General features: G+C 41.5%; 1 protein-coding gene across 1 annotated transcript; it reads left to right on the top strand.

The window, feature by feature from the left end:
• Positions 1-75,750: 75,750 nt before the first annotated feature.
• On the top strand, positions 75,751-256,922 carry CCBE1 (collagen and calcium binding EGF domains 1). The gene is made up of 11 exons (XM_087715375.1): positions 75,751-75,911; positions 76,054-76,134; positions 225,777-225,829; positions 230,528-230,662; positions 232,867-233,004; positions 241,400-241,506; positions 246,426-246,546; positions 250,305-250,444; positions 250,534-250,569; positions 252,135-252,170; positions 255,680-256,922. Exons 1-11 carry the CDS (start codon positions 75,751-75,753, stop codon positions 255,908-255,910), a joined length of 1,239 nt encoding a protein of 412 aa, XP_087571501.1. The 3' UTR covers positions 255,911-256,922.
• Positions 256,923-288,358: the final 31,436 nt, after the last annotated feature.

The raw sequence follows: 288,358 nt of genomic DNA, 5'->3' as shown, positions 1-288,358 counted from the left end.
TAAATTATTCTTTTATTTTGCTTCTCTTTTTTTCTTTTCTTTTTTTTTCTTTGTAAGACACCCGGAGTCCTCCAGGATTGGGTGGCCTAGAAATTTAACAAATAAATAAATAAATAAATAAATAAATAAATAAATAAATAAATAAATAAATAAATAAATAAATAAATAAAATAATAATTGTTTATATGAAGCTGCCTGTTTGCTTGCCTGTTAATATATTGAATAAATAGAAAACTCTGGATAAATAATGTGACAAGTTCTTCATTTTTGGATTAACTCTTTTTTTTAAAAAAAAATCAGGATTAAAAATTTGAATGATATGGAAGAGTTTTATTTTTTGGTTTTGGACACTTTTATTTGTCTTATATGCCTCCATCCTCTATAAGACAGCTTACAATCAATAAAGTACCAACATAAAACATTAAAACAATAAACAGTAATATTAAATTTGACTTTAACTTGACAAAGAAGGGGAAGAAGGGGGCAAGATGCATATAGGGATTTTACCATGAAATTTATATTGTAAAAAAAATCAATTAGAAATAAAAAAAGTTAGAGCTGAAGAAGCTTGTTGGATGAGATGCGAAATGTCTTCAAAGAAAAATTTAAAAAGCAAGGTTCTACATTTAGGCAAGAAAAACAAAATGCACAGGTACAGTATAGGTGGTACCTTCCTCAATAGTAATAACTGTAAAAGGGATCTTGGAGTCCTAGTGGACAACCACTTAAATATGAGCCAGCAGTGTGCAGCAGCTGCCAAAAAAACCAACACAGTTCTAGGTTGCATAAACAGAGGGATAGAATCAAGATCCCGTGAAATGTTAATACTACTTTATAATGCCTTGTAAGGCCACATTTGGAATACTGCATTCAGTTTTGGTCACCACGATGTAGAAAAGATGTGGATACTCTAGAAAGGGTGCAGAGAAGAGCAACAAAGAGGATTAGAGGACTGGAGACTAAACATATGAAGAACAGTTGCAGGAACTGGGTATGTCTAGTTTAATGAAAAGAAGGACTAGGGGAGACATGATAGCAGTGTTCCAATATCTCAGGGGCTGCCACAAAGAAGAGGGAGTCTAGCTATTCTCCAAAGCACCTGAGGGCAAAACGAGAAGCAATGGATGGAAACTAATCAAGGAGAGGAGCAACTTGGAACTGAGAAGAAATTTCCTGAACAATCAACCAGTGGAACAACTTGCCTCCAGAAGTTGTGAATGCTCCAACACTGGAAGTTTTTAAGAAGATGTTGGACAACCATTTGTCTGAAGTGGTGTAGGGTTCCCTGCCTAAGCAGAGGATTGGATAGAAGACCTCCAAGGTTCCTTCCAACTCTGTTGTTCTATTCTAAAAACCAGAAAGTCCAGTTTCCTTTTGAAAAAAGCACCTTTGGGAGATTCTGTATTGCACTGGAGCTGATCAGAGCAAGGAAGAGAAATGGAAAGAGAAATAGTATGTTGATTGATAAACCATTGCTAATTATGACTAAAAGAGAACGGTTCACCCACAAAAGGGCGAATGACAAAAGCGCGCCTGACTAAACCGCGGTGACAAAACCGCGAGTTCTAAAGCGCGCCGACGAATGAGCGCTAAAGCGCGCCGACAACAGCGCACCGACAGAAGCGCGCTGTAACCCTAACCCTAAACCTAACCCTAACCCTAAACCTAACCCTAACGCTAACCCTAAACCTAACCCTAAACCTAACCCTTACCTTAACTTAAATCGCGCTTCTGTCGGCGCGCTGTTGTCGGCGCATTGATGACATCGCGGTTTTAGCGACGCGGTTTAGTCAGCGCGGTTTTGTCGTTCACCCTTTTGTCGGGTCACGAAAGAGAACTATGCTCCAAAACTAACTAAGAAAGAGGATAAACTCAGTTCTAAAACTTTGGCCGTGCTGTTTGAAAGTATTACAGGCAGTCAGTGTTTCTCAGCCTTGGCAGTTTGAAGATGTGTGGACTTCAACTTCCAGGTTTACCCAGCCAGCACATTGTGGAAGTTGAAGCCCATACATCTTCAATATATGAAGAATGGTTGCGGGAATTGGGTATGTTTAGTTTGATGAGAAGAAGGACTAGGAGTGACATGATAATAGTGTTCCAATATCTCATTGCTTTTCTCCAAAGAACAAGAAGGCAGGACTAGAAGCAATGGATAGTAACTAATCAAGGAGACAACCAACGTAGAATTAAGGAGAAATTTCCTGAGAGTTAGAACAATTAATCATTGCGACGACTTGCTTCCAGAAGTTGTGGGTGCTCCAACATTGGAGGTTTTAAAGAAGAGACTGGATAACCATTTGTCTGAAATGATGTAGGGTTTCCTGCCTGAGCAGAGGCTGGACTAGAAGACCTCCAAGGTCCCTTCCAACTCTGTTCTTCAAGCTGCCAAGGTTAAGAAACACTACATTAGAGAATAGGACAGGTATTCGTTCTGAAATGAATTAGATCAAAATACTTTGAAGACATTCGAAGAAAAAAATAAACATTCAAAAAAAAAATAAACATTCAAACATTCAAATGCTTGCTGCCTTAATTGATTCTTTCCTGACATTCCTCATTATGGATTCTTTGGTGGGGAGGGGGAGTATCTACTGCAAGCAAATCCAGCCAGTCTGATTATGTGAAAGAGGCAATGAAATGTGGGCCTTTGGATAGATCCATCACACACAGTTCTCACAAAGTTTGCCAGGAAGGCCCGCGGGGGCCGCCCTCTGAGAACCAAAGCTACGATCTATTGAAAGCCTAGGAATGAGAAAACATCAGACCTCGTGTCTTTTCATTTCCTGTTTTCTATGTCTAATATCTGGCCGCCACCTCTTTCCTTGATATATTATGTGTTTAGACATGCTTGCTGTCATTTATCACATTTTCCCCATTTCCTTCTGTCCCTCCTCCCCTTCAAGTCTGCTCGGTCCATAATAATAAGCAAGATGTGAAGTTTCCCCCCAAAAAAAAGTGCAGGGAAAGAGTCAAGGAAAGAAGGAGTTCCAGATGAGATGCAAACTACAACTTCCTTTTTACCCTTGTGCAAAACCCATTAGAAACCAACCCTGGATCATGACCCATCGAAGATATTTCAGCACCACGCAATGAGTTATATTTAATAGAAAGGGATACTGTATATGGATTCATTTATGTATTATATTCTAAGGCAGTGATGGTGAACCTTTTTTGGCTTGCGTGCCATAAGCGGGGGGGAGCGGAGAGGGGGTCATGTGCGGGCGTGCCGCACCCATAATGCAACACATGACCCCCCCCAGTGCGCATGCACGCATGAGAGGCACTCCCCCCATTTTGTGCATGCTTTTTTCACCCTCCCCAGGCTCCAGAGGATTTATAGGAGCCTGGGGAGGGAGAAAACAGCCCCCCGCCCTCCGGAGGCTTCAGGGACCTTCAAAGCCTCCGGAGGACTAAAAATGACTCTACGAGCAAACAGGAAGTCCGTTCCCAAACTTCCGGTTTGCCCAGAGGGCCGTTTTTTGCGCTCCGGAGGCTTCAGGGAAGCTTCTGAAGCCTCCAGAGAGCCTGGGGGGGGGGCTCTTTTCACCCTCCCAGGCTCCTATAAAGTCTCAGGAGTCTGGGGAGGGTGAAAAATGGCTTTAAAAAAGGCTTGCGTGCCCTGACAAATGGCTACGCGTGCCACAGGTTTGCCATTCTGGTTCTACCCTTTTTGTTGTCGTGTGCGAAAATCACACAAGCGCACATGGTAGCACATACACACGTGCCCACACCCATAATGCAATGGATGCACAACACCCCTGCTCCCCTGTGCATGCATGTACAACACCCTGCGCCCCCCCCACATGTATGCGCGCCTCCCCCTGCGCCCCGTTTTGGGCCTAGCGGGCTTCTCTGAAGCCTCCTGGGACCAAAAACAGGGCACAGAGGGGGCACCTTTCCCCCCCACGTGATTTTGGCCTAGTAGGCCTCCCTGAAGCCTCCTGGGACCAAAAATGGGATATAGCCCACCCCCTGTACCCAAGCACGCGCGTGCAACCTCCCGCCCCCCATGCACATGTCTGCGTCTCCTGCATGTGCCTTTTGCATGCACGGAAGAGATCCAAAAATCAGCTGGCCAGTGGGAGGTGCGCATGCATGCGTGGTGAAGCTGAGCTGGGGCGACAGCTCGCGTGCCCGCGCAGAGAGGGCTCCATGTGCCACCTGTGGCAAGCGGGCCATAGATTTGCCATCACGGTTCTAAGGGTCAGAAAGAGGAAATAGCTAGCAGTTTCCCTGAAGAGAACAACTCATTAGGTGCTATTCTTACATTACGCGCTAGGAGCAGCTAACACAGGTGGTCCTTGACTTGCAATCATTCATTTAGTGACCGTTCTAGTTACAACAGTATTGAAAAAAAGTAACAGGATATTTTTTAGATTTACGTTCGTTGTAGCATCCCCAGGATTATGTGATCAGAATTCAAACGCTTGACAACTGACTCAGATTTATGACAATTGCAGTGTCCTGCGGTCACATGAGCTCCTTTTCTGACCAGGGGGGCATTTGCCCAGTTTCGCCTGGTGCACCTATTGCGTCCCTACCTGAACCGGGAGGCACTTGCAAGAGTCACTCATGCCCTCGTGACCTCAAGACTGGACTACTGCAATGCGCTCTACATGGGGCAGCCCTTGAAGAGTATTCGGAGACTTCAACTCGTCCAGAATGCAGCCGCACGAGCGATTGTGGGTGCACCTCGGTACACCCACGTTACACCTATCCTCCGCGAGCTGCACTGGCTACCGATCGGTCTCCGGATACGCTTCAAAGTGCTAGTCGTAACTTATAAAGCCCTTCATGGTATTGGACCTGGGTACTTGAGAGACTGCCTGCTGCCAATTACATCCCAAAGACCCATTAGATCACACAGGGTTGGCCTCCTCCGGGTTCCGTCTACCAACCAATGCCATCTGGCTACTACCCGGGGGAGGGCCTTCTCTGTGGCAGCTCCGGCCCTTTGGAACGAACTCCCCGCAGAGATTCGGACCCTCACCTCTCTCCAGGCCTTCCAAAAAGCCGTCAAAACCTGGCTGTGCCAGCAGGCCTGGGGTTGACGAGTTCCCCTCCCCTCTCGACCTGTGTGGCTGTGTGATTCTTGGCTATTTTAACTACTTGTATTGTGTTCTATGTTTCCTTTCCCCCTTTGAGTTGTTCGCCGCCCTGAGTCCCTCCCGGAAAAGGGCGGCATATAAATAAAACAAATCTCAATCTCAATCTCAAAGTCAATGGGGACCCCAGATTCACTTAAGAGTGTTTCTAACTTAATGATTGCAATGATTCACTGAACAACTGTGGCCAAAGTGGTCGTATAATGGGGGGAAATCCCCTTAACAAGTGTCACACTTAGCAGCACAAATTTTGGGGCTCAGTTGGGGTCGAGGACTACCTGTAATCTGAACTGATTGGATGGGCCGCACTTTTCATTCAGTAGAATGCAGCTTCAAAGCTGTTGAGATCTTGCATGTTCAAGTCTTAGTTTGACCTCTTCCTATAGTCACATCAAGAGTCCCATAGACACATCGTCACGGCCATCCTCAAAGGCCTCTGGGGTTTCCATCATCCAATAAACATTCGAAGGAATTTTTAAAAGGCACAGAGGTTTGTTTGGGAAGGTTTCGTCTTATGAAGCATGTGGAAAAGAACCAGAATGAAAAGTTTGAAGAAAACATAAGTTATTACTCCCAAAACAACAGATTATTTCCATGTGAACCGAATGATGTAATGGCACTCTGCACGAAAAAAAATACGAAGAGGTATGAGAACGCATCCAGGTCTCATTGGCCAAGTTTTGATTGGCCGGTTGAGACATTGGAAATTTATAAAAGTATATGGGAACCGTAATACTGGAGAGTCTTCATAGGCAGGGGAACCTATAGGGGAAAGGCAAAAAAAGTCATTATAGCAGACGTGACAGTCGGATGGAAGCCCTACCTGGTTTTCATGCTCAGAAAAATAGAATAGAATAGAATAGAATAGAATAGAAACTGGAAGGGACATTGGAGGTCTTCTAGTCCTTCCAAAGCAGGAGATCCTATACCATTTCAGGCAAGTGACTGTCCAGTCTCCACTTAAAAATCTCCAGTGATGAAGGACCCACAACTTCTGAAGGCAAAGCTTTTCCACTTAATTGTCCTCACTGTTAGGAAGTTTCTCCTCGGTTCCAGGCTGCTTCTCTCTTTGGTTAGTTTCCAACCATTGTTTCTTGATTTTTTTGACCATGGCGATAAGTGAAAGTAGTGTTGAAAGAAATGTCCTTCTGGGTTCAGCTCCAGGTAGGGAAGAAGACACTGGAGACATGGAGGCTGCTTGGAAAGATGGTTTATTGTTGGACAGGGCCACATGGCTTGAGCCCTGACCAGAAAAGGTGATCACATGCTTTGATGTAGGTGGAGAAGAAGAGAAGGGCTGAGGAAGGGGCTTGCTAGGCTTTTTATACCCTGTTTAGTCCCACCTCTCTGTTTCCTGTTCCTGTGTAAGAAATGTATTCTGATTGGTTGTCAGACTCCCATGGTGCCATGCAGGGGGCTACTCTCTAGGCTGTTTTGAATCCAGGTATAGATGAGTTCTCAGATGCCATGTGGAGAGTTGAGTAATATCCCTTCCCCCTGCAGCTGCAGTGGAGAAGTCTTTATTATGTAAAGTGGGCTAGCATGGCCTTCTCAATGGCCTATTGACAAAGTGTGGATGGGCAGGAAGCTACAGGCAACTATTCTGTCTTTTAAAGCATGTTTCTTTCTTTTCACATCTAGAGAAATATTCTGCCTTTTCAATATTTCCTAGGATATTTCATTTTTCTGGGAGAGGGCTGGGTGATAACTTCCCACAGTAGCAAACAGTTAATAACATAAACTTTCTACACCTCTGTCTTGGGATTACAGGTCTTCTACTTATGACCCTAATAGAGTCTGCCAATTACAGTTGTAAATCTTGATGGTCGTAAAGCAGGTTGCCATGTGACTTGATGGTTGTAAGGCAGGTCACTATTTTTTAAAATCATTTTTGCAATGGTCATTGAGCAAATGTGGTCATAAAGGGAAAGCTGGAGTTGTTAAGTGAATGTTGAAGTCATTAAGCAAATGCAGTGCTCCCTAAGTCCACTTATTCGCTAAGGGGCGATTTTGCTGAAAACCCAGTAGTGAATGCCAGTTTTTAGCAAAAACATTGTAAATCGTGGTCATACGGCTGTGGGATGCTGCAAATGGCGGTAAATGCCTGCTGGCTACTAAGTGGCTGAAATGCGGTCATGTGACCATTGAGCGGCATGGTTATTGGGACTTCAGAACCAGATAGTTCAGTGTTTCTCAACCTTGGCTACTTGAAGATGTCTGGACTTCAACTCCCAGAATTCCCCAGCCAGCATTCGCCAAGTAGCCAAGGTTGAGAAACACTGAGATAGTTAGTTCCTTTTGATAGGTCTGCCGTAACTTCAAATGGTCAGTAAGCAACTAGATGTAAGTTGAGGACTACCCTCAAAAAGGACAAATTAACACTGAAGGGATTTTCTGGGCTTACTGGGCCAACAATGATTACCTCTTTTTGACTCCTGCAAGGGGAGTACCGTGTTTTCCCAAAAATAAGACAGCATCTTATTTTCTTTTGACCCATGAAATAAGCTCTTGGCCTTATTTTCAGGGAGGTCTTATTATTGTTGAGGTGCAGGAGGCGGCGAGCGTGGTCACCTCATGGCTGCTGCTGTGTTGCAATATTTTCAGGGCGGGCTTATTTTAGCGCATGCTCTCAAAAGTCCGATGGGGCTTATTATCCAGGGAAGTCTTATTTTGGGGGAAACAGTGTAGGTATGATTAATATATTCAATACGAATCATCTATTAGAAGTATCCATGTGGGCAGCTCTTTCTTCGTTGCAAGCAACTGTTGTGTAATATTTTTAGTGTTCAATCAGAAAAAGATTGGAAATCCTAAGGAAAGATCCTTTTTCAAGATTGGGAAAAGATTGATGGATCCCATCAAATGTCCTGTACCTGATCTTTAAAACCTGATGGCCCAAAGTGGGTGTACTTTCCAAAGCATGTCCAGAGACTCCAGACCAATAACACTGAGCCGAGGTGGCGCAGTGGTTAGGGTGCAGTACTGCAGGCCACTTCAGCTGACTGTTATCTGCAGTTCAGCGGTTCTAATCTCACCGGCTCAAGGTTGACTCAGCCTTCCATCCTTCCGAGGTGGGTGAAATGAGGACCCAGACTTTGGGGGCGATATGCTGACTCTGTAAACCGCTTAGAGAGGGCTGAAAGAGCCCTATGAAGCAGTATATAAGTCTAACTGCAACATAATAGCCGAAATTATTGCTATGTAGATAAATCTGGTCTTGCCAATTGTGTCTTTTTTAGATATAAAATATGGGGAGTGAGCATTATCTTCAAAGAACTAGGAACTGTTCCAAGCTGTTCTTGAGAGCAGGTCAGGAATGCTTCGCAAATTGACATGGTGTATGTGGTTTTCTTTAAAAGGATAATAATTTAGAATCTCAATCTGAATCTCCCTCCCCATTGTAAGAATAAAGATTTCAGATGACTTCACTTGACTCTAACATTCAGACAAGATCCACTTGCACATATGGAAAATGATGGCTTGTCTACAACATGTCAGTGGAAAACAAGATTGATTTCTCTCATACTCTCTTGTGCCTCTAAGTCCTTTCGGCTGCCATCTCATTATGGAATGAATTTTGTATGAACATGACCATAGAGAAGGAAATGAAGACTGGCTTCTCCATTTTCAGCCTATAAATATTTCTTTTCTTTTCCTCAGAGAGTTCGTTTTAGCAAGATTTCCCACATAAAATAGTTGAAGGCTCTGGAGTTCCAAAGGGTCAACGTACCAGCCAGGCCTTCCTCGATCAATCTGTCATGAATGACATCCAGATTACAGAGGAAGCAAATATGGCGGCCCCTTCTTGGGTTGTTTGGAATAACCATATCCATTTGGCTTTCAAATTAGATACAACATAGGATTTTGGAGAAATCAGCATATCAAATTTTCAAGAAATAAGACTTGTCAAAGCAAAGGCCAAATGGGCCCATCCAAATTCTATTTTAAAATCTATTTATTCCACTTTATTTTAGACAATGTCTTCTGTTTCAAAATGCTGGGATTTTAGGAATTTGGGTGAGAGATTTCTTTTCCATTCAGTACATGCCAACTTTGACAGACCTGGCAGACGCTAAATATGGCTCCTGGTTAATATACTACCAGTGTTGCAAGGCTATCAGTTCAGAATCCAAGAGTCCAAATAATTGGTTTTTGTTCAGAACACACATCCCCTCGTTGCTAGCAAGGTTTATCGTGTGTCTGGCTTTGCTAAGAACAATCCTCAGTTTCAATCAATCTCCCCTTGGCAATCCTAGCTGAGGAATTTTCCGACGAATCCCACACATCTGCAGCGCACGTCTAAAAGGAACGGAGAGGATGCTCTTGTTGAAAGGTCATTCAGTCCGAGTCTGTCTGTCTGCCTGTCTGAAAAATTAGGAACCATAAGAAGATGAAGAATGCATGCTTGAAGATGAGTACCAGCAGTGGGGGACAGATGTAACTTTGCTCCCAAATGTATGCACATTCAAGCATGCATGGCGAGAAGCTACTTCAGAAGATCTTGAACAGCACATAGTGATTTTATTTACTGTACTGTTGGCTTTGATTCCTTGAGAAATCTATTTTGATTGATAAATATGGGCAGTTAGTGCACACAAAGCTGATAAAAGATGGAGAATACTACCGTATTTTTCAGAGTATAAGTATCGTAAACTTAAGCTACAGATAGCGTCTGATTTAAGAAATGGGAAAATCTACAATTATCAATGACAGGGAGAATTTCTACAATCAAAATGAACATTTTACCTAGAATTTTATATCTGTTCCAGATAATTCCAATTAGACTAAGGAAAAAATTATTTTGACAAATGAAATAAAATAGTATTGAAGTTCATTTGGCAGGGGGAAAAAGCATGAATAAAATTAAAGTCGTTACAGGATGCTAGAATAAGAGGAGGCATGGGCCTACCCAATTGGGAATTATATCACCAGGCAACAAGTTTGATGTGGGTTAAGGAGTAGATAACACTAAGGAATTCCAGACTATTGACTTTAGAAGGACATGACCTATTGTTGGGATGGCATGCTTTTTTATGGTATAAAGGAACCAAAACACAGGGTTATTTTAGAAGACACTTCTTAAGGGAGGCTTTGTTATTGAATTGGGAGAAGATTAAAAAGCAATATTACCTAAAAATGCCGGTCTGGCTATCAACTATTGAAGCTTTTTCATATCCAATAATATACAAAAAGGAACAAACAGTTAGATATGGTGAAATATTGAATGCAGAGGGTAAACTCAAATCTATGCAAGAGCTGAAACAGGAAGGAATAGAAATAAATTGGTTTTCATATGTGCAATACAATCTAGATATAACAAAGACTGTAAAATGGAAGGTTTCTATGATAAAAAGACTAAGTTAGATAAAAGTTTGACAGGTACTGATGAAAAAGTAATTTAAAAACTATATGGACATTTACTAGAGGTAAAGCTAAAAGAAGAACAAGTTAAAGAACCTATGATAGCTTGGGGGAAAATTTGGACATGGGATTGAACTAGAGAAATGGGAGAAATTGTGGTCTCAAAATTATAAAATGACAATGTCAACAGCTTAGAGGGAAAATTTGTATAAGATGTTTTACAGGTGGCACCTATCCCCAACGAGAATAGCAAGAATGTCCAAGAATAAATCGGAAAAGTGTTGGAAATGTCATCAGACATCGGGATTGTATTACCACATGTGGTGGACTTGCATAGAAGCTAAAAGGTATTGGACTAAAATCCACATGTGGTTGGAGAAAATGAGACAGAAACGCATAGACTTTAAACCAGAGCCTTTTTTATTAGGTATTATACCAGATACATACAATAAAGACTTGAAATATTTGATCGTAAATATTTTAACGGCAGCTAGAATTGTATTTGCAAAAAATTGGAAAAATGAGAAAATACCAATGCAGGAGGAAGTCATTCGGAAAACAATGGAATGTGCTGAAATGAGTAAATTGACATTTGAAATTAGAAAACAAGAAGATGAACAATTTTATAAGATCTGTGACTTGTTTTATCAGTGGATACAATTATCACAATTTTGAACTGTAATAATAGAATGTGTAGGAGATACCATAAAGACATATTACTATCATATAGATTATATAGATTTATAACAATGTAATGGAATATTGGTATATATATGAATTGGATATTTAGAATATCTTGTTTAAAATGAAGAAATAATAATTGTAGTTGAATACATGAGACACAATGATAAAGATGTATTTATATACATTTGATGGATATTTTATGATTTTACATACAATTGAAAGTAATGATACACAAATATAAAATGTTGGTGAACCATTTTTTATCTATATATATACTGCTAGAAATACCAGAATAGAATAGGTGATACTATAAAGATATGTTATTGTTAAATAGATTTATAATGATGTAACAGATAGTTGGCATACATATGAATTTAATTTTTAGAATACATGTCTAAAATGAAGGAATTATAAGAGTAAACTGAACATGTGATTTACAATGATAACAATGTACTCATGTATATTGGGTTGATAATTGCTGGTTTTATACACAATTGAAAGTGGTGATGCACAAATGTTTGTGACCAAACGACATGCTAAACACACATGTAATTGATGATATTTTTATGTTATATGTATGTTTGTTTTTGTTTGCTTAAAAATAAAAAAAAATCTAATAAAAAAAGTCATAAAATTAGGCATGGCCACATGATGACCAACTTAACGACCATAATTCCAGGCTCAAATACAGTCATAAATCAAGCATTACCTGCACATGAATGGAGCCCATTTCTTTTTAATAGGTAATGGCAGGCATGATGCATACTAAAAGAGGTTGGCTTTGGTTGAAGCTGTCATCTGAATTGTTTCAGGTAATCCACAATTGAGCTCGAAATCTCTGTTGCTAAGTGGGACATTTGTTAAGTGAATTTTGCCCCATTTCACGAATCTTCTTTTCCCAGTTGTTAAGTAAATCACTGCAGCTGTTAAGTTAGCAACACAGTTGTTCAGTGAATCTGGCTTCCCCATAGACTGCTTCTCAGAAGTTCGCAAGAGGGGATCACTGTCACAAATATGGGGATGCCACAACAGTCATAAGTTACTTTTTTCAGTGTGATTCTAACTTTGAATAGCCAATAAATGAGCTGTTGTACATTCTGCCTGTGAGCAAAGCCTTTTTATATGCATCATCAGGACCCAAATTGTTGGGGGCAATATGCTGACCAGTAGTGGGGAAGGATACAGCAAAATCTACATTCCCTCCCCATTCCAGGGGAAGGATACTGCAAAATCCCCATTGCCTCCCACTCTAGGGGAAGGATACTGCAAAATCTCCATTTCCTCCCACTCTAGGGGAAGGATACTGCAAAATCCCCATTGCCTCCCACTCTAGGGGAAGGATACTGCAAAATCCCCATTGCCTCCCACTCTAGGGGAAGGATACTGCAAAATCCCCATTGCCTCCCACTCTAGGGGAAGGATACTGCAAAATCCCCATTCCCTCCCACTCTAGGGGAAGGATACTGCAAAATCCCCATTGCCTCCCACTCTAGGGGAAGGATACTGCAAAATCCCCATTGCCTCCCACTCTAGGGGAAGGATAATGCAAAATCCCCATTGCCTCCCACTCTAGGGGAAGGATAATGCAAAATCCCCATTCCCTCCCCACTCCAGGGGAAGGTTATTGGAAAATTCCCTCCCCATTCCAGGGGAAAGATACTGCAAAATCCCCATTCCCTCTTGATCAGCTGGTACTCAAGAGGCAAAGGATAGATGGGGGCGGGGCCAGTCAGAGGTGGTATTTACGGGTTCTCCGAACTACTCAAAATTTCTGCTACCAGTTCTCCAGAACTGGTCAGAACCTGCTGAATACCACCTCTAATGCTGACTCTGTAAACCGCTTAGAGGGGACTGTAAAGCGGTATATAAGTCTAAGTGCTATTGCTATCGTGCCTGCAATACGTGTTTAAAAAAAATTTATACATGCCATTGTTCACAAACAAGCGGAAAGGATCTATAAAGACAACAATATGAGGATGAGCTTTCGAGTTATGGATTCCCCCAATCTTTTCCGAGAGATATGAGCCTCTCCAATGGTTAAACAAAAATCCAGTCAGCTGCTGTTATTTTCACTCCTCAGAGTAGCAGTCAATCTATTTATTGTTATGACAGATGTTTCTGCTTTGGGCGATCTTTCTCAACCTTATTAAAATGTCTTCCCCACTTCCTTGTAAAAGATACATCCAAGTAAAAATGATTTTAAAAAGAGAGAGATTGATCTCAACCCCAATGTTTTTCTTTGGAAAACGAGAGCCTGGATACCAAGAGATACTTTGCATGTGGCCGGCGGAAGCTTCCGGATTTTTTGCTTTAAAATAAATAGTTTTGGGTGGTTTCCTTTCTTGCTTTTATGGATGGCTGCTTTAGAAATAAATTTAACCCATCCCGTGGAATAGGATATGTAGCACACAGTAAGAAGAACTCATTCGGTCTTAGCGCAGTGGCTGTCCTCATAAGATACGGTTAACGAGATTAAAGAGGGTGAGTAGATTACGCAAATCTGCTAACCCAGTCAGAAGTGGGGTTAGAGAGGATTAGCTTTAAGCCATACAAGGCACAGGATTATTTGGGGTTTGCCTAACATCCCTGGGCCAGCTGTGCTCCAGGAACAGAGTCGACAGAGGGGTAAATCTCTTTCCCTCTTACTTTACAAAAAGATAGACCTACCAAAGCTGTGCAGAAATGCAGAAGTGCTTCGTCTCCACTGAATATGGAACAGACAAATCACTCGAGGTTTTGCTTCTGCTGAACTGCAGTACGCACAAAACAAGGCAACGGGATTTTTGAGACCCAATATTTTGCTTTGAAACAAACCCCCTGATTTTTGTATTTCTTTCATCCCTGCAATTACTACTCTTTGTAAGCACATGACAATGAAATCACATCTTGGAGTATGGTGAAGGTATAAAAACACACATACTCACACTTGCCATGATAGAATAGAACAACAGAATTGGAAGGGACCTTGGAGGTCTTCTAGTCCAATCCCCTGCCTAGGCAGGAAACCCTACACCACTTCAGACAAATGGTTATCTAACATCTTCTTTAAAACTTCCAGTGTTGGGGCATTCACAACTTCTGGAGGGAAGCTGTTCCACTGATTAATTGTTCTAATGGTCAGGAAATTTCTCCTCAGTTGCTTCTCTCCTTGATTAGTTTCCACCCATTGCTTCTTGTTCTACCCTCAGGTGCCTTGGAGAAAGCTTGACTCCCTCTTCTTTGTGGCAGCCCGAGATATTGGAAGACTGCTATCATGTGGACCCGGATTGTTGTTGGGGGCAATATGCTGACTCTGTAAATCGCTTAGAGAGGGCTGAAAGCCCTATGAAACGGTATATAAGTCTAACTGCTATTGCTATGTCTCCCCTAGTCCTTCTTTTCATCAGACTAAACATACCCAGTTCCTGAAACAGTTCTTCATGTTTTTGCCTCCAATCCCCTAATCATCTTTATTGCTCTTCTCTGCACTCTTTCTAGAGTCTCCACATCTTTTTTACGCTGTGGTGACCAAAACTATGAAAGATGAAAGGAGGGCCTAATTTTAAAAAAGCACAATATTATAAACAAATAAAACAATGAACGGGCACATAGCAAAGGAAGGGAGTGGATTGAAGCCAAACATTTAGGCCTGTCTTGGACTTTCAGGGAATTTGAGAAAATTTGAAGGGGCAAAATGGATATTTTAAGCCTTAAAACAACACATTCATGCTAGTTTAGCATTCCTGAGAATGTATCCAGAAACAGGACCTAGCCTACCGTGTGTGTGTGTGTGTGTGTGTGTGTGTGTGTGTGTAAATTTAAAATTCCTGCTATTTCCCAATATTATTTCTATTGATTTGATTTGTAAAAGTGATTAGACCAGATTAAATTATATTTTTTAAAAATAAAGCATACCTTCAAAATTGATATCATCAAGCTGGGGAATTCTGGGAATTGAAGTCTACATATCTACCCAGTTTCCCTGAAAATAAGACCTCCCCGAATTTTTGAGCGCATGCACTAAAATAAGCCCTCCCCCGAAAATATTGCAACACAGCAGCAGCCATGAGGTGACCACACTCGCCGCCTCCTGCACCCCAAAAATAATAAGACCTCCCCAAAAAGAAGGCCAAGCCCTTTGTTTCAGGGGTCAAAAGAAAATAAGACCCTGTCTTATTTTCGGCGTAATATTTGCAGAGGTAGAGAAACACGACTCTAAACTAACTTAACTAAGTAATGCATCACAATGAAGGTCGTGTATCACGTTATTTGATAAGCATACACCCACATTCATGGTTGTATTTACCCATAATAGAAATAGAAGTTTGGAAAGGAATAGAAAAACAAGGTCCAAGAATCTGGAACATCCATTTGATGTTATTTTTAGAACCTTCCCCTTTCACGGGCTGAAGACTATCCAGTTGCCTTAATTTTGCTAGTTTATTTCAGGATGCTTTGAATTTAAGAAAAGAAACAGGATACGCTGGGTCACAAATACGAGCTGCCAGATTATATTACTACTGAGCTTCAAGATTTAGCTTGCCCAGCGCAACGTGACTTCAGCACCATTTGTTTATCAGTGGTACTGGGTAGAGGAAATGACTAATTATCACCTGTTGTATGTTTCATTAATATTTTGGAAATTCTTTCCTGACCAGGAAATTAATTTCTTTAGAGTCTTCTGAATGTTTACAAAATCTGTTTCATTGTCGGTGTTATTTTATTGTTGCTAATATTTTAGGTCTGTGGCATGCTCTCTCTCCTTTCCATTTTAAACCTGATCTTTCTTAAGATTTCTTCATTGACATATTGGTTATTCTCATCTAAAATGTTGTGGAAGAGGCACCATTGAAGAGGTGGAGGCACCTTCAAGAAGTGTGAGAGGTTTAGATCTGAGATTTGCGCTACCAATGCAGAGAGATTTCCCTGGCGCCACTATGCTCCGAGCCCTTCACATCTCCTTATTCCCTTACAAAGATCCTGCACAGTGGACCAGAATAATAGCAATAGCACTTAGACTTATATACCGCTTCTGCAGCCCTCTTTAAGCGGTTTACAGAGTCAGCCTACTGCCCCCAACAAACTGAGTCCTCATTTGACCCAACTCGGAAGGGTGGAAGACTGAGTCAACCTTATGACCTTTTCTCACATTTACGACTGTTGCAGCATCCTCACAGTAACGTGATCAAAATTCAGATGCTTGGCAACTGGTTCATATTTATGATGGGTGCAGTCTCCCGGGGTCATGTGATCCTCTTTTTGCGACCTCCCGACAAGCAAAGTCAATGGGGAAGGCAGGTTCAGTTAACAACAGTGTTACTCACTTAACAACTGCAGCAATTCACTTAACTACTGTGGCAAGAAAAGTTGTTAAATGGGGCAAAACTCACTCACATTTTTTACTTAGCAACAGATATTTTGGGTTCATTGTGGTGGTAAGCTGAGGACTAACAGTAACAATAGGTGGGGTTGAAAATCAAATAAATACCATAAACACTGTGAGTATATTTAGAAAAAAGCTCTGGTTATCACCTTTATGGCCCTAAACAATTTTACTCTTGGTTCACTGAGAAATAGCAATAGCTCTTAGACCAATGTTTCTTAACCTTGACGACTTTAAGTCCTGTGGACTTCAACTCCCAGAATTCCCCAGCCAGCTATGCTGGTTGGGGGATTCTGGGAGTTGAAATCCACGAGACTTAAAGTCGCCAAGGTTGAGAAACACTGTCTTAGACTTATACACTGCTTTACAGCTCTCTCTAGGTCCATGATGACGAACCAATGGCACGCGTGCCAGAGGTTAGATTAGGTTTAGGTTTATTAGATTTATATGCCGCCCTTCTCTCAAGGACTCAGGGCGGCATACAACATAAAAGAAAACACATATTACAAAAATTAAAAGGGACATTAAATAAAGTATCCAAGAAAACTCAATTGATATTTACAATAAAATTTTACAAATTTAATCAAAATTAACAACCAAATTAATCCTATATTTTATTACATTCAGGCCAGGCCGGCTTGCTGGAAAAGCCAACTTTTTAGGGCGCATCGGAAGGACTGGAGGTCGGGGATTATACGAAGCTCCGGGGGCAGCTCATTCCAGAGGGAAGGCACTCCCACAGAGAAGGCTCTCCCCCTAGGGGTCGCTAGCCGACACTGTCTGGCCGACGGCACCCTGAAGAGGCCAACTCTGTGGGATCGCACTGGACGGTGGGAGGCTACTGGTGGCAATAGGTGGTCTCACAGGTACCCTGGGCCTAAGCCATGGAGCGCTTTAAAGGTCATAATTAGTACCTTGAATCGCACTCGGAAGACAACCGGCAATCAGTGCAGGCCGCCTAAAAGGGGTGTAACATGGGATCACCTAGGTACCCCCATGATAACCTGCGGCCGCATTCTGGACCAGCTGAAGCCTCCGGGTGCTCTTCAAGGGCAGCCCCATGTAGAGAGTGTTGTAGTAGTCCAGGCAAGAAAGGATGAGGGCATGAGTGACTGTGCACAGAGGTGGCACACAGAGCCCTCTCTGTGGGCATGCGCACCTGCCAGCTGGTCTTCACAGGCATCGGGAAGTAGCCTAAAAAGCAGTGGTGGGCTTCAAAAATTGTTAGAACATCTTCTGTAGGTGTGGCCTGCTTTGTGGGAGTGGGTTGCCAGCCACGTGACTGGGTGGGAGTGTCTTGGCAGTCACGTGACCAACTGGGAGTGGCTTGGCAGTCATGTGACCGGGTGGGAGTAGCCAAGATGATGTCACTGAACTACTTGCCCCAATGAATGATCTACAAAAAGAAGATATAAAAAAGGGAATTTATTATTTTGTGCACTTACTACTTAAATAAGATTAAAATAAGTACACAAAACAATAAAAGAGCTACTTACAGAAGGAAGATGACTGTCCTTGCCGGTCTTCTACATCACACTTGCTCCAATGAATGGCCTGCACAAAGAAGAGACACAGAAATGAACTCTTTAAGTACACAAAACAATAAAACTGCTACTTACAGAGGAAGGATGATTGCCTTGCCGGTCTTCTACATCACTGACCACACTTGCTCCAATGAATGGGCTGCACAAAGTTTTCAGTTTCAGTTTTAGTTTATTTGTATGCCGCCCTTCTCCAGGGGGGACTCAGAGCGGCGAACAACTCAAAGGGGAAGGGAACATAAACAACAGTACACATAATTAAAATACACGAAAATCACACAGCCATACCAGTCAAGAGGGGAGGGGAACTCATCAACCCCAGGCCTGCCGGCACAGCCAGGTTTTGACGGCTTTCCGGAAGGCCTGGAGAGAGGTGAGGGTCCGAATCTCCGCGGGGAGTTCATTCCAAAGGGCCGGAGCTGCTACAGAGAAGGCCCTCCCCCTGGTGGTAGCCAGATGGCATTGGCTGGCAGACAGAACCCGGAGGAGGCCGACCCTGTGTGATCTGACGGGTCTTTGGGCGGTAATTGGCAGCAGGCGGTCTCTCAAGTACCCAGGTCCAATACCATGAAGGGCTTTATAAGTTACGACTAGCACTTTGAAGCGTATCCGGAGACCGATCGGTAGCCAGTGTAGCTCGCGGAGGATAGGTGTAACGTGGGTGTACCGAGGTACACCCACAATCGCTCGCGCGGCTGCATTCTGGACGAGTTGAAGTCTCCGAATACTCTTCAAAGGCTGCCCCATGTAGAGCGCATTGCAGTAGAAGAAGGCTTGCATGTTTCAGTTTGGGCACTCGGAGCCAAAAAGTTTCACCATCCCCACTCTAAGTGGTTTACAGAGTAGCATATGGCCCTCAATAATCTGGGTCCTCATTTTACTGACCCTGAAGGATGGAAGGCTCAGCCTGTCAGGATCGAACTGCCGGCAATCAGTAGAATTAGCCTGCAGTACAGGTAGTCCTCAACTTACAACAGTTCATTTAGTGATCATTCAAAGTTACAATGGCACTGAAAAACAGTGACTTATGACCTTCTTTCATGCTTATGACCATTGTAGCATTCCCACAGTCATGTGATCAAAATTGGGATGATTGGCAACTGGATCATATTTATGACGGGCGCAGTGTCCCAAGTAACATGATCCCCTTTTGTGAACTTCTAACATGCAAAGTCAATGGGGAAAGCCAGATTCATTTTACAGGTGTGTTACTCACTTAACAACTGCAGTGATTCACTTAACAACTGTGGCAAGAAAAGTTATAAAACGGGGCAAAACTCACTGAACAAATGTTTCTTTTAGCAACAGGAACTATATAAAGAATTTAAAAAGTGTTAAAAAATTATGTTAAACGTTGACTATATAAAATTTGAAATTGAGGATATAAGTTGGTAATGGAAAATAGATGAAAATGAAATGGAAAGTTGAGTCATCTTTAAAGAGAAAGGGAAATTATATATGTTAAAATGTAGAAATTGGAAAATATGAGAAGAAAAGTAATACAGCTAAAATTGGAAAATGAAAATATATATGTAAAATGAATTATATTTTTTGGATATATATGTAAAATGAATTATATTTTTGGGGGGGAATGGACAACACTCTGTTCACAAAAGAATATTTTGTTATGTAAGAAAAATAAAATAAAAAACTGTTTATAAAAAAATGTCTCACTTAGCAACACAAATTTTGAGCTCAATTGTGGTCATAAATTGAGAGAGAGAGAGAGAGAGAGAGAGAGGGAGGGAGGGAGGGAGGGAGGGAGAGAGAGAGAGAGAGAGGCCACAACAAAGATGATTAGGGGACTGGAGACTAAAACATATGAAGAACGGTTGCAGGAACTGGTTATGTCTAGTTTAATAGAAAGAAGGACTAGGGGAGACATAATAGTGTTCCAATATCTCAGGGGTTGCCACAAAGAAGAGGGAGTCAAACTATTCTCCAAGGCACCTGAGGGTAGAACAAGAAGCAATGGGTGGAAACTAATCAAGGAGAGAAGCAATCTAGAATTAAGGAGAAATTTTCTGACAGTTAAAACAATTAATCAGTGGAACAGAAGTTGCCTCCAGAAATTGGGAATGTCCCAACACTGGAAATCTTTAAAAAGATGTTGGATAGCTATCTGTCTGAAACGGTATAGGGTTTCCTGCCTGGGCAGGAGGGTTGGACTAGAAGACCTCCAAGGTCCCTTCCAACTCTGCTATTGTATTATTGGAGAGAGAGAGCCAGAGAGAGTGTCAACCAGTACTTTAGGGTATACTGCCATCTAGTGGATTTTGCTCATCAAAAAATAAAATGCAATATTTTTACTTGACTACATGACTGTCCAACTAGGGTGGCTCTATTCCAGGCTCTCAAATATGGATAGTTTAATTTGCATTTTTTTCATGGGAAAAATCGCAGGGTAATCCCCATGGTCACGTGATCAAAATTCAGTTGCTTGGAAACCAGTATGTTTTTACCATGGTTACAGCATGGCAGGATCATGTGATCATCATTTGCGGATTTCCCAGCCAGCTTCTTCTGCCAAGAAATAAAATCGAGGAGGCATATTTGCAAACCAAACTAAGTGTCCAGGGAAAAGAAGTAGGGCTGGGAAGACCCAGTGACGGCTGGAGTCACTGTAGGAGCAGCCTTTCAGCCTAGCATCCAGTTTTAGTGGTTCACCCGACTAAATGCACGCCCGACAAATACGTGCCGACAAAACCGCCACGACAAAACGGCGAAATCAAAAGCGTGCCCACTAAAGCGCATTGACAAATGCGCACCAACAAAAGCGCGCCATCGAAAACAACACGAAAACAACGATAACGTTAACAACCCTAACCCTAAACCTAACCCTAACCCTAACCCTAACCCTTACCCTAACCCTAACGCTAACGCTAACGCTAACGCTAACCCTAACCCTAACCCTAACCCTAAACCTAACACTAACACTAACACTAACCTAAAAACCCTAATCACGCTTTTGTGGGTGCGGTTTTGTCAGCGCGCTTTAGTGGGCATGCTTTTGACTTCGCCGTTTTGTCGGCGCACATTTGTTCGGGCACGCATTTGTCAGGTCATGGTTTTAGTCACCACACTACAAAAAAGAGATTGAGACTCTAGAAAAAGTTCAGAGAAGAGCAACCAGGATGATTAGGGGACTGGAGGCTAAAACATACCATGAATGGTTGCAGGAACTGGGCATGGCTAGTCTAGTGAAGAGAAGGACCAGGGGAGACGTGATAGCAGTGTTCCAATATTTGAAGGGCTGCTACAGAGAGGAAGGGATCAACTTATTTTCCAAGGCACCTGAAGTCCAGACAAGGAATAATGGATGGAAACTGACCAAGGAGAGATTCAACCTAGAAATAAGGAGAAATTTTCTGACATTGAGAACAATCAACCGACAGAACAGCTTGCCTTCAGAAGTTGTGGGAGCTTCATCACCGGAAGCTTTGAAGAAGAGACTGGATAGCCATCTGTCAGAAATGGTGCAAGGTCTCCTGCTTGAGAAGGGGTTGGATTAGATCAAGGGTATCATATTCATGGCCCACGGGCTGGATACATCACATGCACTGGCCATGCCCACCCCAGATTTAGCAAGGGGGGGGGTAGTTGCAATATATCACGTAATGACAATGTGACACCATGAATTTGATACCCCTGGGTTAGATGATCTACGAGATCCCTTCCAAATTCTATTCTATTCTACTCTACCCTACCCTACCCTACCCTACCCTACCCTACTCTACTTTACTCTATTCTACTCATCTGCAGTCTGGGTTTGAGACTGAGCACTGCATGACAGGGTGAGCTCCCATTCTTGCTCCCGCTCCTGCCCACCTAGGAATTCAAAAGCCTGAAATTGAGAGCAAATAAGTACCACTTTGGGGGGGGGAGGTAATAGCATTCCCTGTTTTGCCACATGCTCAGTGCTGCGGCTTGATACCACATGGAAATGTCTTTAGACCATGTTGGCTTCCTCAGCTAAAAAATGGGGATAAGCACCGCCTGCTGGAGTCGGACATGACTGAATAGAGGAAACCTTTGCTTTTACCTTTACCTTTAACTAACTTGGAAATAAAAATAACATTCTAAATAAAAATGCCACCCAGGTGCTCTAGAGAAACCTCTGTGAAATCCAAATTGGAGAGAATGGCTTTCTTGCTGAGCATTTGATGTACATTTTTCCACCAGAAGACTAAGGCCGAAAGAGCTTTTCAAATGACACATACCTAAACCGAAAAAGTGCTCTTGTCAAAATTAAGTGAGACGAAGAACAGGGCAGCCATAGCAGCAGTTTCAGAAATGTGCTTTAAAAAAAGCTTGATCATTTATCATAGCAAGCCATTTCCATTCTCCAAAGACTCATAAAACTCCATTTTAAGACGATGCCTGTTGAAATATTAGGTTATCATTTCATTCTGAGGTTTTGATTTGCTCCCTAAAGCATTGAACAGACTTGCATTTTCCATATATATGAAATGAAATCGATTAAATCGTGATCTGACATGAAAATAATTGAGCCACAGTCTTTTCAGGCGGGGGGGAAAAGAAACAGCAGACTTGATATCTAGCGTAGCACGATACTTTTGCTAGTAATAACGTTGAATCCCCATAATGGACAGGGTAAATTGTGTCTCTCCCCCCACCCTTCTTAAAAATACGGTTAGCAGTTCATGTCAAGGACACTAGAGCTTGGTAAGGAAGGTTAACTTGAACCTCTATCATATTTATGCATTTAATGTGAAAAATAACCAAAGCTAAATTAGATGGACTTTGCAATTTTTGTTCTTTTTGTGGAGGGTGAAATATAAACAATATAAATTGCTGCCTGCTGTATTGGAGAAAAAGCCACCAACAAGAATCCATCTGACCATTATAAGCAAGCAATCTACTCTCTTTTCCAATACAGCATAATATGAGTAAGTAATAAATAGTGGATACAACCAGTTGCATTGGCACAAGGAAATATGATCCCACTACCTTTGATACAACTCCACTATTGATCTAAAATGTAAAGGTAAAAGTACATGCTAGTTGTTTCCAACTCTAAGGAGCGGTGTTCATTTCTGTTTCAAAGCCGAAGAGCCAGTGCTGTCCAAAGAAGTCTCCGGAGTCATGTGGTGGGCATGATTAAACACCGAAGGTACACAGAACACTGTTACCTTCCCACCAAAGGTGGTTCCTATTTTTCTACTTGCATTTTTACATACTTTCAAAGTGCTAGGTTGGCAGAAACTGGGACAAGTAACGGGAGCTCACTCCGTTACACGGCATTAGGGATTTGAACTGCCGAACTGTCTACCTTTCTGATCGACAAGCTCAGCGCCTTAGCCACTGAGCAACCACGTCCCTGGAGCTTGGATAAAGAAGCTTAACTTGAACCTCTGTCATATTTATGCATTTAATGTGAAAAAATAACCCAAGCTAAATTAGATGGACTTTGCAATTTTCGTTCTTTCTGGGGAGGGTGAATTATAAACAGCACAAAATGCTGCCTGCTATATAGGAGAAAAAGCCAACAAGAACCCATCTGACCATTATAAGTAGGCAATCTACTCTCTTATTTGTATCCCCTTCCCCCCTTTGGTTGTGAGCCACCCCAAGTCCCTTGGGAGTGGGGCGGCATACAAATTAAATAAACATTCAAACATTCTTTTCCAATACGGCATAATATGAGTACAGCAGGGGTGGGTTTCAACCGGTTCGCGGCGGTCCCTGCGAACCGGTTGGTCGGCGAACCCGGAAGTAAGTAACTTCCGGGAACGGCGAAGGGCGCACCCGCCCGCCCGCGGTCCTTACCCGGTTTTGAGGAGTTCTGCGCTTCCACGTATGCGCAGGACGCATACAGCGCCTGTGCGATCCTCCAGGAGCAGCTGGAGCATCGCACAGACACTAGTACACATGCGTGCCCCGCGCACGTGCACGAGGACGCCGCCGGCCCCGTTCCAACCAAACCGGTTGGAATGGGGCGAGAAACCCACCCCTGGAGTACAGTAATAAATAATGGATACAACCAGTTGCATTGGCACAAGGAAATATGATCCCACTATCTTTGCTACAATACCACTATTGACCTAGGTCACCATTATTGGTCTAGAATTATAGCTCTCTATGTCAAGGGTGTCAAACTCAAGACCTGCAAGCTGGATATGGCTTGTGGGGTGCTTAAATCTGGCCCATGGTGCCGGCCTGAAAATATCATAGGACCAGCCCACGGTGCCTCTGCCAGCCAAAATGGCTCATGGGAGGGGGGCTGCTTGCGGCCCCTGCGTGGCCCATTTTCAGCCACTACGGCCTCCTGCAGCACTCTCCAGCCCAAAATGGGCCCCATGGGGCTTCTGTGCACCTTGTTTTGGCTGGCAGGGTGCTATAGGAGGCTTCTGTGCCATCTCCCCCTGATCTCCCCCCACCACTGGCCCACGGAGAGAACTACAATGCTGATCCGGCTCTCAAAGAAATCCAGTTTTATACCCCTGCTCTATGTAGTTGGTTGTTTATTTAGCAGTGTGATATTATGTGTTGTTAACATCCATGAGTGGTTGGGAATATACAGAAAGAAAATTCACCAAAAGTGAGTAAAGAATAACCATAAGATAGTTGAGAATAGGTACAAAATGTTTTTTAAAAAAGAATATAGTGTCTATATAAGGGAAAGGTCTTGTCAATTCCTCCAAATTTTGTGAGTGACTGTATAGCAATTTTGTAGGACTAAGTATCTCTTTGAGAGCTAATCTGATGTAGTGGTTAAGTAACTGTGAGAGGGATCTTGGAGTCCTAGTGGACAACCATTTAAATATGAGCCAGCAGTGCGCAGCAGCTGCCAAAAAAGTCAACACAGTTCTAGGCTACATAAACAGAGGCAGAGAATCAAGATCACGTGAAGTGTTAATACCACTTTATAAGGCCTTGGTAAGGCCAAACTTGGAATACTGCATTCAGTTTCGGTTGCCACGATGTAGAAAAGATGTGGAGACTCTAGAAAGAGTGCAGAGAAGAGCAACAAAGATGATTAGGGGACTAGAGATTAAAACATATGAAGAATGGTTGCAGGAACTGGGTATGTCTAGTTTAATGAAAATAAGGACTAGGGGAGACATGATAGCAATGTTCCAATATCTCAGGGGTTGCCACAAAGAAGAGGGAGTCAAACTATTCTCCAAGGCACCTGAGGGTAGAACAAGAAGCAATGGGTGGAAATTAATCAAGGAGAGAAGCAACTTAGAACTGAAGAGGAATTTCCTGACAGTTAGAACAATTAATCAGTGGAACAGCTTGCCTCCAGAAGTTGTGAATGCTCCAACACTGGAAGTCTTTAAGAAGATGTTGGATAGCCATTTGTCTGAAATGGTATAGGATTTCCTGCCTAGGCAGGGGGTTGGACTAGAAGATCTCCAAGGTCCCTTCCAATTCTGCTATTGCATTGTATTGTATTGTGTTGTTGGAAGACTATTCTTGGTTTGTTCTGAGCTGGGTTCCAATGAATGTAGGACAACTCCTTTAAGTGGAGGGAAAGTTTGTTCACGAGCAAGACAAGTGGACAGTTCATCAATCTAAGTTGATCATGTGTTAAAAGAAAAGAATAGCTATATTTATAAGAAGATCCATTCTTTGTCTTTAAGGAGCATGAAAACAAGGTCCACCCCAAGGGGAATGTTGGGACCACTGAAAATGAAATCCAGTAGCTCAACCTGTGGGGTCTGATAATCTTTGCCTCTTTGTGTGTCCAGGTGTTGACCTTGGGTAATGGGTTTAGTGTTGGGGCATCCTATTGTGTGTGTGAAGGATTTCCATAACTTGAGGGGGACTATTGTTAGCTTTAACTGAACTGCTGGTATTTGCCAATTTCCTAGTGGCTATACATGCTTTGTCAATTTCAGCGTAAGCTCAAGATAAGGGGAAAGGCTTAAGTGGTGTTTCCTTTTATTGTCTGGAGTTCACCGACAGGTCAGGGATGGTCCTGATTGGCAGATGGTATGGATGGCAAGGGTGGCATGGGGCCTGGTATCAGGCTAGAAACTGGGAGGCCTTGGGTTCTGGGCCCACTTTTACATAAAGCCAATGAGGGCCAATCACTTTCTCTCAGCCCTAGGAAGGTGTTGTTACCTGCCAGTAGCCAGTGGAGCTGGCAGCAGAGTCAGACAGTGAGGAGTTTAGGGAGGAACATGGGCCAGTCCTGGAGGCTGGAGAAGGCTCGGGCGAGGGCTCTGTGTCAGAAGCAGAGATGGGGCCAAGGCCGTCTGGCAGTTCTCAGCTGCCTTCAGACCTAGACAGCAGTGAAGCAGAGGAACAGCTGGAGCCTGTTCCCAGCATCCGCATGAGCAGAACTGCCAGAAGAAAAGAACAGCTAAGAAATCAGGGTCGACTTCGGAGTAAAGCCACAGGTGGATGATGAATGCCCCCTCCCATAGGAAATAAAAGAGGAGCGAAAGGGGAGAGGGCTTTTGCAGGAAACCATTTGTTCATTTGTTCCTTTGTTTCAGGAGTGTGAAGATCTGTCTGTGAATCTCAGAGACTCTGTGCCAAGACTTTCCTTGCACAGCACTGCATTTGGAAAATATTTACATGGCAGCTTTCCAAGCTAGATAAGGTCTGTGGTTATAAATTCACCTTTCAAAGACTGTTTACCAGGCCTTTGCTGAATGTGAATGAGAGGAATTCAACATTCATTTAATAAAAGGGGTTTTGTCAGGATCAGGAATCTGCTTGGTGCTTTTTGGGGAAGCCTAGGTCAGAACAGAAGGAGGCAATGGCACTTCTGAAAACTGCAAGGACTAGTCCAGGCAGTTGCCAGAAGTCAGAACAGAGACTCAAAGGCATGAAAAACAATAAAAGAAAAATCCCTACATAGAACTCGCAGCTAACTCCAAGGAAATCCTACTTAGGCTAGTTGTCCCCTGTTTAGATTTCATGTGGGCAGTTGCCAGAAATCAGCACTAACTTAAAGGCACCATCAAAAGAATCTCCTTATGTGTTAAAATGGAAAGTACGTTGCAAATTTGTGCACTAATTTATAGAATCCACTCCTCTATTTCGATGTCCATTCTTTCTTTGACGGACAGTCTGTCTGAAGCATGGTTGTCTGAAATGGTATAGGGCAGTTGGTCTCAACCTTCCCAATGCCGCGACCCTTTAATACAGTTCCTCATGTTGTGGTGACCCCCAACCATAAAATTGGTGTCTCGGTTGCTAAGACCATCGGAAATATGTGCTTTCCAATGGTCTTAGGTGACCAGTGCAAAAGGGTCGTTCGACCCCCAAAGGGGTCCCGACCCACAGGTTGAGAACCACTGGTATAGGGTCTCCTGCTTGAGCAGAGGGTTGGATTAGAAGACCTCCAGGGTCCCTTCCGACTCTATTATTCTATGTTCTCTATCAGTGATGGCTAACTTTTTCAGGACTGAGTGCTCAAAACACACACACACACACACACTCAAGAATGCATGCATGTGTGCCTGAAGCCTTAAAATGCAATGCGTGCATGGCCCCGTGCATGCACTCTGCCCCCTATGCATACACGTGTGACCCCCTGCATGCATCCCATCCCATCCCCCTCTGCATGCATACACACAGCCCTCCTGCATGCACCCCATATTTGCGTGGCAGAGACCCCTGGCCAGTGGGAGGTGCGCATGCACGTGCGGCAGAGCTGAGCCCGGGTGACGACTCGCATGACCACAGAGAGGGCGCTGTGTGCCACCTCTGGCACGCATGCCACAGATTCACCATCACAGTTCTATATTTTAAAACAGCAAACGAAGCAGCCATGCTGTTCACTTGATCATGATTAATCATTGAAGCTGATGGTGATAATTGCTTCAAAATCTCTATCTACAATACCCAGGACGGACTGCATATATTTGCAGTTCTATTTTCTCCTTCTTCTGGAGTGGGCAGTCCCTTCTTGTGGACATGCCAATGTGGCTCTTCTAGTTGGCTGGTAGCATGGGACGCTTTGTGCCCAAGTATCCTTTCCTATCAATCTTTGCAAAATGCAATGCTACTGATGAGAATCCCATCTGGCATTCTTGTTTTATAGGCCTTGAGTTGAAGAATAACCCATCTGGGATTGGGTTTATGTGTTGAGAGCGGTTTGGTTCCAACTGGAGGGATGTTTTGTCTCTTGCTAGATCAACGTGGACAATTTCATTCCCAGCAGCCCCGCAGCTGCCAAGACAATACAACCAAATAGATGTGTTATGCAATACACTAACCCAACATTGACTGAACGACCCTTTATTGAATTAACCCAATTACCTGAATTCACTGAACACACTGAACCCAAAATTAAGCAATTCAGGCTGGGTTCTCACAGCACCCTCATCCAAAAACCACAGTGTAGCACAGCGTGCTGTTAAAAGTCGGTTATTGTCTCTAGAAACAATTGAATGATTGTTCATATATTTGTATTGGAGGTTACCATACATCAATTTAAAACCAATAACATAAGAAATTATGGTGATGGCCAGAACAGAGATTTCTTTGATTGCCTGATCTGAAATGATGGACAACACATCAATGCAAGTTGTCTGTCTGTCTGTCTGTCTGTCTGTCTGTCTATCTATCTATCTATCTATCTATCTATCTATCTATCTATCTATCTATCTATCTATCTATCTATCTATCTATCTCTATCATCTATCAATCTCAGAGATCTGTATCCAGAAGAGTTCAGCGCTAGGAATGCTTAAGATACTATATAGAACCCTCAAACTTTGAGGTCTCTAGTAGAGGACCTGGATGGAGGAAGACATATACCACCCATAGGGGTGAGAAGGGAGTTTTTATATGCATGCATATAAATATGTATTGGTAGGAAGTGATGTGATGTGATGTGATGTTGGGCTGGGCTGGGCTTTGATAATCCAAGAAACAAAGTCAGGTCTTAAAGAAAATGTATTATACAAATTACATTACATGTTCAAATTGTCTGACATTTTCTTCTTCTAAATACTTTCATATTTGTTTGATGCACTGCCTTTAAGCAATCATAATGACAATAACATATTCTCTGAAAAGAATGTTAATAAAACATTTTGTGTGTGGTCTATTGCACAGATGTCAAACTCGATCATGTCACATGATGTATCATGGCATATTGCAACATTTTTTTTGCCTTTATGGAGCCAGGGTGGGCATGGCCTGTACCAGTGGTGGGTTCCTACTGATTCGGACTGGTTCAGAGGAACCGGTATAGCTTGGCGGCCTGAGTCACTGGACCCGGCAGCGACTCAGGCCTGCCACGCCCCCGAACCCGTTCTCCCGACGGCGCCATAGGTAGCACCATATTGTTTTAGTTGTACTGTGCATACATGCGCTGCGCGCACACAGCGCACATCCCTGAGTGAACTGGCAGTAGTCTCTGACGGAACCCACCCCTGGCCTCTATGTGACACATCTGGCTCATGGGCCCCCAGTTTAACACCCCTGGTCTATTGGATCTGACACTTGTCTGTCTGTCTGTCTGTCTGTCTGTCTGTCTGTCTCTCTCTCTCCCCTCTTTCCCCCACTTCCCCGCTTTCCACTCCCACCCCATCTCATTTTATTAAAGACACCTAGAAAACTTTGAATAAAATCAGGTCTTCTAGGTGGTTGTGTAATTTTGCCACTTATTTCTCCCACCCCCCCCCCCAAAAAAACTAATCAGGTGGCAGCATAGCAGTGGTGGGTTGCAGGCGGTATGCCCCAGTACGGGCGTACTGGAACCTGCCCGGAGTACCCACCCGCCCACCCGAGCTCCTTACCGTGTTTTAAAGCTTTCAGCGCTTCCATGCACACACATGGCGCGTACTGCGTGATGCTCCACCGAGCAGCTGGAGCATCACAGAGGGTTGCAGAAGTGTCAGCTAAAATGCATGCACGCCCCACACGTGTCCATGTGGGTGACACCGGGGTCGTTCCAATTGTACCGGTTGGAGCGGAATCCGGAACCCACCACTGCAGCATAGACTGCCTCAAACTTTAAAGAGCAAAATGGCACTTTGAAAACTAAACAGTTTGTTTTGCAAAACAAGAATAAAATTAATTAAGCCAAAAAACAAAATATATATAAATATATATATAGAACTGTGTATAAGGTGTGTAAATATAGAAGCGAAATATTATATACATGTACAGGTATGATGACATAACAATGTTGATGTAATGACTATAAGATGTTGTAGAAGGGAAAAAATAATTTTAAAAAATCTGCTAAAAAAAAGAAAAGAAAACTAAACAGTTTGTACTTCAGTTTGAAACCTCCAGGGATTAGTAGGTTTGTCAATTCGGCTGGAAATCAGACATAGGAAGAAAGTAAAAGCAAGCCATTTCCTTGTTGCTGAAAACTACATGGAGGTGTGCACGAAATCATTAGGAAAAAGAAGGTTTACTGGCAGAAGACTTCACCTTATTTTTAAAACCAGTCAGCAACTTCCCAGCAGGGGACTCATCCAACTGACTGGAGAAATGTTCTCAATTCTGAGGTGTTTAGTACAGTTTTTAAAAAGTTAGCATGTTGGCGACAACAGTGTGATCTTTCTAGGTGCAACATATTTTTCCAACTATACCTTGTAGTTTACCTCTGTATCAATTAAATGTTAAAATATTGCAAGTGGTTATATTCTTTTAAACAGCAAGTGATGTTTTAAATTAAAACAATGAACTTCTGCTTGTTCGTGCTTGTTCTCAAAAGCCTTGGCTTGAAACCAACCTGGAGCTGGTTGTGAGGAGGTTCAGTGCGATGGTCATGCCTAATTACTGAGGAATCAATGAAAATTAAGTTTGGTTTGATTAATGTCTTATTATTTGTGACATGACCCCGCATTTTAAAATCTGATTTATTTCAGCGGAAAACTTAAAAGATCACCATCTTTGGCTAGGTGATTTGTTTTTAAGTTTATTTTTTTTAGTGGTTTTAGGGTCTCCTGCTTGAGCATGGGGTTGGACTAGATGACCTCCAAGGTCTCTTCCAACTCCTATTCTATTTGGTTGACTCAGCCTTCCATCCTTTTGAGGTGGGTAAAATGAGGACCCAGATTGTTGGGGGCAATAGGCTGACTCTGAAAATTGCTTACAGAGGACTTAAAGCACTGTGAAATGGTATATAAGTCTACTGTAAGTGTTAGTGCTATTGTACAGATTTGTGTCTCAAGTGAGAAGGCTGCAATGATTTGTTCTACGATCCATCAGTTTGTTTTCTTGGCTGTTCTCAATATTCTCAGGAGTCCCTAAACCGAAGATCAAAGATGTCAATACTCTTCCTATACTGCTTCTTTAAGGCAGGGGTGGTCTGTTGGGCGTTTGCAGGGGTTCGGGAGAGCATCCAACTAAGATTCGTGCAGTTCGGAGAACCCCCAAATCCCACTCCTGGATGGCCCTGCCCATCCCGCCCCTCTCCTCCCAGGAGTCCCCACGTGGCCGTTTTGGATGCAGTAAGTGCAGGGTGTGCATTGAGGCTCAGGGAGGATGAAAAGTGGACCTACTGGAAGTTTGGAAAGGCTAGAAATGGGCTCGTTTCTGGCCTCCAGAGAGTCTCCGAAGCCTGGGGATGCTGTTTTCGCCCTCCTGGAAGCTCGATGAAAGCCTCTGGAGCTTGGGGATGGCTAAAAGCCCTCCCCCCCAATGGTGCAGGAGGCCAACAAGGCCACACCCACCATAATCACACCAGTGGTAGGTTACGACCGGTACACCCCGGTATGGGCATACCGGTGCTCCTGGCAGGCAGTCCTGGTACGGTACTCCAGAGAGCCCACTTGCCCACCCGCACTCCTTACCGGTATTTGACGTTTTGGGGGCTTCTGCACAGGAGCACAGAACGTACAGAGCCTGCGCGATGCTCCGCCGAGCAACTGGAGCATTGCAGAGCATTGCAGGTGGTAAGTACACATGCACGCGCTGTGCACGAGTTCATGTGGTGGGCACCCAGCCTCGTTGCACTGTACCAGTTGCAACGGCATTCGGAACCCACCACTGGATCACACCCACCCAGCAACTGGGCAGAGAACCCCTTGCTAAAATTGTTGAAGACAGCCCATGCTTTTAAGGTCCAGCTTTCGCTCCCATAGAGTGTCACAGGGAATAAAGTAACTTGTACGATTCTGATCTATACCTGGTGGCATTTGAATAGCTTTTACAAGGCCTCAGGGCTGCTCTACCAAGTGCTCGTCTGTGGTGTGTTTCTTGACTGTGGTTCCTAAATCTAATGCACTCAGGGCCGGATTTTCCTATAGGCTAACTAGGCTTCAGCCTAGGGCCTCAAGATCAAGAGGGGCCTACATTCAAATTGTTAGCAAAATTAAAATTACACTATTCTAAAAACAATGAACACTAAAACACTGAACTGAAAATAAGGAGAAATTCTACGCATATGACTAATAAACAAACATAAAAATGTATTGGTTAAGATCGTTCCAGCGCCGTGACAGTTGGGGAGCCCGGCCACGTTCCCAGCACCGGCGGTCGGGTGAGAGGCGCGGCCGCTCCCAGTAGCAGCCCCGTCGATGCAGAGCCCACCAGCGGCCAGGCAGGTGAGGGTGAGGGGGCCGAGCCGGGCAGCTGAGTGCAGCAGGGGAGGCGGCTGGCCTTGCTGCCTTTGCCGCAGAGCAGAGCCACCCTCCGTCGGGAGGCCAGCTATATATATTGATATATATTGATATATATCACAGTAATGATGTATTTTATTGTCTCTCATGTAATTTACAAACTTAAAAATGGGAGGTGAAAGGGCCTCATAAGTGGAATAGCCTAGGGCCTCTTTTCATCTAAATCCGGCCCTGAATGCACTATATAGCCATCTGAACTTCAATGATCCATGACTTCAATTCATGGTAGAGGATTTGAACTCCATATATTTGGTCTGGTATAACAGATGTACTCATTTTGTGGTGCTTTCGGCAGTCAACTACTTCTTATATTGCAAAACTCAGCAGGCGTTTTCCCACAAAGTCCTATCAATTCACAAGAAAAGAATTTTGACATTCTAAAGTCTGAATCCAAATGGCTCATTACAGTCTTCCTTGCAACTGATTTACTTTTGAGTCTCTACGACTCATTTTTCCAGTTTAATATAATACGTCCGTGTGGGCTCATGTGCCTTTGGGACATTGCCCTATTTGTGTCATACAAAGATACATAAAAATACAAATAGCTTTTCAGTGGTGGGCTCCGGATCCCTTTGCAACTGATATGGAGCAACGGGGCCAGGCGTCCACCACATGCATGCGCACAGCATGCATGTAGCACGTGTGCAGCACGCACATGCGTACTTACTGCCCGTGATGCTCCGTGATGGTTCCGTGATGCTCTAGCTGCTCAGTTCGAATCTCACCAGGCTCAAGGTTGACTCAGTATTCCATCCTTCCGAGGTGGGTAAAATGAGGACCCAGATTGGGGGGGGGCAATAGGCTGACTCTGTAAACCACTTAGAGAGGGCTGTAAAAGCACTATGAAGTGGTATATAAGTCTAAGTACTATTGCTATCCAGAGCGAGGGCTCTTTTGAGCTGTATTTGACTGCTGGTGACTGCACAGATATATTAATGTAGCTTTCTTGATAACTGAATGAAAATGGATTGCCATTAGCTTAGTCCAATCCCTCTCCATCTATATCTATTTCTTCCACTTTAGGAGAATACTTGTCAGATGCAATAAATCAGAAAGCAAAGTGGTTCAATACAGATTTATTGCATGCTAAAGCTCTCTCAAGAACCCAAATTACTAATGGTCAAATCAAATTGGCGATGTATAAGAAACAACAGAATTCAAGTTGGGCTGACTTAGATCTTGAAGAAACTCGAGACTAATGGTGTACTTGACCTGTCCCTCAGTTCAACTTGGTCATCTCCTACAATACCCTACAGCAGTGATGGCTAAACTTTTTGGCGCTAAGTACCAAAAGCGCACACATCCACCTATAATGCAATGCGTGACACACACCCCACACTCCCCACCCCTGCACATGTGTGGACAACCCCCTGTATGCACCCCACCCATGTGCATGTGCACAAAACCCATGCATGTGTGTGTTGCCCCCCTGTCGCACACCCCATCCCATGCATGCATGCGCATGTCCACCACCCATGCATGAGCATCTGCCACATGCGCCGTGCCCTCACACATGCGTGGCAGAAACCCAAAACCTAGCTGGCTGTCAGGAGGTATGAACGTATGCGCAGCAGAGCTGAGCTGGGGCGATGGCTTGCTTGCCTGCAGAGAGGGCCATAGGTTTACCATCATGGGCCTACAGCCTTGATATCTTCTAGCAGGATTCCACCCAAGTACTAACCATATGGAACCGTGCTTAGCTTTTCACGATCAGCCAAGGTTATGATCTTAATGATTTTATATTAAAAGCAAGTCTGTAGCACCAACAAAAAGAACGGCAAGTTGCAAATTGTTGATACTGACAGTGAACTGAGTGTGGTTGGAAATGCAAAGAGTGGAATATGGAAAGGGGAGATAGATGGACTGGAGCTCTACCCCAGATTTCAAAATATAGAAGAAGAAAGAGAGAAGAATTGATGGAACTAAGGGGAGAAATTTTGTCAGAAGCACTAGTGATAACCAAAGATAAGCTGATCGCAGAAGCAGATGGAGGGTTTCGAGCTTATACAAGATATGCAATAAGCAATAAGTTGCGGAGAGAAGTCCATACAAAACTTATTAAGGAAATAACCAGAATACTAATGCCACAAATGGCAAGAGACATAAGACTGCACTATTACTGGAAAGACACAGATTGATGTAATGAAAGTTTATAATAAAAAATTAAGTCAAATTTAGTTAAATTAAGAGCATTATGTATAAAATGAAGTGATAATGGATATAGTTAAATAATTGATTGATAATGATAATAATGCATAATGTATTGGTTTGATAAGAGGAAATTTGATATAAATTGCAAATGGTGACTACGAAAGGAGGTTTAGAAACTCGGTTATTAAATATAACCAATTTTTATTTAGAACATGTTATAAAGATGTAATGTTACCGGATGATAATGGGAAGAACTAATGGAATGTCATTATGTGGTTTTGCTTGAAATCTGGAATATTTTATATAAAAGGACGTAAAAACAATTATAGTCAAATGAAGGTTGAGGTATGATGATAGTAACATATATGAATATATTTGATTTAAAATATATGATTTGATATCAATTGTAGGTGATGACTGTGGAAGGGATGCACGGAAGTTTTTGTAGCCAATCGATGCACTTTCTACAATTTGTAATGGAAGGTGGTTTTATGGCGGTTTTTTGTGTGTGTTTTGTCTGTTTGTGTTTATTCAAAAATAAAAAATAAATCTTTTTAAAAAAATAATGGCAAGTTGCTCACTCATGAAGCATGGAGAACAAAAGCAAATTAATGGCACAATTCACACACACACACACACACACACACACACACACTTCGTTTTAAAGTGCCAACTCAAATAAGTTACAGCCCTGAACTTAAGTACTTCAGGCTGGGGACATTAGGAAGAGAGCTTTATTAGACCATGGCAGCCAAAAATCAGGCGTCTGGTAGATTTTAGACTAATTTTATTATAAGGCAAAAGCTTTGGGGAGCTATAACCACACCACTTCATCAAATGTGGATTTAAATTGAGATTAGGTGGGGCAGGCAGAAAGAGTGGTTATGCCAATGCGTGTTACATATATGAGGCCAATTGTAAGGACTAGGAATATCTTTGCTAAATTTAGGAAATTGCAACGTAAGGCAGACATTCAGTATTCATTTGTGTGTTTATGTATGTATCCCAAATCTTATATACATGGCCCCCAGATCTCCATAGATCAGCAGTTTATGATTTTTAATGTGACAAAAAGGAAGGACCCAAAAAGCTGATTGTATTAACTTCTGATGGGATGGGATACAAATATTTTATAACGGATGCTTACGTTCACCTAATTTATTTTGAAATCAATTTTAGCTTTTGTCTAACCTTAGGCACAAGCAACCAGGTTTACATGGGTAGGGTCAGGGTTAGGGTTAGGGTTTGAGCTGACTACTTTATTGTATTCCGCCCATAGTACAGGAATCTCCACAGACTGCTTGCCTTCTCTTGGGAACAAACCGATAAGGTCCCATGGAATTTAGGAACGGTTAGTCCTACATCTCATGTGGCTGTGCCAGTGGTGGGTTTCAATTTTTTTTAGAACCTCTTCTGTAGGTGTGGCCAGCTTTGTGGGAATGGCTTGCCGGCCATGTGACCGGGTGGGAGTGGCTTGCCAGCCATGTGACCAAGTGGAAGTGGCTTGGCAGTCATGTGAATGGGTGGGCGTGGCCAACTTGTAAAATGTAGTGAAACACACTTAACAACGCTCTTGCTTAGCAACCGAAATGTTGGCTCAGAAACTCTGGCATTTGAAGCATGGAAGTCCTAAAGCTGTCAGGTTACAAGACCCTTGCACTCCTAACCCTTTAGAAAAAAAACTCCCAGGGGTGTTCAAACTTGACAGCTTTAAGACTTGTGGACTTCAACTCCCAGAATTCCTCCTCTCGCTCTTCATCTTGATGATGTGCAGACGGGCGGGGGGAGGGAGCTGGAACCGGTTCTAAACGGCACTGTAGATTTGTGGAACCTCTTCTATAGAAGAGGTTAGAACTGGCAGGAACCCACCCCTGGGCTGTGCAATGACTCAAGGCCCATTCCCCATTTGATCCCTCCTTCTTGCCCGGCAGGGAGGTTCTCAACATTTATTTTTTTTCTTTGTCCTGCACCTGGCCACTTTTTGAAATGCAATTCCTGCTTGAAAGCCCACTGACCTGTTATGTCTCTAAGATCTGGATGTCCTTTCCTAAGGTGTTTAAGTTTGAAGTTTTGTTTTATTTATATGCCGCCCTATTCCCTTTGCAAGGACTCAGGGCGGCGAACATCTCAAACGAGGAAGGGAAACATACAGTACAAAACACGCATTTAAAATAATCAACAACCATACCTGTCGAGAGGGGAAGAGGACTCATCAACCCCAGGCCTGCCGACACAGCCAGGTTTTAATGGCTTTTCGGAAGGCCGGGAGAGAGGTGAGGGTCCAAATCTCCGCGGGAAGTTCGTTCCAAAGGGCCGGAGCTGCAACAGAGAAGGCCCTCCCCCGGGTCGTAGCCAGATGGCATTGGCTGGTAGACGGGACCCGGAGGAGGCCGAACCTGTGTGATCTAATGGGTCTTTGGGAGGTAATTGGCAGCAGGCGGTCTCTCAAGTACCCAGGTCCAATACCATGAAGGGCTTTATAAGTGATAACTAGCACCTTGAAGCGTATCCGGAGACCGATTGGAAGCCAGTGCAGCTCGCGGAGGATAGGTGTAACGTGGGTGTATCAAGGTACACCCACAATCGCTTTAAGACCTGGTTTTTCTTCATGCATTGGCTGATGATGTAAGGTGAGCCTGTTTCTACTGGGGTTATTTATGCAAATATGCAAGTTGCCCAGCCATGGTGTGTTTTAGATTTTGTGCTTGGTTTTCCTGGGATATTAACTGTCTAGAGTTGTGTGATGTGCTGGCAATCATGTGAGAGAGTGAGTGAATGATTAAGAAAGTTTACATACTCCTTTAGAAGGAGATGGAGGATTTAGAGAAGGAAGTCAAAATGGAAAATAGCAAAGCAATCCTTTTTGTTATATCTCTAGGAAAAAACAATGACCAGAAATGATTTGGCTGCTTATAGGTCCCTTGCTTAAGTATTGCAAACGGCGGTGCAAAATTCCCACCGCCGTTCGTCCTCTGGGAGCAAAAATAAGTGGGTTGAAGCCAAGCACTATAGGTTCGATCAGGTTATCTTTCTATTTAGAAGAAAACAGCTATTAGTTACCATAGAAACTCATCCGATTGACAGTGTAGAGATTTGAAATCAGAGAGACTTTCTGTACAATTAGCCCTAGGAGACTAAGAAAACGCCCATCATATATTTAGTGATTTTAAATTAAAATCACTGTAGAAAAGCTCCGCTTTCAGTGACATCTGGAATACTATTTCTATTATTACCCATTATGACCTCTAGAGGATTGCTGTTCTGTTGTTGTTAATAGTTACAAAGTCGTGTCTGACCCATTGTGACCCCATGGACAATGTTCCTCCAGGCCTTCTTGTCCCTCTACCGTCCTCTGGAGTCCATTTAAGCTCACGCCGACTGCTTCGGTGACTCCATCCAGCCACCTCATTCTCTATTGTCCCCTTCTTCATTTGCCCTCAATCTTTCCCAGCTTTCCCACTCTTCTTCAGTGAGTCCTTCCTTCTCATTGGGTGGCCAAAGTATTTGAGTTTCCTCTTCAGGATCTGGCCTTCTAAAGAGCAGTCAGGGTTGATCTCTTCTAGGACTGACCGGTTTGATCACCTTGCAGTCCAAGGGACTCGCAGGAGTCTTCTCCAGCACCATAATTCAAAGGCCTCAATTCTTTGGCCCTCATCCTTCCTTGTGGTCCAACTTTCCCAGCCATACATTGCAACTGGGAAGATCATTGCAAATGCTGTTCTGTAATTGTGGAGAATTCCTATAAAGCATCATGATCCAGATCTCCCCTTACCTCTCAAGCTCACCTCTTGCCATGCATATTCAGGACGATTTGCTTCGAAACAAATATAAATAACTGCCTTAAAGGAGATAATTAGCTCTTAATCAATGTATTCCTATTCAACCCTTTTCTTCAGTCTACAGGGCTTCCCACCTCTGTTTTATTCTCTTAGCAAACCTATCATTCAGAGGAGAAATATAATATTTTCAAGTCATGATTAAAAAAAAATAGTTTTTAAAATAAAATGCATCCCCTCATTTCCTGATTGTTCAATGCTAATATAGAATATTCAGTTATTAATCATCGTGACTATCCGGAACGTGTCCCATAATTTAACCCTTCCTGCAAAATCTTCTATCCTTCCATTGCAGGCTAGCTGCCCTACTTCTTCTGTCCATACATTTTAATTCCTCTCTAGAAGTCCTTTCCAAGGCTGCTGGTTACACCTTCAAGATCATCTCGATGGTTCAGAACCATCACTCTATAGAAAGTTAGCACCCACTCCTCTCCTAAAAGAATGAAATATTTTAGCAAATATTTAAAAAGGCAGAATATTATATTTCCTTGGATGAGAAAAGGAGAAACATGTTTTTAAAGACAAAGAGCAGTTCCCTGCAGCTCCCTGCTCCCAGCAGACATTTGAGACTGGGCCAGCCTATCTACAAGACAAAAGGCCTCCAGCTCCAGGGTGATGGGATTAAGACATGACCCTGCAGGACATAATAGGATTAACCCATCTAGCAGCTTACCACATGGCACAAACACCTGGGAACATTACATCACCCTCCAGGTTTAACCAAACCTGGGACAACCTACATAGCCCCATGGGAGTCTGACAGCAACCAATAGAATACATGCCCTTGCCACAGGAACAGGAAGCTCAAGTTCAAAGCCCAAGAGAGGGGATAAATACCTCTCTCTCTCTCTCTCTCTCTCTCTCTCTCTCTCTCTCTCTCTCTCTCTCTCTCTCTCTCTCTCTCTCTCTCTCTCCCTCTCCCTCTCCCTCTCCCTCTCCCTCTCCCTCTCCCTCTCCCTCTCCCTCTCTCTCTCTCTCTCTCTCTCCACTCCATGTGGTCAGCTACCCAGAATTACACATGCTTGGTGGTTCTGCTTCACTATTAAACCATCTTTCCAATCAGCCTCCATGTTTCCAGTGTCTTTCTCCGTACTTGGATCTGAACCCAGATGGACATTTCTTCCAACACCTTCTAATTGCTCTTTTCAAGGCCCTTGTAGCAACCTTTATAGTGATACATGTTGCCTCATGTTCTTTCATGTATGCTTGTCCCACCAAGGCTTCTTTCACCAGATAGGACTCAATATTGAACCTCCTCATCTGGACCCTAATAGTCTAATTGTTACACCACCTAGCTCAGCAGGAGGGAAGTCCGACAACATGACTGCATCAGTGTTCCCTCTAAGCTGCGCACCTGCACGGCTGTGCACACAACAAGAAAACACCGCGCACAAGTTTCAAACTGCAGCGCAGTGTTTCTTTAAATGTGACTGAAAATATCCCCCCTCCCTCCCTTCTCTCTCTGCACCGAACTCTCTCCTCCATCTGGTGATTGATGAAATCAAGGAAGACTCTGCCCGGAGACCGATGGTGCTGCAGAAGGGAGAATTCCCATTGGTCCTATGGGGCTTCGTCAGTTCCTGGAAAAACGTGATTCGCTGGTTGTAGCCTGCGTTTCTCTGCACATCCGGGGTTTCTCAGGCATTGCGTTGTCTGAAGCCCCGTCCTGGACTGGGCAGTCATTCTGCGATCCCTTCGCTTCGGGCAGAGAGGGAACCAGCGTGGAATTGGACTGCCTGAGCCAAAGGGGTCCACGGGATCTTGAGACTTGATTTTTGAGCAGTACCAATCCATTCCACTCTTTCCTTTTCCCTTTCTGCCCTTCTCACTCACTCACTCGACGCCTCTTCACCCAACGTGGGTATAGGCGACTTCCATGGAAATTTATGGCGATCCATGGAAGCTGTTTCGGGTGGATATACCCAAGGGGACGCCAGTCCCAAGGGTCCTGCCCTTCTTCTATCTTCCTTTCCTTTTCCTTTTCCTTTTCTTTTTCCTTTCCTTTCTCTTTTCCTTTCTCCTTTCCTTTCCTTTTACCTTTCCTTCTTTTCCATTTCCTTTCCTTTTTCCTTTCCTTTTTCCTTTCCTTTCTCTTTTCCTTTCCTTTTCCTTTTCCTTTTCCTTTCCTTTCTCTTTTCCTTTCCTTTTCCTTTCCTTTTCCTTTCCTTCTTTTCCATTTCCTTTCCTTTCTTCTTTCCTTTCTCCTTTCCTTTCTCCTTTCCTTTCTCTTTTGCTTTCCTTTTCCTTTCCTTTTCCTTTCCTTCTTTTCCATTTCCTTTCCTTTCTCCTTTCATTTCTATTTTCCTTTCCTTATTTCCTTTTCCCTTTTTCTTTTCCCTTCCCTTTCCCTCCCTTCTTCATCCTTTCCTTTCTTCTTTCTCATTTCCTTTCCTTTTTCCTTTCCTTCTTTTCCATTTCCTTTCCTTTTTCCATTTCCTTTCTCTTTTCCTTTCCTTTCTCCTTTCCTTTTTTCTTTCCTTATTTTCCATTTCATTTCCTTTTCCCTTTCCTTTTCTTCTTTCCCATTTCCTTTCCTTTCCCTCCCCCTCCCTTCCTTCCTGGGGGGTCTGAGGGAGAGGGAGGGCACCCTTTTCCTCCTTGCCCACCTCCCCAATATCTGCTCTGATGGCAATTATGGCTAAAAAAATTCAGGTGAAAATGTTCCGCTCAAACACTATACTTTTCCGCACACACTGAAAAAAAATTAGAGGGAACATTGGACTGCATCTTCTAAGGTTGATGGGAAGGAAACAAAGGCCCTCATTTCCTTGTAAAGGCATTCACAGCAGAGGACATGTTGCGAAGATCCCTTAAGAAGGCCCATGTCAATCTTTTCACATTGGGAGACTTGGTCCTTGCTTTGTGGAAAGATACAATTTGTCAAGTGCAATATCTTTGGATGGTCTCTCCCGCATGTTTGCTCTTGTGGCAAATAGCCACTTTGATGAGATCTGCCCTAAGTTATGCTTTTTCAAATTATTAATAGGTTCTCCGCTGAGAGTGAACGTATTCCAGGAAAACAATGTGGAAATATTGTTTTGAAAGGAAAGAGAATGTATCTAGGCAATCGGGGCCAACAGTAGTCCTCTGCCAAGACACGCACCATTTAGATTTTATTTGAACGTTTCCTCTGTTATTTGGTAAAATTAAGGGCTACTAATCACTTCTACAGGGTTCCCAATTGTTCATGTAGCACACAGGGGCCCGCAAATAGGAATTGTACAGGCAATCAGTGTGGGAGAGACTACCCTATCCCCACTCTATTACATGCGTTCTTGGAACTTTAGAAAAGGCTGGGACGGTCCTGCCATTAAGCAAAGTGTGTTGTGTCACTCGCTCCTCAATGTAGGTGGCATTCTACATTGATGACGGCACCAGGAGACTCCAGCCAAACTTATTCATTCCATCCCTTCTGGATGGAAACAGAGATTTATGTGCTCCATGATCTGTCCCCTGATGTCCTTGGATGTGGGAGAATGTGGGATGTGGCTCATCGCCCATAAAGATATAGACTTCTAAAGCCAATCGGCTGTATGTGCAATAGAAAGGGAAGCCATGTTGTTCTTTTTCTCAGGCAGCAAAGGGGTCTTGGGATGACCATAAATTGGGCTAGTGCTTCAGGGTTACGGAGCAGCAAGTACTAAAGCAATAGGTAGATTGATCAATTGATCATGGGCCCTTAAATCAATGTCAACTTTTAGTGACGACATAGATAGACCTTCTCCAGGAAGTGTATATGTATCCGTCTGTCTAATTCTGGCATTTATTTATTTATTATTTCATTTATTTATATCCTGCTCTTGGTATGAAACATTATCACGCTTCAGGGTTAAGCCTATCGATCTAAACAGCAAAAATCCTGCCATCTTGTGGTTCTCCAGATGTTGGTACCTGAGATTTTATTGGCCTGTCATGTATTATGCCCTTATTTTCTGACTTTTAAAAGAAAGTATTTTTTAATGATCCTGAAGATAATCTTTTTCCTTCAAAGAAGGATTTTTGGGGGAAAATCCCATCTGGAGATAAAGAGATTGTCTTCAGTAAGGCATTTGACAAAGTAGACAACAGTGTAATTTTGGTAAGAAAGAAAAATGTGGGATAGACAGCAGCACTACCAGATGGATTCATAACTGGCTGACCAACCATACTCAACATCAATGGTGGGTTTCAAAAATTGTTCGAACCTACTCTGTGGGCGTGGTCTCCTTTGTGGGAGTGGCTTGCTGCCCATGTGACCGGATGGGAGTGGCTTGCCCCCCATGTGACCGGATATGAAGATGCCAACGACACTTGTCAGAACCACATTAAATTACCTCACACACAGCACTGGCATGCATAAGAATATGATGTAAACTTGTTTTTTAAAAGGCATCTTTGGTTTGCGTTAAAACAACTTCAACACACGCAATGTTCTGATTGCACCACAAACGAAGTAGTCATCCTTACCTTTCACAGAAGCACTGAGTTTTATAAATATGAGCATTATAGTGTAGAATAATCATATCCAAGGACCAGTGGTGGGTTTCAAAAAATTTTGGAACCTCTTCTGTAGGTGTGACCTGGTTTCCGGGTCCACTGGTGGAACCTCTTCTAACCGGTTCGGTAGATTTGACGAACCGGTTCTACCGAATAGGTGCGAACTGGTAGGAACCCACCTCTGCTCAACATGTAGTCTTCAATGGAACTACATTTACATGGAGGTAAGCATACAGTGGGGTACCCCAAGGTTCTGTCTTAGGCCAGCACTCATCAACATCTTCATAAACAATTTAGAGGAGAGGATAGAAGGGGAACTCATTAAATTTGCAGACAACACTAAATTGAGGGGGAGGAATAGCCAAAACTTTCAAAGATAGGCTCAAGGAAGGATTAGGAACACTGGTCCCTATCCAACAAAATGCAATTCAATGGTGAGAAAAATAAAGTCTTACACTTAGGCAAGAAAACCCAAATGCATAGATATAGAGGGTGGTATGTGGCTCAACAGCAGTCTAGGTATCCTGGTGGGCAATCACTTACTGTATTTTTTGGAGTATAAGACAGACCATTTTTCCCTCAAAAAAGAGGCTGAAAATATGGGTGCATCTTATACAATGAATACAGCATTTTTTGCCCCCAAAACCCTGTTCTCTTTGCAAAAACGGCTGTGCATAGCCTTTAGGAAGCTTCCAGAGTGCTCCTGGGGGCTGGGGAGGGCAGAAAAATTGCCCCCCAGCCCCCAGGAGCACTCTGGAAGCTTCCTAAAGGATATGCATGCCCTTTTTTTAAAAAAGAAAAATGGGCCCATTTTCATGAAAAACAGGCCATTTTTGCTCATTTTTTTGGGATCCACCTCCCAGGAGCACTCTACAAGCCTCCTAAAGGCTATTCATGCCCTTTTTAAAAAAAACGGGCCTGTTTTTGCGAAAAACAGGCCATTTGTGGGAGATCTGCAGAGTGCAAAAGCTTTTTTTTTTAATTTGCCTCTTCAAAATCTTGATGTATCTTATACTCCGGTGCATCTTATACTCCGAAAAATATGGTAAGTATGAGCCAGCAGTGTGGTGCAGCTGCCAAAAAAGCCAATGCAGTCCTAGGCTGCATCAACAATGGGATAGTATCCATATCACATGGAGTGTTAGTATGGCTTCACACTGCACTGGTATGATCACACTTGAAATACTGCATCTAGTTCTGGTCATCGCAATATAAAAATATGTCGAGATTCTAGAAAGAGTGCGGAGAAGAAGAACAATTATTGTTAGGGGACTTCCGGCTCAAGTATATGATGGTTGTAGGAATGCCTACTCCAGGGGTGTCAAACTCAAGGCCCAGAGCCCGGATTCAGCCTGCGGGGCGCTTAGATCTGGCCCGCTGGACCACCCTGGAAACAGTGAAGGACTGGCCCATGCCAGCAAAAATGGTGCTTGGGAGGACTGCATGTGGCCCTCCTGGGCTCCATTTTTGCAGGCAGAGAGTTGCAGGAGGTTGTCGCAGCCAGAAACAGAGCTTGGGAGCCTGGCCCCACAAGATCTGATGCGGCCCTCAATGGAATTGAGTTGACACACCTGGTTTAGTCTAATGAAGAGAAGGACTAGGGTTGACATGATAGTAATCTTCCAATATTTAAGGGGCTGTCATAGAGAAGAAGAGGTCAACTTATTCTCCAAAGCCCTTTTGGGGCAAGACAAGAAGTAATGGATGGAAGCTTATCAAAGAAAGATCCAACATAGAATTAAGGAGAAATTTCCTGACAATTAACCACTGGAACGACTTGCCTCTAGAAGTTGTGGGTGCCCCATCACTGGAAATTTTTAAGAAGAGATCGGACAGTGATTTGTCCTGAATGGTATAGGATCTCCTGCAGGAGGTTGGATTAGAAGACCTCCAAAGTCCCTTCCAACTTTTGTGTTCTGTATTCTGTAACTTTGCATCTTGTATGTATCTGTGTCTTATTTTCAGATTATGTACGTACATATTTCTGTCCGTTTGTCTGAATTGGAGTGGTGGCTGAACTTGAAAATTTTCTGGTTCTTTCCAGTTTTATAATTAAATGAGTCAATTCATAGCCTGGAAAGAAATCATATCACAATGAAAAATCTAGTTCAGAACTGTTTTTTTACTTTTTTACTTTTTTAATTCAGACCCAGTCTGCTCCAATTTGGGAGTTGATTTAAGTCATATAAGCCAGATGTGCTTACAAACCACACATGGTAACTGAAACTAATGAATGGATCGGTGCTGAAAACTGATTTGCATTTCTCAAAAGATTTTTTTTTTTACCCTGCGCAAGGAATTTCTTTTTTCTACCCTTTTCTCAGCGTGCTTGAACATTTCTTTACAATTTCCTTGGTGGGAATGTCCTTGAGCTAATTTACTGTTGGAGAAGAGAGAAGATGGTGCTACTGTATTTTACCCGTCACTCAAAAGCCTTCTCTATATCCACACTTAATAGTTCAAGAAGCCTCTGTCTATGCAAAGAGCCTCCTCATTCTAGTTTAATACAGTAGAACAGTGTTTCTCAACCTTGGCAACTTGAAGATGTCCGGACTTCAACTCCCAGAATTCCCCAGCCAGCATTCGCTGGCTGGGGAATTCTGGGAGTTGAAGTCCAGACATCTTCAAGTTGCTAAGGTTGAGAAACACTGCAGTAGAAGTTTAGGAAACAAAGAAAGCAGTAAATTATTTTAAAAATGATTGTGCCTGTAATGACTTTTTTGTCTTTACCCTACAGCAGTGGTGGCGAGCTTTTTCGGCACCGAATGCCCAAACTGAAACAAACATGCGCATTCTGGAGCGCGGGAAATCTGAAGACCAGGTGGTCGGCACACACACACACATGCACACTGGCCAGCTGGTCTTTGGGTTCCCAGCTCTCCGGCAAACGCAAAGTCCATTTGGCCAGCGTGCATGCGCATGTCAGAAAAGAGAAGAGCAGCTGGCAACAGCACATGTGCCTACAGAGAGGGTTCTGCATGCCACCTCTGCAAAGATAAGTAGAACAGCAAGGGGAGGGATTATCCACAGTATTTCCAACGATCAGCTGTGTCACACAATTTATATTAGCTAGAAAGCAGGGAATCTGACGATTCTAGTTAATAAAAATTGTGTGTCACAGCTGATCATCGGAAATACCGGTTTGCCCAAACTGGTAGCATTTGTTTTTCACCATCACAGCTCCACAGGTTCCCCTGCATATAAGGACTCTTAAGTATTACAGTTCCCATATATTTTTTATAAATTTCCAATGTTTGATCTTCATATTAGAAGATCCACAAGAAACTGGACCCAAATTAATTTTTAAAAAAGTAGATGATTATGGTGAAGTTGCAGGACTGAAAATAAGTAAAGAAAAAAACTAAAGGAGCAGTTAAAAACCTTACAGATGAACAGAAAAAAATATTTAATGAAGAAGGCAGATATCCAAATAGTCAAGAAAATAAAATATTTAGGAATTCAGCTAACCACAAGATGTGCAAGCATCAAAGAAGACAATTATTGTAAGCTGATGCAACAAATTAAATCAGACTTGGAGAAGTGGAAGAATTTGCAATTGTCTTTGACAGGAAGAATAGCTACTATAAAAATGAATATTTTGCTGAGATTATTATATCTATTTCAAACAATTCCAATAAAGCTGGGAAAAAATACTTTGAAGAACTAGAAAGATGATTGTGCAATAAAAAAGCATTAATTTTTACATACACATATAGTAATTTCAGTGAAGCGGTACTGCCCTTTCGGATGCTGGAACCAGGCACCTGTTTTAGGAAACAGATTATCCCACACCCCAGAGGTACTGATGGCCCCAAACCACATCGGTCTTCAGGAAAGCATGGAAGATTAGCTTTTCCCTTAGGCACTGGGGCCTGGATGTTGATGGAACTGGTGTGTTTGGTTGACGGATGTGAATTTTTATTGGAGCTTCAAAATACTTTGATTAATGAATTAATATCCCACCTTTATTATTTTTACAAATAACTCACAGCAGTGACCATATCTAACACACCATCTTCCTCCTATTTTATTTATATCTCACCTTTGAGTGGCGTAGTGGCATAGTGGTGAAAATGCTTACCTCCCACTTGGAAGGTCGTAATTAATTCGTAATTTAATAAATTACGAATTAATTACGACCTTCGAGAGTTCAATCCTAGGTAAGGGCAGATGTTCCTCTCTTAGAATGCAAAGAAAAAATATCTGCTGTGAACTCTGTGTAGCATCAAGAAGGGCATCTGGCCAGTAAATGCTCAGGCCCATTCAGTTGCCCCAACCCTACCTCAAATTAAAGGATTAGAGCATTTTAAAAAGGGGGTTTTATTTACAGGTAGTCCTCAACCTATTTATATCCTTATTTTAGTTAGTTAGTTAGTTAGTTAGTTAGTTAGTTAGTTAGTTAGTTAGTTAGTTAGTTTTAATGATTTGTATGCCGCCCACTCCTGAAGGACTCTGGGTGGCTTACAATAAAACAAGGGAGGGGGAATAATACACAAACAACATTAAAATATACAACAATCACAATCTCCGGGGGGCTGGATATTTCGAGAGCTCCCTGGCCTGCTGGAGCAGCCAGGACTTGGTGGCTTGGCGGAAGGCCGGGAGGGTAGTAAGGGTCCAGATCTCCACGGGGAGATCGTTCCAGAGGGCTGGTGCTGCAACAGAGAAGGCTCTCCCCCGGGGAGTCCCCAGCCGACATTGGCTGGCAGATGGAATCCGGAGGAGACCTAACCTGTGTGATCGAATCGGTCTATGGGATTCACCTATGGGAGGTGATATTTATTTTATAAATAACTCCAGGTGGCGAACATATCTAATACTCCTTCTTCCTCTTATTTTCCCCACAAAAACAACCCTGTTAGGGGAATTGGGCTGAGAGAGAGGGATTGGCTCAAGGTCACTTAGCTGGCCATTGCATTGTCTTGTTCACAGTCCAGAATTCCTTTTGGTAGATGGGTGGCTACATAAATGTGTTTAATAAATAAATAAACAGATACATTGCATCCAGTGGTGGGTTGCAGGCGGTACACCCCGGTACCCCCGGTACGCCCCGATGAGCTTCTGTTACTTGTCCCAGCTTCTGCCAGCCTAGCAGTTCGAAAGCATGGAAAAATGCAAGCAGAAAAAATAGGAACCACCTTTGGTGGGAAGGTAACAGCATTCCATGCGCCTTTGGCGTTTAGTCATGCGGGCCACATGACCACAGAGACGTCTTTGGACAGTGCTGGCTGTTTGGCTTTGAAATGGAGATGAGCACTGCCCCCTAGAGTCGGGAACAACTAGCATGCATATGCGGAGAAACCTTTATCTTTAGGGAAGCTAAAATCCACTAAAGAAATCCTCATGTTGAAACTTGGTATATTTTTTATTAGCAGTTTCTAGAGAACAGGATTGTGAGCTTCTAGGAACATCTGCTGTTAGAAATTGAATCCTGGGCTTTTCTTCAGCCTGGATGTGAAATCTATTCCCAAGTATAGCTAAAACAATGTGTCCTGCGGTGCCTATTTCTCAAGATACATAATAAGAACCATCTGAAAACGAGCCTAAGCCCATGAAAGCCTGGGCCATAATAAACCAGTGGACGGTTTAGGTTTCCACCAGCCCTCTGTGGGTTTAGTTTTGCTCTTTTGTTTTGGGAACTCATTAACACAACTACCATTCTGAAAATAGGGAGTTGTTGATTAAATCGGATCAGAGTTAAGGAATGGGCTGCAAACCTCTTCCCTGTGTTTAAAGTGTGGGGCTTGCTGTGCAGATGAAAACTTTGGAAGTTTGCATTTTTCATTGCTGTCCACACCTATTAGTTTAAAGTTAAATCTCCCTCAAGTTAAGCTCAACTCCTGAGGACGTACAAACACATTATTAAAGTTTTCTTGGCAACAAGATGGAAGCGGTTTACCATTGGCTTCTCTTGGGATGTTTTTTTTAACCTTCCCAGTCTAGTCTCCCACCCAAGTACTAATCAGCCAAGGTCAGCGAGATGCTACCACATGCTGTGCTCTACTTTACAGAAGTTTTCCCAGTAAAAATGTGGAGATTTATGGTCTTATTTGGGGTGGGGTGGGGGGGAACACAGCTCAAAACTCATCCAATGTTTCTTATGTCTATCCAGCCTTAGCTTTGACTTTCTTGGGTTGAACATAACCGATGGGCTACAGCGTCTTCAGCTTTGGCATGCAACGTATGAGAAATATACAGAAGGCTGAGAAAAGCTTAGACAGCATATAGAAAGAGATTTGCATTGAAAATCACCCCCAACCACCACATCGTCAGCAATTCCAAGGAAGTGAATGAATGAGAGAAGAGCACAGAGACAAAGTAACGATTGTCACTCTTTGCAAGAAATCTATGTTTTAGTAGCCTACTACCAAACTAATACCTGTATTGCTATGCCCATTATAGAACTGGGAAACTGGTTGCCTATCAGCCTCTCAATCAGCTAATCATTTCTTGTGCTGGTCATTTCTGGGTATAGGGTAGTCCACAACTTAAGATCACAATTTATCCCAGAATTTCTGTTGCCAAATGAGACTGATGTTAAAGTGAATTTGGCCCCGTTCCGTTAAGGGTCATAACTTCGTTGTCACAGTTTAAGTGAATCTCTGCAATGGTTAAGTTCATAACATGGTTGTTAAGTGAATCTGGCTTCCCCATTGTCTTTGCTTGTCAGAAAGTCTCAAAAGGTTTACTAAGTTGGAGGAGGGGTGTTGGATTTTAAGATATTATGATTGTACATGTATACTGCTATTTTTTCTTTTTTATGTATATTGAAATGGAATTATAAATACCATCAACACAAAAGGGAGTTTGCTCAGAAGCTGAAATACACCAAGTGAATTAGAGGAAGAGTGGGAAGTAGAAGAGAGAAGAAAAATAGGAAGAGAGGGACAGGAGAGAGGGTGAGGGCCGAAGATGAAGTGTATAAGGAGGAGTGGTAAGGGGAGAGAGGAGAAGAAGAAAGGAAGGGGAAGTAGAGTAGAAAATGATGGAGGGAAGAAAGGATGTCGAAAGGGAGAGGAGAGAGGGGGAAGAAAGTGTCGGATATGGTATAAATATGGTGTATGGAGAGCAGAAGAGCCAATAACTGTTTTTTTCCCCCTTTGGTAGATGATGGTAAGATGAATTGATGTAATTACTTAATAATACAACATGATATTGACTAGGTAATAGTATACATGTGATTATATGCTATGAAAATGGAAAATAAAAAAAAATTCTATGGAAAAAAAAGTCTCAAAAGGTGATCACAAATATCTCAGTTGCCAAGTGTCTGAATTTTGGTTACGCAACCACGGGGATGGTGCAACCGTCATAAGTTTGGAAAACGGTCATAGGTCACTTTTTCAGTGCTGTTGTGTAACTTTCGAACAGTCACTAAATGAATTGTTGTAAGTTGAGGACTACCTGTATTTCATTTTAAAGAGAAGATGGAGCAACGGCTGTAAATACCCGTAGGTCTTCCAAAAGTAAAATAGGTTTTTCCTGTGTGTGTGTGTGTGTGTGTGTGTGTGTGTATGTGTGTGTGTTTATATTTTTAACTCATTTTAATCTATTTTTAATCTATACCTGACTTTTACAAAAGCACATATAGTGTGGCTGCCATTTCAAAGACTGGTGTCCTTTCGTGTATTATTTTATTTGATTTTATTTGATTTTATTATATTTATATGCCGCCCTTTTCCCCCAAAGGGGACTTATGGCTAGCAGATACTCAGACATGGTATTTGATGTGAAAGGAAGGCATTGTAAGTGAAGGGGAACCTCCCTGTTTGGCCCTTGAACTGTTGGGAGCTAATAATGACAATATCTGAATGTGTTTGGATCACGGAGAGTTCAATTAGCCAGATTTCAGGTCACTGGAGTTTCTCCTAATTCACAAGTCTTCCTGTAGATGGCTTAATGAGGAGAGCTACATGTCTACTGGCTGGCAACGAGACATGAGAAAGTTAAGGGCTGCTCATAGTTTTGTCTGGCTCTATCAATGAAGGAGCAACCCTTTGGCACAATCGGTGCTCGGAACCTGCCAAGTATTTAAAAAGTACAAAGCAGTTATTCAATCAGTATCCTGAGACTTCCAGTGCTCTCTTCCAAGGAGTGAGCAAGGAGAAAGGTCCAGGTTGCACCAGGCTGGGAAAATAGTGGAAGGAAGGCCTTTCCAGAGCTTAGAATGTCCCCAGTCTTTGTGACTGTTGTCAATTAAGAGGCAGGAGAGAAAAGGAGATTGCTAAGTATGGCCAGCCTCATTCTTGCTTTTTCTGGCCACTTAAATCAATTGGCAGGAAATGACCCGCTGAAGTTTCACTGTGCCTCCATGCCAGGTACTGTTACACCTGTTAAACATTTCTGAAACACCTGCTGGAGATCTGAAGGGAAAGTTGCAGTCAAGTGTGCAGTCACATTATACCAAAAGGGAAAGTTGTTTTTCTTCGTCTTTGGTGTTACTGAATGTGGTCTTAGCTTCATACCAAGCAGCCTTAACAAAAATACACAATAGGTTGATAAAAATGTCAAGTCCAGTTTAAACATTTGGCTGACTGTGTGGTGAACCATAATAGTTGTTGAATACTAGCGCGGGAAAACTAGCGCGCGAACAAAGGACTCCTTCCTGATTGGTTCCCGGGCGGAGCCGGTTCAATCCTCGCCCTGATTGGCCGAGCTACTCGACGCCCCATTGGCTCCTCGTTCAAACTCGGGGGTATAAATGTAGGGCGCGAAACACGCCACGTTGAATCGCAGTTTACTATGAGCTGAATAAAGTCACTTTCCTCTTAACTCTTGTCGCGTCCTTCCCTTCGCTCCAAGATACAAAACTGGCGACGAAGGTGGGATTCCGATTCCCGCGACCACGGAGAAGAACAGCCAGCTGCCACCGCGTCTGAACCAGCTAGCACGCTACCCTCGGACCAAGAACGCCGGCAGCGAACGCGAAATTTTCTCCGTCACTTCTCTCCCTCTCTCCGGCTCCACATCACGATGGCGTCATCGCTTCCTCCTTTCGCGCCATTCGGCGGAGCCACCGGAGAATCATGGGACGGGTTCATGGAGCGGTTCGAGTGCTACCTGATCGCCTCGAAAAACCAGGCCCAGACCGACGAGGAGAAGTGCAGTTTCTTCCTCTCCTGCTGCGAGCCGTCCATGTTCGCCTCTGCGAGAGCCCTGGCCGCCCCGAGGCCAGCCTACAAACTTGGGTGGGCCGAGCTGATGTCCAGGCTGAGGAACCACTACGCTCCCTCACCCTCTCTGTTTGCACGCCGTTTCGCTTTCCGCCGCCGAGTACAAAGGGCCAACGAGTCCATCAGCCATTTCCTGGAGGCTTTACGCACCGTGGCCGCCCAGTGTGATTTCGCAGACCTGGAGGAGAATCTTGCGGAACAGTTTGTGTGCGGGGTCCGCGACGCGCATTTACGCGGCCGATTACTCCGGAACCACAAGATTACCCTGATGCAGGCCGTGGAGATAGCGCGAGCAGCCGAACTCTCCGAACAATCCACGGCCGACATGGAACGCCTCCAGCTAAACCCCCCCGCACAACCCGCCGCGGGGCCGTCCACCCAGACGAACCTCGTCGACGATCTCTCCCCTGCTGAAGATGAGGAGGAGGAGGAGGAAATCATTGGCCAGATGAGGATGCAGCCGAAGCAGAGGCCACCCCAGCAACCGCCGGCGCCCGTTCAGCCAGCATCAAACGCACCTTGCCGCGGTTGTGGCGGCCGCCACAGCCGCGCAGCCTGCCCGTACCGCTCTGCCGTTTGCCGCCGCTGCCGAGGAGAAGGGCACCTCGCCAGAGTATGCCGGGCTCCCCTGCCAGCCCCGTCGTTCATGCAATCCAGCAACCAGCGCCCGGCGCCGCAACGCCGCCAGCAACCACGTCCCGCGAAGCGCACTGAGGACTGCTACTCAACCTACCAGCCCTCCAGCGCTGACTGCGTGGTCTACCAGGCATCCCACGTTCCTGCCGGCCACCGGAAAATAAGCACCGCCGTCCGGCTCGAAGGTCAGCTTTGCCAAATGGAGGTGGACTCCGGTTCATCCCGTTCTCTCCTATCTTGGGCTTTGTTCTCCCGCCTTTGCCCCGGGGTTCCCCAGAGAAAGCTGCGCCCCGCCCGGGTCTCCCTCCTAGACTACCAGGGAAATGGGATTCCCACAGCCGGGATATACCACATCCGGGTGGAATACGGGAATTTTAAAGGGAAACTCCCAGTTTTAGTCGTTAGAAACAACCTGCCCGCTCTCCTGGGGTTGGAATGGTTCTCCGCCTTGGGCCTCACCATAGAAGGGGTACACAGGGTAGTTCCCCTCGCCGTAGATAGCGTCCTAGACGAGTTCTCAGACGTATTTGATGGGAGATTGGGCTGTTATAAGGGCACCCCCATTTCCCTCTGCCTCGATCCCCAGGTCGCTCCCGTTAGACTAAAGGCACGCAGGGTTCCCTTCGCATTGCGAGCAAAAGTAGACGCAGAACTGGACAAACTTATTGAGCAAGGGGTACTCGAGCCCGTAGATCACGCCCGTTGGGAAACCCCCATAGTCCTCCCGGTCAAACCCGACGGATCGGTGAGAATATGTGCCGACTACAAGTCGACCATCAATTTGGCCCTGCAGGCAAACCCATATCCGGTTCCCGTAGTACAGCACCTACTCCACTCCTTAGGACAGGGCCGCATTTTCGCCAAGCTAGACATGGCACAGGCCTACCAGCAGCTTCCCGTAGACGACGATGCGGCTACAGCCCAGACCATCGTCACCCACCGTGGGGCCTTCCGTTGCCGCCGCCTACAATTCGGCGTCTCGGTTGCCCCTGGGATTTTCCAGAGCCTCATGGAGCGGTTGCTCCATGGGCTCCCAGGCGTCGTTCCCTACTTCGACGACGTCCTGATCGCAGCCCCCAGCCACTCGGAACTCCTGAAAACACTGCGGGAGGTCCTCACACGTTTTAGGGAGGCTGGACTGAAATTAAAGCGCAGCAAATGCGAAATTGCTGTTCCCAAAGTTGAGTTCTTGGGGTTCCTCATTGATGCCCAAGGCATCCACCCCACTCCTTCCAAAGTTGCCGCCATCAAAAACGCACCCGCACCCACCTCTAGGGCGGAATTACAGGCGTTCCTGGGGCTTCTAAATTTCTATGCCCCTTTTATCCCCCACAAGGCGTCACTAGCTGAGCCGCTACACCGACTACTTGACCGGTCAGCGGCCTGGAAATGGGGTAGCCGTGAGGCGCACGCATTCGCGGCTATAAAAGATATTTTAACTTCATCGGCAGTCCTAATCCAGTACAGCGATAGGATGCCTCTAATTCTGACTTGCGACGCCTCCCCCTATGGCGTTGGGGCGGTCCTGAGCCACGTCCTCCCGAACGGCTCAGAAGCCCCCATAGCTTTCTATTCCCGGACACTCTCCTCCACGGAGCGGAACTACAGCCAAATCGATAAAGAGGCCCTGGCTGCAGTCTCCGGCATTAAGCGGTTCCATGACTACCTCTACGGTAGGAAATTCACCCTGGTCACAGATCACAAGCCCCTCTTGGGGCTACTGGCGGGCGACAAGCCAACTCCCCCCATTCTGTCCCCCCGCATGACTAGATGGACGGAGTTTCTAACAGCGTATTCATATACGCTGTTATACCGTCCGGGCAAACAGCTAGGGCACGCAGACGCTCTAAGCCGTTGCCCTCTGCCAGAGACGGACACAGCCCACGTGCCCGCGCTCTCTGTTCTGTCCATCGCCGAATCCGACCTCCCTGTCTCGGCCGCGGACGTCGCAGCCTACACAAAGGCTGACCCCGTCCTATCTCAGGTTGCTTCATGGGTTTTGAGGGGGTGGCCCACGGAAAAGGTAGCGGAAGAATTCCGTCCATTCAAAATGCGACAAGCCGAACTCGCCCTTCATGGGGGGTGTCTTGTCTGGGGGGATAGGGTAGTGATCCCCACAGCCCTGCGGGCACGAATCCTACCTGCACTCCATAAAAACCACCCAGGCATAGCACGAATGAAAGCGTTAGCCCGTAGCTATGTGTGGTGGCCCTTGTTAGATTCCGAGATCGCAGATCATGTAAGCCGATGTAGAATATGCCAAAATTCCAGGCCGAATCCCCCCACAGCCGCCCCTCGCGAGTGGGAAATCCCTAGAAGCCCATGGTCCCGTTTACATATTGATTTCGCCGGTCCCTTCCACGGCCGAAACTTTATGATAGTGGTAGATGCTTACTCTAAGTGGGTGGAGCTGGTAATCATGACCTCCACCACAGCGGAGAGTACAGTGAGGGCCCTCCGTAAGATGTTCGCCACCCATGGGTTACCGGATGTGATAGTTTCCGATAATGGGCCCCAGTTTACCTCCACCACGTTCCAAGAATTCCTGGCCGAGCAAGGAATCAGACACGCGGCCACAGCCCCCTATCACCCAGCTAGTAATGGCCGGGCGGAGCGCGCAGTTCGCTCAGCGAAAGAAGCCTTGGGCCGCATGGGCCAGGGCGACTGGCAAGAAAGAGTGGCGGCTTACCTCTTGAGCCAGCACTCCATACCCTGCCCAACGACGAATAAAAGTCCCGCAGAGCTCTTGATGGGTAGGAGATTGCGAACCTCCCTAGACAGGCTCCATCCACTCTACGCAGGGGATCTGCCGAGCAACCTGGGGGCCCTCCCTTCCCACGCGTTTAAGTTAGGGGATCCGGTATGGGCCCGCTCCTTTTCCGGGGATCCACGGTGGGTTCCCGCAACCATCACAGCTCTGACCGGCCCCTGTTCCTTCAGGGTCGGCCTGGCCGACGGAGCACAATGGAGGCGCCACGTGGACCAATTAAGGCGTCGCCTTCCCGCGGAAACAGACGGCCCGAGCCCTGCGCACACCCGCTCACACCAGGAGCCAACATCGTTGATTTTTTCCCCATCGGACCGTTTCCACCCGGGGAACGAGAGGCAAGCCGATGCGAACTTTCCGGACAGGCACGCCTCAACCGGCTACTCTTTTCCTCGAAGCCCTTATCGAGACTCTGAACCTACACCCCAACCAGACTGCACGGGACCGCAACCGGACACTCCGGTGGCCACGGATACGCCACCCCAGACAGTTGGACATTGGACAGGGGACCCGGGGCCAGCTCTCTCCCGCGGGCCCGAACCACAGGTTCACCGCCCTACCACGGACACGCCTCCGCCAGCGGTTTCCCCCCTGTCAACGACCGCCGGGGAGCCACGAAGGTCAGGGCGAGAACGCCACCGCCCCGCCTACCTACAAGACTATGTTTGCCCTTCCCAAAAGAACTCTTTGACTGGGGGGGGAGGGGTGTTGAATACTAGCGCGGGAAAACTAGCGCGCGAACAAAGGACTCCTTCCTGATTGGTTCCCGGGCGGAGCCGGTTCAATCCTCGCCCTGATTGGCCGAGCTACTCGACGCCCCATTGGCTCCTCGTTCAAACTCGGGGGTATAAATGTAGGGCGCGAAACACGCCACGTTGAATCGCAGTTTACTATGAGCTGAATAAAGTCACTTTCCTCTTAACTCTTGTCGCGTCCTTCCCTTCGCTCCAAGATACAAAAATAGTCATAATAATAATGGAGACAGCAGCAGAAAAGAGGAGAGAGAACTGGAGAAAATCGGGAAATGCAAAAGCTTGCAAATAGAAGTGGAATAACTGGAGGTGGGAGGGAAGCAAAGATAGAACCACTTTAATAGGCACCTTGGGTTCAATCCCAAACATCTGGAGCAACACTTGAGCACTTCTGGCATTGACATAATCACCATCATCCATCAATTACAAAAGGCAGCTTTAGTTGGAACAGCTCATATCCTGCAACAACATACCTTTAACAACATCTGCCTTGAGAAGGACTTGACCAGTGGATAAAAATGCCAAATGCAGCTTAGATATCTGGTTGACTGTGTGACCCACCAAAATAACAATCAAGTGTCTTCCAAATCTTCACATAGTTTCTTTAAAATGGCATCCAGAAAACTCACGTTATCTACTTGCAAAATGAACTCTGAGTTGCCAAAGTAATTCTCAATTGCAGTCAATTTTCAAATAAGCAAGTGAGACAGCAACCTTAGAAAGACAAACCTAGGAGTTCATTAGGCAAGAATGTGTGATGCTAAAGAATTTGCACATATATGAGCCTGGACTGGAGGCTAAAACACATGAAGAATGGTTGCAGGAATTGGGTATGTCTAATGAAAAGAAGTTTAATGAAAAGAAGGACTAGGGATAACATGATAGCTCTGTCCCAATATCTCAGGGGCTGCCATAAAGAAGAAGGAGTCAGTCTATTTTCCAAAGCACCTTAAGGCAGGACAAGAAGCAATGGATGGAAACTAATCAAGGAGAGAAGCAACCTATAACTAAGGAGAAATTTCCTGACAGTTAAAACAATGGAAAAACTTGTCTCCCGAAGTTGTGAATGCTCCAACACTGGAAGTTCTGTCTAAAATGGTATAGGGTTTCCTGCCTGAGCAGGGGTTGGACTAGAAGACCTCTAAGGTCTCTTCCAACTCTGTTATTCTGAGTACAATCGGATAAGTAAATATGACATCACATCTCCTTTTCTCTTTTTTTTCTTTCGTGAAATAGATAATTGTTTTTTCTCCCTGATTCTAATTTTTCCATTCATAAATTTGTTTTACCTCATGCCCATGTGAAAATGATAATTTTTAAAACTACAAACCGAATCCTTTACACAATCTTTATTTGAATAATTTGATGTATTTTTACTGTAATTCTGGCTTTGATTGCATTAGTTCAAATAGATTGCTTTTAAGCCACCAAAATCAAACCTTTACTTTGTTTTTTTAATGCGACAGTTGTAAACCATTGCTAGGTTTTATCTTTATCCATTTCCCCTTTATCTTTTGTAGAAATTGACCCTGTAATGCTTTCCTTTGCCAACATTCTGTCTTTGTTTTTATTACATTATTTCAATATTCAGGTTTTGTTTCCTGTACTTTCAGCACGTTCCAATTTTTAACGTGCATCAATGTTTGTTCTTGCTACCTTTTACATAATCAGCACCTTTTCCCACAATGAGCTTTTACATTATATAATACATTATAAATCCAGTCCACACATTTTCTAGAGCTGATACCTCCTCACATAATTTCAAATATTTTGCTCATCAGTTCAGTGTCAAGGAAACACAAAAACTTAGAAGCTAGTCCAAGAAGCTGAGACAAAATTAAGTTTAAACATCAACATTTTTCTGTTGCTACTTGAGAGTATACAAAGTCTGTTACAGTCATTACTTCAATTCAGGGGTGGGTTCCTGCCAGTTCTAACCTCTTCTATGGAAGAGGTTCCACAAATCTACAGTAATGTTTAGAACCGGTTCCAGCTCCCTCCCGCCACCCATCCGCACATCATCAAGATGAAGAGCGAGAGGAGGAATTCTTGGAGTTGAAGTCCGCAAGTCTTAAAGCTGTCAAGTTTGAACAACCCTGGTTTTTTTTTCTAAAGGGTTAGGGGTGCAAGGGTCTTGTAACCTGATAGCTTTAAGACTTGCGTGCTTCAAATGCCAGAGTTTCTGAGCCAACATTTTGGTTGCTAAGCAAGAGCGTTGCTAAGTGAGTTTCACCACATTTTACAAGTCGGCCATGCCCACCCAGTCACATGGCTGGTAAGCCACTCCCACCCGGTCACATGGTCAGCAAGTCTCTCCCACCTGGTCACATGGTCAGCAAGCCATTCCCACAAAGCAGGCCACACCTATAGAAGAGGTTCTAAAAAAGTTTGAAACCCACCACTGCCTCAATTGCATTATTTATGTCAAGAAGAAATAGATCCAAACAGGGGAAGCTTGTTTTAGAAGGTTAAGTTTGAAAAGCAACTAGTATTACAGTTACAAAAGACTAATGTTTCATAAACTTTTGAGTCTGGTGTGAAATGCTACCGATTTGGGCCAGTTCACCTGAACTGGTAGTAAAAATGCTACCACTTTGGGGAAACCAGTATTTCCAATGATCAGCTGTGACACATATTTTTTATTAGCTAGAATCGTCAGATTCCCTGCTTTCTAGCTAATATAAATTGTGTGGCACAGCTGATCGTTGGAAATACTGTGGATAATCCCTCCCCTTGCTGTTCTACTTACCTTTGCAGGCACGCTCGGTAGCAGGCTCCGCCCACCTGCCTGGACGTCATCACATTGTTTTTGACCCTCTGCACATGTGTGGAAGGTCCTGCTCATGCGCGGAGGTGGCATGTGCGAGCAAAGCTAGTGCATGCGCAAACAGGTAGCAAAGGTAAATTGATTTCGCCCCTGCTTTGAGTCTTGGGAAATGCAAATGGAATCCCATTTTATGCTAGTTAATTTGAGAGTTTCATCACAATAGCACTGTGAAAATTGCTTCCGGCACACGACAAGTTATGATAGTTTCTCAACAGATGTGCAAATGAATTCTAGAACAGCTTGCCTGACCTGATGTTCTCCAGATGCTTTTAGTCTATAATACCCAGAATTTCAAATCCAGAATGGCCAAAAGAAATTCCTCAAGTTGCTGTCCCAGCATATCAGTGGTGGGTTGCTCTTACTGTCATTACCGGTATGCTGATTATGGTCTGTCCGTGCACGAGCCTGAAGTGCACTGTGTATGCGCCTGACGCCTGCTGCGCATGCATTTGCAATCCACCGTCCCTGCGACACCCAGCTGCTTGTCGGGCACGCGCAGGCTCCACACACTGTACGTGCGTGGGTAGTGTGCCTTTCGGCACAAATACAGCTATAGAGCACGGGTGGGCAGGTAGGCCAAAGGAGCCACTGTACCGGTACACTCCCAGCTGCTCCAGGCCACTACCGTTACGGCTGTACCAGTCAGGACTGGCAGCAATCCACCACTGCAGCATATCCAGAGGATGTTCTTAAAGGTTAGGAAAATAGTTCCACAATTTCTACTCCAGCCTCTAAAATGATTTCAGGTGCTCCTATATTTCTTTTCCTTTTATCGCAGTTTTGCTTTAATCCCTGCAGGCTGTCCAGAGAATTTGAGTGAGAGAATCAATAATGTAAATAATAATAATAATACTTTTTTAAAAAATTACATTTAAGCTATGGCTGGCCATTGCATTCAAGCACAGAGAAGCTCAGGTATTCGCTCCTGGAGTGTTCCTGGGAAGTGTGCTTTTGAGGGGGAAGCGGGGAAAAGAAATAATCTGTTTTTACAACCCCCCAGGGACTGTTTATCTTCCTGCTCTAATGCTTGAAAGGATGACCTGAGCCTTGTCATGCAGGTCAAGAGTGATGAAGCACAAACATTTCAGATCTTTCGGGTGACTGACAGACAGGATGTTGAGAAAGAGCTCACATTCTTTGAGTAGAACCTCTTGCAACTGAGCAGGATCCAGGAGGAACTCCAAAGAAAATAAAGCATCTCTGTCGAATGTCATAGTGTTCCGTCTGACTTTATCTGCCATCTTTTGCAGTCTTTGGACTCTCAATGGAGGTCCCCACAGGAATGTTGGATCGGAGTTTCCATAATACCCAGTGGATATCCCCTCTGGGAATGGTGAATAGAATAGGAGAGTTGGAAGGGACCTTGGGGGTCTTCTAGTCCAATCCCCTGCTTAGGCAGGAAACTCTACACCACTTCGGATAAATGGCTATCCAACATCTCCTTAAAAACTTCCAGTGTTGGAGCATTCACAATTACTGGAGGCAAATTGTTCCTCTGGTTGATTGTTCTAACTGTCAGGAAATTTCTCCTCAGTTCTAAGTTGCTCCTCTCCTTGATTAATTTCCATCCATTGCTCCTCCTTCTGCCCTCAGGTGCTTTGGAGAATAGCTTGACTCCCTCTTCTTTGTGGCAGCCCCTGAGATATTGGAACACTGCTATCATGTCTCCCCTAGTCCTTATTTTCATTAAACTAGACATACCCAGTTCCTGCAACCGTTCTTCATATGTTTTAGTCTCCAGTCTCCTAATCCTCTTTATTGCTCTTCTCTGCACTCTTTCTAGAGTCTCCACATCTTTTCTACATCGTGGCAACCAAAACTGAATGCAGTATTCCAAATGTGGCCTTACCAAGACATTATAAATTATTAACACTTCAGGTGATCTTGATTCTATTCCACTGTTTATGCAGCCTCGAACTGTGTTGGCTTTTTTGGCAGATGCTGAACACTGCTGGCTCATATTTAAATGGTTGTCTACTAGGACTCCAAGGTCCCTCTCACAGTTACTACTATTGAGCAAGGTACCACCTATACTGTACCTGTGCCTTGAAGGTTGCAATCAACACATTCGGGAAATTGAAATACTGAGGAAGGCTGTGACCACATTGCTTAAACACTCCTCGGTTCTTTAAGGGAATTCAAGACTGAACTCTTTGTATCTGTGGTTTGGAAGAACAAGGAGTAGAAGGATGCTAGAAGTTGTCCTTTCAAGATCTGAACTAATTTGAGAAAAAGTGGGTGCTTGAGGAGTTGACGTTTCCAAGTTCCAATGTATATTATTTTTATATATTCAAAAATACCTACAGGTAGTCCTGAATTTACAATCAATCATTGGGGAACCATTCAAAGTTACAACAGCACCAAAAAAGTGACTTATCATCATCTTTCACACTTAAGACCAATGTAGCATCCCCATGGTCATGTGATCAAAATTTGGCCGCTTGGCAGCTGCCATGCATTTATCACAATCATAGTGTCCCAGGGTCATGTGAGTGAGTGTCAAAGGCTAATAGATTTCCCACACAGTGATGTTCTTCTTATGTTGTTAGAATAAGGTTGGAAAATCTCTCTTTTAAAAAAAATAATATTGTAAATGTTAGGGGTATCTCCGTTGGGAGACAGAAAGTAGCGCAGCAGAATGTACAGCTAGAGAGAAGTAACGCTGCTAGTAGAAGAAACACACGAATAGAGTCTCAGACACTGCTAGTAAAAACAAGTAGCTTTACTACTAATAATAGCTTCACAAGCAGTGATAGTAGATATTTGTCCAAACACAATTCAAAGAACAGTCATAGTTCATGTTCCAGTCATCAAGTGAGCAAATAGTTATCAAGCATAGGACAAGCAGAGAGAGAGAGAGAGAGTGAGCTTTCCTGACTCCCTCTTATTGCAAAGTTAATTACAGCTGATAAATACAATCACCCATTTAAAGCAACATTGACCATTTGTTATTATATATGAATCTATATTGCCTACCCAACACTAGGAGTATACTCCCAACAGTAAACACTTAAACATATTGAAATAGCAATAGCAATAGCAATAGCAGTAGACTTATATACCGCTTCATAGGGCTTTCAGCCCTCTCTAAGCGGTTTACAGAGAGTCAGCATATTGCCCCCAACAATCTGGGTCCTCATTTTACCCACCTCGGAAGGATGGAAGGCTGAGTCAACCCTGAGCCGGTGAGATTTGAACCGCTGAACTGCTGATCTAGCAGTAGCCTGCAGTGCTGCATTTAACCACTGCGCCACCTCGGCTCTTATACACATACACTTAAAAATAACATCGGAACTTCCAATTCCTTCTTATAGCAGATATCTATCAGTGCATCTTTACAAACATTTTTTCCCTCTCAATCCATCTCTATACATTTTTATACTTATCATCCTATTATTTCTTACTCTTTTGCTTATCAGCCTATGTTTGGTTATTTGTATCAGACAGTCTTTATTGCTCTTCTACTAATAACTTTTTCTATTTCCGTAAATCCTACTTTTCCTACCTTCTTATCACTAATTCCTACCTTCTTCTATAATACAAACTATATTTTCCAGATTCTTATTTCCTGTTTCTATCATAGCAATAGCAGTTAGCAGTTAGACTTATATACCACTTCATAGGGCTTTCAGCCCTCTCTAAGCGGTTTACAGAGTCAGCATATCGCCTCCACAGTCTGGGTCCTCATTTCACCCATCTCGGAAGGGTGGAAGGCTGAGTCAACCTTGAGCCGGTGAGATTAGAACGGCTGAACTGCAGATAACAGTCAGCTGAAGTGGCCTGCAGTACTGCACCCTAACCACTGCGCCACCCTCTAGCCATTTGTACCATTTCCCCCAAATTAAATAGTACTCAGTCTCTTTTACTACTAATATAAGTAAGGACCACAATGCTTTCTGATTCATGGATGGGATGGAAAGAACCACCTGGGGACATGAAAGAAAAAATAATAATAAGTGTTGTTAGGTGTGGCCTATCCCAAGATAGTCAAGTTGATCTAAGCTAGAGGTACAGAGAAAGTTGGAATGCTCATATTTTAAAAATAGTTCATAGTGTTATTATCCAGCCCAAGATCAAAGGAGTGGAAATAGATGATTTTGGAAAATTCAAGAGGACATGTTTTAACTGCTTCTGCCTATAGTTTTGTTTTGGAATTATCCACTGTTGATTCCGAAGGCATCCATTCTCCTGTAAAGAAATTCAGACTTGGTACTTTCTTTTTTCTTTTTTCTTGCAAAGCAGCTCTTTATCCAGAGCCACCTGTTATGCAAAGCCCAGTTCACATGCCAGATTAAACGTTTTCATGACCAATATAAACAAAGTCTCTAGTTTGGATTATTTGTAGTGAGATGCAGTGAGCTTAATCCTTCCTGTGCCTGCTGATAACTGCACAGCTGTGACTTGTGACCCTGAGGAAACCGACACTTGCACAAGCACTTCCAGTTTATATACTGGACCCCTGACTGAACTACGAATATGGTTTCCAGGGAAATTGGCAACTGAGCCTTTGTCCATTTGATCTTCATATTCTATGCTTTCTCCCCCTTTGGGCTGTCAAGCAAAAAAAGTCTCCTTCAAGGAGGCTGTGGGCTAGGAACATTTCCTCACAAATGGATTATTGTAGTATGCTCTACGTGGGGCTGACCTTAAACGTCACTCAAAAGCTACAGCTGGGCCAGAAGAGTAATGCAGGCAGTGATGGGCATGTCTTATAATGTCCATGACCTGAACTGATTACTAGTTGGCTCCCAGGTGTAATTCAAGATGCAGGTTATCCCTTACAAGGCCCCCATTCAGTGGTGGGTTCCGGATCCCGTTCCAACCAATACTGTTGGAACGGGCTGGGCGGCATCCACATGGACGCGCGCAGCGCACGCATGCATCTTAGCGCCTCAACAATGCTCCAGCTGCTCAGCGGAGTGTCACGCAGGTGCTCTATGTGCCGTGCACATGTGTGGAAGCGCTGAAGACTTAAAAGACCAGTAAGGAGCTCAGGCAGGTGGGTGGGCCCTCCAGAGCACTGTACCAGAATGGTATCTGGTGCTCCGGGCAGGCTCCGATACGCCCGTACCGGAGTGTATCACCTGCAACCCATCACTGTCCCCATTATATAAAGACCTGGTTACTTGAGGGACCAACTTAAGTTGTTTCTGTTGTCCCATGGGATTGGACAGAAAAGGTGGGAGAAACGTGTGGATCCAGGAAGTGTGAATTGAGATGTTGCCCTTCTCCATCACAACACATGTCCTCTGGGTTAATAACCTTCAAAAATCTAAATGGCTCCACTCCAATGACATTCAAGAATCTATAAAGACCTAACTATGCTCCCAGACTTTGGAGCATAGGTGGTGGAGCTTGGTTTGTGTGTGTGTGTGTGTGTGTGTGTGTGTGTGTGTGATTATATATTTATTTGATGCATGTGTGTGTCCTTTGTAATTTTTCTTTAGCTTTTAATTGCAAGAAGCACTCAAGAGTCAATGGGAGTTGGGCAGCCTGGAAATTGTATAAATATTCTGTTGTACTGTTCTGATTGAACAAGAGCCGTGGTGGCGCAGTGGTTAGAATGCAGTATTGCAGGCTATTTCTGCCAACTGCCAGGAGTTCGCTTCTGACCCGCTCAAGATTAACTCAGCCTTCCATCCTTCCGAGGTAGATAAAATGAAGACCCAGATTGTTGGGGACAATATGCTGACATTTGTAAACCACTTAGAGAGAGAGTTGTAAAGCACTATGAAGAGATATATAAGTCTTAGTGCTATTGCTATTGATAGAACAGCATAGCAGGAATTGGCAACAGGTGTGTGTGTGCAGTGGGCATCTGTGTTTCTGAGCTGAAAGAATGGCTGTTGCTTTGCTGCGAGTGGGAAGAATTGTGCAAGAGTCCAACACAAGCAGAAAGAAGTTATTTATGTCTATGTTTATATCCCATCTTTCAATCAGATGATGCTCAAGATATCTTATGACAGATTGCACTTGTAGGCATCCTTGAAATTTGCTCAGTGCAGAAATTCTTAGGGTGTTTATAGAAAGCATTTGCACTTTCACAACAATTGGATGTTCTTCCAGGCAGGCAGTGGGAAGGCACGTTCCCTGCAGCTGCTTCTCTCTCTGGCTGATAGATGGAACCAAGCTGGACTTCTCCTTCTATGGAAACAAAGTCATCCAGCAGCTTTTGGTCAATGGAACAGGCTGGAAATGCTTCCTCCAGGACAGGTTTACAGTATGCTCTGTGATGTATTTTAATTAACATCAAATGCCCCCTTTCAGAAATGCCCACAGGATATAAGAAGTAATCCAGCAGGGATTTATAGCCTAAGCTTATATGCAACATATTAATGGTGCATCTTTGTAGTCTAGCAGTGAGCTGATTCAGACTGCCACTTCTTTGGAGGTCTGGATGGAGTGACAGCCAAAGGTTGGGGCTTAGAAAGCCAAAGAATTTTACCCAGAGGATCTATCCAATGGTGACATTTGATACACAGGAGTTTTCTTTCTCTAACAGCCACATGCAGTCATTCTTAGTCCCACCCAACTGGCTACTCTCACAAAACTGTATAATTCTCAGTTAAGAATAATGAAATGAGTTTACTGTAAATGGAGAATGTCTCCAAATGGGGAATTCCTTGAAGCTCAAAGCTCAGGAAGGACAAAGATCTGCCTAGAGGAGAAGACATCAGGAAATAACCAAGGAGTCAATGTTGTGTAATGTCCCTATAGGAAGTTAGCAACCACCCCTCTCCTAGAAGAATGAAATATCCTAGGAAATATTGAAAAGGCGGAATATTATATTTTCCCTGGATAAGAAATGGAGAAACATGTTTTTAGGCAGGAAACAGACTCACTTTTAATAGTCCACACTTTTAATGGGCCATTTTTAAAAAAATCTATTCTACATAACAAAGATCCCCCTTCAGCTCCAGGGTGATGGGATTAAGACATGAAAGTATTAGCCCTTTACCCATCTCACCACAGGGCACCTGGGAAGAAGCAATGCTCAACCAAACCTGGACTCAAAGCACAGCCTAGAGAATTGCCCCTGCATGGCCCCATGGGAGACTGACAACCAATCAGAATACATTTCTTACACAGGAACAGGAAACAGAGAGGTGGGGCCGAACAGAGTATAAAAACCCCCGGGAACTCTCAGCAAGCCCTTCTTTTTCTTTTCTTCTTCACTCAACATCTGGAAGCATGTGATCCCCCTTTTCTGTTCAGGACCTCAAGCCATGTGGTCCTGTCCACCATTAACCCATCTTTCCAAGCAGCCTCCATGTTTCCAGTGTCTTTTTTCCCACTTGGAGCTGAACCCAGAAGGACATTTCTTCCAACAGTGGTTAAGAACCTGGACTAGAGTGGAAAGACCAGATTGTAGTTTCCCCTTCGCCACAGAAATTCTCTGGATGGTTTTGGGTCAGCCATGCTCTCTCAGACCAACCTACCTACCATGGATTGTTGCTGAAAGAAAAATTTACAGGGGGAGGAGGGGGCATTAATATAAACTCCTTTGAGGTTCCTCTACGAAAGGCATGAAATAAATCTAGAATGCTCTTAGTTTTTAAAAGATGCTGAATTCCTTTGCAGTGGGGAGAAGCCTCCAGACATGGTGCATGCTGGAGAAACATGCCTGTCATCAGATTTCCCTCCCTGCCCTTTTTAAAAATCTTTTCTTACCAGAGAAATAAGGTCAGATGTAAATTCCCCCAGAGAAAGACTGAACTATTGCTTCATATCTCCCAAGGACAAATGACTTGCAACCTTAAAATCACCAGCTGCTTTGCATCTCCCTCTCCTCCTCCGCCGCCTCCTAACCAGTCCTTGGGCCCAGATGAATTCTCATGATTTCTTACACATATTAGCATAAGAGGCGAATTCTTTTGGTGGATCGAACCAAAAAGGGAATCCAGCTCACTTTCTCTTTTTTAGCAGTAGCCAGCCAGGTTTTTCTGGAAATTCTCACAACTAGCTATCTTCCAGATGCTTGGCCTGGTAATCTGATATATTCAGCTTCACCCAGAGGCTGTTTAGCTCCCATGGCTAGTGCTTCTGTTCAGACTTCCAGCCAGCTTTATCCTCTGCTCTTTCCTTCCATGTGCTCTTCCCTGGCGGGGCTTACAATTTTCCCCCTGGCCACAGCCAGCATTTTATGCCAGCTGTGCGTAGAAAGTTAGCACCCACCCCTCTCCTAGCAGAATGAAATATTCTAGGAAATATTAAAAAGGCAGAATATTTCCCCTAAAAGTGAAATAAAAAATCCTAAAGGAAACAGAAACAAAAGACCCCAGCTCCCTGCCCACAGCAGATATTTTGGTGCCTGCAGGGGTGGGTTTCTCGCCCCGTTCCAACCGGTTCGGTTGGAACGGGGCCAGTGGCGTCCTCGTGCACGCGCACGGTGCACGCATGCGTACTAGCATCTGCGCGATGCTCCAGCTGCTCCTGGAGGATCGCGCAGGCACTGTATGCGTCCTGCGCATGCGTGGAAGCGCAGAACTCGTCAAAACCGGGTAAGGAGCGTGGGCAGGCGGCTGGGCCCTTCGCCGTTCCCGGAAGTTACTTACTTCCGGGTTCGCCGACCAACCGGTTCGCAGGGACCGCCGCGAACCGGTTGAAACCCACCCCGGGTGTCTGCTACAAGGCAAAAGACTGGGCCAGTCTATCTATAAAACAAGAGGACTCAACTCCAGGATGATGGGATTATCCTTCCGGGCAAAGCCATTAAGCCACAATAGGAAATTGCCCTTCATTGCATCACCCAGCAAGATTCAACCAAGCTTGGGACACAGTCTATCTACAAGGTTAGCTAGCGCCTCCTTACCCACCCACATAGTCCCCTGGGAGTCTGACAACCAGTAGAATGCCTTTCTTGCAAAGCCCAAGAGAGGGTGTATAAATCAAGGGGTAAAGTCCAGCAGTAATGGAAATTTTGAGTAGTTTGGAGAACCAGCAAATACCACCTCTGGCTGAATTGAGGTAATGGAGATAATTGTAATAATATCCTTCCCCCAGGAGTCGGGAGGGAATGGGGATTTTGAAGTATCCTTCCCCTGCCACGCCCACTAAGCCACACCCACAGAAACTGGTAGTAAAAAAAATTGAATTTCACCACTGGTATAAATATATTTCTCTCTCCACTCCATGTGTTCAGCTACCCAGGACCTCAAACCCATGTGTTCCTGTCCATCATTAAACCATCCTTCCAAGCAGTCTCCATCTTTCCAGTGTCATTCTCCCCACTTGGAATTGAACCCAGATGGACTTTTCTTCCATCCTATGGCAAGTCCTTCCTGGACTCTTTCAGGGTTCCCTTCCTATTTCACTTTCTGAAGGAAACATTTCTACATATTGCTAAATTCTCCAGAGCTTCTCAGCCAGGAATGGAGCCGTATCTTAGCAATACAATAGCAATATTTTTTGAGCCTGTCAGTATGAACCATAATTGAAGATGCTGGTATCTAAAAACTCTCAATAACATTAAAATAAAGAACAGCCTGCGCTGCTGAACAAAAATAAACAAATGTTTTGTAACTTGAATAGTTTACAGATACAGTGTGCGACATCATACTCCAGGAACTCTTAGGAAGGAAAATGTACAATACAGCTGCACTGTGTTGAGTTTTTGTTTAAACAATTTTGGGGAACGTTGCTGACAAGCTTATGCTAAATTCCTTGGCTTGTGTCTAAAACTGCTTCCAGATTTCATATGTAGCTTTTATCTACTTTATATCAGTTTGATTACCGAAGTCAAAGTTAAGAGAGGATTGGCTCAGGAAAAATAATATCCTCCCCACCCCAGGAAGCACTCAATTTAAAATGAATTCAGTAAAGCCTCCACCGGTTTGGGAGCAACAGACCTTCAAATATTGACTTGGCTATTATCACATCATAATTTTTTTTTTTAAGTTGTAATCTAAATGGGTTTGGATGTTCATTGCAAAGAAGATAAAATGGGATCCGATCTACATGTAAATGATTATCAGTCACCAAGAAGAAAATCATTGCATTGTATTAAAATTTAATAACTCTGCTGAGCTTATTTTTGAGGAAGAGGTTTTAATTTTCGAAACGATATTTGCAGAGAAGACTGGAGACAAGCCAAACACTACTTGTGTCTTTAATTACTTACAACTTAACAGAGATCAGATTGTTGATAATGAAACAAAAGCACACCAAATGGCTGTTAATGCAATAACTCTGTTTCAGTTATTTTTAAAATTACATCTTTATTGCTGCTTTGTGGTCATCATACATTTATTTTTCCCCTCAGTTAAAATACCAGAATTATTGAGTTATTAAGAGTCACCTTGAGATAAGATGGGCAGCCTATAAATTGTATAAATAAATAAAATTATTGTGTAATAAATAATATACTGTGTTTGCCTATCTCTATTTTTGCCTTTACATTTGCTTTAATCTCACATTTGCATAACTCTGTAAGCTAGAAATGTCATGTTAAATTATGTTGTCATATAACTCCTTGTGTAGGTGTGGCTGTCAGTGGCCCAGTGCATAACAGGGCATGCACAGCCACACTGAACCACACAGGAAAAAACAAACTCCTAAAAGAACATAACATCCTGATAGTTCACTCTAGATGTGCCTTACCCAACGACGCCCAGGATTTGACCATATATAGACAGAACTTCCCTGAGCAGTAGATTAGCCATTGTAGTTTGACAGGCTGTCTTAAATCACATGCTGATTGCTCCTCCTGCCTTTGTCCTATCTCAATAAAAGGGGCTCCCAGACCCCAATCTGGGTCGCCTCATCCCGAGAAAGCTCGTGTCCGTGTCTTTTCTCAACATTGGCCTCATGGGCGAACCACGGGTACTTCACAAAATTAATCATAAGATTTCTTTACCATACCATGCAAATGTGTTAATGCACACACACACACGCACACACACACACACACACACACACACAGGTCACAACCTTAATATTTGTCTCACTGAACCCAATATATTTCTCGCCCAAAAGTTAATAGTTAGTCAATTTAGGTAGTCTATGGGAAATGGAATTTAGAATTTGGGTGTCACCGTCAAGAAGACTCTCTTTCTAGTTATCATGGCATTTCATTCAACTAAAATATTTAGAAAAGGTAAAATGTTCTCCATGGCCTCATAAGTATAGAAAGACTGGAACAGAGAGAGTTGCACTTTTTGATATTTGATCTTTCACTATTTAAAGATGCAAAATAGATAATAACATCCTGAATTGTAAATAAGCAACCAGAGCTCCTTCGGAATTAGGATAATTAGGGATTATTCTGTCTATAGTCTTGAACATACTAGAACAGGGATATCAAACTGGATTTCTTCGAGGACTGGATCAGTACTGTAGTTCTCCTCTGTGGGCTGGCTGGTGGGGAGCCGGGGGTGGGAGAGGAGAGATTGGACAGATACCTTCTGCAGCACCTTGCTAACCAAAATGGGGTGTGGGGGGCATGCATGGTGTCCCATTTTTGGCCTGGTCAGCCTCCTACAGCACTTTGTTGGCCAAAATGGGGCATGTGGCCCCCCACACCCCATTTTGGCTGTTACAGGTATCACGGACCAGTCCTTTGCTATTTCTAGGTCAGCTCTGCGGACCAGATGTAAGCACCCCGCGGGCTAGATCTGGTTCATGGGCCTTGAGTTTGACACCCCTATACTAGAACATATTACTGATTTTTATATACTGAATTACACCGTATTTTTCGGAGTATAAGATGCATCGGAATATAAAGCGCACCAAGATTTTGAAGAGGCAAATTAAAAAAAAAAGGGGTTGCACTCTGCAGACCTCCCCAAAACAGCCCATTTTTTGTCCCAAAAAGGGGGCATGCGTAGCCTTTAGGCAGCTTGTAGAGTGCTCCTGGGGGCTGGAGAGGGCAAAAATGAGCAAAAACCGCCCCCTTTTTTTTCACTTATTTTTGCCCTCCCGAGCCTCCAGGAGCACTCTAGAAGCCTTCTAAAGGCTATGCATGGTCATTTTTGCAAAGGGGGCGGGATTTCAGGAGGCTGTATTCAGTGTATAAGATGCACCCAGATTTTCATCGTTTTTTGAGGGGGAAATGTGCGTCTTATACTCCAAAAAATACAGTTCAGACCCTTGGATTCATTCTGCAATCTTGATGGTGTATCAGCCAATGAAACCTGAGTTGTTAGGGATCCAAGTTCACCATCCTTACAAAGGTATGCAAATATATGTCATTTTAGTGATGAGATAGGAGTATAGACACTTGACATATTTGGAACATCTGTTCAATTTTCGGCTCAGAATAAGTTCAGGGGGAAAAAAACTTTGAATCCCCCCTCCCCGATCCAATAGAAACCAGATTTTCAATTCTATTGACTTTCACCTTTTTACTTTTTCAGACAAGCTGAAAATCACCTGAAAGGACTGACAAAAACTGCACATGTATCTGTGGAAAAATGAAGGTGGAACTGGACAGAACTCATTCTCAAAGTGAAAAAAAAATCCACATTCATGTTTCTAGATAGATGCTTTTAATTTGATAGCACAAAAAGTAACACAAACAAAAGGCAACTTGAGTTATCTTTATACAGGTAGTCCTTGACTTACAACCATTCATTTAGTGACTGACGTTACAACAGAACTGAGAACAAGTGACGTACAACTGGTCCTCGCACGTATGTCAGTTGCAATATGCCCAGGGTTATGTGATCAAAAAATTGGGCTTGGCAACCAGCATGTATTTATGATGGTTACAGTGTCCTGGGGTCATATGATTGCCATTTGTGACCTTCTCAGGTGGCTTCCAAAAATGAAGTAAATGGATTAACGGCTGAATGATTCACTATGGGAAAAAGATCATAAAATTAGGTGCAACTCACTTAACAACTACCTTGCTTAGCAATGGAAATTCTGATCCCAATTGTGGTTGTAAGTTGAGGACTATATGTATATGAACAGTGAAAATGATCTCTGAGCTCAACTCACATCCACTTGTTAATTGTGAAGTCATGTCTGACCCATTACGACTCCTTGGACAATGTTCCTCCAGGCCTTCATGTCCTCTACCATCCTCTGGAGTCCATTTAAGCTCATGCCTACTGCTTTAGTGACTCCATCCAGCCACTTCATTCTCTGTCCCTTTTTCTTTTGCCCTCCATCTTTCCCAGCATTAGGCTCTTCTCCTGCGAGTCCTTCCTTCTCATTAGGTGGTAAAACTATTTGAGTTTCCTCTTCAGGATCTGGCCTTCTAAAGAGCAGTCAAGGTTGATCTCCTCTAGGACTTGCAGTCCAAGGGACTCGCAGGTGTCTTCTCCAGCCTCAATTTTTTGGCGCTCAGCCTTTCTGATGGTCCAACTTTCACAGTCATACATTGCAACTGAGAAAACCATAAGCTTGACTAGACTATGCCCACTTAACCCTATTCATTTCTCAATAGAAGTGTTCTGTACTCCACTCTTCTGCTCAACATCCTTTATTCATATAAGAATGAAATGAAACCCACCCTACATCTTGCAATGCACCTAAACTGAAATGATATATAATTGAAATTTATATTTATTTATTTTTATTTGCTGCCCATCTTGTTTGAAAGTGACTTTCTTCTAATAGTAATAATTTTTAAAACTTGCGGCCAGAAAGCCTTTCAAAAATCTTTACTAAACTGTTGTAGGAATATTATGGATATTCAGATTCTCCGCTATTCTGTTGATATAAGTCAAGATTTCATTTCTTCACAGGAATGCTGGGTGCTTCCCTGCTATTTTTTTCATTCCGTGCTTCTGGCTTCCCTCCTTCACGGAGTTTTCAAGGCTGGAAATATTGCATTATATTCCCTTTGCATCTGTCCTTAAAGAGTCCTCTGACTGGGATTAAGCATTTACAAATGGTAATTTATAGCAGCGTCAGGCCCCTCTAGCAACAAGGTTTCCCCTTAACTACACAACACTGGGTTTACCTTGCCTCAGCCTAGAATTTAAGCAGTCTTATGCTGACCCTTATCAAAACCTTGCTTAAGCCAACCCACTTGGATCATAATGTTGCCTTTTGGTGAGAAACGAGGTCAAGGGGCAGTGTAACCAGAGGCATGGGGGAATTCGGTAAGGACAGCCAGTTCCTTTCTTGAGGTCATGGATTTGGGGAGGAATATCCGCCATGTCATTATGTAACCAGATGTTTAGCAATCATTGGCCTGAAAAATATTGCCACCAGCTCCGGAGAACAAACTAGTTAGCAATATGGTCTGAAAGAATAGAATAGAATTCTTTATTGGCCAAGTGCGATTGGACACACAAGGTGATTTGCTCTCGGTGTACATAAGGAGAATAAAATACATTCATCAAGAATAAAAAGATACAACACTTAGTAATCGTCAAGGTTACTAAAAAGCTATCAAATCGTACTAGTAAACAAATAAATCAATATAAATTGAAAGATACAAGCAACATGGTTATAGTCAAAAGTTGGAAGAGAGAGGTATTAGTAAGGAAGAGAATAATAATAGTGATACAGTCTTAGTAAATTATTTGACAGTGTTTTGGGAATTAGTTGCTAAGTAGAGTAATGGCATTCAGGAAAAAACTGTCCTTGTATCTAACTTCAGGTTGAGAACTGCATTAAACCAGTGTTTCTCAAGCTTGGCAATTTTAAGCTGTGTGGATTTCAACTCCCAGAATTCTTCAGCCAGCACAGGAATTCAATTTTGGGAGTTGAAGTGCAAACAGCTTAAGACTGTAGAGCTTGAGATACAACCCTAGAGGGGATTGGCTTAAAAGGGGAAAAAAAAGAAGTTTGGATCTGGAGTACAGGTAGACCTCAACTTACAACAATCCGCTTAGTGACCGTTTGAAGTCTACTGAACATTTGAAGTTACAACGGCACTGAAAAAAGTGTCTTATGACCATTTTCCACACGTACGACCATTGCATCCCCATGTGATTTACATTCAGATGCTTGACAACTGACTCACATTTATGACCGTTGTGGTGTGATGGGGTCACGCGATTGCCCTTTGCAACCTTCTGAAAGGCAAAATCCACGGGGAAGCCAAATTCACCTAACAACCATGTTGTTAATTTAACAAAGGCAGGGCTTCACTTGCCAAACGTGACAAGAAAATTCACGAAATGGGGCAAAACTCACTTAACAAATCTCTCACTTAGCAACATAAACCTTGGCCTCAATTGTGGTCATAATTCGAGGACTACTTGTGATACCCTAATTATAACTCAGAGAAGTTCTAACATCGTGGTTAGAAAGGTAGCAACTTCCTTGTCACTATCTGAACAGCTTTTTCCAACTTCTTGTCTCCAATAACCTTTCCTGGGGATCCTAATTTGCCCATCTGCAGCCTTCCATTCTGGTCTTCAGTTGTTGTTAGTTGCGAAGTCGTGTCCTACCCATTGCGATCCCCAAGAACAACGTTTCTCCAGGCCTTCCTGTCCTCTACTATCCTCTGGAGTCCATTTAAGCTCACGCCGACTGCTTCTGTGACTCCATCCAGCCACCTCATTCTCTGTCGTCATCTTCTTTTGCCCTCAATCCTTCCCAGCATTAGGCTTGTCCCCGGGTCTTCAGTTATCGATCGGCAGCCTCCCGTTTCAACCCCGCTCCTTCCCCTCCACCTTCAATCTTTGGGCTCAAGCTGCCGGCCCCGCAGGACGTGCTCCTCGCGCGGGGTCTGGCCCTCCGCCCTTCTCCCCCACCCACCCCCATCCTCCAGGGTCGCGACTCCTCGTGGCCGGCCTTCCTTTCTCCTCCCGCGACAAACCCCTCCCTTCCTCCCCCCCTCGCATCACTGGAAAGAGGCTACCCTGACCTGCAGGTTGCACAAACGGCCCCTTACCAACCGGGTCGCCCCGGCTGATTTTTTTGAGGGCTTTTTCTCGCTCGGTCCGCTTCTCTCTCTCTCTCTTCTCTCTCGACGGCTTCCAGCCGCTAGAGTCAAACACCCCCCCCCCGCCCGCCGCACACCCCTCCGCCCTTTCTCCAGCACCTCAGGGGAAGGCGGCTGGGTTGGCCCTCTTGCCCTGCCCCACAGCTGGGTTCTTCCCCAGGTCCGCATCTTGAGGCGGGAATCCTTTAAAGTTGAGGGGGGCAACCGCCGCACCTCCGGAGGCCCCTTCCGACGGCAGCGCGCGCGCGCCCTTCCGCTCTCCCCGCGCCCCAGACACCAGCTGCTCGACCCTCTCGGTCCTCCTTTGCCCTCCGCTTCTCCCTGCCCGGAGAAGCTTCCGACGAGCCGCCCGCCCTCGCCGACTCTCCCGGCTTCTGGTTTCCTCGTCTTCCCTCCCTCTTTCCCTAGCCTGGTCAGCCCAGCCCGCTCTCCGCTCGCCCTTCGGCGGCGCCTGGTGGCCCCTTTCTCAGCCCTGCCCGCCGTCCCGCAGCGCGCGCGCGTGGGTTGGGGTGTGTGTGTGTGTTGGGGGGGGGAGAGCGGCGGGAGGGAGCGAGGGGGCAGGCAGCGGCCTCTCCGCCTCCTCCCTCGCCTGCAGCGCGCCCGGCGTCGGCGGCGTCCAGAGCCCCGTGCGGCGCGGATCGCGAGCCGCCGAGGGACGCCCGATGGTGCCGCGCGGCGACGGCGGGGGAGGTGCCAGGCGCCTTCTGCAGCTCGCGCTGCGCTCGCCCTCGCGGAGCCTGCGCCTGTGGCTGCTGCTGCTGCTCCTCCTGGCGGCTCTCGGCCACGCGTGGACTTACCGCGAGGAACCTGAGGAGAGCGACAGGTGGGTGGCGGGGAGGGGCAGAGCCGCGCCCGCGTTTCTTTCCTTCTTTTTTTCTCTCCCCCCCCTCCCCACTTCGCTTTGCCTGGTTTTCCAATCGGTTGGGCGACTCAGCGCCTGTCTCTCCTTCTTGTCCGCCTCGCAGGGAAGTGTGCTCCGAGAGCAGAGTCGCCACCACCAAATACCCGTGCCTGAAGCCCGGCGGGGAACTCAGCACCTGCTTCAGGTGAGTGGCGCCGCGCGCTCCCGCCTTTGCCGCCGATGGAAGAGCTGCTGGGACGGTTGAGGAGAGGGGGTGGGGGGAGGCACGCGTGTCAGCTTCTCCTAAGGACCAGCGAGAACCCGGGTTGGGACTCGGAAGGGCCCGGGTCACCGGTGCTGCAGACTTTGAAGGGGTGGTCACTTCGCGGAAGGTCTCCCTTTGCCTCGTAGCACCGAAGAGACCCGGCGAAGCCATATATCAGCCACGGGTTTATTAGAGGAAGGGGCGTCTCTCTGGTGCTGCTGCTGCTTTGGCTCCAACCCCCACCAAAGGTGGGAAGGTGAGCAGAGGCATTAAAAAAAAGAGAAGTGAGATATGCAAAATCAAGTATGTGGGTGTCTTTCTATCCCACGTTTCAGATAAAATGCCCCACAAAAAATTATCTCTGGTTTCAGATCTGTATGTTGCCTTGTCATTTTTTTTCTAGCCATGGAAAAAAATCATAACTGCAACTAGAATTCTATTTGTGCAACAATGGAAAGATGATGAGATCCGTCTGAGGGGAATGCGATCAAGAAAGTTTTAGACTGTGCAGAAATGGATAGATTAACACTAGCTATTAAAGATAAAGAAGAAACGGAATACGTTTTGATATGGGACATATTTTATCAATGGCTAAATAATAGAAGTTAGAAAGGAAGAGCTACAACTGGAGGAAATACTAAAGAGGAGAATTGTTAAAGAAGATGATGTTAAATGTTAAATATTAATGTTATGATATTATTATATTATTAATATGATGGTGATGAATTATAACAACAAAAATGTATAATATGATTACTTAAGCACAATTGCACCCAGAACACACACTGTTCAATGAAAATTGGATGTTTCATAAATAAAACAAATAAAACTTGGGGGGGGGGAGGAGAGAAGTAGATGGATACTTCTAATATCCCTTTAGGATATTAGTTATGGATCACGAATGAATATCTGTTTCCCGGGATAATGTTGCAGGATCCAATCTGGGTCAGTAACAGGGACCAAGCGTTTTGTCTTCCAAGCTTTCAGACTGGTGCTGGAGCCCATCTTCAAGGAACATAAACTTTCTGTAGTTATGGATCCTTGAGGAATTCAGAAGCTGACCCTGTCTGCTCCCAGCCCCACTGCATCTATTATTATTGGCCCATCAGTAGGTTCTTTTCTTCAGTTCTCAGACCATTCCTTACTTGCCCCTAACCTTAGTGCCAGCTGGGAATCTCATTTTCTGAGACAGGCTTAAATCCTCCTAAAACTATACAGGTGTTTCATTAAGATTTATTTTGACCATCTCAAGGTGTTGGACACAATGACTTGGTGGGAGGTCAGGTGATTGGCAGAGATCAGAAGGAGGCAGAATGGGGGTTGGTGATAGGAACAGCTGTGTTCATGCCATATAGTTTTTGCTGACTCTGAGTGAAAGAGAAAACTAAACTCAATAGTGAAGAAAGACAGCTGATCTACTATAATGTAGTTCTGGAATACAGGCAATACTTGTTAAGTTCTCTGATTTGAACCCCAAGGCCGCCTATTGCTCATCCTGATTTCAAACAGCTGTGAAGCTGGTGGTGAGCCATTACAAATGGACAGGTGGAGGATTAAACTGCAGGAGTGTTGAGTGCCTGAAGTTTCCTCTCATTTGCCCATTGCTTGATTTTGTATACAGATCTCCAGTTAGCACTTGTGTGGTGATCACTGCTTCCTTCCAAGTTCCTTCTGTCTTGAAGTTATAAATTGGACCTAACATAAAAGCTGTACTTATAAGGCATTTCACAAATACGTTTGTTCATTTTAGTCTGAAATGGACTTCCCTGCATTTACTGCCTTCTCTCCATCCTCACAATAGCTTTACATAAAAGTGCATGTAATATTCCCATGTATAGGAATAATGTTTTTTTTAAATGTGTAAGGAGGCAGACTTTGTATATTTCTGATTACAGCTGATTGTCAGGAGCTCCCATAAGCCTGGCCATTGATTACTTAGTATAATTAAAACGTAAAATCCTAGAAATGCTTTCTGCACCTGAGCCAGGCAAAAGACATGTCTGCTTTAAAGAGTTATAAATGGGTTGTGTGTTTATGCTCCCGTGTGCTCTGAACCACTATTTTTGGAAGAAAATCTGAAGTCCTGCACAGTCCTGGTATGCTTATATATCAGAGCTACAAATTCTGTTTCTTTTTGTTTGATAATTTCAGTTTTTTTTTTAAAAAAAATCACAGGTAACGGCTGTAAAAATATCTCCTTTTTTCTTTTTAGTTTAACATAGAAAAATCAAGATGTAAGGGAAAATCCACAATTACTTGTATTCAGAACCCTGTAACCTGACCTACCATACAGATTTTTTTTTGGAATGTGGTTAATTTTGCTATTGATAGTCTTTTTGGTTTTGGTTTTGAAGAGTTTTCCAATGATTCTGAAAATAGCTAGGAAATGAAATCCAAAACATCTTGAATACTCATTAAGTCCCACTGAAATCTGTTTCTTTAATGAATATGACGACAATCAAATTTAAGTTTTAACTGATTTTGTTTCCATGCAGGTTCTGCGCTCCTTAAGCATAGTCAAAACATTTTAATTTGTATGTATAATTCAAATTATGAATCACAGCAATGGATCTGTAAGCAGATTTCCACCAACTTACTAGCCAACTTTGTTCTTGCACAATGTGTGCTAATTGTATTCAGAATTACAGAATGTGCTCGTAGCTAAAGGTTGGTGTTGCTGCTATACTATTGACAAAATTTACCGATGTGTACAGTCAGTACTGAAAATCTTAACTGCCGTAGTTTATGGTTGTTTTCTGCTAGTATTGAGAGGAACATCTGGGGGAGAAGGAAGGCAGAGAGTCTTTATCACAGCTTTTTTTAATACAAGGGAACCAATATTTGCCTTCAGCATAGAAGTTGTTTTTAATTATAGCAGCGCCTAAACCAATGGTCAAACAACAGATAATCCATGAGGATTATTGACATGGGGGTTCAGCCTTCCTGCATTCACCACTGGTCACTTGGCCTGCTCGCCATGGTATGTTTCACTACCATTGAGCTGTCTTCTTGCCCTGCGTCCTGATGCTCATTCAGTTCTTTTGATGTTGTAGAACGCTTGGTGTTATATGAATTCCAATTTCCTAAAAAGTTCACTCTAAGGAGCTTGTGCATTGGTGGTACTGTACTCAACTGGACATTTTCTTTGTTCCTCTCTGGAGGCTGTGATACAGCATTGCTTATGAAAGATAATAGTGGAATAGTAATTTTTTTCTTTATGGTGTGCTAATATCTTAGTACCAACTATAGAATAAAACAGCAATTGATACAATAACATGTTGGGGGTTTCATGGAAATAGAAAGTCCATGAGATGATGCAAGATGCATTTGTAAGATGTTATTACAACAATGATGACGAAGTATTGCCATCAAGCAGTCCTCACATGTATGACTTTAGCAGGTCTGTAAAGCAAAGGAAAGCTGAAATATGATAAGCACAGTTACAAATTCACTTAGTGACTGCTTCACTTAATGATAGTTACCGGTTCCAATTGTGATTGCTAAATGAGAACTACTGCATTTGTGTGAATTTATTAATTATTGTTTTAGATTTGTTTTAATGTTTTTTTCCTTGTACATTGTCCAGAGACATGCTTATGAGAAGGGCAGCTAGATAAATTTGCTAAGAAAAAAATATGACAATACAATATTACAATTGATAATAACATCATAATATAAAATAAGGATTCTGTAAATTAAAAGGTCCAGTATAATATAATACTATAGAATAATATTAAACTCTATACTTTAAAATGAACAAACGTTTATTTTAAAGCAATTTTATATTAAATAAAATAACACAATATTAAATAAATAATTCATATTAAAAATATTAAAAGAAATAACTTTTGAGAACTCTAGAACAAAGTAACAATTCATTACGGTACTTGCAATCATTGTTCTGCTCCCGAACTGTCTATCTTGTACTAATCAAGGTCCCTCTGCTGTTTATACATAACATTTTTTTCACTCTGTAACATTTTTGCTGGGTTTAAACTACTAATTTGTGAAAATGTTCCAGTAGCAGAAAAGTTTTACTGAAACAAACAAATGAGGTACAAGTAGTAATTCTAAAATTCAGAGCACAAATCAAGGGCAGTTCCTTGAATTTTGATCTCATGCAAGCACAAATAAGTCTGAGTATCTAGACGTGGCCTTTCAAATGGGCTATAGATCATCCCACCTCTTTGTATATTTTATGATATGAAGATTTATTATTTATTTGTTTATTTTTTAAAAGTCATACTCTTTATTCACATTGAAAACATTATTCCTCCGGCATTTAGATTGGTCTTTGCCCTTCTGAAGACTTGGCTTTGCCATTTTGCCTAAGGATAGTGTTGAAGTAGAGTTTGTGAAAAACTATATTGTTGGTAAATTGCATTATATTCAGGCAGACTGTGTTGTTAATTGTTTTTGCTGTTTTCAATGGGTTGTACTGGTTTTCGTTGTGAATTTTGGGATATTTATTTTGTATTTTTGTGTGTTTTCATTTATTTATTAAATTTATATCTTGTCCATTTTGCCATTAAGTGACTGAAGATAAAAACCATAGTGTAAAACATTAAAATATCTATTCTATTCGATACGATACGATACGATACTATACTACACTACACTACACTACACTCCACTATACTATATTATACTACACTACACTACACTACACTACACTATACTATATTATACTACACTATACTATACTATACTACACTACACTACACTACACTATACTATATTATACTACACTACACTATACTATACTATACTACACTACACTACACTACACTACACTACACTATACTATACTATATTATACTACACTACACTACACTATACTATATTACACTACACTACACTACACTACACTATACTATACTATACTATATTATACTACACTACACTATACTATATTATACTACACTACACTACACTATACAGGGCGGGGCATAACCTTTTCCTAGGGGGTCACAGCAACACTTGTAATAACAACACAAATAATTCATACACCATTCGAAAGCCCATCAAAAACTGAGTTTATTGACACGATTTAATAGTCAGTATGACCACCATTAGCCCTTCGAACAGCATTCAAACGAGGTGGATAAGAACACAACAAATCTTCAAACAGTTCCGTTCGATTTTCCAGATTTTTCAACACAGTTTCCAAATTCATTCTCAAAGTTTCAACCGAAACAAATTTAACATTTAATAGCTCATTCAATTCAGTTTTTTATGGGCTTTAAAATGAGGTGTCGCGGAAGTTATAAACTGCTGTCGATCTTGCTGTGACCCCCTAGGAAAAGGTTATGCCCCGCCCTCTGGAAAATCTGGAAAATCGAACGGAACTGTTTGAAGATTTGTTGTGTTCTTATCCACCTCGTTTGAATGCTGTTCGAAGGGCTAATGGTGGTCATACTGACTATTAAATCGTGTCAATAAACTCAGTTTTTGATGGGCTTTCGAATGGTGTATGAATTATTTGTGTTGTTATTACAAGTGTTGCTGTGACCCCCTAGGAAAAGGTTATGCCCCGCCCTGTACTATACTATACTATGCTACACTACACTATACTATACTACACTACACTACACTACACTACACTACACTACACTACACTACACTACACTACACTACACTACACTATACTATACTATACTATACTATTAGAGGGGTGTCAAACTCGCTGTCCACAGGCTGGATGCGTGACGTGCTGGCCACACCCACCCCTGCTTTAGTGAAGGGGGGAAAGTTGCAATATGTCATTTGACAATGTGTCATCGTAAGTTTTACACCCTTGTTACATTACATTACATTTATTAACATATTAACAAAAATATTTAAGGAAAAAGCCAATTTACAAGAAGGTGGAGATAAAGTCTCAGTTTTAACTTTGTGAGCCTTGTATGTGAAATGAGTAAAAGCATCACCCATAAAATCAAGACATTCCCCAGATCATAACTCCCACTAATCTAATAAAATAACTTCAAAACAAAATCCTAGAGATCAGTGGAGGAATGGCCATTAAAATACCAGTGGGTTTCACAACACACAGTTATGAGAGGCTAGATGGGATATTCCACAACATCAAGACCATTGCTCATGCTGTTGAGAAGATGCAACCCAGTGTTGGGTTCCGGATCCCGTTGCAACTGGTACGCTGCAACGGGTCTGGGCATCCACCATGTGCACGTACACAGCATGTGTGCAGTATGCGCATGCTTACTTACCGCCCGTGACACTCCAGCTGCTCGGAGGAGTGTCGCACAGGCGCCGTACACTCCGTGTGAGTGCGCAAAAATCCCGATCGGCTTAAATACAGATGAGGGTGGGCGAGTGTTAGGAATATAATTCTAATGGTTGGGTTGGCAATATATACTGTAAATCATGTAACAATGCTATACCTGTTTCTTTAAATCATACTGTAAAATGTGACTGGTTGCTGTTTTTCCTCAATTGGCCATAAGAGGGACCCAGAATGACTGTTAGCTCTCTGTTCGTTAGATGCTGGGCTGATCTGATCTGAGTGCCGTGAGCTATTGTAAGTTTTGCAACTGCTAGCAAACTTTGAGTTCTGAACTGATTATATGATACTGGACTATATTATTTGGATTACCCCTTAACTGAAAGACGTTGATGACTAACTGTCTTATCAGTGTATAACTTGGACTGTTTGATGGACTCTGATACCTCTATTTCCACGAAAGTAAAAGCCTATTTAAACTGCAGTGTCTCTGTATGCTGGTTTGTGTGTTATCCAACACAACTCTAACAATGCTTCTCTGAACGTACTCACTCTCACAACGGAGAGTTTACCAAACAGCGGGCAGGTGGGCCCTCTGGAGCATCATACCGGAGCGGTACCTGGTGCTCCCAGCAGGCACCAGTATGCCCATACTGAGATGTACAGGTCATATCCCACCACTGATGCCACCCCAAGGGGACCCTATGGATGATGTTACAAGTTGTGCTAAATCATTTTTGAGGAGAACATCCCCAAATACAAGTCCTTGACTTACAGCAGTTCATTTGGGGACCGTTTGAAGTTACAATGGCACTGAAAAAAGTGACTTATGAGCGCATTCTTCACATGAATCCCCATGGCTACATGATCAAAATTCAGACAGTTGGCAACTGACTCATCTTTATGACATTTGGAGTGTCCCAAGGTCATGTAATCACCTTTTGCAACCTTTGGACGAGCAAAGTCAATGGGGAAACCAGAGTCACTTAACCATATTACCATGTTTTCCCAAAAATAAGACAGTGTCTTATTTTCTTTTGACCCCCGAGATAAGTGCTTGGCCTTATTTTCGGGGCAGACTTATTATTTTTCAGGTGCAGGAGGCGGCGAGTGTGGTCACCTCATGGCTGCTGCTGTGTTGCAATATTTTCGTGGAGGGCTTATTTTCGGAGTGGCCTTATTTTAGTGCATGCGCTCAACAGCCCGATTAGGCTTATTATCCAGGGAGGTGTTATTTTAGGAGAAACGGTATTAACAACCACAGTAATTTACTTTAAAACTTTGGCATGAAAGATCGTAAAATGGGACAAAACTCACTTAACAGCCATCTTGCTTAGCCACAGAAATTTTGGGCTCAGTTGTGGTCATAAAGTTTTTTTTTTTAATAGAATTTTTTTTGTTTTTTGTTACATAGATAACATAATCACACAACAATAGAAAAAGAAAGGCAGAAAAGAAAAAAAAGAAAAAAAAACCAAAACAAAGCCCATCATCACATGCAGTATGTCATTTGATTACAGGTGTTTTAACCTTTATCATTCTTATACATTCATTGTTTCATTTAATAGATTATAATTTAGTATCGTTTCTTATTCCCCTGCCTGTGGCAATCCATCCCTACTACGTTTCCCCACACACACACACACCGTATCTCTCTGTTATATATTTAATAGGCACAACAATAAAATAGAATTAAAAAAGAAAAGAAAAGAAAAGAAAAAAGCACAAAATGGAGAAAAAAAACCATCATCACATGCAGCATGTCGTTTGGTTACAAGTGTTTTAACATCTACATCTTTGAATAATATTTACCGTCTCAAATGCTTCATCTAGTATAACTAAAAGCCTCATTTTCATTCTACAATATATATTCAGTTAACATTAGCATTATTTTTCCCCAGAAAGTATACTTATATTCATTATTTTCCTTGCATTTCATACCTTCAGAGATCTTATTCCTTCATTTTTCAACAAGACGCATATATATACCAGTTTTCATTTGTTCCCTTATTAAAATTGCTTATCAGCAGCGAGATATCATTATAATAAATTCTTAACATTATACATTATATCACCAGACCTTATATTAATTTTTCATTTTATTATTGTTAGATTATTTCACAGCATAATTATATCATCATTCACTTTCTTCAATTAAAGCAGTTGTGGTCATAAAGTTAAGACTACATGTATTGACAATAATGTCGAATAAAGCCATGAGTGTGAGTTCATAAATAAGTTTGAATTCTTATCCAAAACTTTGGATTTTTTTTTCATATACAAAATTTAGTTTAAAATGCCATTCTGGATAGGATAGCAAAGTATACACAAGCGCAATCATAATTATTTTATTTTATTTATTTATATTCTTTAATGGAGAGGGTGTTTGTTTAACTGAGTGAGCTGCCCGTTTTTCCAAACATTTATTTTGTGGTTTATGGTTGTGGAAACATTGGCCTAGGCAATTATTGTAGAAGTTATCCTAAGAGCAAATTGGTGTTTCTTTTTTTCAAATTGGACATGGCTCAAGTGTTTGCAAGACAGAATTGATGTGAATATTGAAATAATATGAAAGTTTTCCGGCACTGTAGAAATAGTTGCCATATAAAGATAGCATAGCCATTTTCTAGCACATTTATTGTGGTATTGTGTAATACCCAAAAGCACAGCCTGCAGGTTTTACAGTTACACATTGCATCATTTTAATGTAGCATTCTATTTTAAGTGAAAGCCTATAAAATATCAGCTCGGGAATGGAAGGTTTTGTAAGTGATTTGTTTTATGTAGAATTTTGATATTCTGCAGATAGTAGCATTGAAAGACCGATCAATAAAATGGATTGAGTATGTGCAAAATGTTCCATGCACAAAACATTTCAATTATGAAATAGCCACATTCAGCTGGTCATTCCATGTGGATTCAAGGTGGCGCAGTGGTTAAATGCAGCACTGCAGGCTACTGCTAGATCAGCAGGTCAGCGGTTCAAATCTCACCGGCTCAGGGTTGACTCAGCCTTCCATCCTTCCGAGGTGGGTAAAATGAGGACCCAGATTGTTGGGGGCAATATGCTGACTCTCTGTAAACCGCTTAGAGAGGCCTGAAAGGCCTATGAAGCGGTATATAAGTCTACTGCTATTGGATTCAGCTAATCTGGGTCAAAATGGAACTAGTTGTACTATGGGCAGAAATATTCTGGAAGAGGAATGGGGGGGAAAAAGGACATTGACTGTAAAAAAAGTGACTAAGGGGTGACTAAGATCAATGAGTTGATGAACAGAAGTAAACAGAGAAATGAAATGCACTACAGGTAGTCCTTAAGAGCCGAGGTGGCGCAGTGGTTAAATGCAGCACTGCAGGCTACTGCTAGATCAGCAGTTCAGCGGTTCAAATCTCACCGGCTCAGGGTTGACTCAGCCTTCCATCCTTCCGAGGTGGGTAAAATGAGGACCCAGATTGTTGGGGGCAATATGCTGACTCTCTGTAAACCGCTTAGAGAGGCCTGAAAGCCCTATGAAGCGGTATATAAGTCTACTGCTATTGCTATTGCTATTGCTTAATGTATGACTATAATGGAGCTTGCCCATTACGGTTGTATTTTGGAACAGTTGTAAAAGGGTCAATCAAGTGACCAACACGATTTGATGGCCTTTTTTGCAGTGGCCATTAAGTGAATATGATGGTCCTTAACAGAACACCACAGTTATTAAATTTGCTGAAAATTGTTAGTGCTGGGTTTTGGCAAAATTGTCATAAAAGGTAGTTGTATATTTGTGTAACGCTTAAATGGCTATAAATGCAGCCGTGTTTTTGAGGGTCTGAAGTTCATTCATGTGGCTCCAGGTGTGGTCTGGTCATCAAATCTGGGTTGTAAGCCCCCTTTTTGGATTAGTTAAAACTTCAAATGATCTCTAAGTGACCAGTCGTAAGTTGATGGCTAACATTGTTGAATTAGGAGCATAAGACCCTCTGAATTTTGCTTGTTGTTTTGTTTGCTAAAAGCTAAAACAGTGTTCTGGGCTTCTTTTTTACTGCCTAAAACACATTTTCCATTTTACACATACTCCTTAGATTATGATTTATTTATGATTTGTAAATGAAAAGTGTTTTCAAGAGAAAACAGGAGCATCTTCCTTGTCGGAAAATGCACTGAAATAATTTTGGTAGGAGTGATATAGAGGTTTCTAGTATTACTAACTGGAATTATAGTGCAAATAATAACATGCACTTCAAATGTTTGCATTAATGCGACATAATTCTATGTCTGTTTAACTAGTCAGAAACATGCTTACCTTTATGTCTATGGAGATTCTCAGTCATTGAGGTCATGGTTGTCCCAAAGGTGCTTTTTCAAAAGGCAACTGGACTTTCTTTGTTTCTTCTTCGAGGTGGCGCAGTGGTTAAATGCAGCACTGCAGGCTACTTAGCTGACTGCAGTTCTGCAGTTCGGCTGTTCAAATCTCACCGGCTCAGGGTTGACTCAGCCTTCCATCCTTCCGAGGTGGGTAAAATGAGGACCCGGATTGTTGTTGGGGGCAATATGCTGACTCTGTAAACCGCTTAGAGAGGGCTGAAAGCCCTATGAAGCGGTATATAAGTCTAACTGCTATTGCTATTGCTATTCTTCAAAATGTTTTGCTTCTCATCCAAGAAGCTTCTTCAGTTTCAGAAGTGAAGTGAACTGAACTGAACTAGCTTCTTGGATGTGAAGCAAAACATCTTCAGGGAAAAACAAAGAAAGTCCAGCTCCCTTTTGAAAAAGCACCTTTGAGAGGCTTACCTTTATTAAATATAAAGTATCTTCTAAGTTGAGCTTGATTCTGGTTTATAGCATATGCACTTCCAGGTAGATTCCTTGGTATCTGACAAGTGGATTGGCATTGCCTTCTTCCATTTTTCAAATTTGCATACAGCTATTCAAATTACAAGATTCAACTCTGCTTAACCACTTAAAATTGGTTGTTTTGATCCAGAGGTGCTTTTTCAGGAGGCAACTGGATTTCATTGTTTTTTTCTTTTGAAGATATTTCACTTTTCATCTTAAAAAGAGCCGAGGTGGCGCAGTGGTTAAATGCAGCACTGCAGGCTACTTCAGCTGACTGCAGTTCTGCAGTTCGGCTGTTCAAATCTCACCGGCTCAGGGTTGACTCAGCCTTCCATCCTTCCGAGGTGGGTAAAATGAGGACCCGGATTGTTGTTGGGGGCAATATGCTGACTCTGTAAACCGCTTAGAGAGGGCTGAAAGCCCTATGAAGCGGTATATAAGTCTAACTGCTATTGCTATTGCTATCCAAGAAGCTTCTTCAGCTCTGACAGGATAGTGGGGAATGGAAGGACTATCCCGTCAGAGCTGAAGAAGCTTCTTGGATGAGAAGCGAAAGATCTTCAAAGAAAAAACAAGAAAGTCCAGTTGCCTCCTGAAAAAGCACCTTTGGGACAAAGTATTTACTAAGTATGTACATGACCTGGATGACTGACAAACTGTACAGAATTGGTTGTTTTGAGTTCAGCCAAATTTAAGTTACTGATATCACCTTCTATGACCTACATTGTTAGAAGAATTCCAGCCTTAATCTCTTAAATGTATTTAAAGGTTAATAATTCAAAATTTATTTTGAAGTGAAAATTTAAATATTTGCAGCACAAAAGAATAATGTCGCATATCAATATAATAAGGCAAAGTTAGGGCAAAAAGGGAGAAAGTAATGAGGCAGATTATACTCCTTGTTAACATACTATGGGTGGGCTTCAAGGCAGGCTAAAAATAATTTGAGAAAGAACATGCTAACTATTGTCTGGATATGCAAATTATGTAGCTGAATCATAATCAGAAAAATATACATGTGTTTTTGACTGGAATACAGCCATAAGCTTGAAGGGCTTCCATATTAAAAGCTAAGCATAATGTATCTGAAAAACAGTGCAAAGTGTGAAATTGCTGAGACATTTCTGCTGTGATTGTACTATCTTTGTATCAACAGTGCATACTTGGTGTATCTGCTAGGGTCTGCAGTATGTTGTTATGACACTAGAAGACTTGTGAGATGTGCAAGTATTGTGGTCTGTATGAAGTGGCTTTAGAGGGAAATATTCTCTTGGTGCTGAACTCAGAAGATAATGTGTGTCTTTGAGACACTGTGTGTCAAAAGCAGCTGATTACCCTACATGTGTAAACATTTGCTATAAGCTGCAAGCTAGTCAGGAAGATGTATGGCGGGTTTAATGGTTCCAGGCTGTTTATAAAAATTGTTAACTACACCCAGGCAGACAGCAGTGATTAACACTGAAAGGGTCTGACATTTTCCTTAGTAAATACTTTGGCCTCTGTTGGCATTCAAAGCCAGTTTGGTGCAGCCAAATGAAACTGATAATTACTTGTGCTGCTGGGTGCACCTGATGAAAGCAATTCCTTTTCAACATTATGGCACCAAACTGCCCTTGTTGTTTGCTTATTACCTGTAGATCCCCCCCCTGATCTGCAGCTTTTTTCAGTCTCTGCATACATGAAAGTTTCCCAAACTGAAATCTTGACTATTAATTTGACTTTCTGGCTACAGTCCAACAATGCTGTAGAGTATGTGGATATATGAGAGAATGATGTACAGAACCTTGGCATTCGTAGAGTTTTCCTCTTCTCTAACAATTTACATTGCTAAAGAAGCAAACTTTCCTGATTTGAAAATTGATTTTTTTTTAAAAAAAGGGGGGGGGCTGTAGAGCAAGTTTTGGCAAGAATGTCTGATCTTGGAGGCATGACTGCCAGCAACAGTTACAGGGAGTCAATTATATGAGCAAATAAATTTACATATCCTTAAACTCCAAGGGCAACTAAGGAATTTAGTCAAGCCAAAAAGAAAAACATTTTCAGCTGAAATTTGGAATAACTTTCAGTAAGGATCCATAAAAAGTAAAACTCGGGGGGGGGGGTTCAAACCTATGCTGGAAATGTAACTCGCAAGAAGGGACATTTTATAATGCTTGTTGGATGGATTTAAAAAAAGTCAGAAAAATTTGGAATCAATTATATACAATAATAGAAAGATTTTAAAGAGTCAGATACAATTGAAACCAGAGTTTTTTTTTTTTTTAGGGAGGTGGTGGTATTGATGGATAAGCAGCTGGAAAAAATATTATGTAACTTTGTTTTTATATATGATGACCGCAATGAGATTAGTATATGCGCAAAGGTGGAAAGATTTGACTTTAGCCACAATGGAGGAATAGATGGTAATGAGGCGTGGTTTTTGAGGATTAGAATATAAATAATAGATTACAGAAAAATGTAAACAATGCCCTAACCATAAAGTAAGAAGTTATTTTATATTGATATTTATAATGCTGTAAAATAAAAACCAGAAGTCAAATTATTACAATTCTTTTTAATTTTATTTCTGCACTCTTTTCTTTGATCCCCCCCTTCTTTCATTCTAAATATTAAGTTCTAGTTTATTCCTCTCTGTGTTTTAATTTTTAATAAAATGTTATTTAAAAAGGAAAAGACAAAGGGATTTTGTTTTTGTAGAAATGTGGCTAGTCTTCAAATTATGGCTGTAATGGACCCATTCATTACATGTGATCTCCTTGCTTAACGACCTGAATCTCTGCTCTCCCCATTGCAGTCATTAAGTTGTTAAGCAGAGCATGGGGTGCCTCAGATGAGGGAGGCCCTAGGAGTCCTATTGCAGACACAAGCCCACATTGCAGCAACTTTCCAGCTCTCATGTAGCCTGTCCTGGGCCTCCCCTATTCCCTGAGGCACCCTTCCCAGCTTACTAGATCCCCCCAGGCTTTTGCTGATTTCCCCATCCCTCTGGATCCCTGCAGCCCTTGGATTCGCTTCCTTTCCTATTGGGCCCCACACCTTCCTCCCCACTCCCCCAATACCGATTGGTCACTTTTCAGTAAATCTTCAGAAAGCAACCATTCTTTTACACAATCTTCCTACACAGTGGAGGCTATGTGGTGGTGTCCCGGAAGTCCCCAAGGGTGCCATTTTGGGAGCAGCTGCAATGAATAGTGGCCTCTTCAAAATGGCACTTGCTTCCCTGGTACTACCACGTGGCCTCAGAAAGGTTGAGAGGAGAAGCAAACAGTTTCTCTTTCTTGAATGTGATCTCCAGGGGGTGGGGACACAAGTGTAGGATTGGGGGAACACGCTGCAGTGTCCCTGCAATTGGCTGTAAGGTTGGGTGGATTGCCAAACACCAAAATTTTGTTCACGTGACTGTGGGGGTAATACAACAGCCATAATCTCAGGCAAAACTCTTAAATCTCTTCATTCAGTGACTTCCTAATTCCAAACAGTTACTAAAAGAATGGTTGTAAGTCAATGACTTTTATCTGTGTTTGTAAAATACTGCATTAGTAAATGGTTTTTTTTATTATATAGGGTAAGGTAGCTATCTTAGATCACAAATGCTGGGGTGGTTAGGATAGATAGGATCAAGATCATGGATGTCAAACTCAATTTCATTGAGGGATGCATCAGGGCTGTGTTTGATTTTGGGGGGCTGAGGAGGTTCATGGCCAGGGGGCCTTTTTTCAGCCTCTATAGGAAATTTTGGATAACTGCCTACTCAAGATTAGATGTTTGTCCTATTTGTTAAGGATCTGCAAGTGTGTGTGTGTGTAGATGGGTGGGTGGGTGGGTGGATGGATGGGTAGATAGATATCTCTATAGAGATACATACTGTAGATATAGATATACAGTAGATATAGATATATTGACTTCAGATGCTTCACAACTCAGTGGAGTGGATCCAGAAAAGAAAAGTGCCTTATTGAATGATCTCCATCATAAATCCAATAGTTTTCAGGATTTAATTATTTCCATCTTAAATAGAAAGAAAGAATAATCATGCCTATGACTGATTCCTGCTGTTGAATTTTAGCGGCATCATGGGAGTTACTGTCATTAAAGTTGCAATAAAATCTGATTGCATTTCATCTTACCAAACATCTGATTTGCCTTCAAATTTCTGAACCTTTTGGACATGATCTTCTGTTTCTACAACAAGGGTGTCAAACTCAAGGCCCAGTGGCTGGATCTGGCCCACAGGGTGCTTAGATCTGGCCCATGGGACTGCCCTGGAAACAGCAAAGGACCGGCCCGCAATGCCTCTGTCAGCAAAAATGTAGCTATTGCAGCCAAAAATGGAGTTTGTGAGTGGCACTCCCAACTCCATTTTTGCTGGCAGAGGATTGCAGGAGGCTGTTGCAGCTGAAAAGGAGTTCAGGACCCTGTTTTTGCTAGCAGAGAGCTTGGGCCACCACAGCCCCTGGCCCAAGTGACGTCAAGCTGGCCATGCCCAACCCTGCCCCCCAAGGTCCTCAATGAAATCAAGTGGTATTTTATATAAACTCAGAATATCCTTCTCTGTGAATGTCTACTATTTATCTGACACTGGTTGTTAAACAAAATGTTATTATCTGTTCTTCTGAGTAATTCTTCAATGGCCAGCTCATCTTTCTCACCAAATTATACTACTATATTTGGATGACACAAACTGGCTATAAAAGATCAGAAAGGAAAGGATAACTCTTTTCCTCCTACCACTCCTGTCTCCTTTGGTTGGTTCTGACACAGAACCTCTGATAGATGCAAGTCCTTCCCACACAGGTAGGTCTGGGGTTGTTTTAGACTAGACTAGAGGTGTCAAACTCAAGGCCCGTGGGCCAGATCTGGGCCATAGGATGCTTAGATCTGGCCCGTGGGGCCAGCCTGGAAACAGCAAAGGACTGGTCCACTTTGCCTCTGCCAGCAAAAATGCAGCTTGTTTTTGCTGGCAGGAGGCCGTTGTGATCGAAAATGGGGCATGGGGCCTGTGTGCAGCCTCCCCCTGGGCTCCATTTTCACTGGCCTAAGGCTATCAAAAGAAAGTAAAAACAAAACAAAAGGAGAAATATTTCCCCTTTTGCATTTGAGCATGCAAGAAGGGACAGGAAAGGAGAAACGGAAAGACAAAGAAAAAAAAGGGAAGATGGGAAGAGAGCAAGGAAGGAAAAATAAGGAAAGAGGGGAAGAAAGAAGAAAGAATGAAGAGAGAGGGAAAAGGAAGGAAGGAAGGAAGGAAGGAGATTTTAATGAGAGTGAGGGACAGTCTGAGGGAAGTCCTGTCTTAGTTAGCACTTGGCTACCACAGGTGCCCCTGGCCCAAGTGATGTTGAGCTGGCCACACCTACCCCCCCCCCCAGATCAAACACAACCCTGATGTGGCCCTCAGTGAAATGGAGTTTAACACCCCTGTTCTAGACACAACATAATTCTCTGTACTTTCTCTGCCTTCTTACCAGTTAGCTAAATGATAAACAGGTTTGACAGAAACAAGCAGAGATGGAACTTGTTGCTGAAGTTACTGTGGACCATGTGTCTGCTGGAGGCCACAATTTTCTGTGGAAGAAAGACTTCCAGGAATGTCAGGGAAGTGAGAAGAGGATAAGCAGAGGCAGCTGCAATTTTACACGAAGAAAGGAACAAGTAAAGAGGTAGCAGCCCAGTAGCCAGAAAAAGGATATGCAGAGAGTGAAGCAGAGTAAAGGCAGAATGCTGGAGGAGACAAAAAAAAAAAAAGGAAAAAGAGGGATTGAAAGTGAAAGTTAAGAGAAGGGTCATTAAAGAGGCATCACCCATTTTGGCAGAGATAATATCTTGATGTATAGGGTGCTCTTTGAATGTCTCAAACCATAAGCTGTGAAAGTAGCATACAAGATTCAGATGCAAAGCTAAAAACAAGTATTGGAACACTGTAAATATGTCAGTAAGTGAACAGGAATTAATTTGGAGATTAAGAAATGGGATTTTTATAGACACTGAGTGAAATATTAAGGTTTAGGACTTTTTTGTTAATAAACTGAAGTATAGCTTTTGTAACTGTTGACCAAAAATCAAACTCCTAGTAGGGCAAAGACAGCCTTACACATCATTTGGCTTGTATGTCTACAATACCAAACAAACTCATGACATTCTTATAATATTAGACAGCACTTCTTGAAATGTCCAGACAATACAACTACAGCTTTTCTTCAAAGAGTCTGATATTACTATGAGCATATGGAACATTTTAAACGCTAAAGAAATCTGCAAGATCTCCATGGCTATTTCGAATTATCAGTAAATTAAGTGAAACCCTCCTGTGCTCTTCCAATTTTTAAAGAGAGTGGAGGGACTGAAGTTTAGTTGGACTTCATGTGTGGTTTTCATTCAAAGTGTTATAGATCTGCTTCCAGCAGTGTCTGGGGCAAAATTATTTTTTCATCCCTAACTACTATTGCTTTCCCAGCTCTAATCCGCTTTGTGGGCATTTGAGGAGGGACGTTCATCTTTGCACATAACTTTCTCAAGTGCTTGTAAATCCTACCAACTACAGCTTTCTGACAAAAAATCTAAAACAGGCACGTGCATAGGATTACATTGTTTTAAAAGGCTTGATAGGAAACTCCATCTGTCTCCGCAAGACGATTTGAACAATGGTGCTCCATAAAGTGTAATTTAAAAACCATCTCACTTTTTCATATTTGGGTTTCAGTTATCTCCCATTTTACTGGGGCTAAGCCATTCCATTGAGTCAAGTGGTTTGTGGATTGCAGCCAAAACAAAGCATATGGAAGGAAATTACTGGATGATTGCATCTAGCCAGTATCTGTGCGGTATTGTCTTATTTTGACATACGGTACAGTACGAGGTTGTGATGTACCATGTAATCAAAAGATTTCCCATAACATCCATAAATTTTAAGGTGGGTGGTAGCACAGCCACATCCTATTCCTCCACAGTAAGCCGGTACGGTAATTCATTCAATAGTTAACAAATTAAAAACTGAGGACAACATAGTGTGACTTTTCCAAGGCCACCCAGCAAAATCCTTGGCAAGGCTCTGATTTGAACTTGAATCAAGAGCCAATATAAACTATTTGTTTTCCATTTATTTAGGGATTGTTATTGTAAACTGCCAAACCAGTGGTCTGATTCTTCGAATGGCAATGGGGCAAATTGTTTAGCTTGATTTTCTGCAGATCTACTTAGAAATAAGCACTGAGTTCAGTTGGACTCTCTTCCATGAAAGAATGCTACAGAATAAACCTACATGGCTTCATTTCAAAATAAGTTCCATTGCATTTCTGGAGCCTGTACTCGTGTGTGTTTGTATTTGCGCTTATTGGGGTAAGTGGGGTCCCCTGAAATGTCAGAGTTTATTGAGTTGCATGCCTCCCAACCATTGGGGCATGGATTTTAGAAATCCTAAGAGGCCCGAGCCTCTCCAGCTTGAGGGGCTCCTATAACTTCATAATAAAAATAAATTAATGACACATGAAAAGTAAATGAGGCTACAGCAAAGCGAGCCCTATGCTTCCTAGCTTATTCCTTTTATTGGCTACCTGGCAAAGCTTCTATGTGCCACCCAAGAATTCTAAGGAATGAGAGGCTTGTGGGGTCTGGATGGGGAAGAACAGGATCCAACTCAGCCCTGCTAAGATTGAGTGGCTGTGATTTTGCTCCCTGTTATGCAGAGACTTTCCACCATCACCTCTGAAAGGGGTAGCGTTGTCCTGCAACAGCTTTGGCGGTCTTTCTGGATTCATGGCTCCTCCTTGGAGAACAGTTTGGCAGCTTGGCTTCAAAGGCTTTTGCACAATTGGGTTAGTTTCTGGATTGGGAAGCCCTACCTACATAAACTCATGACTTGGTCACCTCTCGGCTAGATTACTGTAACATACTCAACGTGGGGCTGCCCTTGAAGAGCATTTAGAAGTTGCAATGCAGAATGCAGGGACGTAGGCAATTTTGCAGATTTCAGGATAAAGTCATGTGTGACCCTCTGCTGTGCAAACGGCACTGGTTCTTAATAGGCTTGTGGGTACAATTCAAAATGCTGGTTGTCACGTATAAAGCCCCAGAGAGGGCACAGGACTAGGATACTTGCAGGACTGTCTGTCTCTGGGAGTTTTTGGTTGTCTTGTCAGAAAGGGCAGGATTGACATATTCCAGGTTCCTTCCATCAGGAAATCTCATCTTGTGGGACCTAGGAATTGTATTTTTTCTGTCATGATGCCTGCCTTACGGAACAACACCCCCAGTGATCCAGATAGCCCTGAGTAGTCTGGATTTTTACAAGGCGTCTTAAAGCTGAATGTTTCCTAGCCTTGGAGTGGGAAGTTAAACCAGCCCTGTTGGTGGGTTTGTTTGCTTGGTCTTGGAAGGATTAAAACTGGTTTATTTTAGATCCAGTCATATGCTATGATATTATTATTCATTAAACTTGAAACTCAGTCAACTGAACATTTAGAAATGTGTTACAAATACCATTGACTGGTGCTAATGGTTGATACGGGTTGCTGCCAGCATCCTGGGTATCAACCAAGTACCTTCTTAAAATATACAATGTCCAAATAGCAGAGTTTTTTGCATTTCCACTTATTGCAGGAAACTGCAATTTGTTGATGTGTCTCATAAAATTCTTGAACATGGTACCAAGTGCCACGATGACAATGGGTATCACTGTTACATGTTTCATCCGTAATCGCGTAGCTTTGATGGCCAGGTCGCAGTATTTTGTGATTTTTTTTTAGTTCTTTTTCTTTGACTCTGGCATTTCCCGGTACCGCAATGTCAATAAATTGTACATTTCGGTTTTCGACAACTGTGATATCTGGTGTGTTGTGTTCCAAATGACGATCCATCTGTATTATTACCGTGTTTCTCTGAAAATAAGACAGAGTCTTATTTTCTTTTTTACCCACAAAATATGGCCTGGGCCTTATTATGAGGGGAGGGAGAACCTTCCTCTTCAGCTGGGCACAGAGCTGCTCACCAACCTAGTGGTATCCCGAAAGCGCCAAACAACGCGATGACCTTTGCTTCCCCCCCTGTTCCCGCAGCTTGGCACCTTCGGGATACTGCTACATTGGTGAGCGGCGCTCTGCCTGGCCAGAGGTGGGGGGGGTTGTCCAGGGGGCTTATTTGTCGGGGAGGGCTTATATTTTTGCCCACCAGAAAAATGAGGCATGACCTTATTATCAGGACATGTTGTATTTTGGGGGAAACATGGTGTCATTGTTGTTATTGTTGTTAATATTATTATTGTTGTTATTATTATATAGTATATAGTATATTATGCTTTGATTTTAAACTTTTGTGCACCATCCAGATTTATTGCTGTAAGATGAATTGGCTGTATAAACTGTTTCAATAAATAATTAAACCATTACCTTGCTGACCTTGACTGGGATTATTGACTTAATTGGATTAAGTCTGGAAAAGAACCTACATAAGAATCCCAGGGATGTAGGATAGATTGGGAATTTTTTGGGCGGTGGGTGGGGAATTCAGAAGAAGGCAGTAACAAGCCATCTCCACACCACATCTGAGAAAAATGCATGGAGACTTTTCTGCTATTGTTACAACTACATAGAAGAAAGTGGATTGTCAATCTAGCACACATACATGCTTTAACTGGAATAACACTACAGCATCTTAAAATGAAACAAATTGTTCTTGAATTGTTCTTCAAACAAATTGACTATTTCTTCTTGGACCACTTGCTTTATTTATTTTTTTAAAGCATTAATGTGGCTGTCCATCTTATAACCAAACCTGGGCAGCTCCCAATCAAAAGTTAAAATAACATCCCAAATCATATTAAGACCATAAAACTTAAACACATTAAAACGTTAAAAATAACAAAAACCTGTCGCCAAGTCAAAGTTCTCTGATGCCTAATCTTATCCCAGCACTTGGAGGAGAAGCCAGATCTTCAAAGCTTTATGGAGGGCTAAGAGGGTAGAAAGAGGGGGGCAGTGTGTTCTATAGGACAGGGGCTGCCACGGAAAAGCATGCTTCCTAGCTCCCATCAGATGGCAATATTTAGAGGAAGGGACTAGGACCGTGATGGCAAACCTATGGCACGTGTGCCACAGATGGCACACAGAGCCATATCTGCTGGCACGCCAGCAGTCAGCTCCTGCGCTCTTGAGTGTGCCGGCCAGCTGTTTTTTGGTCTTCCGGCGGGCTGGGGAAAGCTGTTTTCACACTCCCTAGGCTTCAGCAAAACCTCGGGAGGCTGGGGAGGGCGAAAAATAGGCCCAACGATCCAACCAGAAGTTCCTTTATGTGCCTATTAATGGCTGATTTGTCTGAATGCCAAATTTTCTGGGTTTTGGTAACTGGAGATGATGAATTCTGATCTTTTTATTTCCTTCCTAGCTTTTTTAAATTGTCTCTTTAAATGATGTGTAAATGTGATTTATCTTTGTGTGTCTATTAATGGCTGATTTGTCTGAATGCCAAACTTTCAGGAATTTCTTAACTCAGAGAGCACCAAGGACTCTGCAACAAGATTTAAATTCAACTTTCAGTTATTTGGAATTGGATTTCACCGTCTTGTATTTCTTGAAACTGAAGTTACAAGCAAAGATATTTCAGTTGATATGAGGAAGAACTAACCCTTGAAAACATCTTGATTGGATTTATAATGATTGGTGTGTGTGTATGAGAGTGGGGGGAGAGGAAGAGAAGGGAGAAATGGATAATCTGACTTGGCTTTTTACTTTTTGGTGTTAAATATGCTTTTTATTTTTATAAGAACACTAAAGCATCTGTTGAGTTATAGCTGAACTCTGGTGGCATCTTTTTCCTTGAGGAAATCTCTTCTTCATGGTGCACATTTAAATTGTCTGTTTCTTAAGTAAATAAAGTACCATGTAAACAAGACCTAAATGCATAAAAATGAATTTTTAATCAATGTGCATGTGCAAGATGAATCTTTTCTATGGTTGAGTGCATAATAATAATTTTATTATCATGTCCATCATCAACAACATTGAGATAAGTTTGTGGTAGTGGTTAAAGTGCTGGCCAAGAAACCAGGACACTGAGAGGTTTACTCCTACTCCTAGTTAGGCAGGAAAGCCAGCTGGGTGACTTAGGGCCAGTCAAGTATCTCTCCGCCCAACCTTTCCCCCATTTTTCTGTCATTAGTTTAAAAGCAATAAAAGAATAAAGGTAAAGATAAAGCTTTTCTCTGTCCATTCATCTCTGACTCTACATATATGGTGGTGCTCATCTCCATTTCTTAGCCAAGAAATTCTGAAATTCTGAAAACATTTCCATGCTCATGTCGCCAGGATGACTATATTGTATAGTCATCTATACCTTTCCACTGAAGTGGAACCCATTTATCTACTGATATTTGCATCCTTTCAAACTGTTAGGCAGGCAGGAGCTGGGGCAAGTAAGAGGAGCTCACTCTGTCTGGAACCCAGGCTGTCAGCTTTTCAGCTGACAAGCTCAGCATTTTTAATTCCTGAGCTATTGCACCCCCAATAAAAGAATATTTTTTGAAAAAAAATGATTACCACAATAAAAGCTAATATAAGCTAAACTTAGAGAAAAAGAAGAGAAAAAAGAATGAAAAACTGCAGGAAATAGGCGGAAAAAGGGCAAATATAGTAAAGAAATAAGGGATGCAGTGGCTCAGTGGCTAAGACCCTGAGCTTGTCGATCAGAAATATCGGCAGTTCGGCAGTTCGAATCCCTAGGACTGTGTAACGGAGTGAGCTCCCGTTACTTGTCCCAGTTTCTGCCAACCTAGCAGTTCGAAAGCATGTTAAAAATGCAAGTAGAAAAATAGGAACCACCTTTGGTGGGAAGGTAACAGAGCCGAGGTGGCGCAGTGGTTAAATGCAGCACTGCAGGCTACTTCAGCTGACTGCAGTTCTGCAGTTCGGCTGTTCAAATCTCACCGGCTCAGGGTTGACTCAGCCTTCCAGCCTTCCGAGGTGGGTAAAATGAGGACCCGGATTGTTGTTGGGGGCAATATGCTGACTCTGTAAACCGCTTAGAGAGGGCTGAAAGCCCTATGAAGCAGTATATAAGTCTAACTGCTATTGCTATTGCTGTTGCTATTCCGTGCCCCTTCGGTGTTTAGTCATGCCAGCCACATGACTACGGAGATGTCTTCAAACAGCGTTGGTGCTTTGGCTTTGAAACAGAGATGAGCACCACCCCCTAGAGTCGGGAACGACTTGCACATATGTGTCTGGGGAACCTTTACCTTATAGTAAAGAAGTATAAGAATATATAGAAGTAACTTCCAACCTTCGTAACAAATAAAGATAAATTTATAACTCAAATAAACAAAGCAAATTTGAATACTTTTATCTACAAAGAATCTTGAAATGGCTGGCAGGAAGATCAGAGAATCATAGGGTTAAATGGGACCTTGGAAGCCATGTAGCCCAGTGCAGGAATCTTCAAACCATCTTTAGGTAAATGGCTGCCTAGTCTTCTTTTGTAAGCCTCCAGTGATGGAGCACCCACAGCTTCAAAAGGTGGATTGTTTCATTGCTGAATAGTTCTCACAATCTGGAAATACCTCCTTATTTCAAATTTGGATCACTTACTATAATGCTTCCATTAATTGGTTCTTGTCTTAACGTGAGTGCTCTGTGGAATAAGTCCACAACCCTTGCCCTGTATATGCTCCGGCCCTCTGGAACGATCTCCCCGTGGAGATTCGGACCCTCACCACCCTTCAGGCTTTCCGTATCGCCGTTAAGACCTGGCTGTTCCAGCAGGCCTGGGGCTGCTGAGTTCCATCCCCTCTCGAACTGGAGTGTTAGTTGAGACCTTTTTAAACTGCGTTGTATTGTTGTTTGTCTTTGTTCTTTCCCTTTTGTATGATGTCCCTTCCCTCCAGGTTTGTTAGCCGCCCTGAGTCCCTCGGGAATAGGGTGGCATACAAGTTGAATAAACCTTTAAACCTCTAAACCTGTGACATTCTGTACATATATTGGAAGATTGCCATCATATCTGCCTTAGCGTTCTCTTCTTTAGAGTAAACATATTCAGTTCCTTTTAATCTCTCTTCGTAGAATTTAGTCACCAACCCCATTACCATTTCTGTTGTTTGTCTCCACTTCATTTCCCCTGAAAAAGCTTCTTTGTGTTCCAGGCATGGTCTCTAAATAAGGTACTTTAAAGACGTCACTTGATCCTGTATTTAATTGAGCAAAAGGCCCAACAAAACACACTGTTTATTTACATTACGAATATGGATGAAAAATAAATTAAAAAAGCAGAGACAGCTTGACCTTCCTCTTAATTATGTTTTGGCATATTGCTTTTTAAGGATCAAAGAAACATATTATATTACGTACTTTGAAAATTATATGGATTGGAGACGTCTAATAGAAGATCAATACTTTCATTGAAAGTACTTATTAAAATCAATAAAGAGGTTGTAATCTATAATAGGAAGTGTTTCTTTTCAGGCAAGCCTTACGATTATCTGCTGTTATATGGAAATAGCACACAACCTATTTTTATAATGGCACACTTTGGCAGCTGATGAGAAAATGAAAGATCCTTTAAAAAATTTTTTAAAGCAGCGGCAAAAGTGAGATGTGATACAATCTTGTTACAGGCCCAAACACAACAACAGTGTTTCCTTCAATCAGTTCTGCTCTTGTTCCTAAACCAAGGTGGTGTGTGTTTCTCATTAAAGGGAATAATTTATCTGTGCAAAGAATGGAATTTCTGAGAAGGAACATGTATAGTTCAGAAACTTCATTTGTTAAGATACAAATTTGAAGACATAACTCATATTTTCTTGCTAATTGCTACATATGTAGTCAGACACTAGGAATGCTATGCTATCATTTATGAAAAATTAGGGGCTTAGCATTCAGTGACAAAGACTGAATATAAGTTCAAAACCTATTTTAGAACTGAGACTCTTGCTTTCAGTGTATAGGTACGCTGTGGCTCCTGAGCTGGATGGGGAGGAATAGGAATAGGAATAGAATAGAATAGGTTGGAAGGGACTTTGATGTCATCTTGTCCCACCCTCCTACTCAAGCAGGAGACCCTATACCAGTGATGGCTAACCTTTTCCGGACTGAGTGCCCAAAGCAGCATGTTTGAGCGTGAATGAGCATGTGCCCCCAAATGCAATGCATCCCATCCCCTCGCATGTGCCCACCCTGCATGCATGCCATCCCCCCGCACATGCTCAGCAGAGATCCGAAGACCATCTGGCCAGCGGGAGATGTGCACATGTGCAACGGAGCTGAACTGGGGCAACAGCTCACATGTCCACAGAGAGGGTGATGTGTACCACCTCTGTCACGCATGGTATAGGTTCTCCATCACGGCCCTATACTATTCCAGGCAAGTGGCTGCCCAGTCTCTTCTTGAAACCTCCAGCAATGAAGCACACACAACTTCTGAAGGCAAGCTGTTCCAAGAGGTTGAAGAGGTTCAGGGTGGCCACATCCTAGAATCTCTCAGAATATATCTAGTAAGTTAGTAGGTTATAGCTTTAATTTGGCAAGATTCTGCCCATTGGGTGCAAGCAGATAAAGAATTGATCTCAGTGGGATCTCACTGCTTTATCTCTGGATTTGGGTTTGGTATGAGAGATGCTTGATGGGATATGCATACTCCCAGCTGCATTTTGAACTCACTATCCGGTGTTTCAGAACTCTGATTATACTTACAAATGTTTTGTTTTATAAGGTATCAAGTTAATGAACTAGATTTGCACATGTGATCATTACAGGTAGTCCTTGACTTGACCACCATTGAGCCCAAAATTTCTGTGGCTAAATGTAACCTTTGTTAAGTGAATTTTGCCCTATGTCATGACCTTTCTTGCCACAGTTGTTAAGGGAATCATGGCAGTTGATAAGATAATAACAGGGTAAGTGACTCTGGCTTCCCCATTGGCATTGCTTGTCAGAAGGTTGCAAAAAGGGATCACATGACTCTGGGGCACTACGACTGTCATGAATATGAGTCAGTTGACAAGTGTCTGAATTTTGATCATGTGAGGTTACTAAAGCGGTTATAAGTGTGAAAAACAGCCTTAAGTTATTTACTTTCCAGTGTGATTATAACTTTGAATGGTCACTAAATGAACTGTTGGAAGTCAAGGACTCCCTAAGTATTGTAAAGTTCTACATTTAGACAAGAAAAATAAAATGCACAGGTACAGTATAGGTGGTACCTTGTTCTATATTAGTAACTTTGAGAGGGATCTTCGAGTCCTAGTGGAGAACCATTTAAATATGAGCCAGCAGTGTGCAGCAGCTGCCAAAAAAGCCAACACAGTTCTAGGCTGCATAAACAGAGGGATAGAATCAAAATCATGTGAAGTGTTAATACCACTTTATAAGGCCTTGGTAAGGCCACACTTGGAATATTGCATTCAGCTTTGCGCCACAATGTAAAAAAGATGTTGACACTCTAGAAAGAGTGCAGAGAACAACAACAAAGAGGATGAGGGGACTGGAGGCTAAAACATATGAAGAACGGTTGCAGGAACTGGGTATGTCTAGTTTAATGAAAAGAAGGTCTAGGGGAGACATGATAGCAGTGTTCCAATATCTCAGGGGTTGCCACAAAGAAGAGGGAGTCAAACTATTTCTCCAAAGCACCTGAGGATATAACAAGAAGCAATGGGTGGAAACTAATCAAGGAGACAAGCAACTTAGAACTGAGGAGAAATTTCCTGAAAATTAGAACAATTAATCAGTGGAACAATTTGCCTCCAATAGTTGTGAATGCTCCAACGCTGGAAGTTTTTGAGAAAATGTTGGATAACCATTTGTCTGAAATGGTATGAGGTTTCCTGCCTAGGCAGGGAGTTGGACTAGAAGACCTCAAAGGTCCCTTCTCTTCTCTTCTATTCTATTGACTTAGAAATCTGGTTCTTTTCATGAAATACTGTAAAATATAATTCAGTTTAAGCATCATACTCAATTTGCATTGCTTTACTTTGCTTACTTGCTCTCATGGGGAGATGTTTTGAGACCAAAAGGCTACGTGCCATTTGCAAGGCTATCTATGGTATATATTTTTATAAACAACCAAAGGCATTTTTTATAATCCCGAACCAAAAAGTAACATTGAACTCTATATTTAAAAACTTCCTTTTTCCTAGTCATTGAGTTTTTATTGATTAGCCTAAGGCCATATCAAAGTGCAAAGTTCCAGAAACAAATTATTATTAACATTTGATAAAAGCAATTTAAAATGGAATTTGATAAAATACAATTTAAAATGAAATTGGAATAAAATACGATTTAAAATGGAATTGGAATATAATACAGTCTAAAATGAAATTGGAATAGAATACAATAATTTAAGACAAAGATAAAATATGATAAAATTATATTTCGGTGTCACCCCTGCAATCCACTTCAATCAGTTCCACAAATACAGATCTCAACCGAACCATTTTCTTTAAGTACTGTGCTGAATTAAATGTTATTTTCAGGTTCTGGCCGCACATAAGGTAAGATGTTTTGATATGGGGATCCCAATGGGTCATTCATTTGGTATATAGACCAAGGTACAAGCAACCATCAAATAGGATGTGAGCCAGATCTCTGCCACTCTGCAAATGCAGAGATTAAATATCCAGCCTTGTGTTCTTCGCTCTTAACTACAGCAGGTATTCCAATTTGGAGGCATTAAAATTCATAAGGCTTATGGCATCTTTGAAAACAGAATTTAATGTCTTTTACTATGCAGGAAATTACTTAGGTTTTTATCTTAATTGTTTGAACATTGGGGGTTGCAATAGAGATACTCTGTTGAATACTCTGTTCTGACCATGAAAAAGAAAAAATAAACGAGATAAGATCACGATAAACCTACATTCCCAGCAGAACCATACTGTTTCTGTTAGGGTTGCTAATTAAAAGGCACATTTTTGGGAATCCTTCCTTTCTTTTGTTGACTGCAGAACATACTGTAGTGATTTGAAAGACCCTTCACGGGCCACACTAATCCTCCGTAAATTTATTTGCTTATTTATTTCATCTGCACTCTCTCATACCACACGGATTCTTGACAGTTCACACAATAACACTAGTAGCAGTACTAATGAATCACCCATGGTAAATAAAGTTAATAAATTATAGATAAAAACCAAACAATTATTACAATATTTTATGCATTATGTGTAATATACATCACTCCCTATATCCTGCATGTACTGTATCTGTGTTATACAGAACCATGTGCTGTATCTATGTAGAAATAATAAGATGAGAAATAGATTACTACAGAATGAAATTGAGCAAATGAATTTTTACTGAAATCATAAAGGTAAAGGTTCCCCTCACACATATGTGCTAGTCGTTCCCGACCCTAGGGGGCGGTGCTCATCTCCATTTCAAAGCCAAAGTGCCAGCGCTGTCCGAAGACGTCTCCATAGTCATGTGGCCAGCATGACTAAACGCTGAAGGTGCACGGAATGCTGTTACCTTCCCACCAAAGATGGTTTCTATTTTTCTACTTGCATTTTTTTTACGTGCTTTCAAATTGCTAGGTTGGCAGAAGCTGGGAGAAGTAAAGGGAGCTCACTCAGTTACTCAGCGCTAGGGATTTGAACTGACGACCTTTCTGATTGACAAGCTCAGTGTCTTAGCCACTGAGCCATCGTGTCCCTGACTGAAGTCATAAGTGTATCTTATGTCAGTATAATAGGGTGGAGTAAGTGGGGCTAACTGTATAAATATGTATATTTCCACCTACTTTTCCAGTTAGAAAATTCTGTTCTGGCTGAACTAGCCTGAGAAAGTTATTAAAATTAATCCCCAAGTTTTTAAATAATTGAGAACCTGAGCATTTTGGATAAATAAAAGAGGTGGAGCAGCTTTGTGTCCTGAAAGCCTGTCTTTAGGAAAAGATTGTTTTAAAAAGGGAAGGGGTTGCTGGGCTGAAGGAACTGGTTGATATTCTGAGAAATACAGAAAAAAGCGCATTATTGATTACATTTTATTTCACATATAGTATAAGAAAGAGCTTTAATATTCGTTTCATCTGTGCCAAGATAGCATCCTAAATTGCTATAAATTCTAAGTTCCCATGATATTGAATACTGTAAACTTTCTAGGAAGAAGATAATATTATTTATATCCCTGCACTTGTTCACACACTGTGAGCGTTATGACTATTGGGATTGAGTGATGAATATAATTTTGGCAATTCCTTTGCAAGCTCAGCTGGTAGGAATTAAACGGGATAATTCATCTGTCAGCCTCAACAGTGAACAAAACATGTACAAAGTTTTTTTTAACCCTACCTTCCCTTACACTAATAATACCAGTTTCTTAATGCATAAATTATGGGAAAGGAGCAGAGCATTGAAACTGATATGTAGCCAATCAATAAAAGGAAGGAGGGGGGAGGTAGCTAGCTAGATGACTTTCAGCCAGGTGTTTCCGATTATCAGCCTGTAAGAATGATTGGTTATTGAACATTGACCAGAAAACCTATTAGGCCTCTTCCTTTTCAGATTAAAAAAAAAATCCCCCTCTCCCTTCTCTTGAACTATTGGAGCAAGTAAATAGGTAGGAGAACATATTGGACAAATTTTTTAAGAAGTATAATGTTAATAGCAGCACCAGGAAATGGTTTATGTTTAACGTTATTCAGAGGCTTGCTGAGATATTTTATTCCTAAATCAATGCCTTCCATCTGCAGTTGGTTCAGGTTTCCGGAATGCTGCAGCTTAACCTTCAATTCTGTTACATGGAAAATGAAATCACAATTTTTAAGTTACAAAGTAAGAATTATGAATACTGAGGGGAAGTTCACTCATGGATTAGTCAGAGTGTTTCTAAAATGACCTTTTCCATTTCTGAGGGGGGGGGGTGTTATTTCTTTCATGACCTGTTTCTTTAACTATCTTACATTACATTAAGCCAGACAGAATTAATTTAACAGTCTGGGCTTTGTTTCTAAACCGCATTTAGGGAATATTGCAAATGAGGCTGTTTGTCCTCCAATTAAATTTTGATCCTCATCTGCTGCAGAGAAATATGGAAATGACCTTGAAGAAAATATAGGTAGTCCTCGACTTACGACCACAATTGAGCTAAAAATTTCTGTTGCTAAGCGAGGCAATTTGTTAAGTGAATTTTGCCCCGTTTTATAACCTTTCTGGCCTCAGTTGTTAAGTGAATCACTGCAGTAGTTACGTTAGTAACATGGTTGTTAAGTGAACCTGGCTTCCCCATTGCTTGTCAGAAGGTCGCAAAAGGGGATCATGTGATCCTGGGACACTGCAACCGCCATACGTATGAACCAGTTGCCAAGCATTTGAATTTTGATCACATGACCACAGGGATGTTGCAATGGTTATAAGGGTGGAAAATGGTCATAAGTCCCTTTTTTCAGTGCTGTTGTCACTAAATGAACTGTTGTAAATCGAGGACTATCTCTATGAGGTAGCAATGAGAAGAATAGTAACTTAGCTTTGAAAAAATAGGAAGAGGTGAGGGGGGAAAAAGAAGATTCACTTGCATTGGCTTTCTTTAGGTTAGGAAGGAGAAATATGATAAGGTTTTCATGATTCCATTATGATGCACCAAAGACAAATTCTTTGTGTGTCCAATCCCACTTGGCCAATAAATAATTTATTCTATCCCATCCCATCCCATATTTCTATTCTATTCTATTCTATTCCACATTTCTATTCTATTCCATATTTCCATTCTGCTCTGCTCTACTTCACACCACTCACTCCATTCCATTCCATTCTAACCTAAATAGGCTTATAGTATTTACTTGCCTATTTCCTGACCTGGTCTGCCTCCGACGGCTGAGACCCATCTCTTTGAAAGAGCTTTGAATACGTTTTTGGCAGAGGTTACTGCTTTTTGTCAGACTGACAAACGCACCGTCAAGTTTCATCCCTTTCATACATGTACAAAGTCACACCTACAGATGGTATGAGGATTATGTTGCAATGCTTTAGTGTTGCATTTGTCATTCTACCTCCTTTTGCCCTCTGACTCATCTGCAGATGTTGCTTAAAATAAACCTGAGGAATAGTTAGATCGAGGAATAAAAAGAACCCTAAAACAGCCAGAAAGCAATGACAAACTACTTCTGTAAGTCGGTCAAGAAAACTGCTTGGGGAAAAAACTAACTGATCGAAGTGTATCTTTATTTTCTATGTCTTGAAGGCAAGAGATGTTGAGATCAAACCTGAACACCTCTCAGATGCATCTTCTGTAGCTACAACCTGCCCAATGAGTGTTCTTCCTACCTGGTCTAGCAGGGAGAAGATATTGGTGGTATCATCATCATCTTCATTTAATGACCTCATAATCCCTTGTGGGGTGGAGTTAGTGCAACTGAATGGAGCTGTCAGAGTGTTTTAATGGCCGGATGCCCTTCCTGTTGCCAGTTCAGAGTTTTGTTCAGCAGATATGTATACATTGCATAAAAGATCATGACTTAGGAGATGACCTCCACTCTGGCAACACCCTCATTGTGAACAACCATATTGTCAGCACTCCTCCATTGAAATAATTAGGAAAGAAAACCACGAGACTCCATTGATAGAAATCAAGTGTACTTTTACTAATTATAAATGATTAGAAGCGTAGCAAAGCGAAGACTGATTATTTAGGCGCGAAAGCAAATGATATATAGAATAACCCATTCCCCACCCCTTGGCATCCCAGTTACAGTCCAATCATAATTTTCCCAAGTGTCAGGTGTGAGATAACTTCGAAAGGCATCACCCAGATGGAATGTCGGTGCCGTTGGCCTTGGCGGGAAACCTCCTCCGCATGCGCAGTAAGACAGGCAGCAGAAACTCCAGAATCTTCCTCCAGCACAATTAGTATTCCCCTCCCAAATACCATGCCCCCCTCCCTGTTTCAATGGCAGCCGAAGCAGCAGCAAAGCAGAGGCTGACACATATATATTATCACCCCTTATTATTTAGGAAAGTATTAAGAGCCTGTTTGGTCTAGTGGTTGAAGAGTTGGCCTAGCAACCAAAAGACTGTAGGCATGAAACCCGACTGGATGACTTTGGACCAGTCAATCTCGCTTAGTCCAGCAAGATTGTTTTGGAGAAAATAGGAGGAGTAAGGAATATTGGTATGTTTCCCTCCTTGCATTGTATATGGAAACAAAGGAATAAAATATATTAAAATTGATTAAAAAACAGTTCACTTTTACAAGCAACTAACTAAGCAACTAAAGTATGTTTATTTTGCATTTTTTAGGTTTAATTTTGATGTTACTTAGTTAAATAGGATAATTCAAAAGCTACAAATTACTACAATGAATAAATAATCTTCATAGAGGAATATGTCTAATGCACTGAAAAAGAAACATACTAAATAATTTGAGAGGTATCCGCATGGGTCTCTTTTTTTCCACGCCATTAATATTTTATATACCACTGCCAAATTAGAAAGGAGCATAAATGCTCAGTCTTTCCTTGATATTCTCAAATTCTCATGTGAATTTTCTAATTGGAAGTTCAACTTTGTCCAACTCTTTTCTTCCTGATTTTTAAGGGAGGTTCCTGCCTTTGAGTGTTCATGAATATCTTTCTGCATCCCCATGGATTGATTCTAAATAATCCCCAAAATTTTAAGATTTGGAGAGCTATTAATATTGCAGTGAAATGCTAATGGTTTTAAGATTCTATGAAGTATAGTATAACAGAATAGGATAACAGAATAACAGAGTTGTGAAGCGACCTTGAAGATTTTTTAGTCCAGTCCCCTGCTCAGCTAGGAAATCCTACACCAGACAAATAGTTGTCTAATCTCTCCTTCAAAACCTCTTTTTAAAAACATCCCAACTTCTGAAGGCAAGCGGTTCCACTGATTGATCCGTCAAGAAATCTCTCTTTAGTTCTAGGTTGGATTTCTCCTTAATAAGTTTCCATCCATGGCTTCTTGTCCTACCCTTAGGTGCTTTGAAGAATAGGTTGACTCCCCTCTTAAAATAGCACAAATTCTATCATTCAGATCATTAACTGGGATTAGTGTAACATCATTACTGAATTGGAAAATAAAACCTGTTTTCTTCAGCTTTGGGCAACAAAAGATGGTATTGTCTTATGAATGGTGCTTTAATGAAATTAAAGAATGTTGCCTTTGATAGAGAATTATTAAAAGCCATTGGCTGCAAGTTAAATAGAAAATGTTTGGAGAACATACTGTTGTCTGAAACGTGAACTGAAGATTTTACATGTCAACTGATCTTGAAAGTAATCTGTAACCCATCAACAGTCTCTCAAAGCAGCTCTATGTTTGGAAGTAAGAAGTAGAGTGAAGATGGTTCATTGAGCTTGACTCAAAAGGATGAATACCTTCAGATTAGGGGAAGGATGGACAGACAAGTATAGAGAGATGGAAGACAGAATTCCCAGGGAAGTAAAGAAATAAAAGCCATGAAACTAATTTGCTCCAGAAGAATACATAATATGACAAGAAGAGAAATAGTGGACCTGTGGTAATGCCACAGTTTTTAACAGATTAACATAGTTGGAAGGGACCTTATAGGTCATCTGGTCCAACCCCCCTTGCTCAAGCAGGAGACCCTACACCATTTCTGACAAATGGCAGCCCAAACCCTTCTTGGAAGTCTTAAGTGATGAATCCCCCTGGAAGCATTCCTTTTCAACCTCTGCCTCTCTTCTATAGAACAGCATCTATCTTATGTATGCCCCTCCTATTCTGTTTCTTAGGAAGACAGTTAAAAATATTCCCTCTATTTTGGAAGGGTTTTTATTATTATTATTGGTGAGGCTGATGAAAGTTCCTGATGTAATATGTAGATTGTGGAATATAATTGATTTGCTTTTTATTTCATTATTTTAAACACAGGGCATGTGTTTCACAACTGGAATGTTAGGGATAGTCCAGATTCTGGAATGGTTGGGATAGGATGAGAGGCAAGGCAATCAGAACATGATCTCATAAATGGCAACCCAGTCCAGGTGTGGAGAAATCTTGCAAAAAGCATTTCAAACAATTCAAGGGATTCCACCCTTAATTAACTCACCATAAATATAGTGAGCTTCCAAGTTTCCAAGATTCTGTTTTTATTGCAAGCCTACATTAAATATACGATATGGAAACCTGTGTATTTCCTGGTCTTGCCAACTATGTAAAGCATGAAATCTATAAACCCAGATGAAGTAAAGTTAAAGTTAAGTAAAGTAAGCTAGTGGTCACTCCATGATACTCTAGCCTAGATCTCTTGTTTTGCAGCATGAGAAAGCATAAGAGAGCTGATAATAAAAACAAACCATAATCAAAAGCAGCCATTCAAAAGGAAAGCATCCATAACAATTGCATTTTAAATCATGCTGTATTACAGGAAGTCCTAGACTTACGACCACAACTGAGCCTGGGATTTTGGTCATAAGTTATGGTGATCCATAAGTCTAGTCATCATGTGACCAGACTTGATTTTGCAACCGCTTTTATGATGGTTATTAAGCTAATCACAGTCATTAAGCAAATCAAATGGGCATTAAGTCATATGGTTGTAAATCTGAATCCATCTTATCCAATAGGTGGTTTTTGCCCATAAAAGGGCAAAAGAAAATGTCTGAAAATGTGATTATGTGATCGTGGGTCATAAATACGAGCTCGTTGCTAAGTGCTTAAAATGTAGTCATGTAGGAATGATGCAGGGGTGGGGTCCTGCCAGTTCTAACCTCTTCTATAGAAGAGGTTCCACAAATCTACCGTGCCACCCTCCCCCGCCCATCCGCACCATGCTTGCCCCGCCTGCGGCTCATTGATTGGCTGGCTCACCAATCACCCCGCCTGTCTCTAAGAGTCCTATCTAAACCTTAAAGTCTTAAAGCTGTCAAGTTTGAACACCCCTGGTTTTTTTTTTTCTAAAGTTTTAGGGGTGCAAGGGTCTTGTAACTTGACAGCTTTAAGACTTGCGTGCTTCAAATGCCAGAGTTTCTAAGCCAACATTTTGCTTGCTAAGCAAGAGCGTTGTTAAGTGAGTTTCACCACATTTTACAAGTTGGCCACACTCACCCAGTCACATGACTGCCAAGCCACTCCCACTTGGTCACATGGCCAGCAAGCCACTCCCACAAAGCAGGCCGCACCTACAGAAGAGGTTCTAAAATATTGAAACCCATCACTGGAATGATGATGTGGCAATTGTGGCAGGTAGGAATGATGGTGTGGCAATGGTGTGGCAATTGTAATTTCAAAGATGGGTTATAAGTAACTTTTTTCAAGTCTGTCATAATTTCACACAGTCATTAAGTGACTAGTGCCAAATTGAGGACTCCTTTTACTTAAGAAATCTTATCAGTGATATCTATGTATAGTTAGAGCAGGAAGAGACGTAGTGGTCCCTTCCAAATCTTTTAGTCTGTTACAGTTTGGAATTTATCAGAAGAAGATGGGTTGTTTTTTTTTGAAATTTGGATTCAAAGCATTGACATGTGACATGGAATTGAGCAGAAAGCACTGGCAGAACTATGAATCTAAACAATTATTGCAGATGGCATGCGTGTTTGTCTTAATTTTGTATTATACTTCAAATCACAAGACAACAGAATTAATGCAAGATCGAATCATTGTGCAATATATGTTGATTTACACTAGTTATGCAACCATTGTGGCGAGAATGTCTCTGCTTTTTGTCTGCAGATTTGCTAATCATAATAATGCTGTTGTTCAAAGGCAAGATCAGTAGGGATGGCACAATTGTGAATCTTCCGGAGTGCTGCCATAGTTCCTAATTGCATCTTTCAAACAAACAATACCACTAATGTATACATTTTTTTAGTCTTTGGAACTCCTGGAAATGTATGATAAATATCAAGAAACACTAGTTAAGGTTAAAAATCAGTTTCTTTGATTTTTTTTTTAAAGTAAATACTTTTTAAGGGGATAATACCTTTCTCTTCAAGGTATATTTTGTAAGCAGCATCAAACAGGTGCCTGTATTTTTCTAATCTCTCCCCACCATATGAATAATCGGCCAAAATTCCTTTTGCTTCAGTGGAGCCAAGCCAAGTGCCTTGATTTGGAATGGATCCCGTTCTCCATCTCATCAGTATTTTTGACTCTAGTACAAACAGATGTTTGTTATGTGCAGTAATTCTATATATGTCTAACATTTCTTAACTAACTGGAAAATATGGTTTAACTTTAAACTGGAAAGTACTATATATATATATTTTAATTGCACGAACACGAATGTTTTGGTCTATATTTTCTGATCACAATAAATCACTTCCTTCAGACACACATTTACTGTCTCTCAGTTTTGGGAAAGGTTATCTTCAGAAAATGCATTACTATGTAAATATGAAAGCTGGCCTAATGCCTAAGATGCTTAATATTATGCTTAATATTAATAACTAACAACATTATTGGTGAATGGTTGCTTTAAGCATACTATGAAGGCTGTCCCAAGTTATACTCAAGCTGCCTTTTAAAATTCATTGTGCTGTTTGGACATCAAGGACTATTTGATGATTTTTTCCCCCTTGTTTGTAGAAGTACTCCTTGTTTTATGACCATAATCGAGCCTGCAGTTTCAGTCATAAGTGATGATGGTCAATAAGTTCTGGCAGTGGCTAGTAAGCAAACATGGGAATTGTTAAGCAAATGCCACGGTCATTAAGGGAACCCATTGTTTGCTATGAGGCTTTTTTGGTCAGAAACTGTAAGCGCCAGTTTTTAGCAAAAATGTCATAAATCGTGGTCATGTGACTGGGATGCTATAAATGGCTGTCATGGTGGATTGGTTGCCAAGTAACCAAAATGCGGTCACGTGACCGAGGGGAGCAGACATCAGAACTTAGAATCTGAGTTGTATGTGCTTTTTCAGGGTCTATCATAACTTTGAATGGTCATTAAACAATTGGTTGTAAGCCAAGGACTACTTGTAAGATGATTCCTCTAGATATATTAGAACTTTCAACTCCCAGATTTCCTAGCTAGCATAATCAGAAGTAGGTACTGAAGTTCCAATGGTTACTTTTTCAACAACCAACATTAGTGAAGGATTAAATAAATAAGAGTAAAACAATTGAAATTAAATTTAGAAAAGTTAAAGCAGCCTGGATCAGTAGGTCTTGGTATAATCAAGAACATTTTAGCAGTTGTAATCTCAGTTATATTCCTTTATTTCCCTTTCCCTCAAATATTTTAAGAGACATTAAAAATGTAACAGACATTTTCTGTCTGTGTTGTCTTACTGCCATTCAAAATCTGTGAGGCTTTATTTCCTGATAAAGAAAAATATTTGTTATAAATTTTTAGTGGACTTCTCAAATCCAGAGAGGCATGAAAGAAAATTTTGAAATGACTTCTTATGTTGCAAACTAATCCAAACTATTTCCGCAGGGGGAATATGTAAATGGTACAATGCTACAATCATTCCAGGAAAAAAATAGTTGTGGTTCAACCGAAATAGTGAGATGGTGGGAAGTAAAACACGTTTTTTGTATTGTAGAACTCTGTCTGGGATGGACAAAAACTGGAAAAAAAACCTACGTTTATCCAACTGACATTTGGCATCTAGCTTATTTTATGTCCTACTATCATGTGAAAAATAAGGAGACCCTGTTGTATTTGACCAAATAGTCTTCAGAACCGGAAAACTGCTTTCCACGTGGCCAGCCCTAAATCTTCACAGAGCTCACATTCATCACTTTCTTCTCTGTTGTTCTCCAGCAGGTGGTCTTTCATAACATACTATGCCTGGAGATTTCAAGTAGCTATCTCCCTCAACTTACTTACTTTATTTATAGAATTGACACGGCTGTCCATCTCAGTTCAGTGATGCTGGGTGGCTAACACCACAAAAAAACATAAAACATTAAAAATTATTGTATACTGTGTTTACTTTACAATAAAGCAATAATACAATGCAACTGTGGTTTGTAATATATTACATACCTCACCGTTCATGACAACATATAATGGATTCAGCTAATATCTTGGCCTCAGTGCTTGAAAGAAAAGCCAATTCTTGAAGGGCTTTGGAAAGGCTAATAGGATTAGGGCCAACTAAATATCAAGGGAGATGTTGTTCCATTGGCCAGGAGTTCCAACAGAGAAATCATGTTTCCTATAGATCAGGGGTCCCTAAACCCTGGTCCGCAGACTGGCACTGGTCCATGGTTCATTGGGGACCAGGCCATGCAAGCAACATGCATGCATGCGAGCGAAACACTATTTGTGCAAGCAACGTGTGTGCGTGAAACCATCCCCTCCACCGCGGCTGCCACCACTGCTGGTCCACAAAGCCAGAAAAGTTGTGGACTGTGGGCCATAGATGACAGAAGAGGCTTAGAGGATGCCTACTTTGCATGGCGGGATGGACAGAGACAATTGGTGACAGGAAATTCCACAGTCTGGGCTTTTGCCATGCAGGTTTTAAAGATGATAGCCAACACTTTTAATTGAACAACAACAAGAAGAACATTTTGGGAGCTGATAAAGCTTGTGAATCAGTAATATGCTTTGGTGCACAAAAACTGCACATGCCACTTCAATCTGAGCCAGTTGCAGCGTGTGAATGGTCCTCAAGACTAATCGCATATAGGGCACATTGTACTGTCCAGTGATGAAAACATGAGTGATTTTGACCAGAGTTTCCCAATCTAAGAATGGTAAATTGGTAAAACTGATGGATTTGTACAAAGGTGCTTTTAACCACAGCTACAAAAGTGGTCCTTGAGGAGGAACCATGAAGCCAAAAGAATGCTAAAGATTTGTGTGTCCCCTGACCTTTTTAAATGAATCCTTAAAATCTAGTCTCTGAGTCGGTGATAGAGCTCTTATGTGATGTTTTGGTCTTTTAAATGATTGTTGATTTTGCCAGATTTTTCTTCTGATAATATTGTTTTTTATTTATTTATTTGTTATATTCTGCAAGCTGGAACCAATTGTAAAACATTGGGGTGGCCTATAAATCTCATAAATAAGCAGTGTACATGTTCTATCTGGACAGTGCTATTCCATCCACAACTACAGAATCTCCAGATTTTTCAGGTATGGGGGTGGGTGAGCTAAAACACACAGCCACTTGATCTTGTTGAAATTAAGTAGAAGTCCGTATTAAGTAGAAGTCCATATTTCCCAGACCTCTACAATATCAGGGTTCCAAGTACAAAGCTTGGTGGCATAATTTGGATAGTATGGGCCAGAATAACACTAACAGAATAATAGAGTTGGAAGGGACTTTGGAGGTCTTCTAGTCCAACCCCCTGCTCAGATAAGAAGCCCTATATCATTTCAGACAATTGAATGATGTGTCAAATATATTCTTAAAAACTTCCAGTATTGGAGCATTCAAAACTTCTGGAATCAAGTTGTTCCACTGATTAATTGTTCTAAGTGTCAGAAAATTTCTCCTTACTTCTACGTTGCTTTTCTCCTTGATTATTTTCCATCCATTGTTTCTTGTCCTTATGATGCTTTGGAGAATAGCTTCTCTCTTCTTTGTGGCAGCACCTTAGATATTGAGACACTGCTATTATGTGTCCCCTAGTCCTTCTTTGCATTAAACTAGACATATCCAATTTCAGCAACTGTTACAGCATATGTATATGTTAAACAGAGGTGAAGGAAACAGTAAACCGTGATATATCCCATAGTAGAGAGGGGTGTTAGGGTCAACAAAAATGCATGTTTAGAATTATACTAATCCAGATTAATTATCATCTTGTTATACTATAATATAAGAGTCTGGAATATCAGAAGTATTTCAATCAGTTTTATAAAACACCAATGGGCAATTGGAAGAACCAAAAGACTTTATGAAATCCATTGAAGATAGGCAAATAAAATAAACGTAAATAATAACGTGTAGAATTTCCTATGACATTCTATATATTAAAATGAGTTAATTATTCATGCACCTCTTCCTCGTGTTCAAATCGCATGCCACTCTGAAATCCAATTTAGTACAAATAGATACCTTTTGCAGTCATTCTAGAAGATCAGGAATTAATGGAAGTGACTAGTGTTTTCTAATGGTTATAAAGTAGTCCAAAATTGAGAAATCGTGCAAGTCTAAAATCAGAAACCCTGTTTCAAAAAAACATTTTTTTTTCTGGACAAATAATGAAGGTGAACAGGCAGGAGATGTAAATAAACTTTGCAGCAATAGCACTTAGATTTATATACCACTTCACAGTACTTTATGATGCTCCCTAAGCCCATGATGGCAAACCTATGGCCAGAAGTGGCATGCAGAGCTATCTCTCCAGGCACACCAGCTGTCACTTGTTGCTCTTCTGGGTTCCAGCATCACATATGCACCAGCCAGCTGGTCTTCGCGCGCATGGGAGTGCTGGAACCAGAAGAGCAGCTTCCCGAGCTTCTGGTTTCCGATACGTGCATGCACGCCGTGCCAGAAACTGGAAGACCACGTGACTTCTGTGCATGTGCATGCCGGAAACCGAAAGCTCAGCTTCCTGGCACGCACATGTGTGCCAGGGAACTGCTCTTCCAATTTCCTGCGCTCCTGTGCATACACACCGAAGAATTGCTCTTCAGGTTTCCAGCGCTCCCCACATATGCACGGATGTTCCTGCTTTGGCACTCAATGCCGAAAAAGCTCGCCAACACTGCCCTAAGCAGTTTACATTGTCAGTACATTGTCCCCAACAATCTGGATCCTCATTTTACCGATCTTGGAAGGTTGGAAGGCTGATTCAACCTTGAGCCATATATTCCTTTAAACCAGTGATGGGCAACCTTTTTGGCATGGTGTGTCAAAAATCGGCAAAAAATCGAGCATAACTCGCGTTGTGTGTCACTTCGACAAAAACATAATTTTGCGCAATTTATAGTTGCTGCTAATGGCGCTCACAGTTCCCGTTGGCACTCCGCTGTTCCCTGCTGTGGTGCGGTCGTAACCGACAGTCCCAGGAGTAGACTCTCTGTGCCGGCCTGACTGGAGAGAGGCGCGCACTGTTCCTGCGCTCCTCTCCTGCGGGTCCTCCCTCGCCGCGCTGATGACGTGTGTGCGCACGGCACGCACGCCTTACCAGCAGCCCCTGCGCTCAGAAAGGGGCGGCGGCGATACAGTAAGTGAGTGTGGGCGGGGGAGATCACACGTCCCGCCCCCCCCCCCGGTTCCTCCAGCACAGATTCTTTCATCCTCGGCGGCCGTGCAGGAGCCGAGAATGAATCGCATGAAATCCTGTGCGTGTCACCCCAAATGGCTACGCGTGTCAGCACTGACACGCGTGTCAGCACTGACACGCGTGTCAGCACTGACACGCGTGTCATAAGTTCACCATCACTGCTTTAAACAGTTCAGCTCTATTGTAGACATGGGATATTGGAGCTTATTAGAAAACTGAGCTCCAAAAACCAATATGTAGGATACTTGTGGGAGTGATTATACATCAATGAAGTCAGAGTGTTATTTTCTAGATCACATCTGGAGATTGTTTTGTATTTTGTCTAGTAATGAGCCTATAGTGGTTAGAAGATACTGCACTGGTAGCCATAATTAATGGCTACATTTGGCTAATTAACTGCATCAGTATTAGCCAGTTTATTAGTTCTGTTCTGGTTCTGTGGTTGAAGTAAGATATTGGTGACAATTGAGCAGTTGCTGGTGTTCCCCTTGGGTTGTTGGATACCATGGCCTAGATCAAGAACACAAAAACAAGTTAGAGTCTTTTGCAAACGGAGCATTTAAGTTGCTAAAATTAACGTAAAGCTTCTTGACATTTTAATTAATTAAAAGACTCTTCCACAGAGTCTTCTTTAACAAGATTGATTGAAAAAGTAACAGACAAGGATAGAGAAATTTCAGTGACTTAGTTATTTTCACATTAACACCCAATTCGTCTTTCAGTTGATGGGATGGAACGTTTTTCAGTCTTTTCATAATGGCTTTCTTATGAATTGGCAAGCTGGCTGCCCTTTTACCAGAAAATTGAGAAAATGTGCAAAGGGTTATTTTCCAAATGTCTCCTGAATTTTTCTCAAATTCTGAACAGACCACAACAGAGTCTGAATTATAAAAAGACACACTTTCATTTCATTCCATTATCAGTACACAATTTTAAAAATAGAGTGTGATCATTTAGGTTTCATTATATAGATGAGGAATGAATTTCTTTGCTTATATCAGTGTTGCTATGGTGGGTTTCTTGCCTTAAGTCCATGTTCCTACCTTCCCAGCACTTCATTCTTTTGAAAGACATCTTTTCTATTTATATATTCAGTCACTCTAGAGTGGGTTATAAATATGTATCAATAGTTAAACCTTCTCTTGCTGTAGGCTATACTTTGCTCACCAAATGTTTTATTTGAGGAAAAATATTTTCTCTTACATCTGTAGATCAGCCAGTCTTACCTAAATGTAGGCTGTCTGAACTTAGAAATTGAGGGATAAAATAGTTCCGTGCACATTTATATTGATCTTTTACATTTACATGACCATTCCCCACTGAACCTAGTGACTCTGACTTGTGAAGAAATATGTACAGAACCTGGTTTCTATTGAAGTCAGCATTTAAAAAACCCTTTTGGCAAATCCGCTGTACTTCTCTCTTTCAATTTCATACTAACAGTAAAGGTTATACATTATCCTGTGATTCAGATTCATGGATTGCTGCTTTTGACAGTTCAAGCTGCAAACAATTTGTTAGTCTCAGTGGATATTCCTTTTTTTTCTCCCCTTGGCTTCTAATTTTGAAAGTCTTCACATTGGAATGTTGAACTATAAATGCAGGAACTTAGTGCAAAAATATTTGAGTTCCAGCTTTTTCAAATGGAAGCTATATGCCTATGAAAGTTTGGAACTCATTGGGGGATCATCCTGAGCAGCCAAGATTTAAAACTAATTGAATTACTAGCCATGCTCATGACCGAATTAGCATAGCTGCATGCCCATGTTGAAAGTTCATCAAGTTTGGGATATTCATCAAATTTATTTTCCAGGAAATGTTGATGCTTAAGGTCCTTCAATACTCCTTCACCCCCCAGTTCAGTGTTCTCTAGTTTGCTCTCTAATTTGTTGCTCTAATTTGTTGGTCCTTAAGAATTTTAATTCCTGGCCAACATGGCCTTGTTGAAGTTCATTAGGTTAAGGAAGGACACTAGGGCAGTGGTTCCCAAACTTGGCAACTTTAAGACTTGTGAACTTCAACTCCCAGAATTCTCCAGCCAGCTCTGGGAGTTGAAGTCCACAAGTCTTAAAGTTGCCAAGTTTGGGAACCACTGCACTAGGGAATGGAGGCCAGGCGGTTTTGATCTCTGACAACATTATCTTTACAATTATGGGACAAAGCCAGGCAACTTTATTTACATGACTATGGGGTAAAATTGGAAAGTATTTTACAATATTAAAATCCATTGGAGGATTGAAATGCAGAACCTTCATAACTAATTCCTAGGCAGATCAAGCAAAATTCCCAACCATACTTGGGTTCAACTGCTTCTCACGTTCAACTGTTTGAGCAGTAGTTGTCTTGTATGTATACTTTTTACTATGTGTACATTACTTTTCAGTGTCTTCAGAAAGTTCATACGTATGTCCATTTGAAGTATGCAATGAAACATTTTGGCTCAACTGGCAGTATATTCTATCACCCTGGATCATGAAGGACTCAGTTTCATAACATGAAAACTAGTATGGTGAGGAATGTAGGGAGAATGGTTCACCTATCATGCTATGTCTTAAAGTGAGTTGTATATGTTTTGATGTAGCATGTGTCAATCCACCCAGTTCATAAAGAAAGCATGCTTTTATAACTTAGTACTCTGGAGTAAAAATCTAATTTTCCACTAAGTAGAATGAATCAGAGGACCTCCAGATATATCAGTTTAAATTATCATATAAAGAGCACATCTTCTCAATTACATTATAACATTTAGAATCTCAAATAATCTAAGCACAGCACTGATTTAGAAAACTCTTCAAAGGTTACCTCTAATCATAAGCATGTGATATTATCTGTATCTCTGAGCATTTATTTATCTTTGTAGCTGTACAAAGAGATAGAGTGGTATCAATAGCAATAGAATTTAGGTGCTTTACAGTGCTTTACAATCATTTACAGAGTCAGCCTATTGCCCCCAATAATCTGGGTCCTCATTTTACCCACCTCAGAAGGCTGGAAGACTGAGTCAGTCTTGAACCGGGTGAGATTTGAACTGCCAAACTGCAGGCAGCTTGCTGATTGGCCTGCAGGCAGCAGAAGTAGCCTGCAGCACTTCGTTCTAACTTTGCTAGTCATTAGTCATTTGCTAGTCATTTGCAAACTTTCTTTGCTAGTCATTAAAACAGCTTCATCTTTTTATAGATTCCTGCTTGAGCCTGGGAATGGGGGAGAACTGTTGATTAATTGCTGGCTGTTGATTAATTTATCATTGCATCATCAATGCAATTCCCAAGAAAAGAACATTTTTTAAATTTCCATGCTTCCAAAGAATTGTACGGGTTGCTAGGTTCATACTTGAATTGATGGTGAACAACCTTTTCCAAATAATTTTTGAAGCATGAACAGCCTTAATGCTATAGATTCCATGAAATAATTTTATGTGGCTAATAAAAACCCCAGTTCCTTTTAACCACTTTTTATATTTTACCCTGTTGGATACTTTTGTAGGAACATCATCGGGAAGGTGATGGTATTCTGTGTAATAATAATTACAGTAATCAATACAACATCATGTAATCTGATTTGTATTTTTATTTTCTTTTGTGGAAGCATTTTGTGGCTAAAGAAGAGGTCTGCTGAAATATTCCATCTTGTCTCATATTATTTCTTTTAGAAATGTGGAAGAAGGAAGAGGCAAAGTTTGATTTCTCCCAAATTTTGGGAGAAAGTACCTCTTTGAAGCCTCCCATATTGATAATGTTGTCTTTGCTTTTTAATATCCTCTTTTTAAAAATATCAGAATGTTTATGCCCCACTGATAGGATAAAATAAACAGCAAAAAGGAGTTTTTAAGAGGCAGTTCACAAGGGAGAGTTATCCTATTCAACTCTCTGATTTCTCTCTGGCAAAAATATGTCATTTCTATCTGCATCTACATCTTCTTTAACTCAGAAGCTCAAACTGTGAAGAAAATGCAACAGGCAAAGCTTCAGTTACCTCCTGTGGTCAGATGTTAATGTGCTACAGGCCAGGGCTGACTCAGCAAATTATACATAGCATATTTTTTGTTGTTGCTTGTGACTGCAAGGCAATAACATGCTTTTTAAAATTATTCTCCGCTTCATGTGTTCTCCGTGCTTTCTACAAGGCACTTGAAGCAGTTTATGGACAGTTCCAAATAGCCAACTTAACTGAAAGCTTAAGTCTGCTTAATTTCAGCTTGAGGCCACATCTCTGACACACGTTATATATTTTTTTACCACTCTGTTTTTTTCAGACTGTGGTGCTGCTTCTATTAACATCATTTTAACCATCTGAAGAAAATGTAGTTAACTTAGAAGTGATTACCGTATGTCATTCATTGTTTTGAGGAACAACCTATAGCAGTCATGGCTAACCTTTTTCTAAAGGTGTACCAACACTGTGCGTATGTGTGCTATCATGCACGTATAAGTGCCCACCCACCTGCACATGCATGCGCAGCCCTCTTTCTGTGCATGCGCATGTGCCCCCCCATGCAGGCGGCGCCCTCCCCAGGCTCTGGAGGCTTTCCTGAAGCCTGAGGAGGGCGAAAATGGACTTCCATAGCCCTCTGGAAGGCCGAAAACCAGCTGGCTGAGGATTGCCATGCAGCAAATATGGCTCCGCGTGCCACCTATGGCATGTGTGCCGTAGGTTCGCCATCACAGACCTATAGGTTTATCTTGTTTCACTCTTACTTGTAGGATAAGTGAGTGATAAAGTTCAGAACTATCGAATAGCGTATATATTAAGTCTATCTGCCCCAGAGTTATGATGATTCAACCAGAAATCTGAATAAAGATGGTTAACATGTTGGAAGGTTTCTTTACTCTTTTACCAGCATTTTGCTGAAACCAAAGAAAGGGACATTTAAGGAGAGAAGGAGCTTTCTGTTTTTATAAATACACAGCATTTGGGAATTGAAACAGTAGATACATCTGGTTTTTATCTCACGTGCAAAAATGTGAAAAAAAAGTTCTGTAATCTTAGAATATTTCTGTTAAGCATATCCTTCCTGCTTAATGGGGCACTATCAGGCTTGTTTGCTTGCTTGCTTTTGACCGACAAAGCTCAGAGGCTTATTTACATTTAAAATATAATAGGGGAAAAATTTGGATGTGTTAGGTCCATTCCAAAAAGAGATAACACAAACCAACAGTTCCTGCTTGAGAAAGCATCTTTCCCTTTTCTTTGGTTTTGCCATTCTATCCATAATGTACATGGATTAAGATACATGATGATATATAGCAATACCACCTACACTTATATACCGCTTCATAGTGCTTTTACAGCCTTCTCTAAGCGGTTTATACAGGTTTGGCGGTCTGATACGTAGAAAATACAACTGCCAGAATTTCCTGTTAGCAGGATCTTTTGGATTTGGATCTGTACAAACAAATGGAAAGATAGACAATTCTTAAGGTTCCACATCATGGTGTCAAGAATCTTTCTTGCATACATGTAGAAGGCACTTGCATTCTTTCTTGCAATCTTTCTTGCATTCAGTAGAAGGCACTTGAGAAATGATTCATTTCCTGATTACCTTGTGTAAAATTAGTATCTCGATCTCATCTTTTTGATGAGGTGATGTTTGGATTCCAAACATAATTCACAGTTTCAAGAAGATATCAAAATGCATATAAGATGCGAAGCACAAAATTTTCATAGTTTTAAGGCCTATATAACAGATGGGGTTTCCCATGCAGTTGGCTATGGAAGGCAGCACCTGTTGAAGCTCTCTTTTCTGTTTGCAATAATTAAAGGGACAAAATGTTTTTAAAAAGCAGTATCTTAATAAATAACCCTTTTTATTACCTCATCAGTGACTTGCCTGTGGCAGCTTATGTCCTATTAAATTGGTAATCTTTAACAGGGAAAAGAAAAACATAGCTGCTGTCCAACAGACTATTAAAGGCACCATAATAACTGGTAGTTGGGCAGCACATAAACTTAATAAATCATTATTAATTACCAGTATCTTGCACTTTAAATGTACAAAAGGAGATACCCTTCGATATGTAAACCCATATTCCAATCAGCATCACCTTGAAATCTTATTCTTTTTATTACCTAGAAAACCATAAACTGGGGTGTCAAACTTGATTTCATTGAGGGCTGCATCAGGGTTGTATTTGACCTTGGGGGGGAAGTGTGGGGGGCGTGGCCAGCTCAACATTGCTCGTGTCAGGGGCGCTTCTGGTGGCCTGAGCACTCTGCCAGCGAAAACGGACTCACGAGCTTCGTTTTCGGCTGTGACAGCCTCCTGCAACCCTCTGCCAGCGAAAATGGAGCTCAGAAGGGCCTCACACAGTGCTCCCAAGCTCTGTTTTCGCTGGCAAAGGCACCGCGGGCTGATCCTTCACTGTTTCCAGGGCAGCCCCGTGGGCCAGATCTAAGCACGCTGCGGGTCACATGTGACCAGTGGTGGGTTTCAAAAATTGTTTGAACCTACTCTGTGGGTGTGGCCTCCTTTGTGGGAGTGGCTTGCTGCCCATGTGACCGGATGGGAGTGGCTTGCCGCCCATGTGACCGGATATGAAGATGCCGACGACACTTGTCAGAACCACCTTAAATTATCTCACACACAGCACTGGCATGCATAAGAATATGATGTAAACTTGTTTTTTAAAAGGCATCTTTGGTTTGCGTTAAAACAACTTCAACACCCACAATGTTCTGATTACACCACAAACGCAGTAGTCATCCTTACCTTTCACAGAGGCACTGAGTTTTATAAATATGAGCATGATAGTGTAGAATAATCATATCCAAGGACCAGTGGAGGGTTTCAAAAAGGTTTGGAACCACTTCTGTAGGTGTGGCCTGCTTTCCGGGTCCACTGGTGGAACCTCTTCTAACCGGTTCGGTAGATTTGACGAACCGGTTCTACCGAATAGGTGCGAACTGGTAGGAACCCACCTCTGCATGTGACCCCCGAGCCTTGAGTTTGATACCCCTGCCATAAACTAAAGATGTGTTGTAAAGATACTAAAATTCCTTATTAATTTAAAATTTGGCCCTTGCAGGGTTAAGAATGGGGTGGGGAAAATCAAGAAAGCCCCTTTCAAAGATAAGACACTTATCTTTCCTCTTTCACTTGTTACTTTCTCTCTCTGACAACCACCCAAAAGTTCCTCTGAAAGACAGTGCCTGTTTTACTCTTAGCTTAACTTCCCCACCCCCACCCCTTATTGGTTCACAGTCAAGTTGTGTGCGCTTAAGCAAATCAGACATCCAGATGTCCTCTGCATAGTTGAGAAGGTTATTGTGATCATGCAATTGAAATACTGCGCCCTTCTCCTCTTTGTTCTTGAAGCAGAAACTCTGTCTTGCCAACTGGCAGCATCCATAGGCAGAAACAACAACAACAACAAAAATCTTTTCTTTTCCTCTTCTCTCTTAGGCAAACTCTTGCAAAAAGTGCAGAGAAGAATTGATCACGTAAAAGGCTGCATTCTTAACTGCCTTTTTTTTTTAATGACTTGGTAAGTTGGAGACAGACACTTGTTGAAAGGGGTTGGAAGAATAGGGGTCGTCCTCCCACTTCCCCTATTTGTAAGTGTATGACTTTGTATGTTGTAGATTTTATACTCAGTACGGATATCTCTCCTGATTAAATCAAGATTTTTAAAGCACCATATGCTCTATTCTCATATTGCTCCTTCTTTCCGCCTTGCTGTATTGCAGTTTAAGAAATCCTGGATTTATTAACCATAGTTTCCTATTATATCCGAGCTAGGGAATTATGATTCATAAGGATTTAAACAAATCACTGTCTGAAATTAGGAAGTTGATTCATGTCCTGTTTTTCTCCCCAGTTCTCATAATCATCATCTCCTGATGCAACTGAAACTGGAAAGTAATTAGTCCAAGAATTCTGTAGGCTTAACAAACTTCTTGGCTGAATGTAAATGTAGAGAAGGTTAGCCATTTACCATCGGATGCTGTATTAGTTCATATTACAATTTAAATTCATATGGGAGTTAGTGGACTTTTTTCAAATTCTTTGTGAGGTGTAATTCCTTTTAAATCACTTTCAACAAGCCATTGGATATTGAACGTAAACATAATGCCATTAATATTTCACATATTACTATGACACCTTTCTAGGTTGTTTTGGAAGAATTAAAAGCAAATTAGCATGCAGTGTTATTGTGGATGGCGATGGCCATTTAGCTCCTTTTTGATTGAATGTTTTTGAAGGAAGTCCTAAAAGCATCTGTCCTTCCTAATACATCTTGCTGTTGGGTTATTGTCTGTTTTCCAATACATACATACTGTTGTGGGCTATCTGCCGAATCAGATGAGGAGGTGTGGGAGTCAGGATCAGCATCAAGGCACCCTGAGAGCTTGAAGGGGGAAGAGGGAATGGAGTTAGCAGAGAGAGAGAGATAGAGAGAGGCAGAGCCTGGGCAGTTCATCAGCCCTCAGATGGAGAGTCAACAGCCCCCACGTTTGGACGTGGCTGATGAGGAAGAGGAGGAACAGCTGGGCCCAGTACCTGATATATGGATGCGCAGAAAGCAGAGGAGAGCAGTGGAAATCTGTGCGTCGAATCTTGTGACGGAAGAACGGAGCCCCACCATAACTCTGAGGATAAAAGGCAGGGGACATAGATCAATAGATGTGGCAGACAACTTTTCATCTTCCTGCCAGACAGACTTGTTAATCTGCATTGAGAGAGAAAGTTTTTGCCTGGGCTGCTGGCGTACCTAATAAAGGAATCATTGATTTAAATACAGAGGGTTTGTTGTGTTAGGGGAGCTGGGTCAGAACACGTATGTACATACATACATACATACATACATACATACATACATACATACATAGCTGCAGTAAAAAAAAAAGATTCTTAGCTTCCAGAATATATGATTGCAAAAATTGGAAACGTAAAATATCAATTTTTCAGAGGATCCGGGATATTTAAAGATATTTAGCTTTGACTGAAAAATGGACACCATAAAAATGAAAATACAGTGAAGGATAAATTGACACAAAACTGGTTAGTGTTTATTGGGTAGATAATAACATCAATTGATTGTATACCAGAAGAAAGGTCAGTCTGGATAGAAATATTAAATAGGGATATTTAAAATTGCTTTAAAATATTTTTGTTTAATATATCTCTTACATGCTCTTATGCATTAAATATAGAAGAAGTTACTCTACTACAACTGAGATTTCTCCTAACCTCAGTTATTTTGATGTATTTTAATTAGATATGTTATTAAAGATTGGGTTGGAGACAGCAAATAACTTCTATTAATGCTGTATATATATTTTTTTCTAACCTGAATTATAGCTTTTGTAAATGAATTATTTATACCTCCTATTTTTAGAAAAAAATTGGAAGGAAAAACATTTGGCTATCTGCCTCTTTTATATTTTTTATGTCTTCATAAAACTTTTTTTCTTCTATTCAATCATGTCTGATTCTCCGATAATAAGCCACAAATGCAATAATATAGTTTTAGAAATGGAATTCTTCATACAATGCATTTTTGTGGTCTGTATATAATCTTTCTGCTAACTCTTAATTTTTTTAGTACCAAAGTAGAAAATGTTTACTTTTCTTTGCCAAAGAATTAATATTTTATCCGGAATGTCTACTGGAAGAAGTTCCAAATAATAATAAATAATTAGAAATAATTTTGAAAGACCCATTTTTAATTGCTGCAATTTAACTCAATATATTTAAATATTACTCATTCCAAAATTTTCTTCCAAACTGGAGGAAAGTTATTAAAAATGATCAATATTTTATTGTTATTCATAAATATTTGAAGGATTTGTATTCTACCTGAATGTTTACAATATTAGGTATCTAAAATATATTACTTTGTCAAGAAAAAGTGTTTTAGAAGAGGTACCAAAAAAGATTAATTTACATTTTTTAAAAATCTATTGTTAATTCTGATATTTCTGCAGTTTCTTACAATTCCATCTTAATGCATTTGATTGAATTATTTAAAAAATCATAAATATTTTAATTTATCACTGATTGGAAACCCTTATAACTGTTTTGCATGAAACAGGAAAAAAATGCACTTACAGCCTGTGGTTTTGATGACTAGCATAAAATGCAAAATAAAAGAAAATTTGAGCCTTTTTATAGTCATAGGATAAGAGATAATTTGGTAATCATATATTTGCTGCAAAAGAAAATATACAGTATTTAGTATAATAATTATTTTATCTTATTTTTCCTCATTCATTTTTTATTGCTAGTGTTACTGCTAAAATATTTATAACAATGTTAAATAATAAAGGGGTTAATGAATAGTTATGTTTGTTACTTTTTGGGATTAAAAAAGTCTCTACATATTTCCCTAGATCATTATTTATTCAAATACTCCCAATCAGCCCAAAATCAGATCATGACTCAGAAATATCTAAACAAATAACATTAAGACTAATTTGCATCTCATAAAAAGATATTTAAAGACCTGTGTTCTGACAGACGAGCACACTTCAAAATGCACTGACAATGTCTCCTCGAATGGTAACAAAATATTTGCAACCAAATTGCCATGCTCAGAGCACAAACAGACTAACTACCAGCCAAACCTACTAATATTCAAAGACATTTCAACTCCCCATCACCTTTATTCAATGCTCTCATTGCACCCCTGTATGTACTTATGAATTCTACTTCACAATAGTTTTCATACTGACCTAGTTTTCCAGGTAACTTTTACCACATTTTACTAATATTTGTCTAAGTGCCAATGCTTGTATAATAAGTTGCTTAAGAAAGGTAATTCCCCCAAAGCTGAGCAAAAAAGGCTTGTATTGGTGGGTTATGACCTGTACACCCCGGTATGGGCATACTGGTGCCTGCCGGGAGCACCAGATACCATTCCAGTATGGTGCTCCGGAGGGCCCGCCCGCCCTCCTTACTGGTATTTGAGGTTTTCGGGGCTTCCGTGCATGCACAAATAACACACGGAGCATATGGCACCTGCGCAATGCTCTGCCAAGCAGCTGGAGTTTCATGGAGGCGGCGCGGGCGGTGAGTACGCATGCGCGTGCTGCACATGTGTGCATGCGCGCTGTGCACATTCATGTGGTGGACGCCCAGCCCCATTGCACCATACTAGTTGCATCGGGATTCGGAAACCATCACTGGCTTGTATGGATGATCCAAAAGTAGCAAAGCAAAAGTGGCAGAGCATTTGATGTTAGAAAATCCAGCGTGGCCCGAGACACAGCTGTGAAATTGATTCAATCAGAAATGTAATTAAGCAACTCAAAGAGGAACTAGAGGCAAAATTGGGTAAGTCAGCTAACATGAGCCGACAGGACTTGGTAGGAACATTTGAACAAGCTAATAAACAACTAGAATATTGTCTTCTCAAGTTTCAGAGGGTAACCTAGACTACTAACAAATATGCTGTGAGAAAACAAGCTTGATGTTGGAAGAGACATTACAGTAGACAGGTTAGATCAGATTTGGCCAGTATACAGGACCAGAATAGAAGAAATAATCAGAGGATTAGAGAAAGTGCAGAAAAGGCTGATATAATTGGTGATCTTATCTCAAAAGTTGCTGACAAGCTATCAGTATTATAATTCAGTTAAGTATGTGGAACATGCCCAAAGAATATTTAGTCCTAGATAGGGATGCAAAAATCAAGGCACATAAAAATAAGGTTTTTAAATGGGAGAGACATATTTTTGAAAAAGGCTTGTAACCAGGGGGGGGGGGGGCATTGGGATGGGCGTAAAGTTGCTTTTTTTTCTCCACTCACATTGTAAAAAAAAGGGACTGGTGGTCAGTGGTCAGTTTGATCTGGTAGTTAAGGTACTACGCTAAAATGCAGAAATGTGTGAGTTCAAATCCTGATTTAACCATGAAAGCCAACTGAGTGACCTTCGGCCAATCACTTTTTCTCAACACAAACCAACCTCATAGGGTGGTTGCTGTTGTGAGGAAAATAAAATGTGTGCAAGATTAAACACACTTTTCAAACTATGCATTGAAGAATGCATAAATTAAAGTGGACTTTCAAAATCACATATGGATGCGTATAATAATACTAATTTATTATATTTATATGCCACCCAATTCCCAGCAGCTCTGATTCTTTTTAGCCAAAATACTTTTTTTTATTTTCCATTTTCATAACAGATAATCACATGTATACTATTACATAGCCAATATCATATTGTATTAAGTAGTAATTACATCAGTTCCTCTTGCCATCAACTCCCAGAAAGATAAGAACTCATTATTAGCCAGCAGCTCTGATTCTTATGCCAGTATCATATAAGAGATCCTTACATTTCTTTTTATTTCAACCCTTGTTAATATTTCAACAAAGCTTCATTATGAATCTGTATAAAGCACATTTATACAGATTTATACGTGCTCTACATGGGGCTGCCCTTAAAGAGTGTTCGGAGACTTCAGTTAGTCCAGAATGCAGCCGCGCAAGCGATTGTGGGTGCACCTAGGTACACCTATCCTCTGCGAGCTGCACTGGCTACCCATTAGTCTCCGGACCCGCTTCAAGGTGCTGGTCGTTACCTATAAAGCCCTACATGGCATCGGACCTGGGTACCTGAGAGACCGCCTCCTGCCGATTACCTCCCTTAGACCGATTAGATCTCACAGGTGAGATCTCCTCCGGATTCCATTTCCCAGCCAATGTCGGCTGGCGACTCCCCGGGGGAGACCCTTCTCTGTTGCAGATCCAGACCTCTGGAATGACCTCCCCGTGGAGATCCGGACCCTTACTATTTTCCCAGCCTTCTGCAAAGCCACCAAGTCCTGGCTGCTCCAGCAGGCCGGGGGGCTTGTGAAACATCCAGCCCCACGGAAATTGTGAATGTTGCGTTTTTAAAGTGTTGTCCTTGTCTATTTATCCCCCTTCCCTTGTCTATTGTGAGCCGCCCGGAGTCCTTCGGGAGTGGGCGGCATACAAGACAAATAAACTAAACTAAACTAAACATTTATTTCTTTTTAATTTGCTACCTCGCCTGTTACATAGACAGTTAAGCTGTTCTGAATAAATATGTATCAAAAGAATAAAATATGAATGTGGAAAGCTATGAATGATTGCCTTCCATGGCAAACTTAGATTTGTCTCCATAACGCGGGCAGTTTTCCATTCATCTAAAATGTGGGAGAGATGGCATTTCATCAGCTCTAAGTATATTGCTACCCTTATCTTCTGCCTGACCTCAAAACATCAAAATCAAAGGAGATATATGTGATGGTTGTCAGATGATCTTTCATCACACAGTGGCTGATCCAAAACCCCTTAACTTGAACAATTTATGTATTTATTTTATTTACTTATCAAATGTCTACATTCCCCATCTCACCCAAGTGACTCTGAACCAGTGCTCTTTTCAGAAAATTGAAGATGTATCTCAGCGAAAGAGCCACATGTTTTGGATGAAGAAAGTTCTGGTCCTGATTACTGAAGCTTTCACTTTTGAAGGATTAAATAGTAGCTGAGCTGAATCCCCGGGGAATGAATCCATCAGAGTCCTGGGCAAGAGGGAATGATTGCATTGCAAAGATACAGGGAGTCCTTGACTTATAATCACAATTGAGCCTGGAATTATGGCCATAAGTCTGTACTGATGGTTAATGGGTCATCCTGTGACTTATCTAATTTTCTGATATTTTTTGCACCATCGAAAGCAAACCGCTGCAATGTTAGCATCCTCTCTGATGGAATAGTGATAACAAAGGAAATAAAAGAGGAGAAACTGAATGCTATTTGATTTGGGACACATGGAATAATTGGTTGGAGAATAGAAAGAAAGATCAAGAAGGTTAAAGTAAATTAAGAGGTGACAAAAATGTAATATATATATATATATATATATATATATATATATATATATATATATATATATATATATATATATATATATATATATATATATATATATATATATAAGATTTTTTTACAACCCCTGGTAAGCCCCAATTATGGGAGGAAGCTAACTGCTTCCATCATCTGTCAATCGGCTCGTCACAAGAGTCCATCACGACAGAAACCCAATATTTTTTACTGTTGCCTTTGTTATATTTTGTGGTTTTTTTTAAATTTGTGCTGATAAATAAATAAACGAGCCGAAGGACAGATGATGGAAGCAGTTAGCTTCCTCCCATAATTGGGGCTTACCAGGGGTTGTAAAAAATATTATATATATATATATATATATATATATATATATATATATATATATATATATATATATATATATATATATATATATATATATATATATAATATATATATATTAAAAAAACGATGTAATTATAATAATAGTATACTGTATAAAATAGGTACGCACATAAAAGAAAAGGAAAAATAATGTAGATATACTGATACCGGAATATTGTAAAGATTGAAATTGTGTTACAAGATGAAGAAAATTTTTCAATAAAAATAAATAAATAAACAAATAAATAAAATAAAGCGAACACTGCATTCAAGCAAATGCTATGGTTGTTAAGTGAAACTATTGTCCGCAGTGAGCGGTTTTCATCAGAAATCAGATATAAATGCTGATTTCTGGCAAAAAAAAATTGCGATGTGACTATGCAGTGCTGCAAATATGAATGCCAAAATTGCGATCCCTGTGACTGCCAGCTGTCAGAACTTTGAATTATGTCCCTTTTTGGGAGTCTGTTGTAACTTTGAAATGATTGCCATTAAGTGAAGATTATGTATAAGTCGTTTTCCACTTTTTGTCCCCAAACAAGGTTGAAAGTTCCCCATTATGTTCTTTCACGAGTCTCTTTACTTTATTAGTTTTTCACTAAAGCTAAAAGAACATTTATCTAAAGAGGTATCCATATCAACTTTGCTGTGTTTTAAGATCTGTTGACGCCCTCCTTCATCCAAGGACCCGACCATAAAAATATGTGATCCTTTTTTGACCAATTAGAGAATTATATTCATAAAAATGTGTCTGCTTTTTAGTCTTTGGGGCATTAAACTACAGAAAAATAATTTTCTTTCTCTTATGATGATGTTACCTAATTTGGTATCATCTAGGCACTGATGATGTTACCTAGTTTGGGTAATGAAACAACTGCAGGAAAACAACCAAGCTCAGAGCACACCAAAGACTCCTCTCTTTATTCTTATCCTTTGCATTTGTGCATGTTCTAAATATATATTTAATATCTATTTTGTTTTTTCTATGTTCTGATGACAAACTGTGCCTTCATCAAGGGCTGTCAGATCTGAGCTACAAAATTCCAAACAACCACTTGATAACCATCAGAGATAGAGATGTTACCAATATGTGTTTGCTGATAAATATTTGTAGCCCAATTCTAGCAGCCTGAATTGACTGGGGAAAAAAACTCAAAACTCAAGATAAGATAATAAATATAGTGAAATGTTTTCGAGCCATAACAGTGGTGTAAACTGAATCTGGCCAAAGAACATTTTGGGAGTAAGGCTATATCACTATCTAGCATTAGAGGACAACTGAGCTCATCACACAGAACATTCCTTCTGGGTGTGTGCAACTTTGATTTGTGTGGAGATAAAAGTTGTAGAGAAGTTTGGATTTCTGCCCCACTTTTTGTTTGACTGCTTAGTTTTCTGTCTCAGCATTTTTAGTTGTCTGCTTGGAATGTTAACGTTTTGCAAACACAAGCAGATTTAGCAAGCAGTTTCTAAAAGAGGAGAAAAAAGCAGAAGGGTTTCTTATTCTTTTGTTTGCTTACTTTTTTTTTGCTGGACTACAGAAGTTTGGTTGATACCCCAAACAATTCTGCATTAGATCATATATTTAGGGATAGTATTAGCCTACATGTTACAATAAATGTTTTCTGTTTAGGAGACTTGATCGTCTGTTACTAATTAGACTTAAGGCCAGTTTATGTCATTGAACCTTGTTCTGTTCCACACTTATCAGACTCATAGGATTAGTGAATTGTATCATGACTTTCTAATAATTTTCACAGAGAACTGAAACAGCAACGAATCTGAAAATATTTCTGCACTGGTTCACAGAACAGGCACCGTCTCCTTGAGATCCAAAGTTAATTATCTCCTTCCTGAAGAAACAAGGGAGGGGAAATTCATTCTTTATTGCTTTTTCAGTCATTGAGTTTTCTTTGTACCGAGTGGTTTCTGTGTGGGCTTTAGAGGCAGCATTAAAACTCTTTTATTACATAGGTAGTTCTCGATTTGCGACCACAACGGGGACCAGAATTTCTGTTGCTAAGCCAGGCAGTTGTTAAGTGAATCAATCCTGATTTTATGTCCTTTTTTGTCACAGTTCTTAAGCGAACTATTGCAATTGTTATGTGAATTGTGTGCTTATTAAGCAAATCCACTTCCCCCATTGACTTTGTCAGAAGCCGGCTGGGAAAGTCAGAAATGACAATCACATCAGAGGTCGGTTGCTCCCGGTTTGACCCGGATCAGCCGAACCAGTAGCAGTGGCGGGAGGCTCTGCCTACCCACCCAGACGCTTCTGCGCATGCACAGAAGTGTAGCCCGTATGCGGGAGCGCGCCCGAATCAGTAGTAATAAAATTAGCAACCCATCACTGAATCACATGACTCCAAGATCCTACAACTGTCATAAATACATACCAGTTGTCAAGTGCCTACATTTTGATCATATAACTGTAGGAATGCTGTGATGGTTGTAAGTGCTGGGACCAGGTCATAAGTCACTTTTTCAGTACCACTACAACTTCAAATGGTAACTAAATGAATGGTTGTAAGTTGAGGGCCATTGGTACACTGCAGAAAGCTGTTGATATTCTTCTTTAGATTGTTTGACCCACCATATTTTACTACTTATTAGTTTGATTGACAGCGATCCATTCATTTTTAAGCATATGGGTACATGTTGCTTCTCCAGTTGCTTTCCCTTCTCTTGATGTCTAAGACATCTTGCTTGATGTCTCAGTCACCCAGGTCATGGTTGTCTCAAAGGTGCTTTTTTTCAAGAGGCAACTGGACTTTCTGGTTTTTCTTTGAAGGTGTTTCACTTCTCATCTGAGAAGCTTCTTCAACTCGGACTTTATGGTGGGGAATGGAAGGATTTATACTCCTTGCAGACAGCTGGTCATTTGCATTATTTTAGCAAGCTGTTAAGGCCACCTGAGGTTTATCTGTGTCATCAGGGTCACCTGAGTGGTGCAAATGGGTGTGGAGCCTTGGAACTGTTGAAAGGACTGTGTTGTAGACTGGAGATAGATGATGTCATATCCCTCCCCCTCTGTTGAGAGAGGGCTGCTTAGTTTTGACATAGATGGCCTCTTTGTCCCTCTTTCAAACCAATGGTCCTCTCTGTCCAAAATGTGCTGTCTTCAGAGGTGGTATTCAGCAGGTTCTGACCAGTTCTGGAGAACCAGTAGTGGAAATTTTAAGTAGTTCAGAGAACCAGTAAATACCACCTCTGACTGGCCTCGCTCCCTCTATTCTCTGCCTCCTGAGTCCCAGCTAATGGGGAGAGAATGGGGATTTTGCAGTATCCTTCCCCTGCCACGCCCACCATGCCACGCCCATAGAACTGGTTGTAAAAAAATTGAATCCCACTACTGGATGTCTTCCCTTCTCTTGCACTTCTCATCCATACCAAGGTCTCCTCTGGAGGATTCTGTAGTCCACTGGATCAGATTTGAAGGCACATTCAGAGCAGCCGTGGAGGAAATTTGCTTTACTATGGTACCTTTTTTTCTGCTAAAAATCGGTATTCAGTGCAATAAACAAATAAGATACATAACTATGCCCATCCATTTATTTATGACATGTAACACTAATTATCTAAAGGGATTAAGTTGACTATATTTTAAAAGTTTGAATTTGTCTCTTTAAGTTGCATCTATTTTTCTCTTTGTTTTCTCTTTATTCAATCCATTCCCACAATACTTTTTTTCTCTTGTATATCCAATTATATCTTACCCTCATGCAGTTTCTTCTTTTACTTATTAACTGGATTTTATTATTTCTTGCTTGCCATCTGACCAATTATTTTCTAAAAAGCGCAACCCTATTCACTTACAAACTCCTACGTGCTTGTCTGGGAATAAATTATTCTGCGCTTTGGAGTAGAGAAGCGGAGAATTTCACTGTAAAATTGATGTGTTTGACCTCACCGACTGAATGTTTAATTTGCTGACTAAATTTTATGTTGGTCCTTGTTTTGATTGGAAAAATATATTTGAAAATGGAACTTTTCAAATGAGGCAAAGTACTGAATGTGTAAATTGTGCAAAATATGTCTAGTGTGCAAAGAGAAAATATTCTAAATATTGGCCGAGACTGTAGTAAAAGAAAATTCTACGTGCATGCTAAATGTATCTTGCAAAGTGAAGATCGATGTGTGAAGAGCTCTATTTCCTTCAGAAAAGTGCTTTCTGGGAAAGTAATTTGGCTTAAGAAACCTCACAAAGAGGACAAAGCTTAAGAGAGCCTTTGCTAATCCCCCTCTAGTTTACATATGAGAGCTGAACAAGTAAACTGAAGTTTCATATCCTACAGGATAAGAAGCAGAGGCAACTGGCTTTGCAGAGAACAGCTGGTAGATAAGAAAGTTTATGAATATCTTTCTCCCCTCTTTTTACAACCCTGTAGTTAATTAATTAGGGATAGAATCAGGGCGATTGCATGGAGCTGAGAGGTCACTGGCCGGATGCCCTTCCTGACACCTACATGGAGTTCACAGCAGATTCTCCTAAACTTGCTTTAAAAAAAAAAAAAAAATAGAACTGCCTATGGTTTTTACTAAAGAGGACTGATTTCATCAATTTATTTAAAAACAAAAGGTTTGGTGCAAATTGATCTTGGAGGAAATTTCATTCTGGAGAAGAGGACTACAACTTAGAAGGTAGAGGTAGTCCTCGACTTACCAGCAGAATTGAGCCAAAAATTTCTGTTGCTAAGCGAGACATTTGTTAAGTGAGTTTTGCCTCTTTCTTGCCACAGTTGTTAAGTGAATCAATGAAGATGTTAAGTTAGTAAGACAGTTGTTAAATGAATCTGGCTTCTCCATTGACTTTGCTTGTTGGAAGGTTGCACAAGGGGAATCACATAACTCTGGGACACTGCAATCATCATAAGTATGAGTCAGTTGACAAGCTTCTGAATTTTGATCATGTGACCATGGGGATACTACAACGGTCGTATGGGAAAAATGGTCGTAAGTCACTTGGAATACTGCATTCAGTTTTGATCGCCACAATGTAAAAAAGTTGTGGAGACTCTATTAAGAGTGCAGAGAGGAGCAATGAAGATGATTAGGAGACTGGAGGCTAAAACATATGAAGAATGGTTGCAGGAACTGGGTATGTCTAGTTTAATGAAAAGAAGGATTAGGGGAGACATGATAGCAGTGTTCCAATATCTCAGGGGCTGCCACAAACAAGAGGGAGAGAAGCTATTCTCCAAAGCACCTGAGGCCAGGACAAGAAGCAATGTGTGGAAACTAATCAGGAAGAAAAGCAATTTAGAACTAAGGAGAAATTTCCTGACAGTTAGAACAATTAATCAGTGGAACAACTTGCCTCCAGAAGTTGGGAATGCTCCAACACTGGAAGTTTTTAAGAAAATGTTGGATAACCATTTGTCTGAAATGGTATGGGGTTTCCTGCCTAGGCGCGGGGTTGGACTAGGAGACCTCCAAGGTCCCTTCCAACTCTGCTATTCTATTCTATTCTATTTTTTCAGTGCCATTCTAACTTTGAACAGCCACTAAACAAACTGTTGTAAGTCGAGGACTACCTGTAATTGTTCAGGTCCCAGTGCCATGATCTTTCACAAGGTGAGCAGCTGGAACATCTTCTTCTTTCTAGACCTTATACTTCCAGAGTTAAGCCCTATAGACCAGCACATTTCAATGAACCCAGAAGTCCAATGTACAATCGCTATTTATTTATTTCTAATACTTATGTGGCTGCCAGTCTAAGAAACGAACTCTTTGTAGAACAACAATCTACAAAACCAATATAGTAAAACCTCTGAAAGCCAAACAAAGAACAATATTAAAGTAATCAAGGCACAATAAATAAATGTTGCAACTGTTGTATAGCAAACCTAGTCATACCAACCACATCTATGTTGGGCTCATCTATCTATCAATGCCTAGGAGAAAAACCAGGACTTGACAGTTTTCAAGGTCCATAAGATTGGGGCCCTCCAGATTTGAGCAGGGAGGATGTTCAGCAACAGGTGCTGTGACAGAGAAGGCACAACTCCTTGTTCCTTCAAGATGGCAGTGCTAAATAGAGGACTGTTATTTTGTGGAATTAGGTAGCACTCGTCAACTATCAGGCAGCTGCATTTTGAGTCCTTTTCAAAACCACCAGTGTCAACAAAGTATAGTATTCTTACCGAGAGATGACAAAGCTCAATATTTCCTACTACTGGGATGCAACTGGTTGATCCACTATAGCTGGACAAAGTGTCTCCTAGCAATAGCTTCCACTGACAGGACTTGTGATATCTGGAGAACTTCCCCATGGTGACTAGCTCCTTCAGAGAAAGTGGAACACAATTAAAAACCATAGATGGAATGTCCATGAAACCCCAAGGTTTGTGTCCTAAAGTTAATTCCATCTTGCTGAAGTTGCATGAAATTATCCAAACACTTTTCCCTTCTCTCTCTAATCTCTTTAAAAAAGTCTTTTTTGGGGGGGGAGGGGGGTCAAAGAACCAGAGGTGGGTTGCTCCCGGTTCAGGCTGGATTGGGCGAACCGGCGGTGGCGGGAGGCTCCGCCCATCTGCCCAGACGCTTCTGTGCATGTGCAGAAGCGTCGCACGCACAAGTGTGCACACGGGCACGAGCAAACCAGTAGTATAAAAAATGGAAACTGACCACCGCAAAGAATGTTGTAAAACTGAAGGAAATATTAGGTAGAAGAGGAAGGAAAATTTTACAGATAATTTAACAACCTCCACAGACCTACTTACAACCCATTTCTGAATTTACAATGGCTGCATCCCTCCACCACAGTGGTCATGTGATCCCATTTTTGGTCCTTGACAACCAAGTTATCTTTATTATGACTGTTCATGGTTTCCTGCGGTCATGCAACTGCAATTTATGATTATTATTTCTTTGCTAGTTTCCAGCATTTACTTGTGGTTTCCAGCAAAAAATGCCCATTGGGGAAAATGGATTAATGACCACTGCATTCGCTTAACAATCGCCCCAAGAAATGCCAGGGGGGAAAATGCAACCAGGTTCAGTCCTGTGATGTCTCAACTTATGATCACAATGACTTACAACTATAATTCCAGGTTCAATGCCATATGTTGAGGACTACCTGTACCTCCGTTTCACATTCAAGCTATTAATTTTAATAGAGAATTTCATATTTCATAATGTATTATTTAATACATTGCTAATATCATCTTTTTTTCTTTAGTCATTCATTTAATTATAGTTTAATTCAGAATGCCTGCATTCTTCCTTGATAGTCATGTTGGCATATTAACCAAGTATTTTTCATGCGGTAGAATGCTGGGAACTGATTTATGCATTCTATGTCCAGGTTCCAAGTAACATATCCATAGCAAACAAAATGCCGAGGCAGGCAATTTCTTCAAAGAATAAGTTTATTGGATATGTCATATTGGCACAAGCTGATGAAAACCGTCTCCTGCGGTTTTCACCTAATTAAAAGTAAAAATTTGTCACTTTCTCAAAACAACCAGTCACATGGTCCAATCAGGATGCTGTCTAATTGCTAGGTGATTCCTGTCCTCTCCTTCCGAACACCTGTAGGAATGTCCTTGGTTCCCAAGAGAAAGTATTTTGTTTTGACTGCAACACCCCAACTATCTCTGTTCCCACCTCCCTATCTCTCTTCTCTAGTATCTCAGCACTGAAATCTCAAAATGGGCTCAGCCAGGCCAGCTTCAGGGTTGACATTCTATCAAACTTCTGATATATATTTTTCTTATGCAAGTTTAAGTTCGTTTTGGAAAAATAAGGTTATATATGAGGCTAGATCTCATATATAAAAATCATGTTTTTCCATTTTTCATTATGGAAAGATATCTTGAGTTTATTTATATCATCTCGGATACTGTACAATTAATGCAAATCTTTTTTACTTATTAGAATTTGTAAACCATCTTGTAAAATATTTTGCTAAATACTGAACAAATATTTTCCTACATAGACAGTTGGCCATTCACAGCATATATATTTTTGTGTTCAATTTATTTATGCCTTTATGTAAGGTGAGCCTTGAATTTCTAGTTTCGGGGGACTGAAAAACAGTCATTTTGCGAGCATATTCTCAAACAATCAAAGGTGCTCATTGGATCAAAAACATTTGGGAATCCCTTCCCTAATTTATATTAAAGTAGTGACACAGTCTAAAATTAATCACAATAGGGGTGGAAAATGAAGATGCCATCTCTTTTCACCAACTTCACATTTAAATTCATGCTAAGTGCTAGGCTATCATCTTTCATGTTTTGAGTTACATATTTGACTACTGTGCAGAAATCCAAGATTTTTTTTTAAACACTATTTTTTTAGTAGAATCACAAGTTGGAACAGACTTTGGTGCCAATTTGCTGATAGCTCTTGATTCTTTTTAATAGCATAAAGGGAATTCAAAGTGCCTCTCAAAGTGTAATTAAAATCTCCTTAAAAAAACTTAATTGAAGCTTTAGGGTTTATAGTGTTAATCTCAAAGGTTAGAGTTCTAAAGAATTTCACAGTAAAAATGATTAAATAACTACTGGCTTTGTTGTGACAAGTACTTTGCTTTTCAGGAAGTCATATTATCTGTAATTAACCTCCAAAAAGCTTAATTGGGATTTTGTTTGGGTAAACTTCTTCCTTTTTTTATTTTTGTTTAATATAATTAATTCTTGTTGCATTAAATTTTAAGTTACTGTGTTTTATATTTACTCCTTGGTGCCTAGTTCTCTATCAACCTAATTTCATTCATTTAGAGTATTTCTTTCCAGTCTAAATCCTATTACATACATTTAGCTTTCAAAATATTCAGCATTGCATGCAAAACAAAGCTAAATATGTCAAATAAAACAATCCCGATAAGATAGTGAGGTGTGTATTACTTGTTATTTTACATAGCAGACCAAAGGAATTGTAATTAACTGAACAGCAAGGATTGTTATTTAAAGGCAATTAAATGTAAGCTAAATTAAGATATGGAAAAATGGGGAACATGAAATATACTTATAATGGAAAATTATTGATATTATAAAGACAGAACTAAAAATTTGAGGCATGTAATGATGTATATGTACAATATTATGATGTTCAAGGTTCAAGGTTCAAGGTTCATTTTATTTATATGCCGCCCTATTCCCAGCGGGACTCAGGGCGGCACACAAACCCAAAGGAGGGGAAGGGAAACACAAGAACTACAGCAAAAAGTACAGGGAATTTAAAACGACCAACAGCCACATGATTCGAGAGGGGAAGGGAACTCATCGACCCCAGGCCTGCCGACACAGCCAGGTTTTAACGGCTTTTCGGAAGGCCTGGAGAGAGGTGAGGGTCCGAATCTCTGCGGGGAGCTCGTTCTAAAGGGCCGGAGCCGCCACAGAGAAGGCCCTCCCCCGGGTAGTAGCCAGATGACATTGGCTAGTAGACGGAACCCGGAGGAGGCCTAATCTGTGTGAACTAATGGGTCTTTGGGAGGTAATTGGCAGCAGGCGATCTCTCAAGTACCCAGGTCCAATACCATGAAGGGCTTTATAAGATGTGAATAGCTGGGAATTGTAAACAGGTCTACATTCCACCAAAAATAAGTTGGGGGAGGGGTTTAAAATATAATTATTATATATGTATACTTTTTTCTTTCCCAAAAAAGGAGGAGGAGGACATATGTTAAAATTATAGATGTTTATTGAAATGAAATTATAAATACCATCAACATAAAATGGAGCTTGCTCAGAGGCTGAAATACACAAAGTAAATGAGATGAAGAGTGTGGAAGAGAGGAGAAAGATAAAGGGAAGAAGGGAGGGTTAGGAGAGAGGAAGGGGAAGTAGAGAAGAGAAGGATGACAGAAGGAAGAAAAGAGGTAGGGAGGAGGAGGAGGAGGAGAGAGGGAGAAGAAAGTGATGGACAGGATACAAATATGGTGTATGGAGAGCAGAAGAGCCAATAATCGTTCTTGGGGGTTGATGGTAAGACGAATTGATGTAAATATTTAATAATATAAAATAATGCTGCTTATATAACAGTATACATGTGATTTTTAGTTATGAAAATGAAAAAAATAAAAAAACTTTTTAAAAAACAATCCCGATAGATCAGCAGTCCCTGTTTCCCTGAAAATAAGACCTCCCTGGATAATAAGCCCAATCGGGCTTTTGAGTGCATGTGCTAACATAAGCCCTCCCCTGAAAATAAGCCTTTCCTAAAAATATTGCAACACAGCAGCAGTCATGGGGTGACCACACTCACTGCCTCCTCTACCTCAAAATTAATAAGACCTTCCCAAAAATAAGACCAAGTGCTTATTTTAGGGGTCAAAAGAAAATAAGACCCTGTCTTATTTTTGGGGAAACATGGATAGTAAAAACAGTAACAAAGTCATTGTTATAAAACAAGACTGACACAATGTAGAAATAAGAGGTCCTTGGTGCTCTGTGAGCTTGGTTTGGTGGTTGTTGGTTTTTTGTTTTTTTGGCAAAAGTTTTATTTTACAAATGATAGCAAGAAAACAACGAAGCTCAAGATAGCATAAGGGCTTCTCATTGCAGCCATGAGCTATAAATATCCTCTGTCAACATTTGGCAAAGTTAAAAGCTTCATCAATTGAATGTTAATGTGTTCATTCATTCACTCATTTATATCCTTTATTATTTTCACAAATAATTCAGGGCTTTACACATTTGCTGGATATATTTATAGTGAAATGCAGCCCACAAAATCAACAGCCTTTAAAAAAAAAAAAATAGAATATTCAACCATTAGAAACCATCACTGGAAAAAATCTGTCAAGCAGTTTCGGGTTTGGTGCTCCTGCATGATGGAATTTTTCTAGGTCCTAAATATTTATTTATTATATTTGCACCCCACCATAATTCTACAGGACTCTTGGCAGTTTCACAATGGTACAAATTTTACAATCTCCGCATTTAAAATCATAAACGCACAAAAAAAAATGCTCTCAGTTTTCTAAGAACAACTTTTTTTTAAAAAGCCACCATTCTGTAAAAAGTCTAGGCTTTTTCTCCTATATACTGTAAATTTAAGGCTTTTAAAATAAGTATATGCTAAAATTATGCTAATAAAATTATCGTGTTATGTGAACTTCTTTACTTTCAAATGTGTGTTTATATTGTATTTTCATGCTATATTCAGTTAAGGGCCATCCATATAATATATATTGTGGTATGAGAATGTAAAATGTTCTTTCTTCTCTTGCATTACTTTTTTTAATTAAAAAAATGTGAATGGCATATCAATGTATTGCCTGCTTATTAGTTTGCTAAATATTCTATGAAACCAACAATTCCATTGTATAAGGGAGTATTTTGCTTTTAATTTAACAAATAAAAGTTTACATACATAAGCTGTAATGGATGTTGATTTTCACATATTGTGAATTGAGCAAATAATGTTTGTAAGCCATAAGTTATGTTTAGAATGTATGGATCCAATCATTATGGCTTAGTAAGCATTAAGATTCAAAAATATCTTTTAGCGTGCTATGTAAAACATAGTTAGTGAAGTGATTCATGCAACATGTGAAACTATAATGTGGTGCTAAATACGCATTAAATGTATGCATGAACCTAACTATTGTGGCTGGATTGTGTTTTAGTATAATACACTTCAGATATTATCAGACTGATATTATCAGACTGTTCCTTCCAGTATCCCTCATCATTGGCTGTTCTTCTTGGTATGTTGGGAAATGTAGTTCAGAAAAATGTGAAGTGCCGCAGGGATGTCGTCCCCTGGCATTGTTCAATATGTGATCCCAGCAAGTTGTAGCTTGTTTAGTAAACCATGGTAAAGATAGTAATGTGTGAATATTACCAATGTCTTTTGCTAGCTTTGTTAGTAGCACCAGGTTGTTGGGGGGAAATTTAGCAGTATTGCAATGTTTCTCTTTGATATCTGTCTATAATTATTGTAATAGTTTTCAAATTATTGTAGGTTATCATCCCAATGCACAATCCATTTTGACTACTGCATGATCATGGAGTATCATTTCCATACCTGAATTGCCTGTTTTATTATTCCTTTCAATTTTTAAACAAAGATTATAATGGCAAACAGATCTTACAAGAATAAAAATATTGTCTAACTTTGTTGAGAGTTAATGATTATGTTTTTAACAATTCATGCCGTTGTTTCTGTTTAATGATTATGAATGTGTTTGATCAGTTATGAGCAGGGTAATGAAGTCACTTTTAAAAGAATATACTATCGTATTAGTTGATTGATTCGTTCTTGTTTAGTCAGATGACCATCGTCAGTTTTAAATTTAAATTGTCAAAAAAAAGGGCCTGGGAAAATATCTACAGACCCCTCACATCCTGGACATAAATTGTTTCAACTTCTACCCTCGAAACGACGCTGTAGGACACTGCACATCAGAACAACTAGACACAAGGACAGTTTTCCCCCGAGTGCCATCACTCTGCTTAACAACTAATTCCCACAAGACTGTCCATAAATTACCAATAATGTATTACTATTATTCTTCTCTTACCTTCCTAGTATCTATCTCTCCCCACTTATGACTATAATCACGTTGCTTGTATCTTTCAATTTATATTGTTTCCTAGTATGATTTGATAGCTTATTAGTAACCTTGACTATCACTGTGTTTGTATCTTTTTATTCTTGATGAATGTATTTTTATTCTCCTTATGTATACTGAGAGCATACGCCCCGAAGACAAATTCCTTGTGTGTCCAATCACACTTGGCCAATAAAGAATTCTATTCTATTCTAATATTATTCTAAACCCCTGTTAGAATTTGGATCTGGGTGAGATCGATTAGTTCATTTTTTAGGTTTACCAGGTTTACCTATTTGGTAGCCATAGTTTCCATAACCAAAACAGTAAACAAGCCACAAATGACTGGCTTCATTTTACAAATTGTAATTACTTGATCTACCTAATTTACTCATCAGCGCAGAAATTGTTCTCCTAGCTTTCTTATTAAGCTTTTAAGTTCTTCGAATCTATTTCAAGGCTTTGGGCCCCATTTTCAAAGCACTAAAAACACATCCACAACTCCTGCCCTTCAGCTACATACACTACTTGTAACATGAAGGAAATGAAACATCATAACATAACATCTATATACAACTAAAATGATTGTTTGTAAAATTTATAATGGGGGGAAATGAAGCAAACAATTTTTGAACCAAGGTCTTCCAACCAGACTAACTTATAGAATGTGTCCAAAATCTGGGACTCATAGATTCCCAAGGGAATGAAATTTGGGAAAGTTGTAACTACTACAGCTGCTTTTCTAGTTTGGTTTTCCCAGTTGCAATGTATGGCTATGAAAGTTGGACCATAAGAAAGGTTGAGTGCCAAAGAATGGAGGCCTTTGAACTATAGTGCTGGAGAAGACTCCTGCGAGTCCCTTGGACTGCAAAGCGATCAAACCGGTCAGTCCTAGAGGAGATCAACCCTGACTGTTCTTTAGAAGGCCAGATCCTGAAGATGAAACTCAAATACTTTGGCCACCTAATAAGAAGGAAGGACTCCCTGGAGAAAAGCCTAATGCTGGGAAAGATTGAGGGCAAAAGAAGAGGGGGACAACAGAGAATGAGGTGGCTGGATGGAGTCACCAAATCAGGTGTGAGATGAAATGGACTCCAGAGGATGGTAGAGGACAGGAAGGCCTGAACGAATGTTGTCCATGGGGTCGTGATGACTAAGGATATGACTTAGCAACTGACAACAACAACAACAACAGCTGCTCGGTTGCTGTTGCGAGTTGTTGCTGTAGTCACATGATCCTCATTTTCAACATTCAGTGACAGCCACAGTCACAATCCTTTGTTTCTTCACCTACCCAGCAGCAGTCACTTACCTGCCTGCTGGGATGAGATGGGATGGGAAGGGAAGAAGTTTTCTGATGCGCCCTGACAGCTTCCACAAGAAAACTCATTGGGGAAGCCAGCAGGAAATCAGAAGTTGCTCCCATTCCCACTACTTTTTTGCCCACCAATGGTCATTATACTTCTCTGTTTAGATAAGGAAATATCTCTCAAATGCTGATCCAGTGTGGCGCAGGTTGGCTAGTGTAGAATAAACTTATTGAACTAATTGATATCCAGGAAAGCAGTGCTGCATTTGAACTAGAGGTGGTATTCAGCCAGTTCTGACCAGTTCTGGAGAATCGGTAGCGGAAATTTTGAGTAGTTCGGAGAACCGGCAAATACCACCTCTGGCTGGCCCCGCCCCCATCTATTTGCTGACTTCCAAGTCCCAACTGATTGGCTGGGTCTTCTTTTGTTGCCCTTGCACAGGAGAACAGAGCTGGAAAGCAGGTTAGTGGGGTAGGGAGGGAATGGGGATTTTGCAGTATCCTTCCCCTGCCATGCCCACCAAGCCACACCTACCAAGCCACACAATGCCCACCAAGCCATGCCCACAGAACCTGTAGTAAAAAAAAGTTTTAATCCCACCACTGATTTGAACGGAATTTCATGCTGTGAGATTTTGAGAGAATTCTGAAAAAGAAGAGGGGCTGGAATTCATAAGGTTTTTTAAAGAAATGCATGCTATTCCTAAGTAGGAAAGTGTTTCAAGGAATTATGTCTTTATCCTGTAATAATAGTGCTCCATTTATACACATGGTTATATAGCAATACAGTTTTTTTTTCCATGATTCCACTTAGGGGTTTCACTGTTACAATCCTCAAATCATTATGCATCTGCTCTGAAATCTAATTAAGATTGTGGATCACTTGTGATTACATAACCACTATAGCTATATAAAGATCCTGAAAGCTTTACATGTTTCTTAACTTTAGTTTATGTTATTGATCCTGAGGAAACTTATAGGCCCTTTCAACAAAATGTATTTAAATGCAAAACAAAAATTATAATGCAAAGATATATATATTACAAAGAAAACAATTCTGTTCAAATTTGAATTAAGGAATTTGGAAGTCCAACACATAGGATTGATTTCTTTGAGTTAGAAAACGTTGTTCCCCAACTCACTTAATGGCAACAAAGGGAGGGCGGGTTAACTTCTGGAATACTTTAATTTTAAGAAGAGATTGGATAACCAGTGAAATGGTGTGGGGTTTCCTGCTTGAACTGAGGGTTGGATTAGAACAGTGTTTTTCAACCACTGTGCCGTGGCACACTAGTGTGCCGTGACATAGTGTAAGGTGTGACGTGGGAGAATTACTTTATATATAGTCAATATAGGCACAGAGTTAAATTTTTTTAACATTTTCTAATGGTGGTGTGCCTCGTGATTTTTTTCATGAAAAAAGTGTGCCTTTGCACAAAAAAGGTTGAAAAACACTGGATTAGAAAACCTCCAAGGTCCGTCCAACTATGTGATTCTGTTTCAATACTCAAAAGATTCATTAACTCAGTTAGCCAATTCCTCAGAGGGTATACATTTAACTCTAAATAAACCAAGTCATGCAGAGAAATAAAGTAACTTCATTTCAGTCAAGCTCTAGGAACACCTAAACTAAGTCTTGGGCTATTTGGGTGTTTGAGAAAATTAGAGCATAAGGGAAAATGTATCTGATAGCTGAAGACTACATTGCAAATGTCCTGTAGCAGCCACATCTCCATATACTGATTGGCTACAGTGCTTAAGTGATGTTATTAATCTGCTAATACTTCCCCACTGTAAGGGCATTACAGGTTATTGCACACCTCTGGAGAAAGTGGACTTTTGCCCCAATTCCCAACTTTCCTCTGGAGAATTGGATGCCCTGATTCTGTCAGTCTTCCATAAGGTTCTGAAACTCTGGTTCTTTCCCTGTCCAGAAATCAAACAGCTTGGATGGAATATGCAGTATGTTTGCATCCAAACGTTGCTTTGGTTATTTTTTATGGTCTGGGTATTTTGCTGGGTTTTGTTTTTCATTTCTGTGTTTTTTGTGCTTCTAACTGATGGTACGCTGTGTTAACGGTTTTGCAAGTTGGGTGATGAGATAATTTAAATTGGTTCAATCCATCCATCCAACAAATGTGGATTGACCTAGTTAGTGTAATTGTGTAGTGTCTAATCCGCCAGTTAAGCACATTGACTCAGGTTAGTGACTCACAGTGGCTTAAACGTTGTGGGGACACCACACCGCCAAAGGGCGAGTTGGATCCTTGTGTTCTGTTTTTCCTCTTTTATTACTAGGTAGGTCAGTGTTTCTCAACCTTGGCAAGATGTCCGGACTTCAACTCCCAGAATTCCCCAGCCAGCATTCCCCAGCCAGCCAGGAATTCTGGGAGTTGAAGTCCGGACATCTTCAAGTTGCCAAGGTTGAGAAACACTGAGCTAGGTCCTTAAGTCTTTCTCCCTTTCAAGCTCTCACACCATCCTCGATATTACATTCTCACCCTCCTTTCAGAAAATAATTAAAACCATGTGAGAATTCAAACTTGTGCTGCAATACAACCTCTTCAGAGAATTGGAAAAAAGAGGGGGAAAAAATAACTGACACAAAAGGAAACCATTATTGCTTGCACACTATCTGGGAACCGAAACATTAAAACTACGTTCAGCAATGCATTAAACCTAAACAGTAAACAGATGATGTAGAGAATCAGACGATAGAGGCAGTCGATTGAGCAAGGGTTCTTAAGTTGTTATATTGTGTTATTTTTTTAAAGGGCTATTATGTCAACATTTTTGGAAGATGGTATTTTAGTTTTTTATCACATGTCAACTGCACATTAAGAATGGCTCATTTCCCAAGTCTTTTCTTTTCATCCTGCCTCTCTGAAGGACTAAGCATGTCCGTAAGTAAGTTGTTTACTACAAAGCAAAATGGTGGATTGAATTGAGCTTCCTGGCTAATGTATGTCTTGAAAGAATAGAGGTAGAACTTGCTTACTGACTGCTTCATACAGTGAACATTACAGTTATGACAGTGATGGAGGGAAAACACTGAATACACATCACTGGAAGTCAGAAATACTTGTGGAGTTTCATATCATGGATGTTCATCAAATAAAAGGCTGGCTTAGGTAGCAAGCATTAATGAGAATGCTGAATGTATCAAGGTTCGTTCTCAGTTTGCCTTTAACAAATGAAGGCTTTTTTAAAAGGGCCATAAAAACCTAGCATTTAGCCGTTCTAAATTCTGTACTATAAATTGTCATTCTAAAAGTTTTTCTTGTAATTCTATCTTGTGGTATGTGGGAATGACTTTCGCAAACTCTTATCTGACCACAAAAAATATATGATTGGACCAGCATATGGTACATATCACAAATGAGTAAAGAATATTTAGTGAGTTTCTTAAAGGCAGTTTGTTATACGATGTCATAACAACCTTTTTACCACAATTATGATAATAGTGGATTCTCCAAGAGTTCATGGAAAAACACGCAAAGAATTGTAACATGCATATTCCAAGGTAAGCTTTCTTGAAGAAGAATGTAAGTGCTTTTTAAATATCTTGGCTACTGGGATAAAATTACACTATATTTGCCTTAATTTCCACAAACTGTAATAAATAGGAATAATATTTGACATGGTTTGTATTAGGTGATCAATTCCATCTCACAAACTCATTTGATACAGTCTCTTTCTACAACTCTTCAATAAGCCTTAATATTCCTTTCAATTTCTGAGAGTGTAAACCTGTGTATTTTGTTTAACTACACTCTACAATTTTAGTCTGTAGAAATATACAGGCAGCTGCACTGTCCCAGGGTCACCGTTTTTAACCTTCTCAGCTGGCTTCCAAAAAGCAAAGCCAATGGGAGAAGCCAGATTCACTTACTGACCACATGATGCACTTAACAACTGTAATGATAAGCTTAAAACAGCTGTGGCAAAAGAGGTCATAAAATGGGACAAAATTCAGGACTTAACAACTGTCTTGCTTGGTAATGGTAATTTGGGGATCAATTTTGGTCATAAGTCAAGGACTGCCTGTAGTTTCACTTTAGGAAGTCTTCTTTGCAATAATTTACTGAATAATGTTGTCCTTGTGTTGTTTTAAAGTTTTCTAAAGAAGACCGAAGTTCTTGGCAAAGTTGGTGCAATTGCACTGAGATGACTTTAAAGATTAGGGATGGTAGGAAAAAATATATATCCAAAGCAACCTTTTAAAGTAGAAGCAGCAGCTTTCATCTCTTTTAAAGTTGCTTCCTCTTCATTTTTTGTGGATCTGCCAGATGTGGTCTCTGATTCTCAGAGGATGGAGACAGGATCTCTGCAACAACGACCACATGCAGTGTTTCCTCTAGCCTAAGACCCTGCTTTATTGGCTGAGGTGACAGCTGTTAAAATACCAGCTGGCAAATTACAGAACAGATTCCACAAATTTCATGTTGAAACAGAACATGTAAAATTTGTTTGTCTCTTTGTTTGTAAACTTGCCTGCATAATAATCCTTACACAGGATTTCTTCTCTGTATTGTTTTACTGGATTTGCCAATTTAGATGATTTAAATATTGTTCCCAGGTGATCTAATCCAGTAGTAGTAATAGATATTATTGTGGTTTGTCACATAGTCAGCCAGATGTTTAGATCGGATTGATGTTTTTATCCACCTATCAAGTCATCCCCAAAGCCCTGGGATAGGCAGACTGTGTTTGATAGTGTTAAATGCTTCATCACAGGATGTTAGCTGTTCCAAATAACACTGCCTTTTGCAATTGACTGGCAGTGATCTTGTCAATGCCAATGGTGTACAAACGGAACTCCAGATCTTTTGGGATTGCACCCATGATGTCTGTTACTATTGGTACCATCTTTGCTTTCTTTGGACATAGTTGTTCTAATTTTATTTGCAGATCTTTTTATTTTGTTATTTTTCTCCAGGGGTTTTTTTCCCTTCTCTTCTGCTGCTTCCAGGTACTGAAGCATAATCTATTTCGTTGATCATTTGTACTTCCTTTGTCCAGGGCAGGGAGCAAACAAGAAGTTTGATCCTTAATACTCTTTTTTTTTTATTGCCTTTCTGGCTTCTGACATTTTACCATTTTTTAAAAAGTGCTTTATCTCTAATATTTGCAAATATACAATGCAGTTTTCTTAGTTTTAAGAATTAGAATTGTCTTCTTTGGAAGAAAGAAAGAATGAAATCAGATTGAGATATATAAAGAAACTGCTTTCATTACTGTATATTTCAAAGATAAGCTTGTTTGCTCTTCTAAATACATTCAGAAATGCTCAGAGCACTTGACCACTCTAAAAATATTCACCAGAAGGGATTATTACTTTCTTTGAGCAATACATGAGTTTAAAGATTGCCTTGCTAGAGATTCAGCGTGCGATAGATAATAATATAGTGTTGTGCTAGAAGAGAATTCGTTGGTAGGTTTGTCGTCTCCAACTTATTTTTCCAGATTTTAGTGGAAAAGAATTTAATAAGTTCCATAAACAGAGCACATTGCTTTTTATGAGAGAAAAGATAGGATACAAATACTTTATGTCTATGAACCATGGCAATTCCTTCATGATAAAGAATTGTCCAATATGAAAATAATCAGGAGTTCTGCCATTGGAAGATGAACCCTCGAGGAGAATTAAAAAGCAATGTGCATCTGTTTTTGGATTGCGGCAAGTAAAAAGAAAATGTGGCTCTATAGTCTGGTTTTGGTTTTGGGCTCAGTTCTTAACGTTTTATTTATCCAAACATACTTAATGAAGTTTAATGAACTCTGTCTGTATTATTAAGCTTTCCTAATACCATTACCCCAGTAAAGTAAGATGAAGCAGAACTGAGACTATTGGATTAGAATTGTTTACAACTTGTTTAAATAAACAAATAAATATGCCATGAGCCCCAGATACCACCAATATGTGTAGTGCTTTGTCTGGCTTTTTTAAACCAGAGAAGTTGGGAGTTGAATTTTTCCACTATTTTAATAACAAAGCCAAAATGAAAATGGTTATTCCAGCCCACAGCACTTATTTAATACATTTTTGGTTTGCCCTTTTTTAAAAAAAAAAATTGAACTGTTTTGAGTGTTATCCAGCAGTTGAAGAGTTTGGATGAACTTCAGATTCAAATACTGTATACCTTTTAAAGATATATTTATTGGAAACACACAAGCTAAATCAAATCTATAGTTACTTAGCATTGTGTGCAATGGTGTGAGAGGTGCAGCTTATGTAGAATTTGGCAAGAATTCAAGAACTCCTCCATATGTGAACTTCCACCATTCCCCGTTTTATCAAATCCTTCATTAAAAGTCTCCAGCATTTCTGCTTTTGATTTACCCCAAAACAGACTTTTGTTTTCTAGCTTGGCTCTGAAAAATAAAAAAACTGTCAGACAATAGGCAATGTTATCCAACCGTCAGTTGTTGCCGTATATCTGTCATTGCTCTGAGGAACCTCTCCATGAATTGGTATGTGGAAGTAGTGCCCTAGATCACTGAACCTGACATATTTTCTTGGGGTTTTGTTACCTTCCTTAAATCATCATTTTCTTTTCCAAAGAAGCCAAATGTTTTTATTTTTCTTCCTCTACTCTCGCACTTCTTTGACCGATGCTATTATAAAGATAGAGTTTCACCGAATGATCGTTCAAGCATCACATCAGATGAATGATGGTTTATGTTGGCCTCTCATCTTGACCTCTTGGAGCAGAAATAGAACATTGTGGGTTTGAAGGTGGTCTTTTTTTGGGCCACTGTAAGAAAGTATCCAGATGTTGAGCAGCTTTTATGTTTTATTATCAGGTCTTAATATATATTACTTGCAAGTACCTTTTTCCAACTGCATTTTTAAAGTTTCTGTTATTGCTACATCAAGAAAACATGACTCTGAAAGTTTGCCATTTTTAAGAGTTGACAATTTGTCATGGTTAGGAAAAAGAGGTATGAACTGCAATATTTCAAGTTCAGGCCTCGTTTCTCAAAAAACATATGGGGTGGACTTGGACAAGTAGTTATTTATCAGTTTCATCCTTTTCCTCATCCAATCTTATTAGTAATGGTTATCTTAGTTGTAAGAATTATGGGGGTCATGCCTGTAAGCAGTTTAAATGGTTGGAAAAGGAGTAAATGCATGGATTAGTTGTTAGAATCCCACATTTAGGCCCTTTGAATTGGACATGGAGATCTATGAAGATTCTCAATCATCCAGGTCATGGTTGTTCCAAAGCTGCTTTTTCCAAAAGGTAACTGGAGTTTCTTGGGTTTTTTTTTTCCTTTTAAAATGTTTCACTTCTCATCCAAGAAGCTTCTTCGGTTCTTCACTTCAGTTCAGGCTACTTCTGCTGCCTGCCGCCTGCCTGCAATTTAGCAGTTTGGATGTCACCAGCTCAAGGTTGACTCAGCCTTCCACCCTTCCAAGGTGGGTAAAATGAGGAGCCAGATTGTTGGGGGAAATAGGCTGACTCTGTAAACCACTTAGAGAGGGCTAAAAAGCATTGTGAAGGGGTATATAAGTCTAAGTGCTATTGCTATTCTCCAGCTTCTTGAATGGGAAATGAAACATTTTTCAAACCTCAAAAAATCCAGCTGCCTTTTGGAAAAAGCACCCTTGGGACATTTGAATGGCATAATTAATTTTATTTCTAATCATTGAGATGAGAGCAGGGGTGAAATTCAGCAGGTTCTGGAGAACCGGCAGTGGAAATTTTGAGTAGTTCAGAGAACCGGCAAATACCACCTCTGGCTGGCCCCAGAGTGGGGTAGGAATGAAGATTTTGCAGTATCCTTCCCTTGGAGTGAGGTGGGAATGGAGAATTTGCAATATCCTTCCCTTGCCATACCCACAAAGCCACGCCCACAGAACTGGTAGTAAAAAAAAAGTCAATTTCACCACTGGATGAGATAAATGGTTAAATTGTTTAATACAGCCTTCTACAACCTTTTATTTTCAGTTCAAATATATCTGGGGAAACACAATCTTGAGTCCTAGATAACTATTACACCATAATGGATTGGGTTTGTACATTATGAGAAGCCATAAACCATATGCCATAAAACGAAACGCTACAAAGAACTCAGTGAGTACGTGGGGTAGAGTCTGCAAAGAAACGGGGACCTGATATGGAGAATGAAGATGAAAAATGGGACAAAAAAAGAGATTCCTCTTCCCTTTGTAATTATGGTGATTAATAGTCTTTCAAAATCTCTGAAAAAATGTGACAATGTTTATCCAAAGGAAGAAGAGGGTTCTCCTATAATAAGCCAGTGACTGAACTTTCCCTGTGTCCACAACGTTGCTATTTATGGAAGAAGTTTCTTCCATTGGTATATTATGGGAAGCTGGGAAGTTGCAGATAGCTGGAGATAACAATTTGCAAGGAAAAAATAGGAAATTTGCTTTTATCCAATCGAATGAAAAATGCTTAAAAATTAATAATGAAGATATCAAAGATATCAAAAATTAATAATAAAGATATCAATCGTTTTTGTAAAAATATATCTTTTAAAAGATATATTTGTAAAAGATATATTTTTACAAAAACGATATCTTCATTATTGCAGTGTTTCCCACTATCTTTGATTTCTAATTAACATTTCTGCAAAGTATTAGTCAGTTCAGTAAATGAGAGGCAGGCCTCTTTCTAATATCAAGAATTTCTTATAAATCTTTTGCTACCCTGCTCTAGGTTATCCATGGGAAAGGCAACACAACTGGAAGATTTATGTATCAGTAGCTACATTTCCATACAAAGCTGTCAGAAGCCTCCATTTAGAAATGAGATTTATCCATCCTGGCTTTCTAGTTTTGTGGTCTCTAATGTACCATCATCATACCTTTGTTTTTCATTCTCCCATTCTTCCATGTCGGAATATACATTAGAGGATGTTTGTCTCCTTATTGAACAATTTTGGAAACAAACAACTGAACCCTGAAAGCCACAGACTGTATTTCTGCCAAAGGTTATACTAATGTTGCGATTGGTAACCACAATAAGGTTGAGGGAGATTTTTGAGTAATCTTTGACAATCCCAAGTTGGCTGTATTGTGTCCAGACGAAAGCAGGGAAATTAACACCACATACAACAATGAGAGAATGTCAGATGTGTACAAAGGGTCTTGCACTGCAGAGTTTAAGTGAGGTTTCCTTTGTAACATTTCAAATGTTCTCAGTACTATACTGTATGCAATTGCATTTGTTCCTCCTCTCTTTTTCATTGGTCCTGTGAATTTCTTCTATTAAGAACCACAGTGGTGCAGTGGTTAGAGTGCAGCAGGCTACTTCTGCTGACTGCCGGCTGCCTGCAAATTGGCAGTTCAGTTCTCACCAGGCTCAAGGTTGACTGAGCCTTCCATCCTTCTGAGATGGGTAAAATGGGGACCCAGATTGTTGGGGACAATATGGTGACTTGTAAACTGCTTAGAGAGGGCTGTAAAGCACTGTGAAGTGGTATATAAATCAGGGGTGTCAAAGTCAAGGCCCACAGGCCAGATATAGCCAGCAGGATGTTTAGATCTGGCTCGCAGGGCCAGCGAAGGACCGGTCCACAGTGCCTCTACCAGTGAAAACGGAGCTCTGGAGGGCCGCAGGTGATCCTCACAAGCTAGTTTTGCAGGAGACCATCACAGCCGGAAACGGAGCTCGGGAGCCCATTTTCACTGGCAAAGTGCTGAGGCCACCACAGGCACCTTTGACACGAGTGACATCGAACTGGTCACTCCCACCTTTGCCACACCCACCCTGCGCCCCCCGAGGTCAAACACAACCCTGATGCAACCCTCAATGAAATTGAATTCGAATGCTATTGCTATTAACTTTGATATAAGTACAGGTAGTCCTTGAATTACAACCACAATTGCGATCACAATTTCCATTGCGAAGCTACAATTGTTAACCAAATCACTCCAATTGTTAAGTAAATCATATGGTTGTTTAAGCAAATCTATCTTCTCCCCCGTTCTCTTTGCTTATCAGAAGCCAGCTCAGAAGATTGCAAATGCCAACCCCTTAACCGTGGGATGCTGCAACCATCATAAATTCATGCCAGTTGCCAAGTGTCCTAATTTTGATCACGTGACCATGGGGGTGCTGCAACAGTTGTAAGTGCAAGAACAGGATGTACGTCACTTTTTTCAACGCCATTGCAACTTCGAACTGTTACTAAATGAATGGTTGTAAGTCAAGGACTTACCTATAAGTGCATCAGTTGAAGTTGCCCCCAAGAGAATTTCACAGAGACAAGTTGAAAATTGAAAGGTTACCAGATGGCGTTTTTTGGTCTATGATATAAACTTCCTTTGGGTAATTATGAATTCATGCTAGATATTAATATTAGATTTTGAGCCCCCCCCCCTTTCTTTATGTTGTTACTGTTTAACAGAGCTTCTCATTTTCCACCTGTCTGCTCAGCAGCTTCCATCACCGCCACTTGTCCTGAACAAATAGGCAAGAATGACTGATTGTGTTCATTTCTACCGTGTGATTTCTTGTGGCTCATTCTATGTATTACGATCTTGAATTAAACCAAGTTTTTGCTGCTTTGCAGAATCTTTGAACTATGAGAATGTCCCATGTTTGGATTATCTCTAGACACTTGTGGCCTTTTTGAAATAGTGGTTGCAGTCAGGTGGCAGCGCCATGGTGATGGACCCCAAAAATCCAAGCAGGATTGAGTATGGTTGAATTTGAGTGGGAGGACAGAGTTTAAAAAAAATCTCAGAAATGATGACAAACCATTTCTGTATTTCTGCCAAGAAATTGACACGGACCTATCCATGAAGTCACCCAGATTTAAGTTCAGTTTGAGGAAGTTTTACTCTTTATCTTTATAAATATGCAACCATGCGGAGAATAAATGAAGGCAAGAAAGAAGCATATGTTTTCCAGGCAAAAGATCTGAATTGTTTCTAGCTGGCTTGCCATATTCTCTGTCTCTGCTTTTCATCATTCTCTCGTTGTCCCAAACCTCTATTTCCTCCTCCCCCCCACTCCTTAAACACACACAGTCTCTGTTTCTGTATCTCACATAGGATGGGAGTTATTCTCCAAAGTTCTAAGAGTTTGCTTACTTAAAATACTGACATCTTGAAAAACTTGCCCTAATTGCTTTGTCCCCATAAAATCAGCTTCCCTTGTAAAAGAAGAGCTGCCTTAAAAAACAATCAAGCAGACCAGAGGACTCCTGTATCGGGACTGGAGGGGAATGAAACATTACTTTTAAATCTAGGTGGACTCTATGAACCAGACTTTGATATCAATCTGGTAAATACAAACACGGAAGCTATTAGCTTGGAGAATGCTTTACTAGATGATAAAGGAGAATATTGGTAGCTCAAGGTTGAAATGAGGGGTCCTTGGTGTTTTATGAGCTTGCTTGTTTTCTTGCAGGCATGTCATTACCCAAACTAGGTAACATCATCAGTGCTAGTTTGCTCTCAGTTTATATTCTATTGACTTGTCCTGCCAGTCTTGGTGGGAAGTGGTCTTGGAAGTTCTTTGGTTGGGCTGTTTACTGTTAAGATTGTTTGGCATCTCCTTGATTGGAGTTTTGTTTACTTCTCGATTGTTGGTTTGATGTTAATCTTGGTGTTAATCTATGCTTATCTGATTTTTGATTGCTGGTAGGGAGGTGTCCCCCCCCCCTTTTTGGGGGGTTTGTTGATTGTCTCTTTTGCACAGTATGTAGATGTTGTATGTCTATTGACTTTACTAGATGAAAGTATTTCTCTCTCTTGTCTCTGTTAAGAGGGTTCGCAAACAAAGACAGCCTGTTTGATGTGAATGCTGAGTGCAGACAAAAGATAAAATGCTCAATTTCAGTTCATTAGCCCACTTGGTCACTTTAAAAACATATTCGAGTGGAGATTGTATAAAGTGGTGTGGTGATGTTATGGCTTAGGTATGCATGCGTGTCAGGTATTAGGATTGAAATGATGCCCAGAAGGATACTTCTGCTGTCTGCAGGCTGCCTGCAATTTGGCAGTTCAAATCTCACCAGGCTCAAGGTTGACTCAGCCTTCCATCCTTCCGAGGTGGGTAAAATGAGGACCCAGATTATTGGGGACAATAGGCTGACTCTGTAAACTGGTTAGAGAAGGCTGTAAAGCACTGTGAAACAGTATAAGCGCTATTACTATTTACTTTATGGAGACTTAACGCACCAAGTTCCTAGCCTTATTTTTGGAAATTAAAGATCTGGAAATGGTACCTCCAAAAAGCATGTCTTTTGCTGTGAGCACTGAGTCTGGGGATACTTGTAGCTTGTTGGGTGTATATTGCTCAGCTAAAATACAGGGCTACTTTCTGTAGTTAAAAGGTAAAGGTTTCCCTCGCACATATGTGCTACTCGTTCGCGACTCTAGGGGGCGGTGCTCACCTCCATTTCAAAGCCGAAGAGCCAGAACTGTCCAAAGTCATCTCCGTGGTTATGTGGCCAGCATGACTAAATGCCGAAGATGCATAGAATGCTGTTACCTTCCAACAAAAGGTGGTCTCTATTTTTCTACTTGCATTTTTATATGCTTCCAAACTGCCAGGTTGGCAGAAGCTGGGACAAGTAACGGGAGCTCACTCCATTACGCAGCACTAGGGATTTGAACTGCCAAAATGCTGACCTTTCTGATCAACAAGCTCAGTGTCTTAGCCACTGAGCCACCATGTGGTTGCTGGATTTTATTCCATAGTCTACTGTGTTTGTATTTGCACAAACTGCAGAACAGATAAAAGTAAAGAAAATGTTCCTGGCAAATGTACCTAACCGGGGTGCAAGCTCATGACCGTCCCATCAAAGAAACTTGAATTGCAAGTGGCAGATGACAGAAGAGGGGGAAATGGAATCCCTGGGCCTTGTTTCCTGATATGATTCGTAACGAGGCCATAGGGAATAAGCAGAATTCCCTTCCTCTTGCAATGAGAACAGCAGCTGTGGTTGATGTTGACACCTTCATTCTGTGAGGATGGTTTCCATCAATAGAGGATGGATGGTGTTCAGAAACTGAAAACACTTATGCTCCAGGTGGTAAAAGCTCTCCCTCACCTTCTTTCCAAGGAAGATTTATATGTCTTCTTCTGTTACTATTTTTAGCCTGGAAGTTATACTTTTCTGTAAAAATATTTGGCTTGCCAGTCTTATTTCTGAGCATTTTCCTAATATATAACGGCTGTGTTAATAGTTTGGAACGGCTGTGTAACAGCCAGGTAGGTGGGTAACTGAGAACATTCATTGAAGTGGAAAGAAGGGAACGAATGAACAAATGAAACAGAAAAGAATGAGAAGATTGACATTTTCAAAGAATTTTAATACTGATTTTCCATCCTATAAAGGCTCAAGAAGCATATTAAACAGTTGGTTTTTTAGCATATGTGTTTATATATATATATATATATATATATATATATATATATATATATATATGTATGTATGTATGTATGTATGTATGTATGTATGTATGTATGTATGTGTATGTATGTATGTATGTTATATTTGTGCTGATAAATAAATAAAGGGAGACTAGTGTGTGTATGTGTATGTGTGTGTGTGTATGTGTGTGTGTATGTATGTGTGTGTATGTATGTGTAACACAAATACAACAACATACATACATACATACATACATACATACATACATACATATATATATATATCCAAGTTTTACTTGCTAACTATAGTGATTCAATTAATGACCACAGTTACAAATTCGTAAAATAAGGTAGGAACTAACAAGTGCATCACTTAGCAACAGAAGTTCCTGTCCCAATTGTGGTTGTAAGTCTACCTGTAATTAGTTCTGAGAAAGCTATAACCACCCTCAAGCTCATACTAGTTTTTAGGAGTTCAGATGTAATAAGACACATTTGTATTTACATGTATTCCCTGTTTGTCTAATCAGAATAAAATTCCAAGAAACAGCATGTATGAAAGAGAGAGAGATGAAAAGTAGTACTTTTGAAATAACGATGAAATAATTTTGGCTTATTTACAATTCACAAGTTGACTATCTACAAGCAGTAAGCATGCAACTCCATATCTGGAGACAGACCTCAACATTGCTGAATTTTTATTGCGTTTTGCCACAATTCTTAGTTCATCTTACTTCCGCATTCTGTTCCTGAAAGCTTTAATTTGTTCCTGATGTGTGAAGCTTCCTGTCCTTTTCCTTCCATTGAGTCACTTTCAATAGAATAGAATAGAATAGAATAGAATTCTTTATTGCCCAAAGTGTGTTTGGACACACAAGGAATTTGTCTTTGGTGCATATGCTCTCAGTGTACATAAAGAAAAATAAAATAGAATACATTCATCGAGAATCATAAGATACAACACTTAATAATAGTCATAGGTTACTAATAAGCAATCAAACCATACTAGGAAACAAATAATATAAATTGTAAAGATACAAGCAACGTGGTTATAACTGAGAAGACATAGGTACTAGGAAGGATGAGAAGAATAATAGTAATACAGTCTTAGTAAATAATTTGACAGTGTTGTGGGAATTAGTTGTTTAGCAGAGTGATGGCATTCAGAGGGAAACTGTCCTTGTGTCTAGTTGTTCTGGTGTGCAGTGCTCTATAGCATCGTTTTGAGGGTAGAAGTTGAAACAATTTATGTCCAGAATGCGAGGGGTCTGTATATATTTTCACAGCCCTCTTTTTGACTTGTGCAGTATACAGGTCCGCAATGGAAGGTAGGTTGGTAGCAATTGTTCTAAGGACTAAAGAAACTTTCATGTGGTAAACTGGAAGAAATGGAAGGTTCAAATGTTCAGAGTGTTCTCTGGAGTCTACTTTGCATGATCACTAATTTGAACTAGGGAAGGAAAAGAATATATGTAACTAAAACCAGGAAACCAGTTTATTTTCTGCTCTGAAAATATTTTCTCAATGGAATAAGTTGTCGTCCTATAAAACTTTGGAATAAAGGCAATACACACAGTCCTCAACGTACAACAGTACATTTAGTCACCAGTCAAAGTTACAAAGGCACGAAAAAAGTGACTTATGACTGTTTTTCACACTTACAACCTTTGCAGCATCCCCATGATCATGTGATCAAAATTTGGATGCTTGGCAACTGACAATAGCAATATAGCAATAGCAGTAGACTTATATACCGCTTCCTAGGCCTTTCAGGCCTCTCTAAGCGGTTTACAGAGAGTCAGCATATTGCCCCCAACAATCTGGGTCCTCATTTTACCCACCTCGGAAGGATGGAAGGCTGAGTCAACCCTGAGCCGGTGAGATTTGAACCGCTGACCTGCTGATCTAGCAGTAGCCTGCAGTGCTGCATTTAACCACTGCGCCACCTTGGCTCTGACTCATATTTACGACACTTGCAGAGTCCTGAAGTCATGTGTTTGCCTTTTGCGACCTTCTGACAAGCAAAGTCAATGGGGAAGCCAGATTCACTTAACAATCATGGCAAAAAAAGTCATAAATGGGACAAAATTCACTTAACAAATGTCTCACTTAGCAACAGAAATTTTGGACTCAATTGTGGTTTTAAGTCGAAGAGTTCCTGCATTGTTTCTAGATGACTTTTTCCGACTTTTGCTCTTTCACTCAGACTGGTCTATTCAGTGGAAAGGCTGCTCGGCTAGTAGATAGATCTCCGAGATGAAGAATTGTTGTGTGAAATGGCAATGATGAGGCTTAAATTAAGCTACTTTTAGTGGTTTGTGATTTTGAATGCTGGTGTTGGAGAAGACTCCTGAGAATATCATGGACAGCCAAGAAAACAAATAACTAGAACATTGAACAAATCAGTCCGGTGTTCTCTGTCAAAGTGTAAATGACCAGACTCAAAATATCATATTTTGGACACATTATGTGAAGATAGAAGGAAAGAGAAAGAGAGAATGACCAACAGCAAGGTAGAAGGAACTTAGGTATAGTGGAGCATCTTTGGAAGATCAGGTTATGGATAGATTGTCATAGAAAAACCTACCTATGTAGAACTGCATTAGGTAAAAGGTAAAGGTTCCCCTCGCAAATAGGTGCTAATCGTTCCTGACTCTAGGGGGTGGTGCTCATCTCCATTTCAAAGACGAAGAACCAGTGCTGTCCGACGATGTTCTCTGTGGTCATGTGGCCAGCAAGACTAAATGTTGAAGGTGCATGGAATGCTGTTACCTTCCCACCAAAGGGAGGTCCCTAATTTTCTACTTGCATTTTTACATGCTTTTGAACTGCTAGTTGCCAGAAGCTGGGACAAGTAATGGGAGCTTACTCCGTTATGTGGCGCTAGGGATTCGAACCGCCCAACTGCCAACCTTTCTGATCAACAAGCTCAGTGACTTAGTCACTGAGCCACCGCGTTCCTAGATCTGCATTAAGACACCATTATTATATGAAAATACTCCTTAAATGCTTGGAAAGGTTTGATATGGAAAACATAAAGACCAGTTTTCTATCATTCCAATGCAAAAGTCATGCGCTAAAGAATTTAAATTGTAGAAAGTTCCAAGTGAAGTTTTTTTGGGGGGGGGATCTTAATAATTTTGACCACTTCACAGAAGAGATGCTTTAATTTGGATTCTTGCACGCGGTAAGGGTTACGTCTGAGGGCCAAAATAGCTCTTTCCAACTGTATATAATCATTTATTTATATTCTGCAATATTATCACATCTACCTATTGCAAATTACATACAAAGCAGCGACATTCAGGTTTCCTTTGCAATGCATTTTGTAATCATTTTTTTAAAAAATAAATCTGCCTTGCTTTTTCATTTCATTTTTCTGAGCACAGCAGAACTTACTTCGGACTTGGGTTATGAATTGAGTCATTTTTCACAGAATGCACTTATCAGCAGTAAATTTGTCTTTAGCCAATTTGAAGTAGAGCAAGATATAACTCAGAGTTACATATTTTGACATGTCTCAAATAACATTTGGACGAAAGCAAATTGGTGTGATATGATATCACTGCAAGCACGTGTCTTGGGGAATAGTGCCTGTTTATATTAATTGTCCTTCTGAGAAACAGCACATCTGAAATTATTGTCCAAATAACCTTCAACAAAAACATTGTGTGGACTGGAAGGAATGTGCCATTCATAGTGATTAATTGCAAGAAAAGGGGGTGATCCTGAAACCAACACTGAATGGCCCAAAACAAGAAATCATGTCCCATTTATATTCAGATTGTTCCTTTTATTTCAATTAACAAATACTAATTCCAATTCAGATTTTATTTTCCTGAGCTCCAAGATCACTACAGATGGGGACTGCAGCCAAGAAATTAAAAAACACTTGCCCCGGGGGGGGGGGGGGGTGTGGGGAGCTATGGCAAATCTAGACAGCATACTAAAAAGCAAAGACATAACCCTGCCCAAAAAAGTGTGTATAGCCAAGGCTATTGTGTTTCCAGTTGCAATGTATGGCTGTGAAAGTTGGATCATAAGGAAGACTGAGCGCCAAAGATTGGAGGCCTTTGAACTGTGGTGCTGGAGAAGACTCCTGCGAGTCCCTTGGACTGCAAGGTGATCAAACCGGTCAGTCCTAGAGGAGATCAACCCTGACTGCTCTTTAGAAGACCAGATCCTGAAGATGAAACTCAAATACTTTGGTTACCTAAGGAGAAGGAAGGACTCCCTGGAGAAGAGCCTAATGTTGGGAAAGATGGAGGGCAAAAGAAGAAGGGGACAACAGAAAATAAGGTGGCTGGATGGAGTCACCGAAGCAGTCAGTGTGAGCTTAAATGGACTCTAGAGGATGGTAGAGGACAGGAAGGCCTGGAGGAACGTTGTCCATGGGGTTGGGATTGGTCAGACACAACTTCGCAACTAACAACAACAACAACAAATTCCAATTTCCTAAAAGCTAATTTTATGCCATATAATATTTCTCTTGATGGACTGTACTGTAATATGTCTCTGGTTTAGTTAATAAAATAGTATTACTTTGTGGGTAAACAACTAATATAAGTAGTCCTTGACTTACAACCATTTGTTTAATGACTGTTCGAAGCCACAGTGGCACTGAAAAAAGTGACTTACAACAGTTTTTCACACTTATAACTGTTGCAGAATTCCCATGGTCACATGATCAAAATTTGGACACTTGGCAACTGGTCTGTTTGATGGTTGCTGTGTCCCTGGATCATGTGATCAGCTTTTGCAAACTTTTGACAAGCAAACTCAAGGGGAAGCCAGATTCACTTAACAATCATAGTATTAATTTAACAACTGCAGTGATTCATTTAACAACCGTGGCAAGAAAGGTTGTAAAAGAAAAACTCACTTACGGTAACTGTCTTGCTTAGCAATGGCATTTTTGGACTTTGTGACCTACCTGTATTTTATTATATTGCCAGTGATAGACTGGAGAATTATTAATTCCTTTAGCTCAGGGATATGGAAACTAAAAAAGAAAGGAGCTTTACCATTTTGTTTCCAAACCCTAGAAATGCTAAATTTAACAAATCTTGCACTAATCCTGAAATTGGAATGTAACTATGCAGGTTTACCAGCCCCCTTTTTCTGGGATGTTTTTGGACTTCTAACCTACATCATACAAAAATTCTAACCCACTTCTTGTTGAATTTAGTCTGATCAAAATAAGATATGTGCTCATTCTACTTGTCCATTTCAGTATTCCTAGAATGTTTTCAAACTATGTTTTTCTGCTATCTCTGAACATGAAATATCTCGGGCTACAACTAGCATTGCAAAACACAGCTTAATCCTATTTCACAAAACTCTTAATCAGACATTATTGGAAGCTTTGATTTTGGAAACTCAAAAGTACACAAGGGGAAACCAGGAAATGAAAATGAATCAGTGGGGTTGTTCTTAGGTTATTATTGTCAGCGACATTTAGGAATAACTCTACTTTGAACATTTATTATATTATAATTTATCTGACTCGCTGAATTCTGCTCTAAAGTACCCTGTTTAAGCAAAGAAAGAATGTAAGATTTATTTTATTCACTAAACTGTCCCTCCCTGTAGCACCCAATTCCAGCTGCGTTGGAGTAGGAATTTTGGGAGTTGAAATTCCAACAAATCACCTAGAATTCATTTAGCTTGCAAGGTTTAAGATGAAGATAAAATATTTTGAGACTCATACTTCACTGTGATCCAATCTAGGTGACTGGCTTCACCATGTTCAAATAGGTAGTATTTTATTAAAATAAATATGGAAACAAGGGGATGTTGAGAGACCCAACTGGCTTAAATCCAAAATAGGAAGTTACATTGAAGTAACTCAGGCAGACTCTTCCCTAATTTACATGAGTATAAATACAGCAAAGCCATACAATATCGGTTATTATAGCCATATTAATAAAATTAGTCATATCTTCTTCTGGAGCTGATTTCATTGTTTGATCTATGTCCGTGATGGCGAACCTAGGGCATGCTATCGCCAGCTGCTCTTCTGGCTTCCAGAATGTTTGCTGGTCTTTGCGGGTGCTGGAGCGCCGGAAAACCGCACGAAAAATGGCCTGAAAATTGCCCAAAACCAGAGCATTTTTCAGCCATTTCTCGGACCAAAAACGGCGTGAAAATGGCCCCCAAAACGGCCAAAAAACAGGCATGCGTTCCCCCGCCAGTTGGTCTTCAGGTTTATGGTACTCCGGCATGTGGAAAGACCAGCTGGCTGGCGCGCATGTGTATTCCGGAAACCTGAAGACCAGCGGCACATGCTGGCCATCTGGTCTTCGGGTTTCCAGCGCTCCAGCACATGCACATGCATACACGCACATTCCAGTTTGGGCACTCGGTGCCAAAAAGGTTCACCATCCCTGATCTGTGTAGTGTGGCTGATAGTTGCAACAAACGTAATTTCAGTGAAAGAACATTACGTTTACTTTAACTGTTACACTTGTAGAAAATTGTATGTTTTGTCATTGGTACGTTTCTCGAGTTCCGATTGCTATAGCGGAAAATTCATTTTCTAAAAATGCTAAAACATACAACAAGGAGACAGATCTTTTTCGTATCTGGTGGCAGGGCTGTGAAACTCAGGAGTTCAGAAAATGAAAATGCTTCAAGTGAATCAAATCATGAAAATTGAATTCCCATTTACGCTGGCAATATTCTTAATAAAATATTTTAAATTACATATCCCTTCAAAGAGTACAGAATTTGCTTTGATTATGCTGATGATATTGCTGCAAAAATATTAAATACTTTTTTTTTTCCTGGAAAGATTGAGATTGTTTGAATCTCTTAATAAAAAAATGGTTAACTAAATTTGTGGGTATGCTTTGATCAGGGGTGGGTTCTTTAAAATTGTTTTGCACATGTGCAGTACTCAAAAACAAGATGGCAATGGTGACGACCGGGGAACCGTTCGGGGGCGTTGCACGCTTGGGTCGCTGCTGGTTCCAGTGTCCCAGGCTGCCATACCACTACCAATCAGCCAAACCAAGCCGAACTGGTAGTAACCCACCTCTGGCTTTGATGTCTAGAATAACTCCATGTTTTAGAAGCAAAAATGACACAGAATTCATAGGCCACAGTTTCCTAAGTGGATTTTGATTTTTCTATCTATAGAGTATATATTTTAATTTCACAGGATATAAAAAACAGATTTTAACATACCGATTGAATTTATTATACCCTATAATTTTGCTCAGTGATTTATTCTGACCATAAATCTTTCCTTCCCTTCCCTTCCCATGACCTTCCCATGTCCTTTCTCTTTCCTTGCCATCCCATGTACTTCCCTTCCTTCCTTGTTTTAATTATAACATTTTATTTATTATTTTATTATTTTTAATAGTTGTCAGATGATAGACTTGTGTTTATCCCAACCATGTTTACACTCAGTTACTGATGATATCATATTAGTTACTTAGTCATTCTAAGTTTAGACTTTGTTATTTTCAATCTGAAAAAGCATCATAGCATATTTAGTTAGTTACAACTATGTTGTGCTGGAAAATGATAACCTAACCTCCATGACATTTCTAAATTGTTGATTTAGTCATTTGTATTTTACTCATTATTCTGTGTTCTTTTCTTTTTATATTTATGTATAAAATTTTAGTAATTTATATACAGTATATATAAACTTGTGTGTGTTCCAGCATAACTCTGGAACGCCTTGAGCAATTTCCACCAAATTTGGTACATACATGATGTAACCTCTGGAGAAAAATACTGTGGGGCTAACACCCCCCCGGGGGGGGGTCTGTTAAGATACAACCTGTTGTGCCATAGTGCTGTACTAGCTTCTATTGTACAGCGTTGTGGAGTTGGCATGGTAATGGCTTCACAGTACTCCATAAGGGAGCTCCCTCTGGTAAGAGGGAAAATTTAACATTAGAAATTATGTCTGGTCCAGACATTTCCCCCTTATAAATAAATATCCGGGCAACGCCGGGTTATCAGCTGGTGTTTAATAAAAATGTAAAATAAAAAGGGGATAATTTAGAATTTACCATCCTAGTCACTGAATAACACTCAGCTGCTCCTGCTGAGATTCTCCAGAGAGAATTTAGGCCTTTTGGGAAATGGAAAGTTGTAAACTCCTGTCCCATTTTGTTTGCTTGTGAGTATGTATGCACACACACACAAATTATGGAAACAGCTTTCCCTTCTTAATGGATATGAGACTTCCAGAAATGATATAAATCATTTGTTTTTCTCATGCATATCCTATAAACTGCACAAACACATGTAAAAGGAATAATTTGATTGCAAATAGTGTCAAAATTGTCTTTACCAATCTTATTTTCTATTTGCAAATGTTCAACCAAAACTTCCATATTTTAGTATTTTCATAGACAACACATTTATATGCAATGAGCAATAAGAATAATATCACTTTTTCAACATCCATTTGCTGGTGACCCAGACTTAGGTGTATTGATGAACATCTGCCTTGCAATTTAATAAACTTTTCTGGGTATTAAAAAAATTACTTCTTTTATTGAAATTGGCAGGTTGGATGTGAGCTAAAAATTAACTTAAAAGGAAGAGGCCTACATAAGTATTTGGAATTCTTCAGAAGTAGGAAAGATATACATTAAAATGTTCCACATAGTTTTCTCAAATAAACACAATATTTTTTCCACTGTATTTTTCTAATTATAAATATTTAAAGTGTGCACAGATTTATATTTAGAGAAAATAAACTTTGCAAATTCATGCAGCATCGTAGAAATATGTATTGTAAACCAAAGTAACATGATTTTGATTTATTCTGTTTTTTGTTAAAGGACAAACCAAACCAGTGAACTTTGTATAAAGAATTGTGATGGACTACTTACAATGTTGTTTTTACAGCTGTGGTATTTGCCACCGCTACTTTAGATTGTAGACTAAACTGTGTATGACTACTATTTGCACTGAATGTTTTCTGTTTCGTGAACGCCTGAAAACAAAAGTGTTCAAAACTGCACACTTAAAATACTAACTTTGTAGTTTCTTATATTGGTGGAATTTCTAATCTATGTATAGAAATCATAGGCTATCCTTATGACTTCAGAGGAAGAAAAAAGTACAAGTAACATTTGGTGCATTAAGTGAAATCCCATCTACAGGTGTTCTTTAACTATCACAATTAAGCCTGAAAATTGCTGTTGCAAGACAGGTGTTGAGTTTTGCCCCATTTTATGTCCATTCTTGTAACAGTTACTTGAATCACTTCAGTTGTTAAGTTAGTTCCACAGTTGTTAAGTGAATCTGGCTTCCTAATTGACTTTCCTTGTCAGAAGGTCACAAAAGATGATCACATGACTCCAGGACAGTGCAGCCATCATAAATATGACAGTGCAGCCGTCATGAATAAATATTGCTAAGGGTCCAAATTTTGATCGCATGACCCTGGGGATGCTGCATGATCGTAAGTATGAAAAGCGGTCATCAGTCACTTTTTTCAGTGCCATTCAAATTGTTGTAAGTCAAGGACTACCTATATTAGCCCATGGAAAAGATGAACTTCCAAGAAATCACTTCATTGATCTAAAGCAGTAGTTTTTTTGCTATTGGAAGAATGGGAGTAAAAAATCTATTTGTATGAATTCTCCACTGAATTAGTAACTCATTTGCCTGTATTCAATAAATTCTTGTAGCAAAGTACTGCTACTAATGCCCGCTAACCACTAACACGTGTGGAAGTAACCCTGTTATACATCTTCATGACAAATTAAAAATGTTTTGCTCCCAGTGACTAGTTATTAACCTCAGTGGTCCTTAAAAAATTAGAATGAACACATTAGATCTCAAGCCAGAAAGGAGAAATTAGAGGATATGTTATCATATAAAACAACAAAACAGTATTTCTGTTGGCTATGTAGATGCCCTTGCCTACCTCTTGGAAGAAAGTTTGAAAATGTTTTTCTAAGAGGGATGAAAGGTCAAGGTTGACTTGTTCCTGAAAAATTCTACATAGACTGATATGGAGAATGTTTCATTTGCTTTTCTCTCTTGTTTTTTGGTAGAAATAGAGAAAATTGCAGGACTAATCCATTTAGTTTAATCCTCTGGGGAAAATGAATGAATATGCACACATATCCAGGGGTGGGCTGCTGGGGGTTCGCACAGGTTCAGGCAATCCTCTAGCTAGGATTCTGCCCAGTTCGGTGAACCCCCAAATGCCACCCCTGGCTGGCCATGCCCATCCTGTCCCGCCCCTCCACGCCCATCCCAGGAGTCTCCATGCAGCCCATTCATCATGCCAGGTAAGTGCAGGGCTCATGTGGAGGCTCGCGGAGGAGGGAAAACAGGCCTACTGGAGGTTCTGGAAGTTCAGAAACGGGCCTGTTTCCAGCCTGGAGAAGCAGATTTTGCCCTCCCTGAGGCTCAGTAAAAGCCTCTGGAGCCTGGGAAGGGTGAAAAACGCCCCCCCCCCATGGTGCAGGAAGCGGACTAGACCACACCCACCATGGCCACACCCAGCCAGTAACAGGGCAGCAAACCCATTGCTGCAATTTTTGAAGCTCACCCCTGGGTTGCTCCCAGTTCGGCCCGGATCGGGCAAACCGATAGTAGCGGCAGTGGGCTCCACCCACCTGCCGAGACACTTCTGCGCATGCGCAGAAGCACTGCTTGCGCGAGCGCACATGGTAGTAAAAAAATTGGCAACCCACCACTGCCCTGCACATATCCACACACACAGCGCATAGAGTAAATATGAGTTCATTAAATTCACGTAAAGGAAATAACATACAATGGTACTTTTTTTAAAAAAAAAAAAAAAGTCCTATTCTGCCCTCATTTATTTTAAACAGTATGACATATAAGAGAGTTCTGTGGAATTTTGGTGTAATGAATATCCATACACAAGCTGAAAAAAATCACACCGTGTCCCTATAGAACAGGGCTGTCAAGCTCACCTCATCACAGTGGCGTCACGTGATGTATCCGGACCTTTTCACCCTTTGCTAAACTGGGCATGGGCATGGCCAGCGCATGACACGTCCAGCCCACAGGCTGGGAGTTTAATAGCCCTGCTATAGAAAGACCTAGTTTGGAGCCATACCACTGATCTGAAAAACCTGTATCCTAACAGGCAAACAGACTTCAAAAGTGTTTTCGAATCCTGGTATATTTTTTTGTGGATTGAATGAAAAGTACTGCCTCCACAGAAATAAATTGCCAACAGGTGGCAGTGCAGAGTTTTTTAGCATCTTTCTTTCCCTTCAGTTCACAGGAAGTTGTGTGAAAAAAGATTGTGTTGCTATCTATGAAATGGAATACTGCATTGATTATTTAACAGAATAATAGAATTGGAAGGTCATCTAGTCCAACCCCTTGCTTGAGCAGGAGACTATACTATTTCACACAAATGGTTGTCAAATTTCTTCTTAAAAGCCTCTAGTGATGGAGCACCCACAACTTTTGAAGGCAAGCTGTTCCACTGGTTAATTGTTCTAACAGTCAGGAAATTTCTGCTTAGTTCTAGGTTAGTTCTCACCTTGATTAGTTTCCATCCATTGCTCCTTGTCTTGCCTTCAGGTGATTCGGAGAAAAGTTTGACCCCTTCTTTTTTGTGGCAGCCCCTTACATATTGGAACACAGCTACCCCATTCCTTCTTTTCACTAGTGTAGACATACCCAATTCCTGCAACCGTTCTTCATACGTTTTAGTCTCCAGCCCCCTAATCATCTTTCTTGCTCTTGTCTGCCCTCTTTCCAGAGTCTCTACATCTTTTTGGTGATCAAAACTGGGTACAGTATTCTAAGTGTGGTCTTACTAAGGCTTCATAAAGCTGTACTAATAAATTTATTCTTCTGTTAATGCAACCTAGGACTACATTGGCTTTTCTTGGCTGCTGCCATACATTGCTGGCTCATATTTGCATTGAGTATTTTGTCAGGGTGCGTTTAGCCATGTACAGTGCTTGAATCTTAAATTGCTGAAAGTTTCTCCAGCTGAAATTCAGCTCTAAATGCAGATTGTTTAAGTTGATAATTGGGATGATATGAGTACTATGTGCCACTGGGCCAAAAATTGTAAACCAGAAAGAGTGATTTGCGTGATCAAGGATGACAAGCACGATCTTTGATACCAATCTATGACCTTTACGTGAAAAATGTTGATGAACCGATTAAGGACAATTGGTGAAACACTCAAAGAAAAAATGTTGTCATTTTCACAGAAAAGTAATATTGGACAGTTTGTGCAAGATTGGTTTCTTGCATACCGATGGCAGAAATGAAAGCTTCAAGAGTTGAAATCCAGCAATTCTTGTTATGCTATGAAAAGGAAGATTAAATGAATTTCTTCACAGCACCGTGACAGCCAAACAACTTCCTTATTATCTCTTGTTCTAAAAATTAACTTTTGCTGAGCCTTCTGGACAAAGGAATTTCTGTTTCCTTCCTCCTTCCTTCCTTCCTTCCTTCCTTCCTTCCTTCCTTCCTTCCTTCCTCCCTCCCTCCCTCCCTCCCTCCCTCCCTCCCTTCCTTTCTTTCTTTTTGGATTTACCCCTCTACTAGTTAGATTCCAAAAAACTCCTACAAGTAAAGCTTATAATACCATATCTTTGCAATATATTGTACTTGGCAGTGCACTTAAGTTTCAATCAACCAAAAGCCCTCTTATAAAAGCAGAGAGGGAGGTGGAAATGGCATTTCCAATGGAAACTGTGTCATGACTAGAGTTTGGAAATATACTATGTATTTGTTAGAGACAAATATCCTAATAGAGTATAATACACTCAAATAAATCTGCCCTTGAGCACCCTTCACTTGAGAATCCTCATTCATGCCTAATAATTGATGCTACGTAAAATTTGGGATTGCATTCGAAGTAACTATACCTTATGGACCGATTTGTAGTACAGGTAGTCCTTGACTTACAACAGTTCATTTAATGACCGTTCAAAGTTACAATGGCACTGAAAAAGTGACTTCTGACCATTTTTCACACTTATGACCACTGCAGCATCCCCATAGTCATGTGATTTTCATTCAGATGCTTGACAACTGACTCACATGTATGATGGTTGCAGTGTCCTGGGTCATGTGATCATCTTTTCGCGACCTCCTGACAAGCAAAGTCAATGGGAAAACCAGCTTCACTGAACAACCATGTTACTAATTTTAACAACCACAGTGATTCATTCAAGAGACGTGGCAGGAAAAGTTGTAAAATGGAGCAAAACTTAACAAATTTCTCACTTAGACACATACATTTTGGGCTCAATTGTGGTCCTACGTTGAGGAGAATGGTGGGTTGCAGGCGGTACGCCCCGGTACAGGCGTACCGGTGCCTGCCGGGAGCACCGGGTACCGTTCCGGGCCCACCCACCCACCCGAGCTCCTTACCTGTATTTGAGCTCTTTGGTGCTTCCGCGCAGACACACAGACTGTACAGTGCCTGTGTCATGCTCCGCCGAGCAGCTGGAGCATCATGGAGGCGTCGCAGAGGTAAGGACACACGTGTGCTGCACGCGTGCATGTGGGGGACGCCAGGCCCTGTTGCACCATACAGTTGCAACAGGATCCAGAATCCATCACTGGTGGAGGACTACTTATAGTTTGGAGAAGATCAGGTTAGTTTAAGTGGGAATACCTTTTTAATGGCTGAAAAGATCAGTGATAACAACAACAACAACTTCAGGAAGGTGTTGGTTTTTGTCAGGATTCTGACCTGCTGGGGAGAAAGCTTCAGTTCCACCTCTTGGATCTTATTCCGTTGCCTTCAACAGGGCATTTAATTCTTTAAAAACTGATACATGCCATGTATTGTTGCAGTTCAGGTATCCTCCAGGTCAGGCCTGGGATCCTACCAGTTTAACAACTGGTTCGCTGAGCGCATGCATCAGGGCGCACATTGCATGCGTGTGCGCAGTTTAGAGAATACTTACCTTGGGGATTGCTGTTTGGGAAGGAAAACGGCTGGGGCGTGGCAATTCACTCTGCCGCGCGACTCAGCTGATAAGACAAAGGTAGGTAAATCGCAGGGACGGGCAGGAGGGCCCACTTGCTAGAGGGGGGAAACCATTTCACTCCCAGCTGATATTCAGAGCAACCGGTTTGCCCAAACTGGTCCAAACCGGTAGAATCCCAATCCTGTTCCAGGTTGGTCTTTAAGACAGTTCTGCATAAAGGGTGCATAAGTTATCCTTGTAGTGAAGAAGACAAATTGGAGTGCAAATGTCATTATCAGCATTTGGAAGGAATGCAGGGGAGGAGTGAGGAATTTCACTCTTGCTATTTGTGCTCTCTTGTCCTTGCTGAAATGAGGTATTTCCAAACTCTGGTACAAAAACACAACTCCTATTTTATCATTGCACAAGACACATTGCAGCTGTGCCTTGCCATGCAAACAGCTCTTCTCCCCCCCCCCCATCCCTTGGCTGTTGACTTGTTTGTCTCTGTGGCAGAAGAGAGGAGCATCATAGGTACTTGTTATTTACCTGCACCCCAGATATTCAACAGTATTAAAAATCTGGGGGTGCAGATAACTAGCAATCTGAATTGGTCTCTCCACACATCATCCTTAGTGAAGTGTGCAAACTAGAGTCTGCATTTGTGCGTTGGATGAGGAGAGCACATCTTTCTTCTTCTGTCCTGGCCACTTTTTACAGAGGCACGATTGAGAGCATTTTAACAAACTGCATCCCTGCTTGGTTGGGGTGGCTGCAGTGCCTCAGATAGAAAATCCATACAGAGAGTGGTAAGGACAACTGAGAAGATTATAGGAAGCTCGCTTCCTCTCATTCAGGATACTGCTTATAAGCACTATATGCTTAGAGCTCAAAGCATTATTAGAGATCCCACACACCCACTTTATGGTCCATTTCTGTTGCTCCCCTTTGCGGGGAGGTTTCGAAGTATTTCTAGCAGGACTACCAGATTGTGTAACAGCTTTGTTCTCTATGCCATCCATCTGGTAAACTCACAAGATTCATTTTTCTCGCCATGTACATGTATACATCCAAATTAGTGTCACGCCCCACTCCACTCCAACAATTAGACTTTGTGGTTTCTCTGTCATATAATATATGTGGGTAGATGCATATTTATTTATTTATTTATCTATTTATTTATTCTGACATCGTTATGTGGCGTATATTGGAGATGGTGACCCTTTGAGAACTTTATGCAACGAGATTTCATTTCAATGTATGCTGATTAGTGTACATTCAAAGTGACAATAAAGCTATTCTATTCTACTCCACTTCTCTCCACTCCACTCCACTCTGTAAAATACTCTGTAAAATTTACTGGGAGGATCGCAGGCATCCAAGCATGGCTGCTGCTATAGTAAAGGTTCTCCTTGATGGGATATTTTTATGCTGCAAGCCACCCAGCAATTTTTTTTGATAATAATAATAATTTCATAATAACCTTTGCCTGCAATAGAGAACTAGTAGGAACAAAAAAAGAGAAAGTCATAGAAAATGAAGAAGCTGAATTCAAACAGACAGGCACTGTCATGTAACAGTCCAGACTTAACAATTGTTGATGAGAAAGACAAAATGTCTGGCTAGTCGTTAGGGCAGAACCTGGAGACAGCAGAATAGAAGAAGAAAGAATTGAAAAGATAAAAAAATATAAAGACCTGCAAATAGAAATAAAACAGTAGAACCAATAATAAGTGACACGGTGGCTCAGTGGCTAAGACGGGCAGTTCGGCGGTTCAAATCCCTAGCACCGCGTAACGGAGTGAGCTCCTGTTACTTGTCCCAGCTTCTGCCAACCTAGCAGTTCGAAAGCATGTAAAAAATGCACATGGAAAAATAGGAACCACCTTTGGTGGAAAGGTAACAGCGTTCCGTGCGCCTTTAGCATTTAGTCATGCCAGCCACATGACCACAGAGATGTCTTCGGACAGTGCTGGCTCTTTGGCTTTGAAACGGAGATGAGCATCGCCTCCTAGAGTTGGGAACAACTAGCACATATGTGTGAAGGGAACCTTCACCTTTACCTTACCAATAATAATAGGCACCTTGGGTGCAATCCCAAAACAACTGGAGCACCAATCGAACACCAGCGTTGACAAATTCAGCATCAGTTAATTGCAAAAGGCGGCTTTATTCAGAACAGCTTACACCCTGTAATTATATCTTTAACACCACCAAACATCCACATCTGCCTATCCCAGATCCTTGGAAAGGACTCGATTGGTGGATTAAAATGCCAAATCCAGTCTAAACAACTGGCTGACTGTGCGACGAACCATAATAACTGGATAGGTCAAGTTCGGAGTAGCACATGGATGGTTCCAAAGAAACAGGAAATCCAAAAAGGCAGTGCTGTGGATGAAGCCTCTTCCCAAACAAGCAGGAACATATTGGAAGCATATGAAGATTGTTAATTTTCAAGGACAGAGAATGAGAATCTGTTATGGGGGAACCTAATCAGGATTAGTAGAAATGAGCACTGAAGGATGCTTGCAAACAAATAGAGACATACACCCTATTTGGTGCAACTGAACAATTGAAAGCTTGAAGGGCTTTGAGAAGGGAACCTTGCTTTTAGCTGAGCTACTACCCTGTTGTATAGAAGTTTGTAGGTGGGATACCTTTGCCAAAAATTGTTCTATGGCTACCATGCGTATAACAGAAGAATTATATTCCTTGCTTTTCATTTTCAGTTTTATTTCTCCTTCTTATCCTTTACCTGAAGAATCTTGAATCCTTTGAATTTTTGCTCCAGATCATGCTTGCTGCATATTGTATTAAACTAAAGTGTTTCTCTGAAGTTTTTCAAGGTCTGTGGGAGTAATGTGGAAGAATCCCTGCTTTCAAGAAAGTCTCCTAGAAAGTTAGCCAGTTAACCTCTCCATGCTCACTCAGTGTGAAAACCACATCAAAGAAGTTAAAAGAAATGTTCTTGTCAAACAGATATCAGGAGGAATAACTTCTGTGGGTGCCAATTTTCTGCTCTCCAGGTATCTTTGCTAAAATCCCATCTTTGGATATCTTTTGTTTCTTAATCCCAGCTATTAATACAGACAAGAAATCAAAACTACAAGAAATGGAAGTAATCCATTTGGCAACTTGTGCTCTGGTTAGGACAGGTCCATTCACAAAATATTTCTAGCCATGGAAGACCAATTTATCCCTTGTCTGTTGGGCCTCTTCCTCCCTCCTTTTGAAAATAAGAACTATTGAATGAAATACCTTTCAGTTATTGAATAAAATAAGAAATGCTTCTACCAGTCATCAAGTCTAGTGACCACACCACAGACTAATTTCCCAGTCTACAGAAGTGACAGTCACAAAAATCCCAGTCAGCAACAAAAGTCCCAGTTCTTGAAGTCCAAGACACTTGAAGAGCAATGGCTTAATTACTTACGGTAATTGATGGTACTTCCAAGTAAACATAGCTTAAGAGTGTGAGAGATCATCCCAGTTACTTGTTCTGCATCCAGGTCTTACAACGTTATCTGGCACAATTAGTATTGTTTGTTTGAGGAAGGCAATTCTTTTGTTTCTCTTCCATGGCTTTTCCTGCCAAAAGAACACAGTGATTTCTAACAGATGAGTCTACTCCAGCTCTTGATAGTACCCCTCTGTTGTCCAAGCTGAATATTTCTAGCATTATCCACCAAAAAAAAAGACAAAATACTGTATATACTCGAGTATAAGCCTAGTTTTTCAGCCCACTTTTTGGGCTGAAAAAAGCCGCCTCGGCTTATACTCGAGTCAGTGGAAAATTTGCCCGAAATGGAGGAGAAAAAGGGGCGGGGCCATGCCGCTGGGTGACACTCGTGAATGGCCCAGTGCCCCTGTGAGTTTCCCCTCCCTCTGTGTCAGTTTGCCGCGCAGCACGCAGCACACCATCCCCCCTCCTCACGTTCTAATGTAATGCAGGGCTGTCTTACGATTCCCCTTCCTCCCCCTCCTGCCGCTCTGCAACGATGTCCCACCTCCTCCTTGTTATGGCAAGCAGCCACATAGCGATGTCCCACCTCCTCTGGTACAGTGATCCAATGATAGGAATCACTGTGCCGTGTGTCATAGGAGGCAGGACATCGCTCCCGCGGCTGCACGGGACATCATCATCACAGCGGGACATCAGCATCATGAGGTGAGTGAAGTATTTCATTGAATACACCGCTAGTTTACTGTTTTTCTTTGAAATAAATATTCAAAAACATTATTGGTATCTATTTTTATTTTTGAAATTTACCGGTAGCTGCTGCATTTCCCACCCTAGGCTTATACTCGAGTCAATAACTTTTCCAGTTTTTTGTGGTAAAATTAGGTGCCTCGGCTTATATTCGGGTCGGCCTATACTCGAGTATATACGGTACTTTTACAATACCCATTTGAAGCAAAAAGATCAAGCCCCATTTTGATTTTTTATCCGTACATTCAATTGGTTTTTACACCTGAATTTAGAAGTTTTGCCATTGTCACTAGAGATCTATCACTTTGAAGGTTCTGGGAAGGAAAAATGTTACCTAGAAATAAAACTGTATATTTCCTAACCTGTTTGAATCTCCAGGATGAAGAAAGTTGAGATATAACTTCAGGTGTTCATATTCACATGATGCCCACATCTCGTAAGCAGTGAGAGGAGGCGAGGAAAGGGGGAAGAGAAGTGAAGTGAAGAAAGATGGAGGGGGAGAGAAGCATGACTTCTGACTCTGTTACAGTAAAATAAGGCATCACATCACAACTTTTTGCTTTTTCCATAATAGTACAAACAAGCCATTTCTATAAAGATCTGTCTATAGTCTAATCCAGTGGTAGTCAACCTGGTCCCTACTGCCCACTAGTGGGCGTTCCAGCTTTCATGGTGGGGTGGTAGGGGTTTGCTTCAACTCTGCTTTATAAATTTTTATAAAGTAAAGTTACTTCCCTACTTTATAAATCACCATTACTGTGGAACTGGTGGGCGGTCAGAAAATTTTACTACTAACAGAGATACAAAAGTGGGTGGTAGGTATAAAAAGGTTGACTACCCCTGGTCTAATCTGTAAAACCCCAAGTAGAATAGAATAACAGAGTTGGAAGGGACCTTGGAGGTCTTCTAGTCCAACCCGCTGCTTAGGCAGGAAACCCTACACCACTTCAGATAAATGGTTATCCAACATCTTCTTAAAGACTTCCAATGTTGGAGCATTCACAATTTCTGGAGGCAAGTTGTTCCACTGATTAATTGTTCTAACTGTCAGGAAAGTCAGTTTCATTCTTTTCTACATTGAGCATGAAGTTCAGAAGCTGCTTCCACTTGGAAACAAAAATACTTATGTTCTTTTCTTTAATCAAGGTAGTCAATTTTGCCATTTCAGCCAACGCCATCAATTTGCAATCTGCAGCCATTTGGCCATGATAGAAATTGAAGTGTCCTTCCATTTTTCTGCATTGAATAGTCTTGCTGCTGTCAACATATATAGTAACAAAGTTCCATTTTCTTTTCTCCAGTTCTTTTTCCATTAGGCCCAAAAGGAAAAGTTCTGGTTTCATTTTTATCTCCATTTTCAAAATTTTTCCCATAATTTTCATTTCATTTTTTTTTTCATTTTCCCTTTATTTGTATGCCGCCCTTTTCCCTGGGGGGACTCAGGGCGGCTCACAGTTCAAAAAAAGGGGGGGGGAGGACAAACAATTTCCAACATACAGACAATACAACATATTAAAAAACACAACAGCCACACAAATTCGAGTGGGGTTAGAGTCTTAACCCCAGGCCAGCCGGGACAGCCAGATCTTTAGGGCGGTACGGAAGGACTGGAGGGTGGTGAGGGTCCGAATCTCCACGGGGAGTTCGTTCCAGAGGGTCGGAGCAGCCACCGAGAAGGCTCTCCTCCGGGTAGTTGCCAGTCTACACTGGCTAGATGATGGAATTTGGAGGAGACCTAATCTATGCGATCGTATCGATCTAGTGGAGGTAATTAGCAGTAGGCGGTCTCTCACGTACCCAGGTCCAATACCATGAAGGGCTTTCTACAACCCACATCAGAGGTGGGTTGCTCCTGGTTTGGCCCAGTTCGGCCAAACCAGTAGTGGAATTCAGGCCTGGGTTGTAGAACTGGCAGCAACTCAGATCTGCCACACTCCTGAACCAGTTCCCTTACCACCGTTGGACTGCTGCCATTTTGGTTTTTAGGGACTGCAAATTGTTCTGCGCATGCTCAAAGAACAATTTACATTGAACAGCGCAAGCAAAGCATATGCGGTTTGCACACGGGTTGCTAACTGGTGGTAAAACGGGCAGGAACCCACCCCTGACCCACCTCTGGTAATTGTCTGAATTGTGGCAAGAATAGAAAAAATTGTCTTGACCACTTGGGGTCTTTAAAAGATCCTGCCTTTGAAAGTGATATTAGTCCCAATGAGAAAATGTAAGCTGCTTTGTTATATTGTCACAGATGGTGCCACAGTGGGGCAGAGTTCATGGAAGAGGAACAGAAATACTAATGCACATTATATGATATACATTATATGATATACATTATATGATATACATTATATGATATACATTATATGATATACATTATATGATATACATTATATGATATACATTATATGGGGGAGTAAATTAACATAATTGCATGAAGTCAAATGAATTCCTAGGAAGTTTATGAAAAATTGGGAAAAAGTTGTAAAGCTCATTGCCCATTAAAAAGGCCAGTACAAATATAAGTTTGATATAGCCAGATGTTAAAACATCTGTCTTTTATAAAGACCTTTTCAAAAATGGCCTCTTTGCTGTGAAAAGCTATGATGAAAATAATCTCACATACAAAAACAAACCTCAAATGTTAATTAAGACGAATCATGTGGCCATTAAACTTACAAGTGCATAAATGTTGGGTCTTCCAACATTTCCATTTATTCCAGGTGGGAAGATAAACATGCATTTCTTTGCTTAAAGCTGGATGTGCTGTTTCTTTCCTGTGCAGAGAACTCCTCTGATCTTCACTGTTAGTCTTTGATTTGTTCCATATCAAACCCAATAACTTGTCCAAGCAGCCTTCTCATGTCTGTCGCCAGGATGTGCTGGCATTCTAATTGTTTTTCTGCAACTCTGTGTCTGGTTTTGATTTTTATTCCCCTTTCCTTGCTTTCCAATTCAAGGGAAGAGATGCTTTCCCTGAAGTTGCTTTCTGTTCCACCTTTTTATTATGTTTGTCCAGTCTAATCCCAAATCTTTGCTAATCTACATCCAACACATTAAAACCTCTTCCCTAACATAATAAGATATGGTACATATGAAGCATCTTCATCTGCAAATAATTATTCAGGTAGAAAATTAACTGACTCTGATCTTTAATTTTTGTAACTGGCAAGCTACTTTTCCATCGTCAGGGAATGTTAACTGTGGGAGAAAACATGCAGGATATAATTTTCACTGCAGCCTAAAGTCCTACGGGCAGTAGTTCCAAATGTAAATTGTATTGTATTTGTATTTATTAATTTGCCAAATATGTGCAAGATAGCAGGTATAAATATAAAGATGGAGATGAACAAAATAAATAAATGCAAATAAATGAGGACAGTAGGACAGGGATGGTAGGGACGCTGTTATGTTATGCACACACCCTTTACAGACCTCTTAGGAGTGGGGTGAGGTCCACAGTATATAGTGGACACTTGAAGCTGTGAGGGTTTGAGGATGTAACAACAGAGTCGGGTAGAGCATTTCAGGCATTGACCACTCTGTTGCTGAAGTCATATTTTCTGCAATCGAGTTTGGAATGGTTTACTTTGAGTTTGTATCGATTGTTTGCCTGTGTATTATTGAGGTTGAATCTGAAGAACTCATTGATGGGTAAGACGTTGCAACAGACAATTTTGTGTAGTACGGTCAGACCGTAGACAGCGTAGTTCCAGATTGTCCAAGCCCAAAATTTTGATCCTGATGTCATAGGGAATTCTATTGTGAGTAGAGGAGTGGAGTACTCTTCTCGTGAAGTACCCCTAGACCCGCTCAATTGCATTTAATGTCTGATATACAGTGTGGATTTCAGGCAGATGAGCTGTATTCAAGAATTGGTCTGGCAAAGGTTTTGTATGCCCTAGTTAGCAATACAGTGTTACCGGAGAAGAAACTTCGCAAAACTGTGGCTACAAAGAAGCATTTTCTTTCTATTCAAAAGAAGAGAACCCCTTTGAATGTGTTTAACAGACTGCATATCAATCATTCAGCAAATTATAGATTCAGAAACATCAATTTATCTATAACTCTAATGAAAATGGGGAGAAAGAAGGAGGAGAATCTATGAAAACCTCAGGATAGGGGTGGTGTGTCTGTCTGGCCTCTCTGGATCTCTTTGAATACCAACAACCATGATATCCTTCCAGTAACCATTTCTGAGACCTCAGACTGGGGGGACACTGTTTTGCAATTGTTCTTCTCCTTGGTCAGTTCCAGGTGATGTTGGTGAGAAGGAGAGGTTTATGTCTAGGCTCCAATTTGGGGGGAGGGGGTTTGCTAACAGCATGGACCCTCCACGTCTCCTATTTAACATCTAGATGAAGCTACTGGGTGACGGATGGGAATGGAATGGAACGGAACAGAATACCTGGAAGAGACTTTGGAGGTCTTCTAGTCTAATCCCCTACTCAAGCAGGAAACCCCATACCATTTCAGACAAATGGTTCGTCCAATCTCTTCTTAAAAATTTCCAGTGTTGGAGCATTCACAACTTCTGGAGGCATGTTGTTCTACTGATTAATTGTTCTAAGGTTATTTAGTAGCATGAGGTGTTATAAGTAGTATAAGTATGTGGTTGATATAGAGATATAGAGCAACATCCTAACGCTGTTACTATTTATTCTTTAGAATTGTTTTGGGCTTTGTAAGCAGGTTTGGGATGATAGAGATATTTAAAATGCACTCAAATTATCTAAAGATGCCAAGCTGAAAAATAATAAACTTTACCTCGATTTAGACAATACATTGCAAGTCAAAAACCATTTCTGTTCTTCTTCCCTCTCAGAGCAAGTTTGGGGCTTATTTTGGTAGGATACGGTTATGTTTCATGCCAGTTTTCTCCCAAGATTCGCCTTTGCTTTTCATTTATTTTTAAATTGCTCTCCAACCATTTATATTTACAAATATAATATAACGTCTGTTTGTAAATGTTGCTGGATTTACTCAGGGAAACCAGGGAGTTACTCTTTGCTATTTGGATTTTTTTTTTTTCCTTGCCAAGAAAGTTTATGGAAGATATTATGAAAATGCGTTGATTGAATTCCATTTCCTTCTGCAATAAACTATTTTGCTAGTTGCTAAAAATATTCTTCTTTTCTGCACTACTAAAAACAGTGCTCGAGGAAATAAACTGCAGATAGTTGGAGTCATAAGCAAAGAATCTTTGGTCCAAAAATTATAAAGGAAGAACGGTTAGAAAACCTCCGGACTCAAGAAAAATGAATGGCATAAACACAAGAAGAAATAAAAACAACCTATTTTTAAAGCATTTCAGCTTATTACAACTCATGCATAGATCTTCATCAGAAGAAATCTTTATTCTCTCACCTATAATGCAGTATACCCAATTGTTATCCCTAGCGATTTCTTTTTGACCGTGACCCGACAAAAGCGCGAACGTCATAAGCGCGTCGACAACACCGCGGCGCTAAAACTGCGATGTCAAAAGCGCGCTGACAACAGCGCGCCGACAACAGCACGCCGACAGAAGTGCAATTTAATTTAAGGTAAGGTTTAGGGTTAGGGTTAGGGTTAGGTTTAGGGTTCCGTTACAGCGCACTTCCGTCGGCGCGCTTTTGTCGGCGCGCTTTAGGTCTAATTAGTCGCTCATTCGTCACGCGGTTTAGTCACCGCGGTTTAGTCAGGCGCGCTTTTGTTGTGCGCGCATTTGTGGTGGAACCCTTTTTGACATGTCTATGCAGATTGTATGGAGAAATGCAAGTAGAAAAATAGGGACCACCTTTGGTAGGTAACAGCATTCTGTGCACCTTCGGCATTTAGTCATGCCGGCCATGTGACCACGGAGAGGTCTTTGGACTGCACTGACTCTTCGGCTTTGAAACAGAGATGAGCACCGCCCTCTAAAGTCAGGAACGACTAGCACATATGTGTGAGGGGAACCTTTACCTTTACTATGGAGATTGTCATTCAGGTCACAGTTATCCCAAAGGTGCTTTTTGAAAAAGCAACTGGACTTTTTTTGTTTTTCCTTGAAGACCTATGCTAACGGTCAGATGACTTCAAGGAATCTAAATCCTTCCATTCTCCACCATTCAGTCAGAATTGAAGAAGCTTCTCGGATGAGAAGTGAAATGTCTTCAGGGAAAAGCAAAGAAAGTCCAGTTGCCTTTTCAGAAAGTACCTTTGGGATTTCTTTTTGGCATCCTTAGATTCTCTGTTCCTTTCCCTCTCCTTCCAATAGAAGCCATCTGGTGAGGCTTTATAAAGCATTTGAAAGAGGCCCTTGGGTAAAGGATGTTACTAGAGCAATATATCCCTTCTCAAACTTTGTGTCTTAACAATCTGCCTTAGATGAAATTTTGTGGCAGCACCAGATCACTAGTCTTTCTCAATGTGCCTTTTCTTTCTTGTCTGTTCTGTCACTTCTCACTGTTCCTCATTTCCAGATTATCTCTGGAAGGAAGACTCATAGTTGTACAAGTTATAGGTAGCCTTCAACTTACAACCATTCATTTAGTGACCATTGGAAGTTACATCTTCACTGAAAAAAAGTGACTTATGATTAGTTTTCACATTTCCGACAATTGCAGCATTCCCATGATCACATGATCAAAATTTGGAAGCTTATCAACTGACATGACAGATGCACCTTCTGCAGTTATGTGATCAGCATATGAAATCTTCCCAGATGGCTTCTGACAAGCAAGGTCAGCGGGGAGAACAAGATTTACTTAATCATCAGATGATTCACTTAACAGTGGCAGTGATTCACTTAACAACTTTGACAAGAAAGGTCATAAAATAGGGGAAAGCTCATTTAACAACAGTCTTGCTTAGCAACAGATACAGTATATTGGTCTCAGGTGTGGTCATAAGCTGATGTACGTTATGGTTTCAATATCATATCTTGAATATATGTTCAATACCATGTTGTGACACATCTCTGTAAGTGGTTAGTTTCAACTCACACTTTCAAGAAAATCAGACTTGGAAATGATACTTAAAGGGCAAGTGCGTAAATATAGAAGATCAGATGCTCACTTGTAGAATAGCTTTCCCCAAACTACTTTATTCTAAAATTGTAAACATTTCAACCTCTACTATCCCAAAATACAGGTTTTCCTCACTTTATGCAAATTTGCTGTTGTACGCTTGGCCATTTTCTCCAAGAATATGTTGATAGTATTGTGCCAGCATACTCAAATTATAACTGAATCCATGTTGTATATTAGTTGGTTTGTTTCTTGAAGTAATCTGGTGCTTACATTTAATGTTACAGTACTGACATCTTTTAATACTTGTGCTAGCTGTTTCTTTGGAACAAGCTGCAATGCAGGCAACTTTATTCTGTTGTTTTTGTGCTGTTCCAATTGCTCTGTTATTCTTTGTTTCAATTCTTCTTGTTTGATTAAATGGCATTGTTCTTTCTGAGGAGAAGATGAGGAGTTGGTGTTGGGCTTGGGAATGAAAATTATTCAATAGTTATGCTGTCTTCCTCTACTGCTGACTTTCGCTGGTTTGCCTCTGAAGTCTGAGCAACTTCTGGCAAGGCTTTGATATCTTTGCCCTTAAGAGATCTTTGCAATTCTTCCAATCCTGTTTCTGTGAATTTCCTATTATAAATTAATGTTGATATGTTCTGTTGTTTCTGATTTTGAATGATGTTCTTTCCAGAACTGGTGCATTCTTTTCAGATATCCTCTTCTTGTTGGACTTGATTTGTAATAATAGATCATTGTTTCTTGGTTTTCAATCTTTGTATATTTGCAATGTGTAAACATATTTTCTTCCAGTAGTCCTGCAGCTGCTGGCCTTCACTGTTCAGCCAACAATCTTGTAGCCCATTTATCACCACATGTCTAGGACCTCCAACAGCTAGCGTTGTCCTTGTTGACTCGGGCAATGACCGATCCAGTATATGTTTCTATAAATTACGTCTCATCATTATGGGAGAGACCCTCTTCATCTGATTCTTCTGATGAGACTGTCCTTATGGCTGAACTTTTGACGTAGTTCTCATCTTCCTCAGAGCATAGGCTAGTGTTTCACTGGTTGAGGGATTATCATCAACATTATTATTAATCAAATTTCTATAGTGGCCCGTCTCCTCAAAAGCAACTCTGGGCAGCACACAACAATCAACTATACACCAGAACACAAGGCAAGGTAGAAAACCTGAATAACATAATGTTTAAGAATAAGGTTATAAAAAAACTTATGAGCACTTTTGTTATTTCATTCAGATTGCCCAAACTTGGCACCATCTCTCGTAACCCTATTCCCCCCCCCCCTCTGTTACGATGTCTCACTTTTTGCAAAGTTGTTCAGGGAATATAGCAGTAGCAGCAGTATAACAGAAAATTGGATACGTCTGCAATGGAAGCAAACTTGACTGAAAAAGTGTATACAAGTTGAAATAAAAGAAATTCCATGGATGAGATGACAATGTGGAGCCAGGAGTGCAACTCAGAATGGTGGAGCTATAAAAGAAGAATGTTTTGAGCATTTTAGATATATTTATTTTAGGAAAAAGCGATTGCTGCTAGTTCTGTAGGGAAAAAATGAAAGATCTTTCCAACATAAATGATTGGAATCTTCTACCATATATCTGGGTGATTTGCAGGAGATCGACAAATGATTTGATTCTCAGTCAACTAACCGCAGCAGCAAGAAAATGACTCTCCTTCATGAACAAATAAAAAACTAAAATGAAAAGGCTTAAATAACCAAGAGTGCTGTTATGTGTGGAAGGACTATGAGCTAATGCATTTGCTTGAAAAGAGTAAAAGTCTCTTTATTTAGCCCTTCTTTAGGGCTATGAAGATGGGAGGTAAATGTTAGTTTGCATCCATTGCATTCATCTATTCCATCTATTTGACACCATCAAATGCATTCAGTGCTATAAGAACCATATTCCCCACCAAGCTTCCATAGTTATAGATTATTTCATTGAAAGTTCATTGAGGCATATAAAAACTTTATTGTTCACCTATAGCATGGGCTTTGATAATTACCAGCTTTTAGAAGAATAGAATAGAATAGAATAGAATAGAATAGAATAGAATAGAATAGAATAGAATAGAATAGAATAGAATAGAATAGCAGAGTTGGAAGACACCTTTGGAGGTCTTCAAGTCCAACCCCTGCTTAGGCAGGAAACCCTACACCACTTCAGACAAATGGTTATCCAACATCTTCTTAAAAACATCCAGTGTTGGGGCATTCACAACTTCTGGAGGCAAGTTGTTCCACTGTTTAATTGTTCTAACTGTCAGGAAATTTCTCCTTAATTCTAAGTTGCTTCTCTCCTTGATCAGTTTCCATCCATTGCTTCTTGTTCTACCCTCAGGTGCTTTGGAGAATAGTTTGACTCCCTCTTCTCAATCCCTGAGATATTGGAACACTGCTATCTTGTCTCCCCTAGTCCTTCGTTTCATAAAACTAGACATACCCAGTTCCTGCAACTGGTCTTCATATGTTTTAACCTCCAGTCCCCTAATCATCTTTGTTGCTCTTCTCTTCACTCTCTTTCTAGAGTCTCAACATCTTTTTTTAAATCTTGGTGGCCAAAACTGAATGCAGTATACCAAGTGTGGCCTTACCAAGGCATTGTAAAGTGATATTAACACTTCATGTGATCTTGATTCTATCCCTCTGTTTATGCAGCCTTCATTAGAAGCAGTTGAATATGTAAAATGTATTGCTACATCTTCCAGATCTTATTCTGCTGTGCAGAAATGCTGTAGTTTATAGAATTTGACATTAGGCTTTCGGGACTAGCTTCATAAAAATGTTTCCCCCCCCCCCTTTTATTGTGCTAATTTCATAGAAAATGTACAACCCCTCGTATCAAGCAGCAGGTTCAAATGAATTCACTGATCAGTTTCCAAATTCCTTTTTAATACATCCAGAGGATGTACTTGTTTGCATTTGAGAATGTGACATAGAGATTGCATAGAAAACTCAGTGTCTGGGCCCTGAGTATATGAAAAAAATTATTTCTTGGTTGTGTAAGTGATGGCTACAGTTTCCTTGCCTGGTATGACCTTTTATTTCTACAGCTATGGTTATAATGGTTCTTATTGCACTCATTTGATTTTAGCTATTCAAAATCATTTGCTGAGATTGGTGACTATAGAAATTGACTGGAGGGATGGATGGATGGCGGGAAGGAGGGAGGAAGGAGAGAGAAACCTGGCCAACACATATGGGATAATTCAGTCTTCCTTGGCTAGAAATATTTTGTGAATGTGGAAACAATGATGCACTTAGTTGAATGACTGGGTGAAAAACTGACCTTATAGACGTCAATGTTATATGGACAATTTTATTTATTTACTTATTAAATTTATTTGCTACCCATCTCACTGCCATGCAACTCTGGGATGCTTACAATTGGACAAAACTTTAGTATAAAAATTAAACTTACAGGCGTGGCAGAGTGGAGTCCCACAACCTGACCTGTTTTCCTCCCCAGCAGTAATGCAAAAGGTGATTTCTCTGCAAACTGCGCACGCGCCTGCAGTTCAGCAAACTGGTTGTTAAACCGGTAGGATCCCAGCCCTGAGTAAGCCCCTTATGTTGGTGCGAGTGGAGCGGTCCAATCCCATTGGGCGAGATGGTATCTCAGCTAATACAAGTAGGATGATACAGAGAGAGATTCTATACTACCCCTTTGCTAGACCTGCCTACTCTTCCAAAGATGTGGATGGATTGGAATAAGTACAGCTGTACAAATGAGGTAATGGAATTTCTTAATAGTGCATTGCATTGAATTATAATACATCCCATTACACAGTTTACTTACAGCTAATCTGGGTTACTGCCCTCATTTTGTCTCCCTTCTTAATAAGCTCATGGCCCCTTTTCTAGAATTCATATTATCAGTGATCTGAGGATTCATTTATAAAATGTTTATTCAAAGGGATATGTCCTGAGGGGTAACAGCTTAATCAGTGACTTGTAGAAATAAAAATTAAGAGCAGGGGAAGGACCTTGGGATTCTTGTGTTTCTTGGCTGCAAATTATAAACATTTCTTCATGGACAAGAACTGAGTACATTTTTTTGTCCACTTTTAATGAGTGAGAGCTCAAACGTTTTACTGCCTTTTTTCTATTGCTCTCCAAGCGCAACAACAAAACTGTATTTTTTTTTTAATTTCTTCTGTAGGTAGGGTTGTAAAATACCCTTTTGGGCTATTGGATCATCTCCTCCTCCTTCCATCCTACTGTAATTCCCTTCTTATACAAGTTGATAGCTTGGGTTCCATGTCATGTTCATATTTAATATATTTAATTGTGTAACAACATGCATTGAAGCCAGTTAACTTCCTTGCCTCTGAAACCTTCCATTGCTACCATTCCAACCATCCTGTAAAGACAGGGAAAATAGCAATAGCATTTAGGCTTATACAGTGCTTTACTGGCCTCTCTTGGTGGTTTACAATGAAGAAGCGTATTTGCATATTTCCCCCCAAAAATCTCAAATCAGAAGGATGGAAGGCTGAGTCAACCTTGAGCTCCTTCAGAATTGAACTCCAGGGATCTGGTGTACTTTTTGAAATGGCTTCAAAAGTACACACAAAAAAGTTGCATTACCAAAAGGAAGTGCAGACACTAGAGAAGAGCTTTCAAAGATGATTAGGAGATTGGAGGCTAAAACATATGGCAGGAATTGGGTATGTTTAGTTTAATGAAAAGAAGGAATAGGGGTGACACAGTAGCAGTGTTCCAATGTCTAAGGGGTCGCCACAAAGAAGAGGGGGTCAACCTATTATCCGGAGCACCGGAAGGCAGGACTAGAAGCAATGAATCGAAATTAATCAAGGAGGGAACCTTTGGAACGAGCTCCCTGTGGAGATTCGTACCCTCTCCACCGTCCCAGCCTTCCGCACAGCCTTGAAGAACTGGCTCGCCCGCCAGGCCTGGGGATAAGGACTCCTACCCCGCCCGAATGATGAATGTATGTTGTTTACTATTTTATTATATGTTGTCATCTTAATGTGTATTCCCCCTTCCCTGGTTTTCTGTGAGCCGCCCTGAGTCCCCTCAGGGAAAAGGGCGGCCTACAAATTCTAATAATAAAACCATAAAACCAAACCAGTCTAGAATGAAGGAGAAATTTCCTGACTGAACAATTAATCAGTGGAACAACTTGCCTCCAGAAATTGTGGGTGCTCCATCGCTGGAGGTTTTTAAGAAGAGATTGGACAATCATTTGTCTGAAATAGTATAGGGCCGGGATGGCGAACCTATGGCATGCATGCCACAGGTGGCACACGGCGCCATTTGTCAGGGCACGCGAGGCAGTTCACTTCCAGTTTGCTCTGACGGTCCTTTTTAGTCCTCCAGAGGCTTCAGGGATACTTCCTGAAGGTCCCTGAAGCCTCCGGAGGGCTTAAACCTACCCTATGAGCAAACTGGAAGTCACTTCCGGTTTGCTCGTAGGGTCGTTTTTTGCCCTTCGGAGGTTTCATGTAAGCCTCCTGAAGGTCCCTGAAGCCTCCAAAGGGCCTCTGGGGGGGTGAGGCTGTTTTTGCTGTCCCCAGGATCCTATAAAGCCTCTGGAGCCTGGGGAGGGCGAAAAAAGCATGGAAAAATTGGGGGGAGCGCCTCTCATTTGTGCATGTGCATTGGGGGGGTCACGTGTTGCATTATGGGTGCGGCACGCCTGCGCACGACCCCCCTGTTCCCCCCCACCTTACAGCACGTGAGCCAAAAAAGGTTCACCATCGCTGATATAGGGTCTCCTGCTTGAGCAGGGGTTTGGATTAGAAGACCTCTAAGGTCCCTTCCAACTCTGTTATTCTGTTAAAGAAAACCTTATACAACAATGCTGAATTGCAACAGAAATGGATATATGAATGTAAAATGCCTAAAAACACGTACAATATTTTTAAGATGAATGTATCTTAACACATTCATCCATATCCATTATACTATTCCCTTTTGGAATGTTATTCGGAGCTCAGAAAAGGAGTAAGGAATAGTAAGCCAAAGAAAATTAAAAGCATGAGATAAGAAAAAAAAGGGGGAAATATAGGGAAGATTAGTTTTCAGCAGCATCATTCATAATACCTTCCTATCCTTGCAAGCCTCGCTTGCTTTTACCAGACCAAAATGCTGTTTTATAGCTGTAGTTTATTTCTGGTTTCTGGCAAAAATGCTGATTGGTGAAAACAGATTTGTTTAATGACCACAGCATTTACTTAACTAACGAGTGTGGTATTTGTTTCACATGTGTGGTATTTACTTAATGACCACTGCAACAAAGGTCATAAAATCAGTCATGGTCATGTGATGATTTTTTTAAACAATCGTCCTGACTTACAACCATAATTCTGGGCTCAGTTATGGCCATAAGTTGAGGACTAGCTCTAAATGACTTTTTGTTCTTTAAACTTCTTTCATCTTCCTTTTTGATGTTCTCATTGACTCTAACCAACCAAGCTTTCTTAGTCTCATTCTGTATGATCCATTAAGTTTTCCTTCATATCAGGGCATTGCCAAAGAGAAGTCAACAAAAGTCAAAATGGTTGACCAACTATGTAGAAAAGAAATGCAGCTTCAATTGTGTGGTCACTGCTGTCACCTTATTTTTTCACCCTTCTCCCATACATGGTCTGTTTCATATCTTCATTCTTTTGTAGCTTAATTGTCATTCCCTCCGGCTCTTTGCCACCAGTGGCCCTTCTCTCCAGCCTTTGCCCAAAGCCCTGCACCAGGAGGCTGAAGCAGACCCCAAGCCAGAATTTCTGCCCCTCTCCAACCTGCACAAAAGACCACAAAGGGGGATACTCTCTGCAGCAACACAAACATTCATTGCATGCATCCAGCCCAGGGGCCATAGTTTGAGGACCCCTGACTTAGTGCAATATAAAAATGCAAATAGTTTTTCTGCGGACCACCAAAATTTTCTTGTGGGCCACCAGTGGTCTACGGACCACCAGTTGGTAATCGCTGATATAGAGAGTCTATATCAGGAGTGGGCAACTATGGTCTCTTTATGACCTGCGGACATAAACTCCCATAATTCCTGAACCAGCCATATCCTGGTTGACCACAGAGAGTATAAATCCTTCCATTTGCCACCATTTAGTTAGACCTGAGGAAGCTTCTTTGGGATGGGAAATGAAACATCTTCAAGAAAAATCAAGTAAACCCAGTTGCTTTCTTTTAAAGCACCTTTGGGACATCCTTCCTGTTTTGCCTTTTCTTGAAGATGCCATTATTAGATGACAAAAACAAAACTTTCCATTTTAAAACTTTGGTAGCCACTGTTTTCCTCACTCTTCCATTTTTCATCACTCTTCTATTTTTATATGGCTTCTAGTCAATGCTCCTGTATTGTACCATATTATCAAAAAAAAAAAGTAAACGTTGTAAACCGTTTGAAGTAACACAGAATTATTTTAAATAACTGGCCGTCTTATTTTATCAGGGCAAGTATTTCTCTTATAGACTAGTATAACTGATTCCATGGCAAGTCATCACGAAAGAAAATACAAGCAAGAAAGCTCTTTGCATATATTTACATACGAACTGCTGCAAATATTTTCAAACAAAAAGAGGACAATTGTAAAAGAAAAGTGTGTTCCTAAGTAAACAAAAACAAAATTCAATTTGTTTCATTCTGTTGCTTGACTGGTAAGTTTTCTGGCTAGGAATCACAATCATGTTTATTTGGTTGTTTGTAAGATACAATTTTTCATGGTTTAAAAGTAATCCAAAGGGAGGGTTGTTTCTGTTTTATAGAACAATTTAAGTAAATTTAAAAAGCAATTATAATTTACAAACAAATAATGCAGGAAAAACCCTTTGAAAAGAACATATATTCAATGCCATAAATTCCTTAAAACGCTGTGATACGATGTGATCAAACCAGAACATAAATCCTCGCTTAACAAACAAAAACTAAGTAAACATATACATCTTAAGCCCCCTTTTAAAATGTCCATAACTCAACACCAATTTATAACTAAAGAGAGAGAGAATTCTAGAACTATGGAACTTGTATTATGAACTTCAGTCTCTGGGGAGGGTAGCATCATTAATAAGATTTTTTTTAGGGTATTAGATTGAAAATCAAGGAGACACGTTATCAGAAATCCGGGTTTTAAGCTTATACCACTTTTTGCATATCATGGCAAGTGCCTTTAACTTAATTTGGTAGCCTGCTGGCAGCCTACTGTAATGCCAGATCCTTCAAAACATTTAGACAGCTCCAGGTTGGGGGGAACTGGGGAAAATCAGCTTGACAACATCCTCACCGCTTTCATCAGTCTCGTAATAAGATATAGGGTTAAGAGTGGAATGTGGTTATTGGCTCCATTGTATTTTGAGCAGTTTGGAAAGCAGTTCCTGGCTTAGTCACTGACATAGGATATGCACTTGGAGAGTCAATATCTTTTTACAAGTCTAGCATTGCCTTCGTCATGAATTCCCACATTGAAATCAATTACAAAGAACTCCAAAGAGGAAAAAAATGGACCAAATGTACTCAGTAGTCATTAACTTTCCAAAAATGGACTTGGGGAGCCATCAACGCACTCACCAGAATGCAATTCCCAATTTTTATTTTATTTTTTTGGAAACACATTATGTTGGTTAAACTGATATGAAGCTAAGCTTGCAGTTATAACAGTCTGGAGAGAAGAATTTAAATAGCCCATTTAAATGTATACAAAGTGGGAATCAAAAAATAATGTTGTCCTGGCTTCTAACTTTGTACTTGGTCAGTAGAAGAGGATTCCACTAGCTGCTCAGAGTTATCCTGAGGTAAAATGGACGGCCAATACAGTTTACAAATGAATAAACAATAAACAAGTGCTTAGCTCTAGTCTCCACAAATCTCACAAGATCATGTTTTCTTGTGGCAGGGTAAAAACGTACAAGATTTTGTAATCTTGTGATACTTGGTAAAAAGTATTAAGAAGGGGAAGCAGTGTTTTGAGAGAAGTGGGCACATTGATATCCACAAGTACTGTACTCCATTAATCCTAAAGTATTTATCTATAATGGACATACTTGGATTGTGTGAGATAGTTTTCCTAGTCATTAGGAATTATCGAGGTTCCAATTCCTACTATCCCAGGAGGCTGCCTGCACAGGAAGGACCTAGATGTCCCTTTCAAATCTTTATTACTTTGATTTGATTCAAATCCAACCCAGCCATTAAAACTTAACTTAAATCTGATAAAAATGAAACGACATAAAGCAGTGCTTAATTAGTGAATCCTGTTGAATTTTCAATATTTCTGCATAAAAATGATCTAAAGCATGATCTGTTCTCCCCACAAATTGCACTAGAGCGAATAATGCATGGATGATTTTTCAAAAGTATTTAAAATGTAATGTACACAAACTCTTGTTCAAAGGAGGCCATGTGCTAAAATATCATGAAAAAACATAGACCTCCATTAAGTTAATCTTCTTTGGAGGCTCATAAAAGACATTCCAAGGGATCAGAAGGCATTGATTGTATCTTACAGCCTCACCTCAGTGACCTCTGGAATAACAGTATACGAGTATCTACCTCACTGATAATCTGGTTTCTCTTTCAACTATATCTGTACCATTTAATTGGAATGACCGATGTTGATCCCTGGCTGCCTGGTTTCATTTCCATGTTTTCTGTAGGAGTTCTCCTAAAAACTGTCATTAAGTGTGTCACAACTTCTACTTTACTGAAGATAGACATCCAGTGGTTGTCCCCCAGCTGTGGCTCATCTGGCATTCCATCCAGCTGTGGCTCATCTGGCATTCCATCCGAAAGCATGTTTATTTTTTTAATTGCCCTTTTATTTCACCACACCATCCTCAAACCTCTCTTTATTCACACAAATCCTGCAAGATCGGATGGGCTTTAGACCAAAACAGAAGTAAGGTCAGATGTGCGCATTTGTTGTGCTTCGTTTTGCATCAAACCCATGCGACTGTGGAAATAAAAAATGGTAGAACAAGACCAGTATTTTGGAAGCAGCCAACACATTTAAGTCTCTGGTGTAGGAAAGCATTATTTATACATTCAGGAAAAGGAAGTATTCTACTTTGAGAAAAAGACCTACAGTATTTGACTAATTTTCTCCATCCAAAAACACCAGAAGGCAGAAAGCATAACCATATTGAAAGAATATTCAGTGGAGGATTTCTTCACACTGTGATAAATCAGTCAATCATAAAATCATTCTGAATTCTGAAATGGTATCATTTCCTTGAATGCTATCGCATGTGTTTTTATTGAATGTGAAACAAACTGATTTTTGCTTTATTTTATCGTCACTTAAAATCTGGGTATTGAGGCTCATTGAAGTCGCTTAAAATTTTGAGAGTACTAATTTTCCATGAATTAAAATTCATACGCTTTTTCAATTTAAGAAACACCATGCTCTGGATGTAATTAATTGCTTAAAAATCAAGTTTTTAACTTTAATTTATTGGACATATTTTGAAGGAACAGCATGCACTGGATTTATGGACCTGAATCAAGGACTTATATAATTCCTTGGACAAATTACTTGATCATTTTTATTCATATGTTGTCCAATTGTTAATAAATGCCTCATGTAGCCAAAATTAAAAAGTATGTCCCTCCAACATACAATAGATCCAAATTCTTATGTGCTCATGAGTATGTGTAATTTAAATGCCAGGAAGATCAAAATACCCTTGACATCTTCAAGTTTCCAGTTGCTGTCATTGTGATTTGTGTCAGGAAAATTTGCAAATTGGAGAGATAATCTTTTAAACATACAGTATGTGGTTGAGTCATTTAGCCCACAGAGCTTGGAACTTGTGAACCATCTGGCAAATCATAAGGGCCTTCTGAGATGAATGTGTGGAGTTCTCTGGCAGGAGGAGAAATAAAATGGCATATTTTATCATTCTTTCTCACTTAGAAGCTTACCCCTTGATATCTATCTACTTTGTGACAGAAAAGCTGATCTGCATACAGGAGACCTCATATTCAGTTTCTGACTTCCAAGGTTAGGTAGAAGAGGCAAAAGATCTCTGGTTGAAAAGCCTGGAGATTTGGTGCCATTTGAAGCAGAAAGCAGGAGATGAATTAGAATAGAGTTGGAAGGGACCTTGGAGGTCTTCTAGTCCAACCCCCTATTCATGCAGGAAACTTTATACCACTTCAGACAAATGGTTATCCAACATCTTCTTTAAAACTTCCAGTGTTGGAGCATTCACAACTTCCGGAGGCAAGTTGTTCCACTGATTAATTGTTCTAATTGTCAGGAAATTTCTCCCTAGTTCTAGATTGCTTCTCTCCTTGATTAGTTTCCACCCATTGCTTCTTGTCCTACTCTCAGGTGCTTTGGAGAATAACTTCCCTCCCTCTTCTTTGTGGCAACCCCTGATATTGGAACACTGCTATCATGTCTCCCCTAGTCCTTCTTTTCATTAAACCAGGCATATCCAGTTCCTGCAACCATTCTTCATATGTTTTAGCATCCAGTCCCCTAATCCTCTTGGCTGCTCTTCTCTGCACTTTTTCTAGAGTCTCAACATCTTTTTTACATCGCGGCGACCAAAACTGAATGCAGCATTCCAAGTGTGGCCTTACCAAGGCATTATAAACTGGTATTAATACTTCATGTGATCTTGATTCTATCCCTCTGTTTATGCAGCCTAGAACTGTTGGCTTTTTTGGCAGCTGTTGCACACTGCTGGCTCATATTTAAATGGTTGTCAACTAGGACTCCAAGATCCCTTTTGCAGAGATATTTCAACATGTTTATGTTTCTTATTGATCTTCTCAGTGACCTTTTTTTTTAACTGGGTTCCTCTTCTGAGCTAGATGGAACCAGGAGAGACAGTGAAAATGTTAAGTGATGCAAGCAAGAAAAATTGGAAAACATGTGATAGATGTTTCCTCTTCAGAAAGGATATTGATAGTCTTCAATTTATAACCATTCGATTAGTGACCATTCAGAGTTAGAATAGCACTGGAAAAAGTGACTTATGACCATTTTTCACATGTACAACCATTGCAGCATCCTAATAGTCACATGACCAAATTTTGGCTGCTTGGCAACTGATTCATATCAGTTGCAATGGTCTTGGTCTTTTGATCATCTTTTGCAACTCTATGACAACTAAACTCAGTGGGAAAGACACATGAGATATTGGAAGACTGCTATCATGTCTCCTCTAGTCCTTTTTTTCATTAAACTAGACATACCCAGTTCCTGCATTCATATATTTTAGTATCTTCATATATTTTAGTATCTTCATATATTTTAGTATCTTCATAAAGTACTCGAATTGGCAAAATTATCTCCATGTGACACCTTTTTCTGGTTGTTGTTCTTATTGCTGGTTCTCAAAATAGATATTAAGGCTGCTTACCAATACTTTTTATAGCATTATTGGACAATATAGGCTACCCAAAGGTGAGGGAGGAAAGGCAGGTGTGGAAAGATGAATCTGGACCCATCCCAAATCTGGTCTCAAACGTTCCAAATGGTTTTCTAATTATTCTAATGTAAATTCCTTATGTTGAGCTATTCAGCTACTATGAAGTCTACTGGATTTGCTTTGAATTGTTATCCCTTCCTCATGATTACCCAAGAGTTTAAAAATCAAACAAAAATAATAATGCCCCAATGCAACATTTTGCTGATCTCCCCATAATCAACCTGTCCCATAAAAATAAATTAACCATATACGTGTTTTCCTAGATGATGTTTAGTTTATTGATGCAGAATACATTTTTAAGCGGGCTGATTCATGAATTCAGTCAGTATTGTTGGAATTAACCAAATAATCTTTGCCAATAAAAGGCAGTTAATGCTTTTAAAGTGTGTCAGATTGGCTCCTATGAGGTAAATTAACACTGACTACACTTTTGAAGGATAATCTAAAAAAACAAACGTCTTGTTTTAAAAATCATTCTTCCTCTTCACTTACATAATTATAAGAGATAGTTAACATGTTCCAAAATTGCTGCCTGCCTTGTCTTCGGAGTAACATTTTAATACTATTAATCATTATCAATCTTTTTTGTAAGTGTATTTATATTATAAAATCCAGAATCCCGTAAATTAGGTTGGAGGGAAGGGAACCAGAATAAACAGAAGAAAGAAGAAAGAAACAAAGAAACAAACATTTAAAGAAGCAAAATAATAGGGAAAGCTTGTGACTAGGAAAGACTAATATATACTGTACACACATATATTGAGTTTTTGTAAGGTTTTTTTAATCTCACTTTTATTACTTTATGAGTAGCTCAAGGCAATAAATACTTAATCTACCTTCCTGTTCCTCTATTTCCCATGGTGACTTGGGAACAGAACAGAATAGAATGGAATGGAACAAAATGAATTCTGTTCTTGGACAACTATGATTTGACACCCAAGGAATTTGTCTCCATTGCATAAACTCTAAATCAGTGTTTCTCAACCTTGGCAACTTGAAGATGTCCGGACTTCATTCGCTGGCTGGGGAATTCTGGGAGTTGAAGTCCGGACATCTTCAAGTTGCCAAGGTTGAGAAACACTGCTCTAATCCAAACAACAAAGTGATAAGTCATAGATCATACATCATAATTACAATCATTAATCATAAGATACAATCCTAAAATGATGTTACTTTGAGTAATAAATAAAACTTACTCAAGAAAAGAGCAAGAAAACAGACAAACTTAGAGATCACCAAGGTCACCTCAGAGAGTGGCAGGTTCAAAGTCACCCACCCAGATTTCATGTCTAAAGAGGGACTCACTTATCGCCTTAACCACTACACCCAACTGGCTCACCTGAGAGGCTCAGGTGTTAGGACCCTTATAGGTCACAGGAGAATGGGTCATTCCACATAGAAGAGGCTGAAAGACCCATCTTCACATTGTCACATGTTAGCATTTTGCCACTTCACAGGGAGTTGGAATTCAGGCTAATATAATAGACAATCTTCTTTGAGTTTGCTCCCAAGTTGTCTTGCTTTCCATTCATTTAGCCCAGCACCGTCTACTCACACATGCAGCATTTCTGCGTAGTCTTATGTTGCCATAAGTGGCTTTTCTTTTCCCTGCTGCCTTCTACCCTGGTATCGGACCTGGGTACTTGAGAGACCGCCTCCTGCCAATTACCTCCCAAAGACCTATTAGATCCCACAGACTAGGCCTTCTCCGAATTCCATCCACCAGCCAATGTCGACTGTCGACTACTCGGAGGAGAGCCTTCTCTGTGGCTGCTCCGGCCCTCTGGAACGATCTCCCCATGGAGATTCGGACCCTTACCACCCTTCAGGCTTTCTGCAAAGCCGTCAAGACCTGGCTGTTCCGGCAGGCCTGGGACTGATGAGTTCCCAGCCCCACTCGAATTGTTGTGACTGTTGTGAGTTTTTTTTAAAAACTGTTCTTTGTAATTTGTTTCTTGTTTTGTTCGTTCTTGTATTGTTCCCTTCCCCTTGGTTTGTTAGCCGCCCTGAGTCCCTCTGGGAATAGGGCAGCATACAAGTTTAATAAACCCTTAAACCCTTACCAGAGGTGGGTTCCTACCAGTTCGCACCTATTCGGTAGAACCGGTTCGTCAAATCTACCAAACTGGTTAGAATAGGTTCCACCAGTGGACCCGGAAAGCAGGCCACACCTACAGAAGAGGTTCCTAAATTTTTTGAAACTCACCACTGCTCCTTGGATATGATTATTCTACACTATCATGCTCCTATTTATAAAACTCGGTGCCTCTGTGAAAGGTAAGGATGACTACTGCGTTTGTGGTGCAATCAGAACATTGCGTGTATTGAAGTTGTTTTAACGCAAACCAAAGATGCCTTTTAAAAAACGAGCATACATCATATTCTTCTGCATGCCAGTGCTGTGTGTGAGGTAATTTAAGGTGGTTCTGACAAGTATCGTCGGCATCTTCATATCTGGTCACATGGGCGTCAAGCCACTCCCATCCAGTCACATGGGTGGCAAGCCACTCCCACAAAGGAGGCCACACCCACAGAGTAGGTTCGAACAATTTTTGAAACCCACCACTGACCCTTACCCTTCCAGCTAAAGATGCCAAAGTAAATCTGAAAAAAAAAATGCAACTGACTCCATGTCTTCTTTAACTTGGAATCATGAAATAGCTAACGATAAGTTAGGTAATGAAATAGAGAGGGGAAAAATCATTGTTAAAAGATCGTTAAAATTCCAAGCTAATTAACCTTAGTTTAAATTCTGTGCATTATTTGGATTGCTAGAAACACAAATTATATTGGGGGTGTGGGAATGGGGGAGGGCTGCACATCTCCATGTCTCATTTGTAGGGGCAGCCCGAACAGGAAGTGAATGTGCTGGGAGACAGGCCCTTGAAGGGAAGGATAACTTGCCTCTGTGGCTCTACTCATCTCAAGGGACCTTTGATGGACAACACTCCATCTGTGTCAAGAAGGAGACCTTCTTTAAAGCAGGTCAATATAACCCAATATTTTTTTCCCTATTTGATCACCACTGAGGGATCATAAGCAGAGAAGGATCTTTGGGTATGCAATGAAATTGTACGTTTGAACTTACCTAATTGGTATAACATAAACATAAAGTATTCAAATGAAAGGCAGCTCTTCTTGGATATGTGGACGTTTCTGAGTATTACTTTGAGGTTCCTTTAAAAAAAGTGCATAGAAAAATGCATAACATTATGTGTAGTAGTAAAAGGCTGATAGAAACATATGTGTATTGGTGAAAATAGCGTACAAAATAGTGTTTGAAAAATGTGTATGCTGGTAGAAATAAATTCAAAGCAGTACTTTGGTGCTCAACTGCTTTGAAACTCATCAAATTTGGTACTTAACACATTTTGATGTGAAAATATTGTCCCAGTACTCATCATTTGTTTGGTATTCAACACATAAGCTTGTTGGCTGCCTTATGACTCACTACATTATTGGACAAAATTGTTCTTACTCATCATTTTTGGTACAAATTGCACCTCCTAGAACCAATTAACAATGTGTAACAAGGTATCACTGTACCTTATATAGATATATCGGGTCCCACAGATCCTAAAGAAATCTTCAGATTCCGGTAGAAACAGAATGAAATGAGAAAAATATTAGTAAAATGAGGAACTGTGATAATTCTATTCATCTATAGCTTTTTCTTACATTTGTAACCTGTTTCTTTTAGTCAGCGTGTGTGAAACTGGAAATTACAGATAGTCCACAGTTTAACAACCACCTATCTAGTGACTGTTCGATGTTACAATGGTACTGAAAAAAGTGACTTTTGACTACTTTTCACACTATTGCAACGTCCCCATGGTCATGTGATCAAAATTTGGATGCTTGGCTACTGGCATTGAAGTGTCCCAGAGTCTTTTGATCTTTTGCAATTATCTTCTTGACAAGCAAAGTCGATTGAGAAACCAGATTCACTTAACCACTGTGTTACTAACTTAACAACTGCAGTGACTGACTTAACAATTGTGTTAAGAAAATGTTGAAAACTGAGGCAAAACCGGCATAAGAACTGTCTCGCTTAGCAACAAAAAGTTTGGGCTCAGTTGTGGTTATGAGTTGAAGACTATCTGTATGGTTCTTCTACAAGCAATGAGCAATGAGTTATATTCACGGCACACATCCCTCTCTTACATTTTTCCTTATTGGAATGCAGTGTTCATCAGCAGTTATGATGTCCTTATGATCTCATTTAATAATGCAGCTGGACATCCAGCAAAAGTTTTAAAAGCCCAATATGGATTCTACACACGCCAGATTCCAACTTTTAATATAGAGCAGAAAGGGGAAAACGTCAGTTCTTCTCTTGTTTGGACTGCTTTGCAATTTTTATCAGAAAAGGTCTGGAGAATTGGGTCCTCTGTTAACTTTCACCTTTTCCACCTTAGGCACCGTAATAGCTTGGGCTGTTCCTGTGTTTATACTGCATTGGAGCATATCCAAGTGGACAATCACTTAAATATGAGCCAGCCTAGGGCTGCAGCTGCCAAAAAAGCCAACACAGTTCTAGGCTGCATTAACAGAGGGATAGAATCAAGATCACATGAAGGGTTAATACCACTTCATAATGCCTTGGTAAGGCCACACTTGGAATACTGCATCCAGTTTTGGTCACCACGATATTAAAAAGATGTTGAGGCTCTAGAAAGAGTGCAGAGAGGAGCAACAAGGATGATTAAACGACTGGAGGCTAAAATATATAAAGAACAATTGCTGGAATTGGGTATGTCTAGTTTAATGAAAAGAAGGACTAGGGGAGACATGATAGCAGTGTTCCAATATCTCAGGGGTTGCCACAAAGAAGAGGGGTCAAACTATTCTCCAAAGCACCTGAGGGCAGGACAAGAAGCAATGGGTGGAAACTAATCAAGGAGGGAAGCAAATTAGAACTGAGGAGAAATTTCCTTACAGAACAATTAATCAATGGAAAGGTTTGCCTTCAGAAGTTATGGGCACTTCAACAACGGAGATTTTTAAAACAAGATTGGACAACCATTTGTCTAAAATGGTATAGGTTTCCCTGCTTGAGCAGGGGGTTGGACTAGAAGACCTTCAAGGTCTCTTCCAACTCTGTTATTCTGTTATAATCGCATTGTGCAGAGCTCATTTTCAAATCAGATATCACACTCATTTTAAAACAACTGTACTCTGACCCCCTCCTTTAGCAACTCCTCAACATGTGTCCCCTAGTCTGCTTGCAACAAGCAACCAAGAGTTGAACATATCTAAATATAAACTTGGCTTAGTTTCTACAGTGTAGCAACAGCCCATAATTCTCCACTGCATTATCTCCCTAAGATAGAATCTCCACAATATCATCAGTATTGGGTTCATACGTGAGGGGGGATAAGTCTTCTATCTGCAACATATGTTACTAACATCCTCATGAGTAATTAACATTTGTCTGGCATGAGAATAAACATTTCTCTGCTACAATTCCTGATCATTTTTCTCTTTCTCATTTCCCCCATCCCTCTCATTTTTATGAAATCAGCACACTTCCAATTCATTTCTGAATGGCGCACTTTAATAATGCTCTTCCTCAAAACATTGAACAGAAATACAGAGAGAGATCAACTGGATTTTTACTGAGATGTTCTGAAGTATGTGTGAAAGCAGTGGTGGGATTCAAAAATGTTTACTACCGGTTCTGTGGGTGCGGCTTGGTGGGCGTGGCATGGCTTGGTGGGTGTGGCAAGGGAAGGATTCTGTAAAATCTCCATTCCCTCCCCACTGCAGGAGAAGGTTACTGCAAAAACCCCATTTCCTCCTGATCAGCTGGGACTCAGGAGGCAGACAATAGATGGGGTTGGGGCCAGTCAGGGGTGGTATTTACTGGTTCCTGCTTCAGAACCTGCTGTATACCACCTCTGTGTGAAAGTGTTTTCTTCCCTTCCTTTGAGAGTTTTTTAATGATTGATTGATTATGTGCCATGACACAGTGGTTAGAGTGCCGTACTGCAGGCTACTTCTGCTTCCTGCTGGCTGCCTGCAATTTGGCAGTTCAAATCTCACCAGGCTGAAGGTTGACTCATCCTTCCATCCTTCCGAGGTGGGTAAAATGAGGACCCAGATTGTTGGGGGCCATAGGCTGACTCTGTAACCCGCTTAGAGAGAGCTGTAAAAACACTATGAAACAGTATAGAAGTTTAAGTGCTATTGCTATTGCTATCATAAATATCTATGGAGATTCTCAATCATCCAGGTCGTGGTTATCCCAAAGGTGCTTTTTCCAAAGGCAACAACTGGACTATTTTTGGGGGAGGGGGTTTAATTTCTCATCCTGGAAGTTTCTTTAGTTCTGAAGATCCAAAGAAGCTTCTTGGGTGAGAAGCAAAACGTTTTCAAAGAAACAGAAAAACCAAGAAATTCGAGTTGCCTTTTGGAAAAAGCACCAACTGAACTGGCATCATAAACTTTTTTTAAAAAAAATAATTCAATTTGTGGAGAAATTTTCAGTAGACTGTAAGAAGGCATACAATAACCTGGGAGATTTGTTAGTGTTCCCTAAATGGAGAAGGTAGATTCTAAATGGTGATAGGGACAGAGCAAACAATCCCAGAGAGATATCAAAAAATATATCTTCAGTGATTCATTCATATTTAAATGTTTGTTTTATATACTTTTAAAAGCACAAATATTTAAAGTTGATTGGTTCATTGGCATTAAGTGCATGTGCACCTGAAAAAAAGATTCTCAGAAAATTGTGCAATATCCATATCAGTGGTGGGTTGCAGGCGATACGCCCCAGTACGGGCATACCAGAGCCTGCCCGGAGCACCGGATACCGTTCCGGTACGGTGCTCCGGAGACCCCACCCATCTGCCTGAGCTCCTTACCTGTCTTTTAAGGCTTCCGAACTTCTTTGCACTCGCATGGCGCATACAGCACCTGCGCGACACTCCGCGGAGCAGCTGGAGCGTCACAGAGCATAGCGGAGGTGGTAAGCCACATGCGCGCGCTGCGCAGTCCATGTACCGATTGGAACGGGATCCGCAACCCACCAGTAATCCATATCCATATCTGCATACCACACCATTTCCTTTCGGGGCAGGAAACATTATGCAAAGATGAGTAAGAAATAGTAAGAGGAAGAAATTAAGACATGAGACAAAAAAACAAAAACACTCATCTAGTTTACAAGTATGTGATTATGATTATGATTCAGCCCTGCCGTGCCTGAGAATCTTCTTATATGTTAAAATTATTGCTGAAAAGAGTACAGGTATTCCTCGACTTACAACAGTTAATTTAGTGACCGTTTGAAGATGGTTACAAGAGCATTTGAAAAAAGTGACTTACACTTATAACCACTGCAGCATCTTCATGTCACGTGATCAAAATTCAGATGCTTGGCAACCGGTTCATATTTATGATGGTTTCAGTGTCCTGGGGTCATGCAAAGGGATAACCTTTTGCAACCTTCTGACAAGCAAAGTCAGTGGGGAAGTCAGCTTCACTTAACGACCGTGCTACTAACTTAATAATTGCAGTGATTCACTTAACAACTCTGGCAAGAAAGGTCGTAAAATGGACAAAACTCACTTAACAACCATCTCACAACAACAGTTTGGACTCAGTTGTGGTCATAAGTTGAGGACTGCCTGTAAGTATGTGGACACTTTACTCCCATGTCCTGGTGTGAAGTACCTTTCTTTCCGAACATTATTTGGATCTTTTTCTTTCCCCAAGGGACTCCATTCTCAGATTTTCTTTCTAATGAGAAGACTTTTAGCCCTTACTTGCAAAAGAAAGTGCCGGTGGAAATGATAAGCTTTTTCTCTTCTCTTCCTCCTTTTCCAGCTGGGAGAATGGGAAGGCAGGATCAATACCTTCAAAAGAGCTTTTTGGGAAACTTCTAATCACACACTAGCAAATAATTTTCCTCATCTTGTTCATCAGTTGTAAGATATTCAATTTATTTTTAAAGAACTGGAAAGTATAGAATCTTAAAGACTAATAAATATATTACGTTCTAAGCCAGGGGTGTCAAACTCGATTTCATTGAGAGCCACATCCGGGTTGTGTTTGACTTTGGGGAGCCTGGGTGGGCGTGGCCAGAGTGGGCATGGCCTGCTCGACATCACTCCTGTCAGCATCTGTGATGGCCTGAGCACTCTGCCAGCGAAAACTGGCTCCAGAGCACCATTTTCAGCTGCCATGGCCTCCTGCAACTCTCTGCCCTGGAAGGACCAGCCCGCGGTGGTTCTGACAGCAAAAATGCCCTCTCATGCTCCATTTTCACTGGCAGAGGGATGCAGGAGGCCATGGCAGCTGAAAACAGAGCTCAGGAACCCGTTTTCACTGGCAGAGGCACTGCGGGCCAGTCCTTCCAGGATGGCCCTGCGGGTTAGATCTAAGTACCCCATGGGCTGGGGCCGGTCCCCAAGCCTTGAGTTTGACATCCCTGTTCTAAGCTTCTATGTACTGCAGCCTGCAGCATTCATTATTATTTGCAATAACAATACTGTACATCCTTTTTGTTTATGTTTTTCTTTTCTTTTCATCACTTCCTTAATTGTGTCTACATTGTGAATTGGAAGCTAGCTTCATTTTGTGTGTGTATGTGCGGGCATGTATGTATGCGTGCGTGCGTGTGTGTGTGTGTGTGTGTGTGTGTGTGTGTAGTCCCAGTTCTATTATTATTAAAATAATAATTCTCAGTAACTTTAAATACTGCCACTTGATTCCAGGGAGAGGGTTTCCTGACTTTTTAACTTATCTGGAACATAACCAAATATACATTTTCTCTTGCACATTTATTTAATCCATGTGTTATTCTTTGGATGCCCTGATATCATGTTCATGTGTGCATGCACTGTGTGATTTGATTTTTATTGGTGTTTGTACAACACTTTTGTGGTCTTGCCGATGAAAGGTACTGTATTTAGTTAGACTGGAATAGACACAGTAAATCTGACAAACCCATCAATGACTTGTTGCTATTGAATTCCGTTGACTTAGCAAAGAGCTGCTTCTGTCTAACTAGCTCAGAATTCCTCCTTTGGCACTTCATTTGTTAGCAAAATGGAATTTATGGTATATAGCATGCCATTTTTTTGTGAAATTAGAGTCCCCAATCAAGAATCGTGGAAGTTTAAAAATTCCAGGAGACTTCGAGCAGCTATATAGTAATCAGTTTGAATTCTGGCTCACCTTTATTTAGACAAATAACTGATAGTGTGCCAATGTCAAGACATTTGATTTACACATTTGGAAAGAACGTTGGCTTGAAGACTAATTGGGACTTGGAAGACAGTGGAAAGAACATTTGTTCTTTCTCTCTCACTCCCTCTTTTCTACCCCCCATCTCCCACCCCTTATTCATATCTCTTAAGCATTTCTGTTTTAGATCTGGTCATCTTAAATTTTCAAAGATTTCAAAGACCTTTGAAAATGGTCTAGAAACATCATTTAACCAAGAGCAACGTGATTGTGAGATTTGTGGTTCAGTAAGAACATTATAAACATGCCAATGCTTTACTATTAGGCCCATACTCAAAGATCTAGTTTTTATCTGGGGGTGGGGGGGATTATATAGCATGGGCCAAAACCTGAAGGATAATTTTTTTCTTATATATCTTCCAAAACAGATACTACATAATCCTCAGAAGTTCTTCTCCAGATGATCCATTAATAAATTGCAATGGGTGGGTCATAAAGAAAAGGATGTGATACACCAGATCTGAAATGTTCTGTACCGGGAAACTTGGCTAGTATATATTGGTGGGGTCTGTTCAGAGTTGAACAAAGACATATCTTAATTTCACATTCCTATATATATATGTTTCAGCCTCTTACTATGTTGAGTCATAATATGATCATTTCTGCCCAGGATTTTTATCTGAATGTTGAGTTAGTGTTTCTGACTTACCACCTTGAAAACATCTTGATATAGAACAGCCCAAGAATATTAGAAGCCAACACCAAACCAAAGGAAAGTCAGCGAAACAATTAAAAAGTTTAGGTCAGGTAAATACCTTTAAGGAGAACTTGAAGAAGCAAATGTAGGAGATAACCAAGCTGTGCTGGTGGGAGGGGTCAAACACATCATCAATCATGAGTCCCTGCACACCTGCAAAAGATCTAAGTTCAGCCCACCTTGAATTCCTTAAGTTCCGCTTATTTCCTTTGACTGTTAATAGTTCAGATTCTTATAGTAAGCTTAAGCTTACAATAAATCTTTATACTCATCTGAACTGCTTGAATCTCCTGATTTTTCTGGCACTTGGCAGTAATTTAATTATTATTCCAAATATGTAGAATATTAAAGTAAGCATATATTTACAATCTGTCTTAGCAGGTAGCAGCTGCTGTCTAGTTTTGGGCTTGGAAGTGATGCAGATCAGATCTGGTTAGTATTTAGACAACAAATCACATGGGAATTCCAAATTAGACTAAGAATTTGAAAAAGCTTTCCGAGAAAGGCAAATGGAAAACATTCTATATGGATGCCAAGAAACGTATGTGGATATGTTGGTTAGTCTGAAAGAGATTTTAGCCTCACCTTCATGCTTAAAATATTTAGCATGGCATGTATGTTTTATGAAAATTGTAAGTGGAGAATTTGTCATTTATGAGAGCCGAGGTGGCGCAGTGGTTAGAGTGCAGTACTGCAGGCCACTTCAGCTGACTGCTATCTGCAGTTCGGCGGTTCAAATCTCACCAGCTCAAAGTTGACTCAGCTTTCCATCCTTCCGAGGTGGGTGAAATGAGGACCCAGACTGTGGGGGCAATATGCTGACTCTGTAAGCTGCTTAGAGAGGGCTGAAAGCCCTATGAAGCCTATATAAGTCTAACTGCTATTGCTATTGCTACTAAACATTATCTGAGGGACATGGTGGCTCAGTGGCTAAGACACACTGAGCTTGTCGATCAGAAAGGTCAGCAGTTCGGCAGTTTGAATCCTTAGCGTCGTGTAACAGAGTGAGCTTGTCCCAGCTTCTGCCAACCTAGCAGTTTGAAAGCATGTAAAAATGCAAGTAGAAAAACAGGAACCACCTTTGGTGGGAAGGTAACAGCGTTCCGTGCATTTTCAGAATTTCGTCATGCCGGCCACATGACCACGGAGACGTCTTCAGACAGTGCTGGCTCTACGGCTTTGAAACGGAGATGAGCACCGCCCCCTAGAGTTGGGAACAACAAGCATATATGTGTGAGGGGAACCTTTACCTAAACACTGTATGCTTCATGCACCTATGCTAATATGCAAAAAGATATATTGGGAAAAGATGCATACACTGTCTATGTTCTCAAAAGTGTATTGAAACAGAACATAGTTGTGCTGGATATATGAAAACTAATATCTATTTATGGCTTTGGTTGCTAATATTTTTATGATACATGTGGTATGTTGATATCATTGGAGGAAGCCACCACTAAAAGAAAAAACAATCAATTCATCAATTTTACTGGCTAGATTGTGCTAAACATACAGCAGCTAGTACTTAATACTACATTTAAATGAATGCCATCTTTAGTTACATATTTGTATAGCTAAGAATGGTTAAATGTCTTCCAGGATTAAGATATTTAATCCATGGAATGTAAAATATCAAACATTACATGTGATAAAAGTTAGGGATGGGCAAAGGGACAGATTCCTTTCTTATCCAAATCAAAATCTATGATTTGGAAATACAGATTCCCAGCTGGGTTATTCCTCTTACTAAAGCTTCTGAACAAAGTCCACTGAAGTGTGCTAGTGTGCTACCGAGCTCCTTTATCTTCCGGATCATTGTTGCCTGATTGGTAGGTTCTTATCTATTTCATTATTTATTGTGTATAAACTTCCATTTTGTTTATTTTGGAATCATAGAATCCTGAAGTTGAAGGGGTGATTTAGGCCATCCCATTCAACCTCTGACTCTGTGCAGGAAATCAGATTAAAGCTTTCCAGACAAATTGAAGTGCACCCTTCGCTTGAAGACAGCCAAGAAAAGGGAGCCACAATCTAATTGGTTCCACTGTCAAACTGCTCTTACTTTTAGGAAGGTTTATTTTTCCCTAACCTTCAACTGAAACTTGTTTTCCTGCAACTTAAATCCATGATTCCATGGCTTTAAATTCTCTACATTGGTATGACAGAAAATCTCTCAAATATTTTTTTGAGTATTTGAAGGCCTACAGTCCCCTAGTCATTTTTTTTTTCTCATAGCTAAACATGTCCAGTTTTTTTTTTCAACCTCCCTTCATAGGCCCTTCATAATCTCCCATCACCTCTATTGCCCTTCTTTGAATCTCTTCCAATTTCCCTGGGATTTCTTAAGACATTTTCAGCCCATTTGTGAAGCATATTAAGACTATTATGAATTTTACTTTCCCTAACAAGGGGCAATACATGTTTAATGTTAATCATTTATGCAGAGATCTTTAGTCTTGAGAGTAGGTGAGTAGCTAGCATACTAGTGTGGTAAACAATGGTGAAAAATATGATTAGATCATATCTCATGATACCCTTTATGGAATACTAGATCAGATTATTAGATTAATGGAAGGGAAACACTTTTAGATGTAACACCCTGAATATGTTCGTTAATGTACGGTATTATTTGGAAATTTGGTTCAATTTTCAGTTAGAGTGCTCCAAAGAACATATTTTTTTTACTCTCTTTTCTCTTCCCTTTCTTTCCTTTCTTTTGGTGAATGTGAATTATTACTTAACTCCCACCAGCTTCTGGGTTATTTGCAAACACAGATGGTTGTTATTTATCCATATAAGGTTTTGGCAAAAAAAAAAAATCAAAGGCCTCAGTAAGAACTGTTGATGCTTGGATAAAATAAATAAACATTTTTGTGACTTACTGGTTCACTAGATCATCATGAATTTGACTCATATATATATATGGGCCCGCAGACCAGCAACAGCTGTGGCGTGTGGCAGCAGTGGCGGGGGGGAGGGGATGGTTTTGTGCACACAAATGGAACTTTGTGTGCTTCCCCACTGCTTGTGCAAGCTGTTTCCCAATGGGCCAGAGAGCGAGGTTTGGGGATTTCTGTTTTAAGACACTGCAGCTAAAATTCTGCATGATCAAAGCAATTACATAGATCCGGATTTGTGGATCTATATGAACATATCTATCTATATTGCTTTTTAATGATGGATTTGCCATTCAAGTTAACAAAAGAGTAATAGTAATAGAAACTATTAATTTTAGCTGGTAAACTGAGCTTTTAGGAGAAGCACTCAATTGACTTTGGCCAATAAACAATTATGTTCTATTCTATTCTACCCTACCCTACCCTAACCAGTTCCTACTTGCTTGTACTCCTGTATACTGACAAATTCAGAAACCACCCAGAAGATTTTAAAATATTGCTTAAAATGATACAGGCATGCCCATGGAGATACTAGAAGGCAAATTCAACTTTAAGGCTGGCATTTATTCCAATCCAGCTCTTCTAGTCCCCAGAGCAAAATGACCAACCTGTTAAATGATTGTGTATTTGTGGGTAAGCCTATTGTCTATTAGCTACTATTTTAAGTTCAAGATATTGCCTATTATTTGAAGCCTTGCAATTCCAGAAACAACACTCTAATTCAGCAGCAGAACCGAATCCATTGGCCCATGGGGAACGTTAGTTCACATTTTCTTGATAATTGTGCCTAGGTGATATATGCGTTTTCCAACATGTCACTTTCCTATGTTAAATTTCTGTTGGGTATTTAAAACATCTTAGGAATACGCTTAAAGACAAGATAGCTTTAATTTACAGTTGCTTAAGATTACCATCCCAAGCATGCATTGCTTGATGTTTGGAGAGAGCCATAACAGCCTGCTGGCCTGTCATTTTGAAAGGGTAATTGTATAATTTGGTGAAATAAAGCCAGTCTTGCTTGTCCCTGCTTGTCTGACAGCAAGTTTTGTCGGGAGAATATCACTGCAAATAATCCACTTCACCACCAGTCATTTTGATAAATTGCTTGTGGAAATGTAATTGGCAGTGAGAATGCCAGGGGTCATGTCAGACCTTACAATTTAGAATTACGCCTGTTATTTAACTTCAAGGGGCTCCCAGATTATCTTCCTTGTTGCTCTTGAAACCTGACCTGTCTTGACGCAATCAAACCAAGCCTGCAAGAGTTCAAGAATCCGGAAAAAGTCCCTGCCCTTGGGTTCAAAATATAGGCTTCTTCTAATGGGGGGAATAATGGGATTAATGTGCAATTTGCTACTAAAAAAATAGCCATTGGTCACCTCTTCTCTGGTTCTGAAGTTTGTATGGAAATAGCAGCTTTTGCAATTGTTTTTATTTGGGGTTCTGGGAGTTTGTACCGTTTTTATAAATGTTTGCCTTGGTTTAAATGGGTGTTTTAAAACTCACAGCCAGTGTTTGTTTGTTTTTAAAAAAATCTTAAACTGCCTTTCGAAAGGATGGTTTCCCAGTGCTGTTTCCAAAACATTTTAAAAATGCATTTTAAAATGTTTGACTTAAAATATCAAAAGTACATATAAGTGTTCATAATTCTTGAATACTAAGACAACAGAAACAAAATTAATATTAAAAATTCTGCTAGAGGATAATCAGGTTTGTTAAATACCTTACTTAAATATTAAATGACCCAGAAGACTACAAATATCTGTAAGTATATAGAGACTTTCCAGAAATGCAAAGAAGGACAGTTCTTGCTATATTTCAGGATTTAGAGAAGCATAATGAGGGAAATCCTTAGGATTTGGGTAAAAACCTACAGCATTAAGTCATGTCTTCGGATGTTGTGATCTTGAACCATGGTAGATTAAGGTTGTAAGAGTTGGGTGAGGAATCCAATTTAGGTAAATAACTTTCATCTCTTACCTCTCCCACAGAGGTGGGTGTCATAGAAGCTAACAATCAGTTTGCCCAGAACCAAAAATGTGTGAGCGCACCATCTACGCATGAGTGAAAAACACAACTATATAGGACGGGATAGTGCCACAGCGGGTGGGCGGGGCTAGCCGGAACTACAGGTTCACCCAAACCAGTCCAAACCAGAAGCAGCCCACCTCTGCTCTCTCAGCTACTTATGGTAACTTCATAACTCCTGGTCAGAAGTGTGAAGAAGGACAACACATCTACAATAGGGAAAGCCTCAGGGGCGATCTAAGGGACGTGGTGGCTCAGTGGCTAAGACGCTGAGCTTGTCGATCAGAAAGGTCGGCAATTTGGTGGTTCGAATCCCTAGTGCCATGTAACGGAGTGAGCTCCCGTTACTTGTCCCAGCTTCTGCCAACCTAGCAGTTCGAAAGCATGTAAAAATGCCATGAGAAAAATAGGGACCACTTTGGTGAGAAGGTAACAGCGTTCCATGTGCCTACGGTGTTTAGTCATGTCGGCCACATGACCACGGAGAGGTCTTCGGACAGCGCTGGCTCTTCGGCTTTGAAACGGAGATGAGCACCGTCCTCTAGAGTCAGGAACGACTAACACGTATGTTCGAGGGGAATCTTTACCTTCACCTTTACAAGGTGATCTGCCTGATGAATGTGGAATAATGCAAAATAGGATTTCAGATTATATGAAGAATCCTAATGTTTGTATATAGGTCACTGCACAGCAGCAGCTGAGATTTCTTTACATTCCAGCCAGTCAGCGAGATGCTCTTCTAGTAATCAAAGCATGTCTCCACTTTACACTACGCTGTGTTGTTGGAGGTAGTGGTGGCAGCCTTCCTGAGTACCTTTGAACTGTTTTCCTCCTTCCTTTGTTTTTCTAGAAGATAAAACTTTACAGATGCATTTTAAAAGGCCGGCTAATGAGGACCAGTGTTTGCAAAACAAGGAAAACCTTTCTTCGACCCCTTACCCCAACCGGTTTCAGACAGCCTAACTTCATTAAGAAGGATTTGTACTCCAGCTTAATCTTTGAAATTGTAGAATATGCGTGGCGGAGTGGTGGGTGTTTTACATAGTTTTGATCCTTTCTTGTTGATTTCTAAAGGTCACTTCTTAGAGCTGAGGGCTGTTAGTTTGCTGCCCTTTTTAAATAGTTTTGCTGACTTTTTCTCCTGATTTGTTAGCGTGGGGAGACAGTGGGATTGGGGAGGATTTTAATCGAGACTTGTGCTCAGTTATACATATGCTGTTATGATAATATGCTCTTAAGAGCAACCAGGGTGATTAGGGGACTGGAGACTAAAACATACGATGAACAGTTGCAGAAACTGGGCATGACTAGTCTAGTGAAGAGAAGGGCCAGGGGAGACATGATAGCAGTGTTCCAATGTTTGAAGGGCTGCCACGGAGAGGAGGGGGTCAAGCTATTTTCCAAGGCACCTGAGGGCCAGAAAAGGAATAATGGATGGAAACTGAACAAGGAGAGATTCGGAGATATTTTCTGACAGTGAGAACACTCAACCAATGGAACTTTTGGAAATTGTGGGTGTTCCATCACTGGAAGCTTTCAAGAAGAGATTAGACTGCCATTTTGTCAGAAATGGCGTAGGGCTGTGATGGTGAACCTATGGCACGGGTGGCACAGGTGGCACATGGAGCCCTCTCTGCGGGCATGTGAACCGTTGCCCAGCTCAGCTTCACCACACATGTGGGCCTGCCGCCTGCCTGCCGCCCAGCTGATTTTCAAGTCTCTGCTGCGCATGTTGGAGATGTGTGCTCATGTGTGGAGCGGCGGGGATTGTACGTGTGGGGGCAAGGGATCATGTGTCCATGTGGGGGGGGGTCATGAGGGGAGTGGTGCCCCCCACATCCCATTTTGGTTTCAGGAGGCTTTAGGGAGGCCTACTAGGCCCAAAATGGGGCACAGGGGGTCACGCTCATGTGCGGGGGGCAGGAGTAGTGCAGGGGGTTGTGCATGCATGCAGAGGGGCAGGCGCCTTGCATTATGGGTGTGGACATGTGCTCATGTGCGGTTTCCTGCTTGGGCAGGGGATTCGACTAGATGATCTACAAGGTCCCTTCCAACTCTGTTAATCTAAATCTTAACTGGACACCCTGCTGAAAATGGTGTCGGTTGTAACCCATGTGGGCATTCTAGCAAATTTGGCGCTTGGTGGGTGCTTTAAAGGACACAATAAGCCAAATAAGCTGTTTTTTTTCTATATAAATAAAATCTCCAATCCGTCATCAGGTAATATCTTTACTGGGATCAAACAATATGCGTGAAATTATGGGTAACGCGGTGAATAAAGAAGGATATTCTTGATGCAGCTCCTGGAATTGACATTATGGGATCATTTCAAGGAACAACTCTAGCCCTGTTTGAAAGCACTTGGCAAAAATGCCCCCTTTTAGTCTTTTTTGGAAAGTTCTCCGTGTGGAAAGTTCTCCGTGTGTACATTTTGGAGAATTAATAGAACACATTTGGGCCAGCTGTACTTCCATTTTAAATATATTACTTCCAAATCTCATAGAACATCCATTAATTTGTGGCAAGGCTTAAAAACTCCTTTAATCTGAGACCACCTCCTGGTGACTTCACGTCTGTGTAGTTTTCTTGGCAAGAGTAAAGATTTTTTTTTTTGCCCCTGCCTTCTTCCAGTTCATTTGGTGGGAAAATTACAAATTACAGTGGGATCCGTTCACCCATTAGCAATATCCATACTCTTTGTTCTGTGTATGGATCAAAATGTCAGAAGAATAGAGTCATGCTTTGCTTTCAGCTGACAGGCAAGGTAAGGTGAGGTCAGGTGAGGCATGCCAAGAATGACCTAAAACAGCAAGGGAGCAGATGCTGTTGATGGTGGGGAGGAAGGGGAAGAAAATATTGGAAGACAGAGCTCAAATGTCTCACAGTTGATCCCACAACATGTTAGTATCAGTGCACTGCTCACGGGGCTGCTCGTCCTGTTCATGCGCATGCGCTGTGCACACATGCACATTCTACCACCCCTGCAACACCCAACTGTTTGTCGGAGATCGCGCAGGCGCCGCATGCTGTGTGCACGTGCACAATTGCCCGGTTGCTTTAAAAACAGGTATAGAACGCGGGTGGGCCAAATAAGCCACTGTACCAATATGCTGTCAGCTGCTCCCAGCTACTACCAGTATGGCCATACCGGCCAGAACCCAACACTTATGTGGACTTAGAATTCACTCTAATTCTATGCAAACCTGATTCTTCCTTTTCCTTGGTGAAGGATTAGGTAGTGCATATAGGCATGACCACCTAAGCTGCAAAATTCAGATCACCTCTAGGTGGCGACAAAGAATGTTTGCTGCCATCTAGCGGTTGTTCAGCATATTGCACCATGGCACGCCAGAGAGACGGCATACAATGGCCGCATACAACCTTGATGTAATGGGCTGTAAGAATGACCTTGAAGGATAGAAAGAAGAGCCACAACCAAGGCAATGGTCAGATAAAAGAAAACTGTAGAAATGTAATTTGAGAAAAAATCTCAGGCTTGACTGTCCCGAGTTCTCTTGTAGGTAAAGCCAGGGAGGGGAAAGATGATATCAGACTGGTGAGATTCTGTTACCATTACCCTGTAATAAAAATAGTTTTAGTATTTATAACTTTGGTTTTCAAATTTGGTTGACCTTGAGGGACTGGCACTTAGACCTTAAAAATTGCATTTGGAAAGGGGAATGATCCTGAATCTTTTGTGCAACTAGAAGAAGTTGAATTAAGTTTATTTTTGGTTTACATCTGGGGACAGGAGGCCACTATTCCAGGGACTCGGAAGTTCTTCTGGGTGGGGGGGGGGGGAAGGCATGACTTTTAAAATTATGCAGGGCTGTGTTTTTCAGGGACCGAGAGGAGAAAGGGTGATAGAAGGAATAACTTTGAGTGACTGAGATTGTGAAGGGAGACTTTTCAATACTGAAACTGGTGGGCAGAAGAACCATCTGAGACCCACAACTCTTCCCTTTCCCCAGCCTATACTCCATAGCCACAGCCTGATGACACTGAGCTTTCTTATCAAGGGCAATCTTATTGAGGAGGTCTGCCTTAGGGTTCAGAGGTCTCTACTTACACCTCTATCCCTAAATTTGTTTAGTATCCTCAGATACATTGGAAGATAGTCTAGTCCAGGGGTGTTAAACCCAAGACCCGGGCACCAAACTCGACCTGCGGAGGGCTTAGATCGCCCTGGAAAAAGTGAAGAACTGGCTCATGGTCCCTTTCCCAGCAAAAACGGGTTCTCAAGCTCCGTTTTTGGCTGTGACAGCCTCCTGCAACCCTCTGACAGTCGACCTTCGGGCTCTTCCGAGGTCTGTTTTCACTGATAGAGGGTTGCAGGAGGCCGTCACAGCCAAAAACGGAGCTTTGGAGCCTGTTTTCGCTGGCAGAGTGCTTGGGCCACCACAAATACCCCTCAACATGAGTGACATCGAGCTCACCATGTCCATCCCAGTCACACTCATCCCAACCCCCCGAGGTCAAACACAACCCTGATGCGTTCCTCAATGAAATCGAGTTTGATACCCTTGGTCTAGTCACTTATATTGAAGTACAATTTGCACCCACATTTTCTGTAATTGAGGAAAGTGGGACCACCCCCCTATCCCATCTCTGGATATTCTTCCAAACTGTCTCAAATCCACCAGTCATTCCAAGTGTGGTAAGCTTAAAAAGATTCATTCTTTCTCGTCCTATGAGTTTCCTCACAGCTCGTGGTCTCTGCTGTTGGTTTAATTAACAATTAACAAAAGCTGGCCAAACCCTTTTGAATTATTTTTGGACAATCCATTATTGGTTTAAAGATTTCTTTGCAGACTTTTTAAAGTACTTTCCTTTTGCTTGTTTCTTAGAACAAAACAACTCAAAATCGTTATAATGGAAAAGCAATACTTAGGAACTGGTAAACCGGCTATTCTTGTCTTGGGGAAATTCGCAAGTAGGACTTGAAGCAGGGGTGGGTTTCTCGCCCCGTTTCAGCTGCTCCTGGAGGATCGCGCAGGTGCTCTATGCGTCCTGCGCATGCGTGGAAGCGCAGAATTTGGCAAAACCGGGTAAGGAGCGGGCGCGCACGGGCGCGCAGGCGGGGGGGGCCCTTCGCCGTTCCCGGAAGTTACTTACTTCCGGGTTCAGCGACCAACCGGATCGCGGGGACTGCCGCGAACCGGTTGAAACCCACCCCTGACTTGAAGATATATTGAATAGATTTTGATTGGATCTTTTCTTCAAACCTGGAAGTTAATTATGAGGATACTAATCATCATATGTAGCATCCATCAATAGACCCATGCCCCTCCCCTCTTCTTCTTTTTTTTAAATAAGGGGCAATAGCACTTTTGCATTTTAATTACGTCCTGTGTATAGTCATTCTTTTTGCATCTGTTGACTCATTCAGTCTTTCATTGCTAAGACCACAGGGGAAACAATTGTCCCAATCATTTTCATGTCGAGTCTACATTTTACCATTGGAGAAGCCAAAAGGAGGTGAGCGAGACCTTATTTCAGCATCTGATCTTTCTAAATAACATCTGCAAAACATTCAAGAAATCATACCTCCACAACCTTAAACCTTCCTTCTGGTTGCATAGGTTTGTATAGGAGCCAAGCCAAATTCTTGCCTATCTGTAGTGACAGACTTAAAGGCATCCAGTCAGCTTCATGACTGAATAGAGATTTGATTGTATATAGTTCTATATCCTCCCACTTTTCCTGCTGATCCTAGCCCAAGTTCTTTTGAGTAGGCTTGCATAGAATTGTGTGGTTAATTAATAACAGCTTTTCGGAGCTCCACAGCATCTCTCTACAATACCCTGCTCTGCTTTGACTTCTACACAGGGTCAGCTTGTGTTGGCACGGGAATTCTGTCCCATTTTTGCTTGATGATCAAGATAGTCTGCATTTTGAAGAAGAAATTGAGTAATATCATGCTCTCTCAAGCTCCATGAGTCCATTTGTGAATTGTCTGCCTTTTCAATAAATCAATGAGAAATACATACCGTGTGTCCCCCAAAATAAGACAGGCTCTTATTTTCTTTTGACCCCCAAAATAAGCACTTGGCCTTATTTTCAGGGAGGTCTTATTATTTTTGAGGTGCAGGAGGCGGTGAACATGGTCACCCCATGGCTGCTGCTGTGTTGCAATATTTTAGAGGAGGGCTTATTTTAGCGCATGCGCTCAAAAGCCCGATTGGGCTTATTATCCAGGGAGGTCTTATTTTCGAGGAAACAGGTTACAATACACTCTTTGCATGAGTGCCGGAATTCAGGAAGCATGCCAGAATCAATAGTTAACAACTAACAATAGATAACAACTCTATTAATAATTAATAGAGATCCTCAACAGGGGTGTTGAGGACAGGGGTTTGACAGGGGTGTCAAACTCAATTTCATTGAGGGATGTATCAGAGTTGTGTTTGACCTTGGGGGGGGGTTGGAGTAGGAGTGGCCAGGGTGGCCATGGCCAGCACAATGTCACTCATGTCAAGGGTGCCTGTGGCGGCCTGAGCACTCTGCCAGAGAAAAACGGACTCCCGAGCTCCATTGCGGCTGCAACAGCCTCTGCGTACGGCCCTCCCAAGCTCCGTTTTTTCTGGCAGAGCACCATGGACCAATCCTTCACTGTTTACAGGACCAATCTAAGCACCCTGCAGGCTGGATCTGGCCCTCCAGGCCTTGAGTTTGACACCCCTGTTCAAAGACAATCTCTGGGCTCTGAGATCCGTACACTTTGTTTCCAGGGACTGTGGGTCCTTCCTGGGAAGATCTCTCCCTTTCTCCATCCGTCCATAAATCCAGCCATTGATCCAGCCATCTATATCTATCATGCTCTCTAACTATCTCATTTATTTCTCATCTATCGTTTATTTAATTGTCTGTCTATCTATCTATCATCTGTCTTATTTGTTTTATCTATCTACAGTATATCACAGAAGTGAGTACACCCCCTCACATTTTGTAAATATTTAAGTATATCTTGCCAGCAGTTTAGACATGAATGTCATTGTGTTGCGTTATTTTGAGGTGACAGCACATTTACACTGTTATACAAGGTGTATACTCACTACTTTACATTGTAGCCAAGTGTCATTTCTTCAGTGTTGTCACATGAAAAGATACGTATATCTATTTACCTACCTACTTATCTACCAAAGTACAAATCTATCTTGGTTACTTCTTCAGGAACTTGTGTACAAGTTACAAAGAGAGGATAGCAGTACCATCTTCAGGAGAATCCCAAATTTACTGAAGGAAAAAAAATATACGAGGCCATAAAAAGCAGGGGAACCACAAAATCAGCCTGTGATGTCTAGACAAGCTTACTCAATGATTACATAATACTGAAGGGGACAGGAAATTAAAGAAGTCTGTTAAGGGAATTAAATGGATGCTGTTTAGAGTCATATGGCTGAAGCAATATTATAAAGCTTTTTTTCCCCCCTTCCGTTCAATCGTGTCCAATTTTTGGAGATGGATTGGATAAGTCCCATTACCGCCTTCTTAGGAAGTGACTGGCCCAAGGAAAATCACCCAGCCGGTCCTCATATTTCTACCTGATGCCTACCACTAGAATGGGCCAATTCTCCACAGCCGACTCGCCACAGCTGACTTGCTACAGTACAATTCACCATGGCTTACTCTCTGCAGAAAATTCAGTGCAAGATAACTCAAGAGAGAAACTAGAGCAGTGTTTCTCAACCTTGGCAACTTGAAGATGTCCGGACTTCAACTCCCAGAATTCCCCAGCCAGCATTCGCTGGCTGGGGAATTCTGGGAGTTGAAGTCCGGACATCTTCAAGTTGCTAAGGTTGAGAAACACTGAACTAGAGAGACAAGTGAGTACACTCTCACCCCAGCCTCACCCATCCCAGCCTTGACAACTTGAGAAGGTTCAAACCTAAAGCAAGATAAAGCCTACTGCAATTTACTTCTCCCTCTCTTGAGTTATTCCACACTGAATTGTCCTCTGGCAAGTTGGCCGCAGCGAGTCGGCCAGCACAAGTCGGACAAGATGAAGTGTCCGAGGCAGTGGTGAATTTCTTTTTTTTTTCCCTACCAGTTTGCTCGTGCACACCCACACGCAATGCTTCGCATGCGCAGAAGCGCCCAGGCAAGTGAGCGGAGCCTCTCGCCACCACTACTACCGGTTCACCCAATCTCGGCTGAACCGGGAGCAACCCACCTCTGGTCCGAGGCCCCTTAACCACCACCCCAAGCTGACTCTCCATATAAGAATTAACAATAAACAAAGTTCTCTGCCTCGCCCTCTCTTCTTTTTCAACTATGTAGATTTAACGAAGCAATGAGCATAATGTACTCTCAATGTTAATGCAGAAGAAAATGCATACCGGGCCTATCAGTTCTGAAATGGTGCATGAAAATATATCATTTCAAAGGTTGCTATGCCCCACAGACCGCTGCTCATAGATATGCCAGGCAAAATAGAAATTGGCAAATGAAACCACTTGCTTTGGACGGGGGGATTATTAGAAACAGATGGACTCCCCCTTACTCTCCTGGAACACGCTCCTATCTTGAGCTAAGTTAAAAGCTCTCAGATCTTTCAGAATCTTGCTCAAGAAAAGCAAGATCGCATGTTATGTTAAATAATCCCCACAGGAGTTAGGCTACGTTGTTAATCTCATCTGTTTTATGTTCTGCTTTCTTTAAATTATGAACATTCAATGATAACATTGACTTTTCTGACACTGCTTCCCACCCCCCACCCCCTCCTTCCATTTAGCCAGATTTCTATTATCCTTCATCATGTTCAGGAGATTTTATTAGGCTTTCCTACAAAAGGAAGATTTTAAACATCTATTGAAATATAGAACTCTGTTTGTACATTGAGGCCTTGGGCAGCTTCCATAGTTACAAGGTTCAGGGCTTTCTGAACAATTGTATTTTGTGGCATGGGATTTGGGGTAGGGTTTAGCTGTGCAGTTTGCTATGTACTGTATTTTTCTGAGTATAAGATGCACCTTCCCCCCCCCCAAAAAGAGCATGGAAATGTTGGTGCGTCTTATACACCGAATACAGCCATTTATGGCCTCCTGAAGCCCTGCCTCCACATCCCATTTTTGCAAAAAAAGGGGGCATTTTTGTCTTCCCTCAGCCCCCAGAAGCAGGCTTCAACAGGGCTGGGGGAAGGCAAAAATGCCCCCATTTTTGTGAAAAATGGCCCATTTTCTGCCTGTTTTTCGCAAAAATGGGGGCGTTTTTGTCTCCCCCCAACCCTGCTGAAACCTGCAGAGTGCTTCTGGGGGCCAGAGAGGACAAAAACTTTTTTTTTCTTACTTACCTCTTCGAAATCTTGGTGCGTCATATACACCAGTGCGGATTATAGTCTGAAAAATATGGTATATTGTCCTTATTTTACTTATTTTTTAATATCCCTCCATTTTATTTTTATAAATAAAACCAAAGGTGGAACAACACTTTGTTTAAATCATTACAGATACTCCTCAATTTAAGATAGATCACTTAGCCCATAATTTGAAATTATGATGGACTTCTCCAAGGTACCCAGTTTCCAGGTTCCAAAGCAGCCCCTCCCCTCCTGTCACATGACTACATTTTGGGCTTTTGTCAACTGGCCTGCATTTACAGCCAATTGCAGTATCCCAAAGTGACACAATCACGGTTTACCACATTTGTTGCCAGAAACCAGTGTTTACTTCTGGTTTCCATCAAAAACCAGGCAATAGTAGACAGTGGGTTCTCCTAACAACTACCCTATTCACTTAATGACTGCCCAAGAAAATTAAGTTAGTCTCATGATGACTATTTTTTTCTCAGGCTCAATGATGGTCAAAAGTTGAGAACCACCTCTATGTAAAATTAAAAGAATGGATGATCAAAGCATTGCTGTCTCTCAGATATACTTGCTCAACTAAGAGACAAGGTTGGTCAAAGAAGCCTGATGGGGCATTTTAACTAATATTAACCTTACAACCTGGGATAAAATGCTACCGGTTTGCACTGGTTTGCCTGAGCAAACTGGTATTTCCGATGATCAGTTAGTGGACAATCAGCTGTGATGCACAGTTTGTATCAGCTAGAAGAGTCGGATTTTCTGCTTTCTAGCTAAGTCCCGTGGCACAGCGGATTTCCTCCCTACCTCGCTGTTCTACTTACCTTTGCAGACTCGGAAAGCTTCAAAATGTTCCTTTTTTAGCGCTAAGTAGGCGCGCCTCAGGCATGCATGCGCGCCAAGCGCACGCTCGGTAGCAGACTCACCAAACCAGTAGCAGACTTTAGAGGATTACATCGTTGCTTAGAACCAATAGTGACTACACAAACTAGTCTTGTACAATAGCATAAATCAGAGGCCCACAATCTTTTGGGCACCAGGGACCAATTCCATGGAGAAAGGTTTTTCGGCGAACCAGAGGGGGCATGTCATTATAACTTCTGCGGACCAAAGGAGGCGTGGTTTTGCATGCTGCCTGCATCCCAATGGTGGGTTTCAAAAATTGTTCGAACCTACTCTGTGGGCGTGGCCTCCTTTGTGGGAGTGGCTTGCTGCCCATGTGACCGGATGGGAGTGGCTTGCTCCCCCATGTGACCAGATATGAAGATGCCGACGACACTTGTCAGAACCACCTTAAATTACCTCACACACAGCACTGGCATGCATAAGAATATGATGTAAACTTGTTTTTTAAAAGGCATCTTTGGTTTGCGTTAAAACAACTTCAACACACACAATGTTCTGATTGCACCACAAACGCAGTAGTCATCCTTACCTTTCACAGAGGCACTGAGTTTTATAAATATGAGCATGATAGTGTAGAATAATCATATCCAAGGACCAGTGGTGGGTTTCAAAAAAATTTGGAAGCTCTTCTGTAGGTGTGGCCTGCTTTCCGGGTCCACTGGTGGAACCTCTTCTAACCGGTTCGGTAGATTTGACGAACCGGTTCTACCGAATAGGTGCGAACTGGTAGGAACCCACCTCTGCTGCATCCCAAGGATGGGGCTTCACTTGTTTGTGTGGCCCGGTTGCTGGCATGCTGCAGCCTGGTACAGGTCCACAGACCAGGAATTGGGGAACCCTGGCATAAATGGTCTTCCTCTATAGGTAATCCTAGATTTAGGATTAAGTCTAGCAAAGCCCCATCTGCGGAATGCAGGCAGCATGCAAAACCACGCCCCCTTTGGTCCACTGAAGTTATAACAGCGCTGAAAAAATGACTTATGACCATATACCTACGACCGTTGCAGTATCCCCCTGGTTGTGGGATCAAAATTCGGATGCAATTGGTTCACATTCATGACAGTTGCAGTGTCCTGAGTTTCGTGTGAACAGTTTTTGCGACAAGCAAAGTCAATGGGAAAACCAGATTCACTTAACAACCATGTTACTAGCTTAACTACTGCAATGAGTCACTTAACAACCATGGCTAGAAAAGGTCGTAAAATGGGGCAATACTCACAACAAATGTCTCAGCAACAAATGAATTTTGGGCTCATTTGTGGCCATAATTTGAGAAACTTCCTGGGTAAAAAGAACCTCTGCCCCAAATCTTAACAAATTCCTGCCTGAAATCTTGACTTCAGTTAACAAGCTGACAATTTCACTCATCTGCCTTAACACATCATGCAATATCCTAAGCCAGGCAGTGGCAGAATGATTATCCTCCTAGGCCTTTGGACAATTGCACTTTCATTACAACTGCTTGCTATATGAACTCTACATGTGTACTGTAAATGTCGTAAATCTAGCAGCTCATAATCATTAGAGGAAATACATGAACATTTTCAGGCATTCTTTCTTCGTACCAATGGTGTGTATACCCTTCTTTTGCAGCCAGGATTCATATTTTTAATGCTCCATTTAAGAAACATACTTTTCTTAGGGTCAGAAAGTAAAATAATAGTAGCAGGCTTTTTCCAGAGTTATTCATTCTGTTACCTCCAGCAGCAACCATAGGATCTCTCTCTCTTTTTTCCTCAGTGTGGTCACACATTTCCATAACTCCTTTTTATGGCTAGCACTGCTTCCCACCACAGTGTTGTGTTGATTTGCACTAGAGTTTTTTTTTCCCAGGGAGCATTCAATTATGGATCATTGCTATTTACTTATGAAAAAGTCCATGGCTGTTAAAATTATTTTACTACTACTGTCTCTGAGTTGCTTTGGATAACAAGATGGACAGCATATAAATTTAATAAATATTTTTTTAAAAAAAATCTGCAGAAAAACACATTCAAATAATGCTCATCAATCATGACACCAGAAAGTTTACGTTTACTTTATTGTCATTGCACCTTGTGCAACAAAATTAAATGCCATCTTCAGTGTACATCATACATAAGAAAACTATAAAACAATAAAACAAAAGCACGCACCCTTCACATTCTATGCAGAGGGGGGTATTCAGAAGGTTCTGAGCAGTTCTGGAGAACCGGTAGCAGAAATTTTGAGTAGTTCGGAGAACCGGTAAATACCACCTCGGACTGGCCCCGCCTCCATCTACTCTCAGCCTCCCGGGTCCCAGCTGATCTGGAGGAAATGGAGATTTTACAGTATCCTTCCGCTACCAGGCCTGCCATGCCACACCCACCAAGTCGTGCCCACAGAACCGGTGGTAAAATTTTTTTGAATCCTACCACTGATTCTATGCAATTGAATTGAAAACCCCTGATACTGCCTTAATATTGCACTATCCAGTAGAATTCAATATAGTTACTGCTCTGGGATAGAAGCTGTTTTTTTCCCCCCCAGTCTATTTGTCCTTGTTTTTATTGTCCTGTACCGTCTGCCAGATGGTAATAGTTCAAAAAAGGGATAGTGATGATGAGATGGATCTTTAAGAATGTTTTGAACTTTCTTAAAGTTAAAACAGGAGGAAAAAAAAGAGAATGAGTGGGTGATGGAAGATCTGCAGTTTTTAGCCATGTAGTCATCATAATTTTTATTCATTTTTATGCATTGAGGAAGAAACAAGTGGGAAATGCTTACTTCATTGACAGAAAACAGTGCTTGTTGGGAATAGTCCACTGTTGATGTTATAAAGCATTGTTTTTATCTGTTTGTGTTTTACTGATACTGCTGTGAGCTGCCCAAGGTTATGGCATATATAAGATGAGTGACTATGTAAGTTTTGCAAATAAATAAATGCTAATGCCTTGGAAGACATAAATAATAGTCAAAGTAATCTCAAGAATTTAAAAAAAAATCTGGCCAGGGAATGCCAGATTAAAATGAACAGAGATAAATGCAGTTATTCATTTAGGTAAAATAAATCAAATACATCAGTCTAAGATAAGCCATACTAGCTCTTAGCACAATAGTACATCTGAAAGTGATTTTGTAACGCTAGGAGTCAGTAGTATAATGTAACTGAAAAAAAAGAGAAAATGAAATTTTAATCTGGGACATAACTTTCCAATAATGAAAATACCTCCAGTCTGCTTACAGTTCTGATCACCACATTTTAAGTAGAAATGATTTAAATCAGAGGTCTCCAACCTTGGCAACTTTAAGACCTGTGGACTTCAACTCCCAGAATTCAGCAAAGCTAGCTGAGGAATTCTGGGAATTGAAGTCCACAAGTCTTAAAGTTGCCAAGGTTAGAGACCCCTGATTTAAAGGACAGTGAAGAGGATCAGAGAACTGAAGTTAAGGAGAATAGAAAATTGGGGAGGGAGGCTCTAATTGCGCTTTTCAACAGTTCATATAGTGACTAATAGGATGCACACTCATTTATCAATTCTATTATTGTAGTGGTCTATACTAAAGTAGAATCTCTATTATGATGATGATAGTAAATAAACATAATAAGTAACCTTGACTTTTATAATTTGTTATTATAATGCCATATAATGGTTGGGTTTAGAGAGGTAGGCTCATTCTCATATACTGTCTTTTGTTTTTAACTACTTTTTATATTATGGGTAATATATGGATAGTATCAGAGCTTGTTTACCGTTATGACTTAGAGATGATGGCACTTTATTAAAAACTAACACGTTTAAAGAAATATTTAATTAAAAGCAACTTCACCCTTCAGCATGTTGCAAACAATCCCTTATTTTTTCCCCATAACTGACTTTTCTGCCTGTCTCTTTCAGCAATAATATTGATTGAGAAATGTCAAAAGCATCATATAGTCAATTATAACTTTAATGTCATTGTATTGATGCACTAAATTGCTGGGCAATTCACTAATTGTCTTAATTTTTGGTAGAAAAATAGGTAGTCCTTGGTTTACCATTTGAAGTTACACTGGAAAAAGTGACATATGACTGTTTTTCGTTGAAGCATCCCCATCGTCATATGATCAAAATTCTTGTTGATCAGAAAGGTTGGCAGTTCAGCAGTTCAAATCCCTAGCGCCACGTAACGGAGTGAGCTCCCGTTACTTGTCCCAGCTTCTGCCAACCTAGCAGTTCGAAAGCATGTAAAAATGCAAGTACAAAAACAGGGACCACTTTGGTGGGAAAGTAACAGCGTTCCATGCACCTTTGGCGTTTAGTCATGCTGGCCACATGACCATGGATATGTCTTTGGACAGCGCTGGATCTTCGGCTTTGAAACAGAGATGAGCACCAACCCTCATACATATGTGCGAGGGGAACCTTTACCTTTAGGTTTCTTAATTTACTGATTTCATCACCAACCTCTTTTTTTTTTTTTTTGTCTTCCAGAAAAAAGTGCTGTAAAGGTTATAAGTTTGTTCTTGGACAATGCATTCCCGAAGGTATGTAATTAAATGTTTCTTTATCTTGTTTATCCCTTCCATGACTCTATCTTCCCTTGATAAATAATAAATATAAGGTTGAGTGTTTATTTAATAGGCACGGTGATGAACCAGAAATCCCTGTGATGTCCCCCAGTTTTATATTATTCAAATGTGAAAGAATTTGGTGCGCTTTTGCCATATCTTAATTTGTTTATCAAAAATCTTTCAGAAAGCAGGGCGGGGGTAGTCATCGCTAACACTGAAATCATAAAGACTGTATGGTGAGAAATGACATGTGGAAGGAAATGACAAATTCAAGTTTAGGGCCCTGACCCAATTCTGAAGATACTGAATCCAGCTGGGCATAAATCTGTACACACCACATTTCTTTGCTTAACTCGGACTCTTCCACACACAAGACCCCCATGACGGCTGCACCCCATGGGATGGGATAGGCCTGAGAAGTTTCCAATTTGAGTCCATGAATTATTAGCTCAGCTCCTCTTCAGAAGAGACTCTTCAAAGAGGGTTGTGCAGCCCTTCCTAAAGCGCTACAGGACAGATAGCTCCTATGAGCAGGAAAGTTCGTAGCGCCTGCAATTTTGTTTCTGATATTTCTCCTTCCTGAAGCCAAACAGCCGCCATTTCTCTATAACTTCAAGAGGCGACGTTGATGTTTTGTTTGCGTAGTGACCCTTTCAGGAAGGGGTTCCTCCAAAAAATACAGCAAGGGAAGAACGAAGCTGAACCTGAGGTGCTAGCTGGATGCTATTTTAATAGACGGGTCCTTGAGTTTATGACCGGGATGGAGTCTGCCCATTAGAGTTAGAAGTCAGGACAAACGTTAAATGAACTGCCTCAGGTAATGACCAGCCACCTCTGTTCTCCCCAATACATTTGTTAATCGAATGTGAGGGTTGCTAAGTGGAGCAGGGGGTACCTCAGGGTGGGGGAGATCCTGGGAGGCCTAGTGCAGGCACAGGCCCACTTGTCTTGGATCTTCCAAGGCCTCCCCCACCCCCTGAAGTATCCCATGATCCGCTGGCGGTATTGGAGCATTACAACCTCCATTACGATTGTAACCAGGGGTGGGATTCTACCGGTTCAGACTGGTTCAGGGAAACCAGTAGCTCCAATGATCAGCGTGGAATGAACTGGTTCGCTCTGACGATCAGCTGGGCCCGCCTACCTGCCCCTGCTCTATCCTGTCCTTTATTTCCTACTTTCTAACTCATCTCAATCGCGCGGCACAGCCAATCCCCAGCTGTTTTACTTACCGTGGCCGACTTGAAATGTAAGCAGCGAAGCTTCTAAATGTTCCATTTTCAGCACTGCCCGCGAACTCAGGGCACACATACACGCAAAGCGCACATTCACCGAACCAGTTGTTAAACCGGCAGCATCCCACCATTGGTTGTAACCTGAAGACTCCCTGTATTAATAAAATCAATTAATAAAAGATTCTAATGGATAGCAACTTCACTTCCTCATAGCCATAAAAGAGTCTGTCTTTTGTTAACCCAGTGTTTTCCTCTATAGCCTGAATGCAAAGCTAATATTCCTTTAACCTGGGCTGGCTTCCTCATATAGCAAAGCCCGACCTGTTTTCACCACTCCGTTTTACCCTGGCCATCTCGACAGCTCTGTTCCTTCCATTTCTTTCCTTTCCTTTCCTTTTCTTTTCTTTCTTTCTTACTTTCTTTTTTTTGGGGGGGGGGGAAATACAATTTTGGAAAGTTCTGTTTTAAAAAAACAAGGTAGACCAAATTTCACCCATCCACTGCAGCCATGGGTGGGTTTTGGGTCCTGCTACTGCCGGTTTGTCAGGGATGCACTTTGCATGCCTGCGTGCTTTGCGCATGTGTGCACTTGATGCACGCTACGCATGCATGCACATATGTGTTTGCATGCCTGCATGCTTTGCGCATGTGTGCACTTGATGCATGCTATGCACGCATGCACAGTACTATAAAATGCTTCTGCGCATCCGTAGAAGCAAAAACCAAGATGGTGGCACCTATGGCGCCATTGAAAGAACCAGTTTGGGGGCATAGCAGGCCAAGTTACTACCTACTCAGCCGAACTGGTTCGAACCAGTAGGAACCCACCTCTGACTGCAGCAGTTTTCCCATCAGCTTCATGACTAAATAGATCTGGGTCTTACTATATACTCTGCTCATTTTGCCATGTGGACTCTATCCAGGAGACACGATGATGGAAAGAAATTGCTGAAATCTTGCTTGATGTTCATTAGGTCTTAGGAAAGGTGGCTTTTTGGGGTGTTCTGGGGACATCTGACATCTGTGAACTTTGTGTTCACTTCTCTGGCCCGTTATTGCCAGGTGTATGCTGATAAATGTTGGGAGAGATATACCACTGCTCTTCTAAAAACATTATTGGAAGAGTCAACTGTTTTGAAGATGATAACCATTTGTTTTAAAGGAAATATTGTAATATTATCACATATGCATTTTAACCTCTCTGGGGCATAAGAGTGAGTGAGTGAGTGAGTGAGTGAGTGAGTGAGTGAGTGTGTGAAGATAAAGGAGTTCAATCTATGACTCATCTTCGTTAATGTACATGTAAGAGTGTGTTTTATAGGGCATGAATTCTCAACTCTGGCAGGCCTGACCTGTTACAAGAGTTTTAAGACAATGCATACATTTTTGTTGTGAACCAACTTTGTGAAATCCATTTGTAGGAAGTTAAAACCCACCCCTCTACTAGAAAATGAAATACTTTAGGAAATATTAAAAGGGCAGAATATTTCCTCTAAAAGGGAGGCAGAAACTCAGCTCCCCACTACCTTTGTCAATGGGCCATTAAGGCACTTGGGAAAATTACATCAGCCAGCAAGGCAAACAATCTTGAGTCTCAGGATAGCCTACAAAGTTAGCTAAGCTCCCCACTCCAACCCCTGGGAGTCTGACAACCAATCAAAATACACTTCTTACACAGGAAGGGGAAGCTCTGGGGTGGGACCCAGAGATGGCATAAAACCCAGGGCACTGTCAGCATCTCCTGCCTTTTCTGTTCTGTCCTCCATGTTTCCAGTGGTTTTTTTCCCCCACTTGGAACTGAATCCAGATGGACATTTCTTCTAACAAATTAAAGGACTCACCTTATTTTTATGGAATGTAGATATAGCATCAGCAGATGTTCTAGCTTTGTAATGGTTTAATATTTTGGGAATATTGGCAGCCAGGCACAAACCTGATAGTGTATTGGGTCAAAACTGTGATAACAGAACTTGGTAGATGATCAAACTCATGAAGTGATTTCTCTTTTCTTAGCTCTGTTTTCAGCACAAAGAAAACCCTGGGGACTATACATTCTGTACTGACTTTTGAAATTGGTAAAAAAAAACTTTGAACCAAATGAGAAACTGTGATTATGATTCAAATACATTGAACGCATTACATCATCCGCTTACACACTTACCACAAAGGTAGCCAGTTGGAAACCAAATGTAGTTTGTGATTTCAAATCAGGTTTTGGATGCACACATCAAAATAACTATTTTGGGAGATAAATAAGAAAATGGGGCTACAATCCTCAATGGAAAATATTAATTCCTCTGAATCTCACCAGTGGTTCTCTTCTGCAACGATTCCTGTTGGCTGAGCAAAGAAAGATGCTCCAAATTTCAGTCCAATTTGGTATGAACTAGACTATTTTTGGAAGTACCTATTGGCATAAACAAGGATGATTCTTCCTCCTTTCTATTTAGTTATGCGTTGCATGCTACACATAATTACAACAATGAGATTTCCTGTCCTTGCAAGCAATAGTCAATGAATTTATTTTACTACCGTACAAGAAGCTGTGCAAAGGTGCAGAAACATGACTGCTTCTAATAATTAATTCCTGGTATTTGGGATTAGTTGTTTTTTAAGTTAATTTTTATTGAACTATAAAACTCCAATTTTGGTTGTGGCTAGCACACAATTGGAGGAGGCTATGTATTCACGAACATATAACAGCAGTACTAGAAGCCTGTCATTCTGACAAATCATTTTTATTTATGCAGATGACTTTCATACAGATAAATTCTTCAAAAAGAATTTCTTCAGGAAATTTCTTCAAAAAACAGGATGCGATTGAAAAATAGTACTTGTCTTTTTCTGTTCGTTTAGATCAAGGGTGCCAAACTCGAGGCCCGCGGCCCAGATCCAACGCATGGGGTGCTTAGATCTGGCTCGAGGGGCCACCTTAGAAACAGTAAAGGACCAGTCCACGGTGCCTCTGCCAGTTAAAATGGAGCTCAAGAGGGCCAAGTGCAGCCCTCCCAGGCTCTGTTTTCAGCTGTGACGGCCTTCTGCTGCCTTCTGCCAGTGAAAATGGAGCTCAGGGAGGCCGAGCTTCATTTTCACCAGCAGAGGGCAGCAGGAGCCTGTTGCAGCTGAAAACGGAGCTCTGGGGCCCATTTTTGCTGGCAGAGTGCTTGGGCCACCATAGACGCCTCCAACACGAGTGATGTCAAGGAGGCCACGCCCACCCCATCTCCCGAGGTTGAACAAAACCCTGATGCTTCTCTTAATGAAATCGAGTTTGACACCCCTGATTTAGATAGTCCTTTATCAAGGTTTGCTACTCTTCCATGATGAGTAACTTTGAGTAGATCTACATTAACCCATAAAGATAAAACACATATTAACATTCCATTGCTCTTGCGGTTTGGGACAGCTGCTAACTCCAGCCATGTTCTCTCTTTAGACTATGACGTTTGTGCAGATGCTCCTTGTGAACAGCAGTGCACCGACAACTTTGGACGAGTCTTGTGTACGTGCTATCCTGGTTATCGGTACGACCGTGAAAGACACAGGAACCGAGAAAAACCCTATTGCTTAGGTGGGTGCAAAGAACTGCAGTTGAAATACATGTAAGAACTAATAGCCCCTTAGTTTTATAATTAGGTAACTGTTTCAATGCCGCTTTTGTGCCTTTTCATACATGTTAAGTGTGAATTTAGCTGCCTTAACTTTATACATTTCTAAATGGGCACAGTTCTATCAAAAGATAGAGTGAGGCAACTGTTCTGACGCCCCTCCGCCCGGGGAGTCATGCCGACACAAGCTTACTGTTAGCCACGCTTTATTCACAGTAATTATTCACAGACAAGACATTGGCAGCAACCCAGATCAGAGATACACACAAGAGCTTCTCCAGCTTAGTATAACAGTTGTGTCCTGCAAAAGGTCTCCTCCCAAAGTCTCTTCTTATATACTCTCTTGGGAGGAGCCAAATCACCTGGGCCTGATTATCTCCTATGAGTCTGTCTCCGTAATTGCTGCCTTCGCTTCTCTGCCCTTCTCTGCCTGGCGTCAGGGACAAACTCCCTTTGATCTTCGCCACTGCTCCATGCCTCAGGTGCCTCCTGGTGGCCAACCAGCCTCTCTGGTCCCTGCTTGGAGTCTGAACCCTGCCCAGGGCACTCCACATCTTCCAGGGCCGGCTCATAGGGACCTTCGCTATCGGAGTCCATCGGCAGCTCCAACGGCTCCTGCTGGGCCACAACAGGCAACTATTGCAGATATGCCTGGAAAGTCTTTCTGAAGTTGCTGTGCTGTAGGACAGTGTGTTGGGGATTGTGTTCTGCATTCTGTAAAGAAGTCTGCTACCTCTGGTGCATAAAGTAGGTGTCAAACCCTGAAGCCCGGGGTTTGCCATACTGGGGCGGGGTGGAGCACTGGTGATGGGTGTGTGTGGGAGATCTGGAGGCTGCAGCAACAGAGCACCAGTGATGGGGGAAGTAGGAGAGGCTGCAGTGGCATGCCAACAACTGCCGAGGACCAGCTGGTTGGTGGAGGGTGAGCCGGGAATCAACTGTGCAGCCGGGAGACTGCTCGGTCTGTGCGACTGCAAAGCCCCAAAGCACCTCAGGCCCATTTTGTACCCTGCCCTGGCTTGCTATCAGCATGGAAGTGGGCTAAAGCAGTTAGCCTCCAAGCACCTCCTGGTCACACGATGAAATGAGCCTGCCTGTTTCATGTCGTGGCACCTCCGTAGTACCTGTGGCCTAAGTGAGTGGGCCACGTACAATTTACTGCCTTTCGATGCTAACACATCCCAGTGGGTGAGCGAGGAAGGTCCGGTGCTCCAGGAACCAAGGGTCATGACATCAAAAAAAAAACAACAGCTGTCAGTCTAGCTCAGTTCTGCATGTGGAATTGGAGAAATGCCGTCTCTCTCTTTTTCCTATCAGATGCCTTTTTGTCCTTTGTCCTTTCAATAAGAACATCCTGAGCTACCTCTCTCTTTCTCTCTTTTCTTGAGATCTTGTTTATTAGAAATCTAAATTCAGCACAATTTCTCCCTGCGTATTTGTTTTCAGCTGAAAATAAAAAGCTTGTGTCAGGAACGTGATTACTTTTGGAATTTCCTGTTCTTTTCCAAATGTTCTGGCATTTTGGATTGCGGTTTCACAAATCTACATGCAAAATTGTGCAAGTATTCCTTTTTGTTATCTGCCCACTGAGGTTGCAGTGCTGTGCATTCGAAAGCACCTCTTTTCTATCATTTTCAAAAAACGAACATTCCTATGATGTATTCCAGTTTTCCCCAACTTGATATCCTTCAGATGTGTTCAGTGACAATATGCTTGCCCGGGTCAAGAAACAGACACTGCAGGGATTCCAGGAATGTTACTTTATTGTTGAAGAGTAGAGTAATAGAATCTTAAAAGCATACCCATGTCTCTCTGCCCCATCGTATATTAAAGAAAATCAAGTTGAGCTTATTTTGAATTGCTTTATCATGCTTCTTTCAATGTCTTAATTGTGAATTGCTTTTCCAAGTCCCTCCTAAATCACTTTCTCCTTCCTCCCTCCCTTCCAAAGGGCCTTCTCCAAGATCAGTTATAAATTCTTTTAAAGGATATTGGAAGGACCCCTGATTAGATAATCTGTAATGGAAAACAACCTAGGCAGAATATATGTCTGCTCTTGAGCTACAGTGTCTCCCCAAATCCAGTACAAGGAACACAGAATTGTACGTACGTTATATTTACTTTTGATCATTTCATTTCCTCAATGCTTACATATGTTTCCTTTCAGATGTTGATGAGTGTGCCACAAGCAGTGAGCCTCTCTGTCCTCACATCTGTGTAAATACTCTTGGTAGCTATCGGTGTGACTGTCATGAAGGATACATACGTGAGGATGATGGGAAAATATGCACCAAAGGAGATAAAGGTATTACATCAAGTCATCTAAATTATACTAGACCAGTTCTTTGCAAACATAAAGATTGTTCAGGTAAATCTCATGTAAGCTTCGGGCCCATTGACCATGCTCCAAATAATGTTTTATTAAGATTATTCTTAATATTCTTCACCAATATGATCCATGCAAAGGATGTTGGGAGAAATAGTTCAGCAAGTCTTATAAGTCTACAATTCTGTACCCTTGTTCTTGAGGGATTAACTATAAAATACTTGAGGGATTAACTATAAAATACTAGTACTTGCCTTCCACAACTTGATTCTCTCCAGATGTTTTGGACTTAAGTTCTGTTGATCAATGGTCATCATGAGTCATCCATAGCTACCATGGATTATAGGAACAGAAGATAACATATCTGGAGGACATCCAATTAGAAAAGTGTAGACAAACGCTATCTGGCAACAAAGAGAGATTTAAAAACCATTTAATTCTACTGCCATCTAGTATTAATCCTTTTTTTCCGTGTCCAGTATTGTAGTACTTTCAACACGTTACTTAGCAAGCAGCACGATCAAAGAGAAACAGATTCTAGCTGACATTTTGGAGAAGGGCTTTTGACTATCCAAAGTCTCGTACTGAAATTTTCCAGTTCTGAAAGTTTCTGATTATTTTCATTGCAAAGCTACAATTCTTTGCTATTCCTTCTACAAAACTTTCAATAAAATAGACAAAATAAGGCACAACCTTAAAATCATAAATCAAGCAAATATGCAGGTAATATTGGCTCATATAAAGTCCAAGTAGGGCGCCTTTGTCATTCAGCATTCTTTGTTCTTGCTGGTTTCAATTTAGATGTTATAATCGTTTTAACTGTGCTGACTAGGACCTCTACATGCAAAGCACGCTGTCTTGCCGTTGAACTATTACCTTCTAATTTGCTTACCTGTTAAACTTTACTCTGATTCTGCTAGTCATAATAAGGAGCAAATATTACAATGAATGAAGAATCCTGTTGTTCTGCTTAGATCCTCCTTTGATAGGTTTCATTGATTGATGGATAGGTCCCTATCCAGTAGTGGGATTCAAATTTTTTTATTACTGGTTCTGTGGGTGTGGCTTGGTGGGTGTGGCAGGAGAAGGATACTGCAAAATCTCCATTCCCACCCCACTCTGGGCATTTCTCCAAACTACTCAAAATTTCCACTACCGGTTCTCAAGAAATTATCAGAACCTGCTGAATTTCACCACTACTCCATACCCACCCCACTCCAGGGGACAGATACTGCAAAAATCCCCATTCCCTCCTGATCAGAAGAGCCGAGGTGGCGCAGTGGTTAGAGTGCAGCACTGCAGGCCACTTCAGCTGACTGCAGTTCTGCAGTTGGGCTGTTCAAATCTCACCGGCTCAAGGTTGACTCAGCCTTCCATCCTTCCGAGGTGGGTAAAATGAGGACCCGGATTGTTGTTGGGGGCAATGTGCTGACTCTGTAAACCGCTTAGAGAGGGCTGAACGCCCTATGAAGCGGTATATAAGTCTAACTGATATTGCTATTGCTATCACCTGGGACTCGGGAGGCAGAGAATAGATGGGGGCGGGGCCAGTCAGAGGTGGTATTTACCAGTTCTCCGAACTACTCAAAATTTCCGCTACCGGTTCCCCAGAACTGGTCAGAACTTGCTGAATACCACCTCTGTCCCTATCACACCCCTCCCAGTTGGGTGAGCAATTACAACGGCCAACAAAACAATACAAAAAAACTTAAAACACAGATGAAAAAATAACAATCAGAGGCATTAATAATTAAAGATCTATCAAAAATGGTGTGTTTTTGCATATTTATTTTATTCATCGTATTTGTGTAGTTGCCTATCTCACAAGAGAGATTTCAGGTTGTGAGCAAGACAGGTTAAGGCCTTTTAATCATGTTCCTGAAAACCAGCATGGATTGGGAATTCCAAGAGTTGAAGTCCACCTGTCTTAAAGTTGCCAAGCTGAAACTTTTAGTGCAGAAATAATAACATTAAAACCACCTCTCTTTAATTTTAAACAAACAACACCAATATATAAAGTATCTTAAAATGCTAATAATCAACATACTAAAAAACAGTATTCACAAAATATACTTAATTTCATCTGAGACATAGTAAATTACCAACAAAAGAGAATATTTGTAGTTCGGGGTTGATTGTGGGATCCGCTTGGAGCTCAGAAAGCACCAAGGACCCCATTTAGTAAAGATGTAAACAAAGTTATATTTTAAAAGCAACAATATTTCTAAAGTCAAGTCCAGTCAAATCTTCAAATAGGGACGCAGTGGCTCAGTGGCTAAGATGCTCAGCTTGTAGATCGGAAAGTTCGGCAGTTCAGCGGTTCGAATCCCTAGCGCCGCATAACAGTGAGCTCCCGTTACTTATCCCAGCTTCTGCCAACCTAGCAGTTCGAAAGCACATAAAAAATGCAAGTAGAAAAATAGGGACCACCCTTGGTGGGAAGGTAGCAGCATTCTGTACGCTTTCAGCATTTAGTCATGCCGGCCACATGACCATGGAGATGTCTTCGGACAGCACTGACTTTTTGGCTTTGAAATGGAGATGAGCACCGCCCCCTAGAGTCGGGAACAACTAGTACATATGTGCAAAGGGAACCTTTTTTTAATCTTCAAATACCAAAGTCAAAGAAAGACCAAGAAGTTTAAGGAGGAGCACAATGGCTAAATATCACGACCAATGAAACAAAAAGAAGCAAAAATTATTTAAAAAGTTTCATGGAGAAAAATCAGGTCGAAAGTTGTAAGCAGCTGAACAAGTCAGCGTAACCTACAGTGAGGGGCATTGATCTGTTTGAGGCTCTGCTTCAAAACTGAAACATCTCCGGCATTTTTGTTCCCACCTCACCTTGAAGGAAAGACTTTAAGAACAGCATGATGAAATCCCTGTAGTTTTCAGCACAGTGCATCTTTTCATCCTTAATTGAATTCATTTGGTAGAAAGAAAAAAAGGTTGGAGGAAGTGACCTTGACTATGTGTCAGAATGGTTAAAACAATTGGCAACTCCAAATCTCAACCAACAAATGCTCTGTCTTACACACCGGCAAAAAAAACCAGAACACCAAATACAAGCTGAGAGGATAGGACCTCATAGATGACACCCACTCTGTCAAAGACCTAACAGAATACTCATCTCAAACGATCTAAGGCCCAGAGCTCCTGTAACAGCATTGCCAAAAAAGCATTAATAGTTGTCAACCTAATCTTGCGAAGCTTCTTCTCTGGTAACATTGCACTTGCTAACTAGGGCATACAAAACCTTTGCTAAACCAATTCTCACATACAGCTCATCTGTCTGGAATCCGCACTGTATATCGGATATTAATACAATCGAAAGAGTCCAGAGGTAATTTCACGAGAAGAGTCCTCCACTCCTCTGCTCGCAACAGAATACCTTATACCACCAGGCTTGAAATTTTGGGCTTGGAGAACCTAGAACGACGCCCCCTACAGTCTGACCTAAGCATAGGACACAAAATTATCTGCTACAATGTCCTACCTGTCAACGACTACTTCTGCTTCAAACACAATAATACAGGAGCGAACAATAGATACAAACTCAAGGTTAACCGCTCCCATCTCGATTGCAGAAAATACAACCAACAACAGAATAGTCAATGCCTGGAACGCACTACCTGACTCTGTTGTTATGTCCTCAAACCCCCATAATTTTAACCTGTCTACCGTTGACCTCACCCCATTCCTAAGAGGTCCGTAAAGGGGGTGTGCATAAGTGCACCAGCATGCCTACCATCCCTGTTCTATTGTCTCCATTTATTCCTACTCATGAACACTCATTGTGTTCATATTTATGTTTATATTTATACATGTTATCTTTTACATGTTTGACAAAATACATACATACATACATGTTTGACAAAATACAAAATACATACATACATAATGAGCCGAGGTGGCGCAGTGGTTAGGGTGCAGTACTGGAGGCCACTTCAGCTGACTGTTATCTGCAGTTCAGCAGTTCTAATCTCACTGGCTCAAGGTTGACTCAGCCTTCCATCCTTCCAAGGTGGGTGAAATGAGGACCCAGACTGTGGGGGCAATATGCTGACTCTGTAAACCGCTTAGAGAGGGCTGAAAGCCCTATGAAGCGGTATATAAGTCTAACTGCTATTGCTATACATACATACATACATACATACATACATACATACATACATACATACATACATACATAGGATAAGAAACATCACCTGGATCTTCTATGAACTGAGGCAGTTTGGTCATAAAAGCTTCATATAGAAACCAGGAATAAGCTGAGGCAGCACGCATGGAATAAACTGAATAAAACAAAACGATTAATTGTTAATCATTTGTAGCTGGAATTTCAGACCAGCACATGGTTAGTACTAAAATATAGTTCCCTCCAGTTGATAATTATTGTTTGGAACGTTCTACTTTGAGTACCACCTAGTGGTAGATCTAAGTATCTACCTTTTAGGAAACTATAAACAATTTGCATTATTGATAGCCTATTAAGAACATCTACCTATTGTAATCTTACTCCATTCAGTTAGAACTACAATAAATTCACGTTTATAGCATTAAGGTTGTTTGCCTCTCATGGGCTTCAGAAATATTTTCAACTTTTGCAGAGCAAGAAACAACATCTCTGTGACATGAGGACTCTTACTTCCATATTACCCAGATAATAAAGCACAGCTAATCATCAAATGAAGGCACAGTGTAGCTAATACAAGACAGATGGCAAATTTAATCACCTCCCATGAGCAAGAATGCATTGCAAACTACTTTCTGGCAGCCGAAAATAATGAGACAAGATTTAGGTTTCAAGGCTTAGGATGTGTAATTTATTGCCCTTCACCAAACAGAATTCACTTAGCAGCCTCAGCAACCTGGGTCCATCAGCTTCCTAACTAGAATGGAGCTACAGGTCGACATCAAAGGATGCAACTTCTTATGACATCACACAGATTTTCACGGCTCCCTTGGGAGAGGCAAGAAGGACCGATGATGAAATACGTGTGATGACATCACTGTGCAAATATTATGATTTATTTAATTTAACCAGAGCTTGAGATGCAAATGTGCAGTGGTGGTATTAAGACAATTAAGCCAGTGGTGGTATTAAGACTTTAAAAATATTATGGACATGTCTTTTTGGTGTCATCACATTAGACAACACTGCAGATAGCATTTATCCATTAAGTCACATTTTAGTCTGGCTTACTATATTTACTGTATCATCCAAACCAAGATTCAATTCAATTCAGTTTATTACAGTATAGACCAGAGACCAGAACAAATAAAAACATCCAGTAAATATACAATTTAAAAATTCTAGCATAAAATAATAAATAACAACTAAAATCTATGATAAAACCCAGTCTGTCAATTATACATGGTCTAACTATACTAAAATTACAATCCATAAACTGTGTGGCCAATTTGTCAGTTTAATACTGAAAGGAAAAGGAATAAATAAGCAGTGCAAAGGGTTTGCCACATTTGTTGTATAAAATAGCTTTGGTGGATTAGACACGTATTTCCGACAAATTCCCAGGGCTGCTGCGAAGAATCTAGCTACCTGTACTGCAGTTATGGACTGTTCATCCTTAAGCAGCCACTGGAGATAAGCAGTGATATGTAAGATTGTGGATAAAACAACGCAAGTAACAACTGTGATTCTTCTTCACTATTAGGTCTTCTGAACTCTACACTAGCATGTCATACAAGCTCAAACTAATGGTTAAGATATAGTGAAACACCCAATATTCCTTGAAGAAAAGAACATGGCATTCTACAGAGGAACCATTAAATAGAAATATTTCCCCAGTAAGATCTGTTCTGATCTAGCCTAGTCTATTATCTGAGCAGAAGCTTTGCTTTCAGGAAAAGAAGAGAAAATAACTTTGCTGATCTATCATATCAGCTTTTTATATTGTCAGAATAATAATTGTAGTTTATCACATTAGAGACTGCATATCTTAAAAGTTAAAAAGCTACTCAGGTTGCTGCTTTTCCACTCTTCTATAAAGTGTGCTGTAGAATTAAGTATCCCTAAAATCTCAGTGCTCAGTTTTACTGAGATTTTGCAAATCATCATTATGCGTGGAAGTTTAGAAACAGGTTGGTTATGTTAGTCAATAGCCTATCTCTCTAGGAAACCATTTTGGAGAGGACAACGAATGCGTGCCGTCCTACAGTCCCGTATCTTCAACTGGTACCTTCTAAATGTGCTGGGCTTATAGCAATAGCACTTAAACTTATATACTGCTCCATAGTGCTTTACAGCACTCACCTGAATGTTTTAAAGTGTCAGCATATTGCCCCCTACAATCTGGGTCCTCGGTTTACTGCTCTCAGAAGGATGGAATGTTGAGTCAACCTTGAGTCAGTGAGAATTGAACTACTGGCAGTGAGCAGTGAATTAGCCTGCAATACTGCATTCTCACCACTGTGCCAGCACAGCTCATTATAACTTCCAGATACCCAGGTACTGACACTTAGTTGGGATTAAGATGCCATTAACTCAAGGTTATTGGAGAGAGAGCAGCTGGCCTGAAATTGATCGAAGGATCTATCTGCATCTTGTATTGAGCCTATATAGGAAGACTGTATATTTTTCCATTACTGCATTCACAAACTATTGCTTTAAATACCTTGATCACAGAGCCAGAACTCAACATCTGTAAAATGTCAGCTTTTATCTTCTCTAAAAATCAAGTTTCTGATCCTTTCAATTTAAGGAAACTGACTTTAAAGCATAAAAGCAATTCTGAGTTGGAAAAAGGTAAGAAGTGAAGCAAGAGTTCAAACCATCAGAGATAAGATTTCCTTTTCCCTCCTACCCTGTCGTGATTTTTTTTTAAAAAAAAAATGAAAATGACTTGTTCATTTATGGAGTTTATATGTTTAATTTTTTGCCACTGGATGCAAAATAAGTGGATGTTGTCAATAGTTATGGTTCACATTTGACAGATTACATCAGCAATTCATCTGTATTTATTTTTAATAGTTAATGCATCATATGTTTCCACTTTATATCCGGCTTCCCTGAAAATAAGACCTCCCCGGATAATAAACCCAATCGGACTTTTGCACGCAATTGCTAAAATAAACCCTCCCCTGAAAATAAGGCCAAGTGCTTATTTCAGGAGTCAAAAGAAAATAAGACCCTGTCTTATTTTGGGGGAAACATGGTATTGTTATGTCATTGCAGTAGAATGCATCCAAACATATATAAATAGTAATTAGCACAGTTGCTGAAGATGCATAAGTTCTGGGAGGACGAGGCAGAACAAAAATTTGCTCTTTTAGGAAAAAATGTTTTATCTTTATCTGGTTTGGTAACAGATTGCCATGTAAGAATTATTAAGAAAAACCGATGATGTATGAAACTCAGATATCTTGGGGGGAAAAAACTTAAGCATTTTTATATCAGTCCGTAAGAAAACCACGAAGCCTTGGTATTTTGCCATTTTTCATACTATCAATAATATGAATGTCTTCATACTGGAAAGAATTAGGAAGTAACTTATTTTCTTGATTCTCCAAATAGAAAGAAAACGCTTCATTTTCTATTAAATCCTTATTTATTCATTCGTTTATTTATTTTTGTAAGGCTTTTGAAATCTTAAATATAACTTTCTGAGCAATACACAGTTGTGCAAAATCTTTTAAACAACATTATAAGTAGTTAGCACAATTGCTGAAGATGCATAAGTTATGTGGGGGGGGGAGAGGGGACAGAACAAAAACATGCTCTTTTAGGACAGAAAGTGCTTAGTCTATTTATGTTTTTTTATACATTAGAAAGGACTTGATACATACATAATGTCAGATTGATTGTAGAATTCCCTTTTTACTTTCAACCATTGCCCTATATCTACTCCAGAAGTCTCGCTTGCACATTGGTGGCAATAAGGCTTGCGTTTGTGCAAACTTCAGGCAGTTCTCCTTGCACAAGTTACCGTGTCACAATTTTTGGTATCTGAAATTTTCCCTCTTAATGGGAGCTGATAAATCACACTGAATCTTTCGCATTTTACATTTTTACAATAAAGACTTAGATAAAAGTGGGAAAGGACATCCTCCCCCCCCCCTTTAAGATATAAAAGGAGTTTTCTAAGAGGCATTAAGAGCTGCTAACTGGAAACAGCTGCTGCTAAGACTTTTTGCAGCTCTCCAGGCATTCGTTAGGATTCACGGGAAAAGCTGTTAAAACAGAGGACACCCCTTTCTTCTCACGGAATGATCAAGGAGGAACTTTTTAAAAAGTGCACAGCTTCCTTTGGCATTTTCCTGCCCTCTTCCTAGTCTTATCTCTAATTCAGAAAAGAAGAAAAAGGTTGTACTGAAATACTCTCCTTCCCTCCCACTTTTTTTTTCTTTAAAGCAGGCTTTTCTGAGAAGGTGGACAATGTGGTGAAGCCAGGGGCTTGTTGTGCCTCCTGCCGAGAATTCCACCAGATCAAACAGACGGTCCTGCAACTGAAACAGAAGGTACATTTACTCAATGCATCCCTTCTGCCCCAAATGTTGAAATTGTAGGTGTTGAATAAGGCAGTGTTTCCCAACCTTGGCAACTTGAAGATGTTTGGACTTCAACTCCCAGAATTCCCCAGCCAGCATTCGCTGGCTGGGGAATTCTGGGAGTTGAAGTCCAGACATCTTCAAGTTGCCAAGGTTGAGAAACACTGGAATAAGGGAAGTAATTGGCAGGTGAATTTAATTGCTTGAATGGATTGTGGGATTCAATATGGGTTTTTTTTGGAGATACATCATCTATTTTAGAATAGAATAGAATAGAATAAGTTGGAAGGGACCTTGGAAGTCTTCTAGTCCAACCCTCTGCTCATGCAAGAAACTTTATACCAATGATTGCTAACCTTTTCCAGACCAAGTGCCTAAAGTGCTTAAATGTGTGCATGCACACCTGACCCCCCAAACTGCAATGCGCATAGCCCCCATGCATGCACCCTGCACTTGTGCCTGCGCAGCCCCTGCACACATAGCCCCCCGCAAGCACTCCAATCTCAGTGCATGCACACATACCCCACACACACATGCCCCCACCCCCCGTGCATGCACACCAGAGACCCAAAGACCAGCGAGAGGCGCATGCGTGGTGGAGCAGAACTGGGGCGAGTGAGCATCTCCTGATTATAAGCCAGCCATTCTCTCTGAGCCCAATTAATTCACACAACGTCCGTATGGAAACATCAGAGGAGTTTCCCGCACTCTATGTTGGCTGAACTCCCAAGAGGAAAAATGGGATAAAAATACAAAAATAAATAAGAACATATTGACATTTATCTCTTGCCGGGAAATATTACTTTAAACCTCCTAATATAAGGACAAGCTGAAAGTCTGAAAATTAAAACTCTGAGCAATAGCATTTAGCGGCGAGTGGCGATGTTAGCCTAGCAAGGTAGACCAGGCAAGAAGTATAGGTAGTCCTCGACTTATGACCACAATTGAGCCCTGAATTTCTGTTGTTCTGTGAAACATTTGTTAAGTAAGTTTCGCCTCATTTTATGAACTTTTCTTAAGTGGATCACTGCAGCAGATAAGTTAGTAATATGATTTTTTAAGTGAATCTGGCTTCCCTATTGATTTTGCTTGTCAGAGGTTCGTCAAAGGTGATCACGTGTCCTTGGGACACAGCAACGGTCGTAAGTATGAACCAGTTGCCAGGCCTCTGACTTTTGATCATGTGATCATGGGGCTGCCACAAAGGTCGCAAATGTGAAAAACGGTCATAAGTCACTTTTTTCAGCGTCATTGCAACTTTGAATGGTCACTCAATGAACTGTTGTAAATTGAGGGCTGCCTGTGCAACCAGGATTACGACCTCTGTCTTTATAGTAAGATTAAATGAACAGAATCCTGCAAGTCTCATCTCTCTCTCAAAAATTAAGGAAGATCCCTTTTGAGGGATGTTTTTGCCACCCTTCCTCTTTCAGATCCAAATTTCATTGATCAGGCTGTCGTCTTGACCAGAGGTCTCCAACCTTGGCAACTTTAAGCCTGGCGAACTTCAATCCCAGAATTCCCCAGCCAACTGGCTGGGGAATTCTGGGAGTTGAAGTTCGCCAGGCTTAAAGTTGCCAAGGTTGGAGACAGAGGTGAGTTGCTACCGGTTTGCCCGAACCGGTAGTGGAAATTGGGACCGGGTCGCCAAACTGGTAGGGATGGCAGGCTGGCCACACCCCCTAACCAGTCCCCCGGTGCACTGCTGGCTTGATTTGTAATCATTTTTTCATGTTCTGTGTATGCGCATAACAATTTACACTCAACTGCGCATGCGCACGCAAAGCGAACCAGCAGCAACCCACCCCTGGTTGGAAAAACCCTTGGTCTGGACTGTGGCTCTTCCTCCCATTCCCCAAGGTCATTCCCAGGTGCCAATACAAGTAACAAGTGAGACTGAACACAAATTCCAGGTAGTGAACTCACAAAGAAAGTTTCGAGAGTTTTACCCCGTCTTTTCACTTTCCCCCAAATTCCTAAGATGCTTGTTGTGGGGAATTCTGGGGGGGAAAACATGACAGATTTGACAGACCTCACAAAAATGTGCGAAAGCAGCATTCCAATGTCGCCTCCAGGACATTATTGGATGGGAAAGAAAATTGCCTCTAGCAACCCCTCGGGTAGTAAAAATGAAACTTTGGCTCCCTTAGTGATAGGATTGTTCTGGTGGTTTATAGTAACAATTTGAAGGTTATTATAAATTCCAGTTGTGGAAGGCAGCAATGGCAAACAGTTATAAATTGGACCATATTTTTTTTTAAACCATACCTAGGATTGGGCGTGCTTTCCAAATTGCAATCTGAGTTTACAGTACGTGATGGCAACATTCAAACCTCTTGAAGAATATTGTGCATGAATTGATCCTAAATTATCCTCTGGAATTCTCTGCATTGGTTGGGATTTGGGGCAGCCCCATGCCAAGAAAGCTTTCCTGGATGTAGACATTTTTCAGAAATTTCTGGTTTAATCTTCTACTCTATCCCCTTGACAGAATTGCAAAACTAGTCAAGAATGCTTTTGCCAAAGGAAATAAATCACAGACAGTCTAGGCATACAAACAATCCCATGTGTGCAAATACTCAGTATGCATATGTGCTTACTCAGATACAAGCAAGTATGCATTTAATTAGAAGAAAGTCCTAGACTGGACCTAGCCAGGCCATCTCCAAGCCAAGTTGGCAATTATTTCTGCATGGAACCTCTTCAAAATTACAACATAACGTGTAGGTTTCAGCAAGGGTTAGAATTCATCTCCGTGACTGTTGCCCCTCTGGATAGGGTTCTGTACAAGTATTTACATTCTTGTGGGGAAAGATTCGTGCACGAAGTAAGGCTGAGGTCATTTTCAACTTGCGATTCCAAGACTGAATCAAGACAGTGGAATGGAATAGAAATGAGTTCAGTGTGTGTGAGCATCTGGTGAGGGCAATAAGAAGGCTCCACTTCAAAAGCAGGCAAGTGTTGAAATCCAGAAGAAGTTAGGGGTTCTTCCAGAAGAGAGTGGCAAGGGAGCACATTGGCAAGTGGGAGAAGCAACCCATGTGATCTGGACTTCAAAACCAGGTTGTCATAGCAAGCTGGCCTCTTTAATAGAAAGCATTTAATATGCTATCTTAGATACACCATTAAAATGCTCCAACTTCCTATCTGAGAAAGAAGCGGTTTTCTCAATGTTACAAAGTCTGACTTCTAGAAGTGAAACGCCTTCTTTGGCTCATCAATAGACCACAGTTCTTGAATGGGGGTTGCTCCAAGAACGATCATGAGTCAAGATCACAATCGTGAATCAAGATCCTGTGAAGTGTTCATACCACTTTATAATGCCTTGATAAGACCACACTTGGAATACGTGGAATCCAGTTTTGGTCGCCATGATGTAAAAAAGATGTTGAGACTCTAGAACAGTGGTTCTCAACCTTCCGAATGCTGCGACCCTTTAATACAGTACCTCATGTTGTGGTGACACCCAGCCATAAAATTGCTGTCTCGGTTCCTAAGAACATCGAAAATATGTGTTTTCTGATGGTCTTAGGCGACCCCTGTGAAAGGGTCGTTCGACCCCCAAAGAGGTCCCGACCCACAGGTTGAGAACCACTGCTCTAGAAAGAGTTCAGAGAAGAGCAACAATAATGATTAGGGGACTGGACGTTAAAACATATGAAGAACGGTTGCAAGAACTGGATATGTCTAGTTTAAGGAAAAGAAGGACAAGGGAAGACATGATAGCAATGTTCTGATATCTCAGGGATTGCCACAAAGAAGAGGGAGTCAAACTATTCTCCAAAGCACCTGAGGGTAGAACAAGAAGCAATGGGTGGAAACTAATCAACGAGTGAAGCAACTTAGAACTAAGGAGAAATTTCCTCACAGTTAGAACAATTAATCAGTGAACAAGTTGTGAATTCTCCAACACTGGAAGTTTTTAAGAAGAGATTGAATAACTATTTGTATGAAGTGGTGTAGGGTTTCCTGCCTAAGCAGGGGGTTGGACTAGAACTCCTCCAAGATCCCTTCCAACTCTCTTCTTCTAGTCTGTTTTAAATACGAATCCTTCATCAAGCAGTTCAGGCCGGTGCAAGCAGGTATCTAACTTCAGATCCCAGTAATCCCTCCAGCCCATATCACCAATGTTAAGGAACTGTGGATGTGGTCTTTCAGAATATTTGCAGCTTGGGCTTTCAGTCCTGATGAGAGATTTGGGTCATACCATAGCTGTAGATCCTAACAAACTGCTTGTAAACACAGTGTGGGTATGAGGCAGCACCTGAATTGGATTTTGCCCTTCATTCTAAATCCTACTTTCTTTTCTCGGCATGCAGATCCATCAATACATTTAATCCTTCCGTGTGTCAGACTGGACATCAATCGTTTTGTCCCCTTTGCAAACAGTTAGATCATAGTTCTGACTGTGATCATAAAAGGCAAAGTAGTTGCCTAGCTGAGGCCTCACATGTAGCAGAGTTTTCGGGGTAGGGGAAGAGCTACACTATGCTAAGCGACATGGCAGAAATCAAATCTACTCTTCTGACTTTGGTCCTCAGCTGCAATTTGAATCTGAACATAGAAAATATAGGCTATCATTTGTCTTGGTTTTTTAATTATATTTACGTGGTACCTTCAAGTTATGCAAGACAGTATACACATGGAGGCTATCTCATTTTATTCGGTAAAAGGAGGAAGGCTGGGAAACAGAAGGTGCTTCCTATCGCAGCCAGCCATGCTATCCACTCTATCACTTTGAGGCTTCCAAACTTAGAGTTACGGACAAGGTAGTTGAGTCCTGCATTGAATTGAAGAACTTGCACAACTGCTTGATGAAGTCAGTCACTCAAATAGATGAAGTTGAATAGGCAAGTGGCTTCTAGCCTATGACCCTTCTTTTATTGCAGGTTGCTTGGCTACCAAATAATGCTGTTGACCTTAATAAGCCAATCACAGGAGAAAAAGTGCTTGCATCCAATGCTTACGTACCTGGCCCTCCTGGACAGCCAGGGGATCGGGGTCCTCCAGGTAAGGCAATAAAATAGTTCCTACATTTAAAAATATCGTAAAAATAAAGTTGTATATATTGCATCTGTATCCCTCCTCAGACAAGAAACATGGATCAGGAGCAGACATTAATTTTTCTTAAGATATTGTTAAGGTCATTTAGTCAGGCTTGCTCCATCTAATGATTTCTTCATCTTATGAGCTGTCCAAGGTGCTGTAGACTTCACTTGTTTCTCCTAACTGAAAACCATCCACTCCCAAGTTGTGCTATTTTTACATGATTAGTAAAACTCAAGATTGGGAATGGCAAAGAAATTAGAAACAGACTGGGAATTTTCCATGAAAACCTCAGCCTGGAAGCCTTTTCTACTTGCACTTTTATTGCAATGTATTTAAGTGACCCTTATATTATTATATGAATGGTTTTTTTTTTTTAATGGATAGCCCACCCCAAATCTGGTATTTTGGAACTGCAACTCCAATTCATATTAATGTTATGTGTCTTGTGGTATAATGTGCAATCTATTCTTTTGCTAATGAATTACATTATGGATTGCTGATTCTGTAACAGTCTCATGTTTATCCTTAGCGTTACAATAATATTTTATTTATTTAGTAAGCTGCCTGCCTCAAATGAAGTGACTTTGAACAGCATACAACAATCAATACTAAAAGCTGACTAACACATTAAAGTTACAAAAGTTCTTCTATTTTTTTGTACTGTCCAAGCTGATCGTGTGTCATCAAATCATTTTCGTTTCCCAGCAGTCACATAGAGAGCTTTGCTCAAGGACAATCTAGGACAATTTGAACCTGGTTGCTTGTACCTGGAGTTAAGAATTCTGGCTTGATTTGTTGGATGATCCATTGATTTGTTTTCTTGGTTGTCAGAGTATACTCTGGAGTCTTCTCGTGTCCTCTTTTTTAAGGTCCAACTTTTGTTTCCATAGAGTGTCACAGGTTGCATCTTTGCAAATACAGACACATCACATCATTAGAATCATGTTCCAAAGCCTTTGTGGCTGCTTTACAAAACACTAGCCTGTGGTGGATTAGAGGATTGCTTGTTCCTTTATTGCTGATCTTAAAAGCCACTTCAATATCATCATTGTCAGCTGCAAGCAATAGCACTTAGACTTACATACCGCTTCACAGTGCTTTACAGCCCTCTCTAAGCGGTTTGCAGAGTCAGCATATTTCCCCCCAACAATCTGGGTCCTCCATTTTACTGACTTTCGAAGGATGGAAGGCTGAGTTGACCTTGAGCCAGTGAAGGTCAAACTGCCAAACCTCAGGCAGTCAGCAGAGGTAGCCTGCAGTACTGCACTCTAACCACTGCACCACCACATCTCTATCTGCACCACAAGGCTGGTTGCTCTATCTGTTGTCATTAGTTTGGTTGTCTTTATACTTAATTTTGACCAAACAATTGTAATAATTTACTACGGGAATTCTGGTCCCTATTGTGGTCATAAGTTGAGGACTAACTATACTTGCTTTGGCTGGGCAGTCGGGTGAATATACACTCCCAATATTTTTTCTCATTCTTCCCAGGAATAGCTGCACATCATGATGTGTATGGTAGCACAGCAGGGCCTGTGACAAGTACAGTCAGGGTGGAAATTAAATATGTAATATTTGCAATTATTGAGACATAAGGCTCTCCATCTGCATTCAGCCAACTTTGAATATTAAGCTCACAATATAATGGTGTGAACTACGTTAATTACTTACTTGTTTACTTATAGCTTTATTGATTAGCCTATAGACCACATCAAAGCAAAAGGTTCAAACACATACCCCAATAAAACCCTATACAAATAATTTAAAATAAGGGTAGGGTAAATACAATAGTTATATGATAAGATACAATATAATTTAATACATAAGTATGTTAAATAGAATAAAATGACATTAAAATAATATTTCGGTATCATCCTTACAATCTATCCCAATCAGTCCTACATATGCAGATCTCAACCAAACCATTTGGTTTAAACACTGTGCTGTATTAAATGTTATTTTCAGGTTCTGGCCACACATAAAGTACTGTATTTTTCAGAGTATAAGATGCACCTTCCCCCCACCAAAAAAGAGCATGGAAATGTTGCTGCATCTTATACACTGAATACAGCCATTTTTTGCCTCCCGAAGCCCTGCCCCCACATCCCATTTTTGTGAAAAACGGGCCAATTTCTGAAAAAAATGAGGCTTTTTTGCCTTCCCTCAGCTCCCAGCAGCCCTCTGCAAGCTTCAGCACGGTTGGGGCAAGGCAAAAACGCCCCAATGCTGCTGGGGGCTGAGGGAAGGCAAAAACTTTTTTTCTTACTTACATCTTCGAAATTTTGGTGTGTCTTATACACCAGTGTGTCTTATAGTCCAAAAATTACGGTAAGTTGTTTTGGTGTGGGGATCCCAATGGGTCATTCATTTGGTATATGGACCAAGATACCTGTATCTCACCCCCTTATACAAGCAGCAATCAAACAGGATGTGAGCCAGGTCTTCTCCCTGTGCCGCTCCACAAATGCAGAGACGCTCATTGTAGGGTATAGAATGGAATCTCCCATATCCGACCATTGTGTCAAGCTGTTTGGATCACACATCATGTTAATTTTGAACATGGCAACTGTTAGGTAAGCTCCCTGTTGGGAGAGCAAGTACATTCAGAGAAGCGTTGTGAGAGTGTTGTTGGAGAACACACAAACCAGCATACAGAGACATTGCAGTTTAAGTAGACTTTTACTTTCATGGAAATAGAGGTATCAGAGTCCATCAAACAGTGCAAGTCATACACAGATAATACACAGTCAGTCATCAATGTCTTTCAGTTAAGGGATGATCCAAATAACATAGTCCAGTATCATATAATCAGTTCAGTATTCAAAGTTTGCTAACAGTTGCAAAACTTACAATAGCTCACGGCACTTCCTAATAGCCAGCTTCCAAAACACTCAGATCAGATCAGCCCAGCATCTAACAAACAGAGAATTAACAGTCATTCTGGCTCCCTCTTATGGCCGATTGAGGAAAACAGCAACCAATCACATTTTACAGTATGATTTAAAGAAACAGGTATAGCATTGTTGCATGATTTATATATTGCCAACCCAACCGTTAGATTATATTCCTAACAGAAACTATTGTCAGTGTCAAAGCCAAAAGCCCTCGGTTTGTGCCAGTGGGTTTTGATCTGGAAAGCGAGCCATTAACGTGGAATCAAGTTCATTTTCTACACTGGGAAGTAGAAACATATTTTATGGGACACCTCCCTGCCTTTTTCTTTAGCTTAAAGGAAGAATTTTCACAACCAGACAGGCCTTTCGCTTCCACTTACAAATAGGTCCGTGGTGAGCATTATCCGCCTGATGTCTGACAGTGTCCTGGACAAGTAATTGCTTCTCCGAGTTATGCATTATTTGAATTTCTCTCCTTTTTAATATAAGGGTTGCATCCCAGACTTCTAATTCATCAAGTTATATAAGAGTAATTGAAATATATCCTGATTTCCTTGGCACTAACAAAAAAAGCTTCACTTGGCTTTTAAAGCACTTCTGGAATATTTTTAATTGCTGTTGACTCCCTTTTTTATTTAATTTGCTAGGGTTTTTGTTCCCCCTGAGGCTGATTTATTTGTAATTATTTAAAAAACCTTGTCAACAGCCCTAAAAATGACTTCCAATGCTCGACTTAGAACAATCATAAATATCCCCTTTTATGCAAAATTGTCCAACGAAGCTACCCGCAGCCTTAATTTTACTGCCATGTTTTCATTCCAGGGGTCGCCGGTCCAAAAGGGAGCCCTGGATTTCCTGGCTCCCCTGGTCCTCCTGGGGTGCCAGGCCCTAGAGGAGCCATGGGGCCGATGGGACCATCTCCAGACCTCTCTCACATTAAGCAGGGCAGAAGAGGGCCTGTGGTCAGTATGATGTCTCCATTCTTGAGTGTGTATAATCTCTTGATCATATTTGACGTCAAGTTTTTGAGGAATGCAAATTTATCTTCTAGGGTCCTCCAGGTGCACCAGGAAGAGATGGAGCAAAGGTTAGAAGTATCATTTCCTGTCCTCTTCTTCCTTTTTCTCCTTCCTTCTTCCTTGTGAGAGTCCTTCTCTTTTATATTATTCATGTTCAGGTTTCTTAATTTTGGAAAGTGGAAAGGGAGAAAGTGTAAAAAAAGGCAGGCTACTTTGATTCCACCTACTCCCACTTCCAATGCATTTCTGTTTCTTTGTTTGCTTTCCAATATTTATCCCAGTAACCAACTTAGAATTAACTCACATAGACATTAACCCACACAAACTTACAGAAACGTTTCACTGAAATGGCAACTTGAGACATCAAAAAAGTATTTTGATGCGGCAATCACTGTTTATTAATCTATGATTTATCATAGATTGTATTCTGTTGTATATTTTTGCTGACTTTCAGAAAAACCACTAAGAACTGGAATGTTGTATATTACACAACCTACTGCCATTACTATATTTGTCCTGTGTTGTTTTGCCTTGAGTCATTTCAGTTACGCAGTTCCAGAAAGGGAATAAATAAATGTGTAATATTCTTTTAAGTTTTGAAGGGAGCTTCTTGGTGTAGAGTGCAACTTGTTGATCTGAAAGATTTCAGAATAAAAGTTGTAGTTGGGCATGTTATACTTAGCAGTAAATAAAATTAAGGGTGTAAGTAGTTTTTATTGCCTCGCATTACAACTTTGGTATGCTTAGCATACATCCCCTGCAATCAATAGGAAATTAAGTTAGGTCCCTTTAATTTCAGGGAGTATCCTTTGGATATGAATGATTGTGAATCTAACTAATTAATATTTGCTCTCCTGATACATACTTAGAAAATGCTGCAAGCATTATCTTTGGTAGGTAATCTATTACCAATTTTGCTATAAAAATACTTTCTTAATCTAGTTAAGATAAATTGAACTAAATGAGCTGCAATCTCATCATCTACATTTTACCATAAATTAGTCCCACTCAACTCTGTCTTCTAAAATGATCTGCCTAGGATCTTATAGCAGGAAGTTTTAAGTGTGTGACTCGTGGCACGACAAAACCGTGCTCGACTAAAGCGCGCCCGATTAAACCGGGTCGCTGATGTCATCGACAGGGCGACACAGCGAGCGCGGAGAAAGAAGGGCGCTTTAAATAGCGCTTTGAAAGCAAGCCGATTCAAGTTAAGGTAAGGGGTTAGGTTTAGGGTTAGGTTTAGGGTTAGGTTAAGGGTTAGGGTTAGGTAAGGGTTAGGGTTAGGTTTAGGGTTAGGTTAAGGGTTAGGATTAGGTTTAGCGTTAGGTTAAGGGTTAGGGTTAGGTTTAGGGTTAGGTTAAGGGTTAGGGTTAGGATTAGGATTAGGTTTAGGGGGTTAGGTTTAGGTTTAGGGGTTAATTTTAGGTTTAGCATTTACAGCGTGCTTTTTTCTCCGCGCTGTTGTCGTGCTGTGATGACGTCAGCTACGCGGTTTCATCGAGCGCCCTTTAGTCGAACGCGGTTTTGTGGTGGAACCTGTGTGACTAGCACTGTTTGGAGTTTTGATTTTAGATAAACAAGTTCTTGTTCAGTTTCAATTAAGGCCACTTAACCAAATTTATGTTCGTTACAGGGTGAGAGAGGTGCACCAGGAGAAAAGGGCTCACCTGTAAGTATCCCATCCAAATCTAACCTCAGTGCAAATATAATCTGTTCATCCATTAGACAGGAAGTATTGTATTTAAATACTGTGGTCTGTGATAGGCGTGGCCAGGGTGGGTGTGGCCAGATCAATGTCACTCGTGTCAGGGCGCTTATGGTGACCTGAGCACTATACCAGCAAAAACAGGGTCCCGAGCTCCGTTTTCGACTGGGACTGCTCCTGCAATCCTCTGCCAGCAAAAATGGATCTCGGGTGGGCCGCACACGACGCTCCCGAGCTCCATTTTCACTGGCAGAGGCCCTGCGGGCTGGACCTTCGTTGTTTCCAGGGTGGCCCCATGGGCCAGATCTAAGCACCCTGCAATCCGGATCTGTCCCCCGGTCTTTGAATTTGACACCCCTGTTTTAAAGGAATATCCCTTTTATAATATTGTAATACAGCAGATGTAAAAGGCTGTTTGTTCATTCATTCAATTTATATAGCTGCCTATCTAATGTACATAACTCTGGGTGGCTCACAAAACATAGTTACAAAATACAACTAACCATAAAACCATATTAAAACCATTTTTTTAAAAAAAACATAAAAACTATAAGGCATTTGCAATCGATGCACCCATCCATACATCACAAACAATACGGCAATTACAAAAGTGTCACATCACAGCTAGATCCCCAGCATGATGGTAAAATGAAGTTTTTAGTATTTTCTAGAACAGTGTTTTTCAACCTTGGCAACTTGAAGATGTCTGGACTTCAACTCCCAGAATCCCCCAGCCAGCATTCGCTGGCTGGGGAATTCTGGGAGTTGAAGTCCGGACATCTTCAAGTTGCCAAGGTTGAAAAACACTGTTCTAGAACACAAGTAAGATTCTGGGCCAATCTAATCTAATCTCCATGACGCCCCAAAGATGACATCACCTTGTGGTTACCTTACTAAATCTATTGGGGAGGGGGGAAATACACTTGTTTGAGTAACTAGCAAGGTTGTACATTGGTTAGAGTGGTTAAACGGGGAAGACAAGGTTGTAGTCCACCCTCAGCTGCATAATCACACAGGATGGCATTGAGCAAATCTCTTTCTTGCATTTCAAGAGATTACAGGATTGTTGTTATGAAAAAATAGCAGGACAAAGCTCCATGCTCCTGCACAAAAATAATATTTACAATCCTAGTGTATCCACGCCTATGCATTTCATGTTTTTAAAGTAACCTTTCCCTTACAACCTTTTGGTCGCTGGAAAGCATGAAAGTCTTGATTCATTGTGTAGGTTCTCCATGATTTTGGCTAGTTAGCACTAAGGTTGTTTTTTTTATTTCTATATATATATATATATATGTTATATTTGTGTTGATAAATAAATAAAGGGAGACTAGTATAGATCTGTTTCAAGCTATATAGCTCTCATCAGCTAGCCATACCCTTGCTGGGAATCAAACCTGTGCTCTGTTGCCTCTTAGGCAGATGTGTTAACCATTGAGCTACAGAGCTCGACTCCTTATCAGCCAGGCCAGGGTGAGAGGTATATATTTAAAGTCACAACCCCTGGTATGCCCAAATATGGGAGGAAGGTCACACTTCCATTCTCTGTCCTTCGGCTCGTCACAAGAGACCATCCAGACAGAAACCCAATATTTTTTACTGTTGCCTTTTTGTTACATTTGTTATATTTGTGCTGATAAATAAATAAAGGGAGACTAGTATAGATCTATTTCAAGCTATTTAGCTCTCATCAGGCTATTGAGTAGACACTATTACTTCCAAGTGAAATACGTTATGCCTTTATATCTTCTGTACAAGAAAATTGCTTTTGGTTGGATATTTTGTAAAATATCTTCAATTTCGTTTCAGAATGCAATAGACTGTCATATACGTTAAACTGTGGATAGGTGCTCCTCAGTTGTGGTTTCTTTGCAAGTGGGAAATTCCTTTAAAATAAAGAACATTTAGAGTTTGAATGTTTCCTGGATAAATGTCAAGAATTTTAAAAAGCAAATGGCTAGCAGGCTTCTATTAAAAAAAAATATGAATGAGAATTCAGCATCTTTTGGGGTCACTGAATGGGACACAAGAATATTATTTCTTGTCTCTTACAGGTTAAAAAAGGCTATTACAAAGGGAAAAAATGTTAGACAGGATGGTTAGTCTTTTATTGCCTTAATTTCCTTCTTTCCCATCTTGCAAGAACTTGCAAACTGCTGAATATGAATTAAATTGCTCTTTGTTAAAGAAACTTTGCATTAACACACTTAGAATTAGAATTAGAATGACAGAGTTGGGAGGGACCTTGGAGGTCTTCTAGTCCAACCCCCTGCTCAGGCAGAACAGAATGGTTGATTTGCATTGGCAATTTTTAGCATATGCAATTAGTAGTAAGATTTACGGATTGAAACATGCATATATGGGGCCTACAGTGACCATGTTTTGCAGCCAATATATTGACATTTATGATAATTGATAGCATCGGAGCACTTCTTGAATGTTGTATAGATTGATCTAAATGTGAATTATTATTATTATTATTATTATTGAAGTTAGTCAGTTGTAAAATTAAGTGTGTATGTTGATTTCAATGATGCTCAGAAGTACTAAGCGAAAGTTCAACTACAAATATCTAATAAAAGATTTGTGTTTTGGGAAAAGCAGAGCAGAGGCTGTTGTGTGCCATCCAGAGTTGCTTTTGATAACATGGGAGGCTATATAAATTTGAGTAATAAATAAAAGCAACTGGGCTAAATTGACGTTAGTTAAGATGAGTGTTTGGGAAATTGCTTTTTACTCTATGTGAGAAAAATATCCCTGATATTTTTTGTTATACGTAAGAAAAACTAAACAAGGTGATTATAGGCAACAAAAAGCTTTATTCATCGATAAGAAGGTTTTATTGATAACTACCATGCCCATGATAGGATTCTCTGGAGGAGAATACTTAAACAGCAGACAGGTGAGACTTAAATACACAAGTTGAGGTCTCATGAGCATTATCAAAGTGTGTCCTAGTACAATTATATAAATGCATTAGCGTGATCGATAACAATACTTGGCAATATTGGCCATAGTTGGCTTTAATTAAGCGAACACCCACGGAAATAAAATTCCCTGAAATATTTCTGGGAACTTCAGGTGAATTCCTTTTACATGCATGTCAGGATATCTGACATTCTGCAATTTCCCCACAAAAATCTTCATTTCCTTCTTTCTCACGGTTAACAATAGCTAGATAATTACTGAATTATCCATTTTCAAAATGGAATCTATCTTTATTTCTTTACCCAAATAACTCGGAGTTTATCCCTATTCTTACACTCCAGCAGAGTTAAGGCAAAATAAGATGCTCTCGGAAAATTGGTTTGTTTCTTCTACTAGCCTTGATAGTCAAATGCCTGGGGCCTAGTGTATGGCTGGGGATAATGGGAGTGGAAGCCAACCTGTCTAAAATTATCCAGTTCAATGGATGTGGTGCCCATTTCACTGAAAGACAAGTAATGTCACTCTCTCCTTTGGGATTTTTTTAGGGTCCACCAGGCTCCTTTGACTTCTTGTTGTTGATGATGGCAGATATCAGGAATGACATTGCTGAGCTTCAAGAGAGGATCTTTGGGCACAGGACTCATTCATCAGCAGAGGAGTTCCCACTACCTCAGGAATTTGCCAACTACCAGGATGTGGACGTTGGATCTGGAGAAGACTATAAACAGAGGACTATACCAGAAGACTCCAGGACATCTGAAGAAGGCAACCATTGAAAAGAAAAAAAAGGACCTCTGCTTTGGAAAGAGTGAGAAGGGGTTGGGTTTGTGATCCACAGGTCACTTAAGCCAGCTTATTTGCACGCACCTCAGCTTAACAGTAGAAAACAAATCAGTGGATTGTAAGACTCTGTGTCAGGAGAGTTACAACATCCCTTTCCCTAAATGTTATGGCCCAGACAAACCATTAGGCAAGGTAGGTTATTCATGATGCTATATCAAAGTCTTGTCTTGCAGTTTCTTCCTGTATCAAGGAGATTTCTGGCTCTTTTTTTTTTGCCTCTCAGGATGCTTGGGAATTTTATTTGGAACTTCTTGGGGTACTTTTGAGCTTACTTGTATTACCTACCCACACTTCCCAATCTGAAGAAGCCCTACGAGAGGATTAACATACGGTGGTACCTTGGTACTCAGCGTTAATTCGTTCTGGGAGGTGTGACAGGTACTAAAAGGGATGAGTCCCAAACAAACCATATGACCTACCACGTGATCCTTTGTTTTGGGAGGAACTTTCTGACTCTCCGTTTTCCTATGTCAGTGACCTTCCCATCATGGCCGACTTCCTGTCCATCCTCTATGGCTGTTCCCCCTCCTTTTGCAATGACCGTCCCACCATGGCTGACTTCCTGTCTGTTTCTCACAGCCACCCCTCTCTTCCTAAAGCATGCATCAAATACTAAACAAAAGCTGAGTACTGGGACATTTTCACATCAAAATGCATTGAAAATCAAATTTGACAAGTTTTGAAGCAGTCAAGTACCCAGGTACCACTATAGTGCCTTTCTTCTGGATTTAATGAAAGCGTAGGAAGCATGAACTGGAGAGCTGATTGTACAATGGAACACCCATGAGAAGGACAGGACAAAGTCATCTTCATTCAGAACTTTCTTACGATGGCCAATCAGTTGCCTCTCAGGGGCCCACAAAGAAGAGACAGAAAAATGACTTTTCTACCAATCTTCCCCTGACGACCTATTGGCCTCAATTGGGTAACGTTGCATCTTCATCATGAATAATTCAATTTCAATTTCAATTTATTAGCATTTGTATGCCGCCCACTCTCATTGGGACTCTATTCCCCCATTGGGAATAGCTTTGATGGTTTTCTCTAGAAAAAAAATAATCTTCCTTTTAAGTGGAAACCACCAAAGCTGCTCTGCTATAAAAAAAAAAAGAAGCTTTTGTGTTGGTGTTTCCTTTAGAGTGCAAGAATTGGTTAGTTGGCGCACTCAATCATCCGATCCCTCATTGATGCTTGAGGCACTAGAGCTAGTCCTCAATTTATGACTATAATGGAGCCTGCCCATTATGGTCGTAAGTCATGAGGGCCGTAAAGCAGATCACCCACCTAACCGATAAGATTCTGAGTTCTTTTTTTCAAAGAAAATGTTGTAAGTCATGTGACCATAGGACACATCAGACAGCTGTAAAAGTGGGCTGGTTGCCAAACGCCAAAAATGCGGTCATGTGACCACGGGATGTCATCTGTCACAACCAGGATTGCCTGCATCATGCAATAGATTAACATCAGCACAATAAGGACAATCTAACACAGGGGCTATGCTGACTGGAGAATTCTGGGAGCTGAAGTCCACCAGTCTTAAAGTGGCCAAGTTTGAAGACCTCTGATCTAAACATCTGTAACAGCAAATGTTCTGAAAGCAGCAAGGTTGCTCCAGATGCATCAGTGTAACTCTCCAGGCAAAGAAACCTGGATGTTGGCTACAGTACTGTGGCTGGAACGGTTTGTAGATTGCACTGTTAAAAAGTTGTACTCTATTTTAAACATGCACTGAGAATGTATAAAGTTATATAAATGTTTTATTGTCCGACACTTTTTCTTCTGCTTGAATTGGACTCTTCCGTCTTCACCAGAGAGATTACCTTAGCCGTATGCACCTGAACCTAGAACTAGATGCAAAATAAGGTGTAAACCAGGGGTGGGTTTCAACCGGTTCGCGGCGGTTCCTGCGAACCGGTTGGTCGGCGAACCCGGAAGTAAGTAACTTCCGGGAACGGTGAACGGCGCACCCACCCGCCCGCGCTCCTTACCCAGTTTTGACGAGTTCTGCGCTTCCACGCATGCGCAGGACGCGTACAGCACCTGCGCGATCCTCCAGGAGCAGCTTGAGCATCGTACAGACGCTAGTACGCATGCGTGCGCCCCGCACGTGCACGAGGACACCGCCGGCCCCGTTCCAACCGAACCAGTTGGAACGGGGCGAGAAACCCACCCCTGGTGTAAACGTTTACCTGCAAAGTATCCTCATTGTGGATAGTCAGTGTGTGTAAGCTATAAGGTTTGGAAGTAGCATTTCCAAACCTCGTAACTTATCATTTAGTCTTTCTGTAATTAATTCAGCATTTCTTCTTGTAATAGTGCAGCAAGGTGGGTCCCCCCCAGTTGCCTCTTGTATCTTAAGCATTGTGTCACCTGCTAGTGGTATCTGATGAGGGAAAGTCTTTAACTGGAGCTCCCCTATCCACCTTTGCTTCTGTTTGGCAGGTCTATTGTAAGGAAGAGTTCAACAGGACAATAATGAACCAGTTATTAGAAGCCTGGAATTTTATAGGAAAATTGATGGGAACATGATATGTGCTGAAACTGGAGCGCAGAATCCAGAAGAGAGCAGCTGGCTGGTGCATATGCACACGGCAGCCAGCTGTACCTCTGGGTTCCGTCATGCATATGCACAGCAAACAGCTAGTCCGGCATTCATGCACACCGACTAGATGCTCTTCCAGGTTCCGGCATGTGCATATGCGCCAGCCAGCTGGCCTTCATGCAAAGACCAACTGGCTGGTGCACATGTGGGTGTTGAAACCCAAAAGACAGCAGCTGGCCACCGTGTGCTTGCATGCAACATGCAAGGCCAGTTGTCCGGCGCATATGAGCATGACAAAACTGAGAAGAGATCTGGCAACAGCGTGCATGCCCACATTCGCCATCATGGCCATAGAACAGTGTTTCTCAACCTTGGCAACTTGAAGATGTCCGGACTTCAACTCGCAGAATTCCCCAGCCAGCGAATGCTGGCTGGGGAATTCTGGGAGCTGAAGTCCGGACATCTTCAAGTTGCCAAGGTTGAGAAACACTGCCATAGAGGTTAAACATATGCTCTGTTTAAATCATACCATTGCTATTTTATTAATGCCAATTTAATCAACTATTTTGTAACACTATAACGAGACAATCACAGGTATATTTTTGCTCTCTCCTTTTAAGCTGTAACTTAACATGTCTGCAATAAAAACAGTGGCTGGGTAGAAAAATGCTTTTTAAAACCACTGTCCCAAAGATGCTATGCAATGCTAAGGCCAAATTCCATTGGAAATAATGGGAAATAATTTTGCTTCCCAAAAACATTTCTGCCAATGGAGAAGCTCTGTGTATTTACAGAAAGCTCTGTGGTTTAGATGCATTGTTGGAAGGATCTTAATTAATACAACAGTACAAATTGATAAGGCGTGGAGTTTAGGAAGTCCGGACAAACTTTTTCAGCTCATTGGCATACGTACCCTAAAATTAGACACCACTCCTTTCTTTCAGCCGACCACATTTTAAAAGCCAAAAAGGATACTCATATGGTTTGGCACTTTGATTGGAATGACACAAGGAGTGCTTGGAAAACTCAGTTCCTCTGTTACAATCTTTTCCTTTTGTAGGATTGCTCTGCAAATACAATTATTACTATTCAAAGCTGATAATTGCATGGAAAGGTTTACCCCCAAGAATGGCTGAAGTCTAAACCTTTCGCCCAGATTCCTCTGAGTTCCCAGGCACCCCCTGTCCAATTCGGGTAAAGACAGGTCGTCCGCAACTTACGGCTACGACGGGAACCAGAATTTTCCATTGCTAAGCAAGGTGGTTGCTAAATGAGTCGCACCTGATTTTATGACCTTTTTGGAGTTGGATTGTTGGAAGCTGAGTTGGGAAGGTCACAAATGGGAATCGCTAAGATCCTGGGATGCAGCACCCATTATAAATACATGCCGGTTGCCAAGTGCCTGAATTTTGATCACATTACCATGGGGATGGCTGTAAGTGCGAGGACTGGTTGTAAGTCATTTTTCTTTCAATGCTGCTATAACTTGGAACGGTCCTTAAGCAAATACCCTGTTTTCCTGAAAATAAGACCTCCCTGGATAATAAGCCCAATCAGGCTTTTGAGTGCAAGCACTAAAATAAGCCCTCCCCCAAAAAATAAGCCCTCCCCGAAAATATTTAAACACATGCACAGCTGGTCCCCGTCATTTCCTCTGGTTGCTTTGCACGCAAACAACATGAGATGAGGTAAGGGAAAGGAGGGGGGAACATGCCCCATGCACCCCATACGCCCTTACCTAATGGCCGCTCCTGCAACCCTAGCCACCACGCCCCTTCTGTCACGTTAACCCTTCTGCCGCCACAAAGAACAGGGAGGCAGTGGCGGGACATCTGGTTGCAGTGGAGTTTGGAGTTTATTCAATTTGTAGGCCGCCCTATTCCCCGCAGGGACTCAGGGCGGCTGAACAAAAGCCAAGGGAGGGGAAATTACAAAAAGTAAGACAAAAACAATCGGAGAATACGAACAATTTAAAAGCACAACAGACACAGCAAATTCGAGTGGGGGGGGGACTCAACCCCAGGCTTGCTGGGACAGCCAGGTCTTCACAGCCGTCCAGAAGGCCCAAAGGGTGGAGAGGGTCCGAATCTCCACAGGGAGCTCATGCAGTGGTGGGGCCGGCATGCTGCAGAGTCCTGGGAAGCGTGGCGGAAGTACATGCATGGCCTCAGGGGTGAACAGCTGATGAGCAGCAGTGCAACACAGCAGCAACCGACTCCTGTACCTCAATAATAATAAGACTTCCCCGAAAATAAGGCCAAGTGCTTATTTTGGGGAGGTCAAAAGAAAATAAGACCCTGTCTTATTTTCAGGGGAAACACGGTAGTTGCAATTTAAGGACTACTTTTAGGATCACAGCCTCAAGTTTTACACATAGTCGTTTCCCACAAGAAAATAAAGCCTAGTATTTCTCCAAGTACAAACAAGTTTTTTTTTGCTTGGTATTTTGTTATTTGGCACAGAATATAAATATGGGTAATTAGAAGCAGACACTTGAGTATAACTTTACCGATTAATCAACTAGCCATTTCAAAGCAATGGGCTTCTGCCACAAGTTTAAGTATTAGTAGTGAAAGAAGAAGAAAAAGACAAAGTAATAGTTTCCCTTTGAGTAATCTCTTCAGATTTTAAGGCGATCTCTGCCTGTAATCTGGTGAATAAATTCTCCCACACAATCCCCCATGTCAATGAATGAATGATTCTAGGGCAAAACAAACTAATGGACCATAAATTTCTAGGATTATATGCTATCATTTTTGAGATGCTTTATAGCAAACCAAAGGAACCAAGTATTGTGTCTTTGTGCACATGTAGAAACATATGTAATACATTATTATTTATACTAATTATATGAAGTACTAAAAATGTATAAAACTGTAATTGTGCAGTATATTTGCAAATAAAGAGGAATATTTTTTTAATGGTGGTGTTGACTCTTGTTATCTTTTTTTCCCCCTGGCTTCTTTTTAAAGAGAACCGGTGGTGAAGAAAATAGAATATCATTACTGTTCGAAATGCTCCATTTTCAGCACTTCCCACAAGCGCTTTAGGCGTGCGAGCATGCGCAAAGGGCAATTTAGATTTAGATTTATTTTATTTGTATGCCGCCCTATTCCGGGAGGGACTCAGGGCGGCGAACAACTCAAAGGGGGAAAAAGGGAACATAGAACACAATAAAAGTGATTAAAATAACCAAGAATCATACAGCCACACAGGTCGAGAGGGGAGGGGAACTCATCAACCCCAGGCCTGCCAGCACAGCCAGGTTTTGACGGCTTTCCGGAAGGCCTGGAGAGAGGTGAGGGTCTGAATCTGTGCGGGGAGTTCGTTCCAAAGGGCCGGAGCTGCCACAGAGAAGGCCCTCCCCCGGGTGGTAGCCAGATGGCATTGGCTGGTGGACGGAACCCAGAGGAGGCCGACCCTGTGTGATCTAACGTGTCTTTGGGAGGTAATTGGGAGGTAATTGGCAGCAGGTGGTCTCTCAAGTACCCAGGTCCAATACCATGAAGGGCTTTATAAATTACGACTAGCACTTTGAAGCGTATCCGGCGACCGATCGGTAACCAGTGCAGCTCGCAGAGGATAGGTGTAACTTGGGTGTACCGAGGTGCACCCACAATCGCTCGCGTGGACGAGTTGAAGTCTCCGAATACTCTTCAAGGGCTGCCCCATGTAGAGCGCATTGCAGTAGTCCAGTCTCACCAAACCGGTTGTTAAACTAGCAGCATCCCACCACTGTCTAGTTGCCACAATACAAAAAGGATGTTGAGGAACTGGCAAGCTCAAAGAAAAGTGACATGGATGATAAGAAGCTTGGAGGCTAAATCCTATGAAAGTGGTTAAAGGAACCTGATGTCAGCGTTCCATATATCATCCAGAATTAAATCAGAGTCCAAGGCACAGCTTTCATCAAAGTTCCAATTTAATAAGAGAGACATGTTGGTACAATCTGTGGAAAACCCAGATCTGAAAGCTTCCTGGGTTTTCCACCCAGTTGAAAGTTCAAGATCTTGCCCCCACACCCACAAGTCCATCACAAGGCCCAATCTTCCTCTGCCACGCTGGCATTTCCACCCATCTAGTTCCGGTCAGGTGCAGAGGTGCGGAGACAAAAGATGACCTTGGGCTTCTAGAAAGGAATGTTCTATTTTGACAACAACACATTCTACAATTCTACCCCTTACTATTCCCCCTCCCAATTACCCCACTAATGAAACAGCATAGTAAAAGAGAGAGAGAGTGGCACGCCAAAGATCCTAAAAGGAATATCACTGCAGGCCTGACACCTGGTATGTTTAGCCTCAAAAGGAGAAGGCTGGGGGGAGGCATGAAAACAGTCTTCCAATACAAGATTTATTTTCCATAGCACTCAAGGATATCATAAGAACCAATAGGGGGAAGCTTAACATAAATTGAAACTTGAAATAAAGGGAAACGTCCTGATGGAGCTATTAAGCGGTAAAATTGCCTGTCTCTTAAAATGTGTGTATTCTGTCACAGGAGATTTTCAGTATGAGATTAGACAGTTCTTTGTCCGGGATGATTCTGGTTCCAGGCAGGGGGTTGAATCAGAAAACCTCCAAAATCTCTTCCACTTTATGATTCTATGAAATTCAGTCCAACTGCATCTCATGGAAACCAACTAATTTCCCGTTGGGGAACATGCACTACGTGATTTTAAAAATGTATCCAAGAAAAATGGCCGTTGTTCAGATGTATTGTAACTTTAGGACTGGGAATTTACTCCGCCTGTATGTTGTTCCCCTCTCTCTCTGGTGGTAAATCTGATGAGAAGAGTTAAATGATGGGTATGATTTCCCATCCAGAAGCTGTGCAAATCAGAATTCCCCGTGTGGCTTCACATTCACTGTGCTGCTGGAGCCAATATCCAACTATTAAATCCTTATCATTTCTTGATTGGAGGAATCCAAAACAAATTCTAGCACAGTTTTGCTTGGATTCCACACATGGGGGAAGAATACATTCAATCGTGCCCTAGCATATAACTTTGATATACTGTTGTTGCTCTCTAGCGTCATCTAGCGGCCGGAGGGATAAATATGCTCCAAAATATGATCTTTATATACTGTTGTTGCTCTCTAGCCCCATCTAGTATCCGGGGGGGGGGGGGGGACAAATATGCTCCAAAATACAATCTTTATATACTGTTGTTGCTCTCTAGCCCCATCTATTGGCGGGAGGGACAAATATGCTCCAAAATGCAATCTTTATATACTTTGTTGAGCTCTAGCCCCATCTAGTGGCTGGAGAGACAAAATACCAAGGTTATTGTTTGAAGCGGACCCAACCCATTTTACTCACCAGCCTCCACTCTCAAATCAAGGGCATACCACGCTGTGGTACGCTGGGAAGACAGACTCCATTTCCTTTAGCATTTGGAGAAGGCAAAGCATAAGAAGAATCCATCTTAATCCGTGGCACATGGTCACCAAGGACAAGCCCACATCCCCCACACACAGCATCACTGGTGAGATTTCAATTGCTTGTGTTTATTCATTGTTATGTTCAGCAGTAACTTAATACTTTCTATCTTGTATTTGGTTGTCATTGTATGTATCCCTATTTTCCCCAGTTTCACCACATCCTGTTCTTTCAATAAAGCACACAGTCTGTTTTATTGGAGGTTAAGTGGGTCTAGTTGCACGTCAAACTGCACACAGACTTATGTGCAGTGGGGACAGAACACATTCCATCACGTTGAGTTAAAGGCATTCTAGGTGGCTGTTCTTGGCTACTTGAATATTTCGTTATTTGTTGTAAATTGGTCTGATTCACTGGACCTGCATTGCATCTTGTTTTCTTTCACTTGACAGTTGTGATTGTTTTCTGGCAATGGTACACTGCCAACCTTGAACTTAAAAGAGAAGAGGGTGCCCCGATTCAAATAAAAATTTCTGCTTATTTTAGACAAATTCTGTCTTGCAGACACTTAAGCCAAGAATAAACCGAGTGGCCTCAAGCAAATGATTTCTCAATGGAGCCTTTTAAGTATCTGTTGTTATTATCTGCTTTATGTGACATTAGCCTTAAAAACAACTGCAATGTTACGAGTAGAAGGCATCCCAAACTCTTTAGATGTGTTTGATTAAGGCCCTGTTCTAATGCCATTTGCGGGGGGGGGGGGAATGGCATTTTTTAATCCTTAAGGACTTTGTCGTGTTTATACACCAGTGAAGCACTTAGCAAATGTTCTAAAGAAATTCCATTTTGTCACATGCTGAAAGGATTAAAACAAGCAAACATGTTTTTCAGACTAAACCCTCCCTGGGTTTTTGCCTCATCCTATAATCCATTGAAATTATCCCCAGGAAAGTGTGTGCAGTGTCTGTGCTAAAAACATCAGCCGTGCCAATTTGCTGATGACATACCCAGATTAATAGTAGAGGTCAAGGATGACTAACCTTTTTGGCACCAAGTGCCCAAAACAGAATGCATGTGCATGCACATCAGTGGAGGGTTCTGGATCCCGTTGCAACTAGTATGGTGCAACAGGGCTGTGCATCCACCACATGAACACAAGAAGTGCGCGCATGCGTACTTACCACTCATGAAGCTCCGTGATGCCTCTGAAATGCTCCAGCTGCTTGGAGAAGCGTCGCACAGGGGCCGTACAGTCCTTGTGTGTGTGCAGAAGCCCCGAACAGCTCAAGTACAGGTAAGGAGGGTGGGTGGGTGGGCGCTCCGGAGCATCGTACCCGAATGGTGGTGCTCCCAGCAGGCACCAGTACGCCCGTACCGAGGCGTACCGGTTGTATCCCACCACTGATGCACGTTGATATGTGCACACCGGAGCAAGACCAGATGGCCGGCAACATTTGTGTTTTCATTTAGAATGAGACAATGCTGTGCCACAGAACCAGAGGTGGTATTCAGTCGGTTCGGACCAGTTTTCCCGAACCGGTAGTGGAAATCACAGGTGGGCCTTCCCACCCACCCCGGCTGTATGCCGCCCTATTTAGGCATGTTTTCAAGCCAAAGCGCATGCGTGGAAGGCTGAACAGCGCACACTCACATTTGCAAACCAATAGGGAAAGTAAGTGAATGACGCCCCTGCACAGAACACAATCTGCATCTGCCTTCCAGGTTCCCCTTGCAGAACCACATGTGACGATGGTTTTCCTTTTGAAAGCAGCACTGATGTTGCAGCCGCTGGATCAGATCTAGGCTGTTTAAAGAAGCAAATAGTTGGGAAGCATTTCAGAAAGAAAATAGCTGCTTCTTCAAGCTCTCCAAGTTATGTGTAAACTCTTTGCAGATTTCTGTCACCTCTCGTTAACTTTTAGACCCTTCGAGACTTCGTCTTTCGGTCCAGAGATTGCAGCCAAAGGTTTGACTTTAGGAGATGCTAAGAGTGTCTTCCAATATCGTACATGCCCTAAGACAAAAATGTTATCATCATAGGTCAGCTCCCGGCCTCTCTCTCTTCCAGACTAAATTCTTCTCAACCAGGTGCTTTCTTTATTAATGTACTAGGGCCCACCTTGTAGTAATGGTTCTCGGGGTCTAGAAATATGTTGTGTTTTATTTATTTATTGAGCTGCTTATCACTTACCATTTGGCAAAGGTTCTCTGCCTAAGATAGAAATAAAAAGAAACAAAAATAAGGGTAAGACAAGAAGCAATGGGTGGAAACTAATCAAGGAGAGAAGCAACTTAGAACTGAGGAGAAATTTCCTGACAGTTAGAACAATTAATCACTGGAACAACTTGCCTCCAGAAGTTATGAATGCCCCAACACTGGAAGTCTTTAAGAAGATGTTGGATAGCCATTTGTCTGAAATGGTATAGGGTTTCCTGCCTAAGCAGGGGGTTGGACTAGAAGACCTTCCAACTCTGCTATTCTATTCTATAAGAGTACAACAGCAAAATAACTGGTCTGGTAATCCAACAGAAACAGAAGTTGAAAAGAAGATATTCAACCCACATTTAAGTGACCATCTAGGCCAGACCTTTTTCTTACAGCATGTCAAAATTGTGCATGTACGGCTCCAGAGGCTTTCCTAAAGCCTGGTGAGAGCTAAAATGGCCTCCCCTGTCCCCCCCCAGTCCCTCCGGAAGCCAGAAACGAATTGTTTCCGAACTTCCGGTTGGCCCATTGGGGCTGTTTTTTTGCCCTCTCCAGCCTCTGGAGGAGAGGGGTCTGTAGATATTTTCACAGCCCTCTTTTTGACTCGTGCAGTGTACAGGTCCTCAATGGAAGGCAGGTTGGTAGCCATTGCTTTTTCTGCAGTTCTGATAGTTCTAAGGAGCCGAGGTGGCGCAGCGATTAAATGCAGCACTGCAGGCTACTTCAGCTGACTGCAGTTCTGCAGTTCGGCTGTTCAAATCTCACCGGCTCAGGGTTGACTCAGCCTTCCATCCTTCCGAGGTGGGTAAAATGACGACCCGGATTGTTGTTGGGGGCAATATGCTGACTCTGTAAACCGCTTAGAGAGGGCTGAAAGCCCTATGAAGCGGTATATAAGTCTAACTGCTATTGCTATGGCTATTGCTATTGATTATCCATTGAACTCTGTGTCTGTCTTGTTGGGTTGCAGAGCCAAACCAGACAGTTATGGAGGTGCAGATGACAGACTCAATAATTCCTCCATAGAACAGAATCAGCAGCTCTTTGGGCAGTTTGAGCTTTCTGAGTTGGCCCAGAAAGAACATTCTTTGTTGTGCTTTTTTGATGACATTTTGATACAAGCTCTTCCTACAACAGAGCTGGTACCTTGACAGCCAAACTACTACTCTGTAACTTAGAACTGAAGAGAAATTTCCTTACAGTTAGAACAATTAATCAGTTGCCTCCAGAAGTTGTAAATGCTCCAACACTGGAAGTCTTTAAGAAGAGATTGGACAACCATTTGTCTGAAATGGTATAGGACTTCCTGCCTAAGCAGGGGGTTGAACTAGAAGACCTCCAAGGTCCCTTCCAACTCTGTTATTCTATTCTGTTCTGTTCTGTTCTATTCTATTCTATTCTATCCTATCCTATTCTATTCTAATAAAGAAATAAGTGAAAAAAGATTTAAATGTACATGTCCTGAAAAAGCTAGCTCCCCTTAGGAGGTGTTCCCATCAACTTTCCATATCTGCAAATGGTGGCAGCTGTAGAATGTCGTTGCCTGTCAATCCTGGAGCAATTTTGTGTCTGCAAGAGAAATTCAGACAACTTAAACATCTTAATCTGATTCACAGGATATGTTTTTGGAGTGATGGAATGTTAGCCTGGAAGAGAAGGTGGAATATTCATTAAAAGAAGGGGAAAAGGTGAGTAATATCTTGGATTATTCTTTATTCTCTCATAACATCCTCCTCTGCTGCCAATATACATTAAAGAGAAAAGAAACAATCTTGCAGAGAATATGAAAAATTCCAAGTTTCCCAAGTCACACAAATAAAAAAATCCATGGGGTGCACAAACTGAAAAGTTCAATGAGAAATACAAAAGTAAATATGTGACAGAAATAATGGGAAATTAAAGACACGTGTGATAATTAAAGTGCTATGTCACTTGAGAAAAATCTCCATATTCTTTCTTTGACAAAGGATTTGATCTTAACACAGATATATTAAAAAGCACAGATGTATGTGTGAAAACCACACACAGCAAAGACAGTTCTGCTAAAAGACACTTGAGGAAGAAGCGGTCTCCAAAAGATATAAATATAAAAGCAAACACAAAATAAATAACATGCAATAAAAATATATATGTATTGGTAGAGGAACATTGACCAGGCTCAAACTGCCCAGGCACATTATGTGAAGACTCAGCTCCCTGGGAAAGGTGGAAGGAAAGAGAAGAAGGGATGACCACCAGCAATGTGAAGAGACAATGTTACATGATAATAGGTGCACCATTAGAAAACCCAAAGGACGAGGTTAGGCATAGATCATCATGGATAAAATTATCTGCGCAGTTGCTAAGAATTGGAATCGATTTGATGGCACCGTGTGTGTGTGTGTGTGTGTGTGTGTGTGTGTGTGTGTGTTCCAACTCTGGAACACCTTGAGCAATTTCAACCAAATTTGGTACACAAATTACTTACCCTCTGAAAACAAATACTGTGGGGGTAAGACACCCCTAACATCCCTCAGGGTGTGTGTTCTGCTAAGATACAGCCTGTTGTGCCTAACAATGGATTCCACCGTACTGCCGTAAAATGGCTTCTACTTTGCAGAGCAGTAGAGTCGCCATGGTAAGGACTTCACACCACTCCACAAGGGGGCTTCCTCTGGTAAGGGGGAAAATCCAACATTAGAAATTAAGGTGGTATCACTTTTCTTGATGCTTCTGGGGGCACAGGGAAACCATTTAATTGCTGCCGAAATCAGGACTTTTCCTGTCTAATACAGGATTAGGATAAAAAAATACCTGGGCAATGCCGGGTTATCAACTTGTCAAGCATAAATTTAAAAAAAACCATTCAGATTCCATGGATCTGAGATCCTGAATGATAATATTATCAAACAGGGAGAAAAAACGTTCTCAATTCATAATTGAATTCTACAAGTTTTGACATATTTCTGTCATGTACATCCTTGGCTTCCCTTGCTTCAAGCTGAAAACCCCCTAGTTGCTGCAACCTTTCTCCAGAAGGGGAGTTGCTCTTGGACTACCCTTCTCAAAAGCTTTTCCAACTCTTTGGTATCCTTCCAAAACTATATGGTGCCCCATAGACCGAGGGATTTCTAAACTTGGCAACTTTACGACTTATGGAGTTCCACTCAGAGGTGAAATCCAGCAGGTTCTGACAGGTTCTGGAGAACCGGTAGCAGAAACTTTGAGTAGGTTGGAGAACTGGCAAATGGCACCTCTGGCTGGCCCCGCCCCATCTATTTTCTGCGTCCTGAGTCCCAGCTGATTGGGAGGAAATGGGGATTTTGCAGTATCCTTCCCCTGCCATGCCCACCAAGCCACGCCCACCAAGCCATATCCACAGAACCGGTAGTAGAAAAATGAATTTTACCACTGGTTCCACTCCCATGCTGGCTGAGGAATTCTGGGAGTTGAAATCCATCAGTCTTACAGTTGCTAAGTCTGGAGGTCTCTGCCGTAGACAGCCTCACGCTATTGCAGGTAGACTTCGACTAATGACCCAAAGTTTATGCTGCTAAGTGAAACATGTGTCAAGTGAGCTTTGCCCCATTTTACGACCTTGCTTGCCACAGTCGTTAAGTGAATCATTGCAGTCGTAAAGTTAGTAACACGACTGTTAAATGAATCTGGCTCCCCCATTGACTTTGCTTGTCAGAAGGTCGCAACGGGGATCACGTGACCCCGGGACCCTGAAACCGTCATAAATATGACAAACGTCTTGAATTTTGATCACAGGACCAAGCGGATACTACAATAAGTCAATTTTTTTCAGTGCCATTGTAATTTTGAACAGTCACTAAATGAATTCTTGTAAATCGAGGATTATCCGTACACTACTGGACATTCTACTTTCAATTTCCAACAAATGCATAGAAAATGCAACCCTTTAGGACAACGGCTGCTTTGCCCATCAGCTCTCTCTGGCACAGGGATTAGCAGAAGCAATCTGTAAATGTGACTATTGAAAAGTTTATCAATATCTGGAATGAATGTGCTCCCAGCCATCGCCAGGAGTCTTTTTCTGCTTGGCTCTCTCCAGATAAATTGGGATTACAGCTGTCAAAATTCCCAGCCACGCAGCACCTTAAATTCTAATTGAACATTTTTTAAATGTTGAATGAAATGGAATTCAGAGCTGGCCATTCTGATCCCTTCCCGAGCCCACTTGCTTTGAAAAAAAAAGCTGAGACGAGATGTATATTCCAAATAAGGAGGGGGAAATCTCCCTTTCTGATTCTTTGCGGGTGGGGGTGGGTGGGAAATAAGATGACTCACCTCCCATTAAATGGCTCCCTTCTCTTTTATGTCCATTTGGTTCCCACGGAGAGTTTCATTGTCAGAAGTATCCAAGAATTGCCTGCCGCCTGCTCGCTTGTATCCAAATATTTGCGCTGCTTAGACATGAATTGCTCATTCAGCTAAATGCTCAATTGTGCCAGGACTCTTTTCATTCAAGGAGAATAGGAGGGCCAGGTAGCCACAGGAGAGCTGGGAAAGAATGTCCCAAAATCAGGCATTTCCCCCATGAGCAACTGTGACTCTCTTGAGAAAATTCAGAAGCTACTGCTGGGGCAAAATGCATCTACCAGAATGATGCCTCAAAGACACCGTTAGTGCATGTAAACAGCTAGGCTGGGGGACATTACCGCCACTCCTCACTCTTGTTGTGTGCTGCCGCCAAGCCTGCCAGGGGTGGGATCCTACTGGTTTAACAACCGGTTCTCTGAGCGCATGCTTTGCGAACGCATGCAGAGTTCACAAAAACCTCACCTTCCGTGGTTCCACCACAAATGCGCGAATGACAAAAGTGTGCCTGACTAAACCGCAGTGACAAAACCGCGGCGATAAAACCGCGCGACGAATGAGCGCTGAAGCGCGCCGACAACAGCGCGCCGACAGAAGCGCGCTGTAACCTAACCCTAAACCTAAACCTAACCCTAAACCTAACCCTAAACCTTACCTTAACTTAAATCGCGCTTCTGTCGGTGCGCTGTTGTCGGCACGCTGTTGTCGGCGCGCTTTTGACATCGCGGTTTTAGTGCCGTGGTTTAGTTGGCACGCTTTTGACGTTCGCGCTTTTGTCGGGTCATGACCTTCTGTATTATTGCTGGCGAAGAAAACAGCTTAGGTGCAGCAATCCACTCTGCTGCGCCGATCAGCTGGGCTTCGGAAAAGGAAATTTGGGTGAGTATAGCACAGAGGTAGCCGGGTGGGCCCACTTCAGAGTCGGAGCGAACCAGTTTGCTCCCCGCTGATAGTCGGAGCTACTGGTTCCCCTGAAATGGTCCCAAATGGTAGAATCCCACCCCTGAAGCCTGCCATGTTCAGGAAGCAAACTCTTCAGATCTTTCTCACCAAACCTTGCTGGGGGAGGACGAAGAAATGAGTTTGTTTCACATTTTTTGTATTTACTTTTGCATTTTCAAAGCAAAAAAAAATACTTTTAGAAAGTGCATTTTTGCACATTTCATCATGTAACTGTAATAAGAATAAAAAACAGGCCAGCACTTGCCACATGGTATCTTAGATTTAAGAATAAATTGTCAAAAGAAAGAGAGAGAGAAAAGTCTGGAGAGTGGAGGTGGCAGTTCCTGGAAACAGCAGAATGGAAGAGAAAGAAGTGAAAGGGGAAAAAAAAAAACCAAAGCAAATATCTGCAAACAAAAGTTAAAACAGAGGTGGAAAAAGAAAGCAAAGACAGTACCAACAGTCACAAGTGCCTTGGGTGCAATTCCAAAACATCTGGAACAGTACTTGAACATCATCGGCATTGACAAAAACCACCATCAGTCAATTGCAAAGGGCAGCTTTATTTGGAACAGCTTACATAGCAATAGCAGTTAGACTTATATACCACTTCATATGGCTTTCAGCCCTCTCTAAGCGGTTTACAGAGTCAGCATATTGCCCCCAACAACAATCCAGGTCCTCATTTTACCCACCTCGGAAGGATGGAAGGCTGAGTCAACCTTTGAGCCGGTGAGATTTGAACAGCCGAACTGCAGAACTGCAGTCAGCTGAAGTAGCCTGCAGTGCTGCATTTAACCACTGCGCCACCTCGGCTCTTTTTACATCCCGTGACAACATCTCTAAAACCATCAAACAACCACATGGGCCTATCCCAGGTCCTTGGGAAGGACTTGATGGGTGGATAAAAATGACAAATCCGGTCTGAACTGCTGGCTAATAGTATGATGAAGCATAAGAATAGAATAGAATAGAATAGAATAGAATAGAATAGAATAGAATAGAATAGAATAGAATTGGAAGGGACCTTGGAAGTCTTCTAGTCCAAACCCTATAACTGTGATGGAGAATCTATGGCACGTGTGCCAGAGGTGCCACACAGCTCCCTCTCTAATGGCACATGAGCCATTGCCCCAGCTCAGCTTTGCCAGACATGCAGCATGCCTCCCACCAGCCAGCTGGTCTTCGGTTCTCTGCTGCACATGTACAGTGGCAAGCTGTGCGTGCATGTGTGGGGGTGGAGGGTGCACGCATGTGCAAAGTGCATGCAGGGGGGCATGTTGGGGGGTGCATATTGCATTTTGGGGGTTCAGGCATGCGGCCGCTTTGGGCACTCAGTCCGGAAAAGGTTAACCATCACTACCCTGTAGCATTTCAGACAAATGGCTATCCAATCTCTTCTTAAAAACTTCCAGTGTTGGAATACCCACAATTTCTAGAAGGCGAGTTGTTCCCCTGATTAATTGCTCTTCTTAATTTCTAGGTTGCTTCTCTGCTTGATTAGTTTCCACCCATTGCTTCTTGTCCTGCCCTCCGGTGCTTTGGAGAATAGCTTGACTCCCTTTTCTCAGCCCCTGAGATATTGGAACACTGCAATCTTGTCTCCCCTAGTCCTTCTTTTCATCAGACTAGACATTCCCAAATAATACTTATAGGAAGCTTGCAAAAATGCCTATATTCATCAAAGCATTTCCCTTCCCATCCCTTCCATGCTGATTCGGAGGCAGAATAGGCCTAGCTTGGCTAATGTAGCCCAACGATTATTTACAGCAGTGGTAGTCAACCTGGTCCCTACCACCCCCACTAGTGGGCGTTCCAGCTTTCATGGTGGGCGGTAGGGGTTTGCTGTAACTCTGCTTTATAAATTTTATAAAGTAAAGTTACTTCCCTACTTTATAAATCACCATTACTGTGGAACCGGTGGGCGGTTAGAAAATTTTACTACTAACAGAGATACAAAAGTGGGCGGTGATTTAAAGAATGCCTTCCATTATGTCTGGCTGGACAAGGAGTGCTGTAGTGGGCAGACCTCTTTAGTCAGCTGGTCTCTCTCTCCAGCTCTTGTTCTCGAAACACAAAACATCTGTTCCTGTTTAAAATGTTGCTATTAACATGCTAAAGCCCTGGGGACAGGTCACCTTAATAAATGCTTTGGCCCATAAGACTCTTGTCCTATAAGGAGTCTATTCTCTGGCAGAGCAACCTGAATATTATAAGCGGGGGAAGGACTTCTTGATGGAAGTGGCCCAAGTTTATTCTTTATTCCCACTTCTAAAAAGAATTTATGATCTATTTCTATTCATTTGGAGAGCTAAACTAATTAAAAATTAGGACAACCATACTTGGATAAGATAGCAGGCCAGAAATAGCATAGTATCATAACACTATAACCAGTCACTTTAGAATCAAGGAATCAAAGAATAAAGGGACAGTGGTGGAATTCAAAAAATTTTTACTACAGGTTCTGTGGGCATGGTGTGGTGGGCGTGGCAGGGGAAGGATACTGCAAAATCCCCATTTCCTCCCGATCAGCTGGGACTCGGGAGGCAGAGAATAGATGGGGACAGAGCCAGTCAGAGGTGATATTTACCAATTCTCCCAACTACTCAACATTTCCACTATTGGAAATGGTTCCAGAACTGGTCAGAACCTGCTGAATACCACCTCTGAGGAGGGATCTTGAAGATTATCCTTCAGTTCTCTGCAGGAACCCACTATATTGCAGCATTACCCAAGAGACATTCACCATTTTCCAAGTTAACCTGTTCCATTGTTGAACAAGTCTTACCATTAGGAACTGTTTTCCTTAAATCTCCTTTTTCAACTGCTCACTTGCAAGTTTAGCCGACTGGTTTTTCTAGAACAACTCTGAAGCATTCTGTTTTGTCTTATACTTGAATTACATGCTTGGGGACTTGAAGATACGTTGAAGGCAATTGTCATATCTCCTAACAGGTTTCTCTTCTCCAGCTTCCAACACGCCAACTGTCCCTCATAGGTTCTTCCTTCTAGGCTTCTGGCAATCTTGACTGCTCTCCTCTGGATGTGTTCTACAGTGCCAGTGATCCATCGATCACTCACTTATTCATTCATACATTCATTCATATAGAGCCGAGGTGGCGCAGTGGTTAAATGCAGCACTGCAGGCTACTTCAGCTGACTGCAGTTCTGCAGTTCGGCTGTTCAAATCTCACCGGCTCAGGGTTGACTCAGCCTTCCATCCTTCCGAGGTGGGTAAAATGAGGACCCGGATTGTTGCTGGGGGCAATATGCTGACTCTGTAAACCGCTTAGAGAGGTATATAAGTCTAACTGCTGTTGCTATTCATTCATTGTTTTTCACATTTCTGAACCTCCCATCTCCCTCAAAGAGGAACTCTGGGCTGTGTACAATAAATCCTCCTAAAATGTGGTGCGTAAAACTGGATGCAGTGCTTCAAATATGGTCTGACCAATGCAGAAAAGAGAACAAAATTCTGATACTTCTATTGCGCAAACATGGGATGGGATTTTTTGTGTGGTTGCGTCACACAATTGTCTCACACAGTGTGATCTATCAAAGCATCCAGATCTTTCTTGTGTGCTCAGCGCAGCCTCATCCAGAATTTGCCATGTGCTAGTGTTACTGTATATGAAACCTATTTTAATACATATACCTCCTCGCGACCTATAAGATCTCACAGATTAGGCCTCCTCCGAGTTCCATCTGCCAGTCAGTGTCGACTGGCAACTACGCGGAGGAGAGCCTTTTCAGTAGTAGCTCCGACCCTTTGGAACGATCTCCCCGTGGAGATTCGTACCCTCACCACCCTCCAGACCTTCCGCATAGCCCTCAAGACCTGGCTATCCCGTCAGGCCTGGGGATAAAGATCGTAATCTGTCCCCACCCGAATGATGAATGTTGTGTTTTATTTTTACTTGCACTGTTTTCATGTTTATTGTTTTATTGTCTTGTATCCCCCTCCCTATGGATTGTAAGCCGCCCTGAGTCCCCTCAGGGAAAAGGGCGGCCTATAAATAATAAACAAATCCAAATCCAAAATATACCTCCCCACCAAAGAGAAAAATTCTGCTAAGATGTTTGGGGGGGGGAATTGAACTTATTCCTGCTAAACCAACATTATCTTTGTTTGGTTGTTTGCAAAGAAAAGCGTTTCAATTTTCATTCTCCACATATCTACATTTTTTTTTCTCTTGTCCACAAGGTGGCACCAATAGGTTTGGGATTATTTTACAGAAAGAGCTAAGAAAAGTACCTCTTTTCTGAGGTACATAACCTTGGACATAACCTGACATTGTTTTGGGAAGTAAAATTAGAGGAGGAATTCTAGGTAGAGTATGCAGCCTTTAGTTCCTGAGTAAAAGCTCAGGAAGTAAAATTAGACAAAAGTAGAAATTAAAAACGATGTCTCCTGGCCTCAACTGCTCACCTCCGGAAATTGAGGTGCTTCAGGGGGTTTTCTCAGAAAGATCAAATTGAGCCGCAGATTCGGGTGGATCTTGAAGGTAACTCAATGCTGAGACAAGTCCACAGAAGATACGGAGGTTAACATGAAATGCAAAAAAAAGCAACAGAACGAAAGGAAGTGCGCAGGAGAGCAAGATTTGCTGTGCATGAATTGAGCAAGAAATTAAGGCAGAAGCACGCTTGCCAAATTAACGTGGGGGTGAGTCTGTAGTACACAGCACCCCCGGCCTGTGTGGCTATGTTCACACAACACACTAAAACATTACTCGCCAGTTGATGGCTCAGTGTATTGTGTTTAACTCATTAAACCACAACAAAGCTCAGAGATTTCACCAAACCATAGTCAGACCATTAGGATTAGGACATAGTTGTGTACAGTGGTGGGTTTCAAAAATTGTTTGAACCTACTCTGTGGGTGTGGCCTCCTTTGTGGGAGTGGCTTGCCAGCCATGTGACCGGATGGGAGTGGCTTGCCACCCACGTGACCGGATATGAAGATGCCGACGACACTTGTCAGAACCACCTTAAATTACCTCACACACAGCACTGGCATGCATAAGAATATGATGTAAACTTGTTTTTTAAAAGGCATCTTTGGTTTGTGTTAAAACAACTTCAACACACGCAATGTTCTGATTGCACCACAAACGCAGAAGTCATCCTTACCTTTCACAGAGGCCCTGAGTTTTATAAATATGAGCATGATAGTGTAGAATAATCATATCCAAAGACCAGTGGTGGGTTTCAAAAATTTTTGGAACCTCTTCTGTAGGTGTGGCCTGCTTTCCGGGTCCACTGGTGGAACCTCTTCTAACCGGTTCGGTAGATTTGACGAATCGGTTCTACCGAATAGGTGCGAACTGGTAGGAACCCACCTCTGGTTGTGTAAAACAATACCGGATCTCCTTTTCTAAAAAAAAAAAACCAACAACAACAATACTGTTGGAAGAAATGTCCATCTGGGTTCAGTTCCAAGTAGAGGGAAAGACACTGGAAACATGGAGGCCGATTGGAAAGATGGTTTATTAAGGGACAGGACCACATGGGTTTGAAGTCCTGGGCAGAAACTCTTTGGGCCTTGCCCTTGAACTTCCTGTTCCTGTGGCAAGGACATGTATTCTATTGATTGCTGTCAGACTCCCGTGCCGGGGTCAGAGCTAACTTTGTCTAAGCTCCCAGGTTTGGGGCAGCGGAAGGAGAGGAGAGGGATGGGAGGGGCCAGCCAGGGGTGGGATTTGGAGGTTCTCCGAACTGGCCATAACATTGGCTACGGGTTCTACCAAATCCGAGCGAACCCGTAGAAGCCTACCCCTGAAGTGATGGTTACAACAGGGCTCTTTCTAAAGCATTTACTTTACAATGTTGTTACACATAGGTCTGCCAGCAGAGACTGCCAGGGACAGCTTTTGCAAGACACAATGGGCCTTGCTTTAGTAATGTGAAGAAGGTGCTTCCATTATACCTCACCTCCCTTCCCCCGTCCCCCCCAAAATTCCAACACCTTGGAGGCCAGACTGAGAACCTGTTTACAAGAGTATAACTTCATTGCAACCCCTGTTCTGTCTGACAAGATGATGCTCCCATGTTTGATTCATCTCCCTGCTCTTAATTCCACTTCATCCACAATTTAAAGGTGTTGCTTCTACAGCCAGGAGTCATCTGGACTTTTAAACGGTGTTAAAAAAAGATATTTGAATTATATCTCCTTTTGTTCCCAACACTCTGTTGGTGATATGGCAAATTCAGATAAAAGTTCTGTTGGAGCTCATTCCTATGAATACGTGGAAACTTCTTCTGATATTATTTTTTTATTTATTGAGTTTGTCATACATGTACAAGATAACAGGGGTAAGTATAAGCAAGGACATGAACACAGGAAATGGGTACGAATAAATGGGGGACAATAGGACAGGGACGGTAGGCACCCTAGTATGCTTATGCATGCCCCCCTACAGACCTTTTAGGATTGGGGTGAGCGCCATGGTACACAGTTTAAGGTTGAAGCTCTGGGGGTTTGAGGACGTAACAACAGAATCGGATAGAGCATTCCAGGCATTGACTATTCTGTTGATGAAGTCGTAGTTTCTGCAATCGAGTTTGGAACAGTTAACCTTGAGTTTGTACCTATTGTTTGCCCATGTATTATTGCAGTTGAAGCTGAAGTAGTCGTTGACAGGTAGGACGTTGTAGCAGACAATTTTGTGTACTATGCTTGACCTTCATCGGCATAGTTCCAGGTTGTCCAAGCCCACAATGTCAAGCCTGGTTGAATAAGGAATTCTGTTGCAAGCAGAGGAGTGGAGTACTCTTCTCTTGAAATACCTCTGGACTCACTGGATTGTATTAATGTCCGATATACGGTGTGTATTCCAGGCAGACGAGAACGATTTAGGGGAGTGGAAAAAAATATTGATTCTTTCTTGCCGTGGCACGACAAAACCGCGCTCGACTAAAGCGCGCCCGATTAAACCACGTCGCTGACATCATCAACAGGGCGACAACAGTGAGCGCGGAGAAAGAAGGGCGCTTTAAATAGCGCTTTGAAAGCAAGCCGATTCAACTTAAGGTAAGGGTTAGGTTTAGGGTTAGGGTTAGGGTTAGGGTTAGGATTAGGTTTAGCGTTAGGTTAAGGGTTAGGTTTAGGGTTAGGTTTAGGGTTAGGTTTAGGGTTAGGTTAAGGGTTAGGTTTAGGATTAGGTTTAGGGGGGTTAGGTTTAGGTTTAGGTGTTAATTTTAGGTTTAGCGTTTACAGCGTGCTTTTTTCTCTGCACTGTTGTCGGGCTGAGATGACGTCAGCTACGCGGTTTCGTCGAGCGCCCTTTAGTCGAACGCGGTTTTGTGGTGGAACCCTTTCTTGCATCACCATCTTATCTCTAAAGGTAACATCCAGCCTTTGTGAGCTGTTGCCTCATCTTTCTTTAATACAAATGGGTGTAAAGAAGGAATGGACATTTTTGTTTCTCAATCCCAGAGGTGGGTTGGGGCGAAAAAGAAAGAGAGTAACAACAGAGTCGGGTGGAGCATTCCAGGCGTTGACCACTCTGTTGCTGAAGTCGTGTTTTCTGCCATCGAGTTTGGAGCGGTTTACCTTGAGTTTGTATCGGTTGTTTGCTCCTGTATTATTGTGTTTGAAGCAGAAGTAGTCACTGACAGGTAGGATGTTGGAGCAGACAATTTTGTGTACTATGCGTAGGTCCGACTGTAGTCGTTGTAGTTCCAGGTTGCCAAAGCCGAAAATTTCAACCCTGGTGGCATGAAGTATTCTATTGTGAGCAGAGGAGAGGAGTATATAGTCTAACATTATACAATCAAAATGTAGCTGAAATGCTTTTACTCCCTTTTATAAGGAGCGATTAGTTTTCCCAGTCACTCCTTTCTTGCACAACAAAATTGTATCTATGCTGCCTTATTTCAGACGGAGCAGCTACGTACTTAGAAAAGCTTTCAACTTAAGCCTCTTGATAATACCAAATCTCCTGTCCATAGAGAGAAGAATGATAATAGTGTTGCGATCTAATCCATTCAAGCTGCTAAGCAAGAAATGACAGGGGCCCTGGAAGTTGTCAAACTCTTTCCAAAAGAGAGTTGATGGAATTATGTGGGGAAAGTTGATTTTCTGCCTAACTGAGCAAAATTCATTTATTGGTGGGATGACTTTCTAATGGAAAAAAAGATGATGATGACGGCTATTTTAAAACCTATTCTGATTTTGGTAGAGTTTCAGGACTGCAATATTTTATTCAATAAAAGATGTCTAGCACGTTAAAAGATACTTAGGATTAGGAAAATTTATTGTCTTTTTTTATTCCATTTTTACCTCTCAAGAGATTATTTCTGATAGAAGGCAGCCAACAAGAAGAAAGAAAAAAATACAGGCTGATTACCCCAATATTGAATAAATACTGCCAGACGATGCTGAAATTTATTCACTCTGTTATTTACAGGGGTCTTTAATCCTTCCAAAAGGGGGCAGGACATCCCTAGATCTATTAGATCTGAACTACAAAACTCCCAAATGACAGCTAGATGGCAGCAGAATAAAAACAGAAACTTAATTCTTGGTTGCTATCGAGTAGCCATCCAGATTTTTACAGATTGGATCTGGTAAATTTTAATTAATTCTTTGGACTTTATTTCCTATAACAGGCTGGAATTGTAGATGTTCCATGCAAACAAGATTATGGTGCAAGATTATGGTGCAAATCCATTGACAGGGCGGCATACAAATAAAGTATCTAATATCTAATATCTAACTTGCTTCTCTAGCAAAGGTAAACCTGCTTGATACTTAATTTACTTATGTATTTATTTTTTTATTTTATTTTATATAGCTACTCATCTCATAAGAAGTGACTCTGGGCAGTGTAATAATAATAATAATGCAGATAATCCTTGACTTACAATAGTTCATTTAGTTATGGTTCAAAGTCACTGAAAAAAGGGAGTTATGACCATTTTTCACGCTTTAAGACCATTGCAGTATTTTCATGTTGTTCTGACCTAGGCTTCCCCAAAAAGCACAAAGCAGATTCCTGGTCCTGACAAAACTCCTTTTATTAAACGAATTTGAATTCCTCTCATTCACATTCCGCAAAGGCCTGGTGAACAGTCTTTCAAAGGTGAATTTATGACCACAGACTTTATCTAGCTTGGAAGGCTGCCATGTAAATATTTTCCAAATGAGGTGCTGTGCAAGGAAAGACTTGGCACAGAGTCTGTGAGATTCACGGACAGATCTTCACACTCCTGAAACGAATGAATGAATGATTTCCTGCAAAAGCCCACTCCCCGTTCGCTCCTCTTTTATTTCCTATGGGAGGGGCCATTCACAGTCCACCTGTGGCTTTATTCTCAAGTGGATCTGGATTTCTTAGCTGTTCTTTTCTTCTGGCAGCTCTGTGCATGCGCACACTGGGAACAGGCTCCAGTTGTTCCTCTGCCTCACTGCTGTCAGAGAACTGCCAAGACGGCCTTGGCCCCATCTCTGCCTCCAATGCAGAGCCCTCATCAGAGCCTTCCCTAGACTCCAGGACTGGTCCATGTTCCTCCCCAACCTCCTCACTGTCCGACTCTGATGCCAGCTCCACTGGCCACTGGAGGGCTACAACACATGTGAACAAAACTCAGCCGCTTGCCATATTTATGACGGTTGCAATGTCGTGGTGTCACGTGATCAGCTTTTGCGATCTTGACAAGCAAAGTCAATAGGGAAGTCAGATTCACGTAACAACTGTGTTCCTAACTTAACAACTAAAGTGATTCACTTAACAAATGTGGCAAGAAAGTTCATAAAATGGGGCAAAATTCACTTAACAAATGTCTCAGCCACAGAAATTTGGAGCTCAATTGCGGTCGTAAGTCGAAAACTACCTGTACTCTTGTTGGTTTATTAACTAGAAAACTGAACAGTCATTTTACTTTATGATAGACTTTTCCAATCTGGGCTGCAATTTCCATCATCCCCAGCCAGCATATCTATTAGCTGTGCTGGCAAAGAATAATAAGAGGTTGTTGACTAGCTGGGGAATTCTGGGAATTGAAGTCTCCGTATCTTCAAGCTTGAGAAACATGGAGTCTGGAAAGGCATTTGTCAGGGATGCTCAAATGTAGATTCCTGCATTGAACTGTAGGAAATTAGCACCTATCCACCTCCTAGAAAATGAAATGTTCTAGGAAATATTAAAAAGGCAGAATATTATATTTTCTCTAAAGGAGAAACATGTTTCTAAAGATAAACTCAGAGCCTCAGCTCCCTGCCGAACCCACCCTCCCCAAGCAGATAATTTGGTACCAACCTATCTACAAGACAAAGGCTGGGCCATCTTATCTACAACACAAAAGACATGGCCCTCGGGACATGATAGGATTAGCCCTCTACCCATCTAGCAACAGAACTCACCACATGGCACCTGGGAAGATTACATCACCCAGCAAGATTCAACCAGGCCTGGGACTCAAGACACTACAAAGTTACCCCTGCATGACCCCATGGGAGTCTGACAACCAATCCGAATACATTTCTTACACAGGAATAGGAAGCTCCAAGGCGGGGCCTCTCTCCCTTTCCCCCTCCCTCCCCCCTCTCTCCCATATGTTCTTTTTGCCCAGGATATCAACCCATTATGCTCCTGCCCACCATTAAACCATATTTTCAAACAGTCTCCGTGTTTCCACTGTCTTTCTTCCCACTTGAAACTGAATCCAGATGGACATTTTTTCCCACAGTACAAAGCATTGGGCTTGGTCAACGGTCTCTTTCCAACTATGATTTATGAAATAATTAGCTCCAGGTCTCCCTGCATGTAATTTGCCCCTGTAGAGGGAAGAGGGGATGGCTTGAAGGACATGAGGAAGATCATCTATCAAAACAATGATCCGATAAGAGGAGTCTGAACCTGGCCCAAAAAAGCAACTTGAGAAAACATCTCAGACAAGGCATTCCCTAGTTCACACAAAGGTAAAAGGAGGGAGGGAGAAGCACATCCAGATTCCGTTACTATAGCTTTACAACAAAAACAGCTGGCTTCCTAGTCTGGTCTACCTTGTAGGATTGATTGTCCCAGTGGTGAAATTCAAATTTTTTTTTTTACTCCCGGTTCTGTGGGCATGGCTTGGTGGGTGTGGCAGGGGAAGGATACTGCAAAATCTCCATTCTCACCCCACTCTGGGGGAAGGATACTGCAAAATCCCCATTCCCTCCTCACTCCTGGGGGAAGGATACTGCAAAATCCCCAGTCCCACCCCACTCCTGGGGGAAGGATACTACAAAATCCCCATTCCTACCCCACTCCTGGGGGAAGGATACTGCAAAATCCCCATTCCCACCCCACTCCTGGGGGAAGGATACTGCAAAATCCCCATTCCCTCCCCACTCCTAGGGGAAGGATACTGCAAAATCCCCATTCCCTCCCCACTCCTGGGGGAAGGATACTACAAAATCCCCATTCCTACCCCACTCCTAGGGGAAGGATACTGCAAAATCCCCATTCCCTCCCCACTCCTGGGGGAAGGATACTGCAAAATCTCCATTCCCACCCCACTCCTGGGGGAAGGATACTGCAAAATCCCCATTCCCTCCCCACTCCTGGGGGAAGGATACTGCAAAATCCCCATTCCTACCCCACTCCTGGGGGAAGGATACTACAAAATCCCCATTCCTACCCCACTCCTAGGGGAAGGATACTGCAAAATCCCCATTCCCTCCCCACTCCTGGGGGAAGGATACTGCAAAATCCCCATTCCCTCCCCACTCCTGGGGGAAGGATACTGCAAAATCCCCATTCCCTCCCCACTCCTGGGGGAAGGATACTGCAAAATCCCCATTCCTACCCCACTCCTGGGGGAAGGATACTACAAAATCCCCATTCCTACCCCACTCCTAGGGGAAGGATACTGCAAAATCCCCATTCCCTCCCCACTCCTGGGGGAAGGATACTGCAAAATCTCCATTCCCACCCCACTCTGGGGCCAACCAGAGGTAGTATTTGCTGGTTCTCCAAACTACTCAAAATTTCCACTACTGTTTCTCCAGAACCTGTTGAATTTCAGCCCTGAATTGTCCCCCCCCCCTTTAAATACTGGACACAGAGAACATGAAACTAGAATAGCGATAGCGATAGCAGTTAGACTTATATACCGCTTCATAGGGCTTTCAGCCCTCTCTAAGCGGTTTACAGAGTCGGCATATCGCCCCCACAGTCTGGGTCCTCATTTCACCCACCTCGGAAGGATGGAAGGCTGAGTCAACCTTGAGCCGGTGAGATTAGAACCGCTGAACTGCAGATAGTGGTCAGCTGAAGTGGCCTGCAGTACTGCACCCTAACCACTGCGCCACCTTGGCTCTTCAAAATTTCCACTACTGTTTCTCCAGAACCTGTTGAATTTCAGCCCTGAATTGTACCCCCCCCCTTAAATACTGGACAGAATAATGTTGCCCATAGACAGAAACCTATGTCCAGGAGTGAAATCCAGCAGGTTCTGACAGATTCTGGAGAACTGGTGGTAGAAACTTTGAGTAGTTCGGAGAATCAGCAAATGCCACCTCTGGCTGGCCCGAGTAGGGAGGGAATGGAGATGTTGAAGTATCCTTCCACTGCCTTGCCCACCAAGCCACATCATGCCCACCAAGCCATGCCCACAGAACCGGGATTTAAAAAAATTGAATTTCACCACTGTGTCCCTTTCTTGCCTGCCTCTCCCCTTATCTTCAGGTCCATGGCCAAATCAGTAGCAAAGCTGGCCTGTGCTTACGTGTCACCAAGTTAACACAGGAGCGGCAGAAGCCCCAGACGAAAGCAGAGATCAGAGCGGTTGGCGCAATGTTTGAGGCCCGCAGGCTCCACGGACTTTAATTGCAACTCCATTTAAGAGTTATTTATCAATACCAGCCGTCTGTTTCATGCCCGCTCAGGTACAGTTAATTTCAACACCCTGTACACCAACTGTGGATGCAGTTAATAGCTACAGGCCCCATAGGCAAAAAAAAAGAAGCCTTTGAAAGCTTTTCCTATTCTCTGAAGTGCTGCTTGTATCCAATTATAAGTCACTACTTGCCATCCTAATAATTTAAATCTGTCCACTCGTTGGATGGATGGTTAGTGGGACCAAAAAACGGGGGGTGGGGGAACACCCCCCCCCCTCTAATCAAACCACCAACTTGCAGGCTTTTTCCTCCCCGCTTTTGACAGCATCAAATTAAAACCTAAAGGGGAGATCTTGAATGAGTTACTGTGCAAGAATAAAGGCCTTAATGAGGTAATTTCATTATGGAGACTCATCCAAGCCTATGTGAAAACAAGGGGAAGGAGGGGGGGGGAGGCCAACGGGGACAGGAAATTAGTGTTCCTTCCACCCTAATTAATGTTTAAAGGCATTGGGTACAGTCACCAAATTAACTGCTCCAAAGAACTTCTCGTCGGGAGAAAAAATACATTGTTGGCCTCTGCCTGCAATTAGAAGAACACTCCAAGGAGGACACTTAATGAGCCTTAAAGCCGCCCTTTTCACCGGGCGCAGCAAGCGGGGCTTCTGTGCCCAGGCAGCGCGGCGCGCACAATGTGGGCTTGTTTTAGCCCTTGCAAAAAGCAAGGGAGGCGCTTGAATGAGGGCAGGCCAGACTCCCGGGAGGCCCGGCTTCCCAGCCAAAGGGCCCGAAAACCCCCTCATCCCGGGGGGGAGGGAGGGGAGAGAAAGCCCGGCGATCAGGCTCCGCTCTTCCCCCAGGGAACGACCCCGGTTGTCTTAAGCCATTACATGCTCTCCTGCCCGTCCGCCGCTCCCCCAACCCCTCCCCAGTTATCTTTACCCGGCCTTTGTCTCCTCTAATTGGAGCTGATGAGGTGCTAATTGGGGGAGTCGGGGAGGGGGGCTGCGCGGAATTAGAGGGCTCCCTGAGCTTTGCAAACCGAGGGAGGCATATCGTGGGGAGGTTAATGAGGGTTTAAATCAGAAAGGGGGAGAGGGCTGAGAAGGAGGGGGCGAGGGGAGGGGGGAATTCTTCGGTGCAGCCTGGTTGGGGGGGGAAGTGCGTGGGTGTGCACGTGTGTAAGGAGCAGAGGTGTTTGCAGGGGAAAGTGCTTTTGAGTGCATGGCTTTGAGAAGGGATAGGCAAAAGCATTTTTGGTCTGGGGCTCAAATAGAGGCGGGGAGGCCTGACTTGGGTTCAAGGTAGCCTCTTGCCTACAATTGTTTTTTTTTCTCTACCCTGGGCAGCTTGCTTTCAGAAGTTGTGGGAACCCTACTGATGGAGGCTTTCAAGAAGAGACTGGACTGCCCTCTGATCAAAAATGGTGTGGTAGGGTCTCCTGCTTGGGGGGTGGGGGAGGGATGGACTACTAGATGACCTCCAATTCTGTTCATCTGTTTAAAAAGAAACTTTAACATAGATGGACTTCAACTCCCAGAATTCCCCAGCCAGCCTGCTTGCTCCTGAACATACGTTGTTGTTGTTAACTGCGAAGTCCTGTCTGACCCATCACAACCCCATGGAGAATGTTCCTTCAGATTTTCCTGTCCTCCACCATCCTCTGGTGTCCATTTAAGCTCACGCCAACTGCTTTGGTGACTCCATCCAGCCACCTCATTCTCTGTCGTCCCTTCTTCTTTTGCCCTCATTTTCCCCCAGCATTCGGCTCATCTCCAATGAGTCCTTCCTTCTCCTTAGGTGGCCAAAGTATTTGAGTTTCCTCTTCAGGATCTGGCCTTCTAAAGAGCAGTCAGGGTTGATCTCCTCTAGGACTGACCGGTTTGATTGCCTTGCAGTCCAAGGGACTCGCAGGAGTCTTCTCCAGTGCCATAGTTCAAAGGCCTCAATTCTTTGGCCCTCAGCCTTCCTTATGGTCCAACTTTCACAGCCATACATTGCAACTGGGAAAACCACAGTGTTGATGCATTTTAATTGGAAGGTGATACCAAACATATACTCAGAGAGTATAGTATGTCCACACATACTAGCTGGGGAATACTGGGAGTTGAAGCCTTTAAAAGTTGCCAGGGATTGAGAATCACTAATCTAGAGGGAAGGTTGGGGCAAGTCCCAGAGAATTGCCACAACCTTCTAGGAGTGGAGTTGGGGGCAAAGGACTATCTCCCCCCCCCACCTCATAAATGCACTTTGGAGAACTTTCCCTCTTGGCTGCTTTAAAACACCACAAGGGCGGGTTTGCTCTCCTTGAATGACTCTACTGTAGAAAGGCCTATCCCTAAAAAAGGAATAATGCTTTTATCCACCTACATGAAGCCTTTTCCAATATTTTTCTGCAAATGGAAGAGCCCACACTTTCGCTTTTCTGCTTTTAAGAAAAGATAAGGGTCCCTAATCAACCACAGCTGAGTCTTGTGTAGTACTTTAAATTGGACCTGAAAGCAAATTGGTCACAAATGCTGTGACTGCAGCAGACATCAGCGCTCTTAAATCTGCCTGCCATATTTTGGAACATTTCAAGTTCTTGAGCTGTTTTCAAAGGCAGCTGCATGTAGCATGTAGAACATAGTAGTCCATACGGTTCTCCACCAAGAGTCGCTATCGATGATCTATGAGCAAGATAACGATAACAATAGCACTTCATGGCGTTTTTACAGCCCCCTCTAAGCAGTTTACAGAGTCAGCATATTAGCCCCAACAATCTGGGTCCTCATTTTACCCACCTCAGAAGGATGGAAGGCTGAGTCAACCTTGAGTCAAATGCTTCTCTAGCCAATGCTGAGATGTGTTTTATTTCTATTTAAATTATTTTGTACATATTGTCAAGACCATGGTTTCCTCAGCTTTAATATAGAGCTGAAAGCTGGACCTTTGACAATACTGAACAACACCAAAATGATGCTTCTGAAGAAAATTGTCCAAAATACCATGAATTCCAAGAAGAGCAAATCAAGTTCAACCTAACCTATCACCAGAATCCCTTGTAATGAAACTAAAACTTAGATTTTTGGGGGACACCTAACCCCTAAAGACAAGGGTCTTTGGAGAAGAGACTGAGGCTCAAAAAAATGAAAGGCAATTTTTAAAAAGAAGATAAGGTAGTTAGATACCATCACTGATGATACAAGTATAAGCTTATAAGAATGCAAAGAAGCCAATAGAGTATAGGCAGGCTGCACTGACAAATCATGGATATTCAAACAAACATTAGGAAGCAATTGAATCACTAAACCGCAACAATCCGTTAACATAGTGCAGTGATGGCGAACATTTTTTGGCTCGCATGCCAAAAGCGGGGGGAGTGCAGGGGGGGGTTCGTGTGCGGGCGTGCCACAACCATAATGCCATATGCACGATCCCCGTTTTTGGCATGCTTTTTTTGCCCTCCCCAGGCTCCAGAGGCTTTATAGGAGCCTGGGCAGGGCAAAAACAGCTTCCCCTGCCCCTCCTGAGGCTTCAGGAGCTTCCTTGAAGCCTCAGGTGCGTGAAAAACCGGCCCTACGAGCAAACTGGAAGTTCGGGAATGGACTTCCGGTTTGCTCATAAGGGCAGTTTTAGCCCTCCGGAGGCCTCCCTGAAGGCTCCGGAGGGCAAAAAATGACCCTATGAGCAAACCGGAAGTGACTTCCAGTTTGTCTGTAGGGCCGTTTTTCATCCTCCAGAGCCTTCAGGGGTCTTCAGGAGGTTTCCCTGAAGACTCTGGAGGGCTAAAACCAGCCCTATGAGCAAAGCGGAGGTATGTTCCCGAACTTCCGGTTTGCCCCTAGGGCTGGTTTTTCACGCCGGCGAAAAATGGCCTCAAAAGAAGCGTGCCATAGGTTCGCCATCACCAACATATTGTTTCTCAACCTGGTTATTTGAAGGCATCTGGACTTCAGCTCCCAGAATTCTCCAGCCAGCCTTACTTTAACCAACTTCAACAGGGCTTTTCCAGGTAAGGGCCTCGTTGGCACAGTGGTTAGAGTGTAGTACTTCAGGCTACTTGTGCTGATTGCTGACTGCTGCAGTTTGGCAGTTGAAATCCCACCAGACTCAAGGTTGGCTCAGCCTTCCATCCTTCCGATGTGGGTAAAATGAGGATCCAAATTGTTGGGGAC

The sequence above is a fragment of the Thamnophis sirtalis genome, unplaced genomic scaffold, assembly GCF_051295495.1.
Source record: "Thamnophis sirtalis isolate CommonGarterSnake01/CBP01778 unplaced genomic scaffold, rThaSir2_p1.2 scaffold_5, whole genome shotgun sequence".
NCBI classification, from domain to species: Eukaryota; Metazoa; Chordata; class Lepidosauria; order Squamata; family Natricidae; genus Thamnophis; species Thamnophis sirtalis.
Note: the sequence above shows the minus strand (reverse complement) of the source record. Positions and strands in the feature narration are given on the sequence as shown.

Bases quoted from the DNA above. Each gene is read 5' to 3' on its own strand.
- CCBE1 (XM_087715375.1), top strand. From the start codon at position 75,751: ATGGTGCCGCGCGGCGACGGCGGGGGAGGTGCCAGGCGCCTTCTGCAG. The intron at 225,830-230,527 runs GTATGTAATTAA...TTCTCTCTTTAG, and splicing joins TGGACAATGCATTCCCGAAG to ACTATGACGTTTGTGCAGAT. The intron at 241,507-246,425 runs GTACATTTACTC...CTTTTATTGCAG, and splicing joins TCCTGCAACTGAAACAGAAG to GTTGCTTGGCTACCAAATAA.